The sequence below is a fragment of the Anolis sagrei genome, chromosome 2 (genome assembly GCF_037176765.1).
Source record: "Anolis sagrei isolate rAnoSag1 chromosome 2, rAnoSag1.mat, whole genome shotgun sequence".
Taxonomy (NCBI): Eukaryota; Metazoa; Chordata; class Lepidosauria; order Squamata; family Dactyloidae; genus Anolis; species Anolis sagrei.
Genome location: NC_090022.1, coordinates 261,735,151 through 262,023,508, shown reverse-complemented (window position 1 = coordinate 262,023,508; position 288,358 = coordinate 261,735,151). Strand labels below are relative to the sequence as shown.

At 39.7% G+C, this 288,358-nt stretch overlaps 6 protein-coding genes across 9 annotated transcripts; 2 read left to right on the top strand and 4 right to left on the bottom strand.

Annotated features, from left to right (window-relative positions):
• Positions 1 to 93,196: 93,196 nt before the first annotated feature.
• CARTPT (CART prepropeptide) lies at positions 93,197 to 98,573 on the bottom strand. Its single transcript, XM_060761692.2, has 3 exons — positions 98,314 to 98,573; positions 97,914 to 97,997; positions 93,197 to 95,308 (listed from the first exon to the last, which is right to left on the bottom strand). Exons 1-3 carry the CDS (start codon positions 98,458 to 98,460, stop codon positions 95,201 to 95,203), a joined length of 339 nt encoding a protein of 112 aa, XP_060617675.2. The 5' UTR covers positions 98,461 to 98,573; the 3' UTR covers positions 93,197 to 95,200.
• Positions 98,574 to 106,979: 8,406 nt separating this feature from the next.
• MCCC2 (methylcrotonyl-CoA carboxylase subunit 2) lies at positions 106,980 to 148,509 on the bottom strand. 2 transcript variants are annotated; one of them, XM_060761693.2, is made up of 17 exons: positions 148,117 to 148,509; positions 141,028 to 141,094; positions 138,787 to 138,871; positions 138,386 to 138,487; positions 136,853 to 136,980; positions 133,873 to 133,985; positions 128,810 to 128,923; positions 126,484 to 126,548; positions 126,128 to 126,227; positions 125,234 to 125,329; positions 121,411 to 121,483; positions 121,106 to 121,182; positions 119,427 to 119,493; positions 117,915 to 118,071; positions 117,251 to 117,365; positions 115,756 to 115,841; positions 106,980 to 107,205 (listed from the first exon to the last, which is right to left on the bottom strand). In XM_060761693.2, the coding sequence occupies exons 1-17, from the start codon at positions 148,261 to 148,263 to the stop codon at positions 107,088 to 107,090; spliced, it is 1,710 nt and encodes a 569-aa protein (XP_060617676.2). In that variant the 5' UTR covers positions 148,264 to 148,509; the 3' UTR covers positions 106,980 to 107,087. The 2 variants fall into 2 exon arrangements, with proteins under 2 accessions (XP_060617676.2, XP_060617677.2); XM_060761694.2 differs by lacking the exon at positions 141,028 to 141,094.
• A 2,086-nt stretch (positions 148,510 to 150,595) lies between these two features.
• On the bottom strand, positions 150,596 to 218,386 carry BDP1 (B double prime 1, subunit of RNA polymerase III transcription initiation factor IIIB). 3 transcript variants are annotated; one of them, XM_067464564.1, is made up of 42 exons: positions 218,019 to 218,386; positions 212,685 to 213,231; positions 206,275 to 206,384; positions 204,563 to 204,622; positions 203,730 to 203,870; positions 202,938 to 203,071; positions 201,537 to 201,631; positions 199,936 to 199,990; positions 198,186 to 198,335; positions 196,269 to 196,541; positions 194,033 to 194,192; positions 193,162 to 193,300; positions 191,623 to 191,696; positions 190,857 to 190,995; positions 190,570 to 190,649; positions 189,689 to 189,845; positions 188,545 to 188,627; positions 186,740 to 186,980; positions 185,550 to 185,740; positions 180,263 to 180,443; positions 179,300 to 179,481; positions 178,384 to 178,606; positions 178,118 to 178,242; positions 177,584 to 177,794; positions 174,834 to 175,039; positions 174,344 to 174,563; positions 172,515 to 172,729; positions 171,899 to 172,265; positions 170,839 to 170,946; positions 169,736 to 169,769; positions 165,460 to 165,543; positions 163,246 to 163,573; positions 162,640 to 162,803; positions 161,216 to 161,339; positions 160,555 to 160,726; positions 159,717 to 159,768; positions 157,697 to 157,895; positions 157,028 to 157,253; positions 155,470 to 155,512; positions 154,791 to 155,076; positions 153,663 to 153,906; positions 150,596 to 152,614 (listed from the first exon to the last, which is right to left on the bottom strand). In XM_067464564.1, exons 1-42 carry the CDS (start codon positions 218,207 to 218,209, stop codon positions 152,492 to 152,494), a joined length of 7,137 nt encoding a protein of 2,378 aa, XP_067320665.1. In that variant the 5' UTR covers positions 218,210 to 218,386; the 3' UTR covers positions 150,596 to 152,491. The 3 variants fall into 3 exon arrangements, with proteins under 3 accessions (XP_067320665.1, XP_067320666.1, XP_060617678.2); XM_067464565.1 differs by having other exon boundaries at positions 157,028 to 157,199; XM_060761695.2 differs by having other exon boundaries at positions 177,641 to 177,794.
• Positions 218,387 to 225,882: 7,496 nt separating this feature from the next.
• Positions 225,883 to 234,426, top strand: SERF1B (small EDRK-rich factor 1B). Its single transcript, XM_060759671.2, has 3 exons — positions 225,883 to 225,990; positions 233,269 to 233,377; positions 233,590 to 234,426. The coding sequence occupies exons 1-3, from the start codon at positions 225,984 to 225,986 to the stop codon at positions 233,660 to 233,662; spliced, it is 189 nt and encodes a 62-aa protein (XP_060615654.2). The 5' UTR covers positions 225,883 to 225,983; the 3' UTR covers positions 233,663 to 234,426.
• A 3,060-nt stretch (positions 234,427 to 237,486) lies between these two features.
• LOC132767095 (survival of motor neuron protein-like) lies at positions 237,487 to 249,537 on the top strand. Its single transcript, XM_060761697.2, has 9 exons — positions 237,487 to 237,628; positions 240,408 to 240,479; positions 241,765 to 241,890; positions 242,416 to 242,616; positions 244,955 to 245,089; positions 245,974 to 246,045; positions 246,998 to 247,111; positions 248,639 to 248,699; positions 249,093 to 249,537. The coding sequence occupies exons 1-8, from the start codon at positions 237,566 to 237,568 to the stop codon at positions 248,693 to 248,695; spliced, it is 840 nt and encodes a 279-aa protein (XP_060617680.2). The 5' UTR covers positions 237,487 to 237,565; the 3' UTR covers positions 248,696 to 248,699; positions 249,093 to 249,537.
• Positions 249,538 to 253,831: 4,294 nt separating this feature from the next.
• Positions 253,832 to 279,905, bottom strand: NAIP (NLR family apoptosis inhibitory protein). Its single transcript, XM_060759672.2, has 15 exons — positions 279,808 to 279,905; positions 276,192 to 276,781; positions 274,948 to 275,047; positions 274,150 to 274,228; positions 273,637 to 273,685; positions 272,208 to 272,333; positions 271,456 to 271,555; positions 270,087 to 270,168; positions 268,623 to 268,680; positions 263,894 to 266,002; positions 262,393 to 262,563; positions 261,460 to 261,621; positions 258,751 to 258,837; positions 255,421 to 255,585; positions 253,832 to 254,196 (listed from the first exon to the last, which is right to left on the bottom strand). The coding sequence occupies exons 2-15, from the start codon at positions 276,775 to 276,777 to the stop codon at positions 253,832 to 253,834; spliced, it is 4,239 nt and encodes a 1,412-aa protein (XP_060615655.2). The 5' UTR covers positions 276,778 to 276,781; positions 279,808 to 279,905.
• Between the last annotated feature and the right edge of the window lie 8,453 nt (positions 279,906 to 288,358).

Sequence of the window (288,358 nt, the reverse complement as noted above, 5' to 3'; positions counted from 1 at the left end):
GGTGGCGGTGTTGAGGAGTTATCCATCTCTCCGTTGCCATGGACCGACCACTTCCTGGTCAGCTTTAGACTTACTGCGCCCCCTAACCTCCGCAGAGGTCCGCCCCAGGAGGCTTATGGATCCGGAAGGATTCCTGACGGCTCTTGGGGATTTTCCCGCCACCGCGGTTGGTGATCCTGTTGATGCCCTGGTCGCTCTCTGGAATGGGGAGATGACCAGGGCAATAGACACGATCGCTCCAGAACGTCCCCTCTCAAGTAGCCGATCTAAACCGGCCCCTTGGTTTACTGAGGAGCTGGCGGTGTTGAAGCGAAAGAAGAGGGAACTAGAGAGCGTGTGGCGTTCGGATCCGAGCGAGTCAAACCGAACACGGTTTGTGGCCTTTTTAAGATCATATGCCGCGGCAATAAGAGCCGCTAAGAAAACTTTCTTCGCGGCCACTATTGCGTCTGCAAAGAACCGTCCGGCTGAACTGTTCCGAGTTGTCAGAGGCCTTTTAAAACCCATCACTCAGGATGGGTGCCCTGATGACCCGGCTGCTCGCTGTGAAGCTTTTGCTCGGTTCTTTGCAGACAAAGTCGCTTTGATCCGCTCTGGGCTGGACGCCGCATTAACGGCAGTCTCTGAGGATGTAACACGAGCATCTGCTTGTCCGATTTTGATGGATTCATTTCAATTGGTTCAAACTGAGGATGTGGACAAGGTGCTTGGAGGAATGAGAGCTACCACATGCATCCTAGACCCCTGCCCATCCTGGCTTCTAAAGGAGGCCAGAGGGGGATTGGCCGAGTGGGTTAAGGTGGTGGTTAATGCCTCCCTTCGGGAAGGCATTTTTCCAGCCAGCTTAAAGCAAGCTGTGATAAAACCGCTGTTGAAGAAGCCATCACTGGACCCCACTCAATTGGTAAACTATCGGCCTGTTTCCAATCTTCCCTTTTTGGGCAAAGTCATGGAACGTGTGGTGGCCTCACAACTCCAGGCATTCTTGGTAGACACGGATTATCTAGATCCGGCACAGTCTGGCTTTAGGCCGGGACATGGTACCGAGACAGCCTTGGTCGCCTTAGTGGATGATCTCCGTCGGGAGCTCAACAGGGGGAGTGTGTCCCTGTTGGTGCTACTCGACCTCTCAGCGGCCTTCGATACCGTCGACCACGGTATCCTTCTGGGACGCCTCGCGGGAATGGGTCTCGGAGGTACTGCTCTGCAGTGGCTCCGGTCATTCCTCGAGGGTCGGTCTCAGAAGGTGTCACTGGGGGACTCCTGCTCTACCCCACAACCTTTGTCTTGTGGGGTCCCTCAGGGTTCAATACTGTCCCCCATGTTGTTTAACATCTACATGAAGCCGCTGGGTGAGATCATCCGGAGTTTCGGGGTACGGTGTCATCTGTACGCAGATGATGTCCAACTCTGTCACTCCTTCCCACCTGCTACTAAGGAGGCTGTCGAAGTCCTGAACCGGTGCTTGGCCGCTGTGACGGTCTGGATGGGGGCGAACAAATTGAAATTGAATCCAGACAAGACAGAGGTGCTCCTGGTCAGTCGCAAGGCCGAACAGGGTATAGGGTTACAGCCTGTGTTAGACGGGGTCGCACTCCCCCTGAAGACACAGGTTCGCAGTTTGGGTGTGATCCTGGACTCATCGCTGAGCCTGGAGCCCCAGGTTTCGGCGGTGACCAGGGGAGCATTCGCACAGTTAAGACTCGTGCGCCAACTGCGACCGTACCTTGGGAAGTCTGACTTGGCCACGGTAGTCCACGCTCTGGTTACATCCCGTCTTGATTACTGCAACGCTCTCTACGTGGGGTTGCCCTTGAAGACGGCCCGGAAGCTCCAATTAGTCCAACGGGCGGCAGCCATGGTATTAACAGGGGCTGGGCACAGGGAGCACACAACTCCTCTGCTGTACCAGCTTCACTGGCTACCGATTAGCTACCGAGCCCAATTCAAAGTGCTGGTTTTGACCTTTAAAGCCCTAAACGGTTCTGGCCCTACATACCTATCCGAACGTATCTCGGCCTATCAGCCCACCAGGACCCTTAGATCTTCAGGAGAAGCCCTTCTCTCTATCCCACCTGCTTCACAGGTGCGGCTCGTGGGAACGAGAGATAGGGCCTTTTCTGTGGTGGCCCCCCGGCTTTGGAATGCCCTCCCTACTGAATTAAGATCAGCCACCTCGCTAATGGCATTTAGGAAAAAACTAAAAACCTGGATGTTTGAGCAAGTCTTCAATTGACCTCGTCGTGATGTTTTATCTGACCATGGATTAGCAATCAAGACAACGAATTGGATGACGATTTTAACTATGAGATGTCCCGATCTGTATTGGTGGCCCAATACTGCGTATGTTTTTTGTATGTATTCTTAATTTTAATTTTATATGCTTAAGCGAACTGTATTTTTAACATTGTATATTTTAACATGTTGTAAACCGCAATGAGTCGCCGCACAGGCTGAGATATTAGCGGTATACAAGCATACCAAACAAACAAATAAATAAATAAATAAACCTCTGTCACTTGTCTTCACCTGGTGTGTTCTTTTATCTAAAACTTCAGGAACTTAGTGTAATGTTCACTGGGCATGGACCTTCTGCATCCATACTCCTAGCCTTAAATTTGACTTCATTATCACTCACATTTCCCAATAGGAAATGCCTCTGAGACTGCTACCAATAGTTCCATTTATCATAATTTGGTAATCCTGCCAAATGCCTGTTTAGTATTACATAATCAGGACAAACTTTTCATCACCATGTTCCATGGATAGATAAACCAATTATAACATTTCTGTGCTTCTCACTACCTATGATTGAATTTGATATTGCCACCTGAATTTTACTAATTGTGAGGATGGATCTTGAGCTGGTGCCGGTTATTCCAGATAATTTGAAATGGGGTAAAAAGAAGATCTTATACATGAGTACATTTGTTCTTTTCATCTCTGTCTCTTTCCTAGCCTCTAATTACAGAAACTGGAAGCTTCCAGAGTATCTGGTTATTGCATCATAATCCAATTGATGGAAATGTGAGTAAGAGTTAGTAGTCCAGTTTACCTAGAGGAGAACATCTACCATCTGTCTCTCTATTGTTCCATTGTGAGATTTACTCATATTTTAGCTGGATGCATGACACACTATAAGCACCTACTTCCTTGTGTAGACAAATACGTTTAGCAGCATAAAAATGTTTACTCAAGTGTGCTGTTTCATATATTTGAGGGGAAAGCATCTCGACATCCCTGCTGCCACATTCACAGCAGCTTGATTTGGGAGAGATCAAATAACATTTAACATAACCAAAATACAAGGGGAAACCATTGTTAAGTACATTCACTGAAGACAGGACAAGAAGTAATGAGTTTAAATTACAGGAAGACAGGGCTTGGCATAAATTGCTGCCAAGGAATTGCTGGAACCCCAATTCCTCAGGGCCACCTTCTGTGCTTCAGATGCAGCTGAATACCGATTTTTTTCCAGATAGAAAAGGGCTTGAGGCCTACATGGCTCTTTGTTTCAGGCAAATGGGCTCATTGCCCAGAAACCAATACATGTTCTTCCCTAAAGCTTCCAGGCCTAAAGAAGCAGCTGTCTTCAGGGTTGACCCAATCCACTGGGACTGGGCATCATAATCTCCAATTGTCCTGATTTGGCAAAGATAGTCTTGATTAATCCTCTGTTGTCCTGCTTTTTTATCTGCATTTAAAATGTACCAGACTCTCTCTCTCTTCCAAATTTCCCCATTTATACTCAACTTACTTCATTTGCTGCAAACTGAATTCAAAGTGCTAAAGTAGTTTAGGTAAAGGTTTTCTCTTGATATTAAGTCCAGTCGTGTCTGACTCTGGGTGTTGGTGCTCATCTCCCTTTCTAAGCCGAAGAGCCAGCGATGTCCATAGACACCTCCAAGGTCATGTGGCTGGCATGACTGCATAGAGCATCGTTACCTTCCTGCTGGAGCTGTACCTATTGATCTACTCACATCTTCATGTTTTTGAACTGCTAGTTGGCCGAAGCTGGGGCTAACAGCGGAGCTCATGCTGCTCCTTGGATTCAAACCTGCAACCTTTCGGTCTGCAAGTTCAGCAGCTGAGCTCTTTAACCCACTGCACCACCGGAGGCTCCAAAAATTATACTACTCATTTAAATTGGCAGGAGGGAGAAGAGAGGAAGAGGCTCTTCAGGTAAACAAAGGCAAGATGCTGCTACAGTTTCTCCTAACCTTAATAGTCTTCATCATCAATAACATATGGGACATGATATAGCCATCCTGACTACACAGGTGTACAACTTTTCATATATGAAATATCAGAAAAATTTGGCCAATTCAGTTAGAGCTGCTGTGAAAAGTAATTTTCTAACATGTTAGTCCTGTCCTAATTCCAGCAAAATCCCAAGGGAATGGCAACACCATCTAAAATTGGAGAAGGGAAATTTAAATGGACATCAAAGTGCAGTCTCCAAGCCTATGAGTAAACCTAATTCTATAATCAGTAAGATCTTAGTTTCTTATATGCACAGAAATGGATTGGAGCTTCCAATTACAGAATAGCACTGTATTTCTTGCAAAATGGTTATGGAAAAGTAAATCCTTTTTAGTTAGAGGATCATAAGGATATGATGGAATTCACTAGCTAGCCACTGATTTCCATATATAGCTATTTTTGCAAAAAGCCTATCTAGTGCTTTGTATTTCTTAATATTTCTGCATGAAAGTTTGGACTGGCTGGTCTTTATGGTATCTTCCAACTCTATGATTTAATTATTCTATGACTGACTACATAACAGTCAAGAGAACATAACTATAACCAATTCATAACTGTTATAGATTATTCCAGACAATATTTTAATATAAATGACATTTATAAAAGTATGTGGCACACAGAAGAGCTACATTTCTTTTATTAGCCCTGAAAATACATACAATCATTAAAGCAGAGTTTGGGAAACTCAGAGGCTACTATTCAACGTACTATGACTGTAGCAGCCCTGCAAACGTGGGTGCTGGAAGGTAAAATCAAATCAGAAAGTTGATGCAAGTCTACTTCTACTTTTATTCGATCAGGTTGGTGAAAAATCAAGGCAGGAAGCTGTGCTTTGTTTTAAACCAGCACAACTGGAGCCACTGGTGGTGCAAAGGGTTAAACCCTTATGCCAGCAGGACTGAAGACCAACAGGTTGGAGGTACAAATCTGAATTTGAATGAATTTGACCCAGCTTTGCCCACCAGGTTTTTCCGTGCAGCATCAGCCGAGATCCGGAGGGCGGGGAGGCGGGGTCGCAGTGGTCTATAGAGATTCCATCCCTCTGACCAGGGGCCCCATCCTGCAGTCAACAAATTTTGAATGCGTCCACCTGAGGGTGGGTGACCGGGACAGAATAGGGATTCTGCTAGTGTACCGTCCACCTCGCTGCACTACAGTCTCCTTACCTGAGCTAGCGGGGGTGGTCTCGAGCCTGGCATTGGAGTCTCAACGGCTCCTCGTGCTGGGAGACTTCAATGTCCATGCTGAGGCAACCCTCTCAGGAGCGGCTCAGGACTGCCATGGCAACCATGGGGCTGTCCCAACAAGTATCTGGCCCCACCCACTGTGCTGGACATACATTGGACTTAGTTTTCTGCCAGGGATGGGAGGAAGGTGGCGGTGTGGAGGAGTTGACCATATCTCCGTTGCCATGGACCGACCACTTCCTGGTCAGATTTAGGCTCACTGCACCCCCTAACTTCCGCAGAGGTGGAGGACCCATTAAGTTGGTCCGCCCCAAGAGGCTTATGGATCCGGATGGATTCCTGACGGCTCTTGGGGATTTTCCTGCCACCTAGGTAGGTGATTCTGTTGATGCCCTGGTCGCTCTCTGGAATGGGGAGATGACTAGGGCAATTGACACGATCGCTCCGGAACGTCCCCTCTCAAGAAGCCGAGCTAAACCAGCCCCTTTGTTCACTGAGGAGCTGGCAGCGATGAAGCGAAGGAAGAGGGAACTCTAGAGTGTGTGGCGATTGGATCCGAGCGAGCCAAATTGAACACGGTTTGTGTCCTTCTTAAGGGCATATGCCGTGGCAATAAAAGCTGCATGAAAACATTCTTTGCGGCCACTATTGCGTCTGCAAATAACCGTCCGGCTGAGTTGTTTCGGATTGTCAGAGGCCTTTTAAATCCCGCCACTTTAGGCGGGAACCCTGACAATTCGGCATCTCGCTGTGAAGCTTTTGCTCGGTTCTTTGCAGACAAAGTCGCTTTGATCCATTCTGGTCTGGACACCATATTAAGGGCAGTCTCTGAGGAAGTAACACGAGCACCTGCTTGTCCTATTTTGATGGATTCATTTCAATTGGTGAAACCCGAGGATGTGGACAAGATACTTGGAGGAATGAGGCCTACCACGTCCATCCTAGACCCCTGCCCATCCTGGCTTCTAAAGGAGGCCAGAGGGGGATTGGCTGAGTGGGTTGAGGTGGTGGTTAACGCCTCCCTTCGGGAAGGCAGAATTCCAGCGAGCTTAAAACAAGCTATAATAAAACCGCTGTTGAAAAAACCATCACTGGACCCCACTAAATTCGACAACTTTCGGCCAGTTTCCAATCTTCCCTTTTTGGGCAAAGTCCTGGAACGCGTGGTGGCCTCACAACTCCAGGTATTCTTGGGAGACACGGATTATCTGGATCCAGCACAGTCTGGTTTCAGACCGGGACATGGAACCGAGACAGTCTTGGTCGCCTTAGTGGATGATCTGTGCCGGGAGCTCAACAGGGGGAGTGTGTCCCTGTTGGTGCTGCTGGACCTCTCAGCGGCCTTCGATACCGTTGACCACGGTATCCTTCTGGAACGCCTTGCGGGGATGGGTCTCGGGGGCACTGTTTTACAGTGGCTTCGGTTATTCCTGGGGGGTCGGTCTCAGAAGGTGTTATTGGGGGACACCTGTTCAACCCCACAACCCTTGTCGTGTGGGGTTCCTCAGGGCTCAATACTGTCCCCCATGCTGTTTAATATCTACATGAAGCCGCTGGGTGAGATCATCCAGAGTTTCGGGGTACGGTGTCATCTGTACGCAGATGATGTCCAACTCTGTCAGTCCTTTCCACCTGCTACTAAGGAGGCTGTTGAGGTCCTGAACCGGTGCCTGGCCGCTGTAACGGTCTGGATGAGGGCGAACAAATTGAAATTGAATCCAGACAAGACAGAGGTACTCCTGGTCAGTCGCAAGGCCGAACAGGGTATAGGGTTACAGCCTGTGCTGGATGGGGTTGCACTCCCCTTGAAGGCACAGGTTCGCAGCTTGGGTGTGATCCTGGATTCATCGCTGAGCCTGGAGCCCCAGGTCTCGGTGGTGACCAGGAGAGCATTTGAGTAACTTAGGCTCGTGCGCCAGCTGCGCCCGTACCTTGGGAAGTCTGACTTGGCCACGGTAGTCCACGCTCTGGTTACATCCCGTTTAGACTACTGCAACACTCTCTACGTGGGGTTGCCTTTGAAGACGGCCCGGAAGCTCCAACTGGTCCAACGTGCGGCAGCCATGATACTAACAGGAGCGGGGCGCAGGGAACATACAACCCCCCTGCTGTACCAGCTCCACTGGCTGCCGATCTGCTACCGGGCTCAATTCAAGGTGCTGGCATTGGCCTATAAAGCCCTAAACGGTTCCGGCCCAAGATACCTAACTGACCGCCTCTCGGCCTATGAGCCCACGAGGACTTTGAGATCTTCCGGGGAGGCCCTGCCCTCGATCCCGCCTGCGTCACAGGCACGGCTGGCGGGGAGGAGAGATAGGGCCTTCTCGGTGGTGGCTCCTCGGCTGTGGAACACCCTTCCCGTGGACATCAGGCTAGCTCCCTCCCTGTTGATATTCCGCAGGAAGTTAAAGACCTGGCTGTTTAAGAAGGCATTTGAATAAGAAGTGCAATGACTGGTAATTTGACCATAGGAATGGAACAACGGAAATGATATCGGATTGTGGGTTTGATGATGAGACGACTCGGAATGGCTTTTGTAGTAATGTTGATGTTTTGATGAGATGTTTTTGATAATGATGAACTGTGGATTATTTTACACTATGCTTTGTATTTTGAACCTGTTTTTCTATGTTGTACACCGCAATGAGTCGCCCTTGGGCTGAGAATTGCGGTATATAAGCAAAGTAAATTAAATTAAATTAAATTAAAATCTGGGGAGAGTGCAGGTGAGCTTCCTCTATCAGCTCCAGCTCCCCATGTGGGGACATGAGAGAAGATTTCCACAAGGATGGTAAAACATCAAAACATCCGGGTGTCCCCTGGGCAATGTACTTGAAGATGGCCAAATCTCTCACACCAGAAGTGACTTGCAGTTTCTTAAGTTGCTTCTGACACAAAAAAGCCCAATACACAACTCTATTTAGGCCACTTCCTAAAAGGACAATGTGTGGGTACCTACTACCAAATATGCAACTTGTTGTGCATCATCACCATTCACCATCAGGGCAGTATAGAGAAACATTCCATAATTCCATAAGCAGTGACATATGATATGCCAGCCCGATATAGAATCTCAGTGCCTGTGTATTGTTCAGTGAAGAATAGAAGATGTTCATCTGGGTGCAAAAAGGATGCCCTCTAGCTGCCCCTACCAGTGCTTCTCAATGATTTGATGAGGCATACCACCACCACCCAGTGTGCCAGGGACCATGAAAATATAGTAATAATATGACCGATATATATTTTCATGCTTATAATTGTAGTTCTTGTCCCTGCTTGGAATATTAGCTTTCTTTTGTGATTTTCTAGTGAAGCACACAAAATATGCATATTTTGATGTACAATATTTCCAAAGCTGGGCTGTATTAGTCAGATGGTCACATCCAGGGACATTAAATAATGTATAAGGCTATTCTTAGGAGACCTCATCACTGTCTTTGCTTTTCTGTAAGGAAGTCATCTCTGTCAGGAAATTATAAATAAGTAACCTCACAATGAAGCTCACTTTGCCCCTCCATAAGCTACAAAGATTCATACTGATAACTCCCCAAGCACATTGACAGGAACAAGAAAACCTCTTCATCCAATTGCTATGTCAATAATGTATGCACAACGACTGATCTAGTTGTGCAATATAAACACATCAAATCCAGGCTTCCCCTTCATCTGTCGACACTTATCTTATGAAAACAAATACATTTGTATATGTGTGTCAGTGTCTGTTTTTCCAGCTTCAATGAGACAACTTGAAAAAAATCACTCCTATTTCCACAAGTAAACAATTTTTCCAAATGAACTTAAAATAGATTTTAAAGCATTTGTTTTCATTTTAGGAACCATTTTTCCTGCTGGAATTGTAAATAACATACTGTCCCAGACTTAAGTCTTATTAGTGCGCGTGTGTTATTTGTGTGGTATAGTGCATAACTTTCCAAACTGTGTGTCTTAACATGTTACCGCAGTGTGCAGTGTGCCACATGAATGTAATGAGAAACCTCTGAATCTAAGTGAGATGAGCAATAAATCTTATCTTTTTAAAAACATAAATGGAAGAGTTTCATGAGATATATTGGGTCCTCATACATTTCGTCACTACAATTTATGTATGTGTTTCTATCTCTTATGAGAGATTGGTTGGTTCAACCTCTAGTTTGCTAGTTAAACAGAATTACTGTATCATGAAAAGATGCATGTCTAATAGGCATGTCACCAACATAAAATGATTGGAAAGCTCTGGTGCAGTGATTGAGCATTGGACAACGACTCTAGAGAACAGGGTTCAATTCTCCACTCAGCCATGGAAACCCAATGGGTGATATTGGACAAATCACATACACTCAGCCCCAGGAAACCCCATAATTCCTTTAGGATATATATAAGTTGGAAATGATACCACAGCAATAAATAACTAAAGTATCTACAGACCCACTAGGAAAATCCAACAAATGTTACATTCAGCAAATGACAAGAGGGATCCTCTCACTTCTGCAGGAGTCTACCGTATACCATGCAGTTGTGGGCAAGTCTGCATAGGGAGCACCAAACGTAGCATTGCTCAAACACAAATCAAGATACATGAATTGCACTGCAGACTGCTTCAACCAGAGAAGTCAGCCATAGCAAAGCACTTGATGAACCAACAGCATATTATTTGAGAATACAGAAATGCCGGACCACTCTAACAACCACCATGTCACAGAGAAGCCACTGAAATCCACAAGCATGTGGACAATTTCAATAGAAAGAAAGAAACAATGAAAATGAACAAAATCTGGCTACCAGTATTTAAAAAACAATTCTAAAATCATAAGAGTAAATAAAGAACAACACTCAAAAACAGGTGAATTCCAGACAAGAAACAACCAGGGCCAGCTAATCCCCTCCCAAAAAAGGATTCCCCCAGGCAGCAAGAAGCCAGACCTTGAAACGGCCAGGTCATTGACTACTAATCAAGGTGGCCAATTGCAACATTCACATTGGCTTCCAACAGAAAAGAGTTTTTTCTCCCACCCTGGGCATTCCACAGATATATAAACCCCATTTTCCTAGTTTCCAACAGACCTCACAACCTCTGAGGATACCTGCCATAGATGCAGGCAAAACATGAACATGGCCATACAGCCCAGAAAACTCACAACCCAATGTTATTTAGACCTCCACTTTTCAGTCAAAAACAAGACTCTCGGGGCAACTGACAAGATAATACAGATTAAAACAAAATCATGATGTAAAATAAGACAAATTTCACAGTAAATGAGAGCACCCAACCGGTTAGGTCCCATTCAGAAGCAGAGTAGTTTAGATGCCAAACACCTGCTTGAATGAAAAGATCTTTGCTTGCTGGAGGAAGAATAATAAAAAGAGCCTTTTCTTCAATTAGTGCAAAGTGTAATAGTAGCCAAGAGGAAGGCTTTGCTTTCATTTTTTCAGCAGATTTTCAGCAGATTGTTCTTCTTTCCTTATTGTTTTGGGAGCTGCTTTATGTATAACTAACTGAATGTGTGATTTATTATGCAAATCTAATTTTGTATTATTAATTCATTGATTAATTTCATTCACATCCCTCCTTTCATCTATGAACTTCAGTGACGAAGGCCTTATTTTGGCCTCATTTTACTGTCTCAGAAAACACCATGCAGTGAGACACAAACAACATATAGGTCGGCATTACAAGCTTGATTTACAGTCTTGCAACTTTGGGGATTAATGTTTATGGCAATTAATGACTGAATGTGACCCCAAAAACCTACTTCTTAAGCCAACCATTGAAGGGTTTCTGAGGCACTGCAGATGAGGGGGCTCTGAAATTAAATCTGCAAGAATGCCTTTCAGCTGAAGTTCTGCATGGCTTAAGAGATGGCTTTGGAGGGACAGCAACGGCAAAGGTATTTAGGATAACAGAGCTCTGACATTGTAGCTACATCTGCCGATGCATTTTCTCAGCCATGATGTTCAAACATAGACGCAGCTACGTCTCAACGAACGGGAGTGCAGGGAGTGTACATCATAGCAGATGACACCGTCAAAGGGGATGAAACTAAAATTACTGTCTAGAAAAAAATTGTGCAGTTTCAGCAGACATTTATCATTTTTTATTTAAAATATCCCTGCAGTTAAATATAACTGCAAAACCATTTTCCGTAAACCCATCTTACATATGTTATATCCATATATCTACAAGGCAGAAACTCTATGCTAATTTTCTTCTAATGCGAATAAGCTCTATGCTAATTTATTTCTAATGTTAATAAACCTTCAAATATGTATGTGCTCTGGTCAGAGCTGTCATAATTATCCAGTTATGATGACATCCCGAATAAGGTTTAAACTATGCGGTTTCATCTGCACTAATTGTTATTTGTGCTGCTGGTGGATCTTTTTTTAATAGTCACTGATTTTGTCACATTTTCTGGTATTTTAGCTACAATATTTCAAGTTGCATACTGCAATTATACAGAAATTATACTGTTTAGCCAGTATTACACCACCTGACATCCACTGGGAAGTAACAACCAATAATGAAAAGACCAAGGCAGTGACCTCTCTGCCCATCTCCTGTTCAGATTTCAGCCAGCACACCAATGCCTTAAATCAAGAAATAGCTTTCCAAGATCTACAGAGATACTTGCAGGAAGCGGGAGTCCAAAAGTGGCAGGCTAAAACCCAGAAGCTCAATTCATTGCTGACACTGAATGAGAGACTCCCTCTTGGGCACACAGAAGACTTGGGCAACTTGGAAGGTGCTGAACAGACTGGGCTCTTACACCACAAGATTCGGAGTCAACCTTAAGAAATGGGGCCACAAAGTGGAGTCCACGACATGCAAGTGTGGAGAAGAGCAAACTAAAGACCACTTACTACAATGCAGTCTGAGCCCTGCCACATGCACAAGGGGGGACCTTCTTATAGCAACACCAGAAGCACTCCAAGTGGCCAACTACTGGTCAAAGGACATTTAGCATAATGCCAAGTTTTTAACATTGTTTGTGTTTTAACTACATTACAACTGTACCCTCAATTCACTACTGACATGACAAATAAATAAGCTACAATACTATGGTTAGTTCTGGTCAGGTATGGGAGGAGGTCCATGGAGTGACACCATGATTTACTGAATGGGTGACACTCACCCTAGTGATGCATGCCACTCTTATATGTGCATCTTATCAAGATTTCAATGCATGAACAGAAGGGGGTTACCCTTTCCCAACACAATCACAGCCCCCTTCTGACTTTCTCTCCCCATGGCTAACAACAATATGTAGTGTTCAACAATATGCAAGTATTCAAACACAAGCAAAGTAAATGTTACCATTTTTACCAAGGTGAGTCAAGGATCTATAAAAGCAGGTATTATAAGAATACAAAATAGTATATTGTCAGGTTCCTGAAAGCAAGGGAAAGAAAGGGCAAGGTAGATCAATTGCACTTCTATGAAGACAAAATAAATTGGATCAGTAAACTGATCAAGCTATACTTATGCTTAAAAGTGAATAAGAGTATTAAGGAAAGATTAAGCCATGTCTAGGAGATGAGCTACAGAAGACAAGCAAGGCCAACAAAGGTGCAATGTGGTCCTGATACAAAAGGAAAGTTAAAGCATTATATAAAAAACATTTCAAAATCAATCCATTAACTGCACTGCTCCAAAATCCTTCAACAAAAGCCATATTGATTTTGTTAACTATCTGTACAAAATTGATGTTTTTCTAGCTCCCATATTTTCTCATAAAAAGGAGTAGGGACACAAAAGAAAATCACATTGACCAAGATGTTTTACAGATCAATCCACTCATGGTTTGTAAGATGGTTAATAAAAGCATGCATGTGTTATCCAGTCTCTTATCACTGGAAGGAAATCATAAACAGTCTATCATTTCTTCCAGGTGTATTTACGTAAATATGCACAGCTACAAATGTTTGCAAAGTGCAGACTAAGTAGCCTCAGTTAACAGGAAAATATATAAAATAAGTGCTCATTAAGAAAAAATGTATTCAAAATATGTATAATAAGGAGTATGTACCAGAATGTAATGTGAAAAATGTATCCAAAATATGTACAATTGAAGTGTATACCAAACTGTGCACAAATGTCTATATCTGGCAGCCCACTATTCAATTTGGAATGGCAGCGCTGGGAAGATTCTGAAAAGCACAAATGAAAATCTGATAGAAACTGATAGATTTTCATATCTGTTCTTGCAAAACTTAAAAGGAGCCTCATGGCCCATCAATTCAATGTCACACTCAATGCACTATCTCCAGCTAATACATCAGGAGCCCCCGGTGGCACAATGGGTTCAACCTTTTTGCCAGCAAGACTGAAGACCGACAGATCAGAGGTTTGAATCCGGGGAGAGCACGGATGAGCTCCCTCTGTCAGCTCCGGCTCCCCATGCAAGGACATGAGGGAAGCCTCCCACAAGGATGGTAAAACATCAAAACATCCAGGTGTCCCCTGCATAACGTGCTAGCAGGCAGCTAATTCTCTCATACCAGAAGCGACTTGCAGTTTCTCAAGTCGCTCCTGACACAAAAAAAAAGTTAATATATATCCAGCAGGTAGCTGTCCAGTCAAAACAAACCATCTCTCTAAGTCAGGGGTCCTCAAACCTTTTAAGTAGAGGGCTGCTTCAGATTGTTGTGGGGTTGGACTATAGTTTGAAAAAAGCATGAACAAATTTGTATCCAACTGCACATATCTTATTTGTAGTGCACAAAACTAATGACTGCCTGTTGTAAGGCACCCTGAGTGCCTCTTCAGAGGTGAGAAGGACAGGATAGAAATGCCTGAAATAATAATAATAATAATAATAATAACAATTCAAACTATTACACCCTATCCCAGGGGTCCTCAAACGTTTTAAACAGAGGGCCAGGTCACAGTCCCTTAAACTGTTGGAGGGCCGGATTATAATTTGAAAAAAACATGAATGAATTCTTATACACACAGCACATATCTTATTTGTAGTACAAGAAACACTTAAAAACAATCCAATAATTGAAATGAAGAACAATTTTAACAAATATAAGCTTATTAGTATTTTAATGGGAAGTGTGAGCCTGCTTTTGGCTGATGAGATAGGATTGTTGTTGTTGTTGTTGTGTGCTTTCAAGTCGTTTCAGACTTAGGTTGACCCCAAGCGAGGGCTGGGTAAATGACCTTGGAGGGCCGTATCCAGCCCCCGGGCCTTAGTTTGGTCAAAAATGAAGCAGGAAGCGGCATGTCACTGTGTTGTTGATGCAGTTTCAGATATCTCTGCTGTCACTCAAGAGAGAAGGGGCAGTGGCAGAGAAGGGAACATGCCGAGGGAGGGGTGCAATATCTTCTCCAATAAGTCCCCAATCAGAGGAGGAAACCATCTTGGAATTGGCATACTTTTTTCTTTCTCCCACTACTATTAATTGAAATGTAATTTTTATAAGACCAAGTTTTGAGAGGAGGGAACACCAAGGAATCTGCCATCCACCTTTTGCCCTGATCCTTACAAGGTGACAGTGCCTCAAAAGTGGTGGCTCCTCTGTCATACACAAACCTCCCAGGTTTGCTCTGCAAGTACAGGTTGAGTATCTCTTATATGGAATTCAAAAATCCAAAATACTCTAAAATTGTCCACAAAGGTGGCTGAAATAGTGACACCTTTGCTTTCCGAGGGCTATGTTTATAAGGTGTATATGAAACATAAATGAATTTCATGTCTAGACTTGAGTCCCATCTCCAAACTATCTATGTATGTATGTGTATGCAAATACAGATATTCTAAAATCCAAAAAAAAAATGACATCCAAAACACTTGTAGTCCCAAGCTTTATAAATAATGAGTGCTCAACCAGTGTTATTATCAGTAATGTTTTGCATATAACTGAAGCATATAGTCCCTTTTCTTTTTAATTCAGGATCACTTGTCTTTTGTATTTCTGTAACTAAAACATTGGCTTCCACAAATTAAGCTGAGCCAGGACCTCACTGTGTTTTGTCCTATATTTATAAACACTTGGGCCAAACTGTGACTTAAAAGATCCCTGCAATATGGCACAAAGCCATTTGTTATATTACTGCTTTATAGAAATATGCTCTGAGAAAACTATTGGGAATTATCCAACATAAAGAATTCATTCTTGATCTTGAGCCATGTCTGCACTGCAGGTTAGCTTATTTCTGCCTGATGCTATACTGGCTTCAATCACATACAGTTTTCGCAATGCGGTCAATTGTATGTAGTCTTTCTAATCCGGTCTTCCAGGGTTTTTTAGATATTAAAAACACTACCAATTTATGGGATTTGGGTACTTTCTTGAAATATGGCAGGCTGAATATGAACATTAGCATATTCTGCCAAGATGTGTACACCAACAGAGGATCCCAGGTATTTTTTCCCTAGAGCCTTGTTTCTGAGTCTTATACTGACTTGGCAGAGAATTGGAGTAGTTGGCTGTAAAAACAGGACAGCCTTATTTTAAAGAGCAACCAGACTTAATATTGTTAATTAACTGATGCAAAAGTAAACTGTAGCTGCTATCTCAGGGAATCTGAGTTGATGAACTTGATGGGAACTATAAGTTGGAGGGACTGGGCTGTGGCACAGCTAGCTGATAGCCAGCTACATTAAATCACTACTGACCAAGAGGTCATGAGTTCAAAGCCAGCCTGGGTTGGAGAGAGCTCCTGACCATTAGTCTAGCTTGCTGTTGACCTTTGCAGCCTGAAAGACAGTTGCATCTGTCAAGTAGGAAATGTTGGTATCATTTTATGCTGGGAGGCTAATATAACAAATTTACAACACCATAAAATCTTCCAGCAGTGTGTGAAAGAATGAGGAAGTATTCCATCAAAGGACTCGGTGTCACAAATGGACGGTGAAGCAACATCTCCTCTGTGGCTGGAATCAAGCTGGAATCGAGCATAACCTCATGAAGCCAAAAAGCTAGGATGTTAAATTGCCTCTGTGTCTGTCTATATATGTTGTATGTCTAATTGGCATTGAATGTTTGCCATATATAAGTGCATTGTAATCTGACCTGAGTCCCCTGCAGGGCGAGAAATGTGGAATATAAATACTGTAAACAAACAAACAAACAAACAAACAAACAAATAAATAAATAAATAAATGGAGAATGTAGTGACCGTTCTGACATATCAGTTGTGTATTCCTTCATGGCAGGGGATTGGACTAGATGGCTCTTCTGATCCTTTCCATTCTGTGACTCCATGAGCACAAATTTAAACTGTACAATTACTGCTTCTGAAGTTCTAGAAATAGTTCCTTTGAAATATGAGATGAGCCAGGAGGTCTCATGAGCCATTGAATACAACTTCTTGCTCACTGCAAGAGCTCCAGCTAAAATATCTCTTACAGGTAACTGTCCAGCCTCTTTCTGAAGATGTCCAGAGATGGAGACCTTACCACCTCTCTGGGCAACTTCTTGCATTGACAAACCACTTTTAGGACCTTTTCACACAGAGCTTTTTTCACCCCATTCTTCCATTTGTTGACAGAGCCTACCGATCATCATGAGATTATGCTGGCTTGGCTTCACACATTTCTCCCAAAGTGGAAACACATCAGAAAGTGTTTTTTCAGGTAGCACATTGACGCCTTTTCTCCCACATGATGGGAACAGGGACAGGGGCCTTTTCCCATCCCCATCATATGATGGGGGAAGGAGGGAGGGCTTGTAGAGCACCACGATCCGCCCCCACTCACCTTCCTTTTCGCTGGTGAATGCCGGAGAAATGGCATGACCCTGGGACCGTGTGAAGAGGTTCTTACTATCAAGAAGTTCCTTCTAATACTCAATCAAAATCTACTCTCCTCTGACTTCAAGCCATTATGCCTTATCCTCCTCTCTGTAACAGCCCTTGAGGTATTTAAAGAGTACAGTTGTGTCAGCCCTCAGTCTTATATTCACCAAGCTGACTAAGCCCAGCTTTTTCAACCTTCCCTCATATGCCTTGTTCTCTATAACTATTATCTCGTGGTCCCCCAGACTGAATGAAGTACTCCAGATGAAGCCTGACCAGTGCAGAATATAGTTTCTTTGAGTTGGAAACCGCTTCTATTAAGAGAGTTATAGAAGGTGAAATATCATTTCTTTGTTGCAGCATCACACTCCTGATTCATGTTAAACTTATGATCGACAATAACTCTGAGGCCCTTTTCACATGTAGTTCATCTTAGCCATGTATCCTACAATGGATCTGAACATGCCAAGGAAAGAGAGCAATTCCAACTGAATAGCATTTTTACAGATAACACAATTGTCAAGGGAAAAGAGACTCATACAATAAGGCTCATGGTTAACTGCTGTATGGACAAGATTTCCATCACTTCCCATCATTCCCCCAAAGAATTCAACACCTTCCCCCTTAATTCTTCCCAACTAGTCACATTTTACTCATTTTGCATATGTATTTTTAATTGATATATAGTTCTTTAGCACTATAACTGTCTGGTAATCAGAAAGATAGTTAAAGAAGAGAGGTCAGAGGAAGAGTGCCATGGCCAAGGTCATAATCCCATTCAACAGGTCATCAATAGTAGTGTCCAAAGGTTCGGAAGGAAGGAAGAGAGTAGATACAGATGGGATTTTCCCTTGCCTGTATTGAACACTCCAGGACAAAAGAAACAAAAAAAATCCTGGATTTACAAAGTCACAGCTAATCATGAAAATTCATGAGAAATAAACCAGCAAATTAGGAATGTTGTATGTAATGTTTAAAATCCTTTAAAGTACACATACAACTCCAACCAAATCCTGGGGCTTTGAACCAAGAGTTCTAACAGTTAGAATAGGAGAAAAGTCTTTACTGTTTCATAGTATTAGTAATCTGCAACTTACAGGAATAACTTCAAAAGTATTTCTAAATAGGTCTGTTTGCACAAGTGCTATTAGGGCCTTCTACTCACAATTATGGTGTTGAATTAAACCAGGAGAAGGCATAAGGGCTGAATACAGAGAAACATACAATTGGTGAACATTTCTCCTGCTTTTTAATCTTCATCTCAGAGATATTAATTTTGTTCTCTTTTTTTTTTTACAAAAAATAAATTGATTGGCATGATATCATGGATCAGAACGGTTGGTATCAGTCCCATATATTCGATAAACATGTTAATTTTCTGGGGAAGTTATTGGAAAGTAAATTGAAGCAATAACCCAAGTAGTAACTCCAGTTGCCCAGCCACTCTGCATCATTTGTAAGGGTTACAATGTGACTTTGAAAAACTAATAGTTTAAAGATTTCCAATCCCATATTTCCTTTTCCTGAACATTTGAGATAAGGCAGCCATCAAAATTAAGAAATGCTTCTCACATACTATTAGGCTGCAAGAAACTTAGTTGCTATTGATTAACCCTCTAGTTCACAAGTGTTAGAATTAAATTTCAGCTACAAACGCTGGTTAGCAGACAGAGTTAATAAGAGGCAATCAGAGCAACAATCAGTTAATTTGATTCAGCAAAGAAAATACATTTCTAAGCTTCACATTCCTCTCATTTTGTCCTTGTGGACCAAAAGACAGAGAGAATGCCCTAGGTTAGAATAAAGAGATTCATTCACTGGCTTTTTAAAAATGAAGATGTTTTTCTCCTTTCCAGTTTTTTCTTTTATAAACTAGGGATACTACTTACCTTACCAACAGCATTAAAGATAAGGGTAGTAGACTTCAAATTAAGACTTCTACATACTTGATCAATGATAGCAATTTTGTATCCTATTCAATAAGAACTTGGTTTTCCCAGAAGTCAAGACCAGTTATCATTAAGCATCCAAAACCATGCAGATTGGTGTTTTGGATGCCAATTCCATGTGATGATGTTGTCAAACAATCAACGCCACCCCCTCTCCCAAAAGTTAAACTTGATACAAGGCATATATGTATATATATTCCATAAAGTTCTGCAAAACTCCTCTGTTCCAGTCTTTCACAGTGGATACTATCTTCTGGAGCCAGTCAGAACCCAGGCATTCTGGGAAGGACTTATCATTCATTGACCTACCCAAAGCTGCAGGGGAGGTGGAGGGGAAACGTGTGTTTATCTAAAACCTAACACAATAAATCAATTCCAGATCCCCCAATAAAGAAGTTTTTTTTCCAAGTCCCAGAAATATTATGTTCCTGATTTCTACTTGAAATATCATTTAGGGTGTTCACATGGTTTGAAACTACGTAGTTGGGATTCACCAAATAGAACAGAGTGGCATTATGTGCTCCTTGATCTACAGTAAGTCCTATTGATAACACTAGTGTAATTCTAGGCAGCATTTGCGGAGATTCTGCCATATTGATTATACAGGGCACCTAATCTTGTCAGGTTTGAAAACTGTATAAGGCATCTTTAGCCTCCTGCAACAGATTACCAGCATCAGAAATCACCTCTGCATTTTCCTCTACCTCAGTGATTCCCAATCTTCTTTTGACCAGGGACCACTTTGACCAGGGGCTACTTTAATCTGGGGCCACTTTGACGAGCGACCACTCTCAAACATTAGTATCAAAAGTTTTTGTACGAATCAGTTTTTGGTCAACTTTAGATTTGGTTTGGTTATTTGGGGTGCCGATTCAGAAAATTGCATTGGACAGACCACAGCAGCTCTAATTTCTGATACAAAACATATGCCATCTAGTAGTTGCCATCTGTTTGCCCACAGAAAACAATTTTTAAACATCTAGAGCAGATGTGGTCTATCCAAAGGGTCGGGGCTGGTCAATAACAGGGAAGGAGTGGCAGGAAGCACAAAAGGAGCGGAAATAAAATAAATAAAATAAAGAGGGAGGAGGCTCACAAACCAGATTTTTATCCTCGTGGCCCACTGGTGGTCTGCGGCTCACAGGTTAAGAACCACTGCTCTATCTAAAGAACATCTAATATGATAACTTTAAAATGGTGAACCTGCCATTCCTAGGCTCTCATTTCAAGGAGAATGATCTGAATCTCACAAAGTCATTCATCATTGAGGAATGAGGGTAGTATGTAGAGTTAATCCTGGCTTTCTTTTTCTGAACCATTCTTTTATTCATATCCCTCCTGTCTTCCAAACATGAAACTGAAGGCATGAACTAAAAGAGCAGGTCCTATCAAAAACACTACTGCCTATTGCTAGTGTAAATTTCATTTCGGCATAGCTTGGCAGTGAGAGGGGACGGGACTGTGAAAATGTAAGATTTGAAACATCAGAATTTTACTGCAGAGAATGTATCTGGTCTACATTCATATTCTAGTTGCTAAAAATATTTTTAAAGTGCACTTAAGAGGATGAATAGCTGTTGTCTGAAAAAGAAAATTGACCTTGCTTCTTGCTCTTCAGCTCTGCCTTATCTAATTCTGACATCATTGCCAAAACATGATGGTTAAGAGGGCTGTCTTATAAAATGCTTCTTGCAGGAATTTACCGAGGAATCAACAAGGAGCAATCCCTATTGTGATAATATGTCCAGGCATACTCATCACTTAGGGAGTGACAGTCTGAGAATACCAATGAGATGTTCGATCAATTCTCCTTTTTTTTTAAAAAAATGACAATACCCTGGCAAATAATAGATTAAATCCTTAGACCTATAAATACTGTCTCGGGGTAAACAAACTTGAAGTGTTGGAGAACATTCCAAAGCTAACACATTGTTTATGCATAAATATATCCTTGCCAATTTTCCTGGAACATAAAATTGTATTAAGAAGGACTTTGACTTCCAGAAGTCTCAGATAGTATGGCTGCATTCGGTCAAAGCACCAAAACTAAAGGACCAAAATGTGAGACCATTGACTTTGACTAGTTCTGTCAGAAGTTCTGGACAGTATGACCACACTCGGGAAATTGGAGAATTAAAGCCCCCAAACTCTAGAGTATGGCTTTTTAAACTGTGGATCCCAAACTGCACTACATGGCAGTCCAGATCCAACCAGAAAGACATCATTCCAAAACTTAGGCCCCATTTACAATGCCATATAATCCAGTTTCTGAATGCAAATTATCTGCTTTATAAACTGGATTACATGGCAATATCTATATACATATGTGGCAGAGGTGTCCACTTACACAGCTTCCTGCCTCCACAAACAGGCTATAGTTCCAAGTGCAGAGAAGCCTCCAAAAACACTCCCCCAACTGACATTGCAGGTTATAGCGAGCACCATGAACATGTAGCCTAAACCCTGCCAATGTCCTCCCCAAACACTAGGGGCCACCACCCATGGAATATTTTCATTTGGGGAGAATTTCATCCTAGATTTGATATGTTTCCTCCACCACAGACAGGCATCCTAGGGTTCCTTGTGTGGAATTTGCATGACCCTGCCCACTGCCTCTCCTTTAACCCTTTCCTATGGCACACAGCAAACATAGTGGTATTGATCCGTAACTGAACAGACTGGAGGAGTTTGGGGGACCAATGATAGATCTGGACCAAACTTGGCACACACATCCAACTTGGCTAACTGTGCATACAGGCCTGGTTTGGGGAGGATTGACCCATGATTCTGGAAATTGAAGTTCACCCATGTCATTATGTATTTTCTAATGGGAGCATTCATAAAAAAAACAAAACCAAAGACTGGCTTTTTCCTAATAAATAGTGTTACAAATTAACTAAATGATATTACCTAACACCCCAAAACAAACAATGCCTTCTTCAAATAACCCAGGCACTGTCAAGTACCCAAGCTAGTAGATAAATATAATCCAGTTTAAAGTAGATAAGCTGCATTTAGAAACTGGATTAGATTGTCAGTGTCGATGGGTCCTGAAGTGCCTAATTGATTAGAAGGACCTGCTAGTGCTTTACCGAACTACAAAGGGTTACATAGGATGTAGCCATCCATGGCTGTTCAAATGGACTCCTATAGCTATGACTGTATAATGTAAAAGGACCTTGCTGAAGAGACAGGATCTTCCACCGCTCCGGAAAGCAATAAGCTACAGTACTTTATGTGATGCACAACCTCCTCCTCTAATATCCTGCTCTTACCTCCCAGTACCTGTCATTCATTTCAAGTGATTCATTCAGCCCCGGTGTACATCCAGACCAGAGCTACATTGTTACAGAGACAACTCCCACTATCTGTTATCCTTTTGTGTTCATTTGCATAGATCTCCTGTTAGTCCACATTTAATGCGGGAAGATACACATATAGGGAAGATATATAATAGTATGTGTCACCATAAGGAGTTAACACATATTAGAACATCTTGCCTGTTGTTTTTCCCCCTGCTAAGGTTGCCTATCTCCCTGCTGATCTGAGATCTATTACTATGTCATGTCATCCCATCAATTTTGTAATCATGTGCACACTTCATATGACCTACTTTAGGTATGCCTTTCTGAAACAAATCCTGATATGTTCTTGTTATTAAGCAATGTCTCACTGTCATTTAAAGGACACTTTAATGCTCCTTCCTCTCCTAGTTAGTCAGTGACAGTCAAATCCTGTAAAAGGAGGCAGGGAAACCTTTACATACATCTCTGAATTTGTATAGAGAATGTTCTCTGATACAGTGATTAAATTCATGATATTCAGTTTTTTCCAAAAACAATGCTACTGCTTTATATGATATCCCTTCATTTTGAAATGAATGCGTGGTGTTGGTGTGTGTGAACTAGAACTGACAATACAACAACAAGAATGCAGTTGCACTTGGAGAATAGAGTTAAAATGCATCCATTCAATAACTCCAAGAACTGGCCAAAAATGTTTTATGTATCTGTAATCTACATAAATTTTTAAAAGCTCAAAGAATGACATTATGGGAAGTCATATTGCCATTGCTAGGAATAAACAGATAGAAAAATGATATATGTTTATAATTATACTTAATACATTCTCTGTATTTTGCTTTTCGCTTGCCTCCAGCTTGAGTACATTGGAAGCAAAAGTATCACTGTTTCTGCCACCCATGTGGATCATTCTGCAGTATTTCAGATTTTGGAATTCTAGGTAAGGGATACTCTTCATGTAGCAGTAAAAATATCTCTATCGGACAAAACTGCATTGCTATGATAATAATAGATAGGAGACACTGCTGCACGAAAATGGTAGAAAAGCACAACTAGGGGACATTGCTTTTTGGACTGCAGTTTCAGAATCCCTTCAGGCAAAGATGAGAATTTTGAGAGCTGTTAGCTCACAAAATCTCTTTTCTGCTTTGTTTGCCACAGAACAGGTGTTAGAAGAGGTTCACCTAAACTTTCCTGAGTCTTTGCTTTACCTTTAATTGTTACCAAAGGTGATTCATAGCATAGTTCACAACTTTGTTTGCTCATGTTCCCCAAGCAGTTAAGGAGTGAAACTGAAGAAGGGCACATCTACAAACACCTAAATCCTGGAGGGGTCCAAAGTATTGCTGCTTTGATTGTCACTCTTACCTTTTGCATCCTTTGTTACCACAGGATATTTTAAGATTATTATTATTATTATTTCTCACACTTCTACCCCATCCTCCTCAACCCCCGAGGGGGGACTCAGGGCGGCTTACAAAAAGGCACAATTCGATGCCGGCACAACAACAAGGTAAAACAAATTCAACATATAAACAGTCATTAACCAATTAAACAAATTAAAACAATTAAACAGTCCATTATATATCACAGTCCCTAAAAACAATCTAGTACTCAACGTTTATCAGCTCAGAGTTGGTAAATTCAAAATCCACATTAAGGATGGTGAAAGCATGGCTGTCCAACTTTAAATCTAATTCTGACATCATTGCCAAAACATGATGGTTAAGAGGGCTGTCTTATAAAATGCTTCTTGCAGGAATTTACCGAGGAATCAACAAGGAGCAATCCCTATTGTGATAATATGTCCAGGCATACTCATCACAGAACAAGATACGTTCGGTCAGGTAATCTGGGCTGCAACTGTTTAGGGTTTTATAGGCTAAAGCCAGCACTTTGAATTGTACTTGGAAGCAGACTGGCAGCCATAACAGGGGGATTGTATCTCTTCAAAGGCAACCCCACGTAGAGCGCATTGCAGTAGTCTATTCGGGACGTAACCAGAGCGTGGCCAAGTCTGACTTCCCATTCTTAGTAATGATTTAGAAACCCAAAGCTCTCCATATCACTTGAACTCATTTTTACACACAAGGACAGAACTTGAAAATATTACTCTTTGAAACTGCCACTCCCTAAATTTCACAGCTTGGTCACATTATGTCCTATGCTAGCTAGAAGGTTCTGGGAGGCATAGTCCAAAAATTAATGTATCCATAGTAAATGGGTGAAGAAATGGTAGATAATTTTGCTTTATCACTCACATTTCCTATGAACCCATGTGATTTGTGAGTTCCTAATAATGTGTTGTCAAGCTCATAATAGCTTTTCATGTATAATTATTGAAATCTTCCCTTATTACATGACATTCTTTACCTCATTGTTATACTACTAATTGAAAAGGATATCACAGTAAGGCCTCTTCCCAAAAGACCTTGCAATGTCCTGGGTTTTTCTATATGCAGAAATTTTGAAGAATTCCCAAAGAGGTAGAAGTAATAAATGATGTTTTCACATTGCTACTTGTTAATGTTGAGCTTTAAAAGGTTTAAATGAAGAAACCCTGGCACAGAAATTGAATCAAGTGATGCAATTTACTGTAAGTGCTTTTTTTAAAAAATCCTGTAAAGGGACATAATGGTATTGTCAATTGAATTATAAATCTGGTCAAACAAAGAAGAATTATCACATATTTAATGTACGGAGCAAAGTAATAGACATACTATGAATATTCCCAACTGGAAAGGGGTCCATAAAGAAGGTTAAAGTTGAGCTATGGATTCACAGAATTATTAGCCTTGTCCTTTTTTGTGTTGCTTAGGGATATAAGGTGATAGAAAAGCTAGGTGGTTTAGGAATTCCCCAGGAAGAGGTACTCAAGAGTTTGAAAAGGTTACCCTTTGGACTACAACTCACAGAACAGACAGCCAGCAGAGGAAGAAAGGAGAAGATTAACCATATTTTATTTTAGCATGAGCTTTAGCGGCTATACAAACACACTTCTTCAGATTCAGTCCAGAGTAATACTGAAGTCTCAGGTTATAAAACACATTTATACTGTGGGAAGTGGCACAAAATGTAATATGAAGCAGAAAGAGGGAAATTATGTCCCTTTCCATACATTTTCAAACCAATGTATAAGGTGATAGAAGTCTTTCAGATCTTTACAGTGGTCGATCAGTGTTGGTGTATGAAATCAATACATCTGTGTACTAAAAGTCAGTTCCCCTGAGGTCAAAACTCTCTCTGAAAATATTTCTTTTGTTCTAAGTGCAATACTTATTTATTTATCATATCAGAAGCTAACCCAGGGAACAGTTGTAATGTGTTTTTTTAAAAAAAAAAAACAACACTAACAAAGTTAAAAGCTTGGCATTCTATTAAATGTCCTTTGACCAGAAGCTGGCCACCTGGAGTGCCTCTGGTGTTGCTCTAAGAAGGTCCTCCATTGTGCATGTGGCAGGGCTCCAGTTGCATTGTAATAGGTGGTCTGTGGTTTGCTCTTCTCTACACTCGCATGTCATGGACTCCACTTTGTGGCCCCATTTCTTAAGGTTGGCTCTGCATCTTGTGGTGCCAGAGCACAGTCTGTTGTGCATCTTTCAAGTTGCCCAGTCTTCTGTGTGCCCAGGGGGGAGTATCTCATTCGGTATTAGCCATGGATTAAAGTTCCGGGTTTTAGCCTGCCACTTTTGGACTCTAACTTGCTGAGGTGTTCCTGCGAGTATCTCTGTAGATCTTACAAACTATTTCTTGATTTAAGGCATTGGCATGCTGAATGATATCCGAACAGGAGATGGGCCAGAGATGTCACTGCCTTGGTCCTTTCATTATAGACTGTGTCTTCCTGGTGGATGTCAGATAGTACAATACAGGCTAAATAGTATAATTTCTCCAGTGGTGTTGGGTGTAGATATCCTGTGATAATGTGGCATGTCTCATTACGAGCCACATCCACTATTTTAGTGTGGTGAGATGTGTTCCACACTGGGCATACGTACTCAGCAGCAGAGTAGCAAAGTGGAAGGGCAGATGTCTTCACTGTATCTGTTTGTGATCCCCAATAGAGAGGACTATTATGTTGACTTCTGAGTCAACACAGTTAAGCATAGGATATATGGTCTTGTGTTGGGAGTGCTTTGAATATGTTCCCATCTATGGCGAGGCATTGGACCAGATGGCCTTGTGATCTCTTTCAACTTTATGATTCTATGAACAGTCATAGAATGTCACATTAAAAATATGTTGTATTGATTTCAATTAAACAGCCTTCCAACACTCTTTCTGAAGCTTAGTCCTGATAATTCTAGGAAACCTGAGGTCAATTATGTATTTAACACTATCAAACAACTTCTCCAATATGAAAGCTTGTTAACATGCATAAAATCTCCAGCTGCATGACTGTGTATCTCTAATAGCTACCTACATTATTTTCTTATATATATTTCATATAAAATCCTAAATAGTACATTAACAAGTACTTTGCATGCTGGTCCACACTTGGAAGATCAAGTTTCAAATTAGTTTTTGATAATCACTCTCTCAGCCCCCTTCCACGCTGCCCTATATCCCAGGATCTGATCCCAGATAATATGCTTATCCCAGATTATCTGGCAATGGAGATTCATATAATCCAGTTCAATACAGATAATGTGGGATCAGATCCTGGGATATAGGGCAGTGTAGATATAGGGCCACAGAATCACCAATTTTCCAAGGTTTTTCTGAAACTAAAACAACAATGCAAGGGGTCCACTGGGATTTGGTTCCAGGACCCCTGTGGATACCAAAATCTGTGGATGTTTATGTCCCATTATACACATTGATGTAGTAAAATGGTATCTGTTATATAAAATTGTAAAATCAAGGCTTCTATTTTGGATTCCTCCCTCCATTCCCTCCCTGTTTGAAATATTTTCCAGCTATGAATGGTTGACTCTGTGAATACCAAATCCATGGATACCGAGGGTCGACTGTATATCTGTGCAGCTGAGGTTTTTGAAGGGCCCAAAATATGTATTATATTTTCATGGGTGATATTGCAGCCTTGTCTAGTTTTTAAGAATGATTTGTGAACATCATTTCCTGAGGAGCAAAGTAGAAAAGGTGGACTATAACTGTTAACTATTAAAACTAATAAAAATCAAGCAATAATAAGTAAAACGAATTTTGTTCCTGAGTTATAAATGTCATTTCCTAACGGGTTCTATCATAAAGACATAGAAAAGGTTTATTAAATTGCAAAAACGTTGTTTTTGTGGGACATCCTGCAACACATTTTGCTATAATTTTTCAATTAATATCTCATTGAGTCTCAACCAATTCAACATAGTTTGTGGAAGCTACAAAAACAAAGTTTCTGCAGTATAACAACTACTTTTAAAGCACTGCACAAAGAAATAACACTTTCAAACCAGGAAAAGATTTTGTTTTCAAATTTTGTTACACTGTAATCCTATTGGGGTTTTTTTTAAAAAAAAAAATGTAGACACAAGTAGAGTGATACAAACCTTGATAATGGAATTCCACTTACATTTTCACTCAATATAATGTATCTCATTTACCAATCCCAATCTGGAACCCACGGTGACACAAAGGGTTAAACCTTTGTGCCAGCAAGACTGCTGACCCAATAGGTCAGCAGTCCAAATCTGGGGAGAGCAGGTTGAGCTCCCTCTATCAGCTCCAGCTTCCCAAATGGGGACATGAGAGAAGCTTCCCACAAGGATGGTAAAACTTCAAACATCTGGGCGTCCCCTGGGCAACGTCCTTACAGACAGCCAATTATCTCACACTAGAAGCAACTTGCAGTTTCTCAAGTCACCCCGGACATGAAAAAAAAAAAAACAGTCCCAATCTCCAGAAGGCTCTTGATACACTTCCAGAGCACCTCAGTGAACTGCAGGTGCTGGTCCTCAGTGATGCCAATCTCATCCCAGATGTTGCATAGGTTCCTCAAGTCCTGGATCAGGCAGGCTACCGAACCACCTTCCAGGACCTCGCTCCCTGTCGCCTAGCCCACTCTGGGCCCTGCATATTCCTTCTCCTCTGCAGCTTTCTCTTCCAACACAAAAGAAAAGCCAGTTTAGCTTTACCACTAGTTTCAAAACTATCATCATGGATATGACAAGCAACAAGGCAGATGGCAGCATACATGGGCTCTGAGAGAGTAGGTCTGCATTTTCATATTCTGGTGAATGTCAGGATCTGAATGTTTTAGCCAACGATCAGTAAATGTCAGTCTCTGGCTGCCTTTGATTTGCATCTGATGTATCAGTTCGGTGGCTTGTCCTTCATGCAGACTGTCAACTTGTCCATCAGATCTTCGGTTAGGAATGTCAGGTGCAGAAACACAGGAGAGCCCAACTTGTCATTAGAGATCTATTGAATTCCATTTGCCCGGCAAAGAGAAAAGAAAGGATGGTAAAATGTATGCAGGGAAGAGATGCAGATGAGTTGGCTTGCCACAGCTGCATTCAAACAGCATTTCAAGACAAAACATAACCTTGGGAGAAGAAGCATTGATTCTCAACCTTTGACAGATTGGTCTGTTTTTAACAAGAGATTTGTGAAAACTATTAGCACGCTTTTCTGAAATGAAGCCATTTCCCCTGCATCATAATACATAAGACTATTAAACCATTCAAATTAATTCATTGCAGGTTGGAAAAGAATAGACACAAAGAACATACTCTCAAAATGAGTATAAAACAGCATTTTAAAAAGCTAGAACAATATTTAGCAATTGATAATGTAAGGCTATAGTTTCAAAAAGAGGTTTTTAAAAAACAAATTAGGTACAGTCATAAGTGTTGGTAGTCATTATCATAAGTTTTAATTTTAAAAAGTATACTTACTTTCTTGCAATTCAAAAATTATGAAATTTGTGGTTTTTAGTCGCAGATTGAAATCATCCAACAGCAATAATCACCCTGTAACTATTAAATTAATTAAAATACTTATGGATTCATCAGAGTCCCCAGTGGCACAGCGGGTTAAATTGCTGAGCTGCAGAACTTGCTGATCGAAAGGTTGGCGGTTCAAATCGGAGGAGCAGCATGAGCTCCCACTGTTGGCCTCAGCTTCGGCCAACCTAGCAGTTCGAAAACATGCAAATTTGAATAGATCAATAGGTACAGCTCCAGCGGGAAGGTAATGGCACTCCAGGCAGTCATGCCGGCCACATGACCTTGGAGGTGTCTACGGACAATGCTGGCTCTTTGGCTTAGAAATGGAGATGAGCACCACCCCCAGAGTCGGACATGACTAGACTTAATGTCAGGGGGAAAATTTTACCTATGGATACATCAGAAATAGGGTGACAATATCTTTCATTATTCTATGCCATTTTATATGGTTAGTTATCCATTCATTCATTCCTCTTTTACTGCTTCCCTTTGTTTCAAAGAGTTTAGAGTACCTAATGATCTTCTAAAAACACACTTAGCTCAAAATAAATAATAATTCCAGTGTCGTAAATATATGTAAAATATGAACTCATATAAGACCATCTCCAAAAAAAAGAGAGTGGTAATAGCGCAAAGGTTGTGCAATTGGGGTGCCATCCTCACACATGGGGTAACCCTACATACCATTAAAATCACCACAGGCATACTCTCCCACTACTTTAATAAGAATGAAAATAAAAATGACAGTAAATGGTATTTGTACTCATTGATACTGTCATTTTTTTAAACAACGTAATAATGATTTTGTTTATGTAACACCCAACAAGTGCTGTAGGACATTACTTCTGGTTAAAATTGGGAAAGATCCTAGAACTGCTACTTACTACTCTCTGGTGTGGCAATCAAAAGAAAGATTCCCCATCACAGTTGTTCATCACAGCAGAGATCACTGGCAAAAGAAGAATAGAGATTTCAGTATGCTGTACTTCTGTCAACAGAACAGACCGCTATCACTTATAATGGCTGCATGACTGGGGGACTTTTATAATTATGGCCATAGTGCTATGATCACAAATATGCAGCAACCATGAAGAATCAGTTACAGATAAGTAATTCTAGGTTACACATTTGTAACTACAATAGATAATTCCTGCCTATATACATTGACTTTACAATTGATGCAAGAGATCAGCTGTGAAAACCAGAAGGGAAGATGAAATACATGTCCATCTGGAGGTGAAAATGCTTCCAAAGTAGGTCAGTAGGTTAAATGTTTGCTGTTTGCAACCCTACAATAACTTAGATGTTTGTGGGGGGTGTTTTGTAAACAGCACCCTTCTGCTCACTCCAGTAATGAAAAGATACGCTTCAGATACAACTGGATCACAAACCAGAATGGTTTAATCCAGTTATTTCTTATCTTTTTCCAGATGCTTCCGAAACCGTTTTCTCCATTTATCCAGTACTTTGTTTTTCAATACCCCAGTGGTGCAATGGGTTAAACCCTTGTGCCAGCAGGACTGAAGACCGACAGGTCAAAGTTCAAATCCGTGGAGAGTGCAGATGAGCTCCCACTGTCAGCTCCAGCTCCCCATGTGGGGACATGAGAGAAGCCGCCCACAGGATGGTAAAAATATCAAACATCCAGGTGTCCCCTGGGCAACATCCTTGCAGACGGCCAATTCTCTCACACCAGAAGCGGCTTGCAGTTTCTCAAGTCGTTCCTGACACACACAAAAATCCTCTGTGGTAGAAGAACTATGATTCAACAATTCCCTCTTTGCTTATCAGCCACACAACGCAGAAAAGTAAGTGTAATTTTGGCCTGGAAAGAACACTTTGCTCTAAGAAAAATAAATCTCAGACATTATACATTTAGGCTATAATCATATCAAGAGGACACTTTTGGGGACCAAAGGCCAAATCTCTTCTGGCAAGCATATAAGAGATCACATGCCTGCAATAGATTTGGCCCAGAACTTGAAAAGGGTATTTTTTTAGACTATACCTCCTGAAATATCTTGACTAGTTTAGCCATTTGGAAAGCTTTTGTCAGAGCCAGACACATGACATGGACCAGTAACAGCAATGATTAGACTTAGCTATCTTTAAATATCTAAAGGGATGTCATGCAGAAGATGGCGCAAGCTTGTTTTCTGCTGCTCCAGAGACTAGAACATGAACCAATGGATTCAAATTACAAGAGATTCCTCCAATCTATTAGGAAGATCTCCTTCCACATCAAGCAACGGATGAGGGGTTCTCCATCCCTGCTATACACATTTTCCTGGGAGGGGATATCACCGTGGGATTTCTTTTTTGTCTAGGCATGGAAAGGATTGCGTTATTCAGCTGCAAGTGAGCCACAGTACTAAAACATCAAAGTAGTTACAAAAAACATAACAGATGACAATTGCTGTCATAAGACAACTTGCTTCAGTGATTTCTAATGACAGTCCTGTCATTGCATCCCTCGATCCGTAAATGCCAAAGGTAAAAACAACCTTTTCTAAGTTCCAGCTTTTTGCAGAATTAAAGCAGTTTGACACCACATTAACTGCCATGGTTCAATGCTGTGGAGTTATGGAAGTTGCCATTTTACAAGGTCTTTAACCTTCTCTGCCCAAGAGTGTGTGTGCTTTACCAAATGACAGCTCCTGTGATTCTATAACATACAGCCATGGCAGTTAAAATGGTGTCAAACGGCATTAATTCTACAATCTAGATGCATCCACAGATATAGATATCTAGCAGATTTCTTTTCGTGTCAGGAGCGACTTAAGAAACTGCAAGTTGCTTCTGATGTGAGAGAATTGGCCGTCTGCAAGGACATTGCCCAGGGGATGCCCGGATGTTTTGATGTTTTACCATTCTTGTGGGAGGCTTCTCTCATGTCTCCGCATGGGGAGCGGAGCTGACAGAGGGAGCTCATCCATGCCCTCCTTGGATTCGAACCCGAGACTTGTCAGTCTCCAGTCTTGCCAACAGAAGGGTTTAATGCTGCCTGTACAGGCCCTAGGAAATGCCATGGGGTCTTACATATTTCCAGTATGTTTGTTCCATTCATCAAAGATATATCCAAATCAGATAATATCATACAGAGCAATGTTTCTCAACCTCGGGGTCAGAAGCCCTGAAGGGGTTGCGAGGGGGTGTCAGAGGGGTCCCCAAAGACCATCAGAAAACACAGTATTTTCTGTTAGTCATTGGGTTCTGTGTGCAAAGTTTGGCCCAATTCTATCATTGGTAGGATTGAGAATGCTCTTTGATTGTAACTGAACTATAAATCCCAGTAACTACAACTCCCAAATGTCAAGGTCTATTTTCCCCAAACTCCACCAGTGTTCACATTTGGGCATTTTGACTATTCATACCAAGTTTGGCCCAGATCCATCATTGTTTGAGTCCACAGTGCTCTCTGGATGTAGGTGAACTAGAACTCCAAAACTCAAGGTCAATGCCCTTCCAGTATTTTGTGTTGGTCGTGGGAGTTCTGTGTGCCAAGTTTGGCTCAATTCCATCGTTGGTGGAGTTCAGAATGCTCTTTGATTGTAGGTGAACTATAAATCCCAGGAAGTACAACTCACAAATGACAAAATCAAGCCCCTCCCCCAACCCCACCAGTATTCAAATTTGGATGTATCGGGTATTTCTGCCAAATTTGGTCCTGTGAATGAAAGTACATCCTTTATATCAGATATTTTCATTGCAATTCGTAACAGTAGCAAAATGACAGTTCTGAAATAGCAACAAAAATAATTCCATGGTTGGGAGTCACCACAGCATGAGGAACTGTATTAAGGGGTTGCAGCATTAGAAAGGTTGAGAACCTCTGATATAGAGCTTTTTAAGTAACCCTGGATAAAATGGGTCATTTATAAATGAAGGGCTTTCAGGGAATGCAGAAGCTTAAATCAGACAAATAAAAAAGGGACATGAATCCACCAGATGAATTTAGCTCACAATCACATTTGGAGAAAATGCAATGTCACTGCAAAGTATTTAGTTACTTGACTCTAAAAAAAAAATCCAACTAATCCAGTGGCAAGAGATTATCAAGAAGAAAAATAAGCCTCTCCCATTGCATCTACAAACTGGATTACAATTCAACTACCCAGTCACTGTTCACAGCCTAAGAACAAGAAGGCAATATGATCGATCACTTCCCATAGATGCAGTGCTGCTGAACCTAAAGCCTGGCACTCCCTGTCAAAGGAGACTATGGAGGATTCATCTATTTGTCTCATTTTTACTGAGGCAAGGCTTTGGCATGAACACTATTGTGCTGCTAAATAGCGGAGGATTAATCGATTTGGTACCGGTTCTACCTTTTCTGAGTTGTTTCCTAATGCACTTAACTCTATTTTAGTACTGTTAGCTGCTTTGAGCACCTCTTTAGGGGAAAAGACTGGGAATGAATAAAACAGATAGATGATATAGACAGACAAAAGATAGGGTGGGCTCAAAATATACAAATCTGGGAGGTTATTTCATTTTTAATGGTGGCTTCATTGGCTTAGGGTACAGACAGCATGGCTGCATTATTATCAAGTGAAACACCAGAATTATTTACAATAGACAGACTATCGCCACCACAACAGAAAAGATGCTGTAAAATGACACTTCCCCACAGTCACCTACGGATGTGAGAGCTGGACCTTAGGGAAGGCTGAGCGAAGGAAGATAGATAGTTTTGAACTGTGGTGTTGGAGGAAAGTTCTGAGAGTGCCTTGGACAACGAGAAGATCCAACCTGTCCATACTTCAGGAAATAAAGCCCAATTGCTCATTGGAGGGAAGGATAGTAGAGGCAAAGATGAAGTACTTTGGCCACATCATGAGAAGACAGGAAAGCTTAGAGAAGACAATGATGCTGGGGAAAATGGAAAGCAAAAGGAAGAGGGAGCGACCAAGGGCAAGATGGATGGGTGGTATCCTTGAAGTGACTGGCTTGACTCTGAAGGAGCTGGGAGAGGTGACAGCCGACAGGGAGCTCTGGCATGGGATGGTCCATGAAGTCACAAAGAGCCAGAAGCGGCTGAATGAATGAACAACAAAAAATATTTTAAATTACATTCAGTATTAAAATCACGCCACCCAAAATCATAGTCTAAGGTTGTTCGGTAGTCATTACACATATTCCAATTATATTACTGCACCACACCATCTCCAAAAGCCTGATCCCAGAGCCAGATTTTTACACTCCTTATGAAGGCTAGGAGGGAGGGGGCTGATCTAATATCACTAGAGAGGGAGTTCCACAGCCAAGGGGCCACCACTGAGAAGGCCCTGTCTCTTATCCCCACCAGTTGCGCTTGCGAGGAGGGTGGAATCGAGAGTAGGATCTCCCCGTATGATCTTAATCTCCAAGGTGGTTCATAGGGAAAAATACATTTGGATACTCATTTAGGGCTTTATAGGCTAAAGCCAGCACTTTAAATTGTGCTCAGTAGCAGACTGCAGCCAGTGGAGCTGACACAATAGGGAGGTTATGTGCTCCCTGTATGCCACTCGAGTGAGCAATCTGGCTGCCGCCCATTGAACCAATTGGAGCTTTCAAAGAGTCTTCAAAGACAACCCCACGTAGAGTGTGTTGCAGTAATCTATATGGGGCATTGCCAGAGTGTGAACCACCGTGGCCAAGTCTGACTTCCCAAAGTACGGGTGCAACTGGCACACAAGTTTTAATTGTGCAAAAGCTCCCCTGGCCACTGCTGAAACCTGGGGTTCCAGGCTCAGCTATGCATCCAGGATCACTCCTAAGCTGCGGACCTGCGTAACACCATCCAGCACAGGCTGCAACCCTATGCCCTGTTCGGTTTTACGACTGACCAAGAGGACTTCTGACTTGTCTGGATTTATTTTCAATTTGTTTGCTGTCATCCAGACAGTCAGAGCCACTAAGCACCAGTTCAGAACCTGAACAGCCTCCTTAGTAACAGGTAGAAAAGAGTGATAGAATTGAACATCATCTGCATGCAGATGACACCAAACTCCGGACAACCTCTCCCAATGGTTTCATGTAGATGTTAAACAACATGGGAGACAGTATTGAACCCTGCAGGACCCCACAAGACAATGGCTGTGAGACCGAGCAGGTGTCTCCCAACAACACCTTCTAGGAACGGCCCTCCAGGGAGGACTGGAGCCACTGTAGAACAGTACCTCCAAGACCCCTTCCCACCAGGTGTCCCAGAAGGATATAGTGGTCTACAGTATTGAAAGATTCCCAATTCAGCTCTCAAACCACTGTAATCATGCTGGTTATCTACTTGTAAGTAAACGTCAGCAGCATTTACATTTTTAAGAATGTGAAAAATCCACACAAAACCCAAGAAACCATCAAATAGAATAAATGGGGAAGGGGTTGATTATATAAGGTATTCCAGAAAGCTGGACTAAAGCTTGATGAGGACGCTATTCAGTCCCAGAGTTTGAGGGCACTTTTCTGCATTGTAAATACATAGAGTTTTCATGAACAATAATAGCGAAGCAATGTAGTAGCTCTGTTGTATTTTCATGGTACAGACCTAGATTAGTCACATTTCCTGAAATCTCAAAAATAATATATATGATCCTCTACTTTGGATTAAAAATAATTTCATTTGTCATTTAGAACAGGGGCTTCTGTGAGAGGAAGACATAGAAAGGGTTGATTCAAAGACCTCCTGGTGACACAATAAGTAAGCATAACTCTGTACTACAATTGAAAAACAGAGCCAGGAGCTTTTTCAAAGGGTTTCTTGTTTGATAGTCTCATTTACCAACATATACCAGGCCAATGGTGGAGTGAAAGAAGAGTCCAATCGCAAAAATAGCTGACTTCAACAATCTGCAGAGGGAAAGTTTTCATACTCAATCATCCTGTCTAAATTGATTTCCTGACACATTTAATGACTCTTCCATTAATCAGGGGTAATGATAAAACTAGGAGAATACCATTAAAAGTTTATTTTAAATTAATATATTGAGTAGAGCTTTAATGCTAGTAGGCAAATGAGTCCACTCCACTCTGGATTTCAGTGTGAACTTTAACAAAGCTTCCCATGATAATGAATTTTAATTACCAAAAAACCTAAAGGATTGTTTTAAGTTTATCATAAAACCCAATGTGAATTTATTGCCTCACTGACATTAGAATTACCAACCTTCTTCTAAGTATACCCAGTGTTTGCTGTTAAAATTGGCTTCTCGCCTCCTCTTTCTTAGGATTAAACAAACACACTAAACAATCATGTTGTTTCTGCATATACTATAACCATGTCTAATGGCTTTATTGCACAAGGCAGGGAAATCTGCACTGCAGCTGGACCATCACCATTGATGGCACCCTTGTGGTCCAATACACTTCTGATCTCCCCACCACAACCACTCCAATTCTCCTGTCCCTTAGTAAAATCCATCAATATTCACAGTCCCACAATATTCCCATTATATGTCTTTGTAAAATAGATCCCTTCCGTCTCTGTGCCAGCATGCTGAGAGTAAAGTGACCTTAGGGGGTGAGATTCTTCTTCTCTTCCAACTCTTCCTCATTATTTACAATTTTTATTTTATGTTATATTTTATGTTATAGAATTAGTGTGCCTTTTTAAAAGCTGGAATTGCACAGTTGTGCTAAAAATAAAAAAAGGAACAGCAGTAGTGTGGGAAGGAAAGGTTATGTGGAAGTATGATAGTAGGACCACAGATTGGTGATTTGCCACAATTATGAAACTGACCAAAAAAAGATGTGCATTACAGTTGCTGCCTGCTTAGAGCTGCTTCTTTAAAAATAGAAGTGTTAGGACACCAAACCTTCCAACAACTGAAAAGAAAACCAGAGAAATGGGTAACCCTTCTTCCCTCAAGCAGCCTCTCCTGTTTTTCATGCCTCCGCTTCCTTAAGTGAATCTGTGCTGTAGAATGGAGAACAAGCCCTATGAGGAGTGGCTTAAAGGGCTGGGCATGTTTAGCATGAAGAAGAGAAGACTGAGAGAAGACATGATAGCCATGTATAAATATGTGAGAGGAAGTAATAGGGAGGAGGGAGCAAGTTTGTTTTCTGCTGTCCTGGAGACTAGGACATGGAACAATGGCTTCAAACTGAACATTAGGAAGAACTTCCTGACTGTGAGAGCTGTTTAGCAATGGAACTCTCTGCCCCAGAGGGTGGTGAAGGCTTCTTCTTTGGAGGCTTTTAAACAGAGGCTGGGTAGCCCTATGTCGGGGGTGCTTTGAAGGCGATTTTCCTGCTTCTTGGCAGAGGGTTGGACTGGATGGTCCACGAGGTCTCTTCCAACTCTATGATTCTAATGAATGCAGCTTGACACCACTTTAACTGTCCTGGCTCAATGCTATTGAATCCTGGGAGTTGTAATTCTACATGCTTTTTAGCCTTCTCTGCCAGACGGCTGATATCTCTACAAACTGCAAATCCCAGGATTCTGTACACTGAATAATGGTAATCTCAGTGTTATCAGACAGCATACATGCTTACAGTATAGGCGCATCCAAGGTGATTCCAAAGTCCTTGGATGAATTGACTAACAGCTGGTAAACTGACTGGGATTTCTGGGAGTTGTAGGCCAAAACATCTGGGGGCCCACAGGTTGAGAATCATTGCCCTAGGGCAATGACATCTGCTTCTCCTGCCCCCTCCCCCCTCTCTCCCGGCTGGGGAAGAAGGATGGGCTTCCGAAGTTTCCCCAAGTTTGGCTTCAGCTTCTGGCTCTTTTGCTCTCCTTCTCCAGCATTTACTGTAGATTAGCATAATACTTGATACTAATGCACACCTCAATTTTGGAATCATCTAGGATGCACCTAGGCCATGTGTTTTACTAGGGCTATCCGGAAAGCAAGGTTACAAAACACATAGCTCTCGCAGGGAATTTTTGCGGGGGAAGTTGGTATCATTGTCGTGTAGCGGGAAACCAGCAAAAGCGAACGAGCAGTGCTAGTCGTCAGTAGCTCATTGACTGGCATTGTGAAGGTTAGAGATGAACGTCCTCATTCTGTTTCCCGCCAAGTGCGAAGTTCGCACTGTAATACACTACCTAAATGATAAGGGCATGAATGTCACGGCGATTCATCGCAAGAAAAATCGTGGCATCAGTTTTAAGCCACTCCTCTCACAGCCCTGATCTCGCACCCAGTGATTATCATCTGTTCACAAAATTGAAAGAACACCTGGGTGGAAAACACTTTTCTGACAACAACGAGGTGAAAATCGATGTGACAAACTCACTGAAATAGGCGGTGGGAGACTTCTGTGACACCGGCATTAAAAAACACGTTGCACAGATGACAAAATGTATTGGACTGAATTATGATTATGTGGACAAATAATGTCATACCTATGCTACAATCCATCTAAGGTTTATTAAAATCTATTCATTCTTTGTATTATTTTTTTTAAAAAAATCTTGTAACCTACTTTCCAGATATGCCTTGTATCCAAAAAAGATGGGCACTAGGCTCGAGTAAATACGGTATACCTGCTCTTCATTCCTTATGTAGCTCAGTTTTATTGAATGGCTTCATTTGCCTGATCCATCCAGTTGTTTTGTGATTTATTTGCAGTAGTTGTTGCAGAATGATTAAGATCCCAGCTGACAACTTAGTTCTTCCAGGAGGTTTGGTTTGACTAATATTGGAAAACTGATGTAAAACATGATCAAGGGATGTTGACATTTGAATTAATTGCTTTGTAAAGTGATCTCTCAGCAATTCTGTGCTTTCCCCGCTGATCAAACTGTCTCAGGTACAAGACCATTGTCATAAATTTTGTTCCACCTCTCTCATATTTGAAAAGCTGCTAAACATATATATACAAAATGTTTAAAGATATAGCTATGTTTGTTTATTTCAACATAATAAGACAAAACGGGATCTGTAGCATGTTTTCTATCACCTACAAATTATGTTGTAAAAACACCCTTTTCTTAGCCTTTAGCGAAATGAAGATTTTTCTTCACTATTTCAGTGAACTTGATTTAGCAGATGTGGGGAATTTTGTGTTCAATCAATACTATGTGAAGAAGAATAGCAAAATGAAAATTTGGCAATGACCTTTGCAGACATCACACGAACAAAATTGTTAGCTTCCTAACCATGTCTTTTGTTTTGTAATAAAAACAAAAACAGAAAGGAAGATAAGAACTGCTTTATCTGAGCCATTAATAGGCCTATCTAAATCTAGACATTTATCTTATGGACCCAAAAGGGGACCATATAGAGAGCACTAAACAATTGGGGGTGGGGAGGATGAATTGCTATTCCAGTTGAAGAATATGTTTATTGTGTTAGCCAAATGCCATGACAAAGAGGTGTAAAATATAAAGAATATTCAAGATAAAAAGTACAAAAGACAGTAACCAAAATTATTACCAAGCTCATATAAAGAATCAAAACATTTCAAGTTATAGATACATTTATAAACTACCAACAATCACATTTGGCTTATAATTAATAAAAACAAGTATCACCATTCGCTATCGGATGAATGACTGTCTATATAATCTAAAACAGGAACTGATTGCAAATTAATAATAAGTCTCCCGAGTACTCTTTGTTACACTCAGCCTTTACAGGTTATTCATGAAGCACGCTTTTTGCCGCTGCAAACAGAAATTCGGCCACCTGTTCCGTTACCCTTTTATCAAGATCAGACATTAAATAAGTGCAGTACCCACTTAGGGATCTTCCTGGTGAGTAGAGGGGATATTAACCTTAGTCTATCATCCTTGTAAATTGTGCAAATAAAAAGTACATGTATTACAGTTTCAATTTTACCCTCCCCGCATGGGCAAACTCTGTGTTCATAATCAGTCCCTTTGTATCTACCCTCTAGTATGGCTGATTTGAGGGCATTGAATCTGGCCCAACTGAAAGCAAGGCAAAATTTTGGGATGTTTAAATTTTCTAAGTATTTGGCACCTCCCAAAGAATTAAATTTTAGGCCTAAACTCAATGAAGAGCACGCCAGAGTCATTGATTCCTGTTTGTCTATGTCACTGATTCGTTCCGCTAAGATCTGCATTATCTTTTTATGCTCAAAACCGCTCAATATATTCTCTGAGAGGCCCATCTGCCTGAGTTTCTGATTTAGCACTTTGATTCGGTGAGATTTAAAGAGGTCTTTTTGAATCAGATATGTATATCCCGCTTCAGGCCCTTTGTGCACTCTCTCCATCCAGTATCCTAGGGCCCTTCTCCAAGCCAGTGATTCGAGTGAGGCTGTTCCTGATTCCAGTCTTAAAACAGCAGATGGAACACAACTGGGGACAGCAAACAGTTTTCTAAGAAACCCTGATTGAACTTGTTCTACTTTAGATGTGAAGCCTGTGATCCATACCGGAATTGCGTATAATAATTGGGCTGTTACCTTTGCTTGGAAGACCTTTGTTGCTGCTGGCATATACTGGCCACCTTTTCGTTTACTTATATAAGGTTTACTTGAGTTTGTAGCTTCATTTTACATATGCATATTGTTAATTTTGGATCAAAGGTTTGTTTAAACTTACTGAATTGCTCATCTTTTTTGTTGTGTAATAAACTATCCCTATTTCTCTATAATATTTCTGCCTTTGGTACCAATGCTTTTGTTAAAGAGACAGTACCCAGAAACCCATTTTCTTGGTTAACAGTGGTGTGCCTATACTTGGTTTTGCCCAAAAAATATACTTGGTTTTGCCAAAAAATAACCATACCAGATTCATCTTATCCCTGAATATAAGATAAGATAGAGTACTTCAAATAAGGCCTAGCTTTTTATAAAGAAGTTAATTCTCAACCTTTTGAATCTATTTTTATTTTAGTTTATATCCTGCCTCTTGCAGAGAAGCATGCATTTTCTGTTGCTCCTTTAAACTAGGATGGGCTGATAATAAAATGCAATATTTGGCAGATCTTTAGGTGATTTCCAGTAGATTGGCTAACATTTGTAACACTCATAAATGTCACTAAAATGACAAGAAATATGACTGAAACAAATACACACAGGTCTGACATATAGAAAGTTTGGGGTAATAACTACATCATATTTTTGGTTTTCAAATGTAAAGGTTTTCACATTTTCATTTAAGGGAGATGTTGACAAACTGGAATGTGTCCAGAGGAGCTCGACTAAAATGATCAAGGGTCTAGAGAACAAGCCCTATGAGGAGTGACTTAAAAAGCTGGGCATGTTTAGCCTGCAGAAGAGAAGACTGAGAGGAGACATGATGGCCATGTATAAATATGTGAGGGGAAGTCATAGGGAGGAGGGAGAAAGCTTGGGGTTTTGTTTGTTTGGTTTGTTTGTTTTGTTTGTTTTACCTGTAGTTCTCAGGTTTCTAGTGGATCCTGCAAGTGTGAGAAACAACAAAGCCTGAGATCTGTCCAGTAACCTAAATTTCCTAAAAACACCAGATCCCATCTAATCCTGGAAGCTAGGTAGGATCAGCCTGATAGGTCCTTGACTAATGAATAGTGTCAATAAAGTTATAGGATTTATTTCACAGGAAGGTACTGGCAAAACCTTCCTGTGAAATAAATGGAGGCTGTGGTGGAGGCTCTTTCTTCGGCAGCTTTTAAGCAGAGGCTGGATGGCCATCTGTCAGAGGTGCTTTGAATGCAATATTCCTGCTTCTTGGCAGGGGGTTGGACTGGATGGTCCATGAGGTCTCTTCAAACTCTATGATTCTATGATTCTAAAACTACCTCCGAGTCTTCATTACCTAAGAAAACCCTATGAAATTTATGGGGTCACTATAAGTATACATGAAGGCTACTTGAATACCAAGCACAGCAACCTCCCTCCCATTTACCAAACAGTGTAAGAACATCATTGCTGCTATCCATTCAGCCCAAGAAAATGCCACTGCTAAGTGTCTGAAACAGCTGAGATGTAATGTCAATAATTTAAGGAAAGCACACAGAGTGAATAGACAGATTGCAACCATGAATGAGAGGAGGTGGAGAAAGGTAAAAGGTTTCTTGCAGAGTGATATCAGTCATAGCAGGGAGCCCTTCCGCATCTTCCTCTCTGTTATTAGCAACAGAGGCAGCTGATGCCCGAAACAGTGGGGAGAATAAGAATAATGGCATCTGCTTCTTGGCTTTGCAGGTGATTATGTGAGCAGCAGGGCAAATGCTTTTTTCTCCTCCTGTATTACTGGCTGAAGGTTCAGTCAAGATTTGCCTTTGGCACATGGGTAAGCAATGACAAAGGGCTAATTTACAGCACTGAACTCTACCCAATAATGGGGCCCAACCAAGACATTTGCTGCCGGAAGGGATAAATGACAGCAAAATGCCACCATCGGTCACAGAGGTCTATTTGCAGAGGGCATTCATGAAAGGACTTTATCTTGTTTCACTTCCAGACTGTGTTATGTTCTTCTATCAAAGTTAAATTCAGTCCGCACTCCTTTAGTGTGTTTGCAGTTTCGGATTTAAAATTGCTCTGAGTTGTACTATTGTTGCTTTAATCTTTAAAGGTTTTATTGCAGCTTTTGTCTTTCTCTGCTTTTTTTTTTTTTACTTTGTTCAGTGCTTTGCTATACAATGCCATGTGATTTTTGTGAAAAGACAAAACAAATGATATGGTGTAATAATAGAGTCAATACTCTACATTTGCAGATTTGAATTTTGTGGGTTTGATTATTCACTTATTTGATTTATTTTATTTTTCTCTCTCCCAGAGAATGATCACAGGGCCTTGTTTGAGGACCTAGAGATGCCTAGAGAAAACACTCTAGGAATCTTTTGGCCCTCCAGTGCAATTCCATGGCCAGCCTCTGGTGGAGGTTGACCATGGAGTGATGCTGGACAACCAAGACAAATTGACAGAAAAAGCAGTTCAGTACTCGGTAACGTTATGTAGTATTTATTGTATTTACGAATTTAGCACCAAAACATCGCACTGTATTAAAACAGCTGTGGATCTGGGTGGGAGGCAGACTGCATTGGATAATACAGAACGTTGAATAAGTGAAGGTTGGATAAGCGAGACTCTACTATAATAATAAAGAGAGTAAAATAATTAATGTAATAATGATAATAAATAAAATAATGGAAATGTAATAATAGCAGTAATAATTGAGTAAAATAATAAATTTAATAATAAAAATAGAGTAAAATAACAAATATAATAATAATATTAATAATAACAACAGAGTAAAATAATAAATAACCTTGACTTGAGTATAAGCCGAGGGGGGCATTTTGAGCCTAAAGAAAGGGTTGAAAATCTCGACATACTCAAGTATACACGGTAAATGCGTAAGACAGTGCACTTTGGATGAGGGGGGATACCAAATATAATTATTCAAGACCATACTTAAGCTTAGTATTGGTTGGCTGTGAAGCAGAAAATATATCCTGAGTAAATCAAATCCCGTACATGCATGGGAGCAACCGCAACTTTGTGCTATAAGTAGATACATGGACCATTTCAAATAGATGTGGGGTTTTTCGCTGTACATTCCACGCAAAAATCCCCAAATCTCAGCAACCCATTTTATATATTGTATAGGTCACCCATCTTCTTGCAACACGTCAGCTGTGAACAATACACCCATTTAACATGATAATAGCTGGAGCTTGTAATTGTGGTTTACAGTATGGCTATTTGAAAACTGTACAATATTTTCTTCTATATTAAACTATGTAATGTCCATGTTGAATGCATAATTTTTACTGCTACAGTACAGTCTTTTTCTGTGATAATGCTTCTCAGCTGTCAGATACTTGAACGAAGACCCCTTTGCCCTTGGGAAATGCTAAGAGTTATCATTACACAGGGAGAGCTGGCATACAAATGTTGCAGATTGATTATATCCTGCAAACAGCAGAATGTAGTTAGGTCGCTGAGGAAGAGCTTTTCAAAAATCCATATCTTTGACAATTACTGCTTTTAAAAATGCAATATACTTCTTACTTTCCTGTGTTCTTGGCTGCAAGTATTTGCCATTAGAAAAGGGGGAACTCCCCCCCCCCCCATTTCCTCTCTTGGATTGCAATTTTGGACAAGAGTGTTTGTGGATGTGCCAGAACAATCTTTAGATCCTTATTCATTACTGAAGGTTATATCTCATAGGCCCAGCTGTTATTTTGACTCTAGCAAGAAGACTGATGGGAATTCTGTGGCCAAATGCAACCAGGGACCTCATCAGATGCAGTCTTCTCTCTCTCTCTCTCTCTCTCTCTCTCTCTCTCTTGTGCTGTCAAAACAGAGACACATGGCGGACATCACATGATACAAGGCCACTTTTGGTGGTTGCCTGACTCCCAATGGGAGAAGCCGGAGAGAAGCTGAGAAGCAGGGAAAGGAAGTGGGATGAATGGATCCATGAACATGGAAAGGCATAGAACCTGACAGTAGGCTTTTCTCCGCTTTTCCTCAATTTCATGTGATGAGGTCCTTGCAGGCCCATAGTTAGAAAAAAATGGGGAGGGGGGAGTTGAAACAATTTCTTTAACAAATCATGTAGAGTAGGTCTATAACACAAAATAATTTAAATTCTATGACTCATTCTATATTTTTGTATATGGTTAATTAATTCAAATTTAATTTAAAGAGCAAGACACAAAAAGCAGGGGAATTCCAGACAAGAATCAATCAGGGCCAGCTAATACCTCCCAACAAAGGATTCCCCCAAACAGCAAACAGCCAGGCCTTGAAACTGCAGGCCATTAAATGCTAATCAAGGTGACCAATTGTAACATTCACGTGTATCTCAAGCAGACAGTTCTTTCCCCCACCCTGGACATTTCACAGATATGTAAACCTCACTTACTTAGTTTCCAACAGACCCCTCAACCTCTGAGGATATCTGCCATAGATGTGGGCAAAAGGTCAGGAGAGAATGCTTCTCGAACATGGCCATGGAGCCCGCAAAACTCACAGCAACCCAAATTTAATTTAATTGATATGTGGAGCACCCCATGGAGGGGTCTGGATGGCAATTGGGCCTTTGTTGAAGGCATTTGATCATCCTCGTCCCCTGATTCTGCATTCATAGATTCAACTGTCTATGGCTTGAAAATACAGTATTCCAGATGGTTGAAAATAGAAAAAAGCAAAGTGGTTTTACCATTTTTAAAATGAAAGATGCAATTTTATTACCTTACTAGCTGTACCCGCCATACGTTGCTGTAGCCAACCTTCCCTCCCTCTTTCTCTCTTTCCTTCCCTTTTTTCTTTCTTTCCTTCCTTCTCTTTCTCTTCCCTTCCTCCCCTCCCTTTTCTTCCCCTTCTTCTTTCTCCCTGTTCTTCCTTCTCTACCTGTTCTTGGACTGAAACTCCCAGCAGTCCTCCTGATGGATCTACCTACCTACCTACCTACCTATCTCTATCTCAGCTATCTATCAGGAGGATTGCTGGGAGTTGCAGTCCAGGAATAGGAAATTGGAAATATGCAGGGATTGGGATGCTCTCATAGAAATCCAAGGAGAAGAAAGCTTTCATCTTGGAAGCAATGCATTTGGAGCATCCTCCTCTCCTAAAGGGTCTGGTCTAGGGGATGCTGGGAGTTGTAGTCTGGAAGAGAGGGTGGATATGCTATTGTGTGTTTTGTTTGCGAGGGGAGTCATTTTTGTGTATGCCTTGTAGCATCTTTCTGCTTTTTTGGCTTTTTCAGTCGCTTCTGCTATGTCTTTCAGTGTTTTTATGAGTAATGGTCATTTATTGGCCTGATAGGTGTATTGTGTCCAAATTTGGTGTCAATTTGTCCAGTGGTTTTTGAGTTATTTTAATCCCACAAACAAACATTACATTTTTATTTATATAGATTGTATATAGTGGGACCTGAACATCCATGGATTTTGATATCCATGGGAGGTCCTGGAACTAAACCCCAGTGGAAGGAAACCAAGAACTAGCTGTACAAAAGTTTTGTAATATTTGCTTAGTTTTCAAATATACAACTTGAGCACAAAGGGAGACCCGGCTTTAGCAGTCCAAACGACAGATCAGGGAAGCAGTGGTGGATCCCAAGACTCATTTGCAGCCCAAACCTCATCGGGCGATATTCCTGTCTTGGATCCCGACTGTGTTCTGCTCTGCTCTTTCAACACAGACAGCCTGTGCACTGCAGTCATCACTCTCAGCCAAAGGAGAAAGAAAGGTAAGTCTCCAAGGATGGGCTGACAATTAGTTACCATGGCAACCTATTTGCCTGCACTAGGCTGGTTACTTAGTTCCCCTGGAGACACAGGAGTCAATTTGTCCAACAAGAAGATGGAGCCTTCTATATCTGTCCAATTGATACAATTGTTTTAGGCGTTCTCCTCTTCCACAAATCAGAACTTGAGAAAAGGTTGTTTAGGGTGTTTGCAAGAATTTGCAAGAATCCATTACAGTTACTTCGCGGTTCACTTACCGCGGACTTGCTATTTCGAGGTTGTTTTTTTTTAAAAAAATATGTAACAAGGGAACAGTGTAGCAAGGAGGCCCTCTTTACCTTGTTATTCTTCCTCCTCATCACTGCCTGGGCTTCTTGCCACCACTTGGACCCCACGCTGCCTCCTCAATTGCGGTGCCTAAGCAGCAGCAGCAAGAGGCCCAGGCAGCAACAAGGAAGAAGAGAAAGATAAAGATGACGAGAGGGAAGCTCTTTTTCCCTCTTCACCCCCTTTACCTTCCTCTTCCTGCTCCTCATCGCTGCTGGAGCCGAGGAAGAGGAAAGTAAAGAGGGCGAGGGGGTGGTCTTTTTCCTTCCTTGTCCCCTTTACCTTCCTCTTCCTGCTCCTCATTGCTGCCAGGGCCTCTTACCGTTGCTTGGGCCCTGTGACACCTCCTCCGCCACCTCAATCACAGAGTCCAAGCGGCAGCGGGTGAGGAGGGAAGGGGAGAGGGCTTCCCTATTTCGTGGTTTTTCATTTATCACAAGTGGTCCTGGAACATAACCCCTGCGATAAGTGAGGGACCACTGTACATAGCAAATACCTGTAATGAGTTGGCAAAATGTTGGCATCATGGGCAAGCATTAACAGCTGTCCAGAGATAACTTGGATTAGTGACCTTAGTGGAAACTTTTACATCACCTGTGCTGGGAAAGATATGAAGACTGAGAATAATCTGGAGGAGTGATTTTTTTTTCCTGTTGCTAAATTGCTCACACAGTTCTTTTAGCTCACAGCTGAAGGAGATGGGTCACACTTACACACTAACTTTGTTTGCTTCTGCTCTATGTAGTCCCTGGAAACCCATCTTCCATTGTCCTCAACCTGGATAGGGGGAGTGTATCTCAATCCAAGTGCCCCATATATCCAACAATGAGAATTGAATTGCTGTCCAAGGGAGAGTCTGGGAAGAATTATTTGGGTGCCAAATTGTAGCATTCGCTATGAGAAGACATTCATTCTGACTGTGAAAGTGATGGAATGCTTCTCTTCTGTTCATGGCTTGCTGTATTATTTACTGCCAAAAAAGCTATACCAGTAACGTGTGTCAATGTTCAGCACTGAAAGAACACTTGGCGACCTCTGAAACTATACCCAGTTCTGGCACAAGAAGTCATGTTCTTATTTTGCAAGAAAACCAGTTGAAAACTACTCATATCTATTACCAGCAGTCTCCCATTGAATTGCTGCGGTGCCTAATCTTTCAAGTGGAGCACTGTCTATACCAGTGGTTCTCAACCTTCCTAATGCCACAACCCTTTAATACAGTTCCTCATGTTGTGGTGATCCTCCAACCATACAATTATTTTCGTTGCTACTTTGTAACTGTAATTTTGCTATTGTTGAGAATAGTAATATAAATATCTGGTATGCAGGATGTATTTTATTCACTGGGGGTGACTGACCTTGGCATGTGGGAGTTGTATAGTTCACCCACATCCAAAGAGCACTGAACCCAGCTGATGACAGATCTGAACCAAACTTGGCACACAGACCCAATGTGGCCAACTGTGAATACTGGTGGGATTTGGGAAGAATTGACCCATGATTTTGGGAGTTGTTCACCTGCATTTTCTAATGAGAGCATTAATTTTTAAAAAGGAAACACTGACTACCTAAAATGCTTCTGCTGCTGCTCTTCCTCCTGATGCTGTTGGGTGACTCTCAGACCCACATCGCACAGGCGCTTCCCCTCTGCCTTGAAGGGACTTGCTGGTGAGAGCTTCCCTCCAGCCTCACACTCTCTCCCTCACCCACGCATGTGTACCACGCTGCCATGCGCCAAGCATGCCCGCTCTCCTCTCCCCACTTGGAGTCTCAGAAACAGCCCTCCCCTTGGCTAAGTGGCCAGCTGAGGGGTCAGCCAATCACAGCAGAAGGAGGACTTGTGGTGGAAAGATTTGCAGTCTGCTTCCAAAAAAGAAGAAAAGGACTGGTGGAGAGATCTTCATCTGTCTCTACCAAAGGGTTCCTAAGACCATCAGAAATATGTGTTTTCTGATGGTCTTTGGTGACACCTTTGAAACCCCCTTGTGACCCCCTCAGGGGTCCTGACCTCCAGGTTGAGAAATGCTGGTCTACACAGATCAAATATTGTTGAACTACAATTAACTCTACACATTTTCTGTGGTAGCATAGGACCCCCACAAAAGTGAAAAACCTCTAATAGACATTGTAATTATTTTCCATGAGAGAACAGTAGTCTCTCTAAGAATAGTCTTCCAGCACAACTCTATGATTAACTTTCACTGGAAACTGAACATAGAATTGCATAGAAATCTGGAGGAAGTTGACCACAGGGTCACACTGTGAGACCTAGAGATTCCTTGAGATAACACTCTCAATCAAATCAGTGAATAATCAAATCCACAAGTCATAACCACAAATGTGGAGGAATGACTGTACAGCAGCAGTGATCCCTTACCATCAGCTACACTGGAGAGGACTGGTGGGATTTGCATTTCAGCATCTGGGTAGGGCACATTTCCCACCATGGCTAATAAAAGAAAGGCTAAGCTGAACAAAGAGAGATGTCTCTGATTAAGTATCATTTGAGGCAGCACAAGGAAGGCAATTGTTCACACCATAGTAACTAAAACTGACCCTCATAAGATCATACTGACCCTTAGAAATGTGCTATGTGCTGTTAGACCTTCTCAACATTTGACTGGATTTTGACTGTAAACAGAGTCCACTTGGTACTTCTGCAGATACAGAGCATTTCCCTGTCAAAACTTTGCTAAACGAAATGGCTTTTGTTTATCGTGCAAGATTGCTTCCACAAAGGGCCTGCAGTGACACCCACTGCCATGCCAATTTGAGTTACAGTCACTCATCTATTCTCCAAAATAAACATTCTAATGTCTGACCCCTAAGGGGTCCTCCTCCGACAGCCTTCTCCAGAAATAAAATAAGCAGCTCACTTGTTGAATCCGGAATAGTACAAAGAAAACCACTGTCAGCTGGAGAGTTGCAGCCATGTCCTTACAAGATCTGTTGAAAGGAATTTTGCTCCTTGATCAAAACATGCTCTTGTTTGCATCTTTCTTTTGCGAGGCAATCAGTGTACACCTGATCCCACGAGTGTATTGCAGATTGTTAGACTTGTAAACAGAACCCAGAACTATCTGGCTAAAACCCAAGAAGTTACTCCAGGAAAGATGTGTGTGTTGCAAAAGAACAAGAATGATTTTGAAGGCAGTTCTTGAAAAACATCTTGGGCTCCCAACTGAAACAATACATCTCCCTATCAGAGCCTGCCCAAGCTCTAAGAACTCTTGGTGTTACTACTACCCAGGAAAACATTAGTGAGGACACAGGAGAGAACCTTCTCAGTGCTTTCTCCCAAGTTGTGGAACTCCTTTCCATAGGAGGCCCGATTGGCTCCCTCTCTGCTGTCTTTCCAGTGATAGGTAAAGATCTTTTTATTTTATTTATTTTTTATTTTTTGTTGTAATCACAGTTAGAATAATATCAAATTCAGTAACCATTTCATAATACAAGCAGGATGTTATTCTTTTAATTTTTTTAACATTGCCGATTTCACATACATTCAGGGAGGCTTGTAGGGTTATTTTCATCAATACTTTGTATATAATAGAATTGTTATTGTTAAAATAGTGTCTCTGGCTTCATCATACAACAAACATATACTGACAATGCTTTAATTCAACCATCTTTCTTTTCGTACTGACCTGCTGCATGTTGATTAACTCACCCAACGGAAATTCGGTTCCTTTTTCTCTATTGACTTTACCTGTGGAGTCTAGGGCACAGAAGCAGGGCATCTCTTGCTGCTGGCTAAGTTATTTTTTAATTAAATCCCTCTCTTCCCCTATCCCTAGCAGTGTACATCTCACCTAACAATTTGCTTTGACCTCTCATAATCCTCCAATCAATTCCCCTCAGTAGGCTCATAATCAAATATGAATACAAAATTATGCAAATTCAAGATAGGGAAAGCAATCTGATTTCTAGCTGATTCCAAGCCGAGATCATAATAGAACACGCCACTATTTGTCAACCTTATTCCAAACAAGAGGTTGTCCCATCTGCAGGATTTCTGGAATAATTTTGAAACTTTCATCATTGGAATGTGCCCCTGAAAATATATTTGAAATTGAATTCAGCCATCAGATTGAGAGGCCCCTTGCATCATTGCTTCAGGCCAACTGAATGTTTTGTAATAACCTTCTATCAAGAATGTGGCCTTTTCTGGTGGGGCAGACCTTTCTGAGGACTTCTGTCAAGAGCCTACATCATGTAGAGATGTAATTATGGGTGCATAAGTCCAGATGTTATGAATGCATAAGTACATCTTGCCTCCCAACCCAATTCCCCAAACCTACTTTAACAGAGAGAACCTGCTGCAGAAGTAACAGAATGATATTTCCAGCCCCAACTTAACAGCAACCAAGGCAATGACATCCACAGTATGACTGCTGTTGTAACTCTTTGTTGCATCACAAATTACTGGTGGGAGAAGGCTAGAAACACAATTTGATTGCACATCAACAACAGAACAAACCATCATCATTTGATGTGATTGCCAGCTGTTAAGGTAGGTTGTTGTGGGGTGAGATTTGTAACTGTAGCAATAAAACTAATGTGAAGTCTTAGCTCTGTCTTCTCCTCTGCTTCAGTTCCCCTTGTTTATAGGTTTTCCCAATAGTGTAGATAACTTCCTTTGTATTAGGTTTTTGGTGGAGCTTAAAATCCCCCCAGATGCCAATCTTAGTTGATTTATTCCATTTTCCTGTATAGAGCTCTCTTGCTGGACTCTTCCCTTTTCTACAGTCACTGGAGGCTTGGGGCATTGTCTGGTAATCTTAGCCAAACAATCCAAAAACAGGCATTCTTAGCACCTGCTGCATTTAGCAGTATTTTTATACCAACAGTCCAAAGGATAACAGAAGCTTTTGGCCAGCCTAAGATTCCCAGGAGAGAAGATTAAGGCAGTTTGTAAGCAACAACTTATGACCCATCGCTTTACACCAGAGGCAAAAGACTTTAAAAGATTCAAGAAAGATGACTGCAACCAGCAAAATCTCCTTATATAATGTATTGTTTTAAGTTATCTTATGATAGTCCCGGGTGGAGTTAATCCTTTATCCATCTTGTTTCAGTAAACTCATTTGGTTATCTTTTTACCTTGCCTAAAGTGCCTCTTTCTGCAAAGGGTCTTAAACTTAATAGAAAGTATACAGATAGCCACCGAGTAAAGCCAGACAATATAGCTTTTCCAAAGGCTTGGGCGTGCCATCACAACTGTAATCTTGAATATGGGGCATAATGCCAGCTAATGTATTTCCCATTGACATAACTGCCAGTACACTGGAGAGACATTATGCCTGGGCTGTCAGTCAATGGGGGTCACTTGCTGTAACCTGCTGCACCCCCAGTTTATCCTTGCCCTGCTTTTCCATACCTAACATAATTTTGCTCTCTTCCTCAAGGAGTTCTTCAACTGCTCCTAAATCTAGTCTTTGCTTCATGTCAAATCACAGCAGCTGCAGAGGCTGAAACAACTAAACCTCTGTGACAGAAAGTTGTCACTGTCTCAGGCACCCCAAGAAAGGCTTGGTATGCCACAGCATGTGGTTGCTTCTTGGCACTCTTTGTTGTATTTGAAAGCTTACCACTGGCTCAAAAGTTGCTTTATTTTTCTGGTTTGAGTTTCAGTACTTGCATATGATTTTCCTGCCTGGCTTAAAGTAATTGATATGCTCTCCTCAAACCCCTGCAACATGGGGTACTATTATAAACTGAAAGAAGCACGTCATAGATGATGGCTGGAGGACATCTGGCTCTCCAACTTTTTTGGACTTCCAACTTCCAAAAGCCTTTTCCAGTATGGCTAAGTTGTCCTTTTCCTAACTACAATGAGTATAATACAATGCATGATGTGACGTCATTGAACTCTGGAACATAGAAAGTTCCTTATACTGAGTGGGACCATTGGTTTATCCATCTATTGGTTTATCTAGGATTTCAGGCAGGATTCCTAATAGCTTTTATCTGTAAACTTCAGGTAGAATTTCCCAGGTGATTTTCCTATACGTGTACTAACTAGGAATTGCCAGGTGCTTTCTCACCCATGTACTAACCAGGACTGAGTCTGCTAAACTTCAGCTGGAATCATTGATAAAATGGTAACCTTTGTGTTTCCACCCTCACACCAATAATGTGAGGAAGATCACAAGTTCTCTGTATGTAGATGTCAAAAGGAACAGAGAGAAAGTTTGCTAGTAATAGAATATTAATTCTCAGTCTTCATAAAATTGTGTCTAATTATTGACTCCATCAGCTGTTCCTCTTGTGTCAGATGCAATGTCACCATCCTAATCTGTGATTTTGCTCTTTCAATTCATCTCCAAAGCCATCACTGTCCCATTATTTTTCCAGAAGCTGTACATGTGAAAGTTTTCATTTTAGAAGATTGCTTTCCTTGTCTGTTACACTGGGATTTTTAAGGCTAGAAAAGCATGAATAGCTCACAATGCTCTAGGCTGCTTGTGGAACAAGTGTGGATGTGTCTGTGAAATTCAGACAGCTCAATTAAGGTTAACCATGTCCAATTTCTGCTGCTTGCTGTCCCATTCTGCTGCGCTGGGCTAAGAACTGCAGCAAAATATCTCCACTCAAATTGCAGTTGCTGTCTATGAAAGAAAGACTTTGGAGACAAAAGGAAAAGGAAGGAAAAAAGCAACTTTACATGACTGTGACTCAGCAGCCTGCCAAGACATTCATCTTGGGAACAAATTGTGAAAACAAAGGTTTCAAACAATATATTCAAAGTAGCCATTGTATTAAAAAATGCCAACCCGAAAGTATTACTGTAATATAACTGACAACATCATCAGTCACCATTTACTGACATTTCAATATTGCATTCTCTGTTTCTCTCCTCCTCTCCCTCTAAATGCCGATGGATTATATACATCAGGAGTTCAACCTCTGATAATAGTTTTCTATATAGATGCTTTATACATCAGGGTATATAAAGCCTCTTGGCTAAGAGGCTTTATGACTGATTCAAACTAAGGTTGCTCCCTTTCAAGACTAGTTCATGGGAAATTTAAAATTTACATGTATTTAATATTTATATCAAAGTGATTTAGCATAGGCCAAATGCATGGTGGATTAAGAAAGCCTTCCTTTTTCTTTTCTTTTTTTTAACTTTGGAGAAAAAAAGGCAGGCATAATCTCAGGCTTGAAATCCGCCAGTTGAGAGGCTTTAGGGTTTGCTGAAAGCCCTGCTGTGCTGGCAGAATATGGAATAGACAGACATACTGTCAAAACTGCCCAGGTATGTCAACAGAGCTGCTCTGCCAGCAAAGAAACAATGGCAGATTAGCTGGGGGGGGGGGGGGAGAAAAAATCATAGGCAAATATGAGTATATCTTTCAACCTTCTTCTTCTATTTCATTCGTTCAGTCGTCTCCGACTCTTCGTGACCTCATGGACCAGCCCACGCCAGAGCTCCCTGTCGGCCGTTACCACCCCCAGCTCCCTCAAGGTCAGTCCAGTCACTTCAAGGATGCCATCCATCCATCTTGCCCTTGGTCGGCCCCTCTTCCTTTTGCCTTCCACTTTCCCCAGCATAATTGTCTTCTCTAGGCTTTCCTGTCTCCTCATGATGTGGCCAAAGTACTTCAACTTTGTCTCTAGTATCTTTCCCTCCAGTGAGCTGTCGGGTTTTATTTCCTGGAGGATGGACTGGTTGGATCTTCTCGCAGTCCAAGGCACTCTCAGAACTTTCCTCCAACACCACAGCTCAAAAGCATCAATCTTCCTTCGCTCAGCCTTCCCTAAGGTCCAGCTCTCACATCCGTAGGTTACTACAGGGAATACCATGGCTTTGACTAGGCGGATCTTTGTTGCCAGTCTGATGTCTCTACTCTTTACTATTTCATCGAGATTGGACATTGCTCTCCTCCCAAGAAGTAAGCGTCTTCTGATTTCCTGGCCACAGTCTGCATCTGCAGTAATCTTTGCACCTAGAAATACAAAGTCTGTCACGGCCTCCACATTTTCTCCCTCTATTTTCCAGTTGTCAATCATTCTTGTTGCCATAATCTTGGTTTTTTTGACGTTTAGCTGCAACCCGGCTTTTGCGCTTTCTTCTTCTATACAACTTGCTAATTCATGAAGGTCTGACAGTGGAGGTTATGTAGAATGCATCCTCCTAAATCAGTAGTTCCCAACTTTTTTTTGACCAGGGACCAATTGACTAGGGACCATTCTCCAACATTAATACTAAAAGGATTATGAATCAGTTTTTGGTCAACTTTAGATTTGGTTTGGTTATTTGGGGTGCTGATTCAGAAAATTGCATTGGACAGACCACATCAACTCAAGTTTCTGATACAGAACATACGCCATGGTCAGCAACAGAGAAGGAGTGTCAGGCTGCGCAAAAGGAGCAAAAATTAATTAATTAAATAAATAATAAATAAAGAGGAAGGAGGCTCACGGACCAGATTTTCATCCTCGCAGCCCACTGGTGGTCTGTGGTCCACAGGTTAAGAACCACTGTCCTAAATACTTCATAGTCCTAAATTGTCAACTTATGCCTATTCCTTGACCCCTTTCTATTGTCCAAACAAGTTTGCCCTTCGGAATATTTGAAACAGTTCTGTGTGCATTTGTTTTTGTGTCTCTGGAAGTGGTTGCTGTGGTGATGGTGTGCCTTCAAGCTATTTCTGAGTTATGGTGACCTTATGGTAAGGCAAGTCTATCATAGGGTTTTCTTGTTTAGAGGGGTTTTACCTTTAACTCCCAACCACCACCTGAAACAGTGTAACTTGCTTCAGATGTAAATTTCATTGTTTTGAATGGGGCTTATTCTAAGAATGAAAACCAAGGCGTATTTTGAGAGTAAACCCAATTTAACACACTGGGACCTATTTTTAAGTAAACATGATTAGGCACTGGATGATATTCTAGATTACGAGAATATTTTTGTAATTTTTCTTCTACTTCATCATCTATAATTGCAAGACCGAAAAGACTGAATTGAGTTATTGACCTTTGGAAAGGGATGCTTTCAGACATTTAGAATTGTGTGTCTCTAGGTTAATATAATTCCACAGAGAGATTTTGACAAATTTAGGTACCTCATCAAAGCCCCTTTCTTCTCCCTAACTCTCTGCTCCCTGGTGCCCTTCAAGTGGCCTTATTGGGATGAGACTATATTAAATATACAATGTCAGTTTCATATTCTTAATGCCTTCAACTGTACTCTTTCCTGACTGGCTCCCAATATCCCATTTTTGGTCCATTGCCCATCTACTTGCCCTATGCCAATTGTTTAGGCCCAATCTCAAAAACTGACAAGAGGGAGAGGCCAAGGTAAGAGGAAACTTCTTGCTATCTCCTTACTCTCATCCAGCATTTCTCAACCTGGTGGCCGGGTCCCCTGGGGATTTCATAGGGGTTGACAAAGACCTCAGAAAACACATATTTCTCATGGTCTTAGGAACCCCTTTTGCAGAGAAGGTTGAAGATCTCTCTGCTTGTCCTTCTCTTCTTTTTTTGGAAACAGACGGCGAATCCTCCCATCAAAAGCCCTCCTCCTGCTGTGATTGGCCGACCTCTCAGCTGGCCTCTCAGCCAAGACTCCAAGCGAGGGGAGAGCAGGTGTGCTCTCCCTTAAATCACTTTCAATTCCTCCCAAATCCCTCCAGTATTTTCTGTTAGTCATGGGGGTTCTGTGTGGGAAACTTGGTTCAATTCTATCATTGGTGAGGTTCAGAATGTTCTTTGATTGTAGGTGAACTATACATCCCAGCAACTACAACTCCCAAATGACATAATTAATCCCTCCCAACCCCATCAGTATTCAAAATTGGGGGTATCAGGTATTTGTGCCAAATGTGGTCCAGTGAATGAAAATACAGCCTGCATATCAGATATTTACATTACGATCCACCACAGTAGCAAAATTACAGTTATAAAGTATCAACGAAATAATTTTGTGGTTGGGGGTCACCATAACATGAGGAACTGTCTTAAGGGGTCATGGCATTAGGAAGGCTGAGAACCACTGTCACTTCTTGCCTGCTCAGAGAGGACAAGCGAATGACAGTGAGGGTGAGGAGGCTCCACCGAGTATTTACAGTCTTCCTTGGAGATTGCCTAATGATGCCCATCCCTGATTATCCACCCAAGCTAGTGACCATCACTACATCTTGTGATAGGGGCTTTCTTATTAGAATGTAGAGTGGTGGGAAGATGTAATCTAGTAGCACCATTTGGGGTAACTGGTTTATTTCAGCAATGATCTATGGATATTAATCCATTTCTTCAGATGCACTGATATTCATGAGAGCTTATGCTGACATAGACTTGTTAGATGCTACTAGATTCCTTCTTCCCACAACCCACTTTTCCTTTTTATATTGTGACAGACTACTATAGCTATCTCTTTGGAAACTTTTCCCATATATTAATAGAGTTCCATTAGCTAGCCACATACACAAACACTGCTACACTTTCTTCCCCCTTCCCTCCTTTTTTGTTTTATCCAGTATTTTCAGAGTTCCATAAAACATCATGAAAATACATCTTAGTTCATAGTAACATGATGTCCTTTGTTCACCTCCCTCTGCAGTCCCAGATTTAATCCAGAGAATCTAATCTTCAGAGCAAATTTTGGGAAGTGGGTTATCTGGCTTAAGAGAGGAGCTAAATAGCCTAAAGGCACCAGATCCCATTTGATTTTGGAAGCTAAGCAGGATCAACTCTGCTTAGTACTCAGATGGAAAACTGCCAATGAATACCAAGTGCTGTAGGCTACATTTCAGCTGGCAAAGCCACTTCTGAGGCCTCTTCTACATTGTCATATAATCCAGATTATCAAAGCAGATTATCCACATTACCTGCTTTGAACTGGATTATATGCGTCTACACTGTCATATAATCCAGTTCAAAGCAGATAATCTGGATTTTATATGACAGTGTAGTGGGGCCCTTTGAAGGGTTGTAATTCTGACAGTTCTATCTGTTTAGGTCAGTGGTTCTCAACCTGTGGGTCTCCTGATGTTTTGGCCTTCAACTCTCAGAAATCCCAACAGCTGGTAAACTGGCTGGGATTTCTGGGAGTTGTAGGCCAAAACACCTGGGGACCCACAGGTTGAGAACCACTGGTTTAGGTGGTTAATAGATTCAACAGTCCTCTTTTTAAAGTGGATACTACTTCACTTTTCTTGTTTACTTTCAGTCTCCTTTTGCTATGCAATGAAAAGTACATTAAAAATATTTTCCTTTTGTACCTTTATAGAAAGGTCCATAAACTAATTCCAGCATTAGTTTCTTTCTACTTTCCCTTCCAAAAAAACAGAACGATTCCCAATATTATTCATTCTGCACAGTTCCTGAGGAAACACAGAGGAGTGACTCAGCTATAATCACCCCAAATCCCAATGCGGAGCCAGGATGACTCAACAAAAGTGCCTTCCCAGACGAGACCTAATCTAGAATGCAGCCTTATCAACTGCTATGCGTCTCCATCAAAACAAATCCATATTTAAGGTCACTAGATATTCATTTGTGATATTTCAGCACTTCCGAAAGTGGTACCAAAACAGACATCTGCATTCTGTACTGACACTGAATTTAATGAGGCTTACTTCTGAGCTGGCATATGTAGACTTGCCAGATAAATGCATTTTACTGACAGAAGTGGAGCACAAATATCTTCCTTTTAGGTACACAATATCCAAACCAAATAATTTATTTTGGCACTGGCTTCTCTTGTCTCTGGTAGTTCAAGAATTGCTAATAAATTGTTATCTTTTCATGACATTGAAGAACTTGTTGTTGATTCCTAAAGACTGCATCTTCTCCTACTTACACATTTTCTGCTGCTTTGCCTTATTTATGTGTGTAAAATCCAATATTCCACTTAATATCTTTCTGCTGTCTCCTCTTTGTCAGAGTTTGAAGCCTTTGAGGAAGTGACCTGTCTGCTTGTTATTCTATAAAGCAGCATCCAGCTGATGACTAAATGCTGATGACACATACTTCCTCTCTCCCCTTTTTCATTTAAAAGATTCGAAATGGCTTGTAAGAATTATGAATGAAATAACATACACAATCCAAAACAGTCCTAAAACGACAATACAATTGGAGGCTATTTACTAAGTGTCCCCTTGCCCATAAAGGGAGCTAACTGAGCCCTTCGGTTCATTAGGAAGTAGTGGTGGGGTTTTTTTCATGTCAGGATCGACTTAAGAAACTACAAGTCATTTCTGGTGTGAGGGAATTGGCTGTCTGCCAGGATATTGCCCAGGAGATGCCCAGATGTTCTACCATCCTGTGAGAGGCTTCTCTCATGTCCTTGCATGGGAAGTTGGAGCTGACAGGTGGGAGCTCACCCCCCTCACTGGATTCAAACCGCCAACCTTTCGGTCAGCAGTCCTGGTGGTACAAGGGTTTAACCCATTGCGCCACCAGGGGCTCCTGCAAGTGGGGTAGAAAATGTGAATGATAATGGAGGAAGATTCAGAGCATGTCAGACCTAACATGCAAGGCCTATGCCATGATGGTGGTTGCAGCAAGAGATTATTTGTTTCTGCCACCATTGTGTCTGCACAGTATCACCCAGAGGAGTTGTCTCAAATGGTCAGAAGCCCACAAGAGGACCTCAAAGACAACTCAACAGTCCATTATGATGAATTTGCAAGACTCTTGCGGGCAAAATTGCTCCAATCTACTCAGAGATGGTTGCTATGGATGTTCTCGGTGCCTGGTGGTCCCATATTAATGGATATATTTCATTCTGTGCAGCCTGAGGATATAGGTAGGATCCTTGGAGAGGTGAGAACCACCACATGTATGCTGAACCTATGCCCTTCCTGGCTTCTGTAAGCAGGTAGAGAAAGTGTAAGGTGAGTGGTGGAGTCCTCATCTCAACAAGGGAAGTTTCCATCCTGCCTAAAAGTAGCCATGGTGAGGCCATTACAAACAATATTGGGATTCTCTACATTCCAACATTCTAGATAATTATGTAAAGGCAGACTGAGAGCAGATCATTTGCAGAATAGCGACAGGTGTGGAGCACAATAGCCATGGGTCATTCAAATTCAATCCCTGCTTTAGAAAAAAAAACTATTAGAAATAACCATTGCAGCATTCATTATACAATCTTGAAATGCTAAAGTAATTTTTACCACTGCTCTAGAAGACAAACTGTGGAGCATGAAAGAAAAGAATAATAGCAAGGAGACCTTTTCTGTACTTTCAAATGTTTCTCAAAAGTGAGCATTTGGGCAATGGTTTTTCCCATTACTGAACTACTAGTAAGCAAAATTACTAGTAAGCTGAACCTTCCATGCATTTTTTTTATTATTTTTTTTTGCAGAGCGCTGCAGCCAAATTGCAGTCTTTCTCCCAAGAGGTGGGAAAAGTAAGCTTCATTCTCTTTCACTGTCAAAACACAGTATAACTAAGAGGTTGGGAAATGACAACTAGTGGATTATATGCAGATCTTTTCCACCAATACCAATAGAGTGCCATCCAGTCCTTGAAAATGCATGATCCCTCAATTCACCACCACAAGTAGCCTAGAGTCCCATATTAGTCACAGATACCTCTGTTCTTCTCTGCAATCACTCTCAAAATAGTGGCAGAGAGTATTGCTATGTCCTTCCCTGGCACTGTGTATGATGGATTGTTGATGAATATGGAGGTTTCTGAATTTGGCCCACCCAGGAGGTTCCCAAAACTGTTTCTCAACCTTGATGTAATCTAAAGTGCATAGGAAGCTGCATCAGACCTCTGGCCCATCAAACATAGTTCTTTCCACAATGACTGGCAGTGATTTTTTAGGACTTCGTATATCAATTGCTGAGAAACATGAGATTGATAATGCAATTGTGTTGATGTCCTACTGGGCTTTCCACAGGCAACTGGTTGGTCACTGGGAGTGAAAAAAATGTTGAACTAGAGAGGTCTGATCCTGATATCTTCTTATATCCTTGTCTTCTTACAGCTCCATTCCCTTGGATTAGCTATAGGGGCACATTTCTCAGATGCTTGGTCTGACATTGTGTTTCGCTCCAAATCCAAAATGAAGGCTCATTTCATAGGCTTGGATGTTTTCCCCACATAGTTTATTGGAAAAACTAACAAATTATAACTTAGTAAGTTTATCCAACAAGCTCTTTAAATACTGCCTACCATTGTTGCTGTGGAAGACACATTGAAACGTCATATGCTTTTTCAGTCTTTGTCTTAAAAGCATTGCACTCAATAAGCCCATTTTCTGTCAAAAGAGCTGTCACTCACTAAGCAATGCAATGCTTTCTGCTTCCGCTTGCACCTTCCTGGGTTCTTTAATATATGGATGCTTTTGTCATATTAAGATAAAACATGTTAAGGAATCACCAACCTTCTGAAATTCTTAGGCACGTTTGACATCTTGGAACAAGATGGACCTCTTTCAAAACAGGTTACCTTAAATTCAGAGACAGCCAAAAATCCACCAAGCCCGGAATATACCTTGATCCTATCCCTTGTTTGGCAAGCCTTAGCCAGAAATGGTCACATATTCTATCTTCTTGGCTCCATCCAAATACCTATACTCCTATTTGAATCAGGGAAGACATTTTGCTGCTCGTTGTGGTGCAATGTGATAATTCAGGATGATTTCTTGCCACTTATTTTTGATTTCCGATAAATGAGCTGGGATTTTTGACCTTATTTATTTATTTCCATCCTAGCATCTATCTATCCCAGGGGATCAAATATGCTTACAAAAATTAAAAACATATGCTGCTAAAATCTCACATAAGGCAAAACATACAAAAGTTTTACTGTCAGTAGTGGCGGGGAGGGGGGAGCATTTCCATTAAAAAAGAACAAATACAGACAATATATTTATGGTTTTAGGGGGCTTTTGAGCATGTGGTTTTTTTACCTTGCTAGCAAAACTAATCATGCTGCTATAATATTTGGATATGTACTTCAGATTATTAAAATACATTTCTCCATTAATCAAAAGAAGTCTGGATGAAGTAACCATAGCGTTAAGCAATTAACCTGCCATATTTAGAGACTTGAAGTCATATTTTAATTAGGCCAGATTGCACTAGTGGTGTCTTGTACTTCATTTTCCCTTTGCACTTCAGTGTTGAAGCACATGATTTCATTTTATCACCTCTAATACAGATGACTCAGTAATGTACCTTGTTATTCTTGGTTTGTTTTCTCTCTACCAACCCCACCTCTATGTAGATCTACATAAAGGTGCATCCAGTTCAAATGTAAAAAACAACAAAGTCCTAGATTTTATTTCTATTCCTCCTGATTTTATTTTGGAAATCCATACTTTTTTTGTTTGTCCCAGAATATTTTCTATCAGCTCTTGGTATAAGTAGAGACTTTTTATATCAGCACTCTAGTATAAATTCAATATAAAATTTGAAAGAAGAACAATGTCTAGGACTTTCCAATCAATCTAGATGCTCAGTATATCTGATGTAACAACAGCAGATTCTTTGAAACAAGTACACAGGTTTCTGAGAGCCACCATGGTACAATGTTTTGAATGTTGAACCAGGGGCCCTTCTACACTGGAACCCTGGATATCAAGACAGAAAATCCCACAATGCTTTGAATTGGGTTATCTGCGTCCACACTGCAATATATTCCAGTTCAAAGCAGATAATATAGGATTTTATTCAGCTGTGTGGAAGGGGCCTGGGACTCCACAAGACCAGGATCAGAATCCCAGATTGAACATGAAAAGCCACTGAGGAAACTTATTTATTTATTTCGAGCATTTCTACCCTGCCCTTCTCAACCCCCTAGGGGGGACTTAGGCAAGTCATTCTCTCTCCACTTTAAGGAGAAAGCAAAAACAAACCTCCTCTGGACAAATCTTGCCAAGAAAACCTCAAGTCAGTGTCACCTTGGACATGTCATAAGTCAGAAACAACTTGAGTGCAAACAACAGTCTCAGAGAGACTGCAAAACATACATCAAGAGCTGTAGCAAAGGCTAGAGAAAGAATCTGTCAGGACTGTTTACAGGAGCACATCTCTCAACCAAGGTACCCAAAAAGTGTCATTTTCCTTTACATTTACTGTAGTTAAAAAGTGTGTCTGTGTGTTGGGGGGTAAAACCTACAGCTCCACCTTAACAAAAGGCTCCCTAAGAGGGTGCATCTTGCTTTGAAACTCTTTTGCTTTTGTGGAGCTTCCAAATATGAGTTCACTTGCACACATTGCTTGACAGCAGAACAGAATATTGTACAAGGTTTTTTTCTGCTCTCAAAGGATGTGAGGAAGTGGTGTTATGGCGCTTGGTTCCTGGAAGTTTACTGATGCTGTTCTAGAGAAGGCAATTCCAACTGTTTGGAGTGGCCCTCCAATTGTTTGGGCATCCAGTTCCCAGAAGCCCTAGCCAGCTTGTTCAATGGTCAGGAATTCTGGGAGTTTGAGTCCCAAACAGCTGGAGTTTGAGGTTGCTTGCTCTAGAGAGTATAGGGCCACTGGCCTGGTTTCACCCATTCTAACTTGCCATTGACTGTTTTCAACAGGAAGCAATATGAAGTCTTCTTTAGACTGATAAAGGCCCCTCTTCCTTTTTCCTTCCATTTTCCCCAGCATCATTATTTTCTCCAAGCTTTCTTATCTTCTCATTATGTAGCCAAAGTACTTCATCTTTGTCTTTAATATCTTTCCCTCCAGTGAGCAGTCAGGCATTATTTCCTGGAGTATGGACTGGTTGGATCTTCTTGCTGTCCAAGGTACTCTCAGAATTTTCCTCCAACACCACAGTTCAAAAGCGTCTATCTTCCTTCGCTCAGCCTTCCTTATGTTCCAGCTCTCACATCCATAGGATACTATGGGGAATGCCATTGCTTTAACTATGCAGACGTATGTTGCCAGTGTGATGTCTCTACTCTTCACTATTTTATCGAGATTTGTCATTGCTCTCCTCCCAAGAAGTAAATGTCTTCTGATTTCCTGGCTGCAGTCTGTGTCTGCAGTAATCTTCGCATCTAGAAATACAAAGTCTGTCACTGCCTCCACGTTTTCTCCCTCTATTTCCCAGTTATCCATCAGTCTGGTTGTCATGATCTTGGGTTTTTTTAATGTTTAACTGCAGCCCAGTTTTTACACTTTCTTCTTTTACCTTGATTAGAAGGCTCCTCAGCTCCTCCGCGCTTTCAGCCATAAAAGTGGTGTCAGCGACATATCTAAGGTTGTTAATGTTTCTTCCAGCAATTTTAACTCCAGCCTTGGAGTCATCTAGCTCTGCATGTCGCATGATGTGTTCTGCATACCAGTTGAATAGGTAGGTTGACAGAATACAGCATTGCTGTACTCCTTTCCCAATCTTGAACCAGTCTGTTCTTTTGTGGTCTGTTCTAACTATGCCTTAGAATCATAGCATAATAGAATAATAGCGTTGGAAGAGACAACATGGGCCATCTAGTCCAACCTCCGCCATGCAGGAAAAGAACAAAGTAATGGCAATCTTGCCTAGCAATGTCATTTAACATGTAATCTGATCTCATTTGAGTTTGATTTCTGGCTTCTTACTCTTTGTTCTGATTTACTGACTTCTTATGACTCAGCTTATGTCTGTTTTGTGTGCCTTCAAGTTGTTTCCAGCTTATGGCAACCCTAAGGCAGGCATGTAGCCAGGGGGGGGGGGGGCTTGAGGGGCTTCAGCCCCCCCCCCCCCGAAATTCTCATGGTGGTTCACGAAAAGGCCTTACTGGTGCATTATTTAAACTGTTATGTTTATTCATATCATGATCTGATCACCATACTCAATATATCCCATATGCATGGGGGTATTGGGGTAATGATACAAAAGGTTTGCTAGGGTAAACCCTCTTTCACTCAGACTCAGCCCCCCCCCCCGAAACTCAGCCTCCCCCGAAACCCCCCCTGAAATTTTTTACACCCCCTCCCCCCTCGAAACGAAATCCTGGCTATGGGCCTGCCCTAAGGTGAAGCTGTCACGGGAGTTATTGAAGCTGGGAGTAAGTGATTTGCCCAGGTCAACCAGTGGTTTTACATGGTTGAGCAGAATTTGAATCTGGTTTCCAAAGTTGTAGTACGACACTCAAATCATTTATTACCAATTTGAAGACAGGGGAAGTAGGAGTTACTGAATAGCAGGAATATATCTATGCATTTTCAGTCTGCAAATGTGAAAGAAAATCCAGCTCATAAATGACTAGGGAAGGTATGTTATAGTTTCTCTTTTTATATAATAATCAGTAGGGCAGTGTTTACACTATGTCAATTCAGGGCCCGATTTTGCAATTCAAGCTGTCCTGAAAAACCAAAACGAATGCTTTGCCTCTTTTGGAAATCATGCAACATGCTTCTTTGATTGGTATGATAGGACTTTGGTAATGGAGTAAGCAAAGAAGAATAAATTTGTTTGTTTGTTCTAATTCTAGTTGCCTTAGTCATGGCAATTTCTTATTGAAGCAAATATTATAATTGGCTCGTTACATGGTTTTTCTGCTTAGGTTGTCTTAAATCTTTGTTTCAAATCAAAATTAAATTAGTCTCATTTGGAATTTGGCAGGAAACAAGCCTTTAGCACTGCCACAAGTTTAGGCCTGCCTTTGGCTATTAGCCAGCCAGCCGGCCAGCCTGCTTGCGTTCCACAGCTTTCAGACTTTGCAGGGATGCTTGGAAACTGCTAATTAGAGTCTGTACACACACCATAAATCTCAGAGTGCCATACCGATGAAAAGGGATAAAGGATGAGGAAATGTGCTGCATGTTGGCAACCATTTGTACTCACAAAGCAAGCAGGTAGTTTATTGGTGAGTTACATTTCCTTACAGCTCATTAAAGTTTAAGATTGTGAAGCTGGATGTGGTTGATCTCTGTTGAACACTTAGAATAAAATGTTGTAAATTGTCCCTTTTATTATGCAGCTGTCTGTTCTAGGATCTCCTGAAACTCTTGGATGCTTCAATTTCAAAAGTTATTCCAACAGATACCAGTGGACAGCGTCATGCTGTCCTTTTCCTGCATGTGGATACCCTGTGTTTTTATTGATGAAAATCTAGCTCACATTTGCACATACAAGCTGCATTTCATTTTTCTTTTTTCTTCTACCATGATGGCACTGTTGCTCTTAAACAAATGTTCCTATCTATAATGCCAATGTAGAATCATAGAATCATAGAGTTGTAAGAGACCTTTGGGACCCAGTCCAACCCCCTGCCAAGAAGCAGGAAAATTGCATTCAAAGCACCTCTGACAGATGGCCATCCAACCTCTGTTTAAAAGCTTCCAATGAAGGGGCCTCCACCACCCTATGGGGTAGAGCAGGGGTCCTCAAACTAAGGCCCGGGGGCCGGATGCGGCCCTCCAAGTTCATTTACCTGGCCCTTGCTCAGGGTCAACCTAAGTCTGAGACTACTTGAAAGCACACAACAACAACAACAATCCTATCTCATCAGCCAAAAGCAGGCCCACATTTCCCATTGAAATACTAATAAGTTTATATTTGTTAACATTGTTCCTCATTTTAATTATTGTATTATTTTAAAGTGTTTTCTACACTACAAATAAGATATGTGCAGCATGCATAGGAATTCATGGGTTTTTTTCCAAATTATAATCCGGCCCTCCAACCATTTGAGGGACTGTGATCTAGCCCTCTGTTTAAAAGGTTTGTGGACCCCTGGGGTAGAGAGTTCCACTGCTGAACAGCTCTCATGATTAGGAAGTTCTTCCTAATGTTCAGGAGGAATCTCCTCTCCTATAGTTTGAAGCCATTGTTCCATTGTGTCCTAGTCTCCAGGGCAGCAGAAAACAATCTTGCAGGCGAAACGTCAGGAGAAATGCCTCTAGAACATGGCCCTATAGCCCGAAAAAACCCACAAGAACCTAGAAAACAGTCTTGCTCCCTCTTCCCGATGACTTCCCATCATTTATTTATACATGGCTATCATGTCTCCTCTTAGCCTTTTCTTCTTCAGGCTAAACATGCCCAGCTCTTTAAGCCAATCCTCATAGGTTTTGTTCTCCAGAGCCTTGATCATTTTAGTCACCCTCCTCTGGACACATTCCAGCTTGTCAACGTCTCCCTTAAATTGCAGTGTTAATCAATTTCATTTTCAAGAACACCGTTTATTATTTTTGGTTGAACATTATTGAAAATATATGAAAATAGCTGCAAAGGAATGGATGGGAAATCACCAAAGACTTATATATATATATATATATATATATATATATATATATATATATATCCCCCCTTTTTAAACTTTTCTTTTTTTCTTTTTTCTTTTTCTTTTTTCCTCTTTCTTTTCTCTCCCTGTCCCCACCCTTATTTCCCTCCCTTCCCTATTCTTACCACTATTTGCACATTTTTGTATTGTTTTACTGTTCTATTGAAAATTTAATAAACATTTATATATATATAAAACATATAGCAATCTGAAAGCAAAAAAAGTACAAATTAAAACTCCCGGTTCCCTCCATTTTCTCTTGGGTTTAAATTTCCAACAAGATTTTTTTTTCATGTCAGAAGCAACTTGAGAAACTGCAAGTCGCTTCTGGTGTGAGAAAATTGGCTGTCTGCAAGGGCTTTGCCCAGGGGGACGCCAGGATGTTTTGATGTTTTGCCATCCTTGTGGGAGGCTTCTCTCATGTCCCTGCATAAGAAGCTGGAGTTGACAGAGGGAGCTCATCCACACTCTTCCCGGATTTGAACCTGCGACCTGTCAGTCTTCAGTCCTGCCGGCACAGGCGTTTAACCCACTGTGCCACCGAGGGCTCCTTCCAACAAGATATAGAAACTGTATTTCTATTGTGAAGATCAGAGTAGATTTTTGAACACCCCCTCAAAGGGGGATGGGTGCACTATATCTGCATACAATTCAATTTGCCTTATCATTTGTATAACATGGAGAAGGGTGCAAAGCACTGAGGAGGGGAGAGACTAATGGACGCCTGAGAGAAGGCCCACCTATCACTAAGGCAACCAAGAACCACTAATGGCCCTAATGGGATCTAGACCTGCTTAAGCCTTAAATTGCAGCCACATCAGTATTAAGTAACCCACAAGCATGAATACATTTTTCTCCACACTGCTATTGGTGGTATAGTTAAAAAGGCCGGAAGTAAATAATTGCTGCGTCTCATCATGTCACCTTCACCTTGTCTCTTCCAACCAACTTTCCTTGCTTTGTCCCTGTGCCAAGTTTTCTTTGCTAGCGGGAATGTTTAATTTAATTTAATTCAATTCAATACATTATTCATATTGAAGCCTGCATTTTATGCATACTTTTTCTGCTACAACATTCATTAGGAATACTGTTGTCATGTGTCTTGTTGTAAATGTACTTTACACTGGTGTGGGCCTTGAGTTATTAATATTTTGTGATCATGTCAAGGGTAGAAAGAAAAAAGGTTATTTTCTCCTTATTACCACAATATGAAAAGACTTGAAAATGCAATATTATTCCATGCAATAGTATTTGTGTCAAATAGGTAATACCTAATGTTGGTACATGAAAAAAACACCCAACTTAATTAATAAAAAATATAATTAATCAACTGCATCTAGAAAAGCAGCAACCCAGAACAGAATTATAGGGACCATTGTCTTGAAAGCACAATAAAATTACTTATTATGATTGGAGAAGAAAATCAGTCGAATACATTCAAACGGCCAAGTTCTCCAATGGCATAAGAGGAGGAAACAAAGAGACTGGCCTTTGGGTATTTAAAACAAAGATAAAAATAGATTTTGAAGCCTCCCACAAGGATGGTAAAACATCAAAAACATCTGGATGTCCCCTGGGCAACGTCTTTGCAGACAGCCAATTCTCTCACACCAGAAGCGATGTGCAGTTTCTCAAGTCGCTCCTCACATGAAAAAAAATCAGTTGAGGGGGGTGTAAAGAATGTTAATCATTAAAAGAATCAAAGATATGAACCACTAAATTTGTATCAGTATTAGTGTCATATGAACCATCTGGGTAGAGTGTTCCATAACTACAAGGTGAGTCATGCCAAAAGAATTTAAATAATCATTCTAGCCATTAGCAGAGAGTAAGCTCTGCTGAACTCCATGGGGCTTTTTTTTTTTTTTTTTTTTTGTAAACATATGCAGATTAGTATATTCAGAATAGTATCCAAACTTCTTAAGAAATATTGTTTTGCTTTTTATAAGCAACTCTGTCACCATGGATGTTGGCTTCAGTGATTTCTTTTTGTGTCTGTCAGTACAGACACGGAGAAATTAGCCAGAAAGATCACATTATTCATCTTTTAAAATCCTCTTTGGAATCGAAGAGCAGAGTTCATTGTAATCTGAACACTGTGGTAGAATTTACATTTAACCAGAAAAGATAATGAACACTTTTAAAAAATGAACCAAGTGTTTTGAAATCTTTTGAATGGCATTGTGTAGTTAAGCAAATGTTTCTCATCTGTTTTCAGATTTGTTATGAATGAGGACTTATTCAAGTCCTGGAATGTATATTTACAGTTGTTCAGTAGGTTAATACTGCCCTTCGATGGCAGACCCCAGTATAACACTATGCATAGCTAACATTTCTCAGTAGTGTGTAAAATAATAATAATAATAATAATAATAATAATAATAATAATAATATACTTTATTTATATTCTGCTCTATCTCCCCAAGGGGGCTCACCACAGATTACAGAACATATATGACAAACATTCAATACTGTTATACAGTTAACTAAGACTGACTGTACATAAACAGAGGTAAAGACTTCCCATCTTTTTCCATCTCCAGCATCTGGAGGCTGTGCTCAACTCCGGTCATAGGGAAGTGCTGTTCCTCCGGCCCAGCGTACATTTCCGAACGTATCTCCTTCTACATCTCTTCTACGTCCCACCTCGGAGTTTAAGATCTGCTGAGGGGCCCCTGCTCTCCGCCCCACCTTTATCACAAGCGAGACTGGTGGGGACGAGGGACAGGGCCTTCTCGGTGGTGGCCACTCGCCAGTGGAATGCGCTCCCCGGGGAAATTAGGACATCAACATCCCTCCTCTCCTTCAGAAGGAAGCTAAAGACCTGGATGTGGGACCAGGCCTTCGGGTAAGCTGGCAAATGGACAAAGACAACCAATAATGACCAGAGTAGGAAAAGACAATGACGATGCTAAATGGTTTACAGACTTGGATTTGGTGAACATTGACCACAATATGTTTTTATTGCTGCTAGTATACTGTTTGACTGTTTTAATTAGTTATAACTGTGATATTATATGGTAAATTTGTGTATTGTATATTGTATTGTATTTTGTAATTGTTAGGCATCGAATTGTGCCTTTTGTAAGCCGCCCTGAGTCCCCCCTAGGGGGTTGAGAAGGGCGGGGTAGAAGCACCCCAAATAAATAAATAAATAAATAAATGCTGAGGAGCTTGTTGTCCGTGGACACCTTCCTGATCAAACTACCAGCATGTCTTCATGGGCGCCTTTTTACCTCCCTGCCAAAGAGGTACCTATTGATCTACTCGCTGTTTTCGAAGTGCTAGGTAAGCAGAAAGCTAGGGCTGACAGCAGGAGCTCACCCCAACCCGTGGCTTGAACTGTTAACCTTCCAGCCAGCAAGATTTTCTGCAGCTGGTGGTTTAACCCACTATGCTAACCTCAGTCAATCTCAGGACAATCTCAGAACCAATGTAGTTCTAGATTGGATACTTAGACACATGCTGTATTGTACCCACCAAAAAATTAGCTTGTACTCAGAACTTTAGAAACCCATTTGTTTCTCTAAATAGCGATAGATCATTATTTACCCTTCATGACTAAAATCTCTCTCAAACAGTTCTTGAAAGAGCATACTTCAAGACATTAATAGACATTGCATTTGGACAGCATAGATCACTAGAGCTATAAAAAGCAACAGTAATTTTTTTCTCATTCCCAAGTCAATCAATAACGCCAGATCTATTCTTTCATATAGATTGGAAGTTTAAAAGCTTTTAGCATTGAGGCTGTGGCTTGTTTATGATAGAGATAGGAATACCTCAAAGGAACTTTAAAAACAAAATCTAGACTAAAATCTGTGAGGGCAGTACTTTGCTTTAGCCAAACTAGACGTCATATTTGCCACATAGTTTATCCTGGCATACTTGATTAGTAAACAAATAAATAGGCAATGCAGAGACACAGAGCACAAGAGGAACTATGGTACAGAATGGAAACATCACTTTTTGTGCTACCGCTCCCAGAATCCCTCAGCAAGCATGGGAGAATTCTGAGAATTGTAGTCCAAAGAAAAGTATATTTTCCAACTTCTGGATCTAAGGGATTGATTTTTGCTGTGGTTCCCTAGAGATCAGCTATGATCAACATCTCAAAGGTTATCCAATGATTTTGGCAAATCTTTCTTTAAGAAAATGCAGCTGAGGAGCCTACTAACCAAGGTGAAAGAAGAAAGTGCAAAAGTTGGGTTGCAGTTAAACATCAAAAAAACCAAGATTATGGCAACCAGACTGATTGATAACTAGCAAATTAAGAGAGAGAATGTGGAGGCAGTGACATACTTTGTATTTCTAGGCGTAAAGATTACTTCAGACACAGACTGCAGCCAGAAATCAGCAGACATTTACTTCTTGGGAGGAGAGCAATGACCAATCTCGATAAAATAGTGAAGAGTAGAGACATCACACTGGCAATGAAGATCCACATAGTTAAAGCAATGGTATTCCCTATAGTAACCTATGGATGTGAGAGCTGGACCATAAGGAAGGCTGAGCAAAGGAAGATAGACGCTTTTGTTCTGATGCTGGAAGAAAATTCTGAGAGTGCCTTGGACCATAAGAAGATCAAACCAGCCCATACTCCATAATGCCCGACTGTTCACTGGAGGGAAGGATATTAGAGGGAAAGATAAAGTATTTTGGCCATGTAATGATAAGACAGGAAAGCTTGGAGAAGATAATAATGCCAGGAAAAATGGAAGGGAAAAGGAAGAGGGACCGACTAAGGGCAAGATGGATGGATGATATCCTTGAAGTAACTGGCTTGACCTTGAAGGAGCTGGGGATGGCCATAGCCAACAGTGAGATCTGGCATGAGCTGGTTCATGAGGTCACAAAGATTCGGAAGCGACTGAATGAATGAAAAATAACAACAACAAACAACATTCTGTAAAGCACCAGACTACAAAGCAATATGGTAAGCAAATTATGGCAAGCAAGCTCAGACATCAGGGGTTATTAAGAATGTTATTTCCTCTTTTTCATTGGTAATATGTATCACCCCTTTGAATCACAATTTCATGAGATAAAATACGTCAATATACTACTGTTCAGTTTTGTTTTTGTTTTTGACAATTTAATACTACCAGATAGGGAGAGTGACAGAACTTGGGGATGTCACTTTTGGACAACAGCTCCCAGAATCCTACAAGCAGCATTGCAATTACTATACTGAATGGGGATTTCTGGGAGCACTAGTCCACAACAGTACATTTTCTCAGCCCTGGACTATGATTGTGGTCCATCCATTATTTATAACTGCAGGAAGCTTCAGTTGGCATCAGTCCAGTATAGATGATAAAGATAGCTGAAGCAGCTGTCAGTGAACAATACTCCTTTCAATGCAAGACCCATGGGCCTCAATTTAATACAACATAAAGTCATCCTGGTGTCAGGACCAGCTTTCACAACCATACATAGGAACTGGAAATCTGATAGAAAGACAATCACAACATTCTTCTGATTTCCTCACTGCAATCTCCACTCTGATTAATGATTGAGCCATGGTATGGAAAACCTTGAACTACTTCAATGTTTTCATCTTTGACTTTAAAGTTATGCAAATTGTATGTGGTCATTTTTTTCCTTAGTGTCCTGTTGTAACTTTGCACTTTCTGCCTTGACTTTACTGCCTTGACTTTACTTTTTGCTATTTTCTTCTAGTAGAAAATTCCAACTGATGCCATTTCAATGACGGATAGATTGAATTAGGGAAGCAACAACCCTATGAAGGGCTGTTGAGAATAGAATAACTTGGAAGTCTCTCATTCATAGGGTCACAATTAATTAAAGACAACTTGAAATCGCTTAACATATTGTTTAAGGGACTGATGACAAAATTCAAGGTACCTCAGCAAACTATAAACCCCATAGAATTGCCAAAGTGAAAACTGGGGAGAGCCCTTGAATCCTAAACAGTTGAGTAGAAGGAGCCATTTCATCAGGGATTTATTGTTACACAGCCAGGCATCACCTGTTAAAATTTCTTCTTCTGCACAACCATTAAAGGAGCTTTGTCCAGTTTTCATTATGGCAACTTGAAAATCCTAGAATTCCACAAGATGATGCCAGGGCAGTTAAAGTAGGATCAAACTGTTATAAGTACACATTGTGGATACATGTTGTATCCAAGCCAATCATTAACAAAGATGTTCTCATATGAACCCAGTCACATTTCTTGCTTCTACAGGTGTCCTTATTCAAATGCCGAAAACTCTCCCAATAGCTGAGCAAAACCGCACTCTCCTTTTATCTATCTTCTTTTGCCAACAGCTAAGCTGGAAGCATTTTTTTAAAGTTCACAAGTAAATCTATTCAAATATACCTTGCAACCAAGCAGATATATTATGATGACACCTTGTGAAAGATTTACGCTTCTTAAACACCAAGCCTTTCTAGCATCAGATCTAATAATATCTAAAATGACATCATGTCATCATTGGTATTTAAATATTATCTTGAATTTGTTTACCTATTTTGAGAAGGAGTGGGAAATAAGTTATTTTATTATTGATTTTAAAAGTAATAGACGAGAACAGCATGCTGGGATTTGTCCATGTGCACATTTACAAAGAAGAAAATGAGATGTGATAAAGCAGTGGTTCCCACAGGGACCATGTGACCAGGGAACAATTTCCAACATTAGTATAAAGGGTTCCAAATCAGTTTTTGGTCAACTTTAGATTCGGTTTGGTTATTTGAGGTGCCAATTCAGAAAATGGCATTGGATAGACCACATCAGCTCTAGTTTCTGATACAGAACATATGTCATCTAGTATTTGCCATCTGCTCACCCACAAAAAAACATATTTAATAAGCCTCGGAAAGTGCAAAAGCTGGTTTGCAGTTAAACATAAAAAACAAGATTATGACAACCAGACTGATTGATAATTGGCAAATAGAGGAAGAAAATGTGGAGGCAATGACAGACTTTGTATTTCTAGGAGGAGTGCAATGACCAATCTCGATAAAATAGTGAAGAGTAGAGACATCACACTGGCAACGAAGATCCACATAGTTAAAGCAATGGTATTCCCCATAGTAATCTATGGATGCGAGAGCTTGACCATAAGGAAGGCTGAGTGAAGGAAGATCGATGCTTTTGAACAGTGGTGTTGGAGCAAATTTTTGAGATCCACCCAGTCCATACTTCAGGAAATAAAGCCTGACTGCTCCCTTGAGGGAAGGATATTAGAGGCAAAGATGAAGTACTTTGGCCATATAATGAGAAGACAGGAAAGCTTGGAAAAGATAATGATGCTGGGGAAAATGGAAGGAAAAAGGAAGAGGGGCCGACCAAGGGCAAGATGGATGGATGTTATCCTTGAAGTTACTGGCTTGACTTTGAAGGAGCTGGGGGTGGCCACGGCTGACAGAGAGCTCTGGTGTGGGCTGTTCCATGAAGTCACAAAGAGTCGGAAGCAACTGAACAAATAAACAACAACTATAAGAGGGTTTCATGAGACCAGTAGCTCTCGTTGCAATGGTATAATAACAGTGAGGCCGCAGACCATATTTTAGTTCTTGCAGACCACTGAATAAAGGAAATGAAATCTTTCAATAAAGCTATGCCTTTAAGCAGAGGCTAGCTACACATAAGCCTTTATGAGCATCTTTTTAGATTCTTTTGGTAGTTATAATCATCTCAGAATGCTTGCTCTTGATCACCTGGTTGATAAATTATATCCAGAATTCACACCTTACCACCTACCTTTCTTTGATAGCCTTTGGCTGTTGCTATTGCTGAATTTGTCTGGAGGATCTCTTTCTTTTAGCTTCATATGTTTTTTTATTGTGTTTTAATCTGTTTTTACCACACTGTTACTATTTAACTGGGTTTTTTAAATTTGTATTGCGCTTTTTAAACTTAGGCGTGGGATTGTTAGCCACCTCCAGTTAATAATAATAAAATAACAATATGTTTTTCTGTCCCCAAATCCTTTTAACATGCTCCCCATAAAACTATTTTATGTTATATGCTTACTTGACAAACCTCAGAAGTTTCATCTGGTTAATTGATTGGTTACCTCGGAAATTAGCTTTTTACATCACGGTGGTAATAATTAGATTTAATTGGAAAAGTAACTATTAGCAGTTGATATTTTCAACAAGGAAAGTAAGGAACTCCTAAGGAATGGACCATGTTAACTTGAGTCTCTTTTTCTTCTGACTTTTACACATTTGAGCAAAACGTTGGATCTGCTTTGACATATGGACATGCATATGTAGTCAAGAGATTTGCTGAGTATACAGCAGATGGTTGCCTCCAGGGCGGCTCTACTTGCTAAAATGCCCCACTTCCTGCCTTGTTCTTCCATGCTTCCAGCACTTATGAGAAACACATACATGGAAAATGCCTGCTAGAGGTGGAAATAATAGAAAAGGATACAAGATTCTGTGAAATAAAGAAGGGACTGTGGCTGAAACTAAACCTTGATCATATCAACAAAGATGGGCAAAATGAAGGTAGATTTTAGAATTTTCTGAATCCCTGAACTTTATGAAGGAGAAATCTATACAGCTGAAATGATTGATCTAATAGATAGAAACTTTAAAGCCCAAGTTTAAATTCAGTAGCCTGTCATAATCATTGAACTAATGGCAAGTTCACTAGGTTCTCTTGATTCATAGGATCTGCTCTAGTTGGGACAATCAAATAAACTTTTATTTATACAGTATTTGCAAGTTTGTCCTTTGTGGCACTTGGTTGAGTTTTATGCCCCTCGACCACCATGGTTTCTGAGTATCAATGTCAATTATGTCTAAAAATAACATTTATCATATGACTCTTCATAAGGGACTTGCCACTGTTTGCAGAGAAGGGAGAATTTATATCCACTCTATTGGTCAGGTAATAGGTTCCTTTATCAAACTACTTCAACCACTAAGATCTTTCTTCTAATATTCCTCTTAAACCCATATTCCTGTAACATATACACATTAAATCTAGTCCTGATGTCCGAGGCAGAAGAAAAAAGTCTCTTCCGCCATCGGCATGTCAACCCTCCATTTATTGAAGAATGTCTTCAAGTCCCATCTTCTTTAGGTTAAAAGTAGTTTATTCTGTCCTTCTGCCTATCAATAAATAACATTCTTGTCTTTCTCTGAACTTATTCTGATCTTTATGCATTCTTATGAATGTATTAACAATCAGTATCAGATACAAAAGTAGCTGGAAAGTGCTATTGCATTCACATCCTGTCCATGGATTTTCCACGTGTAACTGATTGGTTACTAGGTCAACAGAACACTGGACTGAAAGTCATAGGTCAGCATGGATTTCTAGGGTGATCAGTGATATCTCTTTCTTGAACCAGAAGAAGCTTTAAGAAAAGGCTAAAATGTACATTTTGAAACATTGTGCAAGAGTGTAGAAATGGAAAAGAATTGTTGTGTTCATGGAACACCATTTAAAAAGAGCAAAATACATCACTGTGATTGTACAGGCTGAATCGCCATATGCCAGGGGTGCTTTGATTATGTGTTCTTCTTTGTTATTAAACTATAAATATCATGAAATTATGGGTTTTTCTCGAAGTGACACCCCACTCGACTTATGCTCGGTTTTTTGGCGAGTATTGACACACCAAACTCAAAAGGTTGCCCATCATTGCCCTAGCTTGTCTGTTCTGACCTGTTAATAACACGTACCACCTTGGTGACATTCTCGTGTTAATTAGCCACATGTATCCCAATTTTGGAGCTCCCAGTGGCACAGTGGGTTAATCCACCGAGCTGCTGAACTTGCTGACCAAAAAGTTGCCGGTTCAAATCCAGGGAGCAGAGTGAGCTCCCACTGTTAGCCCCAGCTTCTGCCAACCTAGCAGTTCAAAGACATGCAAATGTGAGTAGGACAATAGGTACCGCTCTGGCAAGAACATAACAACGCTCCATGCAGTCATGCCAGCCACATGACCTTGGCAGTGTCTACGGACAACACCTGCTCTTCAGCATAGAAATGGAGATGAGCACCAACTCCCAAAGTCGGACACGACCAGACATAATGTCAGGAGAAAACCTTTACCTATCCAAATTTTCATATGTGAAATGTTGGTGGGTACCTCATTGAGAGCTGCTTCTAAAGTGATCAGATTAGACACTTATACCTTATTACAATGGTTGGTTATGCAGGTTTTTGCAAAACTGCATCTGCTGAAATTAGTTAAATGTGAACACTACATAGCCCATTTTGTAACTGGTTTCCCTATATGTAATTACAGTGTCAGCCAGCACCGTTGGTGGTAAGAAGTAGATTCTGTGTTGGAATGTATGGAGTCATCATTTATGTGTGCCGTCTTCTTGCATTCCTTCCAATGTAGTTGCCCAGCCATCCAAGTGGACACAGACTCATAAGACTAAAAGGCCACTAAGAGTTATTTGGGGGAAAGGGGGAGTGTGTTGAACAAAACAGATGCATCACATTCATGCCTGAACATCAGAATCAATATCGCCACCTGCTGTCGCCCAGCTTGCCAACTTTCTTGCCAATGTGAAAGGAAAGGTTTCTTTTTACATTGCTCCCTTGCACAGTGCAAAAGCAGATGAGGTTTAAGCCATCACAAGTGGAAACAAAAGCAACAAAGAAAAGAAGTGCCAAGAAACCCAGGCAAACAATGACTGCACAAAAAGTCCCTCGCTGGCAGTAAGTGCTGCAATGTGACTAATGCTAGGGACAAACACTAGTAGAGCAGGAATCCTGTTGCAGCTTCCCAGAAATCTTGTAGCAATGCTAAGAAAATGCGTCAGGCAGCTGACATTCATATGTTGGCAGGGAAAGACTTTGCTAATGCCAGCAGCTGCCTTGGAAACTGCTTGCTGGAGGGATTAGTGCTCCATGTCTTCCATTTTGCACTGGGATTTGAACATCAAGCAGCTCTGACCTCAACAGCATGCACTACAGTTGCAGAGGAGAACAAGAGTCCTTGGACTCAAGTTGATTTATAATGAATTCTTTTGGCTCAGAGCAAACTTGGGAGGCACGGGAGGGCTGAAAGTGATAACAGTCTCTGATATAAAAGTTTCAGCCCTACAGTTTGAAGTTCCTGGTCATGATTGTCACAGGAAGAATGGTATAAGGTCAGATCCGCAAGAAAGTTGGGATATTCAGGGCTTCGACCATCATGGAATGAAGACTTATAAAGTGCTGTTCAGAACCTGAAATACATACACACACACCCTATTTTCCTAGTTTCCAACAGACTTCACAACCTCTGAGGATGCCTTCCATAGATGCTGGCAAAACATCAGTAGAGAATGCTTCTAGAACATGCCCATATAGCCCGAAAAACCTACAACAACCCAGTGATTCCAGTCATGAAAACTTTCAACAATTCATTGTACGGAGAATATTACAACAAAATAGTACACCAGCAAAACCTCCAACATTTCACAGGTGACTACCAAGATGTGTGGGGCCAAGCAATACCAGAGTAGGGTCAAAATGGCAAAAGTTACTAACAAGAAAGAGAACAAGCCCTATGAGGAGCGGCTTAAAAAGCTGAGCATATTTAGCCTGCAGAATAAAAGATTGAGAAGACATGATAGCCATGTATAAATATGTGAAGGTAAGTCATAGGGAGGAGGGAGCAAGTTTGTTTTCTACTGCCCTGGAGACTAGGATGCAGAGCAATGGCTTCAAACTACAGGAAAGGAGATTCCACCTGATATTAGGAAGAACTTCCTAACTGTGAGAGCTGTTTAGCAGTGGAACTCTGTGCCTCAAAGTGTGGTGAAGGCTCCTTCTTTGGAGGCTTTTAAACAGAAGCTGGATGGCCATCTCTTGGGGTGCTTTGAATGCAATTTTCCTGTTTCTTGGCAGGAGGTTAAACTGGATGGCCCACAAGGTCTCTTCCAATGCTATGATTCTATGATAAGCTATGAGACACTCAGCTGTTTGCCTTTGCCTGAATCTACAGGGAAGATTCCGTCTGCTGAGTCAATTGAATGCAAGGCATTGTACTTCTGTGCCGCAAACTCAATTTCTAACATTTGAAATGAGCTGAGAACAGAGAGGGAAAGGAGGGCAATGAAAGAACATTAGATATTTTGAAAGCAGCTGAAAAAATGGAACACAGAAGATTCACTGGAACTGTCTTTGCCAAATCAGGACAGCTGGAATGTATGAACCAAAGTCCTAGGCTGTTAGCTTCACTTGGTTAGTCTTTATAGTGCTATTAATGAGTTGAGGAGGAGGAGGAAGTGGATGTTGTCTAGAGTGAAATTGCACTTTTTTCCCTTTCCACTTTCCTGAAATGTAGACGCACTGTGCTAAAAGCAAAAGGCTCATGTTTGAAGCTGTCTGTCTGCATCAATAATGAATGCTTCAGTGTCATATAATGCAAGAAGCATACCTTCTAACATTTCACAGATGTAAATGCGCTGTAAAGTAATCAATGCTAATGTTAGAGGTTGCTGCCCAGTCAGCATGGATACTGTAATATATACCTAGTAAAAATGTATGAAGTAATTCACCAAGAGACATATCGAAATTAAATGAAGTTTTATCCTGTTGTTCCACAACTGTACCTTGCTGTTTGGTTCACTCTCTTGCTAAAATACGAGGGTTGAATGAAAAGTAACACCTCCATCTTCATAACTCCTCAACAGATGGCAGTACTGATATGCAGCAGGTACTGGCTTGTTCAGTAGATGCTCCTCTACAGTTCCATTTTGGTGGGAAGCCTTAGCATTGAATGGTTGTGTTGTTAAAGTGTGAAGTATGGAATCCTGCGCAGACGGTCAGTCAATGCGACTTAAGCAATGTGCAGTCACTGAATTCTTGACAGCAGAAGGTGTCACCCCAAAGGAGATTCATCAGAGAATGCAAGCTGTTTATGGTGGTTGTGTTGATGTGAGTACTGTGTGTCGTTGGCCAAGAAAGTTTAAAGATGTTGAGGTGGGAACATCTGACTTGCATGACAAACAAAGAGTTGGACATTCTGTGACAGCAACCACCGAGTTTCACAAGCAAAAGATTGACAGATTGATTCAGGATGATCGTCGTATCACACAGAGAGAAATTTCAAGCATAATCGGCATTTCACAAGAATGTGTGGGTCACATTATTGCTACACTGGGCTATCGTAAGATCTGTGCATGATAGATACCCAGGATGCTGACACCTGAAATGAAAGTGCACACACTTGAAACTTCAGAGAGTGGATCTCACCACCGTACGACACCTCCATACAGTCCAGATTTAGCACCGTCTGACTTCCATCTGTTCCCAATACTTAAAGAAGATCTGCGGGGACATCATTATGCTTCTGATGAAGACGTTGAGAGAACTGTGAGACACTGGTTGTGGAAACAGAGTCTCGACTTCTTCCGTGACGGCTTCAGAAAACTTGTTCATCGTTGGTAGAAATTTATTCAATTGGCTGGTGATTATGTGGAAAAGTGAATAGTGGTAGTTAAAGAGCACATTCTAAGGATTATTTCTGTGTTTGATTTATTAAAATATTCGCAACCAAACCCAAGTAATAAAGGTTTGGGATTTGGGCATTACTTTTCATTCAACCTTCGTATACTGCTCTGTTAGGCTATCAAGTCTCCAGCAATGAGAAGAAACCTGTCCTTAACCAACACAGGTAATAATAAATGTGATTTAGGTTTTCTCAGGATGGACTGCAGTTAATGTCAGGTCAATAACAACATAAATAAAAACTCATAATATTGCGTTGTTTCTGTCATTGCTACTGCTGTTCTTACTATTGTTGTTACCTACGGGAAAAGGTAAATTTCATTAGAAAGGGTATTGATTTGTCATTTTGTCTGAAATGTCATTTTGAGTGCAGTAAAGATAATGACAGAGTGAACTGACAATACATGTACGGTATGCAGTATGTGAACGGTAGGGAACCACTGTGCATAACCTTCAATTAAGTATAGCTTACAAGACATGCCTTTGCAAGGACTCATTGAAAGGCATGTTGTTAGTCTCACTTATTACCAGGAGAGGGAAGCAGTCTCCAACTCTTAAGTAAGGAGAAATACAAACATATTATTTTGGAGTAAAGCAATGAACATAGTCAAAGAAGTAGAAGAGTCTGTTTCAAATGTTAACCATAAGAAAAAGAAATGGTAAATAATGAGTCACCTTTTCCACATTGTGCATGCCATCCATCATCTGTTCCAGGTCAGAGAGAGTGTTCCTTGTTGTTGTTGTTAATTGCCATCAAGTTAGCTTCAACTTCCTGTGACCCTATGAATGAGACACCTTCAACTCAACTTATCATCAATATGGCTCAGGTTTTGCACATGTAGAGCTATGGCTTCTTGATTGATTTGATTCTTCTGTAATGCATCTTCCTCTTTTCCTGCTGACTTCTACCTCCCAAACACTATTGAATTTTCCAGTGAGTCATGTCTCCTTATGATATGGTCATAGTACTTCAGCTTCAGTTTAGTCATTTTGGCTTCCAGGGACAGGGAGAGTTCAGGTTTGATTTTCTCTAGTGTCTATTTACGGTATTTGTCTTTTCCTAGTTTATGGTATCTGTACTTTTTTTTTTCAGTCGCACCATATTTCATATAAATTGATCCTCTTAGTACAGGTTGAGCATCCTTGTCTAGAATTCTAAGTTCTAAGATACTTCAAAATCCAAAAATGTCCATATGGATTACTGAGATAGTGGCACCTTTGTTTTTGATTGTTTGGTGTACACAAGCATTGTTTCATACACAAACCTGTGTTTAAAATTACCTTCAGGCTATGTGTATAAGATGTATATGGAACATATATGAATTTTATGTTTAGACTTGAATCTCATGTCCAAGATATCTCTCTCTATTTGTTTGGGTGTGTATGTGTGTAAATACAAAATCTGAAATAAATAAAAATCCCAAGTATTTTGGATAAGAAATACTCAACCTAAATTCAGTAAGATTCCTCTACACTTGAAGATCTTGTCTAGCTCCTTCATTAATACTCCTGGTGGGGGTATTAATACCGCCTTCATTAGAAGCCTCCTGTGGCACAATGGGTTAAATCCTTATGCTGGCAGGACTGCTGACCGACAGGTTAGCAGTTCAAATCTGGGGAGAGCAGATTGAGTTCCCTCTGTCAGCTCTAGCTCCCCATGTGGGGACATGAGAGAAACCTCCCACAAGGATGGAAAAAACATCAGGGTATCCCCTAGGCAATGACCTTGCAGATGGCCAATTCTCTCACACCAGAAGCAACATGCAGTTTCTCAAGTCACTCCTGACACACACAAAATCTTCCAATTTCTTGACTGCAGTCTCCATTTTGATTAATGGCTGATTTCAAGATATTAAAAATCTTGAAATCTATTCCAGTGACAGTCTGGCCCTAACTTTAGTTAACATATGCTGGCAGGAGAGGGAAGTCATAGCAAGATCCTAGAAGCTGTGTGTGCCACTTAGGGCAGATGTAGACAGCCCCTTTAATGTGGAAACTTCCTCAATAAAAAGGGGACTGTCCAAACGATGTCTTGGACAAACCCGAATTAATCTGCCATAAACTAGAAAAACCCTGGTTTGTGGCAAATTAATGTGACAGTGGGTTTATTACATGCCTTCTTAGAAGATGTGAGAGAAACCCACTAATTCCAGTGTCTGGACTGCAGAATACTGCAGACAGTATTCCCACAGTTTTCCGGGCTAAATTAGCCCGGAAAATTTTGAAAATACCACCTCTTCCCCAAAAGCCCCCAAAACACTGTTAAAAAAAGAAAGAAAAGAACTCACCCAGACTCCATAGGACAACTGCCGGAGTTCTCCTGGCCATCTTATGGAGCCCGGATGAGTTCTTTTCTTTTTTTTACTGTGTTTTGGGGGGCTTCTGAGGAGGGGGTTAAGTGTACCCATGTTTTACTAGGAAGTCCCAATACAACATCTGGACACTCATCCCAGAAAGAGTGTGCTTCTGGGGTGAGTGTAGATGGGCCCCCAGGAAGATCCGCATTTCTAAAAACTTGGGTTCTCCTAGGATAAAGTCCTGTCTGGAAAGGCCCTTAGCCTTTCTAGACAGGTGTGAAGGAGGATAACTTCTCATTATCACCTGTGTTGAGGATGATTCAACCATCAGGCTGGTAAGCTTTAGTACATAAGACAGGTTATGGGAGCATTTGTCCAGTGCTTCAGGATCTCAACATCTTTAGCTGATCATTACCAGTTGTTGTGTGTAACCCTTTCATAGGGTGGACTAGGCAATTCCAAAGAATTGGCCCAATGTTACCTAAGTTCCGGCACTTTAGCATGGCCCTCCACGCCTACAATCCTGACATTGTTCTCCCAGCCCTGCCTTACTGAATTTTACACTTTCCCTTAGCTCTATCTAGGAATTTGCACAAACCCAGAGCCCGCTGAACTCAGCACTTTTATCGCTATGCATGGTACTGTTTTTATGATGTTATGTTTTATTGTGATATGTTTTTATTTAGTTTTGATTTTATCTTATTGCGTTATGTTTTTAACTCTGTGCTATCTGGGCTTGTCCCTTTGTAAACTGCCCCAAGTCTCTTGACAGAGATGAGGTTGGCATTGTTGTTGTTGTTGTTGTTGTTGTTGTTGTTGTTGTTGTTATAGAATTTTCTGAGCTAAGAGTATGGGACTTGCCCAAAATCACACAATGCATTTTCATGTTTGAGCAGGGATTTTAACCCTGTTCTTCACAGTCATAGTCCAACACTCAAACCACCACCACATGCTGGCTCCTCATTACCAATAACACTTCCATTGATCAAGACATTCAGATGCATTCATACATAGTCTAGTTTATGCCTCAAAGGAACCTGCCCTATGTAAAATCATGCTCCATTCGCCTAATAATGATCTGGCACTCCTAGCAATATGACAAATTCAATCAAATTTTAATAAAGCCTTGTCAATCTTTCAACTCTGACAGATTCTCATATCTTCATTCCTTGTGAAGTTTGTGAAGCACTGTTTCTTTCTCTTTCTTAATAAGCTGTATAAGAAAGGAGATTGCTATCATTGCCCAAAAATCCAGCTTCCTGGCAGCCAGCTTGCAGAGAGCTAAGAGATACACAGTTTCCTACATCATTGCATAAACATTATACTCTAGCAGCTTTTATCATAAGAATATTTTACCCCAGGAGAAAGAAATGGCTTTAAAGACAGACAGACAGACACTTCCTGTTTACCAATGACAACCACTATTTTCTGAACCCTGTGCTAATTGTCTTTAACGTGCCAAACTTGAGGAGCACATTGGTAAAATGGTCAGTTGCCAATTCCTATAGCTGTCATTTTTCAGAGTTCAGTTTCTCCGTGTAAGCCAACCTGTCTGAAATCAAATGTCCCCAACTTTCCAAATATGATACAACAAATGAGCATGTTTCCTGGGTATGATGGCAATTGTAGTCCAAAATTCAAGAATGTATCTTGCAGACTCAAGGCATGCCTTCCTTGGTTGAGTGTATTCATTTGTAATGTGATCTTCATCTTTTCCTACTTCCTTCTATCCTCCCAAGTGTTATTGTCTTTTCTAGTGAGTCATGTGTCTCGTGATATGTCAAATGTATAACTGTCCCAGTGTAGTCATCTTTGCTTATATGTAGCACTCGGGCTTGATTTGCTCTATCTTTTTAGCAATCTGCAATATCCATAAAACTTTCTCCAGCACCACGTTTCAAATTAGGGGGTTTTTTTCCTGCCAGCTTTCTTCACTCTCCATAACCATATGTAGCAATGGGAAATACAATGACATGGGCAATCCTGACTTTGATATTAAATGGTATATCTTTATACTTGGGATCTTGTCTAGTTCCTTCATAGCTGCCTTTCCAAATTCTGGTCATCTTTTTTTTTACTACATCTCTATTCTAATTAATTATTGAACCAAGGTATGGAAAATCTTGAACTGTTTCAATGTCTTTATCATTCAGTGTGGTGGAGGCTCCTTCTTTAGAGGCTTTTAAACAGAGACTGGATGGCCATCTGTCGGGGGTGCTTTGAATGCGATATTCTTGTTTCTTGGCAGGGGGTTAGACTGGATGGCCCATGAGGTCTCTTCCAACTCAAGGATGCTATGATTCTATGATCTTGTTCCAAGTTATGTAAATAATCTATGCTCATTAATTTTGTTTTCTTAAAATTCAGCTGTGGACCTGTGTTTTCACCTTCTTATTTTATTTTCTTTAACAGGGAGAGATCCAGAACAAAGCCCTACCACATGTTTTGCATCAGAGTACAAAGGGATTTTGCAGAGGAAATCCAACCCCTTGTCATCATAGGTAGAGCATTACTATTGAATCAATATAATTTATGTAAGTGTTGGTTTACCATTTAGCAGTTAATTTCACTGATCTACTCTAGTTGGGATTGGCATTTGGGCCTTGATTTCTGCATTTAGCCTGATTATACTGTTGTATACATTGTTGTGTGTCAAACAAGTAATTGGGGAGTATGAATGAAGAATCAGAAACAAATCCTTGAAGTATTTCAGTTAATTTAAGAAGCTAGGGACAAAGACTATTTGTATAGCATTCAAAGTAAGATTCAAAAGGTTGCTTCTGGATATAATCAAAATTGTGTATGATGTTGCTATTCTATGCCTTCAAGTCATTTCTGACTTATGGCCACCCTAAGGTGTGTGTATATGCCATCAAGTTGCCTGTTGATTTATGGAGACCCCATACGTTTCTTGGGGCTTTCTTAGGCAAGGAACACACAGAGATTATATTGCCAGCTTTTACACCCTAAGAAACTGCATGTGTTGTGATTCTTTTTAGTCAGTAAAATTCAAACCGCCACATTTGCAATGCTTGCAAAGTGGTTTATGTCTTTGGTATGTATAGCCACTATTGATTGTTTAACAAACTCCTAATTGCAATTTCTTGGAAGTAAGTCCTATTAGCTCAGTAAAACATGCTTTGAACAGACAAGCTGCTATGGGAGAGACAAACCAGAGAGTGCAACTTGTGGACCGATGGATTTCTCCATTACTATCCTCTCTAAGCCTCTTAAAACATCTAAACCATATCACCTACCATTTATCCAATTTTCTAAAGAATAAAAAATATTTTTTAATCTCACTGGTGGAAATGTATTCCAAAATAGAAAGGAACATCAATGTCTCTGTCTAGCCAAAAAATGACAGTCTAATGCTGCCAAGTGAAACTATGAACATTTTTTAGAGCAAGTAGATGTTCTTAGGTTGTAAGGTAAAGGTTTCCCCTGACATGAAGTCCAGTCGTGTCTGAATCTGGGGTGAGGTGCTCATCTCCATTTCCTCAGCTGAAGAGCCGGCATTGTCCATAGACACCTACAAGGTCATGTGGCCAGCATGACTGCATGGAGCGCTGTTACCTTCCCGCCGGAGCGGTACCTATTGATCTACTCACATTTGCATGTTTTTGAACTGCTAGGTTGGCCGAAGCTGGGGCTGACAGCAGAAGCTTATGCCACTCCCCGGATTCGAACCTACAACTTTTCAGTCAACAAGTTCAGCAGCTCAGCGCTTTAACCCACTGCACCACCACAATGTTCTTACCCTCCAGTTATTTTGTTCTTACTCTCTAGTTATTTTGGGCTTAGACTGCACCTTTATCTAAAGAAAGTGAATTCTTTTTTTGGTTTTGCTTTGTACATGTATATAAAGTCAGGTTGTTGAGGCTGCTTCCCTACATAGTGAACATCTCATTAGAAGAATGTCCCACTCAGTTCAACAGATAACACTTCTGAACAAAAGCATACTGTATTTAGTTACACCACAAAAGTGCTAAATCTCTAAGGTTTCTGTGAAAATTATGTTTAAGCTAAGAAGGTTGGAATGGACGCAACTCCATGTACATTATCTGATCCTTTAGCTGTGACGACAAAAGCTAAAACAATTGTAAAGAAGGGTTCAAAATTGTTGGCAATATTGCCAGAGTAGGTGATAGAATATCATCTTGGGACAAATTCTAACATACATATTACCATACATCTTACTAGAATCATAGAATCATGGAGTTGGAAGAGACCTCGTGGGCCATCCAGTCCAACTCCCTGCCAAGAAGAAGGAAAATCCCATTCAAAGCACCCCTGACAGATGGCCATCCAGCCTCTGTTTAAAAGACTCCAAAGAAGGAGCCTCCACCACACCCCGGGTAGAGAGTTCCACTGCTGAACAGCTCTCACAGTCAGAAAATTCTTCTTGATGTTCAGGTGGAATCTCCTTTCTTGTAGTTTGAAGCCATCCTTCACGTCCTAGTCTCCAGGGAAGCAGAAAACGAGCTTGCTCCCTTCTCCGTATGATTTGCTCTCACAAACTTATACATGGCTATCATGTCTCCTAGATCTGCTTTGTTTGTATATACAAAATTCAGACAACCCTTGGTTTTGAAAAAAAATCATAAGGGTTCCTTATTGTATCTAATACATAGTTCCAAAAATTTCCTTAGTTTTCATTTTGTTATTCTCCCATTAGCGCCAATGGGAACTCTTCTGGGGCTCCTTCCTCCCACATTTGTAGGGCTATTGAGATGCAATTTGCTACAATTGTAGCACACATTTATCACTGTAAGCCCCCCCCCCCCCCCCAAATTTCAGAACATTTCACTCATCCACTGAGTTTTGGGAATTTTTTCTCACGCAATGGCAAGTGAGGTAACCTGGTTCCTGCATTTAAAGGAAATGCCAGCAGCGCCTGCTCCCTTCCCCTCTCCCTCATCCCTGATAGGCTGAGAAGAGCATGTGACATACTAATTTGGCTGTGCCACCCTGGAGTTTGGTTGTCCTGAAAAATAAACTGACTCACTCTGACTTACAAAAAGTAGCAAACTTCTAATGAAAACTCAGTATTTTAATTCATTGGTGTTGCAGGAGGCTTCGTAAATTGGGTCATAAGTATGGATTTTCTGTACTTATGACCTGCATCCAAATTTTTGCACAGCCCTACACAAAGCCTGGAGAAGCTGTGGGGCTATAGAAGCAACAGAGCCCTGAGCAACTTAAAGACTAACCAATTTTATTTGACATGTTTCCATGGATGGATGACAATTTCATCAGATGCATGGACTAGGTGGAATAGGGAGTTGGACTACAACTTCCAGAATCCCCCAAACAGAGAAATCTCACTTTCTTTTGGATCTGCAGTCGACTCTCCACATTGGATTGGATTATTCATGGATACAACTAAAAATGTTCTCTCTGGGAAATTCCATGTCCTTCAGTATACAGTCAATATACACCAGAAGTTGACCATAAAGTCCTTCTGGAGGACCTAGAGATTTCTAGAGAGGTATTTTCTCAGATAAAATAATAGCTGTTGCTGTTCTTCCCACTTTCACTGGTGTCCTGCACCCTTAACCCAGGTGCATGTAGGGGGGTGCCTGTAATTCAGACCATCACGGTAATATTACAAAGAGAACTATAATGAAGAAACCATCCACTATCTACTCTGAGATAGATAGATAGATAGATAGATAGATAGATAGATAGATAGATAGATAGATGTATATTGCTTTGTTTTAAATACTTGCTAAGAGAAGTCATTCAATGCCATCTGTCAGATGGCGGGATGATTTTATCTTGCAAAATATTTGTTAATGGAATATTTCATGTTATCTAGTGGATTCTATCTAATTTGACTAATTACTCACAATAAAAATACCATAAGCAACACATATGTGCTTTCTTTTATGAGCATGGTATGAAATGGCAAATGTAACAAAGTACTATTAATTTTGATGTGGAGCATTACCCATATCTGCACCTAACAGCTGATTGAATGCTCACAGATACACTTGGTAATGGTTGCTGGACCTACGCAAATTACAGCATTGTCCTTCCAAAGAACAGGACCCCTTGCGCGGCAAACAACCCCACAAACAGACGCTCACCAAGACGCTATTATCACACTTGCTGATTATTCTGGGGAATTTTGTTTCCCACTGCAGTGCCGACACAAAGCACCTGCAAATGCCAGACTGAATTGCCTATGAATGGATTAAATCATCCCATGATGTCTCACCACAGTCTTTGTCATTATGCTGGCTGTCACCCAGCGCTGCCTTCTTCCTGAGAAAGATACAGTTCAAACTGCAGAGGAGGGAACTCAACACGCACATTGTCATTGTCAAGGATCTGCAGGTGGGTGAAAAGGGACACGTCCAGTCACTCTTTTATATATGGCAACCTACTGTTTTACATCTGCATTGTTTTTTCTTTGTTGTTTTGGTCCAGTAAATCCCAGCTTTATAGTTTTCAGTACATTAATGTTCGGTCCAACACGTGGATGGCTAAATAAGTTGCCAATCAAAATAGACAATTAACAGCAGCCATTATGATGTAATGTTTAGGCTGTTGGACAGGATCTTGGAAGATCTAGATTCTAGTTGCCAAAAAGCCTTGAAAACCACTGAGAGAAGTTAGGCGAATTACTTTCTATCAACCTGACCTACCTATCAAGGTTTTTGCGAGCAGAGAGTGTGGGGGAAAGCAAAGTTATGTATGCGGCCTTGAGATCATTGGAACTAAAATAAAATATAAATGTTACAAAAAAGAGAAATATTCAAAAAAGAATTTAATACAAAATTTTAATGAAGACATCAAATTGATTCAGGAGAGGATAAGATTAAGACTGCAGACCTAAATACATTTACCTGAGAACAAATGCCATGAGAACAAATTCAATGGGACTTCTGCATATAAACATATAAAAGTTTGCACTGTATTGTGTGGTTTTATATAAACCACGAGTTCTGCATACGTAAGCTAGAATTCATAAACCAGAATTGCAATCTGATTATTGCTGGTTGCTATTATTCATTCAATATAATGGACATAGCTATCTGCTTTCTGTCACTATCATTTATTGTAAATGTGCGCTCATCCAGTGTCAGTTAATCATTATTTATTTCCTATTGAGAGAAAATAGATATTTTTTGTCTTCCTCATTCGATGTTCTTGTAGTGAGCTCAAAACATCCTTTATAAAGACTTCAAACGTATGTCTTGAGTATATTTTGTTTTTATCCATATTAATATCTTACAATTACAAATACCAATTACAGTGCTCTATAAGATGTAGGGTGTTGTTTCATCCATATAGTCCTAGAAGCTTATTGTAAACATTTTGCTGACTACTATAAAATTGAATGTTGGACTTTGCAGATTTTGTATTTGATCTGAAATTGCTTTTCTTCAGCTATTCTTTCAGTTTAGTTTTGCCTACTAAAGTAAAGGCAAAAGTTTTCCTAAGTCTAGTTGTATCTGACTCTGGGGGGTGGTACTTATCTCCATTTCTAAGCTGAAGAGCTGGTGTTATCCATAAACGCCTCTAAGGTCATGTGGCCTGCATGACTGCATGGAGCGCCATACTTTCCTGCCCAAGCAAGATGTACTCACATTTGCATGTTTTTTAATTGCTAGGTTGGCAGAAGCTAGAGTTAACAGTGGGAGCTCCCCCTGCTCCCAGATTTGAACCGCTGACCTTTTGGTCAGCAAGTTCAGCAGTTCAACCCACTTTGTCTACTACTTTGTCCTTTGTCTACTACTTTGTCATTAATCTAACAAAGGCCAGGCTATCATATATTTTCCTTAAGTAGTTGCAAACTACTTCTGTTATACACTGAGATCAAAACATAATGTAGTGCCCAAGGATCCCTGGAGATCAGTCCTGTAGCCGGGGGGGGGGGGGTAGGGGTTCAACCCCCCCCCCCCCCCGAAATTTATCAGGTTAAAAAAAACCTGATTTACTCATGAATTTTAACTGGTTAACCAAATCCCCATACTAAGTCTATGAGACGCAAAAAATTAAGAGTCCCTCCAGAACTGCAAGCACTATCTCAAGCAAATATTGACAATTTATTCACACTGTCATTACTTGCAGCAATAGCCGATGTAGTGAAGCAACCAAGTTGGGGCGGGGGGAATGTTGAATGCTCTCATTAAGGAGGCCAGACTTGGTGGAGGTGGTTGACAGGGGCGGAGCTGCAGGCTATAAAGGCTGCTCTGCCCCCTGCTGTGCTCTTTGCTTCAGCATGACCCTAACCCCCCTCCCCAAAATTTTCAACCCCCCCTCTGAAATTTTCAACCCTCCCCAAAAAAAAATTCTGGCTACCGCCTGCTGGAGATCACTGTGAACAAACTCATTTCTAGCTAAATGTGTAGACCTAGAAAAAGGTATGTGTCAACCTGGAAATAATAATGGCTCTTTTGCCTGATCATAAGAATAGATTTGGAGTCCTACTAGATTAAACCGATTGAATCCACAATGATGTAGTGAGTCATTGATTTAATGGGCCAACTCTACTAACAGGATTTAGCTCAATGTGCACTGCTTGTCCTTGAACACACTGTTACATGGATTATAGCATTTAAAGGGCTCATTGTAAATTATCCCCTCCTGAATCAATGTAATTATCACCCTCTTTTAGTTTACTAGTCCCTACTTATAAATGTCCAGTCCCTAGCTTGCCAGATAGTACTCTGTTCTCTGCATTTCTTCCAGTTCCTTGGGCCTGCACTACTCTGTTTTTCATTTTCCCAAGCCCAGTCCTCTTTATACCCTGATCATGCCCATTTAAGTATGCCAGTTATTGTTTTTTGTTGTGTATTGTTTCAGTGAGTTTTTTGAATGCTGCTGTTTTATACCCTTATGTTTTATTTGAGTTTTATTTGATTGTATGCTTTGCTATGTTTTATTTTAATTGTGTGTTTTTGTTTTTAATGGATTGTTTTGTTGTGACATTCTGTGGACATTTTGTCTGCCCCAATTCCCTTTGGGGAGATGACAGTAGGGTATAAAAAGAAAGTTATTATTGTTGTTATTTGAAACACAACAAGATTAGTACACTGCACACAAGAGCACTATGCTGGCTATTGTATTGGATCAAATGTCAGACACTTCCCAAGTGCCTAGGGCTGTATAATGTGTGCAGATCCGAGTAGGGTGGCAAATTATTATTATTATTGCTATTATTATTATTATTCACAGTTTGAGTGTTCAGTTTTAAATGATATTTCTTTCTCTTTCAGTCTTTCAAGTCTTTATATGTGAATTTGTAATTATTTTGTTTGCTGGTGATTGTGAGTTGAGAAGTAGAAAGTATGCTCATCCTGGATTAATTGAGGCAAAGAACAATCATCAGGTTACAAAAAGGATCTATCTAAGGAGCCCCCATGGTGCAGTGGATTAAACCACTGAGCTGCTGAACTTGCTGACCGAAAGGTCACTGGTTCGAATCCAGGGAGCGGGGTGAGCTCCTGCTATTAGCCTCAACTTCTGCCAAGCTAGCAGTTTGAAAATATGCAAATGTGAGTAGATCAATTGGTACCACTCCAGTGGGAAGGTAATGGCACTCCTTGCAGTCATGCTGGCCACATGACCTTAGAAGTGTCTATGGACAACGCCAGTTCTTCAGCTTAGAAATGGAGATGAGGACCATCCCCCAGAGTCGGACACAACAAGACTTAATATCAGGGGGAAACTTTACCTTTACCTTTTACCTAATATTTAAGCGTCCTACTGGCAGGATTTTGGTGGTAAGACAAGTTAACTTTGCATGCCTTCATTGCAGCATAAGGACCAGAATGGTGCCAGAATGACTATTAATACTGCATCCCAGAAAAAAAAATCCAACTAAAATCCTCACAGAAAATACAAATATCTGAACTAATGTGATGTAGTTGTTTGAGCATTGAATTAGATATCCAGGACCCCAAGGATTGAATCCTCAGTCAGCTGTGGAAACCCATTGGGCTGCTTTGGGCAAGTCCTACCTTCACAAATTCCCAAAATGAAGTTAATGGCAAAATGTCCTCTAAAGAAATCTCATAAAGAAAATTAAGAGATAGATCCCTCTTAGGGTTACCATGAATCAGAAATTATCTGAAAGCACACAAGAACGAGAACAACAGCTCACGTAATCTTGTAAGGGCACAAATCCCTGAGCTCCATAGAAATTGATATGCCTAATGTTACCATGCATTCCAAGTGACCGTTTAAATCCCTTGGAGATTAACCTAGATGTTCCAATACCACTTAGACATCTATGCTGCTTAAAATGTTAATCTGATAACTGCAGTTAATGGTACAAAGATCCTGAAGTTGCAGCACTGATACTCTTCCAAATTTCAAATGCACCTAATCCAATTTTGATTAATCCATTGTCGAGACTCCAGCATAGCCATTATACACTCTCTGTAAGTTTACATTTGTGCTTGGTGAGAAGGACCTGTACCCATACAAATCCAAATGTCTGAAATGCAATAATCTAAGTGTATCCGGAAATATTCAAGCAACAAAAAGGTCTATCCTTGTAGGGTCTTGTAGCAATGATTTTATTAACAATAAATACAAGTTTTAAAGACAACGAGACATTATTGAAAAACATTTAGATGCATGAATTGTACATTGTTTATTACAAAAGTACATAGGTGACCTGTTTCAAATTCTAGACCCCGACCAGTTGAGCCATACATACACCTACTTCGCATGTAATATTCCCACTTATCGCAATGATAAAAACGTACCTCTGTATACATAAACAGAAATGAGAATGAGAATTATGAGAGTGTCAGGACAAAGATTATCTCTATCTAAGGCAACAATGAGAATTGTGAGGCCCTCCAGATGTTATTCAACTGCATCTCTCAACAATCCTCACAATTGACTATGTTGTTTAAAGATGCTGGGAGTTGCAGTTCAACGACACATGTGAAGTTGCACAATTCCTAGCCTTCTCTAAGGGACATGCTGTGTGTCAGGTGCCTTACTGAAAACATTAAAAGTAACAATTTGATTTTAAAGTGGATACAACTGATTTTAATGTTTGTGTATATTATTAGTTTGTTTTACTCTGGCATTGAATGTTTGCTATATATGTGTTGTGCTCCGCCATGAGTCCCCTTCGGGGTGAGAAGGGCAGAATATAAATACTTTAAATAAATGAATAAATAAATAAATATAGCAAGTATCAACAAAATTGCCTATATTTCATAGGATTTTGTACAACTTCAGTGTTGTGGCTCTTCATGCTGCCATGTGAACAACTTGGCACTTCTGACACTTGGCATGATAATTTTCAATCCTTTGCCAAAGTTTAACACAGAAATCAATTTACTGGATGAGCTGTTTGCACTGATTAACTGCATTGGGTCTTTAAAACAACCCCTTCTGGACAATGGCCAAAGATGCATCCATTAGAGTGCTTTTCCTTATAATAGAACTGTTGCTTACATCCAAAACCAAAATGATATCATCATCACAATAGAACCACAACAGTCAAAGGGGGCAATTAGATAAGGAAAAGAAGATCAGTAGCAAAATAATCCTCTCTTCTTTTTCTGGCTCCCTGGAAGCTTAGTTTGGCTCTGTTTTTTTTTTTTTTTTAAAGTCCTTCCAATTATTTCAGCTTTTTAAAAACATTCTCTAGCTCATCCAAACATGACGTCAGTATAAAACTGCTTTCAAACCACTAGCATCAATAGCTAAGAAACAGGCACAAAAGCAGAGCATGTATTGATGAGAAGGGGTGGGTGACCAACCTAGATGCCTCCCTTGAAGTTTTCACACTACTCAATCACTGTCTTGACAACTGAATACATAATACAGATCATTACCTTTTGAAATGGGAATATTTACGTCTTGGAAAGGTATTTTTAGACTCCACTTGTCACTTCCATTAAACCTAACATGCAGTATACAAATTGCTCCCATTGTTATTGATTCTACCAGTTGATGTCCCAAAGGGGAACATGATGCACTTTGAAATTTCTACAAAACTGAGACAAAAGAACTGGCAGAAAGGTATTAGGAAACAGTGCCAATGTTTACTTACAATACATTACATATTTTTCACAGGTGAGAAATGAACATATGAGGGGTGTCCTTTCTATAGTTAGTATGCTGTGCCCTTCCATTTGTCCTCTCTTTCATATAATTAACTATAAAAAAGACAGATGAATCAATGTATCCTGCCTCCATCTAATTTTCATGACCTTCCCCTTACAAAAATACAGTTTTCAAAATATCAGTCCATCTCTACACAAGGTACATATGAAATGGGAAAAAAGGAGCATAGAAGGAAATAAGAAATTCAAATAGCAAGATGGAGAAAAACATGGTGGTGCCAAAAATATCAGACATCCAAAAAAGCAACAGTTGCATGTTATAACTGCTTTCTTTCCCCTATTTTTTCTTTGTTTGCTGTTGGGGAGACCATTCTACACCCCCAAAACACACAATTTTACTTGGTGTCACAAGTAAAATTCTTCAGGCAAAACAACTGGTTCTTTCTGTTTTTCAATGGTTTGACGGGATGAATTCCTTACAAACATTTCAGGAGGAAAGTGTTACAAGAGGTTCCTCTGGGGCAGTCACAGAGCTTCCCAATCCTGGCTCCTTTTCTCAGTGCACACTGCTCTCCAGCATCACACTACAATTGGCAGAAACCAACAGTTAGATGTTTGCTTCAAAGAACATTACACAATTAGATGTTGGCTTCAAAGAACATTACACAAAGAACATTACACATTACACAAAGAGGAAGACGATCAACAAAACTTCTGCAACAGTACAATTTCTACATGTGCCAACAGACACCAGAGAGACATTCATAGACAGATTTTTTTTTAATCCTTGAGAATGTATTCATATTCCAAAAGTGTAATAGGAGATCAAAAGAAAATAGAGGGGAAATCAAATTACTTTGACTTACTGTGATAATATTGGAGATTTTCCAAAGAGCTACATTAAAATCTGTAATGTGTCTTTAGCTCTTATCAAAGATACTTTCAAGGGACACTTAGTTTAAAGTAAAAATATACAGTATCTAAACTTAATCAGGACCCCCCCCCCCCCCCCCCGTGGCACAGCATGTTAAATCGCTGAGCTGCTGAACTTGCTGACCGAATGGTTGGTGGTTTGAATCTGGGGAGCAGTTAGCCCCAGCTTCTACAAAACTAACAGTTCGAAAACATTCAAATGTGAGTAGATTAATAGGTACCACTCTGGAAGGAAGGTAACGGCGCTTCATGCAGTCATGCCGATCACATGAACTTGGAGGTGTCTATGGACAACGTTGGCTCTTTGGCTTGGAAATGGAGATGAGCACCACCCCCCAGAGTTGGACATGACTAGACTTAATGTCTGGGGAAACCTTTACTTAAACTTAATCAACTGTTTTCTTGATCAAGGTACAGACCTTTTTGCTAAAATGTTAATTATTTATGGACTAGAAACTGAAACAGGTACCAAATAGAACATTCACTGTAAGATTTCTACTTTGAAATCCTCTCCATTTATTTTAAATCCACTCCACACTTGGAAATTTAAATATGAATAACACTTTCATTCCCCTCATCCCAGTACAGTGGACCCTAGGGTGTAATCCCAGGATCTCCTCACTTCCTGTGGATATCAAAATATATGGATGCTCAAGTCCCTTATATCAAAATACTAAAATAAGATTGGGGGGGGGGTGGAATATTTTCTTTGGAGGGGGACATATTTTCAAACTGTGGATAGTCAACTGAGTATAAGAAGTGTATAATTTCTAGTCTTCCATTGAAACAAATGGTCACACTCTCATTTACTTTTGAAGGAAAAGAACATTATTTCAAAAGGTATTCTGGGGTCTCTCTCATTTAAAACCACAAGAGGCAACAAACTACGCAAGAAAGGGGTACAACTGCAAAGCCATGTACATTTTTTTCTTGTGTCAAGAGAAACTGCAAGTCGCTTCTGGTGTGAGAATTGGCTGTCTGCAAGGAGGTGCCCGGATGTTTTGATGTTTTACCATCCTTGTGGGAGGCTTTTCTCATGTCCCTGCATGGGGAACTGGAGCTGACAGAGGGAGCTCAACCCACTCTCCCTGGATTTGAACCACTGACCTGTTGGTCGGCAGTCCTGCTGGCACAAGGGCTTAACCCATTGTGCCACTGGAGGCTCCTAACCATGTACATTAACTTGAGGGTAAATCCTATTTAACTTAGCTGAATGACATTCAAAGAACGCAATGTCAGGTGTCCCTACACCAAATTGAAGCTTACTGTGTTCGTTGGCTTCAAAGGCTTCAAACTACAGGAAAGGAGATTCCAGCTGAACATTAGCAAGAATGTCCTGTGAGAGCTATTCAGCAGTGGAAATCTCTGCCCCAGAATGTGGTAAAGACTCCTTAAACAGAGGCTGGATGGCAATTTGTCAGGGGTGCAATTTTCCTGCTTTTTGACAGGGGGTTGGACTGGATGGCCCACACGATCTCTTCCAACTCTATGATTCTGTGATTCTATTCCTCTCCTCCATTTTCCTTTTGTTCAGGAAAACGTTGTCCTTTACACACACACACAAATACACACACCTTTTAGTTGTAGGGTCTATTTCAGAGGAAGAACTTGGAAAACTATGTCTTCCCTGCCTACAAAAACCCTATGAAATTCATGGGGCTGCCATAGGTCCACAGAAAACTTGAAGGCACACACAGAGAAGGTGCATCTACACTGTAGAATTAATGCACCACATTCCAAGGCTCAGTGCTATAGAATCATGGGAGTTGTAGCCTTTAGCCTTCTCAAAGAGTTCTCACCAAACTACAACTCCCAATGTTCAATGGCATTGAGGGGGTTAAAGTGGTGTCCAAGTGGATTTATCGGGGTTGGACTGGATGGCCCTTGAGGTTCTTCCAACTCTAGGATTCTATAAGTCTATAGTATAGATCAGGTATGGGCAAACTTTGTCCCTCTGGGTGTTTAGACTTCAACTTCCACAATTCCTAACAGCCTCAGCCCCTTTCCTTTTCTGGCTGCCACCCATTGGACTACTTGAAGCTTCTGAACAGTCTTCAAAAGCAACCCCACGTAGAGTGCATTGCAGTAGTCTATTTCAGACATAACAAGGGCACGGACCACCATGGTCAATGGAAGGGTCCTGAGGCTGTTAGGAATTGTGGGAGTTGCAGTCCAAAACACTCAGAGGGTCATAGTTTGCCCATACCTGGTGTAGCTGCACCCAGAAACATACAGTTGAGATGCAAAGCCACTCACCATGGGGACTTGGCCGTACTTCTTCTCGTACAAAGGGAGCCGCTTGCTTTTGAGCTTCTCCAGGACTTCTTGGAGCGCCTCGATCTGCAGAGATACCCAAAGAGTTCCCCATCAAGAGACACAACAGAGATGGGGGCAAATTGAGGTTCTGAAAATGAACCAGTCCCTCCCTCCAAGCGTTGTGGGGAAAGAGAGCAGTTAGCAGCACAAATTTGTGGTGTCCCTTAGACTGAGATCTTTCCTCCCTCCAACTTTCCAGCAGATCCAAAGTTTCCCTGGCTCTGCTCCTTAAGGGAAGCAAGAGCAAAGATTCCTAGTTGTGAGAAGACCTCCCCTCCCCCCCCCCCCCCCCCCCAAATGTAAGTAACTCTTGTCCCCCGACCCCAGGGGCAGGACCTACCAGCTCCTTCTCGCGAGAGGTGTCCTCCACGGCTGAGTAGAGGTCCACGGCTCTGGGCTGGAGATCTCCCTCCTCTTGACCCCAAGCGGCGCTGGTCAGCAGCACCAAGGCGGCCCCTAGCAAGGCCAGCAGTCGGGAGCTCTCCATGGTGCTGAAGGAATGAGCGGCGGTGATCCAGCCTCCCTGAGACGGAGCTGCCTTTATAGCCGGCGAAGAGCGCCAGGCGCACCTGTTGGCAGGAAAAGCGCCTTCGCCACGCTAGACGTCAATCCAGGCGGAGGGGAGGGGGAAGCGGGTGGAGGAGGGGGCTGAGGGAGGAGATAGGCAATTATCTCCATTTCCTTCAGGGCAGACAAAGGGGAAGAAGAACTGAGGGAGAAGGAAGCATCAAAAGTCAAAGTCTTGACTCACAAATAATTCTTGGCCACCAGAGAAATCATACCAAAACACACACAGGAAGGGGGGCAAGGTTTGAGAGAACTCCGGATCTTTTCTCCAAGCAAGAGGTGACCAAAAAGTAACAGAGGTGGGGGGAAGCTGCCTTGTAGCAGCTTCCCCCCACCTTTTTTAGTATCTAAAAATAAATAAAGGAAAGTTACTCCATACTTTCAAATATTGCGTGGTGGGCATGGCAGGGGGTTGGGCTGGACAGCCTTTATGGTCTCTCCCTGGTCCATAATCCTGTTATTCCATTACTCTGTTACAGGACAAAGTAACCTCGGGTTCAAGGGCCAAACTGGACCATATAGGGATCTCTAGGTGGCTGCCCCTGAGCACAGTGGAGTCTCCTCTTCTGAAAGTTTCCAGCAAAGGTGGATGGCCATCTCTCAGGAGTGCTTTGATTGTATTTTGTTGCATGGCAGGGTGTTGGACTGAAATGTCTCTCCTCAGGTTTTTGTTAGTCAGTAAACTTGAAATATGTTGTTTTTATCCTACTCATAGAATCATAGAGTTGGAAGAAACCTTGTGGACCATCCAGTCCAACCCCCTGCCAAATATTAAGAGGAAAACTTGGTATAGATGGAAAAGAAACATGAGCACCAAACCATACACCAACAATGCAGAATGTGGCTGGACTGCACTCTCCATAGAATCATAGAGTTGGAAGAGACCTTGTGGGCCATCCAGTCCAGCCCCCTGCCAAGAAGCAGGAAAATCACATTTAAAGCACTCCCAACAGATGGCCATCCAGCCTCTGCTTAAAAGCCTCCAAAGAAGGAGAAGGTCATGTGGACAGCATGACTGCGTTACCTTTCTTCCAGAGTGGTACCTATTAATCTACTCACATTTGCATGTTTTCAAACTGCTAGCTTGGCAGAAGCTGGGAGCTCAACCTGCTCCCCAGATTTGAACCACTAACATTTTGGTCAGCAAGCTCAGCTGTTCAGAGGTTTAACCTGCTGTGCCACGGGGGGGGGGGGGGGGGGGCTTAAAAACCATAAAGGGGGAGGGGAAAATTCCTACCCAGCCCTTTATTGATCAAAACTATTACACTATGTAAGGAGGTGGGATGGTAGGTTGAAGACATCCAAGATGAAAGATGGAAAGTGAGGCTGCCTCTTAAGTGCAGTCAAGTCCCTGCCCCTCTCTGCATCTCTTGGCAAATTATGCCAGAACACTGATACAATTGTTGCTCTGCCTGTGGAGAGAAAGGTCATGCTTGGTAGTCATAGATATTGAACTGATGATGAGAATAAAAATGTGGCTTTGGGAGGAAGTCAGAGCAGGGAACCAAAGCCCCATTGTTTCCCTAATATGCCAAAATAACGGGCTCAGTACTTCGATAGCAGCACTGTTATGGTTAATCTTCCTTTGACCACAACATCTAGGAAGAACATACCCCTACATCCTGTTCTGGGTGCTGAGGGGTTTGGGGATGGAGCACTGGCTCCATCATTAAATTTCTTCTGCCCCAAAGGAGTGATAATACATTATTCAAATATCATACATTATTCAAATCATCACATACACCTGACTTGCACAACTCACATTTCAAACATACCCAATTGTATCAAGAAAATCCTAGCAATGAATTCAACCAACATTAAGACCTACTCACTGAAAATGCAATCAAAATATTAAGAGGAACGTTAACTTGGTATAGATGGAAAAGGAACATGAGCAACAAACTATACACCAACAATGCAGAATATGGCTGGACTGCACTCCCCATAGAATCATAGAGTTGGAAGAGACCTCGTGGGCCATCCAGTCCAACCCCCTGCCAAGAAGCAGGAAAATCACAATCAAAGCACCACCAACAAATGGCCATCCAGCCTCTGTTTAAAAGCCTCCAAAGAAGAAACCCCCACCACACTCCAGGGCAGAGAGTTCCACTGCTGAACAGCTCTCATAGTTAGGAAGTTCTTCCTCATGTTCAGGTGGAATCTCCTTTAGTTTGAAGCCATGGCTCTGCATCCTAGTCTCCAGGGCAGCAGAAAACAAGCTTGCTCCCTCTTCCCTATGACTTCCTCTCACATATTTGTACATGGCCAGGATGGTAACATATGATTTTTCCACATTGGGTATGCTGGCTAGGACTAATTAGCAGTTAATTAATTCTGGAATCCCATGTTCTTTAGCCCTGCCATACATAGATGATATTGGACAGTGTGGCTATGTTCTAGTTGTACTGTCTGCTTATGTTTCCAAGTCCTATAGAAGCTATTATTTTAATATGCAAAATTCTTCACAAGGCCTATGCGTCTTATAGCTGTATATATAGTAAAGTCTCACTTATCCAACATAAATGGGCCGGCAGAATGTTGAGTAAGCAAAAATATTGAATAATAAGGAGGGGTTAAGGGAAAAGCTTATCAAACATCAAATTACATTATGATTTTACAAATTAAGCACCAAAACATCATGTTTTACAACAAATCGACAGAAAAAGCAGTTCAATACATGGTAACTTTATGTAGTAATCACTGTATTTGCAAATTTAGCACAAAACATCGCAATGTATTGAAACAGCTGTGGATCAGAGTGGGAGGCAGCCTGCGTTGGATAATGCAGAATGTCAGGTGAGTGAAAGTTGGATAAGTGAGACTCTACTGTATATACACACAAATGTATATTCACCAAACACCTATAGTTCAGTTTGAGATCATGGTTATTAGGTTTTGCCCTCAAAAGTCATCCTTATTAGCCATACATTATATATTAATCAGAGTCTATACATGCATAGCTGTTATATGAGTATAGGGCTCTTCATCATGACCTAATTGATGCCACAGTGGCACAGTGGGTCAACCCCTTGTGCTGGCTGAACTGCTGACCGGAAGACCTGAATATCGGTGGTTTGAATCCACAAGACGGGGTGAGTTCCTGTCTGTCAGCCCCATCTTGCCTTGTGGGGAAATAAGAGAAGTCTGACACAAGATGGTAACACATCCAGGTGTCCCTTGTGCAACGTCCTTACAGACGGCCAATTCTCTCACATCAGAAACGACTTGCAGTATATTCTCAATTTGCTTTTGACATGATTTTTTAAAAAACCTGATTGATATAAGAATCAGGACTTCTGATCAGAAGGAAAACTTATATACCAGGAAAGTAAAAATAGACAACCCAAATATAATTGGATTGCAAGCCTCAGCAGCCCTAGCCAGCAAAGCCAATAGTAAGGAATGCTGGGAACTGCAACAACCACATGAAGTTTCTGATAGGATCAAAACATTTCTGACCAGAAACAGTCAGGCCCTTACTTCTATAGTGTCTAATACCTCAGAATTACCTATCAGTAAAATTTATATATAAAAAGGAGCCCCCAGTGGTGCAGTGGGTTAAACTGCTGAGCTGCTGAACTTGCTGACCAAAAGGTCACAGGTCTAAATCCGGGGAGCAGTGTGAGCTCCTGCTGTTAGCCCCAGCTTCTGCCAACCTAGTAGTTCAAACACATGAGAATGTGAGTAGATCAATAGGTACCACTTCTTCAGGAAAGTAACAGCACTCCATGCAATCATGCTGGCCACATGACCTTGGAGGCATCTATGGACAATGCTGGCTCTTTGGCTTAGAAATGGAGATGAACACCAGTCTTCACATTTGGACATATTGAGTATTCATGCGAAGTTTGGTCCAGATCCATAATTGTTTGAGTCCACAGTGCTTTCTGGATATAGGTGAACTACAACTCCAAAACTCAAGGTCAATGCCCACCAACTTTTCCAGTATTTTCTGTTGGTCATGGGAGTTCTGTGTGCCAAATGTGGTTCAGTTCCATCCTTGATAGAGTTCAGAATGCTCTTTGATTGTATGTTAACTATAAATCTCAGGAACTACAACTCCCAAATGACAAAATCAGCTGCCTGAAATTGAAGATTTTATTTCATCTTGCCGTAAATCTAAAAGCCCATACAATTAAAAAAAAACTCATTCATTGCTTAATTTTATAAGCTACAGGTCTTAGGAGGAATATGCTTCTGAAAAAGAGAACAGTGAAGCAGTGCCATGTACATTTGTTCAATAACATATTTTGAACAAAGGCGACATTTACTATGAAGGCACCACAGAGAAAATAATAATTTCCTTCAAATTATAATAAGCGAGCAGGAAGAAACATTCACAGAGTTATGAAATTTGTAGAAATTCATGTGTTTTCATTATCTACATCTCAAGATTATTGATGAATTATTCCCTGCTCAATAAGGGGTTTAATTACCACTCTCTGTGGGATTGCTTGCAGGCTCAGAATGTAATTTTGCAGCAAAGACCTCATGCCAGAAAGATCTTGTTTGCCCACTGCCTGAAACTAAAGAACAAATCACCTGGCAAATGTTTGCATGAGGCATTGCCTGTCAGCCCAAAGCAGTGCGCTTGTAAAAGGAAATCATCATTTGACAAAAGATCTGCTGCTGTGTTTTATTTTCGCACTTGATAGCATCATCTACCACAGAACATTCAGTTATCTTGAGGTGTGTAATTTCTCTATTTTTGAAGCAATGTATATAGATGGACAAAAGGGTACTAGACTATGATGTCATAATTTGAAATGTGGAAATGAAGTCACAAATTATTGCACAGAATAAATTGAAGCTTTAGGACAGGGGTCCTCAAACTAAAGGCCAAGGGGCAGATACAGCCCTCCAAGGTCATTTACCCGGCCCTCGATCAGGGTCAACCTAAGTCTGAAACAACTTGAAAGCACACAACAACAACAATAATCCTATCTCATCAGCCAAAAGCAGACCCACACTTCCCATTGAAATACTAATAAGTTTATATTTCTTAAAATTGTTCATTTTAATTATTGTATTGTTTTTCAGTGTTTTTTGCACTACAAATAAGATATGTGCAGTGTGCATAGGAATTCATTCATTTTTTTTTCCAAATTATAATCAGGGCCTCCAACAGTTTGAGGGACTATGACCTGGCCCTCTGTTTAAAAAGTCTGAGGACCCCTGCTTTAGGAAGTCAAAACATAACACTACAAATTTACATTTATGCATATTTATTTTTTTCAAGCCAAGTTTATCAATTCTGGAGATGACTAAACAGAAAGCTACCATGCGATGATTGAAGCATGCCTGCATTTTAATATTTGTTCCATCAATGAGAACTCTCACTGAATGAACACCATCACAATGTTTATTTTTTGCTTCCCATCAGGAAACAGAAATCATTCACTTCTTAATGTTTAATGGCCACTAATGAAATGTTCTAAAGTTGTTTGAAAAACTATATTGCCTTTGACCTCTCCCACATACATAACCAACATCCAAACATGAATCAAGGGACAAGATAGCCAGTGCCCAAATACAAATCAAGGAACATGAAAGGCCCTGCAGACTAACTCAACCAGAGAAGTCAGCCATAGCAGAGCACTTGATGAATCAACCTGGACACAGCATATTATTTGAGAACAGAAATGCTGGACCACGCTGACAACCACCATGTCAGACTACACAGAGAAGCCATTGAAATCCACAAGCATGTGGATAATTTCAACAAAAAGGAGGAAAACCTGAAAATGAACAAAATCAGGCTACCAGATTTTAAAAAAACCTCTAAAATCAAGACAGTAAATAAAGAGCAACACTTAAAAAGGGGGGGGGGGGGGATTCCAGACATGAAACAATCAAGGCCAGCCAATACCTCCTAACAAAGGATTCCCCCAGGCAGGAAGCTACAAGGCATTAAATGTTAATCAAAGTGGTCAGTTACATTCACACTTGCCTCAAGCAGACAAGAGTTCTTTCTCCCACCCTGGACATTCCACAGATATATAAACCTTACTTGCTATATGAAGAGGATCAGGGCAGTTTACAACAAATATGGCAAACATTCGATGCCCAGAAAAAAACCATACATACAGTTTACATCAGAACAAAACACATGAGACAATACAAAACAACACAACTTAATAATCAAAATAGCAAAAATTAAAAATAAGAAATAAAATAAAGTAAAAAGAAAACCTCCCCCCTCCCCCGAAAAATAAATCTTGCCAGGAAAACCCCATAATAGGTTAACCATAAAGTTATGTAAGTTGGAAAGGCACATAATACAACCGCCTCCACCATTCTTCCCAGTTGCTTGCTCTTTCACCCTCATACTTCTTTGATATTCTTCTCCATCTCCACTAATTCTTCCATTGTTCATGTATGTCCTCTGCATTGCTGTTCTTTGTCCTGTGTTTTTCTCCACCTTGTTGTTGTTTATTCGTTTAGTTGCTTCCAATTCTTCATGTCCTCATGGACCATCCCATGCCAGAGCTCCTTCTCAGCCGTGGCCATCCACAGTTCCTCCAAGGTCTAGCCAGTCACTTCAAAGATAACATCCATTCATCTTATCCTTGGTCTGCCCCTTTTCCTTATTCCATTCATTTTCCCCAGCATCATTATTTTCTCCAAGCTTTCCTGTCTTCTCATTATGTGGCCAAAGGACTTCATCTTTGCCTCTAATATCCTTCCCTCCAATGAGCAGTCGGGCTTTATTTCCTGGAGTATGGACTGGTTTGATCTTCTTGCGGTCCAAGGCACTCTCAGAATTCTCCACCTTGTATCTCCTCAATTTAATGTGGCTCTCCTACCCACTTTACTTTTATGCCTCTGAATGATGATTTTCCATACTTGATTTCCCCCTTTTTCCACATGCCTTGCCATTTTCTCACACCTCCTTCTTCATGGCTTTCATCATATTTCTCTGTCTACAGGTCTTCTTACTCTTACATGTACATCGGCACAGTGATATATTAATGTATCAGCAACACCATGGACTTCCTCTTTCTGTGCTTTTCACTCTCCTGTTCTTATTATCATCTCCTTCGCTTTGCTTGCCACCACCTTGGCTTACATAAAATTGTGAAAAACTCTGGAGAGGACAGTAGAAAGGGCTCCAAAAAAAGAACACAATGGTCTTACTCATGAGAAAATAGCATTGTAACAAAAAGCCTACTCTCATGAAAATGTCATAAAACTACACTAAAATATGTTAAAAGAAATATACTTCATGCTCTAACTTTTAAAAAAAATCTCTTATATCAATGTGTTACTTACCTGTCTCCTTTTATGATCCAACTAGAGCTTTAAGATCTGCTGGAGAGGCCCTGCCCTCAGTCCCACCCCCTTCGCAAGTGCATCTGGTGGGGATGAGAGACAGGGCCGTCTCAGTGGTGGCCCCTCAGCTGTGGAACTCCCTCCCCAGTGACATCAGACTGGCCCCCTCCCTTCTGGTCTTCAGGAAAAAGTTAAAGACCTGGCTTTGTACACAGATGTTCAGGGAGTAGGGTAATATGCAATTCGACCTCAATCTAGCAGTTGAATAATGACTATGGGAAAACCAAGTAGTATGGACCATCAATACTCAGCACTACGTATGTTTTTAATGTTTTATTGTATTTATATGTTTCAACTTTTGATAACTTGATATGGTATGTTTATTGTTGTGTATATGTTGTGGCACTGAATTTTTGCCATAATTTGTAAGCCACTCTGAGTCCCCTTCAGGGTGAGAAGAGTGGGATATAAATATAGTAAATAATAAATGTGCTGGTTCTGATTTCTGATGACAAACTAGCTTCCTTCTGACCAATTTCATTAAATTTATGTCTGATTAACTGTTAAATCTTTGAAGAATGTCTGGCTTACTAAAGCTATAGAAATTGGATCCTGGGTACGAAGTAAGAGCCATGCTTTTCAGAAATGCCAAGTATCAAGCTGCTTTCATTGGTGCTGAAATATTACCTCTGTTTGACCCTGCAAATGCAATCTATCTTCGTCAGAGGCTGCCTGCTCTGCTACTAATTGCTACATGTTGGGGAGGACTGAATGTAATTGAGGATTACATCTGCGGTGACCATTCACTAAAATGAAATATATAGTTTTGTCATATCTATCCATTGTTAATAGTGCTCTCATTAACTAAATAGAATATATGAAGATGCATATGGACTTGCCGGCTAATAAAAAGTAATTAATTGTGATGTGAGTGTGTGGCTGTCTTCTGAGTAATTTATACACTAGATTAAAATTTGGATTTCATGGAACACATCCTAAAAAATATTATGCAATGTGAAATATAGAAATCTGATTTTCAGTGGTATGATAAATGGTTTAGAACAGAAATATTACTGAAATCTACTGCTTATTTCAAGAGAAAATAAAGCCTGGACAGATAATTATTTCTGATTTCATTTAAATGCACATAAGAATGAAAGCCAACTATAGTATTGCACAAATCTTTATTATGTATCTTGATATTTTTAGTCCACTTGATTTCCTAATTAAAAGTTGTATTAATGATCCAGAGGTTCTACCACCAGGACTTTCAAATCACATTCTGAATATTCCAAATTCTGTTTTCTTGGTGGGTGCGTTGAGTGCAGCACTTAGACTGAGACCCAAAACCAGTCTGGTGTCAGCTGGGTCAATAATTCCATCATCCCACAGCCTGGAATGGAAAAAACAGAAATACAGAATTACATGCGAAACTGGCCATTTGACATGGTTGCTCTAAATGTTATCTCAGTCAATCCACTGTAATATTTATTACTCTCCACCTCCACAAGGTAAAGGTAAAGGTTTTCCCCTAACATTAAGTCTAGTCGTGTCCGACTCTGGGGATTGGTGCTCATCTCCATTTCTAAGCTGGAGAGCCGGCGTTGTCCATAGACACCTCCAAGGTCATGTGGCCAGCATGACTACATGGAGCGCTGTTGCATTCCTGCCAGAGAGGTACCAATTGATCTACTCACATTGGCATGTTTTCGAACTGCTAGGTTGGCAGAAGCTGGGCCTAACAGTGGTAGCTCACCTCACTCCTCAGATTCGAACCTCCGACCTTTCGGTCAGCAAGTTCAGCAGCTCAGTGGTTTAATCCACTGTGCAACCGGAGGGTTCCACTTCCATATCTCCATACAATTTAGAATCAATTTAAGGCCTGCACAGAAAGAGGGTAAGCTATATAGTTTTAAATGACCAAGATATGATAGAGGAGAGGAGTACTAACATAGTATAAATATCTTGTATTAACTTCAAGATCTCCAACTCCAAGTCAAACATGATTTAGGTTATGTTGGATAGAAGCCCAAATATCTAAACAGCATGTCCATTTCATATTTATCATGACACTGTCCTGAATATTTACAACAGGATACCTCCTTTAACCACATTTTAAAAAGAAAATGATGTTCTGAAACATGGTTCACTATTCCATAACTTTAGATACTGTCACATCAAGCAGTACTGCTGTAAACGTAACAGACACTAGTGTTCCAAATCCATAAATTATTTTGGACATGAAGGGCACAACCCAAACTTGAAATGTTTCAAGTGATTTCACAGCAAAATACAAGCCAATAGATGATTTTATACAATATCCATATGCTAAAGAGAAAATGTAAATTATTATTTACAGAGCTTAATTTAAATGTCAACACAATATGGTTTTGAGTTTTAAATGCAGAGATCTATGAAGAAGTAATGTATTTCTTTGCAATGCCCTGCCAACAATAATTTTACTAATCTTCATTTGTTGAAGAATATTTCTAAACAGATGAAAACTAATCCCTGCTGTAACAAATTGACTTGAAACAAGGAAGGCATAAATTAAAAACGTCATTAACATTCCAGTCATAAACACATGAAACAATTTATTTATCTTTAGATCAGCAACTAGTGTGCAGAAAACAGCAATTGCAAAGCCAAAAAGTTTTGATCAGGCATATTTTTCTTAACCAGTTTATTTGATCATTTCTTGGAGGAGAGGCAAGTCTAGTTGGTCATGCGAAGAAGAATACACCATAAATACTTTATAATATTCATCTATGAAAAAACAGAACTGGGTGTTTAGAACAGAATATTTTCCCCTGGCTAAAGATTCAAACTGTCTTGTTAATTGTTTGAAGATTATATTCTAAAATCTAATTACACAGAAAACGTGCAGCCCACTTTTCAGAATATTAATATTCCCGGGGAACAGGCTGAACTTCACTTCATATGAATGCTTACTTACATTAATCCAATCTGTATCAAAACTGTGTATATTTATTTCAACCTTCTACCCTCACTGACCAACCATTGTATGTAAGTCAGCACTTAAGACAAATTTGTTTGATTCAACAGTTCTACTTGCCATTTGCTACAACATCCCCGCTCTTCAGCATGATGGCTTCTCCAAAGTATGTGTCTGTTACATGGTAGTTATGTGCCTTCGGGTCTTCCTTTTGCATTCCTCTAAATGTGAGAGATTGTGACTTGCTCAAGGTCATTCAGTGGGTTTCCACTGCTGAACAGGGATCTGAATCACTGTCTCCAGAGCCATAGTCTACAGTTCAGATCACTACAGCACAATGTCTCTCTCCCAGATGCATATGAAAGGTAAAGGTAATGGTTTCCCCTGACATTAACTCTAGTCGTGTCCAACACTGGGGGGGGGGGGGGGGGTGCTTATCTCCATTTCTAAGCCGAAGAGCTGGCACTGTCCGTAGACACCTCCAAGGTCATCTGGCCAGCATGACTGCAAGGAGCTCCATTAACTTCCTGCAGAAGCAGTACTGATTGATCAACTCACATTTGCATGTTTTCAAACTGCTAGGTTGGCAGAAGCTGGACCTAACAGCAGGAGCTCACCCCGCTCCCCAGATTTCGAACCACCAACCTTTAGGTCAGCAAGTTCGGCAGCTCTGCGGTTTAACCCACTGTGCCATCAGGAGGCCCCAGACCCATATTACTAATGGCAAAAGCATAATTCATCCATTGATTTATATCCCACCCTTTTCCCCAAAACTGGAACTTGAAGCAGCTTACAAAACAGAGAAAATTACAAACAAAATCATATAAGAAAAAAATCACACACAAAAGTATGATTAAAGTATTATTACTGTTAACAGAACTAAAACCATATCATACAGTGATTTAAACTAAGAAATAAATGTTGTACCTAAAAAGCAATTTTCTTGTAAAACAATCAATTCCTAAAAGCCTGTGGGAATAAAAAATGTCTTTACCTGTTAAGAAAAGCACAGCAAAAAGAAAACCTAGCTTACCAAGGAAAGATGTTCAAGGTTCAAGGAGTAACACAAAGGAAGTTTTATCTCACATTTCTACTTAACATGCCTGTCAGGGTGGTAGGTTCAAGAGAAATGTTTCCCCTGAAAATCTTAGAACTGGGGCATATTCCTATTGGAAGACACAATCTTGTCAGATAGCCTAATTCAGGCCGTATAAGACTTTATAAGTTCTTTGAATTGTGCTCAGAAACGGAATGGTAGTGATTGTAGCTATGATAACAAGATTGCAATGTCCTCCCTGTAAAAGGATCCAGTTGACAATCTGGTTCTGACTTTTTGGACCAGCTGAAATTTCTGAATACCCATAGGCAGTGCATTACAGAAATCCAAAGGAGATGGAACAAAGGCATGTTAACCAACCAAGCCGGACACCTTAGTAGCAGACACAACTGATGATCCAGTTTTAATTGTAATAACGCTTCAGGCCACTGTTGGAATGTTTGTTTAGGCCTGAATCTAGGAGTACACTAAGCTGTGATTCTATGACTTTAAAGTATTTGTAAAATCAACCAGCACAGGTCACATCTCTATTTCTTTGTCTGCCTCTGCCTTGGATAAGGTTTTAATCTGCTTGTCTTCACACCAGAAGCAACTTGCAGTTTCTCAAGTCGCTCCTGCCTGACACGGAAAAAAAAGATCCAGTTGAATACTGCCAACAGGCAGCAAAAGTCTTTCTTGGATTAACATGGAAAGAAGAGTCGGGGTTAGTTAACATAATAATGGCGCCAAACCCCATTCTCCAGGGAACGTTTCTCAGCCAATTGTTGTATGGATTAAATAGCATAAGGGACAAAACAGAACACTGGAAAACCTCACAAGCTCATGGCCAAAGAGTAGAACAGAAGTCTCTCAGCACCACCTTTTGGGCTCCTCCCTCCAGAAAACAAAGGCAATACTGTCAAACAATGATTTGAAATCCCATGGTCAATGGCATCAAAAATCACTGAAAGGTCAAGCAGAGCCAACCAGCACACACTCCTTTCATTCAATTTCTCACAAAGATAATTCAGTCAGGCAAACATTGCCATTCCTCTGCCAAAGCTGGGTCTGACACTAAAATAAGACAGACATAGACAATATACCTCATCTAGGAGGCCCTAGAACTGAGAAAAATGCTACAAATCCCAGTACCTTGCTCAGAAATGGAGCACTGAAGATTGGCCAGTAATTAACATGTGAAAAACAGATTATATTCCAAAATCATGCTAAGTTTTACTATCTGGGGTCAAGTGACACTTGTAGTGGAAAGCAATGCACAGTTATTGGAAAAACCAGTATCACAGTTCAGAAGTGCTCACTGACAATTTTGCAGGTAGGGATGCTTGTGCAGAAGTGGGCGCCACCACATATATCTTTATTACATGCCGTTTAGATTACTGCAACACAGTTAAAGGTTTGGTGAGTTTCCAATAGTGTTCAGAAACTTCTGTAGGTGCAAAATACGGTATCGGGTTTTGACTAGAGGTGTTTCAGATAGCTACATTTTGCTGTCTTGTCATGTCATTAGCTATCTTTATACTCCCACCTTTCTTCCAACAACCTTAAAACAACAAACAAGGCTCTCTTCTTCTTCTTCCTCACTTTGTCCTCATAACAAAGGAGGTCGGGCAGAGAAACTGAGAAACAAAGAGACAGAAACTTCATGGGTCAATAAGCTCCTGGGCCACAACACTGAATGCTAGATGCCACATTTAAAGATCTAAATTACTTGGGAGCAGGATATTTTAAAAGGCAATCTTCTCTCATGATCTTATGCACCAGGTCAGGTCTTTAATGTTATTCCCTTTCTAGCAAAGAAACACTGGATGTTTATGTTCTACAGATCCTTCACCATCTTGTAACCAAGACAGTGGAGTTTGCCCATGAATCTTTGATTGCCTCTTTGTTATGTTAGTTTTAAAAATATTTTAAGGCATCTTTACAAATTATGTTTCATTATACTTTGGAACTGATGACTTCTGAAAACTTTTCTTTCTCTAACTCCATTTACAAGAATTTTAAAAAGACAAATTTAAGGATTTGTAAAATCTGCTGTGCGTTGTACTTCCCATTTGAATTATAGCATGTTGTTCAGTTTTTAAACTTGTTAGCCACCTGGGAGTATGAAAGATAGAGTAAAATCTATTTCGTTTTATTTATCAAGAAATTCTGTGCCACTGTAAACCAGCTAGCAATGAATACACTTGAACATGAACTAGACAACAGTAATACTGCCAAGCCTGTATTTCAGCATCAATCTCAAATGGAGTTTATTCGTCACTTAAAGTAAATGGCAAATATTACAGGTCCTATATTATTCCCTCTACTGGGATTAAAAAAACTCTTAGTATTTTAACCAATATTTCAAAAGGAGACTAAACAATAACCATGATTGCACTTGGTAGCCCAAATCAATTGCCTTTGAAAGCAAAGGCTTATATACACCTGACACAATACTAATAATAAAGACCTTTCCATCTTTTAAATCTTTAAGAGTAAATTGTGTTATAGCAAACAGAGATTTCACTGACAACCTGAAAGGTTTGCTTCACTGAAAGATAAACATTATTTCCTCAGAGTCACTATGCCTTTTTCTCCTTGTTTAGTCAAAGCTGCCTTCTGTAGTGAGACAAAGCATTAATTATTGAGCAGCCTATCAAACCCCGTGCTGAGAACATGAATCATAGCTCTGCTTGTAAAAAATTCATAACAGTGCCTCGGCACAGAAAAGAAGTCAATGGCTTGGAAAGAAAGCTGCTCTTGACATTTGTTACCAGGTAAACTGATTAAACACCTTTTAGAGGCCTGTAAGCAGATTAATCTAGCTCATTAAAAAGATGTCTTGCTAATGACTCTTGATAATTAAGGCTTCTGCATGTTGTCAGGTTCTAGTCAGACACATCGGATGTGGAATGTGACTATGGAGCAGTCTATTGAAATCCTGTACACAGAATGAGATATAATTTATATACTAAAATAATAGAAGTGTGCTTCTATTTGATAATATAAACCCACACACATAAAAGCATTTCCTAGTGTTATTTTATAATTCCAACGTAAATCCAGTATCACAGCAGTGATCTGTACAAATAATGATTTGTGAAATCATCTATTTATTTACTCTATTTATATCCCGCCTTTCTCTGCCCTAAAGTGGACTCAAGACAGCTTTACATATGGCAACTATTTGATGACTTTAGACAACAGACAATTAAATACATTTAAGCTAAAATTTAAAATTAGAGTTAAAATACATTAGAAACATATAACATTATAATCACTATTAAAATCATGCCATCCACTATCGTAATCTGAGGCTGTTCCAAGCATTACTGCACACATTTCACAGTTAAAACTGCACTGTAGTTAGTTTCCAAAGGCGTGACCCCAAAGCCAGGTTTTCACTTTCCTTCTGAAGGCCAGGAGGGAGGGAGCTGCTGTAATATCACTGGGGAGGGAGTTCCACAGCCGAGGGGCCACCACTGAGAAGCCCGTCTCTCGTTCTCACCAGATGCACCTGCGAAGGTGGCGGGACTGAGAGCAGGGCCTCCCCCAACGATCTTAATCTCCTAGGTGGTTCATAGGAGGAGATACGTCCCGACAGGTACACTGGGCTGGAACCACTGAGGGTTTTATAGGCCAAAGCTAGCACTTTTAATTGTGCTCGGTAGCAAACTGGCAGCCAGTGGAGATGGCGCAACAGAAGGGTTGTATGCTCCCTGTATGCCACCTGACTTCTGTCCTTAGGATTATTTGAAGCTTCCAAACAGTCTTCAAAGGCAACCTATGTAGAACGTGTTGCAGTAGTCTATTTGGAATGTAACCAAAGTGTGGACTACCATGGCCAAGTCTGACTTCCCAAGGTATGGGCTTCTTAGTGAAGGGTACAAGATACAATATTCTTGCATAGGACTTGTGTATTCAGTTTCTATAGGCAGTTCTTCATCAATAACCCAATTACTATTACTCTGTTATGGTATGTTGATCTATAAATGTCAGTAGAAGCAAAAAAAAAAGTCCAGTTCATCTATATGGGGATTAGTAGAAATTACTATTGTAGATTCACAGAGTTTGACATTTTATCTAAAATGCAAATGAAGTTGGACATATAATTCATACTAGATCTGATGAACTTTATCAGCAAATAGGTCAAGGATGATATGGATCTAGAAAGACTAAGCGTGTCTAAAATGTTATATCTCAGTTATCTCAAATTTAAGAATAAAAAAATATGGAAAATATTTAGGTGTTTTAGCCATGGCTTGAAGTTACAGATGATTTTCAATAAAAGGTCAAAAGTTAACATGCCTAAATTAATGTACAGTCATTAACTAATCTACCCTATCAACTGATAAAAGATTGTTTTTTTCAACCTGCAAGATAAATACTGAAAGCTAAAAGAACCCACTATTATTCTTCATTCCATATAAAAACATTCATGAGGGCCCTCCAGTAATTATCTAAAAAAGAAAAATCTTTTTTCCCCAATAAGGTTAAACACTTAGTGCTTGATGATAATTTCTTTAACATAACTAATTCACTGGAATACAGCTTTAACATAATACAAAAATATATGTATTTATTTATTCATTTTGCCTCAGGTGAAGACATATGATGTTTTGTTACAGGCAAACAAAGCTCAGTTCTCAACTGTATCATTGCACGTAGTTATTATACTGCAGTTCAATATTCCAGTTCATTCTAGTATTAAGATTCATTAACATTCAAGACTACCAACAGTTTCAGCAATAAGACATATTACTGTGCAGCAACTGAGGGATTCATAAACACTGGTTGTCTTCATATGGAACACTAGACCATGGTTTCATACAATAGAAATGAGCCTCACTAAGCCTGTCACTCATGCAGTTCTACCCAATCTTACCCTTCAGCGAAGCTTTGAAGAAACTGAAAGCTTCTACTGACATTTTGGATTTACTGAAGTTTAGTGTGTTGTCCAACCATATGTCATGATTACTTTTAACACTAATTAATTGAAACAAGTCAGTTTTATATGCTATGTGTTGAAGCTGGCTTCTTTCACCTAAACAAAGATCAACAACAGTTTTTCTGAAGGCTTTTGGTTTGTTCTTTGCAGTTATGCTGGATAAGGAAATGGGTGGGGAAGAATGTATGATGAAGGTCATAATTATTAACTCACAAGAAAGAGATAGGCTGTTCTAGGTCACTGTGTAATTGCTTGGTGTTAGGATGAGGAGAGGATGGTAAACAATAAGCATTTACATTCTGCATTTTAAGGCACTCTTGTTAACACCTTCTAATAAGTGAAAAATGATCAAATTTCTAAAGTGAAAAAAATCAAACTTAAATTAGCGTCCTCAAGCTTGGTCTGTACTTGCCTACATGTGTTTCTCAAATGATTACCACAAATCAGCTGTTAAAATAAAACATTGGCTGCCTGTTGTTGTACTTTTTTTTTTTTTTACATTACATACATCACTGTTTTTAGGCAGCTTTAGCGTACAATGACCTGCTGGATCCCCAAGAGTTTGATCCCAGGGATGAAAAAATGCAGATGATCAAGCCCCATGTATTAAATAATGACAACATGAATGCAAACATCTCAACATCTTCCAGGAGAGCCCAGAAAGTCTTGCAAGTCATGCCACTTCTTTCCCTTGAAAGGGCTCGGCCACCTAGAATTGCAATGCACTACTGAAATCTATTTCCAGAAGATTTATGGAAGACCAGAATGAACAAGAGAGAGAATACTGGATCTTATCCCCAAAGCTCAGCATTTATACCTCCTCCTCAGATATACCAAATTATTTTACAATCACTACATTTGATGTATAAAATCTTGGATTTTTACAATGACTATGATGCAGTGTGTATAGGAAAATAAGGCAGATAATGCTTCATTCTTACCACTATCTATTTTAAAAATTCAGCACATTAAAATACAAATACTAAAATTATCTCTATATTACCTTGCACTGGAATAGTATGGATTTCCTTCTTCCTCAAACCTTTTAATGATTGGTTCCTTCAAAGCTTTTTCCTCCTCTTCAGAAAACTGAACAAAAATAGAATGGATATGGGCATGAAAGGATTTCTCTATTGTTAAGCATAAAAAGATTATATATCTCTGTTGATACTACTTGCGACTATTAGAGTTTATATGCTGTAACTTGTATCCTCTCACTATGTTTCATAATGTAAGACAGCACAATGTATACTGTTGCTCATTACCAGAGGTCCTCAGATAACATTGCTCTATTAACCCTTGCATTCTCTTCTTTGTATACATTCTTTTGAACCCAAACCACTTGGAAGCTATGTCCAAGGCTGTCCTGCTATAATGGAATGGAAGCTCAATGGTAGAGCCACAATATCAACTTTTTGACCATAAGATTGGTTCAGCAGTGGAAACAACTGCCTAGAGAGGTGGAGTGGTGTCTCCTTCTCTGGACATCTTCAAAAAGAGGTTGGACAGCTACCTGCTGGTAATGCTTTAGCTCAGTGGTCCTCAGCCTGTGTGTTCCAAGGTGTTTTGGCCTTCAATTCCCAGAAATCCTAACAATCCTAAATCCTGGATGGGATTTCTGGGAGTTGTAGGCCAAAACACCTGGCACCCACAGGTTGAGAACCACTGCTTTAGCTGGAGATTCTGCACTGAGTAAGGGGTAGGAATGGATGGCCCATAAGGCCCCATCCAACATGATTTTATGGCTCTATTTCAAGGCTCAAATACCTAATTAAACACAGAAACCAATCAGGTAAACCACATGCTCTTAGCAAGGCAAAGAGAAGTGTCCTCTGAATAAATCTTTCTCAGAAAAACCTGTAAGGTGACCACAGAGCTGATGACACATGATCAAACACTAAAAAATGTGAAATATAACAGAGGAATACACTACAATGCTCATAGTCAAAAGAAGAATAGTAAAATAAAGACTTCAAAATAATATTCAGGAGATTCACTTCTAACAGTTGCCTTTTACTTTATTTGGATAACGTTATTTTTAATAAGTGTTTTAAAGTTGGATTTGTTTTTAAGGACTATATTTTTATGTTTACATGGCATTGAATTGTTGCCTGTATATGGAAGCTGCCTTGAGTCCCCTACAGGTTTGAGAACAGTGGGGTATAAATATGGCAAATAAATAAATAGTCTCTACTAACTTACAACAATTCTAGTTTTGCAAAGCACTTAGACGTAGGTAAATGTTGTTTTAAACCTGACTGGTTAGAGGCAGCCTGGGTTCTTAGCATTTGCCTGACTTATGAACAGTTGTACCTAAAAATCTATGGACACTTTAAAAACACATGTTTACAATCATAACATCTTCTGCTATGACTGAAATAAATGAGTGCCGTTACGCATGGAATATTAACTTCAACATTTCAAAAAAAAAACAATATAGGGCAGCACTGGGTGTGAGAAGTTCTGTAACCTATGGGTTAGCAGCAGAGAAGGCTTACCTGTTTTCCTTCCCTTGCTTTTTGGTCCTTGGCTATCGTAGCTAAAACCATTGCAGCTTGTTCTCCTCCCATGACTGAGATTCGAGCATTTGGCCACATATAAAGAAATCTTGGACTAGAAATGTAAACATTACATTAACACTACTGATAGAATTTTGCACCGTTTTCAAATTGTTTTATCTGACTGGGAGAGAGGCAGGGGCACAGTTTCCATGTTCTGTCTTTATTGTATCTCTAGCTAGTAAGAGGCAATTTTGTTTCAGTCTCAAGAGTTACCAAGCACATACAAAATGCCGTGTGTTTCATGTCACCAGAACCATAAAAACATCCAATTCAACAGGATATATGACACACAGAGAGAAAAGCATGGCCCTAATGTCTCCCTAGACCAGGCATGGGCAAACATGGGCCCTCCAGGTGTTTTGGAGTTCAACTCCCACAATTCTTTATACCCCATAGGCTGTTAGGAATCGTGGGAGTTGAACTCCAAAACACCCGGAGGGCCCAAATTTGCCCATGCTTACCTTAGACTAATTAATATATTTATGCAGGTACTTTCCAAGAAATAAAACCTGAATAGCATTGTCTCTATTAACTAAATGCAAACTCCAAATACCCATTACAAACTCAAAGCAAATAATAGTGCTTAGGGATACATACTGACCTATATGCTCTTCCACACATTCCATAATTTCCAGCACCATAGGATCCTCCAATAATAACTGTTATTTTAGGCACATTAGCACATGATACTGCAGTCACCATCTTGGCTCCATCTTTTGCTATTCCACCAGCCTCATACTCTTTGCCAACCATGAAACCTAACAACATTTTGGAAGAGAAGCAATACTACTGTGAATAAAATATTCCAGTAAATTTGTTGGTCCATTAACAAAATATATGTTGAGTATCTCTTACCCAAAATGGAGACCAGAAGTATTTGGGTTTTTTTTTTTAAAAAATTGCATATATGTATATATTGAGATATCTTAAAGATAAAATCAAGTCTAAACACGAAATTTATTTAGGTTCCACAAATACCTGATGCACATATTCTGAAGGCAATCTTACATGAAGTTTGCGTACATAGAACCATCGAAAAGCAGAGCTGTCACCACCTTAGCCTTCCATTTGGATAATATTGTACTTTGGAGTATTTTGAATTTTGGAATTCTGTATAAGGGATGCTCAACCTTTTACAGAAGTAACAACTTCTTGCCTCTACTGGACCTCAATTATATCACACATGATTATAATTGGCCTACTGTTTTGAGATAGTAATCAACATTAATCTCAAGTGTATTACTCAACTACAAGTAATTTTAACTATGTGTTGTCAAAGGTTTTCATGGCCAGAATCACTGGGTTGCTGTGAGTTTTCTGGGCTGTATGGCCATATTCCAGAAGCATTCTCACCTGACATTCCACCCACTTCTATGGCAGGCATTCTCAGCGGTTGGAAGTCTGTTCGAAACTAGGCAAGTGAGGTTTATACATCTGTGGAATGTCCAGGGTGGGAGAAAGAATTACTGTCTATTTGAGGCAAGTGTGGATGTTGCAAATGGCCACCTGGATTCACATTTAATGGCCTTGCAGCTTCACAACCTACCTGGTTGCTGCCTGGGAGGATCCTTTGTTGGGAGGTGTTAGCTGGCCCTGATTGATTCTTGTCAGGAATTCCCGTTTTTTGTGTGTTGCTCTTTATCAACTGTCCTGATTTTAAAGTTTTTTAATACTGGTAGCCAGAGTTTACCTAGTTTCCAACAGACCCCCCCAACCTCTGAGGATGCCTGCCATAGGTGTGGGTGAAAAATCGGGAACATGGCCATACAGCCCGGAAAACTCACAGCTATCCAATCTTAACTATCTTTGTAGATTTTAAGATTGTCTTCTTTTTATTAACTCATTATATAGAATCTAATTTTAAGTCATTTTATACATTAATAACAAAATCTATGACAACAATAGCCATCTCCACCTCCAACATCTACTAAGAATCTACTTTTCTAACTAGCCACAACACAAATATATATTTTAATAAATACTGGATGGAAATGAATGTATAACTGCTACCATGACATTTGGCTAAATAATGAATTTATACTTCCAAATAATGTATCATCTCTTGAATTTATATAACGTAGAATTACACATATCATAGCAATAATTTCATCACCTGTAATGTTTTGCAAGAAGATAATAGGGATATTTCTTTGACAACAAAGCTGAATAAAATGGGTGCCCTGTAAAGAAAATAAAAAAGAGGGTGAGAGATGAACCCATGTGTCAGGGGTACTTTGACCGTGCTTTTCATGAGTGGTAAGGGGTTGGACTAGATGGCCTACCTAAGTGGTCTCTTCCAAATCTATTATTCTATGACTCTATGAAATAACTGATGCACAGCTTATCTCAGTACTAAAATCTAAAGAATGCAAAAGCGCTCCAGCTGATGCACCTTTAGGAGGATGAGTATAAACTGAAGGATCAGCAGGGATCCTACCTGATTATGCACATCAGGTTGATGAACTAGTCATAACATTCACAAAGAAGCCAAATTAAATGGTCACAGAACTGTTGTCTTCTATATTTAAGTTAAAACAGACACTTTTTTCCATTTGCTTGCTAGAAATTACCTAATTAATCCATATATGTATTTTCCTAGTTGTAATAATACTCTTTTCTTAAAAACAATATAACAAAAAACCCTTGACCTAGTTGGTATTATATATTTGCTTAAACAGCTGATTTGTGAAACAGTTACCAATTCTTCAAGAAATAATAAAACTGTTTAAAGCAACGTTTAACACATACATATGTGAAAAATACGAAATTGTAGCAGCTGAGGTAACTGTTTGTTACTGTACTGAATGCTAGAAATAATACAATCACTGCTATGAGGTGCGACAACAAGTTAGACATTGAGAAAAGCTTTGACAACAGCAACACATGGTTAAAATGTGTAGGTAGCACTTTTAAATACTCAAAGTAATATAAAATTTCCACTCCCTGTCGGAGTGTGTGTGTGTGTGTGTGTGTGTGTTAGGCAACTAGTGGCCTGTAAATGTTGTTAACCCAAGGTCTGATATAATCTTGCAGCCACTATGAACAAGCAGACTGTTAAAAACATTTAACGTCATGATCACTAACATATTTTCTTAGTCTTATTATAACTGAATGAACAGATATCAGCTGTAGAGAAATGATCCATTTGCTCTAATTTTCTCTCACTAGATGAAGTTCATGTGCTTCCATAGGAAATTCCATAGGGAAAGTTCTACAATTATAAAAATATTGCAGTACTAGATGCCAAACCAAGTTTAGCGGAACAGCTTTGGATCCATAGCTGTCTTGTGTCTTGTTTCCCAACACGCTAAAGGTTTTGTCACATGAACTGTGTCAGCCATCCACCAAAGTCCAATGGTGTAGATCCAAGACAATGAAAGCTATGAGTTCTTCATACAGGTTGTAATTGCAGTACTTCACTAGTTGAGAAAACTATCAGTTTAGAAGGCCTTAAAGAGTGACTGGATAAATTCACCAAAGACAGACCTATACAAACTATTAGTCTCGATTCTAGATACTAGCCCAGTGTCAGAGGAAGTATGGGCCTCCATATCAGTTGCTGGGGAGCTTGAAAAGAAGGGTGCTATTGCATTCATGTTTTGCATGTGAGCTTCCAACAGTGAACTAGCTAATCACTGTGTGAACATAATCTTGGAAAAATAAGACTTTGGTGTCACTGAGCATGGATCTTCTTGTCTCTGCATTTGCCCTGTAGATTTCATTGCTTGATTTGCTTCTCGGAAGCAATGAAAATATTGCGGGCAAATATCCAATGACTTGTGTTATACTTGCCTTCTTTGCTGATTCTGAGAAAAGAACACCATTGTTCCCAATTATTCCCACTGGATATCCAAATATTCGAGCAAATCCTGAAGAATATGAAAAAATCAGAAGAATCGTTCACAGTGAAAGACTTCAGCATTGAAAGATTCCAGTATCTCCCATTTAAGTCAACAGTATAAGACTATGCAGTTTTTGATTATAATCATAATACTTTTTATAAAACATATTATGTGTCTTGCACAAATTATTATATAAAGCAAAGAAACAGACAAAGTGAATTAAAACAAAAGATACAGTGTAGAAAAAAATCATACCTGTGATTAATGTATCCCCATATAAAGCTTTAAATTCATCAAATTTACTTCCATCAACTATTCTAGCAATGACCTTAAGAAGAAAAACAAAGAATATCACTATTAATTCATATTGCTTGGAAACATTATTTTTCCAAACTCTGAAAGTATCTTTAAAAGCATAATGTTTTATAACAGTGTTTCTCAGCCTGGGGGGCGTCGAGGGGTCACCAAAGACCATAATAAAACACAGTATTTTCTGTTGGTCATGGGGGTTCTGTGTGGGAAGTCTGGCCCAATTCAACCCTTGGTGGGGTTCAGAATGCTCTTTGATTGTAGGTGAACTATAAATCCCAACAATTACAACTCCCAGATGTCAAGGTCTATTTTCCCCAAACTCCACCAGTGTTGACATTTGGGCATATTGAGGATTAGTGCCAAGTTTGGTCCAGATCCATCATTGTGTGAGTCCACAGTGCTTTCTGGATGTAAGTGAACTACAACTCCAAAACTCAAGGTCAATGCCCACCAAATCCTTACAGTATTTTCTGTTCGACATGGGAGTTCTATGTGCCAAGACTAGTTCAATTCCATCGCTGGTGGAGTTCAGAATGCACTTTGTGAACTATAAATCCCAGCAAGTACAACTTCCAAATGACAAAATCAATCCCCCCCCCCCCCCCACCAACCCCACCAGTATTCAAACTTGGGTGTATCAAATATGTGTGCCAAATTTTGTCCAGTGATTGAAAATACATCCTGCATATCAGATATTTACATCACGATTCATAACAGTAGCAAAATTACAGTTATGAAGTAGCAACGAAAATAATTTTAAGGTTTGGCGTCACCACAGCATGAGGAACTGTATTAATGGGTTGCGGCATTAGGAAGGTTGAGAAACACTGTTTTGTAAGGACTGTATATTTCAAGTCCAATCATCCAGCTCAAGTAGTATCAAGCTGTTAACTAGGTTTTAAATATTTATTGCATTATAACATTTTATAGCAAAATAATCTCAAGGCAGTTTACAAATAACATTAAAACAAATAAGACAGTTTAAAACAATATAAACAATTGAAGTGAGCTAAAACTATTGAGGTAAAAGATAAAAAAGTACACTATGAAAGATCAGGCATTAGGGATTAAGACATTCTTATGGGTTACAAGCCACTATATTTCATCTTGCCTCAGCAAAGGCAAGCACATTAATAATTTCATGTTGTTCCCATTTGGCTATGAATCTGAGGAAAGAAAATATATACTACAATAGTTTATAGGAAAGTTATGCAAGAGAACTTCTACAATGCTTGTAATATCAACATAAAAGGGCAACTTCAGTAGATCAAAAATGAAGAGCTGGACTTTAGATGTTGATTTAAAAAACAGGTTAGTCCTAGCTCTATTATATTTATAGTCATGGCATATTTTGATCATAAGTTTACTTATTATTTCAGAAACCAAAAGGGTAATAGGTTAATAGGAAAGTGGTTTTTATATGTGACATACAGAGAAACTCATTTCAAACTTTTGTAACATTTGCTTAGTTGTAAAACATAATAAGTTCATGGTGAATAATTCCAAAACTGAAGATTTACAAGAGAGGTTGCTGAACTATAGTCCTGCAGATGTTATTAGACTGCATCTCACGTCAGCTCTGGCTAATGGTAAAGAAGTCCGAGAAATCCTGCCCAACAATAATTGGTTATCAACTCTTTGCACACCCAATTTATAAGAACTATATATTAGTAGTGTGCAACTTGACAAAAACCCAACCCATTTGTGGCTCCCCCCACCCCCCACCCCATTCTGTTACTGGAAAGTTCCCAAAATTGAGAGGAGGAGGTTCTGTTTCATTCTGGTAAGATTTGGTCCATTGGCACTTGTTTCTCCGTCATTTTTTTGTCTATCAGCATGAAACCTACCTCACTTGAGGGCCACATTTACGACTGCAAGCCTGCCAAATTTCAGAACATTTCACCAAATCTACTGATTCTGGGGTTTTTTAAAAACCTTTTACCATAACATTTTAAAAAGAAATGAAAACCACAAGAGGAGGCGAATGGACACAGTCAACCAGGCCTCTGATTGGCTGAAAAAGAAAGTGAGAAACACAAAGAGAGAAAAACCTCAACTCGCATCATGCCGCAGGAAGGAGCACAGAGGCTCCTTCAATGCCTGCACCTCACAAAGTGTTGATGGGAAAATGAGTTCCCATTTACCTCAAGCTGGCACTGGAAGAGGGTAGGCTTAGGAATGGATGGAGGAGGCTGCTGGGGAAGAAAGAAGAGGAGGAGCTGCAGGCGCCAGTTGAGGCTAATCGCACACCACCTCTACCTAAGGTAGATTGCCGCTCAGCCCCAATTAGCCAAAAAGATCCGGCTGCTATGATACATATTGGCCAAGACTTTGGCTGCCCCCCGCCAGGACCATTTGCTGGGATTCGGAGACGAATCCTCCAGATAGGGTACACCAAAATGATATTGTGCACATTCCTATTATATATAGTAAAATTATTATAAATATTTCACATACTTCTAATAAAAAAGGGTCTCTTTGCATGCTATATGATGTCTATTTCACAGTTCCCCAACCTCCAGAAGAAATGGGACAAGGAGAACATCAAGACATAGCAAGAGAGTAATCCAGCTGACATGGAGCTATATTACAATGAAAACAATCGAAACTAAATGTATGCAATCTGTCCTCCATATCCACAAATTCTGCATCCACAAATTCTACAACCCAAAGCTTGAATATATTCCACATTTTTTTTTAAAAAAAGCACACCTTGATTTGGGCATTTTATACAAAGGGCAGTATCCACTTACTTTGGTATCCACAGTATGGTCCTGAAACCAAACACAAATAGATACCAAGGGCCCATGGTACAGTATATTTTCCATAACTTGTTAACATTTCAGTAGCTTTCTAAAGCATGAATACATGGAAAATTTAAAGTGCTTTCTAACTAAGTGTTGTTGTTTTTTGCAGGAAAACATGACAAATCCAGCAATAAACCAAACAGTTTTATCAGTCTATCAAATTTCCTTCCTCAGTGCATATTATGATTGCTTTTTTTTACTGTCTGGGAAAACTAAAAAATCTAGGATTCCTCTAAGTATTTACCTATTCAACAGCAGCCTGAGGTAATGTAGAATTATTCTTGCAAGCACTAGTCCCTGGAGGCATGACTATATCAATCTGAAGTTTCTGCATCTTGTGGGTGTTCTGTTAATGTCTGGCTTAATGTTTACAATCAATGGCCAAGTATTAAAACTCTTTGCGTAAATAACAGGTTGGGCCAATATGTCAAGTTTGCTGTGTGCCAAAGGGGAACAGATTTTGTTTAGCCTGGATTTTCAAAGGCTGAAGCTGAAATGTTTGCCTAATCACATTACACACCACTGCAAGACTCAAGAAATTGTATCAACAGACTGGACAAAATTTTGAAGAAATAGTTAAACAAGAGCTGCTTATGAAACTGTTGTGACAGAGCCAGTTCTACCATTAGGTATCCAGTCCTCAGCTTTAATGAATTGGGGACAAAAGATGCACTGCTTCCAAAGAAACTGAACTTCCTCCTCACATTCCTGCTAAACCTGGTGACTATCTTTCCAAAATTTCATATATTGGAAAGTATCTGCCAAATACTTCTCTTCCTTTTCCCTAGGTCTTGATAAATTTTATATTTAAAGTTCCTATATATCAATCTATTCTACAGATAAGCTAAGACACAAAGATTGGATTTCAATAGTATAATTACTATACCCTACTAATATTTTAGCAACAAATATTGGAAATACTTGCAGGAATTAAAAACTCATCTTCTTTGGCTTTTTACCTCTTTGACATCAAAATTTCTTTTTAGCTGCTCTCCAACTATCCCATAGATTTCATCGGGAGGAAACAAAGGCTCCTCTGAAGGTTCTACTGTCACCTACAACAATTTAAAAGTACAATCAAAACACATGAGAAACAGAAAAACCTTCAACATTTTCCATACATTCCTTTCAGCTTCCAGTTTCATTCTAGACTCTATAACCAGCTCAGGTTCAAATATGTAGAATTACAACTCATTTAGCATTACCTTCTAAACTTTACTTCAATTTTTTTTAAAAATATTCTCTTCCACAAAGTGTGTCCTTCAAAACTAACAATGGTTCCAGGCTAAGTGACTGAAATGGGATATAATATATGTGCTCCCCTTGCCTTCTTATCTATCCAATATCAGCATTATATGCAATCATCACCAAATCAAGTAGTGGTGAAATAAGCATGCCTCAAAACTTTCAAAGGGACAGGAGCGGGAAGAATTGGAAAACCATGGGAGGTTTCTCGTCAGCATAGAAGAAAGGCTACTAAGGAAGTGGAACAGCAATGAAGTGGAACCTTAAAGCCATTAAGAGACAGGGGAGTGTTTCTGTGATGAATGGAGTGCATTGATTTGTGACAAGATACAAGTGAAAGAAAAGGGTTTAGGGGTAATCCGGGTCCTTGCATGTTAGCTATGTCAGGTATTTGTACATAATCATTTAATTTTGGGATGACCTTCACATTCATGGGGGAAAATGTGGAGAAAATATATCAAGAGGTGATCTGGGGAAATTGGTCTTTAAAATGGGTCATAGATTTGTGGGCTTAAAGAAATGTTTCCCTTCAAGACTCTACTCCATATAAGGAGGATGTACATCATTTAATATTTATTTTTATCTCCCATGAAAACAAATATACTCACATCAATTTTCTTCTGGTAATTCAAACTTCGCACCACTTTTCTAGCCAAATGGAGTGCATGGTTATCATCCAAAGCGTAATGATCAGTTACACCAGATTTTCTGCACAGATGTAAAGCTTTAATACGTATTGCATGTTAACAAGGGAAACATTTCTATTTCGTATTCAGTGGTCAAATATTGTTGGAGAAAACGGACTATCTGCTCATATTAACCTGAATACCTAGAGCCCCAACAAAGCTCATTTCAGGAAAAAGGGACAAACACCTCACATAGATACAGACCAAAATTATATATTAATATTAATAACCATATTGGAGCTGCAGTGTAATTTATACTCAGATCTACTTAATTTTACCTGCAGTGAAGATCAGCACCTCCAAGATCTTCAGCTGATACTTCCTCCCCAGTTGCTGCTTTAACCTAAAGTATTAAAAGCAAAGCTTTGGTCAAAGCCAAATCTTTGAAGAAAAATCTGGAATAATTACTCTAAGACAGTGGTTCCCAACCTGTGGTCTGTGGACCACCAGTGTTCCCAAAGAACTAAAATATGGTCCGCGGCTTCACAGTTATGACATCGTTGTAACAAGAGTGACTGGTCTTGTGGAACCATCTTATAATACTGAGGCAATGGGAATGTCAGGAGTGGAGAGGCTGACCACATACAAAAGGTGCGACAACAAGCCTCCTGACTGCTACTTTTCCTCCTCCTCCCTCCCCCTGAGTAGAGCCATTCCATGTGATGCCTGGAAGTGGGGGCGCCTTGGCATTTTCATTTTTAGGCCTGTTCCTGGAGTTATTTGGGATACTGATTCAGAAAACTGCATTGGACCACATCAGCTCTAGATTATTAAATATGGTTTTCTGTGGGCAAGTAGATGGCGACTACTGGATGACATGTTCTGTATCAGAAACTAGAGTTGATCTGGTCTATCCAATACAATTTTCTGAATCAACACCCCAAATAACCAAACCAAATTGACTAAAAACTGATATTGGAGAGTGGTCCCTGGTTAAAGTGGTCCCTGGTCAAAAAAGGTTGTGAATCACTGCTCTAAGATATGCTAGTATTCATAAAATGATGTTAATAAATGGCTGTCTATCTTCATTTCATATTCCCTTAAAAAGGTATTATCTCAAAACCAACTTATACACAAAAAAGTTCCTGATTTTGAAAAGGATATTATACTTACAACCAATCTATACACTCTGACTCTCTAAAGTTGCATAATTAGTACCCAAAATTCAAACAGGAAATTTAAGGAGAAGATTAATTAACGCTAAATTACAAAGTGTCGTCATCTTGAGGATGTTATTGATTTTCTATGTCTGCTTTTGCTGATTACTTTGTACCAGAAAACTATTCCTGACACAGAAAAACATTGCCCGAATTAAAGACTCTCTGATATACAGTGACATACAAACTTCCATGGAATTTGAAAAATGTTAAGTCTCTTCTGAATATTCTGATTTTGCTGGTAAACAATGAAAGCAAGAGAAGTGACAGTTCAACCCAATCTGGTTTGTGCCAGGAAGAACACAGTCATGTTAAGTTTTGCCCTTTATGCAGAACAAAGGGAAGGGAACAGAACATCCAAACCATTCCAGACTTCACTAGCTTCTCTTCATTGATGGGGAAACAATGTGGGACAGGGATTTATAGGCATCTGCTGCCGAGTAACCGGTACTGATTCACAAGAAGATACACACAAGCAGGCAGGAAGCTAAGTGGAAAAAATGCACACCATTTGATCATAGTTTGAATGAGCTTCATTGGATCAGACCAATTTCCTGAGTTCATAGACCAAGTGGAACTGGGGGACAGTTCCAAAAATAGGAGCATTCATTTTCTTTCATTCATATGCAAGAGAAGAATGGGAAAAGAGAGATTGGGAGTTCATTTCTGATCATCTAAACCAGTGGTTCACAACCTGTGGGTCCCCAGGTGTTTTGGCCTACAACTCCCAGAAATCCCAACCATTATACTAGCTCTTAGGATATCTGGGAATTGAAAGCCAAAACATCTGGGGACCCACAGGTTGAGAACTACTGATCTAAACAAAGTGAGAGGAAGATTGCTGGTGCTCCATAAACTTTAGCCAATAACTTCCTTTGGCCTCACCCATCACATGCAATGAAAATGTATTGACAGAATTACTCAAAACATCGGCATAACAGAAGACATCCTATGCCTGACTTAAGTCATAGTAGAGCTTTTTAAAACATGCCTTTACATACTTGCTCTGTTTTACCACTGATCATTATCTTACGGAAAATCCATTATGTAAAAACAAGGACTTTAAAAAATGCAAGTGATGTTTGGTTCCAGAAATCAACGCACTCCAATGCTAGCATCCTCCCCAAGATCAGCAGATTTCCTGTGAAGTCATAGCCATGTAACTAGGTGCAACAACTGAAGGGCTGGAGAATGCAGAGAACAGCACTAGCAATAACACACAGAAAAAGAAAAGGAAAGAGCTTTTCTGTCTGCCTGGTCCATGATTCCAATATTTAACAAATTGTGATGTATGACTTGGAGAGGGGGGAGGTGTTAGTAAATCAGACAGATTTTCTTTCTCACAGAAAACTAACATCTGTCAGAAATCTGTAAAGCACTTATAAAGCTTTTAATTAAAACAAAAGAGGAAATGCTTCTATATTTTATTTAAATATCACACACTTACCAAAGGAGGACCTCCCAAGAAAATTGTTCCTTGCCTGCCAACGATTATGCTTTCATCAGCCATGGCAGGGACATAGGCTCCTCCTGCTGTGCATGAACCCATAACCACTGCTATCTGAGAAAATAAACAGAATCCGGAATTAAGAAAATGTTACTTGTTTATGTGCAATTTCACTGATTTTAATCCAATGGCCTAATGTGCAACATTTCCCCTTTGTTCTTACATCGACATCAAATTTCTAAACTATTTAGAAAATGATAAGTATAAGGGTTAATTTTACTTATAATGTTGCACTATTCATCATACCGCACTTCCAGATATAAAACATTTTAATCACTTTATCTTCTTGGAAATTTTAATGGTTTATTTGGTTTGTTTATTTAACAATAGGACTCTAAGGGACTTTTATCTTGGATGGTTATTTTATATCTATGTGTAATTGTTTTTGCAAACCACCTTGGGTCTTCGGAGAACAGCAATATAGAAATGTCCCAAATAAATAAATAAGATTCAAGATATGGCTTAGTTCTCATTTGCCAGCTCCCGGAAGACAACAATCCAGTGATTTATCACATCCCTGCCAAAGAAAGTCATCAGATCTGTCAATCTGTTTCTGTTAGAGTACATGCCTAGAAGGAACATGTATGCAAATAGGATACTGCAGAACAACTGTGGACAATGCAGGATCCAAGGCCATATGCTAAGCCCTAACACTCCTCTAGGCTTCCTAACTGCTCTTTTATAGACCTACCAACCTCTCCTAAAGCCTTTTCTTCCCAGAGAAGAAATTTGCTTCCTAAACAGATTGCAGCCCTTCTCTACATGGTTTAACACCAGAAAAATACCCAAACAGTATACTCTGAACCACTTATTGGGGGATTTTTATGTGAAAATGAGCTCTACAAACAAATCCAAAAGTGGATTCAGGACCATTTGGGGGGGGGGGGGCATATTTAGTCAATTCTTACAATCTCCAGATGGGCCCAGGGAAGAAAACTGGCCCTCAGAATTCATAGAGGTTACCCAGTCCCACTAAGGAACTCATCAATTTTCCAGTACAAGTGGCTCAAGTGCTGTTGAGATAACCGTGAACTAACATCTAAACCCAATACCATGATAGTCAGCTTTTTAACATTCCAGCACAGCTGCAAAATATGCAGACAAATGTCTTTAGCTGTGAAACAAACCGGCACCAGGCTAAACATTTTTCTGCAGTAACTGGAATGTCAACTGTGCGCTTGATAAATGTTCAGCACTTCACTTTAATTAAAAATTCACAGGAGGAGGAAACATCCTTGCAGGTTACGGCAAGGGCAAGAAAAAAAATGCAAAGTGGCATGAGCTTTTTAGAATTAGGTTCTTGTGGGTTTTTTCGGGCTATAGAGCCATGTTCTAGAGGCATTTCTCCTGACGTTTCGCCTGCATCTATGGCAAGCATCCTCAGAGGTTGAGAAGGTCTGTTGGAGTCCAACAGACCTTCTCAACCTCTGAGGATGCTTGCCATAGATGCAGGCGAAACGTCAGGAGAAATGCCTCTAGAACATGGCTCTATAGCCCGAAAAAACCCACAAGAACCTAGTGATTCCAGCCATGAAAGCCTTCGACAATACTTTTTAGAACTGTTTGAAAAGACATGTCTCAGCCAAAAGTATATCTCTTTTTTCCCTTTCCCTCTCATATAATACTAACATATCAAAAAATAAGGTTGATATTCATTTCTCATTCTTTGAGCTCTACTGTTGCTATATTTTGCATCTTGCTATTTTCGTGACTGGTTTCATTATTGAGTTCAGGAGGAATTTTGGCAACTCCTCTACTTTATTGTCTTGTTTTCCTATTTTCTGTGAATGCTCCACAGAAATATTTTATTAGATTGGAGCTTTTAAGTGAAATGAAGGGGTCTTTGGTCCAGTGGATCCAAAGTGGCCAGTGCCCAACTCAATCCCCTAATGCAGAAAGTGCTGTTCCACAGTCCTCTATCAGTGTTAGTTCTATACTTCTGGAGCTTTCTGTAGATGTAGCTGTTGGTGAAACATATTCTCTCAATGGGACACTTCCTCCTCATCCTCACCTCACTAAAAATCGGCAGATCTTTTGATTAAGCTTGTTCCATCACACATCTGGGAAGGGAACTGGATTCCACAAAAACTATTCCAAATAAAAAATATTTACCTTGAACATGTCACAATGCAATTAGTTTTGCTACAATAAATTCACACAGCTACCTAGTTGAAATCTATTTGGCATCCAGTTGATAAGCAGTTGTCTTTCTCCAATGCAGAAATGAAAACTGTTCAACCATTCAGACACTGTTTGACTGCAAATCCAAGAAGTCCTAGCTATTATAGGCAAAGAAGAGGAATGCTAGGAGCTGCAATCTAACAACGCCTAGAGGACTGCATGATTCCCACTCCTGCTCTAATGTCTTTTAAGAATTATCAAGGGGTTATTCTTAAAACCTTTCATGAAACAATCCAACTTGTTTTTTAAATTAAGTCTTCAGAGAGGCACATGGTTCTTGCCTAAAACCTATACTAAGAGAGAGAAATACTATCCCAGCTGAAGCACTCAGACCACTAAACGGCAAATGGAAAGCACAACATGCTCAACATAGGTAAAGTAAAGGTAAAGGTTTCCCCTTGACATTAAGTTTAGTCATGTCCGACTCTGGGGGGTGGGGCTCATCTACATTTCTAATCCAAAGAGCCGGTGTTGTCCAGTGTTGTCTGTAGATGCCTCCAAGGTCATGTGGCTGGCATGACTGCATGTAGCACCGTTACCTTCATGCAGAAGCAGTACCTATTAATGTACTCCCACTTGCATGTTTTGAACTGCTAAGTTGGCAGAACCTAACAGCGGAAGCTCACCCCGCTGTTTTCGAACCACCAACCTTTCAGTGAGCAAGTTCAGCAGCTCTGTGGTTTAACCCACTGCGCCACTGGATACTGAAAGTACTTTTCATACAAGTACTGAAAAAATGTGGAGACAGCTTGAGAAAACAACAATGAAGCATTTTCTTTAAAAAATGTAATCTTCCACACTGCTATCTCAATCATTTTTTTTAAAGCACATTTGGCAATTATGCTTCATCATTAACTGAACAAGCCTGCATTGTATCCATTATGCCTACTGAAGACACATATAGAATGTCATAGGAGCATATTCATGTCAACATTTATGTCACAGAGCTCTTCATTTGGAAAAAACAAATCGTTCTCTCCATGTTTTAATGTCAACCATTGAGAAACACCTATTTGCTCATCTATATATAAATCTATCTTGTTTTGGAGGAAATATATCCTTTTATTATGTTCCCCCTTTAATAATATAAATTCAGACTGCCAATACAAATTGGAAATTACATGTGGGGGAAAGCATGTAGTAATATAGTAATTAGGGAACCCTAATTACTATATAAGATATGTTCAGAAAAGAAAAAAAATACAGATGTATGTAAAGTTAATAGTCATTGCATGCTGGAAGCATGCTTGCCATCTTGTGGTTACACATGTCTGTTCTTTTCCTGACTCCAGCACAGGGAAAACCAGTTTGTAGCAAAAATGATACAAGGACTGACTGGCCAGTGCCTGTTCGTTGCAAAAAGCAGTTTTATAACTAAAAATATTTTTAAAGAAAATACACACACACAAAAGCTTTTGGTGGCATAAAATCTACTATTATTTTGATTCAGTTTCTTAAAAAACAATCGGTTTTTAAAAAGGGAAAGTGACAGCAACTAATCAATTTAAAATCAAAGGCAAGTACTCTTTCGACTGCAGTATAAAAGGCATGAGACTGTCCTGCTTATTTTGCTAAAGAAAAAAATCATATTAACTCCGTTTCTCCGGTACCTCACTGCACAAAGTTAGTAACGATGGACTGGGACCTGGCATTTAGGCCAAGAAGCAACAAATGACATCCTTGCTACAAGAAATACGTGAAACCATAATCTGAACAGAATAACCTAAGAGTTTAACACCAATTACTGTAGTTTTCTACCCATCCAAAGGATTCCTAGGGTTTGAAGTTCAATAAGGCATCAGATTGCTCTGGCTAAGAATGTTTAAATTCCCCTTCAATTGGAGAAATGGCAAATGAAGTGGAAATAGAGCACTATAATTATTTAATATGAATAGGCCCCTGGTTAAGGTATTAGTTTAATGAATAGCTATTCAGTAACACTTAAACACATTTAAACATCTCAAACCACATTAAATTAGTATGGTTTTAATTAACTATTACAAGTGAAAGAAAACAATTATCATTAAACTATGCTTCTTTGTTAATTTAATCACTAATTAGACTGAAGAAAAACAAAAAATCTAATAATTCCAATGAGAAGCCAGTTAAAACTTTAATAGATCACCTGCATTTCTATGCATGCCCTCCGGAGAATTTGTCGCACTTTGAAAAATGTGAGGCTCACTCCTAAGTAAGTGTGCATAGGTTTGTGTCGTGACTCATTTAAATATTGCCACCACAATTGGAGAAGTGTTTCAAACTTGGTATTAAATTCAGCAATAGAATTCAAATCAACTGGGGGGGGGGGGAGTCCATAATATCTGTACTTACACAATCTCGATAATTACAAAGCAGCCTTATAGAAAATAAAGAAACTTGCAATCCTATCATTACTGTATTTTCCTATATTAAACATTTGTGCTATGGGAGGCATCCACTAAAACCTTTAATGCTGCTACTAATTTCCTCTGAAGTATGGGGATGGGTAAAATTCAGCCCTTGAGATGCTGCACTGCAAGTCTTGTCAATCTGGCCGAGGACAGTAAATGAAAAGGAATCTTACCAAAAAGCAGAGAGGAAGTAGCCACAAACCATCCTTTTGAATGCAGATGCTCAAATTGGGTATGTTATTTATAAATCACTGGGAATCATGACTGCTTCACCACAACAAAGAGTATTTGTGCACAGGTATACACACACATCCATACAATTAGTACACAATTTCAGATGCTATATGAGCACTCCAGAAATTCTCAGTTCCTATATACTTGTTGGCAGTATAAATTTCACTTTATTTCTACTTTTTTCCTAAGAAATATTACCTGTGGAATGTTTCGTGAGGACATGACTGCTTGGTTATAGAAAATCCTTCCAAAATGATCACGGTCTGGAAACACCTCTGCTTGGCGAGGCAAGTTTGCACCTCCAGAGTCAACTAAGTTAAAATAAAGAGTGAATTGTGTAAACATCACTTGAAAACATCATCCTTTAAAGGGAGGGCATTGAGGCAACTCAGACTAGCAGAGGTGGTGTGGGAGAACTATTGCCTTCTTCCCTTTCCCAAAGCACATGATCTTCTGTAGTTGGAGCAGTAATACAAACAATAGCCACAAAAAGACAATCCTTTCGCATGAAGTGTTCTGCTCCTTCTATTCAGAGTCCTCTGTCCAAGTCAGTTTCACTGTTATCCTTAGAAATGAAGGAAATAGTGAAAGAGATCCAAAGCCCAATAAAAGAAAATCAAGCAATTATACTGTGGCCATGCATGTTTTAATTACATTCATCTGCCAACATGATTTGTCAGGCCCTTTTCTAATAAATAATAAAATAACATATCTTGCTATATGAGCTACTACAATTGTTCTATAATCATTTTCACTATCCTGTTCTGCATAGTAACACGTATGTAAAGTGTACAAAATTGAACATTCTATATCTTTAAGATACTTTAACCATTTTGAGGACAGAAACACAAATATAACCTGAATTGATTTAAGTAGCAACTCTAAGTTCATTAGCCAACAGGCATACAACCATGAAAACAAACTAATATCATATTGAGATATCATTAAAATAAAATTAAACTGATAAGTTAACTGATAATAAAAACATGCAGAATAAGTCTGAGGTTATATCTTGTCATCTGACAGGTTAAACATTTCTCTCCTTATCAGGGCTAACTTGACATACCTGGCTGTCATACTGGACACATAATAAAAAGCTCCCACTAATAAAAATGGCAGAGTTTTTTTTTAAGAGATAGCATCTCTAACATGAACAGTAAAAGGATCAAGGTAAATGCAAAGAGAATTCCAGAATTTCAGTAGCACAGCAAACCAGTTTGCATCAACCATTGTTTACTACGCAAAACATGATCTTAAATCTGAAACCATTAAAAGAGAATCTCTAGATCAGTGGTTTTCAACCTGTGGGTCCCCATGTGTTTTGGTCTACGACTCCCAGAAATCCCAGCCAGTTTATCAGCTGTTAAAATTTCTAGGGGTTGAAGGTCAAAGCATCTGAGGACCCACAGGCTGAGAACCACTGCTCTAGATATTCTGGGAATATACCTCTTTATTGTCCATAAAGATGGCCAATGGTGAACACCTCAAAGGCCACTGACTCCCTGCCAAGTTCTAAAATGAACAAAATGTAATTTAAAATAATTGGTCTTCTACTCGCAGAACTCTGCTTTAAAAGTTCAACCATTTATTTGATGCAGCATCTTCTGGAGACAAAGTGACTGGCATACATGAACAGATAAGCAATTCAGACATCATTCGAAGCTCTAGTTGAGTCTGAAGGACTCCTACAAATGAACTTTCCTATTGTAGGTTGCTTTGTTGCTCATTCGTTCAGTCGTCTCCGACTCTTCGTGACCTCATGGACCAGCCCACGCCAGAGCTCCCTGTCGGCCGTCACCACCCCCAGCTCCTTCAAGGTCAATCCAGTCACTTCAAGGATGCCATCCATCCATCTTGCCCTTGGTCGGCCCCTCTTCCTTTTACCTTCCACTTTCCCCAGCATAATTGTCTTCTCTAGGCTTTGCTGTCTCCTCATGATGTGGCCAAAGTACTTCAACTTTGTCTCTAGTATCCTTCCCTCCAATGAGCAGCCGGGCTTTATTTCCTGGAGGATGGACTGGTTGGATCTTCTCGCAGTCCAAGGCACTCTCAGAACTTTCCTCCAACACCACAGCTCAAAAGCATCTATCTTCCTTCACTCAGCCTTCCCTAAGGTCCAGCTCTCACATCCGTAGGTTACTACAGGGAATACCATGGCTTTGACTAGGCGGATCTTTGTTGCCAGTCTGATGTCTCTACTCTTTAATATTTTATCGAGATTGGACATTGTTCTCCTCCCAAGAAGTAAGCGTCTTCTGATTTCCTGGCTACAGTCTGCATCTGCAGTAATCAGTATTGTAGGTTGCTAGTTATCTGCAAGTCATATTTTCTCAGTTCAAACATCAGGGCATCTTTCTTTAAGTCACTGAGTAAAAAAGCTCAATAAAGGAACATGAAAGTCACTGCAGACTAATTCAACGTAAAAAGTCAGCTATAGCAGAGCACCCGATGGCTGATCTGGACACCGCATATTAATTGAGAACACAGCAATGCTGGACCACTCTAACAACTACCATGTCAGACAACACAGAGAAGCCAATGAAATCCACAAGCATGGGGACAATTTCAACAGAAAGGAGGAAACCATGAAAATGAACAAAATCTGGCTACCAGTATCAAAAAACTCTAAAATCAGGACAGCAAATAAAGAGCAACACTTAAAAAGCAGGGGATTTTCAAACAAGAATCAATCAGGGCCAACTAACACCTCCCAACAAAGGATTCCCCTGTGTAGCAATCAACCGGACTTTGAAGCTGCAAGGCCATTAAATGCTAATCAAAGTGGCCATTTGCAACATTCACACTTGCCTCAAACAGACAAGTGTTCTTTCTCCCACCCTGGACATTCCACAAATATATAACCTCTCTTACCTAGTTTCCAATAAACCTCACAACCTCTGAGGATGACTGCAATAGATGTGGGTGAAACATCAGGAGAGAATGCTTCTGGAACATGGCCATACAGTTCGGAAAACTCACAGCAACCCAGAAATTTCCTACTGTAGTTTGCTAGCTATCTCAGTTCAAATATCAAGCCAAACAGATAAACTTCCCTTAAGTCACTAAGAATGCTCAATCTGTTAGGCCAAGACAAGATTCTTTCACCATGACAGCAACCTCTTAAAAATAAAGTCTGCCTCAAATTTCAATGAACAATTACATTTGGAAAAGGACTTACCTAAGTAAAGACAAGGGAGATTATTCTGCATTGCAATTTCTTGAGCACGCAGGTGTTTCTTTACAGTGATAGGATAGTATGTTCCACCTTTGACAGTTGCATCATTAGCAATAATCAAGCACTCTACTCTGAAAGAGAAGCAATTTACATCAACTTAGCAATTCTTAATAGAGCAAAAGAATTGCAAACTCCAAAATCAATGGAATTTTCATCCAATTAAGCTGGTTTGTGGCTCCAATCGAATCTGACAAAGCCTTCCATTAACCCTATGCCATGCAAGAGTTATTACATGAGCATTTATTATTATTAAACAGATCCTGACAAAGCTACATTCAATATCTAATGTACCAAGTGACAATCTCATGAGGACTCCAATCTTCATTCCAATAATGACAACAGCACCTTAAAGACTTTAGACAGAGGAAAAAAGTAAAACGCTTGAAGAACAATCTTTATTACAGTAGTTGAGACCTCAAAAATAGATGCACAGATAATGGTTTTCTGAAAGAAAGGACTATCAAACTCTCAGCAGGTCTAGCCAACTTAGACAAAGGTTATGATTGGTGAGAGATACAATTTAACATATGGAGAACTAAACATCTCCCACTGCTGTGTTATCACTTTCTGTGTATCCAGAAATGGTAGAAATGTAGGAACACAAACAGACATGAGCTCAATGTCTTAAATGCTAACTTGCTCCGATAACCATTTTCCCTACCCACTTGCTTCAGGCTATGATATTTATCCTCTAATACAATTTTGATTCTCTGAAAAGATACATCAAAGTATTATTATATGATACTATCCTTTACTAGGAGCAGAATTCCTTGCCCAAGAATTCCTGGATTCTATACAACATGTGCAGCTTGTTTCCAAAAGGTACCAAATTTAAAAAGGAAAGAAAGAAAATGAATTATAGGTGGCGGCATATTGTTGTCTAGGGCCCATTACCCACAGCTGTATAAAATCCACATTGGATTGGATTATATGGCAGTGTGGACTAAGTTAATCCAGTTAAATTCAGATATTGTGGATTATCTGACTTGATATTCTGAGTTATATGGCTGTGTGGAAGGGCTCTGGGAGTAAAATATTATGTACAGATCAAAATTACCAAAATTTATGAAATCACTTTGTTATGGAGCTTGGAAAATTGCATTTTATAACACAAGAATACATATGGTTCTGATGGATTTGATATCTTTTGGAAAGAAGCTGGACATATACACCCATTAAACCATTATTTCATTATCAAACAAGAAAGAATAAGAACAAAAGTTGTTTTCACAAGTACTTTGGAATGATTTCTCTGAACTGCCTGACCCTGAAATGGAATATCAGACTGATCAGTAGATAAACCAAGACAAAATAAAACATTATATCAGAGATCTGAACAAACATGCAAAGCAGGCTAAGACTCCATAATATTAAATGTATTAATTCTAGTCTCTTGAGATCTATTTCCAATATTCAGAAGTATCAGAAAACAGGATTGAAACCAACAGTATAGAAATCCACCAACAGCAGTCTCACCCTGATACCCTCCCAATGCCTGTAATGATGCCTCCGGCTGGTACCTCTTCTTTGCCATACAGCTGGTAACCAGCAAACTGGGAAAATTCCAGAAATGGAGACCTGAAAACAGAAAAAAAGACCTCAAGTCACATGAAGTATTATGATGCAGATCAATATTACAGACAGAAAACTTTAGAGATTCATCATTCCGTAGTTCTTATAAAACCTGTATTTTGAATGATGTTTTTTTTTTTTTTTACATCTTTCCACTCTAACAAAAACACTAAACACAATGAAATACACAACCATTTTAACGTTTCTCCTCTCTACAAATGATAACCAGTTCATATAATCTGAAATTATCTAACATTCCACAGCCTGTATGCTAAAACATTACAAATGAAAGAGCAAATACCTACCCAGGATCTATAAGTCTGTCAATTCTTTCTCTAGGTAACAATTTTCCTCTTGACGTGTGAAGGTTCCTGGATTTTTCTCCACCACCTGCCATATAATATCTCAGATTACAATTATTTTTTACTGGCTACTTGCATAAGTTATTGAACAAACACATTTATCTTTTAGCAACAGCAAAAAAAATTCGGCAACAACAATTACTTTCTTCATCTTCTATTCATTCTATCATTATGCCCAATCCTTTTAATGCCAATTCTCCTGGGTCTGTGTAGCCAATACCACATCACTCACGTACAAGAATAAAGTATTCACAAATCAGACTTGGCTAACCTTCTGATTTACAGAAATAGAAAATCGTCTTAAGGACAGAAAATATTAGAATTAACTTAATGACCCAGAGACACAAAATACTGACTAAGAAGGGCTAGAAAGGACGGAAGGGGAAAGAGCATAACAATATAAAAGGTGTAGAAAGAGCCAGTGTTTTCTGAATAGGTTGTTTCCTTGCCTGCACTGAGAAATTGTACGTATTATTGATGTACGAATACAAAGCAAATGAAATTATTTATGGCAGTTAGAATCTTAGAATTGGAAGAGACCTCGTGGACCATCCAGTCCAACTCCCTCCCAAAAAGCAGGAAAATTGCATTCAAAGCATGCCCGACAGATGGCCACCCAGCCTCTTTTTAAAAGCCTCCAAAGAAAGAGCCTCCACCACATTCCGGGGCAAAGAGTTCCACTGCTGAACAGCTCTCACAGTTAGGAAGTTCTTCCTCATGTTCAGGTGGAATCTCCTTTCCTGTAGTTTGAAGCCATTGTTCTGTGTCCTAGTCTTCAGGGCACCAGAAAACAAGCTTCCCTATGACTTCTCTTCACATAACATGGATATCATGTCTCCTCTCAGTCTTCTCTTCTGTAGGCTAAACATGCCCAGTTCTTTAAGCCACTCCTCATAGGGCTTGTTCTCCAGACCCTGGATCATTTTAGTCGCCCTCCTTTGAACACACCCCAGCTTGTCAACATCTCCCTTCAATTGTGGTGCTCAGAATTGGGCACAGTGTGATTCCAGGTGTGGTCTAACCAAGGCAGAGTAGAGGGGTAGCATGACTTCCCTGGATCTAGACACTATATTCCTATTTATACAGGCCAAAATCCTATTGGCATTTTAGCTGCCAAATCTCATTGTTGGCTCATGTTTAACTTATTGTCCATGAGGACTCCAATATATTTTTCACATGTACTGCTCTCGAGCCAGGCGTCCCCCATTCTGTATCTTTGCATTTCATTTTTTTCTGCCTAAGTGGAGTATCTTGCATTTGTCCCTGTTGGACTTCATTTTGTTAATTTTGGCCCATCTCTCAAATCTGTTAAGATCGTTTTGAATTCTGCTCCTGTCTTCTGGAGTATTAGCTATCTCATCCAATTTGGTGTCATCTGCAAACTTGATGATCATGCCTTCTAACCCTTCATCTAAGTCATTAATAAAGATGTCGAACAGACCTGGGCCCAGGACACAACCCTGCGGCACTCCACTCATCATTTCTTTCCAGGATGAAGACGAAGCATTGATGAGCACCCTCTGGGTTTGTTCATTTAAGCAATTACAGTTGTGTTGCTGCAATTATGACTGACTTGCAGAAGCTAAAAAAGGTTTTCTTTTTTCCTTGAGACAAGTCTCCATTAGTATGCAGTTGCAAGGTTCCTTAAGCTACAGCGAGCACAAAAATGAAAAGAGGGACCCACACATCCTTCTCTTTCTCTCTGCCTGTATGAAACTCAATGGATTGGCATCTATGGTTAACTGTTGGCTATTGGTGGCCAGGAAAATAATGCAGGCAGACTTGATACAAGGCTGATGCAATCAATTCATTTAACACCAAAAGAACTATTCCATGCCTAACTACAGCAGCTTAAAACCTCATGCTCACACTGACAACTTTAAAACTAACATTCTAGAGGGGTTACTGTTGGACCTTCATCTCTTCCACCCCCTCTTATGGCTTTTAGTTGCTTCTTACATCAAACACATCACCTACTGTTATAATTCTCAGATGCTTATGAAGTCTTGTGGCAGAGAAGGAACACTTCTTAGATGTACGCTGAGCAAAGTGAGCAATGATGCTAAACTTATACGTATTGGTAATATTTCTATTTCTGTTGCACTTGAAAATTTTCACATTACACACTACCAAAAACCAAGTATCATCACTCTCTAATAAGAGAGAAAACAGGATAACACATACCTAACCTGATTTTTTCGGAATTCTGTTGGAGTTTTGTCACTAATGCTTTCATTCTTTCGTAGTTTTCCTAGACAGAAAATAAAAGTGGATAGCAGAATGTTTAAAAGAGGAATAACATAAAAACAATTAGGGACATAATCTTTCTCCCTTTTCTTTAAGTATTATTTAACAATTGAATTACTAAATCACCTTTGCAAAACACATTGCTCAAAACATACTGGCTTATTCAACACATCTGAACTGATCTACTATTTTAACTGTATTTTCTTTCTGTTTATTTACCTTCTGGCCACAAACCCATGCACCTTTTCCTGGAAGAAACCCTCACCAAATGCAGTGAGGTTTATTGCTAAGTTGATATTATTTCAGTTTTAAAATTTCTCACAATATGCATGCAAACACTATTTTTAAAAGTTGGCCCTGGAGGTCTGCCTGAAGAGCAGTAAATACTTTTTAAAAAGCAATGTTAATCTAAAGGAAAATGGAGTGAGGTTTTCAAACACCACCATCCACCCAATTGCCTCAACAAAACATCATGATAGTTATAAGGTTATTTTGGAAACACCGGGGAGTTAGGGAAAAAAATTGTTTGGATGCTCCTCCATGTTACCAAAACAACTATCTAAATGAAGGTCTAGTTCTAGGATGTCTTTTAACTAGTTAACAAAATATGCTTTGATGACAGAAAGCTCTGGATATTCTGTGTTTTGTTTTAATTAATTCAGGTTACCTTGACCATCAATATTAATAGTAATGAAGCCTTGTCTGTTTAATACAACAACCTGAATCACTACCAGTTTAATCACACAGGGTAAAAGGGTGGATCATTTCTGAGAGAAAAAGATGAAGTCATGAACGTACGAGAAAGATTGTGGGTCAAGATCTCTTTTAATTACAAATACCAATCAAGCTCCACAAAAAATAACTCATCATGTTTAAATTATATGTTATGTTTCACTACTACTCTAATGTTAAAATATTCATACACAAAGACAAAGAAGAGCAAGGTGATTAAAATATTCAGATTTCTAAAATTATTCCTACTTATGAGGACTCATGCTAGCTGACTACAGTAAAGCTCACATGTGTCTATGACTATGTAATTTACTTAAAAGATTCTCCCTTCATTAGTTGTTGAAAGGGAAAATGAGATGATTATTGAAATACATTCTTCTCCTTCCAAAATTTTCCTTCACCCTAACACATGCATTAGTTGAGCAAACAAAGATATTGTGGGGCTGCCACCAGAGTCACTGCTACCATAATTACTATCATCATAAAAGCTAACTTACAAAGTTCTTTCTTCATTAAAACATCTTACAGTATCTTAGGCTGCTTCTACACTGCCATGTAAAACCCAGATTATCTGCTCTGAACTGGATTATATGGATTATCAAAGCAGATAATGTGGATTATCTGTTTTGATAATTGGGATTATATGGAAATATAGGCCTTTGTCGGGGAACAGGATATATGTATCTGCCTCCCATTAATTGCCTATGATATCTCCTTCCAGACATGATTTATTTATGCATACAAGTTGTTTCCTATCCTTCATCACACAATGGTTTCAGGATTGGTTACAATATATTCCATTTCAATATAACTGATAAAAATACCTATCGATTTCAAAATAGCACATATGCAATTAAGTTGTTCTAATACTGATCAAAGACCTGTCAGAAAAGTATTGTGTTTGTCGCTTCTCAAAGGCAGCTCCAAACTATTCTTCAGGGAAGAAAATTTCACAAGTGGACTGCTGTTACAGAGAAAGTCTTATTACAAGTACCAACAATTCAGAGCTTATTACATAATGATATTTCAAGATTTCACCTGCAGATCTCAATTTATTGACAAGATGAGAGAACCATCACAGTGCAGTGATTTAAGTGTTGGACTATGACTTTGGAAACCAAGGCAGAAATCCCAGCTGAGTCAAAAAAACGAAGTCAAATCACCTCTGAATAAATCTTGCCAAGACAACCCTGTGATAAGGTTGCCTTTGTTGTTGTGGTGGTGGCTGTACATCTTCAAATCATTTCCAGTTTATGGCAACCCTAAGGAGAACCCATCATAGCTTTTCTGTGGCTGAGAAAACCTGTGGCTTTCCAGGGTCACCCAGTAAGTAGGTTTTCAAGGCAAGTGATGTTTCAAACCTCTAGTCTCCAGAGTGTTAGCCCAACACTCAAACTACTATGTCATGCTGGCTCCTTAGGTTCGCCACTCATCAGAAACAACTTGAAAATGCACAACAACAACCAGGAGAGCTATTCCTTTTAAGTATCAAAGGATGAGCATAATAGTGTAAATTCTTTCCCATTGGGCTCATTTATTACCACTACTTCCAAAATGACAAACCACGTTTGCTTTACAAATCTCAATTTAAAACAACCATTTGTAGAGTTGAGCAAACTGAACAAGTCAGTTCAGATCTAACAGCAACATATGATTTGTTCAAAACCAAACTTATAGGAGAAATTGTGGGTGAATAAATCCAGGATGCATCCAGAGGCAAACTATGGTTCAACATAATATACAAAGTAGATGCTTTTATTTAGTTAATCGTGTAGAACTGGAATCTTGAAACCTATATGCCCCTGATTTTACAGAAACATAAATGTACCCATTGTTAACTAGAGATGCACAAATTGAATACTCAGAAAGTGTAAACATTAACACACAAGGAGGAGGAAAATCTGCTGGACTTTGTCTGCTAACCCTAGCCCTATGGTCTCATCTTTAGATTTCATAAATTAAAGATCACTTGTTCCCTCTCACCAAATTGCATTTATATCTGCCCTGCCTTGAGAACTATCTTCTACTATGTCTTGTTAAATCTGTAGAGAATGACAAACAAGAGAAGTGAAAAAGGGCAGCACTCATTTACGCACAGTATCTTGTATTATATTTGTTCAGTGCCTCATGGAGGAGACCTCACAATTTTCAAGTGGGTAGAAAGAGGTCTGCACAACATGGCCTTAATAAATACGTAATAACAATGTCAGTATATCTTGAAATAACTTGAGTCATTTTACTCCTTGAAAGTTATACAATAGTTATTCATCTGGAATTGTTTCTTAAGAGTGGGTGGGTACACCTGGCTTATTTTGACTTCAAATTTGAACTTTCCCCACAAATAATTAGAAGAGAAATCATCCAACTAACTAAATCTTACAAATGGAACACAGAAGGCCTAATCAACAACTAATTCTAATGGGAAACAGTACAGGAATAACTTGAAAACTTTCCCCTTTCTTCAAAATGACCTTCCAACAAACGCCACTGCTATAGCACCGAGTCATTTATGTTCCTCTGATATCTCAAGTGCTGATAACTAAATGTGAGCTGGGATACCTCAAAAGTCCACATATGATCTTGGACTACAAGTCTTTGAGCTATGTGGGCAGAGAGTGCATGCAGATTTCTGACGTTTGCTATCCGGATGCTGCAGCCCTAAACCTATTTAACTCAGGTGTATTAACTCAATTCTCTTAAATAAGTATATATATCAGGCAGAGACTAACTATGTCCAGGAAAACTATGTCTTCAGATAGGTTTATAGGAAGATTTCCAACCTTAAAATATAAAGGAAAAAAACAACCTTGATTTTTTTTCACCTCTTGCAATGGGAAATCTGAGTATTTGAAAAGCTGTTATTAAGGCATTGTTTCTTTGTCTACAGCATATTCTTTTAGTGAGTTCTCTGACACAGGGAAAACTACATGTGACAGATTCTAAATGTTTGTGAACACACTCGCATTGTGTCAGTATGGCCAGTGTCATGGGGGAATATAATCACTGTGGGAGAAACAGGGCTCAGATACCAGATATGCAAGAATTTTAAGATATATACAAAGGTATTTCAATCCAACTTCTTGATCAAAACAGTCTAAAAGGTGAAGAGCAAATTAGTGCCCTAACTGATATACCAGCCTCTATTTAAATCCTTCCTGTAAGAGAAGTTTATAGAGTACAGGTTAAATATTCCTTTATTGGAGGTTAAAATACAGTCAGCCCTCCACATTTGCTGGTGTTAGGGGAACAGGACCATGGTGAAAGTGAAAATCTGTGAATAGAGAAATTGCTATATTTTTACTTGAATTTCTAGGTCTTTTAGCATGGCTATATTGTTGACTTTGACTGGAATCTGACTATAGAACCACACTGGAGGACCCAGAGATTCCAGGCCCCTTCTACACTGCCATATAATCCAGATTATTGAAGAGGATAATCCACATGATCTGCTATGAACTGGATTATATGAGCCTACACTGCCATATAATGCAATTCAAAGCAGATAATCTGGATTGTATATGGCAGTGTAGAAGGGGCTCAAGAGAGCTGTTTTCTCTGGGAATCTCTAGGTCCTCCAGCTAAACCAGAGGAAGTTAGTGGTAAAGTCACACTGGAAGACACAGACGTTACAAGAGGGCAGATATTTAATCAAATCTGTGACGAGTTTGGAATGCGATTTTCCTATTTCTAGGCAGGGGATTGGACTGGATGGCCCACGAGGTATCTTCCAATTATATGATTCTATGAGTCAATCCACAAAAGTCAAAACTGGAAATACTCCACAAACTGAAAATGTCCAACTAGGTGGCTGCGATACTTTTAATAATGCATCACATTTTATGTATGAAAAAAAAATCTCTGGTTCAAGAACAACATTATTAAAAATGATTGTATAAAATTACCTCCAAGGTATGTGTAAAAAAAACATAAATGAATTTCATGTTTAATAATTTATTTATTTATTTGCCACATTTATATCCTGCCCTTCTCACTCCAGAGGGCATTCAGGGCAGCTCACAACAAAGGCACAATTTGATGCCTTGAGTACATATAAAAATAACACAACATATATTTAAAAATCACATAATTACAATGTATCACTTAAAGCAATTAATTAAAAACACACAATAGTATAGTTGCCCCCGATGGCGCAATGGGTTAAACCCTTGTGTTGGCAGGACTAAAGACCTACAGGTCAAAGGTTTGAATCCGGAGAAAGCGTGGATGAGCTCCTTCTGTCAGCTTCAGCGGGGACATGAAAGAAGCCTCCCACAAGAATGGTAAAACATCAAAAACATCTGGGCAGCCCCTGGGCAACGTCCTTGCAAACGGCCAATTCTCTCACCCCAGAAACCACTTGCAGTTTCTCAAGTTGCTTCTGACACTAAAACCCCCCACAATAATATAATATAGGTAATAATAATTTTATTTCTAACCCGCATCTCCTCATGGCAAGAGGCAAATTACAAAATAATTAAAATAACCAAGCACAGCAAAAACATTACAAATGCACACAATGAAGCGTACTTCTGTAAAAGTTACACACCAAAATGTATCTCTACCAAATACATTCTAAAACACACAAAACAGAGTTCAAACAAAAGACACTTAATATTTATTTAGATTTGGACCCCTTCGCCAAGGTATCTGAATATAAACAAAATGATTAAAAATTTTGTATAACATTACCTTTAGTGGATAGTAATTTTATGTATGGCAACCGTAACTCTATGGCTGACATTTGCTAGAAGTTGACTACAGAATTGCACTGGATCACTTGGAGATTGCCAGAGAGGGGATCTCTCTAGAAATAGTGTAAATCAGGCATGGGCAAACTTGGGCACTCCAGGTGTTTTGGACTTCAGCTACCCCTCTATCTGCCTTGGTTAGACCACATCTGGAATACTGTATCCAATTCTGGGCACCGCAGTTGAAGAGATGTTGACAAGCTGGAATGTGTCAAGAGGAGCCTGACTAAAATAATCAAGGGTCTGGAGAACAAGCCCTATGAGGAGCAGCTTAAAGAGCTGTGCACGTTTAGCCTGAAGAAGAGAATACTGAGAGGAGGCATGATAGCCGTGTATAAATATGTGAGGGGAAGTCATAGGGAGGAGGGAGCAGGCTTGTTTTCTGCTACCCTGGAGACCCCTTCACACCTAGCTGCAGCAGACAAAAGTCCTTTGTCCCACCCTGGTCATTCCACAGATATATAAACCCGGCTGGCGGGAACGAGAGATAGGGCCTTCTCGGTGGTGGCTCCCTGGCGGTGGAACACCCTTCCTACAGACATTAGATTAGCACCATCTCTAATGGTATTCCGCAAAAAAGTAAAGACCTGGTTATTTGTGCAGGCGTTTGAATAATTAGTGCAATGATTGGTGATGACATAGGAATGGAACAATGAATGACAAATCTGGATCGTGTTTTTAGTGATGAGAAGCTAGTGATTGGTTATTAAAGTAATTGTGTATTAACTGTGTATTAGATTAGGTCGTTAACTGTTTTTATATTGGTGCATTGAATTTTTGCTGTTTTTTGTGTGTTGTGAACTGCGGTGAGAACTGCGGTGAGAACTCTCCGGGCTGAGAACTGCGGTATAGAAGCAAAGTAAATAAATAATAATAAATAATTTTCCTACTTCCAACAGACCTCACTACCTCTGAGGATGCTTGCCATAGATGCAGGTGAAACGTCAGGAGAAAATGCCTCTAGAACATGGCCATATAGCCTGGAAAAACCTACAACTCAGTGATTCCGGCCATGAAAGCCTTCGACAACACAGGAAACCATGGTTTCAAACTACAAGAAAGGAGATTCCATCTGAACATTTGGAAGAACTTCCTGACTGTGAGAGCTGTTCAGCAGTGGAACTCTCTGCCCCAGAGTGTGGTGGAGGCTTTCAAACAGAGACTGGATGGCCATCTGTTGGGGGTGCTTTGAATGTGAATTTCCTGCTTTTTGACAGGTTGGACTGGATGGCCCACGAGGTCTCTTCCAATTCTATGAATTCCTAACAGCCTCCTAGGAATTGTGGGAGTTGAAGTCCAAACCACCTGGAGGGCCTAAACCTGGAATTGGCAAACTTGGGCTCTCCAGGTGTTTTGGACTCCAACTCCCACATTTCCTAACAGGCTCAGGCCCTTTCCTTTTTCCCCTCAGCCGCTTAAGCGACTGAGGGGGGAAAGGAAGGGGCCTGAGCCTATTAGGAAGTGTGGGAGTTGGAGTCCAAAACACCTGGAGAGCCCAAGTTTGCCCATGCTTGTGCTTCACCCTTCTTCTTCCTCCTTGGCCTACCTGATACAGTGAGGAGGCGGCATCGGGCGGGGAGCCCAGGGTGGCCACCTTGTCCCCGTGGAAGCCTCGGCGGAAGGCATCGGCCTTGACGCGAGGGCCACGGCCGAGGAAGAAAAGGCACGAGCGGCATCGTAGCGCCAGGAGCATCGCGGCGGCAGAGGCGCTTCGCGGGCCTGGAACCGGCCTCAATGGAGAGGCCAAGCGGGGCCTACGGCGCAGAGCGGAGCCTGCCCTCGCGTGAAGCGCCGCCCGCGCCCGCCTTTCCCCCCGCAGGGCCCTTAAAGGGGAAGCCTCCCTCAGTCGCTCCTTCGCCTTTCAGGCCTTTTCCCCTTTGAGATGAAAACCCAGCCAGAGTGTAAATCAGGCATGGGCAAACTTGGGCCTTCCATGTGTTTTGGACTTCAACTCCCACAATTCCTAACAGCCTACCGGCTGTTAGGAATTGTGGGAGTTGAAGTCCAAAACACATGGAAGGCCCAAGTTTGCCCATGCCTGATGTACATCCATACTGACATTAAAAGGTGATAAATCCTTCCTGAAATCTTGCCTATTGCCTGCACCCAGAGAATAACATTGCTCATTATATTGGTCATTTACTTCCTTCCTTGTGCAAGCATTTTAACACCATGAGACATCGATTGCAAGAAGGGCATGAACTTGTTGGAACTCAGCAACATCCTGCACATGTTTATAGTCCTTATCAAGGACTTTTTTCATGTCAGAAGCGACTTGAGAAACTGCAGGTTGCTTCTGATGTTTGATAATTGTCCACCTGCAAGGACATTGTTTTACCATCCTTGTGGGCGGCTTCTCTTATGTCTCCGTGTGGGGAGCTGGAGCTGACAGATGGGAGCTCACCTCCCTCCCCAGATTTGAACCACTGGCCTTTCAGTCAGCAGACCCACCAGCACAAGGGTTTAACCCATTGGGCCACCGGGGGCTTCATCAAGGACTTACATAGGCCGATGGGTCAGCTGGCAAAGAAAGCCCTTCCCCCATTGTCCTTTTTGTCCGTCTCTATTCTCTCCTCCTACTTTTCTTTCTTAGACAGATGCTTCTCAGGGACATGTGTCTTTTTATTCAAAGTAACCCCCCTCATATAAAATCGAGACTCAGTATCCATAGTTATAGTTTCCCAGGGGCGGAGGGTCTCAATGAGTTGCCATGGCCTTTGCCCCACTGTGTCTCATCAGTTGTACCCAAGCACCCCCTTTTTATTTCATGTCAAAAGCATTGCAATAATAATAATAATAATAATAATAATAATAATAATAACTTTATTTATACCCCGGTACCATCTCCCAAAACGAGACTCAGGCGGCTAACATGAGACCAAGCCCAGAATTTAGTACAACGAAATGAAATGAAATACAAACAGCAGATAACATCAAAGTAAAATACAGAAAATAACAGAAAATGAAATAAACAGATACAAACTAACATGATGAAGAAATAAAATAAAAGCATGGTGGGCAAGCCAAATGCACAGAATAAGATTAATAAAACCCTGGGTGAGATAAGTAAATGCAAAAGTATAATACTGGTACAATAAAGGAAAATAATAAATAAGTAAATAAAGGAAACACAAGCAGCTACATAATTTTAGACTAAAAACAGGCAAAAGGAACCGTATCGTCTGCAGCTTTAAACAGTTCTTCCTCTGTGCATGAGGCAGGGTATTGTGGGCAAGCATACAGATGTCAAGTTGTTTGTTCTGCTCCACCATCATACAAGGTGGAGGATTCTTCTAGGTTGTAGCATTTGGCCAGATTGTCTTTTGATCTGCCAACTCTGATTCCAAGTTACCAATTCTTGGTTTGCCCCCGGAGGAAGACCCTCGTAGGGGGCCATCCAGTTGGAATTGCCGGATTTTGCTGCCCACAGGGATATTCTTGCTGTTGGGGGAGGAACATTTAGAGGAGTGGTGGTTCTCAAGAAACTATTCCTTGATTTAAGTCTACTGGGAGAAAGCTGATAGTGTTTCACAGTGTTCAACCTTATTTCTCCCATTTTCATTTTTCTTCTGTGAGCATGGAGATAAATATTATGTCTCCAGAGAGTTACATAGTGAAGCTCTTAACTTTCCTATATAGAAATGTAACTCTTTCAGTAAAGCCTTTTGTAACTTCTAAAACTTGACTCTTCTCCTGTATTGCTGAAGGCTACTCATTCTACTGCTCTGCACAAGAAGATTCTGCTCTGCTAAACTGCTGCTGTTGCCGATTTGCCATTTTTGACTGCTTTTTCCTTTTTGAAATTACCCAGCAATGCCTGTGATCTACGAAAGGGTGACTACCAGAAAACATGCTCTAAAGCTGTGCTAAACACACCCTAGAAGAGAAATAAATAATTCCTGACTGCATTTTCAGTTATCTTAAGACCTCCACTGACAGGTCTGAAAGCTTAAGCTGACCATAGTTTGGCATAGCTTAGTGGGTCCCATGCCATTTATCCTTAACACCAAAAAATACTTTACAAGTGATACAAAATGGTTTATTCACATAATTTACACATATATCACAACTGCTTTCTTTGAAACAGAAAGCTTACACATAACAGTACATGCCTTTGAAAAACATGTCAAACATTTATGGAAAGCAGTTCCTTGTTGCATTTTAATCAAACTGTAATGGTCTGTTCCATAAACTGGGATGGTCTGTTGGTTTCTTTGATTGAAGTATGCAATATTAGTGACAGAAAGAAATGTGTGTTTTAAAGACATTCCAAGAGAACATGGTTTACAATGAACACTAAGAGCACCTGGCATCTTTTTCATTTAGCAAGGAAAGATAAGGCACATTTGTACGTTTGTTCCTGTTTTACATCACAATATGAACCACTCCAGCAAGTTGCACTAATAAGTTTTTCATTATTTCAGTAGTCTCTTTTGAGTATACCTCTTCCAAGCAATAATAAGAACAGACTTTCCATGTTGGGATGCATTCCACTTTAGTAATTCACTTAAAAATTGTGAATACTTCTCAGTTTACTTATCTAAATTTACATTTATTAAATTATTCACATTAACATATATAGTTTTGTCTTTTTTAGAGCTCTACAATTAACACACACATCAAACGATCAAGCCAGTCAAGGTTTGTCAGGTTGATAATTAAGATACTGATTTGCTAATTAAGAAGATACATTAGGTTGGATCTAGACTTAGTCATGCTAAGAGTAGATCCACTGAAATTAAGGAGACATTTAGTCATTGCTAACTTAAGTACCATTCATTTAAGTGGGTCTGCTCTTAAGTATTACTAAATCTGGATTCTACCTATTGTCTTTGTGGGAAATGAAGAGTCTGTATTTACTTATTATATATTCAAAATAGTATGCAATATTGAACTACTGTGAGTAAGAACTGCCACTAAAATGGGTATGTTGATACTTATGGAAAAATACCTTCAATTGCTAATTGTAAAATAGGTTACCAGAATTTAAAATGCAGTCACTAAGAAGAATACACAATACACAGTTCTTTTACAGAGTATTTTAGACTGAACCAAGCAAGTTCATGTTTCTAACAATGACAAATAAATCTAACCAGATAAAAAGGGATGGAAACTATTCAGTATAATTGTATTATCCTTTACTCTGATTCCTGATTTTAACTTCAATGCATCCTTCTTAAAAGTGTTATATGGGTAGTTTTTTAAAAAGACTTTCTAATACTGCCTCTCATTTAGGATTTAGTGCATAAAACATGAGTGATTTTTAATTCTTCTTTATGTCCAAGACAACAGAATTAGTTTTGGGCAGTTATCTTATTTATACATTCAGCTTAAATAAATATTTTTCACATCTCTGTACATTTTGGAAGAATTAAACATTGCTTTTTAGAACCAAGACACATACATTTTTATAAAAATACATAAAAATAAGACAACTCAAAATATTTTGTATGTACTTATTACATACACTGAAATGTTCAGAATATACTTATTTACAGAGCAGAATTATCCCCCCCTCCCATACACACACCCAATAAATGTTTACTTCACAAAAAGAAGTAAAAATAATTTACACCCAGTCCCACAAACATAAATACCCTATTTAGGGGGTGTATTGGCAAGCAGATCATTTCCACTGCATTTCTAAAGCAGCAGCCATGCATTAGAAATTACTTGTATCAAATACAAACACAGATCAGTTGATGTTCTGATCATGTGTGTTTTTAAATTTACATGTGTTTTCTTTTCAGTGCTTCTAAAATTGACAGACTGTTCAGAATAAGAGAAATATTACTCCATCCTGCCAGGCTGTTTATATTGCCTCAAATGTAAGGGCTATTTGAGAAAGTGTGACAGAGCAAAACTACTACATTACTGCTACAGTGCATTCTTGGCCATCTGATATTTGAGAGGTTTCTATATTACTCTGAATCATCCACTTCCATGAATATATCATTGAAGAAATATTCTGAAATTCTGGTTGGTTCTTCCTCTTTTTCCTGCTCCGGAGAAGAACTCTTACTGACAGATAACTCAGAAAGCACCTAAAAAGAAAAACAAACTGCATTTATTTATTTATTCTATTTGTATCCCGCCTTTCTCTACTCCAAAGGGTAATCAAGGTGGCTTTACACATAGCAACTATTCAATGCTTTTGGACAACAAATAGTTAAAATACACTTACCATAAATTTAAAAAATCAAAATTAAAATTAAATGCACATTAAAACATAGAAAACATTGCATTCACTATCAAAATCACGCCATCCTCAATCATAATCCGGGGTGTTTCAAAGATCAACTGCATGTATTTCAAGGTTATTATTGCACTATAGATTAATCTCCAAAGGCTTGACCCCAGAGCCAAGTTTTCACTTTCCTACTGAAGGCCAGGAGGAAAGGAGCTGCTCTAATATCACTGTGGAGAGAATTCCACAGTCGAGGGCCACCACTGAGAAGGCACTGTCTCTCGTTTCCACCAGATGTGTCTGTGATGGAGGTGGGACCAAGAGCAGGGCCTCCCCAGACAATCTTAATCTCCACAATGGTTCATAGGAGGACATACGCAAGCTGGGCCAGAACCGTTTTGGGCTTTATAGGCTAAAGCCAGCACTTTAAATTTACAGATATAAGAAGTATAATTTTAAAACCAACCTGTTAGGTGTCAAAACATAATTATATATCAACAGATGTGATTTTGCTCTTCTGTTTCCTAGCAGTATTTTCTATAAATACCCATATATAGTGGCTGTCTTCTATACACTACTTGTTTTAATTTATGAAAGACCTTTAATCCATTCATTCAAAGAGGAGAAGACACGGGTTTTGTCCATTTCCCATAATCCCTGCTGCCCTCGACAGCGTTTCCTTTCCTCTGACTACTTTGGGGTGGAGAGAGAAAAGAGGGAAACTGGCCAGTGTTTCTCTTCCCCTTCTGGGAATGAACGTTGTGTGCTCTTCCCATGAGGCTAACTTACCTTCAACAGTGTTCTGGAAGATGTATAAAAAAAACCAGGAAGAAGACAACACTTCAATGCTAGTTTTAACATTTGAACATTTGATATGTCATGTAGAGATCGATAATCTACCCTACCTGAACAGTAGAACTGCATCTGCCCTCAAATTTGGAAGACAACGGGACAGTTGGCGGAAGAGAACTATTTTCCTGAATTTCTTCCTTTTGATCTTTTGGTGAAACAGGACATTCCGCAGCTCTTTCAGAGATCACTTCTTGAGTTTTCTGGAAAGGCTCTTTTTTCCCTTTACTGATTTCCTCTTCATCAGCATTATTATTTTTACAGATTAAAGGTAAAAATCCCAGAGATCTTTGATATGACCTATTTAAAACAATTAAAATCAAAACAAGTATAAAGGGAAATGCATAAAATATACAACTGGAAAGGCAAGAGAAAGTGTGAGATAGGGAGTGTATGAAATAAGGTCTAAGAATTCAACTTCTGAAGAAACAAATGTACAAATTGCTAAAATAGAGTGAAAGATACACAAAAATAGGGATTTAGTCCACTTAGGATTCCTTCAGTGAACAATGAGGTTATTCCACTGACAGATTATCAGGATAGAGTAGACCTTATTGAAACAGAAATTGACCAGATATCACTGGAGAGGGAGGGGGGACTCAAACCCACTACAGCAGTGCTTCTCAACCTGAGGGTTGGGACCCGAGGGGGGAGGGTCGCAATGGGGTGTCAGAGGGGTTGCCAAAGACCATCAAAAAACAGTATTTTCTGTTGGTCATGGGGATTCTGTGTGGGAAGTTTGGCCTAATTCTATCATTGGTGGAGTTCAGAATGCTTTTTGACTGTAGGTGGACTATAAATCCCCACAACTATAGCTCCCAAATGTCAAGGTCTATTTTTCCTCAAACTCCACCGTTTTCACATTTGGGCATATGAAGTATCTGTGCCAAGTTTGATCCAGATCCATCATTGTTTAAGTCCACAGTGCTCTCTGGATGTAGGTGAACTACAACTCCAAAACTCGAGGCCAATGCCCACCTAACCCTTCCGATATTTTCTGTTGGTCATGGGAGTTCTGTGTGCCAAATTTGGTTCAATTCCATCATTGGTGGAGTTCTGAAGGCTCTTTGATTGTAGGTTAACTATAAATCCTAAATGACAACTACAACTCCCAAATATTATGTATAAGATGTAACATTGGAGGAAATGGGTATAACATACTAAAACATCTGTTACATATGTACCTGGATAAAGGTGTTTTTGGAGGGATTGCTGTGCTTCCAACTTGTTCTGATTGTAAAGATTTACAAGAATCAACAGAGTTCCTTTGTTTTTCGTTTCTTTCTGCTTTTCCTGCTTGACGTGTTCTGGACACTTGCTTATCTGTACCAGCTGCTTCATCAAACAGTGAAGCCCATACAGTCAAGGGAGACTGAGATTGCTCTTTTTTACCCACATGTAACGCAGGTACTAATCTAGAGGTAGATGAGATTGTCTTCTTTGAAAGATTCCATTTTTCTGAGGTTTTTTCTTAAAGGAAAGGGAAACGTGAGTGAACAAGCAAAACATGACAATTTACTGCTTAGGTCTGCTACAACAGAATTCCATTTTACTCTGTGTAAGCAAGTAATTTGTCTCCTTTCTTCATAAATGCATTTCTCCACAAATAAAAATAAATATCAGTTCTATGAGATGAAAAAGTGTGTGGAGTACTTAAAAAGTATATCTCAATCACCACCAAACCACCCATGTCTAATAACAAAAAATCTTTTGAAACCAGAAGAGGAGAAATGTTAGAAAAGGATTACCTAAAGTTTTTTGAATGAGAAGTTCAGAAGTTTATATTAACAGCCTTCTGCATAAATACTGATATATGCCACGTTTGAAAAGAGATATGTGAAAACAAATATAAATTTCACCTACCAGCAGGTTTCTTTGATATAGACCTTAATTTATGAGAAGAGGCCTGCATTAAAAGAAACAGAAATAAAAATGAATTTCTACTGATCCAACAATTTTATGGAAAAGAGTCTCATCAGAAATTAAAGGGCTTCGTTCTCTCTCAAAACCCCCCTCAATTAATACAGTCTGAGCTCAAAAACATCACCACACATGAAAGACCATAAAGCTATAAGATAAATGTAGCAGAACAACCTGTGAGATCAATCATTTTAGAGATTAAGAAGTATTTCAAACCCTATTTTTGGGGGCTGAATATGTGAATATATTTTGGTGGTACTTTCCCAAAACTTTCTGGATCATACCTAGGAAAGCAAACTCATAGATAAAATTGTGCCTGGAATAAAGCCAACTTTGTTAGCTATAGCTGAATAGTGCCTGGCATGAGGCACCAATCCAGGCACTATCCGATGAGCACTGTAATCCTATGGGCTACAGAGGGACAACACAGAGTAAAAGCTGTGGAATCCACCTGAGCAGGAGTTACTTGAGGACTCCCAAATGGGAGAAACGTTTTCCCCAAAAACTGAATCCTTCCTCCTGCCACTTAGTCAAAGTTGTGACACTTGTTCATCCTATAGAAGTATATAAACATGTTCCTTCTTCATTTTTTTAAGTTTTCAAAAAGTCATTTCTTTTCAGATTTTGTAGACTTTCTGCTTACAAATTTGATTGGAAAAACATATCTACATTGGCTATATTGTTGATTGTTGTACTAATTAATTTAGTATCTGCAATAGACTGGGTTCTGTTGGATCTTATTTTGATCTTCTATTGCATGCCAACCAATCAGATTTCTTATAGTTAGTCCCTGGATCAGCTACATATTTCTGATTTACATTGTGCACATTTTGCCTTTCTTCTTGCTTTTTAAACAGATAATGTAACATTTATAATTATTTGTTTACAGTTCCTAAAACATATCTTGAATTATGCAAAAAATACATATAAAAAGAGAAAAAATACCTCTAATAGTCTTTAAAACTTGTTCTCATAGTGCCTACGTGAGTGATTTAAACTACCATTTGTTTTTAACTTTTTAGAATTTGTGTGTGCGCGCACATGTGAGCGCATGCCTTCAAGTTTCATAGGATTTTAGGCAAGAAATACTCAAGAGATGTTTTTTCCAGTTCATTCTTCTGACACATATCCTACAGCACCTGTTATTCTTGGCATTCTCCCATCCAAGTACTAACTAGGGATCATCCTGCCTAGCCATCGGATAGGATCTGGTGCCTTTAGGGTATTTTAGTTAGACATTTCTTGAACTGACATGGACTGTAGTAAGATGCAGTATGCATTAAGGTGCTCTTGAACACTCTGCTGGAAATGCCAGTGTGTTTTTTTCACGTGCAGCAGCCACTTATAAAGATTCATCTGAAGTTTACTCCAAGTGCACAATACTCAGAACTGAACCTGTATCTGCCATAGTAATCAAAACACAGAACTTTTGACAGTGACAGACAGGACTGAAAAGATGCTCAGCATGAATAGTTCATGATTCCCTAAATTATCCACTAACCTTATTAGACATTTCAATGTCTTGCACTGAAGATGAAGGAGACCTTTTCTTCCCAGAACGACTGTCACTTCCTTCAAGGGCAATAGCACACCTTTTCCAATTCTTCCAAGAGCTTGAATTCAAGTCTGCTAATCGTTCTGTTGAAGCTGTTTGCAACCTTGGTTTCTCTGTACTGTTTTCAATAATGACAGCATTTTCTTCAGCATCAGCTGTTATGGTTCCAAGACTGTACAACAATACCATGTTAAAACTGTGAAATTACTGAGATTTAAAGCACTTTAATTGATATCAGCATTTTTAAGCAGATTTAAGAATACAGTAACCATCACATCTCCTGAGAAGTTCAATTAGGATTGCAAATAACAATGGTACAATTGGAACAGGGCAATAAACATTGTTCACAAATATAATGTCTTTTTTTGTCTACAGCTAACAGGAAGGAAACATGCCTCTGGGGTCATAGGTCATATTTGGTTTACCGTTGGATCCTAGAAAAGAGTGATCAGGCTCACCATCTCTCCATTTTTTTCCAGTAACAACTGAAATTTTAAGGCAGTAGGGCAAGCTGATTAACATAGCCCGGACTCATGATAAACGTTGTGACCTAATCTTAAGAAATTCACAGAAGATAGATAGGTTCACGTTGAAGAATACGCCTACTGTACTTACGTATCCTCTCTTTCTGGAGCTTGGGTGACTGGACCACTTGGAGTAAAAAATACTGGGGCAGGAAGCAATTCTTCAGAAGCTTGTGGAAGAGAAGGAGGTATCCCACTGCAATGTTCTGAATCATTTGGGATTTCCACTAACGTTAAAATGAATGTTGGTTCCTCTTCTGCGGGTGTATGTTCTCCGATGCTATCACTTTCTACCAAGACATACAAATGGAGGAGGAAAGGCAAATAAAAATTATCTGCAGACATCCTTCTGCATGTTGTATCTTGTTGCAAAGCCCATCACAGTTTAATGACGGTACATAAAGAAGGGAGTAAAATTATTCCTTGTTCTGCTAAATGATGTATTTTGCTTGCTTTTTTCAAGGATGTTTTCTGTATGTTAACACTGGTATTCCACCTTACTAGGAAAGAAGCCCAGCTTAAGAGAAAAAAAGCTAACAAAATAAAATATAATTAAAAATAACACAAACAAGAAGAATAGAAACAGAAGACAGAAAAATAATTTAGAAATTTTCACTGAATTGTTCCACACGTTTTTAACAAACTGCAGTTGCCTTTTAAGCACTCTCAAGTTGGATAGGGTTTTCCCCACTAAAGAGTTGCTTAATTTAAATGCCTGCTTAAAAATGTATCAAAAAGTTCTAATCAAACTTCTCTAGGGAGAACACATCATAATATTGGACCATAGCAGAAAGTGCCTTTTTCAGATGTCTGCACTATTTAGTATTTTTTATGTAAATGATGTAAGTTTTATTCCACAGACATTCTTGAATGCATTAAATCACTTTAAAACAATGCCAATTGTAATAGGAAATAAACAAGGAAATAAACAGAACTGAAACATCTTTCTTAATTATATGCAATTAGAATAAAGCAATGTCTGTGTGTTAACATGTTTTAAAATGTACGATTTTTTCTTTTTTGAAAGGAAATTTTTAATTCTTTTTTATTTAAAAGACACTTGATGTTTACAACACGTATTAAACCATGTGCTGATTTTAATTTCTCTAGTTTCTCTTTTTCTACAATAGCTACTATCTCTATACCTTCTTGCATTTACTCAAGCATGCAGAAATAGAGCCAATGTGGTCTAGTAGTGTAAGCATTGGACTATAAGCCGCGGGGGTGCAATAGGTTAAACCCTTGTGCCAGCTGAACTGCTGACCTGAAGGTCGGCGGTTCAAATCCGCGAGAGGGGGTGAGCTCTCATCTGTCAGCTCCAGCTTCCCATGTGGGGACATAAGAGAAATCTCCCACAGGATGGTAAAACATCCTGGGCAACGTTCCTGCAGACTGCCAATTCTCTCACACCAGAAGTGATTTGCAGTTTCTCAGGTCGCTTCTGACATGATTTTTAAAAAGCATGTGATAGGCAGGTAGGAAATGACTTAAATCCACACAGCAATGCAATAAACAAAAAGAAGTCTTATGAATAATCATAATGTTGGAAGACACTACAAGGGCCTTCTGGTCCATCCCTATTGTGCCATGTAGAGATACACAAAACACTTCTGACAGATGGCTTTCCAGCCTCCATTTAAAAACCTCCAGAGAAAGAGACTCCAGCACTCTCTCGAGCAGTGTATTCCACTGTTGGACAGCTCCTGTTGTCAGAAAATTTTATCTAATGTTTTGATGGAATTCCTTCCTGGAGTTTCAATAAATTGTTCTATGTCCTAAAGCTGACAAGTACTGGCTAATGAACCTAACTGCTATTTGGAGAGCAGGATAAAATCCTAGCCACCCTACCTGGACATCCTGCTGCATCTCTAACATAGGATCATGTTGTTCAAAGGCCACAGTCTTTGATGTTAAAAGGTTAAATATTGACCAACAATCTTATTATACACTCTTGCATGGGACATTTTAATGACATCAACAGTTTTCAAGAATTATCCACATGTCAGGTTTACTTCTTTATTTTTAAGTTATTTTCAAGTGAAAACATTATTTATGTAAAGTTAATTCCCAAAAGCAAAATTATTTGACCATAAAAACAGCATAAAATATACCTGCAGTCATATTGGTAACTGTTGAAACACCGGAATATGAGCTTCTTCCAACCTAGTAATAAAAATATTACAAGATCAAGTATACCAAATCTAATGTTCAGAAAATATGGGATTGTAAAACTACAAAAACCTCTTAATTTAAAAAACATCATATTGTTAGGGAGTATATAAAATATCCTTTTCTGCCTAGTCAGATGGGGCAGAGGGGAGATGATTTAGGAAAGGTAGGATAAAAATATCTTATTAAAGATAGCTTCACCCTGGCCCCATGACAATGCTATAAATCAAAGAAAAGGAAATAAATGACTCATAATTTTCTCTTATAATTAGTGGAAACAAATAATTTTGGCCTACAGGATCATGTTTGCTAAAGGATGCACAGTAAATCAAAGAAAATAAAGTTCTCAGATTATTTCAATCATTGCAGTGTTGACCCAAAATTAAAAACTCTGTGACTGCTTTGATAGTGGTATGATTCATTATTAACAAAATCATGCAAACAGTTAGCCTAAACATTTCTGAAAACCAACGTTCAGGAAAGTCTGATCAAGTCTCTTAATTCAAAGTATGGTAATTGAAACTAAAAGTAACCTAAGATTGCAGTTTAACAAATAAATAGACGTGTAGAATATTTTAGAGGAAGGGAATAGGGTAAGGAGAGAAATTTTACATAGAAAAAAATCTGCAAAATAAGGATGCACAATCCGTGCAACTACTGGATTAGGAATCCCAGTATATACTACACTTTTCAGTATCAGTATTTTTGTTGCAGCTTTCCTCCTTTATAATTTTTCATGAAACAGTTCTATTTTTATTTTATAAAACAACTCATTCTTACCTCTGCTACTTTAGCTGGAGACAAGTGATGTTCAACAGATCTAGAAACCTGGAGACTAATGCTTGTATTGGAATCATATGGGGGTTTATCGTGGGAAATTTCAGCTTCTGGAGAAAGTTTGGAAGCAGTTAACTCTGATGTGACTTTCCAAGTCTCTTTTACCAGGTTTTCGCTTTGGAAAAATGAATAGTTTTACTTGTAAAATGTTTACTAGTTAAACATTAAAATGTTTTTATAATGCATGGCCAGAAACAAGCACATTATGCCAGGTTTATGACCCTTCTTTGTCAAAGTGATTAAAAATACCTTTAACTGCTCTAGAAGGTTTATATTATGCAGCAGCTATATAACTGAGTAATAAATAAGTTCAGCTAGCAAGAAATACAATGCTACAAAAGTGCCATCAAGTTACATTTCAGAAATAGGTTTCATTGCTCTAATACTTCAAAAGTTACTTGGAGAAAATGAAGAATATGTAATAAACTATATAGATGTTATTTTTTAAATCACCAGTAACAGTTAGATTTCCAGTATTTCTGGGGTACTCCATCCTGCACATGCCATTTTACTAAACTGTTTACTACATATTTTGGAACATATTAGCTCAGATCACCACAGAGATTAAATATATTAATATAAAAAGCAGAAATAAGGTCCATACCTTTTGTTGTTAGTTCTCTGCACAGCAAGGCTTTCAGGCTGTAAATCATGCCTCTCTGCAAAGCTGATCTGAGACCCTTCTTCCAGTTCTACTGTCTGCTCTTCTGTAGTATTTTTTGACACTTCTATTATTTTAGACATTAGAGCAACAGTCAGTATATATACTTTGGATAAAATTACAACTTTGATAGGACCACATATTTAGATTTATTGCCAGAAGATTTATTTACAAAGACCTCATAATAAATATATCACCAGAAAATGTAGTATGAATCTGTTTTAAGAATGACAGTCAAATATCTATTATAGCTCATAACGGAACATTAAACATCAATGAATGTAGTATGCCTGTGTCGTCTTATTGTTTGAGTGTGGGATTAGGACATTGGAGGCCAAGGTATGAATCCACACTCAGTCATAAAAACCCATTGGGTGATCTTTACCAAGTCACAGACCCTGCAAAAGGAAATCTTTCCAAGAAGACCCCCATGATAGCTTTGCTTAAGATTCATCGTAAGTCAGAAAGAAATGTAAGACACGCAACAACATAAAAAGCGCATAGCCCATGCATTTCAGGGCTGTGCCCAAGGGGGCAGGGACATAATGTTTTAAAGCTAGAAAATGGTGCTTCCTGTCTACTGTAACTCAAATCAGGAAATATAGTTTCAACCTAGTTTCACAGATGAGATCATTGTTGGCCTTGGAGACACAGGTCTGCAATTTGGTTCTATAGCATTTCCCCCTAAACCTCATGTCCAAATTTGTGTGAGGCCAAAAGTGATTTTGCAACATGTTCCTGGAGATGTTCAAATGACCACAAAAAAATCCCAATTGGAATGCTATACCATACTCTACAGGCTGCCTTTAAAAGGTGGTTGGACATTTTATCTAGTTTGGAATGCTTTATGTATATTTTTAAAATCATGTCAAATACGACTTGGGAAACTGCAAATCACTTCTGATGTAAGAGAACTGGCTGTCCACAGAGACATTGCCCAGGTCAGTGGTTCTCAACCTGGGGTCCCCCAGATGTTTTTGGCCTACAACTCCCAGAAATCCTAGCCTGTTTACCAGATTGAGAACCACTGGCCCTGGGGATGCCCAGATGTGTTACCATCCTGTGGGAGGCTTTTCTCATGCCCCCGCATGGGAAGCTGGAGCTGAAAGACGGGAACTCACCCCATCTCATGGATTCAAACCACCGACCATGGATTCAAACCACCGACCCGGCACAAGGGTTTAATCCATTGCATCACCGCAGCTCCATTAGCCATATTATAAACAAGCACTCATTACAGGAAGAATGTGCGCCCCTTCTTGCAACATTTTACTAACTTGCTATCTGTTTACAGGCACAGTTCAAAGTGCTGGCTAGGTATTTATAAATCCCTGTCTGACATTTAATGTAATGGACTATAAACGTACCATTCCGGATTTGATTGAATTGCTCCATATCTGAAATCAGACCAAGATATTTCTGAGAAGTGTTATGGTTTGGCCCCAGTGCTCTGTTAAGATTTGGTTTTGGTTTAGGAAATCTGCATCTTGCTGGTCTAGAAATTTTATTTTCTTTGGAAGTAGATGAAACACTACAGACAAACAGAATGTAATAGTAAGTCAATTTAATGATCTGAACTGTACTTGTGAAACAAAACAAAACAGCAATCATAACTACCGCTGCAGAGAGTTTGAAATAATTCCCTCGTGTATTTTTATTTGCAGAGATTGAAAAAAATAATTTTAGGAGACTGGTTGAAGAAAACTGGGAATTATGGTCAAAAAGTAACATTTCCCAATTCTTTATATATATTATATCTGCAATGATCAGTTCCTGGAGTGTAAGCAAAAATGGAATAGAACTGACAGGGTATTTGTATTTAAATCAGGAAAGAGGGGAGGAAATGTGGGTGCAAAAGAGTTGGGGAAAAGCGGCTACATAACCATGACTATCAAGACATACTGATAAGACTGAAAGAGTCAGTGGGATTCCTAAAATAAAAAAAGAGGTATGCTTAATTTAGCAACACAAACCTGCTGGCCCTAGTTGTCTCCTGTGAACAATCTTCCAAACCTGATACAGTGGGAAGCCTTCTACTAAGTGAAGAAACTGGTTCATATTTTGAAGATCCAGGAAGTAACACATTAGTTTGTTCCTGTAATTTATCTTCCAAATCCAATGGTTCAGTGCTTGGATCTTCAATAGCAGCTCTGTTCATAGTCTCTGAAGAAACCGGTTCATTCTTTGAAGGCACACACCAAGGCACATTACAATCGATTATAATGTGTTCTTCATTATGCTCATCTGGCAACCTCTTGGCAACATTCAGTTCCTTGTAACAAGGAAACTCCTGTGGTTTTTCTTTTTGTCACAAAAACAAAAAGTTGAAAAAAATTACACCCTTAATGTAGAACATTAAGATCGTCTGGAGAGGCCCTGCTCTCGATCCCGCCTGCGTCACAGGCGCGCTTGGCGGGGACGAGAGACAGGGCCTTCTCAGTGGTGGCCCCTCGGCTATGGAATGCCCTACCGGCAGACATCAGACAGGCACCTTCGCTGCTGACGTTTCGGAGAATGGTTAAGACCTGGCTTTATGAACAAGCGTTTGGTTAAGCAGTGCAACCAATCATAGGAAGATGGTAAATGGAACATAGGAATGGCACAAGGATTATGAGAACGGATCTGATTTCAACTGAGGCGTTATGTTATGTCTGTTTTGTTGATCTGTCTTGTTGATTGTTAACTGTTGTGGATTGATGCTGTTGATCCTGTTTGTTGCATTGTTATGTTTTAATTGCACTGACACTGTTTGATAATTGTACCATGTAAACCGCATTGAGTCGCCTGTTAAGGGCTGAAAAATGCGGTATAGAAATAAAGCAAATAATAATAATAATAATAATAATAATAATAATAATAATAGTTGCAACTATTCAATTGCAAACATTCAGACTTTGCAACTTCAACTGAGTCAATGGGCTAAAAACAGTTTGAACTCAAATACAATTTTGGTGGCTGAAGACTATACAATATCTTCCAAAGACTGTCATTCTGCTGGTAGGCAAGACTTTTTTATGCAAGCAACTGACTGTATAATAGACATGGCATTTTGAGAGGAATGTGCTGAGCTCTTTAAAATTATAGTACTTATTTATTATTAAACTAAACTGATATTTCAAAATGTTTTAATTGTTGTTTTAATAGTATAATTTGTATTTCAATTATGCCTTTGAAAAGTATTTAGAAACTTTAGCTGGTTCAAAAAGGCTGCTGCCAGATTGTTAACTGAGGCTGGATGCAGAGAACACACAACTCTCTTGCTGCAACAGCAATCCATTGATTGCTGATTTATTTCTGGCCACAATTAAAAGCTATATATGGCTCGGGTCCAGATTATTTGAAAGATAGCATTCTCCAGTATGAGCCTGTCTGTGTTTTAAGTTCTTCTCTGTCACCCTTACAGGTAATCTGGGAACATCAGATCAGGAACACCCTTCCTAGAGAAGTTAAACTGGCTTTCCTTTCATAGGCAAATGGAGACCTTTTTTGTTTCTGCAAGTGTTTTGATGACTATTTGTTCAGGAGAAAAATTGCCTTTCAAAATGTGCAATACTATTTATTTGTTATTTTCTTGCTTTTTCGCTGCTTGTAATTCTACTGTTATTTTAACTGTATTTTTTGTATGTTTTCATTATATAAATTTTAAATTTGCAAGATGCTTTGAACCAAAGACTGGGGGAAAGGTCACATATAATGAAATGCTGTTGTGGCTAGGAGATTTTGGGGCGGGGGGGGGGGCGGGGAGCGGGGCTCTTAGTAGTCTCTCTCCCACAGCAAAGTCTGTCTACCTGGCACCTACCTTAGGCTGCTAGGAAAAAAGTTCCTTTCCTCATTAGGTCTTACAGGTTTGGTAACTCTTTTTTTTTTTTTATCTGACTCCCAAAATTCTGCTGCAATTTTAATATGTCTGAATTTTTTAAATTGTTTTTTATTTTGATACCCTGGAATTTCTACTTAAGGATAAGAAAGAAAATTCTTTTCCCCCCCTTTATTTGGCTTTGATGCATAAAGCTTGTGTCTTTTTCTTTACATTGCAGCAAAAAGGAGGAGATAACACAAGGAAAGGCAATGCAATTCGCAAAACATTCATAGAGTGGGCTTATTCAACACAAATGTTGATGCCTTGTAATCGTTTTATTGAAGTATACTTATACACACAAAAAGTTGTGAAGCCATATTTATCATACCTTCGGTGGCAATGTTTAGCTGGAAAGCTGGATCTCTCATAGCAAGTAAAGTCATGGCTGCTTCTGTACTTCCATCAGCAATCCCTAAAAGAAGTGTAAATGCCTTTACAAACAATCCAAGGACAGTATATTTCAATACCACATTTACAGTATGCTAATTTTGGAGAAGAAGAAAATGCTTGTTTCTGGAACACACAAATTCCATTGATTCTACAGCTATCTATATAAATAAAAATGTAATGTCCGTTTGTTCAGGACCTCATAATTCCCAAACTACCACACAGATTCCTACTAGGCGTGGTTGATCCAAAAAATTGGTTCAAAACTTTTTCAGATGTAGGGGGTGCTGATGGTTCAATTCTAAAGTCACTTCCGAATTTTTCCAAAAAAATCAAAACTTTCTGAAACTTCCAAAACTTCCGAATCAATTTGTTAATGCAGACATGCATGCACAGTAGGGAAAAACAAAACTGGCACTGGGGAAACTTCAGGGGATTCTCCCTCCCTCATTTTTAGACCAATCCCAGTGAAACTTGCTACAGTGGTATAACACATGGGCCACTGTTACCTCACCACCTTTCATAACTTTTGACTTATCCATCAATTTTTGGCGAATTTTCAAAGTTTTTATAAAGAACATTTTTTAATAATAAAGAAAATCTGTTCCTGGTTTGAAAGTGTTATTTACTGTTTCATTGGGTGGTCTTTACTTTGAAAGTTGTTGTTCTAGAAACTTTGTTTGTGTGGCACAAACTGTGTTAAATTGTTTGAGAATAGAAATCATAGTACAAACCCCATCAAGGGACATCTAGACTGACCCCGTTCTTCTGCGCAGAAAGGCACCACCCAAACTTTCCTGACATCCATTTGCTTCCTCTACAGAGCTGGAGGGGACCCTCAAGACACATCAATTCATTTATTCCTTTTTTGCAGATGCAATCCATCATTTTATTTTATCATTACTTACTGGCTACCTCAGTGCCTTGTTCATAGCAAACGTAAAATGATTGGTTTTTAAGCAGTTTATGTTTTCTTGGATTTGCAAAAGTTGCTTATTGCTTTGCTGCCTTCTTTAGACACCTCTGTAGATTCAATCAGTTTATTTTATATTTAGACGAAGACTGCTACAGACAGCTATTTTTTGGTCCTTCAGCCATTTTAGCTAATGAGCAGCTGTGCATTGTGGGAAATGTAGTTTAACAGCAGGGCCTTTTACAATCTCTACCATTGCGGGCCTGGCCTTCACAAACTACAGTTATGATGGTTGTGATTAGCCACGCCCACCGCTTCCCTCCTTGCATCGTCAGTGGAAAGAATGAGATTTTTAAAATTCCCTTGCGCTTACCAAAGTTGTTTAATGGTTGTGAAAATTAAATAACTTTGGGAGACATCCAAACATTATAGAATATTTCTGGGGGGGAAAGCTAAGAAGTTCAAATTCAGATTCCCCCCCCCCCCCACCACCACCACCATTTTTCCTGAATGGTTCAAAACTGCATCGGATGTCCAAATTCGTATGGTTTTTTTCCGAATTAGTCATTTCTTAATGAACCTATTCAACCTTAATTGCTACAAAATTTGGACACAATGTAGCATTCAAATTGACGAATGTTTTAAGGTATTCACATACCTACTATCACAAACTAGTTGAAACTGACACAGGTAACACCATTACCCTTAGCAACAGCCAATCAGGCTCCTCCTCTCTTAGCTACTGTCGTAACAGATGACTCCTCCCCTTAGCAACAGCCAAGCAGTCTCCTCCCTTAGCAACGGTCGTTGCAGACAGCACCTCCCCTTAGCAACCGCAAGCAACGGCCAAGCAGTCTCCTCCCTTTAGCAACCAACGTGTGCAGGGCTGCAAGTGACAGCTAGGCCCACTTCCTCATCACTCAGTTCGGCTTGGCGAGTTACACAAAGTCGAGGCTCTGTGGCCTAGCCATGGAAAGGAGGGATACAGTGAGTGAAAATCCTTTTCATGTGCCTCAACGAGGAGAGCGAGAGAGACCACTACTTATTACATTATTATAACTGTATTACATTATTATTACATGAACTAGCTGTACCCGTCACGCATTGCTGTGACCAACCTTCCCTCCCTCTTTCTCTCCTTCTTTCTCTCCTTCCTTCCTTCCCTCCCTCCCTCTTTCCTTCCATCTTTTTCTTTCCCTTCTTCTTTCCCTTCTTCTTTCTTCCTTCTCTACCTGTTTCTTTTCTCGCTTCCTTTGCTCCTTGGTTCCATCCTTCCTTCTGTCCTTCCTTCCTTCCTTCCTTCCTTCCTTCCCCCTTTCTGTGTATGTGTTTTGCGTGTGTATATATGTGTGTGTATATCTCTGTATATATTTGTGTATATGTGTATATGTGTATGTTTGTGTACATATGTGGTTTTGCACATGCGTTGTAATGTATTTTTGTTTTTTGGCTTTTTAAGTCTTTTCCGCTGTGTTTTTCAGTGTTTTTTATGAGTGATGGTCACTTGTTGGCCTGATAGGTGTATTGTGTCCAAATTTCGTGCCAATTTGTCCAGTGGTTTTTGAGTTATGTTAACCCCACAAACGAACATTACCTTTTTATTTAAATTGGTTTTGCTCCTAGGTTTATAAATGTCATTATTTTCTAGGGTTCCATAATAAAAACAGTGATAAAGGTTTACTACGCTGAAAGTTTTTTTTGTTGTTGTGGGACATCCTGCACCACATTATATTATTATATTACTATTAGATTTTTACTGTATTTTCTTTCCCGTGTCAGGACCCCAACTTGAGAAACTGCAAGTCACTTCTGGTGTGGAATAACTGGCCATCTGCAAGGATGTTACCCTGGGTCCTATGGGAGGCTTCTCTTTATATATCTGTGGAAGGACCAGGGTGCAAGAAGGAACTCTTTTCTACTTGAGCCAAGTGTGAATGTTGCAGCTGGCCAGCTTGATTACCACTGAATAGCCTAACAGCTTCAAAACTTGGCTTCTTCCTCCCTTGAAGAATCCTTTCTTAAGAGGTGTTACCTGGCACTGATTGTTTCATCTCTGGAATTCCTCTGTTTTCTGTGTGGCGTTCTTGTTTACTATCCTGATTTTAGAGTTTTTAAAAACTGATAGCCAGATTTTCAATAATAGGGAGGAGGACACACTGTATTGGCTTCCTGGGAGGGCCCTATGAGCTCTCCCAGAAGGAAAATAACATGGGGGCATGGCCAACAAGGAAGCTATGCCTCTGTTATTCTCCCCAAGGGGAGGGCAGACAAAGAAAAAGATCTATTTCCATCCTCAACAATGCGTGGCCAGGCACAGCTAGTAGTCTTTATGGAACTAATTACTGGATCTAGGATGTAGTGGGCAATTTTGGAGGTTTCAGGAGCAAATTTCCTGTCCTTAAACACACATCAGCCACATTAAGTACCAAACAATGGCAAGAAAACTTCAGAGATAGTCAGAATTTGATGTATTGTTTTGGAAAAAAAAGGCTTCTTTTAATGGTGTTGTGGGGGGGCGGGGGGATCCAATCTGTTGTTGTTGTTCTTGTTATTGTTGTTATTATTATGTGTATTTATACTTCGCTTTTCCTCTCCAAAGGATTTCTATATATTTAAAATCTACAAATATATAAAAAACATTGAAACAGTATTAAAAATCACAGTTAAAATCTATAAAAACCCATAAAAACACAACCCATGAAAACATTTAAAATCTGAATCACCATATCTAAAGAAAAGCAATTAATTCTTTTTACCAGAAAAAGCATGATTTAGTCTGGAGGGGCTGAAGACTGCAGAATAGCCTTCGGTGAGCCATCCCCTTTGCCCACCAACAATTTAGGCCCATATCTTTATTTCTGCACAGGAATTTTACATTTGTCTGCTCTGAAGAATACAATAAAGTATTCCTTCCTTAACCCAACATTGTGTTAATAACCAAATTCTAGCATGATAATTATTACTTCTCCTTTCCCTACAACCCCATGTGCCATCCAGAAACTAGCCCAACAAAGTTTCCCAGTCCTTTGAAGCAGGTTTTTTGTGGAAGAACTGAGTTACATAGAGAGTGATCAGTCCTTAATGCTCTATTGATAGAGGTAATTTTGTCAAGAAAAGCGTCACATGGAGTCCTGGGCATAATCTTTAGAGGAACTAACTCTCAGGCAAGTATGAAACTTAAGCCTTAGTCACAGGTGCTTATTTTAGTGAAAATTAATTTTAGAAAAAATATAACAGTGAGCAGTAAACATTCACAAACATAACTTGACAAACTTTGTTTAGTTATGGCTATCTAGAAATTTACCTGTTTCCTTGTTTTGTTCTTCTTGTATTATAACCTTGGGAAGAAAGAAATACAAGCTATTTACTTCATTTCTGGATTTTTCCAGATATATTAAATTCTGCAAAGTAACATTTTATTAGTTTACACTACATGTGATAATTAGAAGTTGTCATCAAAAACAAGCAGTAAATGGTTCATAAAAATCAAGATTTCAGCCGAAAATGTGAAGCTCATTGAGACCAATGAACTGCACAGACTATAATGTGATTTAACATCATACATTGTAGCAATGCTACAGATTTGCTTTGTGACAGAAACCTAAGAAAATAAATGCAATGAGAAAGGATCAGCCATTTGACCATAAATTCAACAAAGTCACTTTCAATGCTACTGACAACTTTGTGTCCATAGACTGTTCTAAAAAAATTACTTTATAGTGATCCCAATGTATGTTATGATTCCTATAACTAATAAACCTCTTTATCTCTCCTCTGACAAATTATACCTAGAGGCTTAGTGTTTAGCCAATAATTGCTTTCTGTCTTCCTAGTTCTAATTTGGACTATATACCTGGCTATTTTCCAAGACTTCCTGATAGTTACTATTTCAGATCTGACAAAGTACAAATGAAAAAATATTCTAAGCACAACTTTCTGACATCAAACATTTCTAAAATCCTACACTTCATTCTGATTTCCCTGGAACACTTAATATTTGACTACAGAAAAAAATAAAGTAATAATAATAATAATAATAATAGTAATAGTAATAACACTTTATTTCTAGATTGCCCTCCCTTCCCAAAGAGGACTCAGGGTGGTTTACACACATACAAAAAGGCAAATATTCAATGCCATAATTTTAAATCACACAACATGAGAAATACAAAACGGACAGTAATAAACTAAATACCAGAAAAGAATTAAGGTTATAGTAATAGGAAATACAGCTACTTAAATAAAACATAATTACACTTATAGAACATAATTGCACAAAAGTATCCTAGACAACTTGATAAAAATGTAAACAGTGCCTGATGGTAGTTGTGAATTAAAATAGAAAGTAAAATAAAGTATACAGCATAAGCAGGGAAATAACACCATGTACGGAATAGGTACACTTACAATTTGCGAGGGGCACAAATTATTATCTCCCTGCATCACAGGATGAGCAGCTGTGTTCAGTTCGTGGATGAGGCACGGCTCATCTGCAACATTTTCATAAATCTCAACCTGTCCAAGGGTAAAGAGGAAGAAACATGACAATACACAGAACAGACATAACAGAAGGAGGTGCCATAGAAGGTTGGGCTCGAGTCCAGGGGTGCTGTTGCTCTATCCTCTATGTCGAAGAGCTGTCAGGACTTCCTTCTTCCTTTTGGTCGCCCAGCATTTTCTGATATTCTTTATGGCGTCGTAAAACACCTCCCCCGCTTTTTAGCGGTACCTACTTTTTCTCTAATCACAGCTAAAGCTGTTCTTGAATTGCTTGGGAAAACAATAAGCTAGGCTGACAGTTGGCAGCTCACACCAACCCAGGCATTCAAACTTGCATCCTTTTGGTTGATAGATCTTATAATTGCTGATGATTTCCCAGCTGTACTAAACCTCTGGCCTTTTCTATTTCTATTGGCTATTATGATCTGAAGATTTAACATTCTATTAATTTCTCCTTCAATCGTTCTCCAATACTCCTGTACTCCGTCACATTCCCATATCATGTGATTAAGCACACCTCTTTGTATACAATCATGTCAACACTGTGTCAGGAGCGACTTGAGAAACTGCAAGTCGCTTCTGGTGTGAGATAATTGGCTGTCTGCAAAGATGTTGCTAGGGACGCCTGGACGTTTTACCATCCTATGGGAGGCTTTTCTCATCTCCCTGCATGAGAAGCTGGAGTTGAACCGCCGACCTTTCGGTCAGTACAGCAGTCCTGCCGGCACAATGATTTAACTCATTGCATCACAAGGGGCTCCTTTGGCCACTGATAATGCTAAGGCTTTTGGCTAACAACATTCAGGACCAACAGATATACAAACTATTTTTTCATTTGTCATTCTTTGTTGTTTTATACTGGAAGTTAAATTGTTTAGAGACTACTATTAAGCAGAATGTGCAATGAGCAACTGGACACATGCACTTAAATAGCTAATATTTTATTATACTAACATTTCTGTCATACCTCTTCCATAGTTTCCTCAATCTGAACAGGTACTGGATTTGGAGACCGAAGCCCTTTAGGAACAAACACTGGAGCTTTGTTTACTTCATCTGGTGAAAACCATTCAACTTCAGAGTCCTCATCATCATCTTCATCTCCTTCGTCTTCCTGAGAAGAAGCCCTTAAGGTCACCAGACTAGGTTTTGAGCTCCCAGATTCTTTTCTGGTTTTCTTGTGGATGAATGGTTTTGGGGTTCTGCCTCTGCTAGAATTTTGTTTACTCTTCTGGTGAGGCTTCCCCTTCTCACCACGGTCATTCCCACATTCAGATGGCACCCTTGGGTCACAGGTGTCTTTCCTCTGTTTAACTGTCCTCCTTGGCTGTTTTCTAAGTAGAAAGGAAGGCATTTGATAAAATAATATTGATTTAAAAGGTAGGGAAAGGAGGAGTTTAGTTGTATATCCTGCTTCGCTAAGAGATTAAAAATAAGGAAAAACTTTCAAAAGCTACAAGATTTTGCCAGTTTAAGAAACCAATATAGATTATTTTAAAACAGTTCTAGATTTATTTACTTATAAAGGTATTTATATCCTACTCTACTTATTTTTTTTAAAAAATCCCAAAATATAATTTTACCCTTTTAATATTTCAATTGTTTTTTCACAAACAGAAGAGGGCTTCAAAATTCCCTCCTTGATTTGACTTCCAATCCCTGAAGTCCCCTCTAAAGAGTCACATTTTCCATTGTGCTTGCTTCTTTTCATATACATTGTTTCAGTGCTATCCGTACTATCTTTTTGTCTCGTTGATTCCAAGGTTGTTGCAGCCTTCTCCAAATTTCCAGAAACACGCTAGAAACAAGGAAAAAAAATGCATGTGCCAAGTTAAAATACGTTTAGTTTCTGAATGTTCTTTTTAAACAACTTAAGATTTTTCAGTCCTTAAACGAAAACCGATATCAAATTTCTTTAATTTTCACATGATACTCTTAAGATAATACACTGAATTAAGATAATACTTCTGCAAAGGCAGTGGGACTGAGAGCAGGATCTCCTCGGCAGATCTTAATGTTCTAGCTGGCTCATAAAGGTTAGGGATTTATAAGCCAAAGCCAGCACTTTGAATTCTGCTTAGTAGCAGACTGGCAGCAAGTGGAGCATATTCAACAAGGGGTTGTATGCTCCCTGTACGCCACTCCAGTGAGCAACCTGGCTGCCGCCCATTTGTCTACTTAAGGCTTCCAAACAGTCATCAAAGGCAACCCCACATAGAGTGCATTGCAGTAGTCAATACAAGATGTAACAAGAGCATGGACTACTGTGGTCAAGTCTGACTTCCCAAGGTATGGGTGCAGCTGACACACAAGTTTTAATTGTGCAAATGCTCCCCGGACTATCACCGAAACCTGAGGTTCCAGGCTCAACGATGAGTCCAGGAGAACTCCCAAGCTACAAACCTGTGTCTTAAGGGGGAGTGTAACCCTGTCAGCACAGACTGTAACCCTATACCCTGTTCGGCCTTATGACTGACCAGGAGTACCTCTGTCTTGTATGGATTCAGTTTCAATTTGTTTGCCCTCATCCAGACCATCAAAGCTGCCAAGCACCAGTTCAGGACTTGAACAGACTCCTTGGCAGCAGGTGGAAAAGAATGATAGAGTTGGGTGTCATCTGCATACAGCCTCCTGAAAGTTTTTGAAGTCCAAAACACCTGGAGGGTCAAAGTTTGCCAATGCCTGCTCCATACATAGTGGTGCTGTTGCTCCAAAAATCAAATTGTTAATTCCAACTACAACAGACACACCGAATCCATTGACCTTGTTAATTCAATATTCACATAATACCTATTGACTTGGGTCTGCTGATACTGTGTTTAACAATTGGATTAAGCCTCCCACTTTATGAAAGCCTAACAAGGAAGAGCAGGAAAGAAGAACATTATACTGCATATGGCAGTCATGAAAGAACGTATCAAATGAAGTCCTCAGTTTAATTTTTTAATAGTAAAAAGGTCAATCTTAACATCTTCATACCAAAGAAAAGATTCTGCTGAAAGAAAAGAAATATTTCCTGGAGTTTTATGCATTCCCTAGAAAGAAGAATGCATAAAACGAAAGGGAAGAGTGACGCTCTAACTTCTGTTTAAGAATCTTCAACAAAGGAAAGGCCACTACCTTTCAATGTAATTTATTCCGCGTTGAACAGGTTTTTATATCAGAAAATCGAGAAGTCCTTCATTGTCATTAGAATGCATTAGCTTAAGTCCCCCTTCTTCTGGAGCAAGTAAAAACAAGATTGCTCTAACATCTACAAGGCAGCCCTTCAGATATTTAGTAATATCTATCATATCAAACTGATTAAACTATCGTTCACCGGGCTTGGTTTTTAGACTTCTTATTAATTTGATTGCAGTCTGGACAAAACTGCCAACCAAAACATAATTTTAAATAATTCACTAGCACTTACAATTGATGTGGCCATTTCTCCAGATTTGCTTCCAAATGGTGTCGCTTCAGTATCTGTGTCTCTTTCAGTCTGGTCTTCTTCGTTAATATCTTCTAAATTTACACCTTTCCTCTTTGTAGATACTTTAATGTTTGGCTTAGGCCTCTGAAGCCTACCCCTCATGAACTGGGTATGTTTTATGGTTTTTGACTGACTTCCTTCTGGAGGAGCAGAAGTATCCCTAACCAAGAAGCAAAAGAAACAAACAAAACTAAAATCATATCAATTTTTATGTATCCCTGAAAATAGTCAGGTAAATATTTTTTCCTTTTAAAACCCAAGCCAATCAGAATATGAGTTGAGAAAATGAGACCAGGGAAACAAACTTCCTTTTCTCTTCACTTTGAACTGAGGATGTGTAAAGAGAGATCTAGTTCTCATAATATAGAGAAACAGTGGTGGCATTATGGTCTCAGGGTGGAATTTCAATTATTTACTGAAAATAACATACCTTACAGTAACATCCAGAAGCCTTTCTTCAACATCATCTTTGGTCATACAGGCTTCCTTGTCTTTCAGAACTTCACATCTCTGTGAGTTCTCAGAAGAAGAAAATTTCTCCTGATCATTTACACTTTCTACTAATGAGGTTTCACTGGTTTCTGATTTTTCCCTTTTCTTCAATTTTTCCAGGGAAGCTTGGAGGTTGACTTCATCCTTGGAGATTAGAAGATACATTTATTTAGAGAACATAATCCTAAAGCACACATGTTTAACGCAAGGCCTGTGGGTCAAATCTGGCTCACCATGCCATTTTGTGTGGCCTACAAGGCTTTTGATGCCAAGGCAACATAGTTACATTTATACAGTTTTACAATCACAACCGTCCCTTTGAAGGCAACCATGAGGCCAATGTAGCTTTGGTGAAAATGAGTTTGACATTGATGCCCTAAAGGATTCCTTCAGATTGGGGGCCAAAAGTTAGCATGGATCAGAATTTTCCTGCAGACTTAAGATGCTTGACATGACTTTCAGAATATTCTGCTCAATCATTAAGACTGATAAGAAACTGACCTTTGTCTCCTCTGACTCACTTATGTCTCTATATGTGTTTTCAAGTCACTGGGAAACTTACAGCCCATAAATTTCATGGAGTTCCTTAGGCAGGAGATACCCAGAAGTTGCTTGCCATTGCCTTCCTTTGCAATACAGTAAATTACCAAATATAATTGAGATGCCATCAAATAAAATATCATTAAATAATACAATGATAGAAAGGTAAAAATCAATACAGAAGAAAATCTGATTTTTAGCAAGAAAATTAAAATTTTCTATTAAATAGGATGCGTGACATTCAGATACATTCAGGTGTCAGTCTGAATGACAGTTCAGCAAGATGTAAGCAAGATCCTGTCCCAGACTCATACATACCCCATGCTTTCCTCTACCACAGTGTGGAGGGACTTTCTCTTCCATTTTTTATTACCCACAAGCTTCCTATATCATCTGAATCTAGAACTGTAGTTAATTTAAACTACGAGTAGTTTCAGACAAACCAACATCAGCTTTTTCACCAATTACAAACTTTAATTTTTAAAAAATTACAGTTAATCAAACATGATATTTATTTATTATTTATTTATTTAAAGCATTTATATTCCACCATTCTCACCCTGAAAGGGACTCAGGGTGGAGCACAACATATAAACAGCACACATTCAATGCCAAAACATACTAGACCAGGGTCCTCAAACTGTTTAAACAGAGGGCCAGGTCACAGTCCCTCAAACGTTTGGAGGGCCGGATTATAATTTGAAAAAAGCATGAGTGAATTCCTATGTACACTGCACATATCTTCTTTGTAGTGCAAAAAACACTTAAAAATACAATCATTAAAATGAAGAACAATCTTAAAAATATAAACTTATTAAGTCTTTCAATGGGAAGTGTGGGCCCGCTTTGGGCTGATGAGATAGGATTGTTGTTGTTGTTGTTGTTGTTGTTGTTGTTGTTGTTGTCATTGCATACTTTCATGTCATAGAATCCTAGAATCCTAGAGTTGGAAGAGACCTCACAGACCATCCAGTCCAACCCCTTTCTGCCAAGAAGCAGGAAAATCTCATTCAAAGCACCCCCACAGATGGTCATCCAGCCTCTGTTTAAAAGTCTCCAAAGAAGGACTTCCATCACACTCCGGGGCAGAGGAGAGGGTGGTGGAGGCTCCTTCTTTGGACTCCGTTTCAGACTTAGGCTGATCCTGAGCAAGGGCCAGGTAAACAAACTTGGGGGGGCAGAGGAGAGGGTGGTGGAGGCTCCTTCTTTGGACTTCATTTCAGACTTAGGCTGATCCTGAGCAAGGGCCAGGTAAACAAACTTGGGGGGGCAGTATCCGGCCCTCGGGCCTTAGTTTGAGGACTCCTATACTAGACTATACACATACAAAAACATCAAAAATTTCTTATCTTGACAGTAAAATCCTCTGTTTAAAACTGTCTCAAACAACCATATCGAATCTGGTTGGCATACTAAGAGTTCTTATCGCTGCCTCATTACACAGTCCTAAAGGCTCGGTCCCACAGCCATGTTTTTATCATCCTTCTAAAGAACAAGAAGGAGGGGGCTGACCTAATCACATTAGGAAGGGAATTCCATAGCCGAGGGGCAATCACTGAGAAGGTCCTCTCTCTCGTCCCTCCAAACTGTTTCCTGTAACCATACTACAGGTCATAGGGATGTCAGGAACATACAGCCCCACAAGACATTGAGGCTCATGTATAGGAATATAGGAAGTTGCTCTGAGGAAAGTCCAATCCATGGTCCATTCATCACTGCATGCTGTCCCATTCAAATACTAAACAAGTTTACCTATCCACAAATATATATGGTATGCTCAATAAAATTATGTAAGGGTACTGCAGTGTAGTTAGCATTTTTGTGTGTCTGTCAGCTATTCTCCACTGTTTATTCATAAAGAAAAAATATCTTCATTTAATAAGGAGTCAAGACAGGTGCTTCAAGGAAATGAAAGGGAATGACATTCCAATTCATTTCTGTTAAATGCTGTTCTGATAACTGAGTGGCTGAAGAAGTATGAGGAGCATTTCCACATAAGCACCAAGGTTTTCAGGGAAGCTCCCCATTTCCACTTGCCACTCTAGAAAATCAACAATATCTGCTGTGACATCAAAACAGGTGCTTTATTTTTAAAGCAATGCTTAAAAGAACTAAGACAGAAAGAAAGTATCCCACCAAGTAGCTAACCTTCAAAAGTGGGTGCAAATCACTGTTCTTTACTGTCTCCATATCTGTATTCCTTACTTCTCCCTCAATTGGAGCACCAATGTTTTCTGATACATGTCCTTCCTTCTTCTCCTTAATCCTTCCAGGGCTTGGCTTGGCTTTCTGGGACAAACCTCTCACCAGTTGAGCTGGCTTGATAGCACATGGTTTACCCTCTTGGATGGGCTTTTTCCTATCAGACAAAGAGAAAAAATGACTGAAGCAATTCAATCAGTATAGCTATGTGCACCTTGATACGACATTCATTCTTAAGCTTCATTTCTCTTGTAATGATGTCCTGTCCACAGTCACCACTTAAAACCTCATATCCAAGATACTAGAGAAGATTAAGAACAGGTGGAGAAAAGAAGCTAAAGGCTTTGAAATGCCCAAGATACTTACACAAGTAAGTACATAAGCAAGTGGCTTGCATACAGCAAGTGGCTGTGGAAAAGCAACAAAAGCAGATGAAAAACAAGAGGTGGATATTTCATTCTTGTGACCAAGAAAACATACCTGAGAAACGGATCTAAAATATTTTTGGATGTACTGGACTGATGAGGGTCTTCCTGATTCATTTTTGCAGTACCTAGAGATCGCTTTTCTAAGGCTTCAGTGGTTGAAAACTGAGGAGGCTTTGCCTGGAATAGCAATATAAAATAATAGGAAGAAAGACTTTACTATTCTTCATAATGAAAACATTAAATGCAAATTACTGATTCAGCAACTTATGCATGGTACTTCTACTCAAGAAATAACCTAGTCAATTTCGTGAAACCTACCACTACAGTAGACATTCTAGTAGGATCACATTTCTGTTGTTCAGATTTCTCAGTTTCTGTATGTGTTACTGTTGCTTCATTTGTTACAAAAGGCTGTGTTTCTTTCCTTGCAACTGCCCGTCCAATATTGGGTTTGGGTTTCTGGAATCTGCTTCTGAGTGGCAGCGTTGGTTGAACAACACTATCTTTACTTTCCCCTTGCAAGTTCTGTTTACTGGAGGATCTGGAAAAGGGAATAAAATATGTGCAAATTAAATCATTTCTGTATTTTAGAAATATTATCTCCAGGATACTCAAGATATCTCCATAGAACAAATTATGTCCACAGATTTCTATTATCCCTGAAGGAAAGAACAGTATTGTTCTTATACTGACAGTTTGTATTGCCCCCCTTTATCTTATGCACTGCCTTAAGAGGTTTCCACCAATAATGATGAACTAAAGGTTATTCAGCTCATCATTAAATGACTACAGTTTAGAAAGGAAGAAAATCACGATCCATAAATTATTGGCAACTATTCTTAAATTATATAAATATAATACATGGCACTTTATTGCTTCTTTCTACATCATAAAAGACAAATTTGTATTTTCTGACTTCTATATTTCATAATTACACATTCAGCATTTCACAGTTAACCGTGACTTGAATCCAAAGGATCACACATTGCATTTACCATTTAGCTTTGGTGCCCTTGAAGATCTGCTTCTGAACAACAGGGAATATTTTAAATTACACTTATAAATTCCTCCCAATTTTCTGGAAAGGAAAACTCAGCTACAACAATCACTAATTGGCCTTAAGTGAATTGATTTTTAAAGCTACTTCACATTGTGGGGCCTGTAAATGGGAAAACAACAGGAAAAATCCCCAACGTTCTCCTACTAAAGATCTTAAAAAACAGCATATCCTTACCCTAGTGAAACACTTTTCTGGATATCTGAGGACCTTGATCCCTTGCTTGGTTCACCACCCTTAGAGCCTGAAAGGTTTGGAGGAGACAGTTGGTGGAGTTTCAGTGCAACTGCCTCTGGAGCATCTGCAGAGGACTCCTCTAACAAATCTGACAGTGGCACAATTTCACTGAGTGTTGCTTCCTAAAACACAACCAAAATGTTCAATATCTGATCCAAAATGCATTCAGTGCCATTATAAAATGCAAGAAAAAAGCCATGAAAGAAACACAAGAAAATCTCAAAAAATATCAGCATCTCATTCTTTGCTATACAAAATACTACATTTATTTCACAAGATACCGATGTAAAAATGGCATTATATGCTTTTGCTATTTCACTCAAAGTAATTTGAGAGGTGATGCTGTTTCAATTTTGTAAAATCTACATATTTTACACGAGTGATTTGAACAATACTAATTTACTAGATGTATTTCCTTGCAGATCCAATACAGATAGCTTCTTGGGGCTCATTCAATGACCTAACATGGTCTTTGTTAACATATGATTACTGTACATGGAAAGCTCATGATAGATTCTCAGGAACAATTTCCATCCAATAAAAACAGCTGCACTGATTCACAATTTACATGGACACCCGAACTGTAGTCTAAAGTCATCATGTTATCTATTATAGGAAACATGCAAGCCAACTGCCCTGTGAAGGACAGGAACTTTAAAGCTGAATATGAAGTATATTTATTCAAATGAAAGTAAATTAATAGATAAGTTTATAAACAAGTGAGTTCTCTTTGATAACACATAGTCTTGATGCACATTACATTATTAAATCAATTGCCAATAACAAAGCAGAAATTCATTATTCATACATTATTGGTGACGATTCTTCAAATATCTAAAGAAAATTTTAAGGAAGTCTTACGTCTAGGTTGGAGAACTCACTCCATTTTCCCATGACACTTACTAAACTTTCTTCTGTAGTTTCAGAGTCATATGTGGTCCTCAGCAGCCCTTTTCCTGCTTGTGATGCCTCCTCTTTTTCTGTTGCCTTTCCCAAGCTCTGCTTTGGATTATGGCAGTGACTTTTCACAGAACTTTCAGTTTCTGCAAAAATTTCTTTCTGGTCTTGCTGAAGACTAGAATCTCTGGGTGGTCAAGAAAAAAATTGTTTTAATCTTTAAAAAAATTTCACAATAGAAATTAACATATAGATAAAACTGCCCAGCATAACAACCCCAATGAATGCCTGCAATCTTCTTACATACTGTAATTCAATACTAGAATGAGAGTGGGAAAGAATCACATGTATGAGTCAAATACAAAAAGTATCAAAAAGAATAGTAGTCATTCAGAGATGGACTTTATCCAATTGACTTGTCTAACTTAATAATAATTCCCATAATTATATAAACACTTCTGCAATAAACTGCCTTCTTTGCAAGCAAGAACTACAACTGAGCTGTAATGCAGAGACTCAAAGCAACAGAAAAACGAGGGAGGATGTAAAATGCACAACATTCAACAATTCATGTATCTGAAGATCATATCAAAGGGTTAGAAAATAATGGGACATCATATGTTTTGTAATACCCGTTTTCACTCTCAGTAATGCTCTATTCAAAACTTGTATACTCAAATCCTAATTTTCTATTATGTCTTGCACTGAAGCTCTGGAAAGCATTGATGCTGCCACAGATGATCTTACAACTAAAGATAATGCCTCATGGGCTTTTCTTTAGTGTTGTTTCTGCCCTTCATTCATCAATTTCAGACTGTGCCACTAACAATTGGTGCTACTGGGCATCAATGGCATCAGAGGGACCAATAATTCTATCTCTGTATTGTCGAAAGCTTTCACTACCTCTGAGGATGCTTGCCATAGATGCAGGTGAAACGTCAGGAGAAAATGCCTCTAGAACATGGCCATACAGCCCGAAAAAACCTACAACAATTCTATCCCTTTTCTTTCTAATGTAAATCTTTGAGAGGAGATTTTATTATTATTATTAACTTTATTTGTACCCCGCTAGCATCTCCCAAAGGACTCGATGCGGCTTACACGGGCCGAAGCCACAAAACACAATACAATAGAAAACATAACACAGCGATAAACAAAGCAAATCAATAATTAAGCAAAATAACCACAATGACAATACATCAAGACACTATTAAAACTGGTTCGGCCAGCGCAATGGGGTACAGGGTTAAAAGTGCTGAGATGGCAGGAGGAACGTAGGATTAAAGTGTGGTGTGCAGCAATGTTAGTTGTGCTAAAGTGCATCTAGGACTTGGGATGGGGATTCCTAATCTGCGAAGGCACATCGGAACAGCCAAGTTTTTAGGTTCCTTCTGAAAACTGCCAGAGTAGGGGCCTGACGAAGCTCTTTTGGAAGGGCATTCCAGAGTCGGGGGGCCGCCACAGAGAAGGCCCTGTCCCGCGTCCCCACCAAGCGCGCTTGCGACGTAGGTGGGATAACGAGCAGGGCCTCCCCAGATGACCGGAGCGAGCGTGTGGGTTCGTAGATGGAAATGCGGTCACGCAGGTAGGGTGGTCCCAAACCGTTTAGGGCTTTGTAGGTGAGCACCTGCACCTTGAATTGGGCTCGGAAAATAAATGGCAGCCAGTGGAGCTCCTTGAACAAGAGGGTTGACCTCTCTTGATAATGAGCTCCAGTTAGCATCCTGGCTGCTGCCCGCTGGACCAATTGTAGTTTCCGAGCCGTCTTCAAGGGCAGCCCCACGTAGAGCGCATTGCAGTAATCCATTCTAGAGGTGACCAAGGCGTGGACCACCCCGGCCAGATCCGCCTTCACAAGGTACGGTCGCAGCTGGCGCACAAGTCTCAGTTGTGCAAAGGCCCTCCCGGATACCGCCGACACCTGAGCCTCAAGTGTAAGCGAAGAATCCAAGAGGACACCCAAACTGCGGACCTGTGGCTTCAGGGGGAGTGTAACCCCGTCCAACACAGGTTGCCACCCTATACCCCGATCCGGTTTACGATCGACCAGGAGGACCTCTGTCTTGTCGGGATTGATCTTCAGCTTGTTCTTCCTCATCCAGATCGACACAGCGGCCAGGCACTCGTCCAGCACCCGAGAAGCCTCCTTGGAATTAGGTGGAAAGGAGTAGTAGAGTTGTGTGTCATCCGCATAGAGATGGCACCCAACTCCAAAACTCCGGATGACCTCTCCCAGCGGTTTCATGTAGATGTTGAAGAGCATGGGCGACAAGATAGATCCTTGCGGGACCCCACAGGTCAAAGGCCAGGGGTCCGAGCAGGCGTCTCCCAGCTTCACCATCTGGGTGCGTCCCTCCAGGAAGGACTGGAGCCACGACAGAACCGTGCCCCCAAGGCCCATCCCAGAGAGACGACCCAGAAGGATACCATGATCGATGGTATCGAAAGCCGCTGAGATGTCCAAGAGAACCAGCAGAGTCACACTCCCCCTGTCCAGCTCTCTGCGGAGGTCATCCACCAAGGCGACCAAGGCTGTCTCGGTGCCATGGCCAGGCCTGAAACCAGACTGTGCCTGATCTAGGTAGTTGGTATCGTCTAGGAAGCCCTGGAGCTGCGAGGCGACCACCCGCTCCAGCACCTTACCCAAGAAAGGGAGGTTGGAGACTGGTCTGTAGTTATTCAGCACCGTGGAGTCAAGGGAAGCTTTTTTGAGGAGTGGACGAACCACTGCCTGTTTCAAACCAGATGGAAAAATCCCTTGCTCCAACGATGCATTGACAATCAATACAAACCAGTCAACCAACCCCTCCCTGGCTGATTTAATGAGCCAAGATGGGCATGGGTCTAGAGGTGAGGTGGTCGCCCTCACAGCCCCAAGAACCTCCTCTACGGTTTCAGGAAGAACAAGCCTAAAAGAATCCCACAAAATTGGACAAGCAGGTACCTCCGTCACCTCTTCAGGCACTGCGATGGAATTGGAGTCGAGCTCGAGGCGTATCTGGGCGACTTTATCTGCAAAATGGTGTGCGAAATCGCGACACCGAGCTGCGGGGTCGTCAGGGACCCCCTCCACCGCAGGTGGGTGGAGGAGTTCTCCCACGACCCGAAACAGCTCCGATGATCTATTTGCTGCAGATGCTATACGAGCGGTCGTGAATGACTTCCTGGCCGCCCGTATGGCCACGGAGTATGCCTTAAGAGAGGCTCTAGCCCGTGTTCGATCCGATACATCTCGAGATTTCCTCCATTTGCGCTCTAGCCCCCTTCTCGTGTGCTTCATCACAGCCAGCTCCTCGGTGAACCAAGGAGATGGCCTGTCACGACGCAACGAGATGGGGCGTTCGGGTGCGATCATATCTAACGCCCTGGCCATCTCCCCGTTATAGAGAGTTACCAAGGCGTCGATAGAATCGCCAGGCTCCAAGGCAGGAAGAACCCTAAGATTCCTCAGGAATCCATCCGGATCCATCAGTCTCCTAGGGCGGACCATCTTAATTTGTCCTCCACCCCTGCGGAGGTTTAGGGTCGCAGTAAGTCTAAATGTGATCAGATGATGGTCAGACCATGACACTGGAAGGATGTTTTGATCTTCCACTCTGATCAATTCGTCGTCCGCCACAAAGACAAGGTCGAGAGTGTGCCCAGCTTGATGCGTGGGGCCGGATATTATCTGTGACAGTCCTATGGCCGTCATGGTGGCCATAAAGTCCTGAGCTGCGCCAGATAAAGTGGTCTCGGCGTGGATGTTAAAGTCTCCCAGCACCACCAGGTGCTGGGAGAGCAAAGCCGAATTAGAGACCACCTCCGCTAACTCAGACAGGGAAGCTGCTGGATCTCGGGGTGGACGATACACCAACAGGAACCCCACACTGTCACGGCTCCCCACCTTCAAGTGGACACATTCAAACCCAGAAGCTTGCGGGACAACGCATCTGGTCACGGCGATGGATTGCCGGAAGACCACTGCGACCCCTCCTCCCCGCCCCCCTTGTCTGGCCTGCTGATGCACTCCGAAACCAGGTGGACACAACTGGGTGAGATTTACTCCCCCCAGCTCATCCAGCCAGGTCTCAGTGATGCATGCCAGATCCGCCCTCTCATCCGTGATCAAGTCCTGGATGGCCGCGGTCTTACCATTAACGGATCTGGCATTAATCAGCAGGACCTTAAGGCCAAGGGGGCTGCCATGGAGCCTACCACTACCTACCTTCTCCAGGGTCGCAAGAACTCTGTTGCGCTTCTCCCTGGGATGTTGGTGAACCGCTATTCTCCTCCCCCACACGACTTGGATGGCACCCCCTTCCTCTGGAGCCCTCCCCCCCCCTACATGGGCAGGATCTATGACTAGTCAGCTCTCAGAGGAAGAAGTCGGGCTGGGGAATAATCTCCCTTGGGCGTTAGGTAAGGATGTTTCTGATGATGAGGTAGATAATGAAACATCAAGGGAGCTGAGTGGGCTGAATAAGGGGAGTGTTCTCGAGCGAAGGAGTGTGGCTGGTTGAGCGGGGGCGACCGGGGCAGATGGGGTCTCAAAATGGTATGAACCAGGAGGGGGGGAGGGGGAGGCCCTAACCGGGGAGCTAATTGTGGAATTCACACGGGGACCTGATGGTGTATGGCGAGAAGGAACCCCGGAGGCAAATAAGGGGCGTATCTGGGGGTCCACAACTACCCTCCTAATGGTAATGCCCCATTTCTTTAAGACAGAGCGCTTTGCCATAAGCTCTCCGAGCCATGAATTGTCTTCTGGTGTTATTTGAAGACGGGAGGAACGGTCAGATGATTGGAAGTCCCTCCATAACCACACTATGGCTTCTAGTCTTATATCCTGTTGTCTTTTACCCAGGATTTGGGCCAAGGAATTACAAACTGCCCTCTTAGAGGTCCATCTGCCTCTGTTTATCAATTGGTCAGCAATGTCCACCGCGAACATGTCAGTTTGTAGATGATGATCCTGAGTGCAGGCTGCGGTTGGCTGGACCAAAAAATCTGTTGTTATATTATTAATCGTCCTCTGAGCGGCCATCATAGACCGCTGCCACTCCACAATGTAGATCATACATTTTAGATCATACATTTTATTTTTCAAGATCATTAGTTACTGAAAGCACATGTCTAATGTTTCTGAAGGGAATCCATATGCTACAGATGGGGTGAGGAACCTATGATCTTCCATAACCAGCAGTGCTGATGGGAGCTGGAATCAAACAGTTTCTAGTTGGCTGCATGCAAAAGTTAAATATTGTAATAACAGTGCTTCTTGTTTTATCTCTTCAAGACATAATAAGCCTACCTCACAGCAGCATCTACCATAATCTCCAAACTCTTGCTTGAGAGAGATGTATTTTTGAATTCATGACTCTCAAATTCCAGAGGCCTCTTTCCTGGGCTTGTGGGCATACAATCTTCTGTCTCAGCACTTGTAACAATTTTGTTTTGTAACACCTCAGATTGTGGCATGCCAGCTTCATATGCAACTGCCTCCTAGGAAATAAAAGAAATTTTACTGAAACCTACAAGTTATAAGAACTTACGATAGGTAGAATCTGCAGAAATACAGCTCATATAGACAGAAAAGCAGAAAATTGCTAGAAGTTATACTAGGAATCTCCAGATAAGAGGGGGACACAGAAAGAGCCTCCTTTAAGACTGCATAATACAGTCGGGCATCCCCTGGACAACGTTTCTTGTAAGTGGCTAATCTTTCCAAACCCAAAAGCATTGCTTTTAAACATTTCCACTTGTGCTCCTTCTATTTTTATCAGTTTTATACTAATTTATGCAATACTTTTGATACGAAATAAATAAATCCAAATCCCTTCTGAAATCCTTGACAGTCCCTTCCAGTCAAGGCTGACAGTACTGGGCTAGATGGACCAATGGTCTAAAGGCTGCTAAATTCAAAACAGACATCTTTACCTTGTTAATTAATGTAATGAAAAGGTACATTTTGAATTATTTTTCAAAGTATGAAAATAAGAAGCCATTTATCTCTTTATTTTAACCATATCGTCCTGCACCTCGAGCTACAAAGAGGGGTGGATAATAAATTTGTTGTTGTTGTTGTTACCAATAATTGCAGGTAACATTTTTTGGCTAAATTATATTTCATTTAACAAAAACAGTGTTGTTTTCTTGTATATTCTGAAATCTAGCATAGAGCTATGAGACTTCTGAGAGCAGTAAGTTCATCTTTAAACTTCAGAATCTGCAGAAATGAGGTTACAGTTCAACTCAAGATCCAGGCTACATTGATATGAACAAAAATAACTAAAGTTATAAGTCTGCATGAGATGCTCCAGGTCTTATAAAATTTCATTCTTATACTAGCTCTACATGTAGAATACACATACATCTTATTTATATTAAGGTAACAAGTTCCCAGAAAAACAATAGTTTACAGAATCATAAACATTCATAGAATGGCACTTAATTCAATCAATCTGGTAAGGGAACAGATGATGTTTTATGTAGTATACTTACAGTTTTATTCTTATTCAAGAGTGTCCCACTACAATCATGCTGTTTAAGAGTCTTCTCTGCTTCACCAGCTACTACAGGTGTTTTTCCATCTTCTGATGCAATGTTTTTTGCTGATCCTCCTTGCCTTCTAACTACACATCCTAAATTTGGTTTAGGCCTCTGCATTCGACCCCTTGCTAGTGGCGCTGGTTTTAAAACAGTTTGCTTGCTGTTTTCTTGCACGGTGGATTTCATAGAAGCCCTAAAGAACAATTATTCAAGAAAAACAATGACATACACCTCTAAGACAATCAAGAAAGGAATAAGTACTGCAGAGACTCTTCACATCATAATAAACCCTATTTTTAGTCAAAAATGTTACCTGCAATTATTGGTAATAATAACAGAAACAACAAAAAAGCCCAAACTGGTTCCGGCCCAGTTTACCTGTCCAAATGTATTTCCCTCTGTGAACCACCAAGGACATTAAGATCATCCAGAGAGATCCTGCTCTCGGTCCCACCACCTTTGCAGGCGTGTCTGTTGGGGACGAGAGACAGGGCTTTCTCTGTGGTGCCTCTCGGCTGTGGAACTCCCTCCCTCCTGATCTTTCATAAAAAAACTCAAAACCTGGCTGTGGGATCAAGTTTTTGAACAATAGATAGAATACCTGGGAAGAGAATGTTTTAGTGACCGCAATGGATTGACCTGGACTATGATCGTGAACCGGCAAACTGTTTTAAATTGAATGTTTTATAATTGTGTTTAATTGTAACTTTGATTTTTAATGTACTGTGTTGGCATCTGGTGGCTGCCTGTTGTAAGCTGTCCTTAATCCCTCTTCGGAGGTGAGAAGGATGGGATATAAATGCTTGAAACAAACAAACAAACAAACAAACAAATTTGGGCCATCTGAAGCAACTAGACAACATTTTCAATTTCAGAAATTTGTCACAATGGAGACATTTGTCTATTCCAATGAACAGAAATTTGTTCCAATGAGATTTGTCTGTTCCAATGAGAAGTCATCAATGGGACCAGAAGGCCATTCTCATGATAAGCTACTAATGTAATTGACAAAAGACGTACAGTATATATACCTAAATGTAAAATTATCCAGTGAAACAGACACTAACTGCAAATGCTTAAAATTATTTTCAGACAAATCAGGCAAAGGTTAATATTACATTCTGTTTTGCCTATTCAACTTGAGGTTAAAGAAATAAGCCTAATTAAATGAAGCCCATCCTGAACATAGATCTGTTACCATGATTGTACTGGACCCAGAAATTAAAAGAAAATATATGGTAATTAAGAAAAACAATTACTCTACTTAGGAAGGATTGAAAACCCATGGGTTGTGTGGATTATTTACCTGAAGTGTTTTTTCTCACATGTATTTTTTTCAATTCAACAACATATATCCAGTATCGTTTGTCTTGTGCTATTGCTCTTTTAAAAGGCATTAGAAACTTTAGTACATTTGGGATCCCTGTTTATGGAACAGAAGAATCCAAAAGCAGAATGTGGGGTAATGTCCCCTTGCACTGAACACCCTGTGCATCCCATAACACTTCCCCCAGAGCAGCTTTTTGGGCAACTGCAAAAGAGAGGAAGGTAAGAAATCTCCATCATAAAGGAACAAACGCAGCAGCAGTGTAATGGATTTAGACCTTAAGTAGCATGCGGAGCTGCCAAAAATGGATAAAAGTATGTTACCTGAAACTATTACTTTCCATAAGTCAAATAATATTTTCTAATCTTACTCTCAATAATGCACCGCGCAGAAAATAGCAGAACATTTTCAAATTTCTTCCCATACTTACAAAGATTCAGTATCCAAATGCCTGGGATCTTTTTCAGTAGTAACCACAATGCTGGTAGTGGGCATATCATCCTGATCATTATTCTAAGAATTAAATATGGAAATAAAATTAATTGTATCTTTCCAAAATACATCAATTTCACAACTTGAAATACAAAATTGAGATGCAGAAATCAAAACAATGCCTTGGACATCTTGAAGTGACTCATCAGAGACAAGTTTTTGGAAAACAAAGGAACATATAAGCCCTATAGTTTCATCAAAGAATTCTGTAATTTGATAATTCAAATGCTTCCTTTGTGTGTTTTTGAAGCAGTGGAAGCATGTCAACAGTTTCCGACATGATTTAGGCAAGATATTTAGTTGCCCTGATTTAAAATACAATCTGGATATGGAGCCTTACAAAACTGTAATTGCTATGCAGCCATGGATCAATCAAGATGCGATTGCCATGAAATATATATGTTTGTGTATGTAAGCATAGCTATATAGTTATTACACTCTCCAAAAAGTTCACAGAAAATAACAAAAGCCTTTATATCTGGCCTGGGAACTTTGTGACCTTTCGGGTTTTGACATACCCAAACATTTTTACACAGAGAGAGAGCCAAACCAGAAGCCTGTGCTCCAGAGGTTGCCAGGAAAAGCCTAAACACATTCTGTTGAGGCACCTGAACACAAAATCAGTTTTGGAACAGCCCAAAATGTGAATAAAAGGGGCTAGAATATCACTCCTGGTTTTACAGAAATGATGGGGTGTTGTCTACAGCTGTCTGGAGATCCCATAAATACAGTGAGTCACACCTGCCCATAGCTGTCCCTTCATTTGCAAAAGCTGTTATTTTTTCATAGACAAATAATAATAATAATAATAATAATAATAATAATAATAATAATTTTAAAAAACCTTATTTGTACCCCACTACCATCTCCCCAAGGGACTCGGTGCGGCTTACATGAGGCCAAGCCCACAGCACATCAATAAACAAAAGCAATAACAATAATCAATACAAAACAGTTAAAATAAACTCAAAAACAGAAAATACACAATAAGCAATAAACAATAGCAATATCAAAACATAAACATAATGCAAGTTATTTTCCTAATCCCACTGTTGAACATTTAAATATAGAATACTGAATACCTTTTCTACTGCACCAAACATCTCTGGTTTCTCAAGGTTGCTTTGAGCTGGTGCTTCTTTTCTGCCAGATGCCTTCAGTATGTTAGGTTTAGGTTTCTGTCGACGACCTCTCACTTCTGTCTTTTCTGCATGACCACCTTGAATTTCCGAACAATTCCTTCATTAAAAAAAAAAACAGACCTTTTAAAATCCCAGTATTATTTAAGCAAAGAGAGGCCTCAAAATGATTTAGTCAATGCAAACTTCTGTATTAAGAACGGACTTAAAACCAGATAGTATATTAGAAGAGCCCCCGGTGGTTCAGTAGGTTAAACTGCTGAGCTACTGAAATTGCTGACCAAAAGGTCAGTGGTTCAAAGCAGCAGGGGTGAGCTCCTGCTGTTAGCCCCAGCTTCAGCCGACCTAGCAGTTCAAAAACATGTAAATGTGAGCAGATTATGCCTCAGAGTAAGACATGACTAGACTTAATGTCAAGGGGAAAACTTTCCCTTTTTAGTATATCAAAAGAATGAAAGAAATCAGTTGGCTTCTCAAAAAAATATATTTTTACAGAGTGTCTATGACATCAAATGGATGATGTTAAACAGCAATTATTATAATTCATGTTTTACATAAACATAATTTTTCACTGTTTGGAAAACAGAAAATTATTTTTGTTTGTATGTCTATAAAAACTGAAATTTATACAATACTCATCTTATCTGAAAGTAATGAATCAGAGCGAAAATTCACAATGTCGATGTTTACTAACCAAGGGAATGCTAATCATGCAATTTTTACAATGTTACATTATCTGCATTTTCAGAAACAGCTTTTATGATCACAGATGTTAAATGGTGAAATGCAACACAAAATAATTTTGTTTTAAATCTGCAACTTACTGAGATTTGTTCTCCATGTTATTGTTTGTTTCCTCGCTGATAGGGTCAATTATGTCATTAACATTATCTTCCACAGCATTCTAATTGAAAGAAACAAAGTATTTTAACATTTATGCAATGATGCAAACAATAATCTAAGCAACATATTCAAATGATACAAATAAAATCTGAAGAATCTGAGTTAATGTTTTGTGAAATCAAGGTTCCATGTGTAAAATGGAACAAAACCCTAAAAAGTTTAGGCAATGCAATACAAAGTATTTATTTTTAAATGCTTAATCTCATACCTTTACTGAACTACCTCTAGACTTCATCTCTAATGTGTTACTAATTGAAAGACCTCCTTTTTCAGATGTTCCTGTAAAGTCTGATGGAGTTCTCTGTCCTTCTACTGTCGGTTTCTTGATGGCTGCTATTTCTGTTTTCCTGAAGGCAAATTGAAAATATGTATATTATTCAACCTCATGTTGCACACTAACATCCAATTTAGCAACCATCTCAATTAACATGAACGACAAAGCCTGGCAGGGAAGAGGGAGAACACAATTTCATCATGCATTTCCTACACCTTTTTCTTATTTACTTATTTCACATGTTGGTCACTGTCTTCTCAGTGAACATTTTTAGCAGCTAACTTCATCAAGCATACATAGTAAATTCAAACCACTGCATAAACAGCAGTTATAACTTCAGACATAAGGTTCCTTCTTACAATGACAACCTTTTCCTTAGTATTTTGGAAGGCTGACTATATCCAGAGAAGGTTATTCCTACTGCTGCTGAAGTATTGCTATTCCACTGTTAGGTACAAGGGGAATTGCAACTGACTTTCCAGATCATCAGGAATATTGCAGTTTTTCGGCATATTCAGCCCACTGTGTGCCATACACACCAGCAGATCTGGCAAGACCATTATTGTGGGAAGCCATTTGAAGAAAAAAAATCAGTGATCTTAAGAAAATATTGTAAGCATTTATTAATCTAATTATTTATTTATAACATTAAGCACTGTTTGATTTAGAGGTCCTGCTCAGAGAAAACTATTCTGCTCACCTTAGTTCTTCATCAAGACTTTGTGATGCAGCATTCTGATTTCCATCCAGTACATCCGACTCAAGTGTATCATTCTGTTATGAAACCAAAACAGACAATATGGCTTTAAGGCCCTGATTTCTCATAAGATAGGAAATGTTGTGCAATATTGTCTTTTAACATGAAATCGATGTACGTCAGTAAACAAAAGCATTTTTAAAAGAACTGAGCTCCACCTATATTCAAAAAGTAAGGCCTTTACTTGGTCTGTAATGTTTAGATCTGCAAGAAACAAACATGCAGTCTCACTCCTGAGGAAAAATGAGGAATAAACAGAAAGAGAATCTTTTAATGTCATATACCAAGCACTCTCTCACAATTAAAAATGTAAGTTCAGAGTCATATACATAAAAATGCTAGATATATCCTAGGAACCAATCAATAAGAAAGCTACAAAGAAAACATGGAGTTCTGCCCCTGGCATCAACTATTGCAGTGGAGTGGAGATAACTGGCATCAAACCAAGTTCAAATAAACTGCAAAAACTGATAGCTCCAGTATGACTGGAGATACAAAGGCAATGTCTTTCTCAGTCCCTAAAAAATGTAGCAATTTGACTCATGAGTCATAGAGTTGGAAGAGACCATATGGACAATCTAGTCCAACCCCCTGCCATGCAGGAAAAGTACAATCAAAGCATCCCAACAGAAGGCCATCCAGCCTGTTTAAAAGCCTCCAAGGAAGGAGATTCCACCACACTCCCAGGCAATGTGTTCCACTGTTGAACAGCTCTTACAATCAGCAAGTTATTCCTAATGTTTAGGTGGTATCCCATTTCCTGTCATTTGAACCCAACAACCTTGTTCCCTTTTCATGTGCTCACTTCGTTCATCCCCTCATGTGCTCACTTCGTTCATGTGCTCACTTCGTTCATTCATTTCATGTGCTCACTTCGTTCTTCAGGCCCCTACGTTGTCAGTCTTTAGAAAGAATTTGAAGACTTGGCTGTTCCGATGCGCCTTTCCAGAATAGGAAAACTCCAACAACAAGTCCCAGAAGCACTTTATTAGAAATTAAGATTGCTGGCACACTGCACTTACCCTATAATCTTTACATATCACCTGTCACATCAGCACTTTTAATCTGTACCCATTACTCTGGCCCGTCCCAGTTTTATTGTGTCCTGGTGTATTGTTTATTGCTTGTTGTTTAATATTGCTTTAACTGTTTTTAATTTGCTTTAGGTTGTGTATTGTATTGTTGTGTTTTGAGGCCTTGGCCTTTGTAAGCCGCATCGAGTCCTTCGGGAGATGCTAGCGGGGTACAAATAAAGATAATAATAATAATAATAATAATAATAATAGTAATAATAATAATAATTTTCCTTATGACAGCCTTTCAAATGAGATGAGATATATTCAAAAGGAAAACAACACAGAGATTACTGTATTTGTGTTGAAATAGCATACAAATATTTGGAATGCCTTGGACACATTGTTGGTTTTGTTCACAGCAAAATAAAAAGATTGAGTAGGCTAGAAATGCTTCTAAATACTTTACCTGGGCAGCATTGATTTCCTCAAACCCATTTTTATTTGTATCTGGAGTCACTGAAGGCCATCCATTCTGGTGCTCAGAACTATTTTCCAAAACATCTAATTCACTACATTCAACTTCTATGAATGTACTATCATGAATGCTGGAAATATAAGAACATGAAGAAAGCATTATTCTTTTTTCATCAAATATTATCGCCTGCTCACAGACGTACTAACTTTCATTTTTGCCTTCATATAATGATGCCAATCTAGATAGAATTCATACAAAGAACTTCATAAATGAGAAATATTCAGTTATGTCTTTAGTATACAATACTGACTTTTACATAGCACTGTCAAGGTAAAATCACATGTTGTTGATCATTACAACTGAAATGAGAAATGTCCATTGCTTAGATTCCCATGTAACATGCAGAAAGTGAAGAGAAAAAATAGTTTTCATTTAATTTTCTCAGTTAACAGTTGGATAATAATACAGGACCCAATTCCAACACTTTAAACAGAGGACTAGCAACAACCTTTAGAGCCAGAGTAAGGAATAGGCTGCAGTATTTCAGCTGCTGGCAATAACTCTAAGCCAGGCCTCATAAGATACTTGTTTTGTACATTCCAAACTGAAAATGTCTGATTTTCAACATACCAAGAGGACAACAAGCTCATATAAAATGGAAAAATATCAGCAATATACAAAAATTTAACCATGTTGCACATTAAACTTAACACTGTCCCATATCCCTTGCATAGGTTAAGTGGCAAATGTAAAAAGGATGATGCCAGGTGACTCTTGCAAAGAAAATACATGATAAATATAAGACGTGCTTTACAGGACTACATGAGGTGCCTTAAAACAAAATCTAGATATAAGTTGTTACCTGGATATACAGTTTTGTTCTGCTGCTTCATCTACTATGCAGCACTGTGGATCTTCTTCTACCAAGGAGAGTGTTTCATCAGGTGTTACTCGATCAGTGACCTCCAGTTCTTCATCATCTTCATTAATGCTATTAACCTCAATGCTTGCTGTATTTTTCCCTGATAACAGAAGACCAAGTAATACAAATTCCTCAAAACCATTATCCACACAAGTGAAAGATATTGCTACTTATAAAAGTCTGAGTTGCTTCCCCAACAATCCTTTTCTTTGGCACAGTTATAAATTACTGTCAAATATTCCAGTCTTCTATCTTGTCCTCCTTGAGAAGAGCAAAAGCAATTCAAAGAAACCATTAATTAAAATCTCAACCCAACCCCCAACGAAGTCTATGTGCCTTCCCTAACAAGGACAATCTCTTTTCCCCAAGTTATGTTAAGCAAAAAGCAGTAAAGCAGTCAGAAAAAGCAAGATGAAGGCTTTTAATTAATAAATTAAGAGCATTTGCTGAATGGGATGAATTTGTGACTGAACCGTGTAAAAGGAACAGGGCTAGACACACTGAAATATTATGTAAAATCTAAATGTAGAAGCAACACGTCTAATACAGGCAGACCCCGAGTTACAAACATTAGACTTACAAACTACTCATAATTAACAACGGGGGTAAGACAACAGGAAGTGAGAGAAATCTACTTCTAGGAAGGGAAATTCACTCCTGAAAGAGCTATCATAGGGAAAAAGGTGTCTCCATAACATGCTAAATTTTTCGAAATCCAAATGTCAAGGTGACAGAAAAGAAGGTGAAATCTTCTTAATAGGGCCACAGACAGCAAAACAAACACCACGGGAGTGTTAGCCCATCCCTAAATTTTGTGTGTGTGTGTGTGACTGGAGTTACAGTTAAAAAAACGTGTCTGTTCCAAATTACAAACAAATTCAACATAAGAACAAACCTTCAGAACCTATCTTCTTCGTAACCTCGTAACCACCCATTCAGTACTATATTAATCTGCTTCCCGCGGGCAGATTTATGCCAGATGGGGTAGGCATACTCAGTAGTTGAGTAAGACAAGACCAGGGCTGATGTTCTTATTAATTTTGGTTCTGCACCCAATGCACTATCAATAAATTTCCGCAGGATGCTACTGTGCTTGGTGCACCTCTTAGATGTAAACTGCAGATCAAAATATTTTTACACATAGTTTTTTTTTTTTACAATTTCAGGTTCCATATGCAAGATGAATGCTGTACAGCTGCTGATCACATAAACTAAATAGGTCTCACAGACATAGCTATATTAGTCTGGATCAGCATATGAAGGATCAGCACACGTGAAACTAAATGAGAAAAAGAAGTTGGTAGCATAGGCTTTCATACGCTGCAATCTATGAAAATGCCAATGCCAATACATCTTATGAAATGGGCTTTAGTCTAGGAAAGCCACTTTCCTTCTCTCAGTCAATCTCAAAGATGCTACAAAATCTATATATATAAATAAGCCTTAGTTTTTCTTGACTTAGATTTAATGTTATTTCTTTTTCCTTTATTTTGCATCAACCAATGGGTTGTACCCAATATGTGCGTTGTACAGGCAAAAAGATTTCATTGGCTACAGATAAGAGGAGAGGCCCCCTGGTAGTGCAGCGTGTTGACCCCTGAGCCCCTGAACTTGCTGACTGAAAGGTTGGTGGTTCTAATCCGGGGAGCAGAATGAGCTCCCGCTGTTAGGCCCAGCTTCTGCCAACCTAGCAGTTCAAAAACATACAAATGTGAGATCAATAGGTACCGCTTCTGTGTGAAGGTAATGGCGCTCCATGCAATCATGTTAGCCACATGATCTAGGAGGTGTCTATGGACAATGCCAGCTCTTCGACTTAGAAATTGAGATGAGCACTACCCTCAGAGTCGGATACGGCTAGACTTAATGCCATGGGAAACCTTTACCTAAGAGGAGACAATCTTTTGCACTTTCCCACTGTTTGTGCACTCCCTTATGCTCTTTCACAATCTGCTTCAAACAACTGAAATGCTTTCTGAAATAGTGGACAGGGTGTCAATGGTACCTGATCAACAAAGGTTGCCTCAATTTCCATGCAGCTATTCTGCTCAGGAGAGATACTCCTTTTGATGGAATAACAACTGTAGTCAATATTTTTCTCCCCAGAGTAAAATAAACAAAATCCTTGTTCATTATCTCAGATACATGACATAGCAGCAATTACTTATATCCTTACTTTTTTTTCTTAATCTTTCTCCTTCAACCATTTCTTCAGGGGTGATTCTTTCTTCAAGAGGATTGTCTGTTTCGTGTTCAGAATCTTTTTTCTTCCTTTTCCTTTTCTTTTTTGTCACCACTGATTCAGTCATTGTTTGTCCCTCAGCTTGTTCCAAAATGCTAGGAGAAACCTCATTCTCCTTTTCAGCTGTCTCAGCATCCACCTCCATTTCTGTTTCAGAAATCTGGAAATCGTCTTGACCATGGCTGGATTGTCCATTGACAACTTTAGCTATAAAAATACAGTGTAATTACATCAACAGCTGGACAATTCTCAGTAAGTAAATTATAATACAGCATGACCCCTGTATCCACTAGAGACACATTCCAAGACCTCCACCAGCCAGTGGATATCTGAAATCACATTTACTAGTGAACTCCCTATTTTGACTATACTTGGACCAGAAACATACCATAGAATTGCACTGGAGAAGCTAGAGTAGATCACAAACATGTCTGAGAGGGAATATTTTTGAAGCATGTGCAAAAGAAACCATGTATATTGAATCTGTGGATAAGGGGGTCATACTGTATATCCAAAGCTTTAGTAAAAAAAAAAAAAGTATTTTTTAAAAATGATAGGATTCTACTTGCACAAAATAAGGGTCTGTAAGCTTTCCAGTCTTCCTACTCACATCCATATTGTCTCCTCTCTACCTGTGTTATGCCACAAGGTGCCACTCTATCCCCAGTGTTTTTTAAAATCTATATGAAACTGTTGGAAGAAATCATCCAGCGGCACGGGACAGGGTACTATCAATATACCAATGGCACCTATATATATGTATTTCTCCACATCTTTAAAAACAGCCTCAGCTAAGGATAGCATTTCTCCTCTGAATGATTGCCTGGAAGAGGTATTGAAACAGAATCCAGACAAGATGGAGATGCTTACTATTAGGGTTCCTAACTGGGGCTTGATGTGTGTCAACCACTTTTAGAGGAGTTATACTCCCACTTAAAGACTGTGCTTGCAGCTCTGAAATGCTCCTAGATCCATCTCTCCAAAAGTTAGCCCAGAAAGATGCAACAATCAGAAATGCTTACTACCAGCTTTGGCTTACTATCAGTTGCGGCCCTTCCTAGAATAGGAAGACCTAAAAATAGTAGTGCATGCACAGGTAACCTCAAGGTTGGACTTCTGAAATGTGGTGCACATTGGGCTACTTCTGTATCAAGTTAAGAAACTCCAATTACGGTAGTTCAAAACTCAGCAGCCAGACTAGTTACAGGAACATTTAGAAGTGAGCATATTACACCTATGTTAAAGTCACTCCACTGGTTGCCAATTAGCTTCTGGTCACAGTACAAAGTGTTGGTTCTGACTTTTAAAGCCCTGCATGGTTTGGGTCTAGGTCACCTACAAGGTCGCCTTCTACCACATAATCTGCCCCAAACACTGGGGAACATTTAGTGCAACCAGCCGGAAATCAACTGGCAGGCATCATCCAGAGGACCTTTTTATCGGCCACCCCAAGACTGTAGTATGACCTGTTGCAAGAAATTTGACAGCTAAATGAGCTGACAAAATTTAAGACACAATTAGAAACCTATCTCTTTTTGAAGGCTGAATTAAAATAATACATTTGTAAAAAAAACTTGTTATTTTAGATTAATAAAATGACTATAAAAAGAACTTATTAGTTTAAGTCTAAATACCAAAACAGATGCAAACAAAATATCAATAGCCAACTGCTGGCTAAATATCTGGAAATCAATAATTCTCAGTGAGGCTTAAGGAGCAATCCACTACACATGGGTTAACCCCTCATGACAACACACAAATCAGAGCTCCTACTAGATTTCAAAAGCTACAGGATTCATAAGAAAGGAAATGTATCACTTTCCAATATGTATTTGGTAATTTAAAAAATACCTTTTAGCCTTTTCTGTGCTTTTTTCTCACTGGATTTTTTCTCATTTTGTTGCTGATTTTTGGCATCTTTTTCCTTTTGCTTCCTTTCATTTTCCAAAACCTTCTCAAGGAGTTTTGCAAACCAATTAAAGTCAAAAGGCTTTTTCTCTTCTAGTCAAGAAGGAGATAAAATTATGATTTAATGTAAAAATGCAAGTATTCCCTTGCATCTTCAAGGATCACACATTCAGTTTCCATAGGCATTTGTTCCTATTGTCGATGCTGTCAATACATTATTCTTTTACCTCAAAGTTCATCTACAAAGGATCTATAGTTTAATGTGAATGCAGCATCGCAAGATATAGAAGTAATTTGAACTATTTAACCCTCGTGCACTTAAAGAAAAAAGAACATTTGTAGTCTTAGTAGTAGATTATTGTCCTTTACCCAATGAGAATCTGCTTGTATTGTGAAGTATAAAAAGCTGTATGCCAAAAGGAGTATTCTACTAGACTGCATCATGGTTTGCTAAAAACACCACAAGGGATTTTTTTGTTTTGTTTTAGTACTGGTATACCTTAGTTTACAAACTGGATATGTCCTTACTCATCAATTCAACAGTAAACTGGATACCAAAAGTAGAAATAACATGGAAAGAATATGGATTCCTACACACACACAAAAGAAGAAGAAGAAGAAGAAGAAGAAGAAGAAGAAGAAGACGAAGAAGAGGAGGAGGAGGAGGAGCAGTTCAACATGTTTCAGCTAATGTTTATCCAAAACCAGTAAATGAACTTGTGAAATGAAGCAACTAGTTTTACTTCTCTGGAGGTTTTAAAATAAAGCCTGGATGGTCATCTGTCCCAGGTGCTTTGATTGTGTATTCCTAAATGGGTGGGGGTGGGACATGATAATAATTGTGATCTCTCTCTGAGTCTATGTGGTAAATATTGCACAAGTAAACAAAAACATTTCAAGACTATATAAAAGCCTCATCTTAAATGTATCCAGGGATGATTTCTTTTCTTTTGCCAACCTCCATTTTTCTTATTATTTTATTTGAGGGAGGAGCAAAATTATGGATGCTTTTTTTAAAGAAAGACAGGAACCAATGCCCATCCCCTCTTTTCTCTGTGAAGTTCAGTAAATGATTCAAGAAGAAGCTGTAGTTTATCTTGTCCGTTTGTAGCCAGATATTTATAGTTCCAGTAACAATCACAACAGAACCCAATTCCTTCCTTGCTGCAGCTTAACTGCCTGTTAACTGCAGGCACACATTTCAATGCAATACAAAATTTTGAATTTTTCCAACTCTCTTTCACCACTCTCCCAATGCTAATGCTGCTGAAAAGCTCCCAGTTAGACAGATGACAAAGGAAACCCTTAGCTATTATTAAAAGGAGCCTTGCTGTTAGAGGCTTACGTAGAGTATGCCTCTTCTTTAGTGTGGAATGTTACATTTGCTGGAACAAAAATGTTTCTCAGAGGTAAAAATGCATTGATTTGTGAGGATGCTTTTTGTTTAATTCGTTTGTTCACAGGAAATCTTTGTTTAGACAAGGGCCTTCATTTGGGGACACTATACAGAATTGTATGGTCCTTGAATATTCACACTATAGGCTTATTTTAATATGGCTATTACAACAGTATGCAACTCTAAGGGGCAATATTTCCTATCCTAATGCACAGGGATTAAGGTAAACAACTAAATCCTAGCTGAATATCACCTTATTTTCTAATGAAAAAATGTTTAACGTGTAACTATACTTACTGAATGCTTTATCTATTCTCCATCCATTGGCTTTTTCTTCTCGTTTGAATTTATTCTGAAATACAAACAGTTGAACCATATTGATCATTTTCACTGAGCAAATGCCATTTCTTATTTCATTCCTGGAGCGCACTATCAGGAATGAAAGCGGTTCACAACAAAGTAAATGCAAAAATTCAATGCCTCACAAAATATAAAATACAACACATAATTAAAATAGCATATAACAATAGATCAAAACCAATAAACTATAAAACTTTGAACACAGACATTGAACTTTGAACATAGAACATTGGACATTGCCACATAGCCCCTCCCTTGAAATTTATTTGAACTTATTCAATCTACTACTGTTGATTTAGAATTATATTTAGCCCCTGGTTAGAACTGAAACAGTTTCCTTGAATTGAGGTAAAGAGGAGAGAGAATATTAAATATCATCAACACAGTGATGGTACCAAACCCCAACATTCCAGTCAACGTCTCCTATCAGTTTTATGCATATGTGAAATAATATTGAAAACCAAACAAAATCCCATGGAACTGCATAGATTAATAGCTAAGAATAGGGGAACCCCAGCATCACCTTTGGGATTTTCCCTCCAGATGGGAACTGTAACATCGTGTCCAAAGTTCCATCTCAGAAAGGTGACCCAGAAAGATACCATGACCGTTGAGAGGTCCAGTAGAATCTAAAGAGTCACACTCTCAGTCCATTTCCTAAAGAAGGTCATTCATCAAAGTGAACAAAGCCATTGCCATGTGATAACTGGGTCTGAAGCCAGGCAGAAATAACTCTAGATAACCAGAGGTCATCTAAAAACCTCTGGAATTTGGAGGCCACTACAAGTTCTACTGTTTTACCCAGAAATTGAATATTGGGAGTCTGACTGAGAGGTTTGAATGAAATATTTAAACACGTCTTATTTTCCAAACAAATTTGAAACTGATATAATTCATTAACTTATATGTGGGACAAATATATACATTTACACCAAGCAAGTAATTTCATCAGTGTCTTTTGCTTGGGAGAGTAAGGAAGAATAAGGAACATTTTGTGATATTCAATTGAGTGAGGAAAGAGATGAGCACAGGTTCCCATGTAGATGGGGAACACAAACAGGATTCCTTGATCAATCTTGAACAGAGTGTGCAAAGTTTATCTGAGAAAATTAAGATCATACTCTGAGTTCATTTGCTATGGTTTCAACTGTATACTGTACTCACTTAGCTGGAAGTAAGAGGTACTAAACTCAGGGGCAGTTATCCTATGACTAGATAAATGAGACTTGCTCGATTAGCCTTAGCTAAGATGTGCTGTCAGACTAGAATTAAAAGAGTTGGTGAGGGTCTCTTGGGCTACTGAATCCAACCACTAACCCAAGCCAAAGGAATAAGAAAGAGGGAAGACATCAGCATAGCAGTGGAGGTTTATAAAGGATAGCATTCTTGCCAAGTGATTTCAACACAGTACGTGCTTTGATAATTGGTTAATATTACAAGTAAATATAATTCCAATGATCTCTTCTAATACTGAATGGAAAGTTATAAATATTACATCCACAAACCAAATGCTGATTTTGTAATTCTAAAATGTTTACCTTTATCTCTGTTCTTGCTCTGTGAGGAAAAAGCTGACTGATCAATGAAAAGTCTGTTCCTACCATGCTTATAGCTAAGAAGAACATGTCTGTTTCTGTAAGGAAAAGAAATCACACGTTTTTAAAATGATGACTATTCATAGTATATTAATGTTAACCTCATAAGCGACATATATAACAGAGTATAGAGCAGGCACAGGCAAACTTTGGCCATCCAGGTGTTTTGGTCTTCAACTCCCACAATTCCTAACAGCCAGTTAGGAATCTATATTTATATACTACCATAAAATGAGTTATATTTCACATTATGACGCTGTCTGGTAAGTCAGATCAATGTTTACAGGAGTAGGAATTATCTATCCATTAGATATTTCTGAATTACAAGTCCTAGCAGTCCCACTATGACAACAATAGTGAGGCACGGTAGGAGTTGGAAGTCCAATAATACCAAGAGCATTAAGCTATCTAGCAATGGCTCTGCCCGAAGATATAAGGTATTAAACCTGAGATCCTTTGCAATCATCAATCCATCAATCACTTTGTTAGTATAACTGAACAACTAGTGCTTATTATATTATCCCGTGTATTTTAACAAGAACTAGCTAGATATAAAATTCAGTGAATCTTATATTTACATTGTTTGAAGTTTCAGAAGAAATTCTAGCTACTAAAAATGTGTTGAATGAAAAGTGGCTGTGTATTTTGTCTCTCAATTAGATTGAAAGTTTTCATGCTGCTCTTTCAAGTTAAACTATAGAACAATGATGGTCATGGACCATTACAAAGATGAAATAAAGGTTGAAGAGTTGAACTACAGCTATCTCGAGCAGTGGTTCTCAACCCGTGGGTCCCCTACAACTCCCAGAAATCCCAGCCAGTTTACCAGATGTTAGGATTTCTGGGAGTTGAAGGCTAAAACATCTGGGGACCCACAGGTTGAGAACCACTGCTCTAGAGGCACACACTGAAACTGCAGAAGCAAAATGTTAATCCTAGATCTTGATATGTATAGAGCATTTGGAAAATTCAAATTTTAAATCTGCTGATTGACTTTGTAAATAGGATTCAGCTATTTATAACTGGGGCAGAAAAGAGGTGACTATAGGCATACAAAACAGTAAAGTGTTAACCTATTGTCAGATTTCTTGCTACTTGTACATTACTAATTTGTGAAAAATATTGGTTGCATAAACTTGCACAGTCAGTAAGTGTGCACAAATATATAAATAAGAAATTGATGAAAACAACTATCTTCCCACTCACTTTGGCCAGTGAGTATGCCTTAAACCAAGCAAGCCCAGATCCTGTATAGACCTACATCCAAGAGTCAGCTCTGCAAAATACAAACTCAAACATGATCAATAAATATTATACATACATTATCAAGCTGCACCTCCCTACCTTTTTCTGACCACGGCTTGGTATAATAGCTTTTCCGAAAACTTGAGTAAGTTGTCGTAGAACCACGTTCAAAGATGGGATCATTTTCTTCCACCACACATTGTCCTTTTGTCCTCAAAACTTCTACTGTTAAACTAAATGTGAAATTAGAGGATAGTCAAATATAAAAGACAGAGCAAGAGGCAATCTTAATTACCTCAGAAGACAAATTAATTGGAAGGAAACTCATTTTTCTATCAAGATTACCATAATGATTTTTCATCATTATCTCCATTTTCAGAACTTCAGTACAGACAATGGGTGCACCTAAACTGTAGAATTATTGCAATTGCACATCACTTTAACTGCCATAGCTCAATACTAGGGAATCCTGGGAGTTCAAGTTTAGTGAGGCACTAAGCTCTTCGGCAGAGAAAGCTAAAGACCTTGTAAAACAACAACTCCAATAATTCCACAACTTTGAGCCATGCCAGTTAAAGTAGTATCAAACTGCATGAAATCCACAGTGTAGATGTACCCAATATTGTTTTTCTATGCCAACAAGAATATGAGTGTTCCATTTGCTAACCGCATATAATAAATTGAAGAAACCCAATATATGAATGATTTCATGTTTGGAAAGGAAGGCAAGAGAGGGGAATAGAAAGAAGCTTTGGTATAAATTGTATCGTTGTTTTCCCTTATTGGGAAAAAGGCTTTGCCAAAAATATCAGAGTGTTTTAAGTCAGGACTGAACAGTTCAATAAATGTTTAGCTCCTTTCTGCAGTAGACATCAGTTTTCAAAATCTAACCTTTCTTCGTCTAGAATAATTGAACCATCTTCTGCAACTTTCACTCGAGGAACTAGAAGGGGGCCATCTTCCTCTCCAGCTCCAGTCTCTTCATCTTCCTCATCTTCATCTTCATGCTCAGCAACTATTTTTTCCTCAGGTCTGAAATTTAGAAAGTAATCAAGTAAGGGAGAACTTATTCAATAAGAATGTTTTCCATATTTCCTTAGTATAATTGATTCTGTACTGTCTAAACTACAATCCAAATTACTTTCACCAGTGCAATTTAAACAGTGACTAATGCTAATGTACTTTTTCTTTTAGAGGGCTAGAGTCTTCTGTTTGAACTAAGCATCTGAACTGTACAGATCTTATATTATGTTTTACCTTTATAGTGTAAGGAAATATTTACATCAATAATTAATATACAGATGAGCCTTATTACATTATGTCACGAAAGCAAATTAGATAATGAGGGGAAATAAAGATGTAATTGCTATTTTTATTAGTTATAATTAAAGAACTAGGCATAAAACTGAGTGCTACATCTCTCCCAACTCTTTATTTCCTAGACTTCATTAGTCTGGTCATCGGTTACGGTGTTATTTCCAGACTAATCCAGGAACATTTCTCATCCAGCACTTAAATCAGGAACCCTGCTCTAGAATTAGGATTTATCACAATCTCAAAGACATAAAACAGTTGGTATATTACCCTCAGTATTAATGGTGAAGTAAAAAATGAAAATTATAAGATATTATAATTAAATATTTTTTTCTTACAAATTTCTTTGAATGAATTACTCAACATATCACTAATTCTAATCCCCCCCAAAAGAGGGGAGAAAATATTACTCTTTTGCTTGGGTTGCTGTAGAAGTCTTTTCTGATCTCCTTTCTTGCATCAATGAAGACCTATGAGACATAAGAAATAGTTGGATTTCATTATTGATTTAAAAAAAATAAAAAAAATATGGTCTATATTCCAAAGCAAACAGCAAAGACAACTGGCAAAACCCAATAGAGGAGATGGAGAGAAGAGACAGCATTGCCTCAACAATGCTCATTTCTACTCATAGTTCACCTGTACTGTTAAATACTAAAAGCATTTGCTATAGGTGATTATACAGAGATGCACCTCTACTGACATCTATGCCATTAATTACATAATAGTAACTAACATGCACCTGAAGACAGCATTCGAGTCAGGAACCCAGCTTTGCTCCCTCCTCATCTTCCCTATGTCAGGGAACACAAGACAGTAAGCACAGATATGCACACATAGAAAGCTGGTCACATTCCATCCAGGGAGCTCAGCCTGCTCTTCGGGTGGTGCCCAGGTGGGCTTACTTCCACTTTTATTTTCATACAGAGCCAAGCTTCAGCTGCAGAAGCATTCCAGGAGGTAGTGCTGGGATCTAAGAATCCCTCGGGTGCCACAGCTTCCTGCATCCTTCACTCAGAAAGAATAGAAATTCATCTTGCTTATTTCCATTGAGCATCAGAGGGGAATTCCTTGTTTACTCCAGCCCTTCTAATTTGTTAATTTCAGAGGTGTTTTTTTTTTTCTTTCCTGTTCTGTTCCCGATAAGTGAGGAAGAGGATGGAGTTCAATTTCAGGGGGGGAAAAGAAATCTTGAAACCTTTTGTGGACTAGATTGGCACAGTTCACATGACAGAATAAGTAGACTGGAAGTTTCCCTTTTCTCATTTTAAATATAACACAGTCCTATCTTCCAACAGTGGATATAAAGTACCAACATCTAGGGAGCTTAAAATCGTCCCAGTGGATAAGTTCAATCAAACTTTTAATCATTGTCCCAGTGGTAGGTCTGAGACAGTCAGATAAATGTTCTTCAGTGATAAAAAAAACAGGAAAGGATATTTGGATCTGAGAAAAATAATTAAGGGTGACACCAAACATAAACATGATCAGGGAAACAGGAAAAATGTAGAAGATGCATACAGAAAATGATTTGGTTTTTTGGTTTTTTTGCAATAATAATCTATCCTTTTTCAGATGCTGTTGTTATATGTGTCTCCAATTAATTTCTGACTTTTGGTGACCCTTAAGCATACATCCTCAAACTCCAACCCTCCAGATGTTTGCGCTTCCAACTCCTAGAAGCCCTAGCCAGCTTGTTCAATGGTCAGGAATTCTGGGAGTTGGAGGCCTAAGCAGCTGGAGGGCCACAGTTTGAGGATACTATCACAGGGTTTTCTTGGCAACATTTTTGGGGGATGGGTTGTCTTTGCCTTCCTCTGAGGCTGAACGAATGTGACTTGTCCAAAGTGAGCCAGCGGATTTCCATAACCAAGCATTGGTCAAAATGTGGTTAAAATACTCCGGAGTGAGACGGAAATTCCCCCTTCGTTTAGCCACAAAGCCTTCTAGGACACAAACACAACTCACCTTATCTCACACCAAACTCCTAGGATTGTTGCAAGGACAAAAGGAGTAGGAAGAATGGATACTATTCTGAGATTTTGTGGGAATGGACAGAATATAGACAAAATAGTTTAAGAAATAGATTGATATTATAATCAAAATGGAAATGTATACTTGCTTCATAGGATTGTTTTCTGGAAGATAGTATATGAAGTCTCTCATAATCATTTTTGAACGATCTTCCGGCACATTCTTTTCAATTAATGTCAATTTATATTTCCGTTGTTCCTAGACACAAATTTTAACATTCCTTAGTAATTTGTCAGTCTTTTCAGCTTTAAACAACTTTCCACAGGATCGGTTACTTCAAATTCAATTTGCCAAGTCATATTCTTGAAGACATACACAAAAACGTACTATTTGACATTGGGATTGTACTAAAATCTTCCAAAGCACTTCAGACTTAAAGACAGTTAAAAACTACAGCCTGGTCATTACATTTTTCACTGAATATGGTTTCTGAATACATTGCGCTGTAATGCGTTCTGAAGGGCGGCCTCCTTCAGAGCATATTATAGTCACTGTTTTAAGCTCTTATGGAATCTGATGGAAGGTAATGTTCTCTATGCCTAGGGTTAAAGTAAACACTCATAACTATTTCAGATCATATCGCTTTGTACCTAGTCAAGAACATGAAGCAGGGCCATGATGACCAGTGCTAAAGTTGTACACACACTTGGAGCAAGTCACAATAAATTCAACCAATCCTATTTCTATGTCAGCATAAATAAGTGTATGAACCCAGAAAAAATGGCTGGGTGGTGCTGAATATAATATTATTATAGTAATGGGATGAGAAAAAAAATGCAAATTGTTTAGTAGATAACAATACATATCCACATTTAGAAATATTGGATCCCTTTCAGAGTTCAAGAGAAAGGCACAAAATACAAAAGAAAAAGTTTTCATGGATTTTTAGTCCAGAGTCTCCTGAAACTCAGTGATAAATACTTGTAACAAATGTCTTATTGTATTATATTTTCAATGACTGACAAATCTGCCCATTTTCCCCTTGTCTTGAACACAATATAACTATAACCCATAGGTTCAGTATCTTAGTTTTATAAGATATCATATGATGAAATGTGTGGTAACTATTAAAATACAACAGATATTAGATATCTTTTCTTCCCCAGCAGCTCCTGCCTCTAATATCTGAAGAGTTGGTGGACCATTCAGAGTGGTTTGAGGAGGTCATGGGAACTGCACCAATATATAAAGGAAATGGGAGGTACTTTTACATGCATGAAAGTCTGCTCATACAACTTTAGAACAGAAAGAATACTTTTAGCCAGCATGTAAAGTGGTAGGCAATGTTGGGCAGCGGTGGGGAGGGGGGGAGGCGAGGGGGAGATTTCTGATCTGCAAGCCTGTCAGGGCTGCAGCCACTACCAAAAAGTGCAAACGAAATATAACCAGAAGTGGTTGCTAAATTACGATTGGTTTTAGCAAAGGGCTTAGTGTTAATATTTATATTAAATCTTAGGGGGGGGATTATCTTATTTACACTCTGGTTAGCAAGTCTTGGATTTTCCAGGAGAAAGAACACTGAAGAGGTGGGGGAGTTGAGAACACAAAGCAACCTTTGTGCCGCAGGACTACTTTGTGAAACCCTAAATCAAACTATACACTGCAATCAAGCTTTTTATTGATTTAAAATGAGCACTCGGGGGGAGGGAGACTCTGGGCCACGGGATGACTTCGCCCCCCCCCCCTCCCCAATTGGGAAGGCCGGGGGCCATGATTGGGACGAGTAGTCCCGAAGATTGGAAGGGGAGGAAGGGGGGAACGAGGGAAGTGGGGGGATTGGGGGGGAGGGGGGAATGGGGAGTAAGGGTAGGGGAGGGAAAGGGTTCACGTTGTTTCAAGCCACAAAAAAGCTTTTAAAGGGAAATGGAAATGATGTCCCATAAATTAAGAATTTCAACACTTAACACGAGAGGGTTGGGGACGGTAATTAAGAGAAGGCGGATTGAATCTTTACTGAAGAAGGACGCAGCGGACCTCATCTTCCTACAGGAAACACATCAAAATAGGCGGGGCTCAAACGAGCTAAAGTCGAGCTGGATAAGGAATTATGAAACATCTTTTGGGTCATCAAAGTCAAGAGGAGTAGCAATAATAATAGCAAAGAAATGTAATTTTGTCATAAACAAGGTATTGAAAGATGAAGAGGGAAGATATATAATAATGTATGGGGAAATAGGGGAGGAAAAATATGTATTAGTAAATGTATACGCACCAAATGTAAAACAGCAAGAATTTTATGAAAAAGTGTTAGAGCAAATAGAGAATTACCATCAACAAAATGTAATATTTGGAGGAGATTGTAATTGCTGTATGGATTTAAAGAAGGATAAAACTACGATAGCATCAAAAGCTAGAAATATTGAGACAACGGAATTAAGTAGAGTAATGAATAAATGGCAATTAAAGGATGTGTGGAGATTGGTAAAAGGGAATGAAAGTAGATATACATATTATTCATCGGTACATAAGGTATATACAAGAATTGATTATATTTTTGTCTCCAAAAATATGACAAGTAAAGTACTAAATGCTGATATAGGTATGATTAAGGTTTCGGATCATGCTTTGGTTTCAATTGAGATTGTGTTGAAATGTGATTATGACAAAATGAAAAGGTGGAGGTTAAATACAAGAATACTAAATCACAAAGAGATAGTAGATAAAGTGCAAGCAGAATGGCAAGAAATATGGGGCTTTAATGAAAAGGGGGTGACAAAGGGAGTTCTATGGGACACTATAAAAGCAGTGACCAGAGGGTTATGTATAAAAGAGACAATTAACTTAAAAAGAAGGCAAGAAGAAAGGAAAAGGAATTTAGAAAGAGAAATAGAAGAGATTGAAAAAGCATATGTAATAAAGAGAGATACACGAATTTATGCCAGGTTAAGAGCAAAAAAAGAGGAATTGGATAAAATGGAAATAGACGAAGTTCAAGAAAATTTAATTTATTTAAGGAGGGAATATTTTGAGTTTAGTGATAGGAATTCAAAGATGCTAGCCAAATCAACACAGAAAAAGAAAATGGAAGGAATGATAAATACGATAAAAGATAAAACAGGTAAATTATGTAGAGCTATGAAAGAAAAATTGAAAGTATTTGAAGAATTTTATAAAGAACTATATCAAACCAAAGCAAGCCCCATAGAGGCAATTAGGAAATATGTGGAGGAAAACTGGGAAAGTAAGCTGGAGGAGAAAGATAAAGAGTTACTGGAACAACCTATTAAGAAAAAAGAAATAGAGGAAGTTATTAAGAAATTAAAAGTAGGGAAAGCTCCGGGCTTGGATGGTCTAGGTACAGAATATTATAAAAGCTTTAGAGAAGTTTTAACCCCAAAATTATTAGAATTGTACAATGGAATAATGAAGGGAGATAAAATACCCGAATCATGGAGGAAATCATTAATAATATTAATACCTAAACCTGATAAAGACTTAACAGACCCAGGGTCATATAGGCCCATATCATTAATTAATCAGGATGCAAAGATATTGTCCGCGATAATAGCCAATAGAATGAATAAATGTATGTATAAGTACATAAAAGAAGATCAGTGCGGGTTTATAAAAGGAAGACAAATGTCAAATTTGATAGGGAGAGCATTAAATAAAATTCATTGGGCTAAAGAGGGGAAAGAAAAAGCAGGGATATTATCATTAGATATTTTTAAAGCGTTCGATTGTGTGGAATGGGAGACATTAAGGGAAATATTGAATAAATTTGGAATGGGAAATAGAATAAAAGGAGTACTAAAACAATTTTACTCAAGGAACTCAGCAGTGGTAACTATAAATGACGGAGTGACAAACGAAATAAAAGTGACTAGAGGAACCAGACAAGGGTGCCCTTTGTCTCCGATACTATTTGCCATGGTGATAGAACTGTTTGCTAACAATATAAGGAATGATAAAAATTTAGAAGGGTTAGGAAAAAAGGAGAAACAGAAGGTGAGTTTATTCGCTGACGATACATTGTTATTTATAGAAAATATAATGGAGAAAATGGATAGAATAAAAGAACATTTGGAGATATTTGGGAAAGCAACAGGTTTACAAGTTAATTGGAACAAGTCAGAAATGATGCTACTTAATTATACAAGAAAAGAAGAAAAAGACTTTATAGAACAGAGCAAAAGGGGAATAAGAATTAAGAACAAACTAAAATACTTGGGAGTAATAATAACTAAGGATTTAAAAGAGATAGAGGAAGTAAATGTAGTAACATTAAGGAAAGAAGTCCAGAAAAAGTTAATAGAGTACGAAGGTATACGCTTATCCTGGTTTGGAAGAATAGCATTAGTAAAAATGAAAATACTTCCAAAAATAAATTTTATATTTAGGATGCTACCACTTCAAATTACAGAAGAAGAACTAACTAGATGGCAACAAATGAATAATAAGTACTGTAATGGAAGTAAAAGAAACAGACTAAATAAACAATTATGGTATAGATCGCAAAAGGAGGGTGGACTGGCGTTACCTAATATAAAAAAATATTATGAAGCAAGTAGATTAAGTTTGGTTATAGAAGGAATGGTCAAAAAAGAGGGAATAGATTGGCTTAGTAATGATTCAGGAAAAGTGGAAGATGAAACTTGGAATATATTTTTAAACAGTTTACTAGAAAAGAAATGAGGGAAATTAGAAACCCAATGTTGAGCAACATACTGAAAGTATGGAATAAATATAAGGGGAGGTTAATAAAGGAGGAATCAATCATAACCCCAATAGTGATGGAAAAGAAGTTCCCAAAAATTTTTTAAAAAGTAATGGATAAAAAGGTAAGGGAAATAAACTTAGATAGGATAGGGGATTGGATGAAGGTGGAAATGAAGAGGGAAATGATGTTGGAAGAGTTTAAAGAAATAAAATTGTCATGGTTTCATTGTATACAATTAGAACAATGGTTAATAAACTGGAAAAAAATTAATAGAAGTGGAAGCCAACTCAATCAATTCGAATAAATAATACAGAAGGGAAGGACTGTAGAAGAACACGAAAACTTGAGAGGTATAATTAGCAAAATTTATAAGATATTAATTGAAATGAAAGATGAAAAAACAAAAAAGTACACCCTTAAAGAGATTTGGGAGGAGGATTTAGGGATAAAAATAAGTGAAATAGAGTGGCAACAATTATGGGGACAAAGACATCTAAAAAATTTATCGATACGAGTTAAAGAAAACTATTACAAGTTAATATGGAAGTGGTACTTGACACCGGTAAGAATAGCACATATGAATAAAAATAACTCAACAAATTGTTGGAGAGGGTGTCAAGAACCAGGAACATATATACACATGTGGTGGCAATGTAAATATGTAAATAATTTTTGGGAGAAAGTATTTAGAGAAATAGAAACTATAATGAATATAGAATTAGATAAAAGCCCTAGTATAGCCTTACTATCAATATATAAAGATAAGCAATTGAAAAAGGAGGATAAAGAAGCGATAACAAACTTACTAACTATAGCAAGACTGCTTATAACAAGGAATTGGAAAAAAGAAATGAATATACAAATAGAGGAGTGGTATAAAGAAGCATGGAAAATAGCAATAAATGATAAATTGACATGTATATTAAAGGTTAAAAAAGGTATATGGAAACAAAGCGATTTTGATGCTGTATGGGGAAGATTTGTGGTAAATGGATTAAAAAATAAGGAAGGAAAATTACCGTCACAAGAAGAAATGAAATTTTGGACAGATGAAATGTAAGAATGGTGGCTTGAGACGGGTGGAGGGGAGCACTGTGGTGAAAAAGGGGGGAAAAAAAAGAGAAAAGGGGTGGAAATGTCAGAGCAAAACAACAAAATAACATGTTAAAGAGGTTGATGTACAAAATGTAATAGTATGTAATAAATGTGATAAAACAATAAAAAATTATTTAAAAAAATAAATCAAACAATCATAGATACATTTAAAAATCAGTACCATAAATGAGCAGAGTCTGAAGTACTTCCACATATAAATCAAACCTTGATTATCCGAAGTTAGCTTCACTTCAGCAATAAGTTGAGGGAATAGCATATTTTGTCTCTCCTGTTGTTAAATTAGGAATACAAAATATTTGCCAATCCACTACAGATAACTGAAACATTTATCTGTGGTCACTTTTAGATTCAGATATACATACTGGTGGATATTTGATGTAAAAACGTTAAAGCTGTAGACTGACACAGCATTTGATGCTGCCAAATTTTTACCTTTATAAACTAAAAGCCTTCAGCAAAGTAGATTCTGTAATGCACCATTATATTACCATAAAAAGAAGCTATACCCTCTTACAGATCCACCATACCTCATTACAATAAAAAAGATACAATCCCTGCCATTTCCAGGTAAGATGTGGAAAATCTCCTGTCCGAAATCCTAATGAACTTTTTAAAGACAATATGACCTAAATGGGCCAAGGATCTAACTTAAGTCTGGCCATAAGCTCTTTCTGTTCCCTCCCACATTGTCCTTATAGCACTGTCACAAAAATATTATATACCTTTTCTTTCTTCAACTCTTCCTTGAGCATCTTTCGCAGCGTCTGACTTTTTATTATTTTCTCACGTTCTGAACACCTATTTTTATCTTTTTCTGGACCAGATTTTGAATGGACAGTTTCATCTTGAATTAATTTTTCCTGTGTGGGTCTCTCCTTGAGAGGCGAGAGTGCACTCTTCTGAAGTGCTTCATCACTTCTTTGGACAGATGGACAAGTATTTGGTTCTTTACTGGAAGATTTTTTTAAAGGAGAGAACTGTGGTACTTGAGGAACAGGTGTTTTCTTTTCAGGCAAAGTTGGAGACTTTGGTGAAATTTCCACATTAACCCTTTCAGAAGTCTCCTTATGAAGCACAGAGCTACCAAGAGTAGAAGAATGAGGTAATTGTTTTGTAGAATGTTTTGATGCCAGATTGACAGAACCTTGAGTAGATGTGGATGTAACTCTTGGTTTAGCAAGATTGGGCACAGTTGAAAATCGTTTTCTTCTCTGGAGAAGGGCCTCTGCACGTTTACTACAATCTCCATCTTGATTGGTTTTTTCATCTCTGCAAAATTCAAAAAGAATGACATCTGTTATGAGTATTTTTAAGAAAATTGTATAGCTGTTTTAAAAAGAAATGAATGAACTTATGAACTGAATCATGCAATATTAGATCTGCCTTTTAAAAAAAACATAACAATTTATCCAACAAATAAACTAACATTTTCCATTTGACTGAATATAGGACAATATCCGTTTCAGATGCTTACGTCCATACAGTTCACTGTTAACAATCTACCAATTAGTTATTGACTATATTGAATATACTGCTACAATACCCTTGGGAACAAAACATAATAAATACCAGCATATTCACTAAATTCGTATTTAGATCTTCTATGAAATGATTAGCAGGCAGGAAAAAAACTACGTTACTATGATGTGGTGATGCAACAGAAAAAACAAATCAAACTGGTGACTTCAGTAAAGGAACTGAATAATTAATAACTTTTTCACTGACTATACTTATCTGGAATTATTACATCAACTATGTATGAGATGGAAAAAGCAGAAGACAACAAGGGAAGCTACAAACAAATCAGACAAGATCCCGAATTGTCAAGATATATTATTAAAGTTAGGGTTGTCCACACCATCAGAGTTCCAATTTATATGTATGGTTGTAGAAACTGGAAAGTGAAGAAAGCTGATAGGAAGAAAATCAACTCATTTGAAATGTGATTCTGGAGAAGAGTTCCATGGATACTGTGGATTGCTAAAAATACTAAAAATGCTAAAAAAGATACGGTACCATGGACTACCAAAAAGACGAATAAATTAGTCCTAGAGCAAATAAAGCCTCAACACTCCCCAGAAGTCAAGATGACTGTTATACACTGAAAATATCATGAGAATATATGACTGACTAGAAAAGACAATCATGATTGGTAAGGTAGAAAGCGAGTCAGTGTGGTATAGTGGTTTGTGTCAGGCTAAAATATTAGAGACCGGGGTTTAAATCCTTGTTCAGCCATGAAAACCCAGTGATGACCTAGGCCAAGTCACCTTCTCTCAGTTGAAGGAAAAACATCTCTGAACGAATCTCATCTAGAAAAAGTCCATGATAGGGTCAATTTAGGAACACCATTAATCTGAAATGCCTTGAAACCATATTATAATGATAACATTAGAAGGAAAGGGAGAAGACCACATTACAGATGGATTTACCCAATCATGGCACCCACAGATCTAAATCTGTAAGAGCAGAGCAGGGCTATCTGAGATAGGATGATCTAGATATTTCTCATTAATAAGGATGTAATTAGTTGAAATTAGCTTGATAGCAATTAACAGCAACAATATAATATTGCGGACAAGGCGATTCAGTGTGTATGCACTTTCAGTGGCTGAAAAAACTGCAATCTGAAAATGGAAATCTAATAATCCAGATCTTGGCAAAATGTGACCCTACTGCATGTGTCAACACTACAAAGCATGCTAAATTATTTCAGTTAGCAGACGTACCTTTGTACGCAGTTTATGGTCAAATGCTTGCAATATATTCATACAACTAAACAGCACAGCACACGTTTATGACGTGTGTACTTTTAACACTATGTACAACTAGGACACAATAACCAAGGCATCATGATAGTTATCTTCAAATACATGAAAGGCTGTCACATGAAAGAAGCAACAAACGTCTTTTTTGCTGCATAGGAGAACATGACCCAAATGAATAAGCTGAAACGACAGTATAAGAAGGGAGACCAGCTAAGCATTAAGAGGACTCTCCTGATGGTTACAATCATCCAATAGCTGGCTGAAGACTATGTCAGCAGTTGCTCAACTGTCCTTCATTATAGGTTTTGTTTTAACAGAGATTAGACAGACACCTCTCAGCAATATTTTATTATGACTTTCTGCACCTGGAGGTTTTGGACTAGGTGATCCCTGGCATACCTTCCAACCCTCTATTTCTATGAGATATAATCTAGCATTCAAGGTTTTTGTATAACTGTGGTGGCATCAATAGTAGGTAAGTTTTGCCTTTTGTCTCATCTTATTCTACTATGTTGTAGAATGAATGCATCTTGACACCACTTTCGCTAGCATGGCTCCATGCCATGGAATCTTGGGAGGTGTAGTTTTACAAGGTCTTTAGCCTTCCCTGCCAAAGAGTGGAGGTGCCTCACCAAATGGCAATTCCCACAATTACATAGCATTCACTGATCCATTTCAATTAAAGTGTCAAACTGCATTGTTTCTATAGTGTCGATACACCCATAGACACACCCAGCAGGGCAATCATAAGGGTGGTTCAGCTATATAGGTAAAATCTGATGTATAACTGGATTATACCCATACCATCATCAGATCTAAGAGACCCACTAACAGTGTTTTCTTTCTTATTCTTTCTCCTTCTCATCACATCTAACCAAAGGAAGCACACTATTTCCATAAACATACAGGACAAAGCAAGATATTCAAAGCACAACTAAAGCTGAATATAACAATGTCAATTGTTTCATCTCCATCATCAACAACCAGAATCACTAGATCTTCAACCTTAACTATGAATATGGTTCAAAGCCATGCTGGTTAAATTGGGGACTGCAGAAAGTTAAAAAAAAAACAACAGCAAAAGGTATATAGTTGCTACTCACACACAAATACATCACTACTAACTAGATACACAAACCATTCCCTTCCAGGGAATAAGGAACTCCCACTCTCAATGCTTCTTTCACACATGCAGGGCTCCCACTACAGGGGATGCAGGTATGAATCATTCCCACAAGTTCAAATATAAATCCCAAACTTTTGTGCTCTGGGATTTTTCTGAAAGAACTAAACTTAAAATCATCAATGGCTTTGCGGGAAGACGAAATAGAAGTGCAAAAGAGTAGCTTTGTTCAAAGGTGAAACTTACCTATATAGCTGAACCACCCTTATGACTGCCCTGCTGGGTGTGTCTATGGGTGTATCGACACTATAGAAACAATGCAGTTTGACACTTTAACTGAAATGGACCAGTGAATGGATCAGCTATGTAATTGTGGGAGTTGTCATTTGGTGAGGCACCTCTACTCTTTGGCAAGGAAGGCTAAAGACCTTGAAAAACTACACCTCCCAAGATTCCATGGCATGGAGCCATGGTAGCAAACATGGTGTCAAGATGCATTCTTTCTACAATATGGTAGAATAAGATGAGACAAAGGGTAGTTACACCCAAAGGCAAAACTTATCTACTATTGATGCTACCACACTTATGACATCCCTGCCGGATGTCTCCCTAATGATTCTGTGGGAAGAAGGCTGAGGGTGCATCTACACCAGACCCGGGAAAACTTGGGCCCTCCAGGTGTTTTGGATTTCAATTCTCAATTGTGGGAGTTGAAGTCCAAAACATCTGGAGGGCCCAAGTTTGTCTGTGCCTGTGTTAAGCTGATGCTTCTCATGGACGTCTCTTTTTATTCAAAGTATCAAGCACATGGCAAGTCCCCGAGTCCTCCCGTTTTTGTTCTTTTCCTGTGAGCATGGAGAGAGACAAGATGTATCCACAGAGTTTGACAGCTGGGCTCTTAACTTTCCTATAGAGAAATGTTGTTACTTCAATAAAGTATTTTGTAACTTTTAAAGCTTGACCATGTTCCTGTATTGCTGAAGCTCATTCACTCTACTGCTCTGCACAAGAAGCTTCTGATCTGCTAAACTGCTGTTGCTGATTTACCATTTTTAATGCCTTTTCCTTTTGGAAATTACCCTGTGATATGTGGAGGAGTGGAAGAGTAGGGCCATGGTGGCACAACAGGTTAAAGTGCTGAGCTACTAAACTTGCCGACCGGAAGGTTGGTGGTTCGAATCTACGGGACGGAGTGAGCTCCTGCTGTTAGCCCCAACTTCTGCCAACCTAGCAGTTTGAAAAAATACAAATATGAGTAGATCAATAGGTACCGCCTCGGGGGGGGGGGGGGGGGGAGTAATGGCACTCCAGGCAGTCACGCCAGCCGAATGACCTAAGTGTCTACGGACAACGCCGACTCTTCGGCTTAGAAATGGAGATTAGAACCACCACACAGAGCCCAAGATGAGCACCACTCCTCAGAGCTGGAAGGGAAAGCCTTTACCTTTATATGTGTTTCGTTGTTTCTAGGCATTTGTGTGTGTGTGTCAGGCACGACTTGAGAAACTGACATTCGCTTCTGGTGTGAGAGAATTGGCCGTCTACAAGGATGTTGCCCAGGGGATGCCTGGATGTTTGGTGTTTTTTACCAGCCCTGTGGGAGGCTTCTCTCATGCCCCTGCATGCGGAGCTGGAGATGACAGACGGAGCTCAACCCACTCCCACTGGATTCAAACCACTGACCTGTCAGTCAGCAGTCCTGGGTTTAACCCACTGCGCCATTGGGGGCTCCTAGGCATTGAGTGTTTGCCTTTGTGTTTGTCTATGCTGGAATACGCCCTGAGTCCCTTCGGGGTGATAGGGTGGAATACAAAGAAGGTATTATTATTATATTATTGTATTATTACCAGAAAACATACTCTAAAACTGTGCTAAACTAACCCTCAAAGTGCTCTCAAAGTAATTGCCTACTGGCTCTGTACTTATTTCCTGCCTATAAGGCAGGCATGGGCAAACTTGGGCCCTCCAGGTGTTTTGGACTCCAACTCCCACAATTCCTAACAGCCTCAGGCCCCTTCCTTTCCCCCCTTAAGCGGCTGAGGGGGGAAAGGAAAGGGCCTGAGGCTGTTAGGAATTGTGGGAGTTGGAGTCCAAAACACCTGGAGGGCCCAAGTTTGCCCAATCCTGATCCAAAGGCAATATTTGCGGTGGTCATCTCCACTTGCCTGCTTCCACCTTTGTTCCCTCCCTGCTGGGCGCCTCCGGAAGTGTCTCCTGCGGCGGCTGTGGGGCCCTGTTCCCCGCCTGGCTCGGGGCCCACAGTTAGGGCAGGAACTGGGCCCCTGCCGCCTCTCCCTGTCGCCGCGGTGCTAGGCCTGACGTTGGGCTTCACGCTGAAGCGGGCCCGGCGGAACATGGCTCCTCACTGAGGCCTCTGGCTAAAGCCCGCCGTCGCCTTTCTCCTCCGGCCGGCGAGGCCTCCGCCTCATGTCCCCGGCCCGAGCCCTTCCTGCCTTCCTGCTTGCCTGCCGGGGCCTCGGAGGGCTGAGGGAAGGAGGCCTGTCAGCTGCCAGCCCGGAATGTCGCACCGCCTGCGTCATCAGCCTGCGACAGAATAGCCCTCCCTCTCCAGGAGAGCCCCTTGGAATGCAGGGAGTGCCTGGTGCTCTTCCAGGCAGGGGCAAACTTCGGCCCTCCAGGTGTTTTGGGCTTCAAGGGAAATCCTGGGAGCTGTAGTTTAGTGCCCCTTGCACACAGCTGAATAAAATCCCATATTTTCTGCTTTGAACTGGAATATATGGCCGTGCGACCTCAGATAACCCAGGGCCCTTCCACACAGCCATATGAACCAGAATATCAAGACAGAACATCCCACAATATCAGCTTTGAACTGGGCTATCTGAGTCCACACCGCCATATATTCCATTTCAAGGCAGATATTGTGGGATGTTCTGTTCTGATCCAGGGAAGTCATGCTACCCCTCTATTCTGCCTTGGTTAGACCACTCCTGGAATATTGTGTCCAATTCTGGGCACCACAATTGAAGAGAGATATTGATAAGCTGGAATGTGTCCAGAGGAGGCTGACTAAAATGATCAAGGGTCTGGAGAACAAGCCCTATGAGGAGTGGCTTAAAGAGCTGGGCATGTTTAGCCTGAAGAAGAGAAGGCTGAGAGGAGACATGATAGCCGTGTATAAATGTGTGAGAGGAAGTCATAGGGAGGAGGGAGCAAGCTTGTTTTCTGCTGCCCTGGAGACTAGGATGCAGAACAATGGCTACAAGAAAGGAGATTCCATCTGAACATTAGGAAAAACTTCCTCACTGTGAGAGCCGTTCAGCAATGGAACTCTCTGAGTGTGGTGGAGGCTCCTTCTTTGGAAGTTTTTAAACAGAGGCTGGATGGCCATCTGTCAGGGGTGTTTTGAATGCAATTTTCCTGCTTCTTGGCAGGGGGTTGGACTGGGTGGCCCATGAGGGCTCTTCCAACTCTGTGATTCTATGATATAGCTGTGTAGAAGGGTCCTGGGTTATCTGAGTCCACACAGCCATATATTCTAATTCAAAGCAGAAAATATGGGATTTTATATTCTGGGTTATATGGTTGTGTAGAAAGTCCCTTAGTCTTCAGTTTTCTCTGCCACATAAAGTTGTTGCCTCACCCATCTACACCTCTCAGAATTCCATAGCATTTGCTCTAGCATTCCATAGCCTTGCTAGTTAAAGTAGTATCAAACTGCATTCATTCTGCAGTGTAGATGCAGCCATTGGGATAATGGATTTAGAATGGCTTGTTTGTTTCTGTTTCTGTTGTTTTTGTAAGTTTTTTGGGCTGTGTGACCATGTTTCATAAGCATTCTCTCCTGACGTTTTGCCTGCATCTATGGCAGGCATCCTCGGAAGTTGTGAGGTGACCTACTATAGATGCAGGTGAAAGGTCAGGAGATAATGCTTCTGGAACACGTCCATACAGCCCAAAAAACTTAAAACAACCCAGTGATTCTGGCTATGAAAGCCTTCAACAATACATTATTATTATTATTATTATTATTATTATTCAAGAAAACAACATTTCAAATATAGTAACCAACAAAAAAACATATGCAAGGGAAATATATTTAAAATATCAGAAATCTACCTCATCCCTGTTGGTCGCTGTAAATTACCCTATATTCTTAATGCCTTTTAATCATCAGATTTTATCAAGTGTGTGTGAAGTGTCACATTATGTATATTTTAGTTTTTAATTTGGTTATTTTAGGGGATATTATAAATTTATGTTAATATTCTTTTTATTTATTGTTTTTGATCTGATTTGCTCTTTGTTTTTTGGCATTGAATGTTTGCCACCTTTGCTGGAAACCTCCCTTAGTCCCCTGAGGGAGATAGGGCAAGTTACAAGTAAAGTTATTGTTATTATTGTTATTATTATTGTTATTATTATTATTATTATTACAGTATCTGCATTGAGAAAGTACAGGGTTAGTCAAAATGCATAGGCCAATAAGCCATTCAATTGAATGGCTTATTGGCCTATGCATTTTGACTAACCCTGTACATCGTAGTACAGAGTTTTCTTAATGTATTAATAAGGTCAACAAGTAAAGTCAACAAAGATACAATCATTATATATAATAGCATAAAATAATGATAGATATAATAGTAAAATGCACCTAATTTAGTTTAAAACTTTCCCCATCTAAAGTATACTGCACTTAAAAATCTAATACAATTTTCCTAATAACTTGAATATGTTTAGCTCCCCTGCCCCCCATTCCTTTCCCTTTTCTTTGTGCCACCTTCACCAGGACAAATTTATCTTATTTTTTATCTCCGGAATTTCATTGTTTCTGTTGCAGGTTTGTCTCCTTGTCCTTCTATAAATACAAATTCTATAAACTTCTCCCAGATATTCCAAAAGTCTTGTTTGTTTCCACATTCCCTTTTTAACTTTAATGTCATAAGTCAGTCTGTTGTTAATTGCTATGTTCCAAACATTATTCCAATTGAATTTCATTTTTATCTTTCTATTTTGTTGTAATCATTAGTCTCGCTACCATGAATAGGTTGGAAATTAATTCCTTCATTTCTTGTAAGAATATAATATCATACAATGATAATAATGCTATTTCTGGTGTACCCTTTTCTCTATTTTTATTATTATTCTTATTTCCTTAAATACTATTTTCCAATTAGGTTCTTGTGGGTTTTTTCGGGCTATAGAGCCATGTTCTAGAGGCATTTCTCCTGACGTTTCGCCTGCATCTATGGCAAGCATCCTCAGAGGTAGAGGTCTATTTTCCAATTTTTTGTATAAATTGACATGTCCACCACATATGGATGTATGAGCCTAATACTTGATATCCTCTCCAGCATTGATTTGAATGTTTCTCCTCTGCCTTGTTTCAATAGGAATTGTGGAATGTGTTGCCTTTGAAATTAGAATTGTGACTTTAAAAAATGTTTTTATTTTAAGTTTTAGTAGTTACATCTTAATATTTTTAATTGTTTTTCAAAGGATGTATTCCACCTTGGTGACTTTTGCAAAAAGGTTGCATAATAACAATATCTAAAATTATTAACCCCTTCCTATCCTAAATAATGAGCCCTATTATCAGTCACCAAAACATGATTGCTGTTGTAATATTGTGACAGATATAACATTACATGTTTAACTGGTTTATCTGGTGGTAGGATGCTTATCTTATCAAGCAGCTCCCAGAATAGCATAACCAGTGTACTTATTAAACTCCAACCTCCAGAATTCATCCATACACATGTCTTGTACCTATCTGTGCTGGTGGAGGACTCTGGGAGTTATAGTACCAAGCAACTGAAATTTTCTGAGCTCTGAATATTCTCCCTCTCAGTTACATGTCTTCATTTAATTTTCCTTAGAACTCCCTATTGACAGTTCCACACTCACCTTTGTGTATTGTACAAAGCTAGAATTTGTGGCTTACTCCTAGTTTCTTATTTGTGAAAAAAATTGAAACACAGCTCAGTCATTCAACCGTTAGGACATAAGATGAACCCCCACACCACAAATTATGCTTTCAGCAACCCCATATTATATGTTGCCTTGATTCAGGGAGAGAGGATACAGTTTGAAGGGGAAAACAATTGTTTGTGCTCAATATATTCTTCTCTGAAAATGGGCATTAATGTGTGTTGGTCTGATTTGGCAATCACAAATAAGGAACTAGGCTTATTATCCCCAAACAAACTGTGAGCCATGTGTTCCCAAATGATACACCTTACATCCAAAGATAACATTTTCTATCATGCAAATCAAACCTTTCTGTATATGCAGGGCGCATATATATATATCCCAATCCAAAGCAGTAATACCAGGTTAGATAACAATGAATGAAGAACTGAGGATATACACTCCCAAAGTAAGTTATGTGCCCCCCTAAATTATAACCCTATTCAGAAGCAAATCTTTTAATATATGTGTAAAACTACTATGCATGCCAGCCTAGTGAAATAATACCTGCATTAGGTTAAAAATAATAAGAGATTCATACTTTGCATTGAATTAATGCAGTTTGACACCACTTTAACTGCCCAGTTTGATGCTATCGTCTTGTGGGAGTTGTAGTTTGGTGAAGCACCAGCGGTCTTTGGCATAAAAGGCTAAAGACCTTGTTAAACTATAACTTCGAATAAGTTATAGTTAAACAAGGTCTTTAGCCTTTTATGCCAACACTGAGCTACTGTAACACTGAGCTACTGCAGTTAAAGTCGTGTCAAACCATTAATTCTACAGTGTAGATGCACCCTTAGTTTCTCCCTCCTCCTACATTCCTATTCTTCTTACCTACTCACTCATCCATCTTCCTCCTTTTTCACCTAGCCAATTTAATTATACAATTAAAATTGTACAAAATGGTTGCAAAGAAGAGAGGACTTGTTAGACATCTGATCATTAAAACTACAAATGCGACAGATTACCGCTGGGATTCTTGGCTCCTATATGCAAAGCCTGCATTCTTCCACTGACCTTCTCAGCCCACACATCTTGACTGGGACAATGGTAGTGAAAAATTATTCATCTGTGCTGGGAAATATTTTCAGAGACAATTTCTGAATATGACTTTCTGAAAAGTCATCTACAAAAATCTCCAATGTTGATTCACTAGACAATTTTGTAGCTATACGCTTTTTGCTGTACATACAGTGAATCGATGCCCTGTAACTGAAATAAATCACACTGTATTAACCTCTGACAAACAAGTCACATTAAGAAATGAGGTGTTCACTTAATGAGAGTAAAAAGCAAAAAAGAAGTGTCATTAAGTGATAATTGGAATTAAAGAGGTTGTAAAATGAGATCCCATGGCTTTGGACAACTTGAATGCATTATGTAACTATACACCAGGCATGGGCAAACTTTGGCCCTCCAGGTGTTTTGGACTTCAACTCCCACATTCAGGTTGGGGCCCTAAATTCCCACCATTCCCAGACAATAATACTGTTACGGTCCTTGTAGTCCACGTGGGGAAAATTTCCAGAGTTAAAGACAACTTTAAAAAGACAAAAAAGGTCTTTGAAGAAGCATCATAAGGAACTAGAATGAATGCAATCCCCAAATGACAGCCTCCAGGCCTTCTCTGTAAATTGGACAAGGCCCAACATTAATTCTTTAACTGACAAATTAGGTAACAATAATTTACCAAATGAAAACAATTAAAACGTTAGTGTTTGTACTACTGAATTAACTTTTCCATTAACAAATGAATGGTCAACCCTCACCCTACATGTAAATAAAGCTTTGGATGGAATAAAATGAGGTTGCTTCTAGTTCCTAGATAATCCCTGCTTGGCTTTAAGGCTGGATTCGTTCGGAGTAGCTCACAGATTACACTGGTTCCTTATTATTTTTTCCTACTTAATTGCTGTTGTTGGCTTGACACATCTGGCAGTTTTCTCCAAGTACATCAAGCTTTCATCCGCATGTGGGTTGATGGCACCTCATAGAAGATTCTCTCCTGGATATAAATTTGTATGATTTGAGGTAGCCCATGGATAATTTTAGGGTGCACTTCTTCAATACATATATGTAACTGAAAGAATTAAGAATGTTATTTGTTAAGTACAACTTGGTTGCATCTAAATTGTGGAACAGTTTGACATGACGTTTAGCTGTTGTGCCCACCCACAACGATACATTGAAGAGTAGAGACATCACACTAGCAATGAAGATCCGCATAGTTAAAGCAATGGTATTCCCCATAGTCACCTACGGATGTGAGAGCTGGACGATAGGGAAGGCTAAGCAAAGGAAGATAGATGCGTTTAAACTGTGGTGCTGGAGGAAAGTCCTGAGAGTGCCTTGGACAGCGAGATGATCCAACCAGTCCATGCTTCAGGAAATAAAGCCCGACTGCTCATTGGAGGGAAGGATAGTAGAGGCCAAGAAGAAGTACTTTGGCCACATCATGAGAAGAAAGAAAAGCTTAGAGAAGACAATGATGCTGGAGAAAATGGAAGGAAAAAGGAAGAGGGGCTGACCAAGTGCAAGATGGATGGATGGGATCCTTGAAGTGACTGGCTTGACCTTGAAGGAGCTGGGGGTGGTGACGGCCGACAAGGAGTTCTGGTGTCTGCTGGTCCATAAGATCACGAAGTATCGGAAGCAACTGAACAAATGAACAACAACAACATATTAGACACATAAGGTTTTCATATGATGTAACATTCGTTACCATAAAAAAAAAAGAACACAAAGCCAAAGACTTATCAGCAGGCCCTTCGTATTTGTTTAGTTCAACTGCATAATGCGTTTTCAAGCTTTCAAGGCTCAGACTATTACATATTTGCTTTCCATGTTTATTTTTGGCCAAGCCTTTATTTATTTATCGCAAGAACCATGTTTGTTTAAATGCTAAGATTTCCGAAATAATTCCACCATGTTTGCGGAAAGTCCATAAGGAGCTTAATCCGAGGGCCCCCGTGGTGTAGTGGATTAAAGCACTGAGCTGCTGAACTTGTTGACCGAAAGGTGACAGGTTTGAATCCGGGGAGCGGCATGAGCTCCCACTGTTAGCCCCAGCTTCTGCCAACCTAGCAGTTCGAAAACATGCAAATGTGAGTAGATCAATAGGTACCGCTGCGATGGGAAGGTAACGGCGCTCCATGCAGTTATCCTGGCCACATGACTTTGGAGGTGTCTATGGACAATGCCGGCTCTTCGGCTTAGAAATGAGGATGAGCACCACACCCCAGAGTCAGACACGGCTGGACTTAATGTCAGGGGAAAACCTTTACCTTTACCTATCTACACTAAGAGCGCCCAGTGGCGCAGTGGGTTAAACCCCTGTGCTAGCAGGACTGAAGACCGACAGGTCACAGGTTCGAATCCGGGGAGAGGCAGATGAGCTCCCTCTATTAGCTCCAGCTCCTTATGCGGGGACATAAGAGAAGCCTCCCACAAGGATGATAAAACATCAAAATCATCTGGGCGTCCCCTGGGCAACGTCCTTGCAGACGGCCAATTCTCTTACACCAGAAGCGACTTGCAGTTTCTCAGGTCGCTCCTGACACGATTAAAAAAAACCTATCTACACTGTAGAATTAATGCCTCGGAAAGTGGGAGTTTGAGGAAGAGGCCGCGGATACAATGGCTGCCCTTTCTGTGGGTGTATCTACACCAGGCCTGGGCAAACTGGGCCCTCCAGGTGCTTTGGACTTCAACTCCCACAATTCCTAACAGCCTCAGGTCCCTTCCTTGGATATTTGTAACATGGGTTTGTTGAGCCACCAACACTATTTGGCAGAGAAGGCTTAAGACCCTCCAGCACTTGAGATGCCTTGGCAGTTAAAAAGTGCTGTCAAAATGTATCAATTTTGCAGCGTAGACTAGAGGCTTTGTTTCCTCTGCTCTGTGTTGCCACATAGACAGTCAGATATAGACACGCTGAAAGGGGAGGAGGGAAGGGCGAAAGGAAAACAGAGCAAGTGCGCACGCGCAGAACAGAACCCCGACCAAATACAGCCTGTCAAGAAAAGCGTGGCTCTGGGCAAAAAAAGTGACGTCGTGTGCGGGGTGACGTCACAAAGGCGGACCCTTATATAAAGGCGGCGCGCGGCGGGCGGGGCACGCAGAAGATTCTGGCAGTTGGAGCGGTTAGTGGGAAGTCGGAGCTCTCGCGTGACGGTTGTCGTCGCTGGGGTTATTGTTTTGCCATGGCCCGTAAGTAGAGGCCTTTCCCCTCTTTCTCCCTCTCCCGCTACGTCAGCGCTCGCGAGGGTTTTGTCAGTATCCTTTCGGCTCTGGACTCCTCCTTTAGCAATGGTGGTGGTAGTAGTCGAGGCCTAGTGCCTGGCGGTGGCTCTTGGCCAGAGGGAGGCGCCGCTGGGCCGGACTCTCGCCTCGGAAAGTGGGAGTTTGAGGGAGAGGCCGCGGATACAATGGCAGCCCTTTCTGTGGGTGTATCTGCACCAGGCCTGGGCAAACTGGGCCCTCCAGGTGCTTTGGACTTCCAACTCCCACCATTCCTAACAGTCTCAGTCCCTTGCTTTTCCCCTTCAGCCGCTTATGTGGGCAAACTGGGCCCTCTAGGTGTTTTGGACTTCAACTCCCATTCCTAACAGCCTCAGGTCCCATCCTTTTCCCCTTCAGGCCTGTTGTAAACACTAAAATAGAATTAAACCCAGGACTCTTAAAAATCAATAGTTTAAAGGCTTTAAAAATCTATTTTATTTATTTATTTATTTATTTACCTTACTTATTTAAAATACATAAAACACCACCTCACTTGATTTTTAAAATATAAAGGCTTGCAGAATTGATTTTGTTAATTTCAGTCAAAGCGGTGCCAAACGTCATTAGTTATACAGTGTGGATTCCCTACTATTATTATTTGAAACACAAGATGAGTCCACAGCAGGCACTCTGCTGGCTGTTGAATTGGATCCCACGTAGGACACTTCCCAGGTGTCTAGGAATGTGTGATGTATCGGCGAATAATGTGTGCAGATCCCAGTAAGGTGGCCTTCTGCAGCTGGCAGCTGGTAATTTTGTCAGCGCTGATTGTGTTTAAGTGCAGGCCAGGGTCTTTAGGCATTGCACCCAGTGTACCAATCACCACTGGACCACCTTTACTGGTTTAAAAGGCTTTAAAAATCTATTTAAAATCCATAAAGCACACGTCACTTGATTTTTTAAACATCATTCTTTAAAAGGCTTCCTGAATTGATTTTGTTAATTTCAGTCAAAGTGGTGCCAAACATCATTAGTTATACAGTGTGGATTCCCTATTATTATTTGAAACACCAGATGAGTCCACAGCAGGCACTCTGCTGGCTGTCGAATTGGATCACACGTCGACACATCCCAAGTGTCTAGGACTGTGTGATGTATCCGCGAATAATGCATACAGATCCCAGTAAGGTGGCCTTCTACGGCTGGCAGCTGGTAATTTTGTCAGCGCTGATTGTGTTTAAGTGCAGGCCAAGGTCTTTAGACACTGCACCCAGTGTACCAATCACCACTGGGATTGTCTTTGCCGGTTTAAAAGGCTTTAAAAATCTATTTAAAATCCATAAAGCACACGTCACTTGCTTTTTAAAACATCATTCTTTAAAAGGCTTCCTGAATTGATTTTGTTAATTCCAGTCAAAGCGGTGCCAAACTTCATTAGTTATATGGTGTTGATGCCCTATTATTATTTCCAGTATTTCTACCCCGTCTCTTCTCAATCCCCGAGGGGGGACTCAGGACAGCTTACAATATTCACCGATACAATGCCGATACATGACAATCATCATAATACAATCGCAATTGAACATAAGTCATAATTAAATCAGTACATAAGCAAAAATTAAAACAGTAAAAATAGTCTCATTAGCTGTGTCGCCATTCCAGCCAATGTCCATCTAAAGTGCTACTTACTTCTGCTGACCAAAAGCCTGGTCCCAAAAGCACAATTTTAATTTCTTCCTAAAAGCCAGGAGGGAAGAAGCTGATCTTATTTCATTTGGGAGTGTGTTCCATAGGCGGGGGGCCACAGCCGAGAAGGCCCTGTCTCTCGTCCCCGCCAGACGCATTTGTGATATTGACGGGAGCGATAGCAGGGCCTGGATGATCTTAGATTACGAGGTGGGACATAGGGATGGATGCATTCAGACAAGTAAGTTGGGCCAGAACAGTATAGAGCTTTATAGGTCAAAACCAGCACTTTGAACTGGGCTTGAAGATGGACCGGCAGCCAGTGGAGCTGACATAACAGGGGATAGTATGTTCCCTGTATGTTGCCCCATTTAGTAATCTATAACAGCCTGTTTCATGCACGAAGTTGCTTTATTGTTGTTTTTTTTATAAGTCCCACTTTTCTTCCTCAATGGGACTCGAGAGTGTTTTAAAATAACAATAAGTACAAAAAGTATTTTCCATAATAATAATACCTCTAGTTGGCACCTCTCTTCCGAAAGGGACTCGGGATGGTTTATAGCACCAAAGCAGGCAAGCATTCCTTACAAAGTAACAAAACGACATCAGGAATAATACAAAATACACAAAAATAACAATAATCCTATAATGAAAAAAAAATTGAGATGGGGGATAAACCAACTAGACAATACACTGAGACGTGTAAACATTAAACATATTACTTTTTTAAAAAGGAGCCCCCGGTGGCCCAATGGGTTAAACTCTTGCGCCAGCTGGACGGAAGACCAACAGGTTGGAGGTTTGAATCTGAGAAAAGTTCGGATGTGCTCCCTCTGTCAGCTCCAGCTCCTCATGCGGGGACATGAGAAAAACTTCCCACAAGGATGGTAAAACATCTGGGCGTCCCCTGGGCAACATCCTTGCAGATGGCCAATTCTCTCACACCAGAAGCGACTTGCAGTTTCTCAAGTCACTCCTGACACCAAAAATAAAAACAGACACGAGTTGCATATAGAATGACTTTATGTCATATACATTCAAAATCAATAAAAAAAATTAACAATTAGTGAAAGATTACTTCCTTTTGATCCTGACTTTTATTATGTATATGCTGACTTTTTTTCTCTTAAAATAGACTCAGAAGGTACTAAAGTATGTACGGTTTGGCCATAGAGCATATAAACACTAAAACAGAATCAAATCTAGGACTATTTTAAAGATAAATAGTTTAATACATTAAACCTCTATTGAAATATATTAAACACTACACAACACTCCTTGGCTCGAGCTTAACGAATAATAAAAAAAACTTTTATTTATACTGCACCACTATCTCCCTGTAGGGACTTGGGGAGGCTCACAAAAGCACTCCAAGGTGCCGTGCATAGAATAGGAATCTTAAAAACAAGACAGTTAAAGATCAATCCAATATGTCCCTTAAAAGGTCTTCATTTATGCATTAAACGTTTAATTAAAAATGTCTTTGCCTGTTGGGAAAGGAAAACAAGGGATGGGGAGACCCCATTGTCACTGACGGTTTAATGCAGTTTGAAGCTAGCTTCACATTGTGGGAGGGATAGCCAATACTCCAGAAGATAGGAGCAGAATTCAAAATGATCTTAACAGATTAGAGAGATGGGCCAAAACTAACACAATGAAGTTCAACAGTTACAAATGCAAGATACTCCACTTAGGCAGAAAAAAATGACATGCAAAAATACAGAATGGGTGACGTGTGGCTCGAGAGCAGTACGTGTGAAAAAAATCTTGGAGTCCTCTTGGTAAATAAGTTAAACATGAGCCAACAATGTGATGCGGCGGCAAAAAAAAAAACCAATAGGATTTTGGCCTGCATCAATAGTATAGTGTTTAGATCCAGGGAAGTCATGCTATCCCTCTATTCTGGCTTGGTTAGACCACACCTGGAATACTGTGTCCAATTCTGGGCACCACAATTGAAGGGAGATATTGCCAAGCTGGAATGTGTCCAGAGGAGAGCGACTAAAATGATCAAGGGTCTGGAGAATAAGCCCTATGAGGAGCGGCTTAAAGAGCTGGGCATGTTTAGCCTGAAGAAGAGAATGCTGAGAGGAGACATGATTGCCATGTATAAATACATGAGTGGACATTCCATCTGAACATGAGGAAGAACTTCCTGACTGTGAGAGCCGTTCAGCAGTGGAACTCTCTGCTCCGGAGTGTGGTGGAGGCTCCTTCTTTGGAAGCTTTTAAACAGAGGCTGGATGGCCATCTGTCAGGGGTGATTTGAATGCAATATTCCTGCTTCTTGGCAGGGGGTTGGACTGGATGGCCCATGAGGTCTCTTCCAACTCTTTGATTCTATGAAGTCATAGAGAGGAGGGAGAAAGCTTCCCTGGAGACTAGGACGCGGAACAATGGCTTCAAACTAGAAGAAAGGAGATTCCATGTGAACATTAGCAAGAACTTCCTGACTGTGAGAGCCGTTCTGGCTGCAGCATTTTGCACTCACTGAAGTTTCCAAATACTTTTCAAAGGCAGCCCTGCATAGAGTGCTTTACAGTAGTCAAAAGGGGATGTAATGAAGGCATGTGTCACTTCAACTACCACCATCATCATCATCATTTAATAACTTATTAATCGCCCTCCATCTGAGAATGCTCCAGGCGATTTACAGCTAAATTACAAAAGATAAAATACATACTTACAAAAATTAAAAATCAACAGAGATCGAATGCAGCCTAGAACCAGATCTGACATCTCAAGGAGTGGGTGCAGTTGGCACACTAGTTTTAGCTGTTCATGTGCTGAGTGGGCCACTGCTGACACCTGGGAATCCAGATGAAGAGTTGAGTCCAGGAAAATACCTAGGCTACAAGCCTGAGATTTCAAGGGATGTGTAACCCCATCCAGCACAGGCAGAGTCCCTATACATGATACTTCTGTGGGATCAGCTGTTTGATATGTGCCGTTTAGGTACAGATTGAGTATCTCTTATCAGAAATGCTTGGACCAGAAGTGTCTTGATAGGGGGGGTTGGGGAGATTGGGTTGGAATGTATCATATCCATTACTTGTTGTTGTTAAGAACTGTTTGGAAGTGAAATATGCTGCCTCAGTGTGGCGGAGTCTCCTTGTCTGGAGGTTTTTAAACAGAAGCAGGATGGCCATTTGTCAGGAGAGATTTGATTGATTGTTCCTGCATGGCAGAATGGTGTTGGACTGAATGACCTATGGGGTCTCTTCCAACTCTTGGATTATATGATATAATGAGATATCTTGGAGATGGAGCCAAATTTTAAACCAGGGCTAGCAAACCCAGGCCCTTGTGCCAGATGTGGCCCCTTGGGCTCTTCCTTCCAGCCCTTATCTGCCTTACTCCTCCTCTCAGCATGCAGATGAGGTGGTCCCCTGTGTCACCAGGAGGACCGGGGCAGAGACACGTGGCTGCTGAGAGCTCTCTGGAGAGCTCTCCGTAGCAGCCTGTCTCTTTCTCTCAGCTTGCAGGTGCCAACTGTTAGCCCCACACCAACTGCCCCCATGCCTACTGCCCTCTGCCTCCCCCTTCTCCCCCGCCTGCAATGCAGTCCCTACCCAAAAAAGTTTGCCCATGTCTGGTCAAAAAACAAAATTATTGAGTTTCATTATCGCCCTATGTACATCGCTTGAAGGTAACTTTATACACAATATTTTGAATATGTACATGGAACAACATTTGCATATATGGAACCTTCAGATAGCAAAGGTCTCAACCACCTACACGGACAGTTTTTGAGCATTTGAGAATTCCAGATAAGGGATGCTCAACCCTGTACCAAAAAACTTAGTCTGACATGCTTCTTGTTGAAGGCTCTATGGGATATTTTGGTATAAGATCAGAGCACATAGTGCTTCCTGAATGAAACAATGATACTCTGTTCAACTTTAAAAGGTACACTCAAATAATAAAGGGAGGAGGAAAACATGAATATTCGGAGCGAAGTTCTAAATGTTGAGCTTCATGACAGACCGGCAGTTTGTGAAATGAGATTTTTAGATGGATAAAGAAGATAATATTTCAGAGTAACTGTTCACTTGTTTAACAAATTGTTCGGTTGTTAAACATTACAGTGACTCATGGAAACAGATGGCTAGAATTTACAGTGGAAAAATATCTTTGTGTTAGTAGCCCCTTTTTGTTTGCCTGGAGATAGAAGTACTGAAAAAGATAGTCTTCCCAGGGTACTCTTTCCAGTTTTTTCAGGGACATTTGAAGTCAACATATTTTTCATGGATAAATGCTTTACAAAGCATGGGTGTGTTTGCTGAAAATGTATGGTATTACATTTTTAATGTACTATATCTAAGAAAGAAAGGATTGTTTCCTTGAGCTGTTGGCAGTATAAATGTAATAAGTAATAAACAAATTATCTCTAAAATAAAGAAGCAGCACCTGCTTGTTAAACCTACTTCAGCAAACGAGTCCGCTTAGAATCTATATGCCTGTGTGCTGAAGAATGTCTTTGTTTGCAAGTGGAAGCATATTAGAAGGTGAGAGTAGGTACCAAGAAAACTTGTTAGAATTTCTGTCACATGCATGTTTCTTATTGTGGCAGGCAAAAAATGGGACATTTTAAAACATAATTCGGTTCATGTGAGAGAACATATCCTAGTTTAACTAGTGAACCAATAACAGTTTGTGCATGAACTAATACATAGTTTTTGAAAACGTTGTAGAATAGCTAGCTGTACTTGGTCCTACACTTTATTTTTATTTTTTGGACAACAAAAATTGAGTCTGGTTTAACCAAGGCCAAATGCCCTAGTCTAGGGACCATGACTTTCATGGTACTTGACAAGAAGTTGCTGCCCGTCCTCTATTCTTGAAAAGTATGAATGTAAAATGTATAGGTTAGTCTCAATTGTTCCTTTACATCACTGAGTATACAAAGATAGTATATTGAATATGTTTCAAAATAAGGTGAGAAATGGCTCATTGTTCACCAGACCGATGCTATCAATCAGATTAGTTCAGTAGAAAGAATTAAGGATTGTGAGGAAGAGGTCAATGTGTTTGGCGGGGGGGGGGGGCAGGTGCAGCCCTTCAGGTGCTGTTGGACTGCATTTCCCATTGGCTGTACAGGATAGACCCACCAGAAGTAACAAATGCATGAAGGGCCACATTATTCCCATTCCTATTACACATTTGTCTGCAGGTTACAAGGAGGCACATATAGATAAAGAAGCAATGGGCAAAAACTGATAACTTCAGAGGAAGGAGCACAACAACTATTGCTCATTTGCATCCGGTAGGCATTAAGCTATTTAATATTAGGCTTCATATAAGACTGGGATATAGCATTTGAGCACATAGTTCCAAAGCAGATGGGAACTGTGGTTACTCAAGGTCGTATCTTGGAATCCAAGGGAAGAAATGGTATACCAGGCTTCTATTACGTAAGGAAATAGGAAGTATCTTCCTATTAGGAAGATGTGAAGGATTGGTGGCCATATTTGATATCGTGCAACTAATAAATGGGGAAACACTGGGCTTTTCTAAATTGAAAAAATGACTTGTTAAGATGTGCTCTGAAACCTAGGTCTGACATTTTCTCAATTCTAGGTGGGAACCAGCGTGAACTTGCCCGCCAGAAAAACATGAAGAAAGCCCAAGAATTGAATAAAGGCAAAAGAAAAGAGGATGCTCTCTCAGCTACTCAGAGGAAGCAAAGGTATGTTTGCATTGAAATCAGTCCAGATTTCATGTGGAAGGGTGAGCTATATATGACTCTGTCTCAGAATTCTGAGTATATGGTTAACATTCAAGAATTGTTTGGACAAAGAACGTCTAGCTTTTAAAAAGAGATTTCTTCACAATTATACTAAAAACCAGAGAAATGACTATATCTAGTATACTCCTGTTTTTTCTTTTTTTCTTTTTCAGAGACTCTGAAATTATGCAGCAAAAACAAAAGGCAGCTGATGAGAAGAAGACTGTTCAGGGAGGAGCAAAATAATATGCGGCTACACAAAGGACCTAATAATGCTGCAGTGCATCTCAGAAAATATAGGGCCTAAAAAAAAGACATATTTCTAATAGTAGCCAGCCATTAAATGGTTAATGTTTATCTTCTACTTATTCACTTGTCCAGTATGCATTTATTTTAGAACATCTGGTTAATGTAGTGCAGTTGCAGCTGACTTGGCTTTATTCAAATTACTAGAATCTGTTCAAATAAAATTGCATTCTAAGTTCTTTATTCCCTTTGCATGTCTATTAGTAATGGTAGCAGTAGCTTAACTGCAGTTTTCATTGTTAAAATGTTGGCTCAGTAAAATTACTTGTGTGACTGTACCAGTTATTAAGTATGAAAGTAGACTTGGAAATCTATATGGCAACTCTTTAACATTCAGAGGTATGCCTTTTTAAAGCCCAAGGTTCTCTCCTTGCTTTCCACTTTGTAAAGGTCAGCTGTAAAGTTAATCATAAATTATTTTTACAATAAAATGTTGCATGAAGTACTGTGTAGTTTGGAATTGGACACTCACGACAGCTCTTAACACATTTTCAGATGTTGCTGACAGATTGACAAAATTTAGAGTTTAGTCCCTTGGTTAGCACAGTCAAATAACTTCTGTCATGTGTTCTAATTGCAGCCTGAGTACTTTACAATAGCAAAACATTCTCTAATATTTACTATGTAAAACTGCAATTAAAGTCTGTAATCTGAATGCAAATATAAGCATTATCTTTTGATTAAAGCTTGATTGATTGTAAAAATCGGGGAGGAAACAAATTATTGGCTATGTTCATATTGACTCCTTTCTGCATTGGTAGTGAAGATCCTACTAGAACTACTTATTTAACTTTCATGGTTATTCTTCAACTAAATGGTGGGGGTGGGGGGGGGGGGGGAGTCAGTTGACCTGGGATACTGCCAAGCCATTCTTCTGTGCCCCGTTGGGTTTTTCATTCTCAAACAATGGATTCGTTAAATGTTATTTGCAGATTAGGGAGGAGAGAGTCAAGGCGGCCAGATCTCCCATGAAGTTCAAAGACAGTGGGTTACAGCACATACAGCGTATAAACTATAATCAGTTACATTTGTTTGTTTTAAGTATACAGCATCTCAAATCTGCCAAGTTGTTGAGAGTTTCATAAATGTAAGTATTAAAGTGGAAACCAAGCTCAAGCATTCTACCAACTGCAGTTCCCAACATCTTTAAAGGGTAGTAGGAATGCTTGGACACAAACTCAGACCATCTAACAGAGGAAGGCATGGTCAGTTCTGTCCCAGGTTATTGTCCAGATCCAATCCACTGAAGAGCACCTCAGCATGGATGCAAAAGTCCTCAGTTCCTCCAGCATCAATTTGAAGGCTATGCAAATTAGGTCACTTAGGGAAGCTATAAACCAGGTTTTCCAAGTGGAGGAGCCTGACCTATGGACTGCAGCAGCAGTACCTGATGCAAAGCTGAGCACTCATCTGGGCAAAACGGTTTGTTTAGCTTGTGTACTTACGTTTCAGTCACATGTGCCAACTCGGCTGCCTGATCCATGATTAAAGAATGAGTATGGGCTTAATGTGAGTCTACCTGGCATTAGAATAATATGTTCCAGATAGTACAATAGAAGTGCCATGAATTACTTTTCAATAACTTCAAAGCATAGGTTCTTTTTATTGCAATTTCCAGTGTGAGAGGGTAGATCAGATTACAGGAAAACATTTAGACATAGAATGACATTGGACATACAGACTATGCAACTACATTGGATTTACATTTACATGGCTAACAAAGGGGAATTACATTTTCACTCAACATTCACACCACATGTACATACATTCATCCTCAGGCATTCAAATATTGCCACATCATTTTCTCCCTCCTTGAAGAAGCACCTTTTAGGCCAGACCCTGCTTTCCTGCAGCCTGCCAATGCATTGTTCCATAACGCCAAAACTTCGAAATGCCAACATTTCTTTCTCTAAGAACAATGCCAAGGACCAGATCCATTTTCCATACAGCAGAACCTGACTCCCTGCCAAATTCCAAGACTCCAAAAGCGCACTTCTTCCCTTGAGAAAGAAGCCCCAAAGTGACCAGACTGCTCCTGTGCTCATCTGCCACTCCCCATAGGCACACTATCTCTCTCCTTCCCATGGAGTAGAGCATAGTGGGTGGAACAGACTCCTCAGGTCTGCCACACTTTGAACATTATTAGATTGAGTCTTTTATCGGAATATTCTGCTGATGTAGTCCCAAAGTTGTAAATTAATGATGGACATCTTCCATCCTGGCTCCATCTCAGTTTCCTCACCAGATGTTGATTCTTCTTGATTGGTGTTGACAAACACAGGGCTTGTGTTGACTTCCTTCTTAACATAAGGAATGTTGCAAACATTTCTTTAACTTGAAAGAACCATCGTCACAGTTCTTATCAGAGTTTACTTTTCAATTCTTATTAGCAGTTTTTAATCGTAGTCCAGAAAGCAGGTAGTTTGTCATTGCAGGCCTTAATATTATACTGGTGTCTCCAGAATTATTAGTTCCATCCATACATTCATCTTCCATTCTTCCATTCATTCCCACACATATTAAATCCACATTTATCAAATCTGCATATTAATTTTTTGTGACGGAAGAACAACCCAAAACCTGAGGATTGGGTACTTGGTGGCTGAGACAGAATGGATTAGTATCTTCTTTCCCTTTCATGACCTTGCTATCTCAATTTGTTTTCTCTTGCCATATCACTGTCTACACATAAGCCTTTAAATGAAGACACCGACCCCAATTCCCTAGTGATATCACTCCTGCAGCACATACAGATAACTCCATACATGCATACAGTAAGGGCCCTTCCACACAACCATATAACCCAGAATACTAAGCCAGATAATCCACAATATCTGCTTTGAACTGAATTATCTGAGTCCGCACTGCCATATAATCAAGTTCAGTGTGGATTTTTTTTATAAATCCTTTCTGTGAAGTTTTCAGTTGTCATTAAATCAGCTGTATGTCATTAAATCAGTTGTCATTAAAACAGCTAAAATAGTAGATGTGGCTCTTAATGCCACATTATCACGGGGTGTCTGCGCCCTACACCACTGGAGAAATTACACTGTTTAGCCAGTATTGCACCACCTGACATCCGCCGGGAAGTAGCAACCAATAGTGAAAGGACCAAGGCAGTGACATCTCTAGCTCATCCGTTGTTTGAATACCAGCCAGCATGTCAACGACTTAAATCAAGAAATAGTTTTCTAAGATCTACAGAGACACTCTCTGGAACACCTCAGCAAGCGAGAGTCCAAAAGTGGCAGGCTCAAACCCAGAACCTCAATCCATGGCTGATACCAAATGGGAGACTCCCCCCTGGGCACACAGAAAACTGGGCAACTTGGAAGGCGCTGAACAGGCTGCGTTCTGGCACCACGAGATGCAGAGCCAACCTTAAGAAATGGGGCTATAAAGTGGAATCCACGACATGCGAGTGCGGAGAAGACCACCTGCTGCAATGCAACCTGAGCCCTGCCACATGCATAATGGAGGACCTTCTTGCAGCAACACCAGAGGCACTCTGTTTTGACCTGGAGATATGGGCAAACTTGGGCCCTCCAGGTGTTTTGGACTTCAACTCCCAGAATTCCTAACAGCCGGTAGGCTGTTAGGAATTGTGGGAGTTGAAGTCCAGAACACCTGGAGGGCCCAAGTTTGCTCATGCCTGATGTGTAGATGCAGCCCTAGGAAGGGAATGGGCAGGCTGCACCGAGGCCTCCCAGCCACCAGGGGTCGTGGGCAAGTCGGCCTTCCCGCCGGAAGCGCCTCCCCACTGAGCCCGGGCAGAGGGGGCAGGCGGAGGAAGAGGGCCTTCCTGCTCAGGCTTCGCTTCCCCTCCAGGCCGAGGAGGCCCTCATGGCGGTCCGACGCGGCGAAGGCGACGACCCAGAGGTGCTCTTCCGACGCGGAGCCGGACAGGTAGGGCCCTCCTGGGGCTCTCACCAAAATATTACTCCCATGGCTCCATAATGTGGGTCTCATGGCAGTTAAACGGGTGTCAAACGGCATTAATGGTACAGTGTAGGCCAGGTATGGTCAAACTTCGGCCTTCCAGGTGTTTTGGACTTCAACTCCCACAATTCCTAACAGCCTCAGGCCCTTTCCTTTTCCCCCTGAAAAGGAAAGGGCCTGAGGCTGTTAGGAATTGTGGGAGTTGAAGTCCAAAACACCTGGAAGGCTGAAGCTTGACCATGCTTGGTGTAGGTCCACCTTTTCTGGGTAAGATTTGTAAGTAGAAGGGCCCTTCCAAACAGCCATATAATCCAGAACATCAAGACACATAATCCACAATATCTGCTTTGAAATGCGTTATCTGAAGCCCCTTACACACAGCTGTATGAAATTCCACATTATCTGCTTTGAACTGGATTATAGGGCAGTGTGGACACAGGGCCCTTCCAACACTAACCTGTATCTCAGAATATCAAGGCAGAAAATCCCACAATATCTGCTTTGAATTGGGTTATCTGAATCCACACTACCATCATCATCATCATCATCATCATCATTATTATTATTATTATTTATACCCCACCACCATCTCCCCTGAGGGGACTCGGAGCGGCTTACATGGGGCCAAGCCCGGACAACATATTACAGCAATAAAATCAAAACATAAACAAATAACATCATCAAAATTACATTTAAAAAAACGCAGTCATAAAATGCTATGTAACCCTGTTCAAAGCAAATAATGTGGGATTTCATACAGCTGTTTGGTAGGTGCCTCAGATAACCCATTTCAAAGCAGATGTTGTGGTATTCTGGGTTGTATGGCGGTGTGGAAGGGGCTTGAGTCTACACTGCAATATAGTTTGGTTCAAAGCAGATAATGTGGGGATTTTATACAGCTGTATGGAGGTGCCCTAGGAGAATGAAAGAAAGCAGAATTGAGTTCACCTGAGGGCCCTTCCACACAGCCATATAACCCAGAATATCTGCTTTGAACTGGGTTATCTGAGTCCACACTGCCATATATCCTTGTGCAAGGCAGATATTCTGGGTTATATGGCTGTGTGGAAGCCCCCTCAGATGAACTCAATTCTGCTTTCTTTCATTCTCCTAGGGCACCTCCATACAGCTGTATAAAATCCCCACATTATCTGCTTTGATCTGGGTTATCTTAGTCCACACTGCCATATATCCTAGTGCAAAGCAGATAATGTGGGGATTTTATACAGCTGTGTGGAGGGGTCCTAGGAGAATGAAAGAAAGCTGAACTGAGTTCACCTGAGGGCTCTTCCACACAGCCATATAACCCAGAATATCTGCTTTGAACTGGGTTATCTGAATCCACACTGCCATATATCCCAGTGCAAAGCAGATAATGTGGGATTTTATTCAGCTGAGTTGAATGGGGCCTGAGTTGTGGCAATTTAGGGCCCTTCCAAACAGCCATATAACCCAGAATATCAAGGCAGAAAATCCCACAGTATCTGCTTTTAACTGGGTTATCTGAGGGCCCTTCCACACAGCCCTATATCCCAGAATATCAAGGCAGAAAATCCCACATTTTCTGAGTGTGGACTCTGATAACGCAGTTCAAAGTGGATATTGTGGGATTTTCTGCCTTGATATTCTGGGATATAGGGCTGTGTGGAAAGGCCCTGAGTCCACACTGCCATATATCCCAGTGCAAAGCAGATAATGTGGGATTTTATTTAGCTGTGTGGAAGGGGCCTGAGTTGTGGCAATTTAGACCCCTTCCAAACAGCCATATAACCCAGAATATCAAGGCAGAAAACCCCACAATATCTGCTTTGAACTGGGTTATCTAAGTCCATACTGCCATATATTCCAGTTCAATGTTGAAATGTAGGATTTTATTCAGCTGTGTGGAAGGAACTGAATAATAATAATACAACTTTATTTATAGACCACCCCCTCTCCCCAGTGGGGACTCAGAATGGTTTACACACTAAAAGGCAAACATTCAATGCCCAAACAGATGCAAATGCATTAAAGTAATACAACATAATACAAAATAATAACGAACTTATCACATAAAGAATTAACATCAAGATGAAAAACAAGATACAAATAATTACATAAAACAAATTACACTATTAACATAGTCAATGTTAAAACATCTATCATGATACAAACAATTAAAATAGCTGAAAAATGGCTATTACAGTTGTACCATTGTGGCTACGGGGCCAGTATTGATTGTTTAAGAGGATATTGAACTGTCTATCACCGCAGATCCCATCTGTACCAAACAGTTAATACAGTTTCAAGCTGGTATTTAAGAAAGTGGTTTTGCTGTGCAGATTATTACATAGGAAATCCTGGAACTAGTTATGAAGTCTGGATGGTGATCATACAAACTGCAGAGGACTGATGCTCATTAAGGGCTTTCTTCCATACACTTTTGTGAGAATTTGTTGAAGTTAGCTTCAAACTGCAATAAATAGTCAAGATAGAGCCTCAGTTGGTGCAAGCCATTTTTGAAACTGCCAGAAATGTATCTTAATGCAATGGCAAGGAAGTTTACTAATCTCTTTTTTAAAAGAAAAAATATAATCCCACTTGACATATCCAGACTTCATGGCAGGTCTCCATTAGTACTTTGGGTCCATCTTGACTATGGAAACACTAGCAGAAAATAGTCTTGGTGTATTGAAGAAGGCAGCCTGGACTCTTTGAATTTTATGTATTTTGGTAGTTTAAAAACAGCTTTTTTTCTTCTCCACAGAGTGATGATTCTGATATATGGGATGATACAGCACTCATAAAAGCATATGACAAAGCAGTTGCATCCTTCAAGGTAAGTACATTGTAAGGGTTTCTATGGAGAAAAATGCAAAAACTAACCCTGAGTAGGTTAGCCAGAGGGCCCTTTCACATCCACATAACCCAGAATATCAAGGCAGAAAATCCCATAATATCTGGTTCTCTGAATCAACACTGCTATATATTCCAGTTCAAAGCAGAAAATGTGGGATTTTATTTAGCTGTGTGGAAGGGGCCTGAATGTAGAATATAGAAGTAGAAAAGAGGAGTAATAAATTGCCCTGAATACCATGCAGAATGTTAGTAGCAAGAATTCGAGTACAAAATCCACTGGTGCAATTTTTCAGTGTAGAAATACTGAAAATAGTAGTAGTTGTAGTAACAACAACAACAACTTGCTGCCTGTCTCTCTTCACAACTCGAAGTGGAGTAAAACACAGTAAACACATATCAACATAAAATATGTGCATATGATAAAATACATATATCAAAACAGACCACTATAAAATACCTATACCAAGGATTAAAAAACAGCAGTTATAGAATGCAGACCCAAAACTCATGGTTCACTGTTGACTGGGTAGGCCTACCGGAAGAGATGGGTTGTCAGTTGTGTTTTAAATTCTGACAGCTTATTTAGCCGTCTGAGCTCTTTAGGCAGGTCATTCCACAGTCTAGGGGTAGCTGATGAAACAAACGCTTTGCCTGTGGAATCTCTCACCTAAAAGATTAAGATATCAAAAATGATGCTGGGTATATTATGTAAGTCAGTGCCATTTTTTTCAGTATGTAATATGTTGCTGGAATTCTTCCAGGTGAAATGCTTTGCTAGGCCCTTTGTGAAGAAGGGATACTGAAGAGAGAAAGGGCAGGTAATTTGTCAAAAACATGACACATTTAACTGCTCCCAAATCAGAACAAATGTAGGAATACACACTCAGAAATGAAATTCAAAACTCAGTTTCTAGAAATTTATTTGAAAGCAGATTTCTAGTTTCTACAATTAGCATTTAACATCTTCAGTATCAGAGAAATATACACATGTATAACTAAAACTTTTAGTAAAGAAATCATTTCCAAAAAACCTGGATCATTACTTAAAATTTGCTTGTAGAAATGAATGCTGAGTCTCCTGCAGGAGAGATAAAGCGGGGTGTAATAATAATCACGATGATGATGATGTTGGTGTATCAGATTACATACACTGAACCATTAATATCAAAATGTATATGTTGAATAAAAATGTAGAATAGGTGTAATGTGGGGATCAAGAAGTGGAGGGAGCTGTTATTTTTAAACTCATTTTTTTCCTTCAACAGAATGCATTGAAAAATGGAGACTGTTCGGAATCTTTGGATAAAACTGAGCAAAATTCTGGGACAAAAAGAAAAAATAACAAAAAGAACAAAAGTAGGAAGAAAAGCAATGGTGCACCAAAAAAGCAGGTGATTAAAAAATGATGATAAAATAATTATTTAGAATCACTCTTTTTATTGTGAAATTGAAATCTTATTCCTTTTCATCGCCATGGTTTCTATAAGATGTAGACTGAAAGAATAAGAACCCAAACCATGAGTTACTTAATTGCCACAGTTTGTGAAAATTATAGGGGAACCACAAAGCGTGATATCAACACAGGCCTCTGTTTTGTCAAGAACTCAGTTATATGGTGATTGTTCAAAATGTCTAAAATAGTGATTCCCAAACTAGTTCTCCAGGATCTCAGTTTCCAGAAGCATCATCTGCTTTGACCATTGATAAGGAATTCTGGGAGCAGAAGTCCAAAACGCCCGAAGGATTCAAGTTTGAGAAACTCTAGTCTAAAAGATTAAAAATTATAACACACATGCACAAACACACAGAGTATATTCATTTTTGCTGGAGGAAAATGATGTTTGTCTATTGGGGTGAGGGAGAAAGTAATTTCATTAACTTTCATTAACTTAACTTTATTTTTTCCTCCAATGCAGTGGAGAACTGGTGATGCTTGCAGTGCAGTTTGGTCTGAAGATGGCAATGTGTACCAGGCAACTATTAACTCAATTAACTGGAAAAAGGGGACTTGTGTTGTTGTCTATACGGGATATGGAAATCGGGAAGAACAAAGTCTGTCAGATCTTCTGCCAGCAGGCGATGCTGAAGGAACAAATGAAGAGAGGAGTGCTGCTGAAGTAAGGACCAATACCAAATGTATGCCCAGTTGAGATGGAGAAGAATAGTTATTACTATAGATATTACAGAGGTATAAGACATTTTCTGTGTGGGAAGTATGAGTAACATGCATCAAAGACAGATTTCTGCCTTCTTCTGTTTGAACCAAACTTTGCGTGTGCTTCGGTTGAACTAAGAATTGCTACGAAAAGGTGTTTTTGAGTCCTATTGTGTTTATTACTGTAGTAACTTGGTCCAGTGTGGTTTTTATTCTTACTGAGACAGCTGCTGCCCTCCTTGAGTATCTCCACATTACACGACAAGTTGCTCATATTGTGATTAGCATAATACAGCATTTTATTTTGCCTCCATTTGAGGATATCTTAACATTTTGCTGAACTTTCAACTTTTATTTTGTTCCTGGAACAAGAGTACTACATACTCAAAGTTTAGCTTAGACATAGCCCCAGTGTTCAGGGTTTCAAAATTATACTCTGCATTTTAAGAAATCAAGATTAGAAGAGAAAGATAGATCCAAACAATATAAACCCACCCCAGAAAACTAAGTTGACATATCAATGGGTCAGTGTATTGTACCTTAACTCTTCAAAGAGAGAGCCATTCTTTTATCTGAGTAAAGTGGAGAAAGGCAAGAGCTTAATCAGTCTTGGGAGAGTCTAAATCAGTGGTTCCCAACCTGTGGTTCATGGACCACCAATAGTCCCAAAGAACAAAATATGGTTCTCAGCCTCACTATTACCACACAATTTCCTCGAAACCACACGGCAATGAGAGCGACTGGCCTAGCAAAACCCTCTTATAGTGCCGAGGGCAATGGGAATGTCAGGAGGGGACAGGCTGACTACCCATTAAAGATGACTACTACCACATCAGCTCTAGATTATTAAATACGGTTTTCTGTGGGCAAGCAGATGGCGACTACTGCATGGTATATGTTCTGTATCAAAAACTAGAGCTGATGTGATCTATCCAATGCAATTTTCTAAATCAGCACCCCAACTAAGCAAACCAAATCTAAAGTTGACCAAAAACTAATACATAACCCTTTTGGTACTAATGATAGAGAGTGGTCCCTGGTCAAAATGGTCCCTGGTCAAAAAAGATTGGGAACCACTGGCCTAAATGAAGCACTGAAAACTTCTACTCTTTCTGCCACAACACCACTACCTCTGGCCTTTTTGAATGCCTTAGTAGGAAAACATTTTAACACTTACCTTCAAAGGAGCCACAAGAGAATAGAGTGGTTTGAGACTTATTTTAGGTTCTTCTGGCACAAACTGAGCTATACGCAGAAAAGGGAATAGTTTTTTATTATTAAAAGAGTCAGTGTTTTATTAATTTGCTTCTCTGAGTAGAGTGACAAAAGGCCCTTTTGTATACCAGGGAAGTTAAATTGGTGGCATCTGGGGCAACTGGACTCCTGAGGTAACACTAGTGTTTCCTCTCTACATGAGATGATCCTCGGTTTAATGTTTTGTTGAAGGCTTTCATGGCTGGAATCACCGGGTTACTGTGAGTTTTCCAGGCTATATGGCCATGTGACGGCGCGTGTGGCGCCTCATATATTTATTTCTACTTAGGCTACTGAACTGGGGTTGTGGTTTGCTCCGGCATCCATAGCCATTGAGAGAGAGGGAACAGGAAAAGCTTCTCAGCTTATTACTCCTAGGACCCTGGACTTAGAGTTTATAAAGTGGTTTTCCCTGTTGAAACATAAAGTTTGTACCTAAGGAAGAAAGCTAACTGTTAACAATAAACATCATTTCGAGTTAACTGTTGTGTTCTGGTCCTTGGGAGTTCCAGTTTCCCTAAAGGAGGGCAAGAAGCAATCCCCTGGGGAAAGAAGTCACGTCCATGCCTCTTTCTCTATAGCCCCAGGCGCGACGGCACAGGCCATGTTTCAGAAGCATTATCTCCTGATGCTTCACCTACATCAGGAGAGAATGTGGGTGAAACATCAAGAGAGAATGCTTCTGGAACATAGCCATACAGCCTGGAAAACTCACAGCAACCCAGACACTTGGTTTTTCTAGGTTTTATAAAAAAATATAATTTTGACCCCAAAATCTGCCCTTATACAGAAAGTCAATTTATACACATGTATCTATGATAAGCAAAACTGAATAGAAGAGCAGCTGTATTTGACATGGGATGTAACTTTTGAAATTTGATGGAAATAAGGAGTATGGTGAATTGCTCTGAAAAGGGAGTTATTGGAGAGCAGTGTGACAGTGGAACAGGAACAATGTGATGTAGATTTGGGACTTTCTTCCTTGTTTCCCATAAATGTGGCTTAAAAAGTATCTGTCATAAATTCAAAATTATAATGTTTTATAGAATGAAAATGAGACTCAATATTCTACAGACGAAAGTGACCTCTCTTTCCAGTCACCTGGTAACAAAAATAATAATACAAAATCGGCACATTGGAATTCCCATTTCACACCACCACCATTTCCAGGCACACGAAGGGTAAGCATAAAAAGAAAATAGAAAATCTTCATATTACTGTGGAATAATGTTAACATATTTTATGTGATTGCATTACCATTTTCTTTAGAAATTGAATGGAAGGAGCCATAATGTTCACAATCAAGGCACTATAGTTTCATGGGGCTGTATCTTAGTGATATGGAACATATGTCTTATGTATAAAAGGACATATATTCAATCCCTGGCTTTGCCAGTTAAGATTATGGAAGAGTCATTTTTCAAAGTTGTTATTTGTCACTTGGTGGAGAGAGTGCTGAACCAGATGGGCCAATAATCCCAGTTAGAATTAAAAAATTATACTGTGATATTGTAAGAAATGCAGAAGTCCTGTCCTGTGATTCAGGATTGTAAATGAGCCTGCAAATGTTTGTGGTTGGAATTCTCTTTCCCAATTTCAAATCCTTAACCTGGAGTTACGCACCCAAAACTGATTTGTATTCAAGGTCCTTTTATATCCCCAGTTGTGCCACTATTGTCATGATTATAAAAGTTCTCCAGTCCTGTTTTATCAGCAGAAGAATGGGGGTCTGTTCTATTGAAATGTGTCCAGTGTATTGATGTTCCCAAAGTAAAATGGAGTGTGAGGCTACAAGGTTACTGCTTATTAACAAAGCTGAAGTAATGTGTAATTAGTGTTTAGTGTAATCTGAATATGGAATTGTACTTGACAGCCTTGGAGAAAATTTGCAATTTTTTAAACCACTTTTGAACTGTTACCAACTTATTCGTGTGTTATGATTGTAAGAAATATAAGAACTACACTTTTCAGTGGAGTTCTATAAATAACTATGATATGTTACATTTTGAGGCTGTTGGTATAATGAAGATCTTTTTTTGTTGCTGTGGAAATGACATAAATGTAGACTGGGATGAAATTCAGTGGCCCTCCACCTTTCCTCTCAGGCTGGCCTCCATCATTTCCATCAGGACCACCGGTGAGTGATTGATGTAAAGTTGATAACCCAGTCTCTGAAGTGTACTGTTTTATATGACAGCCATCTGTTTGTATCATGGATTTTCCCCTGTTGCCACAGATTTTATTCCTCCAAATCAGTGATTTTCCATATATTAATATACTTGCAAAGAAAAATTGTTTTAAAAAAATCCTCACTTGTACAATGAAATGCTAGAATAAACTGTAACTGGACAATAGGTGCTAGTTGTAGCTGTTAGGGAAAACTACCCTAAAATAATCAACAGAGCATCCAAAAACAAACAGGATACAAAAGTTGAGCATCAGCTCATTAGTGAGCAGAGCATGAAGTGCAGTGTGATGTGGCTGTAAAGAATTTAAGAGCTTAGGCAGGCAAAGATGCAGAGTCCAGTCTTCAAAATCACAAAAGGTTTATTTACAATAATAAACAATAACTGCATTTCTTAATAGTAATGAACTGGTCTGAGCTACTCTATCGCCCATCTTTTCTAAGGTTTTAAGAGAGAGAAAAAACACCAATCACTACATCTCTCCTGACACACAAGCAGAGAGAGATCTCAAAGCACACAGCACGCAATTTCCATACTAAATTGTAAGAAAGCAAAAGTCAGATTCAAAAAGCTTGCATTAGAAAAGTATCCATTTTAAACAACCAGTCGGAATGAGAGCAGAAACAGAGAGGAGAGAGCAAATAGATTCATTCCCAACTGTCATACAGGAGACATGGGCAAAGGAAAACCCTTAGTCTATACTAAGCTAGCTAACTGTTCCTCATTGAGGACTTGAGACTTGGGCAGTGTGGGGTTGAATTCCAACAGTAGCCAGGTGAAATGTATCTGTTCCATGAAAATATTTCTGTTCTTCTTTGTGACTTACTTGAAGTTGCTTTTCAAAGTTTCGTATAAAAAGTTTCATCAGTTTAGTTTAGAAGTCATCTTCTTTTGTTTTCTTAGTTGATGCCTCCTCCTCCTCCAATTCTGAGTCAAGATTCTCCTGATGACGATGAAGCCTTGGGAAGTATGTTGATTGCCTGGTATATGAGCGGCTATCACACAGGCTATTATTTGGTAAGAAATACATCTTTTTCCCCTTAGGGAAGTGCAGCTTATTAAGCTTTAAGTGTGTGGCTAATAGTACATGGGTTTCATTTTTAGAAATTTCTTCGGAAAAGTAAATGTTGCATGTGCAAAGCACTGTAGGTACAGCAACTGAAGAAAAATTAAAGAGGGATTTAAAATAAAAACCTAGGACTACAAAATATTCTTCTTAAATTGGTTCCTTTCAAGATCCACCATGATTATTTTTCATATCTTGCCCATCTATTCTTTATTCATTGCTTTCTTTATTACTTGACGAGAGTGACTCCAAAGCTTCTGTTGCTGTTGCAGAAGGTCTTTGCCAATCAACCTCAACATCAGTTTTCACATTATTTCTTTTCAAAAAATCATGATGAATACAAAAAGGAAGGACAAGGAGAGAGGTTGGGGAAATAACATAGAATATCGTCATTTGTTTAGTCGTATACATTAAAATAAATGTATGGCTTGCGGAAAAATCTAACCAGCTTTGGCATCTCTAAGATACCAAAGATGAAGCAAGATGAAGCAGTGAGATCCTCTGAAAGGAATGAGCCCTTTTTAAATTTAATCATTTGATTTGTAGAGACAGAAGAAGAAACAATACAATCGTGACTTGTTAATAATGTGAAATAAATCTCTCTTTAGCCCTTAATGAAATACTTATTTATATATATAATTACATACTTATAGCCCAGGCATGCGCAAACTTTGGCCCTCCAGGTGTTTTGGACTTCAACTCCCACAATTCCTAGCAGCCAATGGAATTGTGGGAGTTGGAAGTCCAAAACACCTGGAGGGTGAGTTTGCCCATGCCTGTTACAGCCTGTCCTATGTCTTATTATTATAGGATGCTGCACCAGTAATATTTAAAAGATAGGAAATAATGTAAATAGGCTAAAATCCTGATAGAGACAGCATGGTGTAGTGGTTTGAGCATTGGACTGTGACTCTGGAGACCAGGGTTTGTGTCATGGAATCCCACTGGATGACCTTGGGCAAGTCACACTTACTTGACCTCATAGGAAGGCAATGGCAAACCCCTCTGAACATATCTTGCCAAGAGGTTTGACACTGACATCTGTTCCAGTTATTAACATCCGTCGGACTGTGATAACCAGGTTGCCAAGCCAGGGAAGGACTTCCAGTCAAGCTTGACACATTGGACATTGTACGTGGGAAATTATAGGTGGAAACTGTGCAGCCTTCCAGTGGTGTTGCAACTGCAACTTTTTGGTGGGAAGGGCTGCTGGGAAATGTGGTCCAACAAGATCTGCACAAATTCCAAACCTGCCAAAGAGTCTGAAAGAACAGACTGCCAATTTCCTACCAGAATCTGAGAAATACAGTTTATAGGATACTCCAACTAATGTCCCTTTTATTCTGCGGCCTGGTGATTTCATCTCTTCTATTAACTGAAGGAAAATTAGACAATTGCGTTTCAGTCTCAATGATATATAGAACCTCAAAACAAACTGGGATTCAGTTATAAACTATTCTGTATCCGATATTGCACAGGGTTTAAAACAGAGTCGAATGGAGGCTGCACTGGGGAGAAATGCCCACTCCAAATGACATTGTAAGTATTTCATTTTCTCTTATCTTGTAGGACAGGGGAGGGTGTGTTGGATTTATTTTGAAAGCACAAAAGGGGCTCTCAGCATTGAGGTCCAGTTTGTTTTGTGGCATAGCTTGTGCTTTTTTTTTGGAGCCTATGAAAAAACTAATCACTAAACGAATGAAGACTTGATTAAAATGGGGTGGGGAAACAATATTGTCTTGCTGCATGTTACCTTTTCTAGTATGCACAGTCAGTACTTAAGCATGGGTGGTTGACTAAGAGAGTTTCACTTTTATTCTTGATACATCAAGTCATCTTGGATCTGGCATAAATTTAACAAAACTGGCTTAAAAGGTTTTTCAAAAATGGAGTCATTTTGCTATAAGGTTCTTTAAAATCTCTTCCTTACAGAGCAAGACATTCCACCTGTGCATTGATCAGCAGTGAAGTTTTCACTGGTGCAGAGGTGACCAAATGGGTAATCCGAAGCAGGAAGTACTGCTGATACAGTGATTGGCAGTGGTGTTTTCATTGCTAACAAGATTACAGACTGGATGGCCCTCCTTTTATCTGGTCACCATATATTAGCAATTAGGTGCCTGTTCTGGACTCTTGAGCAAAGAACCTTCGTATAAATTTTGATGTGTGAGGCTACCACTGATGCTTACAGTGGTTTTCCAAGTTGTTGAATCTCTTTCTTTTTCTAGCTCTGCAATGACAATAGGCTGACACTCATATCCAAGGGTGGAAATAGTGATCTGAGTAAGAACTGTACAGAGCCATCAGGATAATTATCCAGTGGTCAATACACCCAACTCGTTTGAAATATTGGTCAATAAAATATTTTTTTTCAATGTCTCTGTTTACAATTTTTAAGAGTCTACGAAGTATTTATCTGGAAGTTATAAACATTGTCCCTTTTTACAGTTTGACCGTTGATGAGGGCAAATGTGGTCCCTACTTCAAGAAGGGGAAAAAAGACAACCCAAACAATGACTGTCTGGTCAACCTCATGTCGATACCAGGCAAGATTCTGGAAAAGATTGTTAAGGAAGTGGTCTGCAAACACTTAGAAACAAATGCGGTCATCGCTAACAATCAACACGGATTTACCGAAAACAAGTCATGCCTGATTAATCTGATCTCTTTTTTTGATAGTTATAAGCTGGGTAGATGTAGGGAATGCCATGGATGTAGCATATCTGGATTTCAGTAAGGCCTTCGACAAGATCCCCATGACCATCTGGCAAAGAAATTAGTCAAATTTGGTCTAGGCAAAACTATGGTTAGGTGATCTGTAATTTGTTAAGTGAACAAACCCAAAGTGTGGTCACCAATGCTTCCTCTTCATCCTGGAAAGAAGGAATGACTGGAGTGCCGCAGGGTTCCGTCCTGGGCCTAGTTCTGTTCAACATTTTAATTAATGACTTAGATGAATGGTTAGAAGGCATGATCATCAAGTTTGCAGACAACACCAAATTGCTGGCTCAACAGCAGTACGTGTGAAAAAGATCTTGGAGTCCTCGTGGACAAGAAGTTAAACATAAGCCAACAATATCATGCGGCGGCAAAAAAGCCAATGGGATTTTGGCCTGCATCGATAGGTGTCTAGTGACTAGATACAGGGAAGTCATGCTACCCCTCTGTTCTGCCTTGGTCTGACCACACCTGGAATACTGTGTCCAATTCTGGGCACCGCAATTGAAGGGAAATGTTGACAAACTGGAATGTGATTGACTACAATGATCAAGGGTCTGGAGAACAAGCCCTATGAGGAGTGGCTTAAAGAGCTGGGTATGTTTAGCCTGCAGAAGAGGAGACATGATGAGAGCCATGTATGAATACGTGAGGAGAAGTTAGGGAGGAGAGAGAGCAAGCTTGTTTATTGCTGCCCTGGAGACTAGGATGTAGAACAATGGCTTCAAACTACAGGAATGGAGAGTCTACCAAAACATTGGGAAGAACTTCCTGACTATGAGAGCTGTTCAGCAGTGGAACTCTCTGCTCCGGAGTGTGGTGGAGGCTCCTCCTTTGGCGGCTTTTAAACAGAGGCTGGATGGCCATCAGTCACTGATGCTTTGAATGCGATTTTCCTGTTTGCCAGGGGGTTGAACTGGATAGGCTCCAAAATTTTACTCTTGTAAATAATGCAACCATATTATTTTGCTATATAGAAAAGCCTCCTATAGAAGAGATAACACTGGCTTATGTATTATTATTATTTTATAATTTTTGGCCTACTGGTGCTGGGTTACTCTGCTGCTGATAAGTTACTCTGCTGTACATTTTTGAGGATAGTTTTTTGTTAATAAGCCCACTCGCTCAACAATTCGAATGTTAGTAAGAATTATTTTTCTCACATCACAGACCAAGGAAAGCAGAGAAAGGTGAACAGATGCAATTAAGCAGAAAATAGAAGTAATTCTGGAAAGAGCAAGGTGCTGAAGCTTATAAGGCACACTTCCTGATAACCTAAAGCTCCTGACTTGTATTTTCCAGTAAGCTAAAAATCCTGTCTGATGTTATTGCAGTGTATAACGTGAAATGGGGGAGTTTTTCAAAGCAGGGGTGGGAATAGCACATAATTGAATTGCAGTTTGCAGCAGCCCTAGCCAGTGCCAAGGAATGTTGGGAGTTACGGTCCAAGAATATCTAGAAGGCTGCATTCTTATTCCTGCCTTGAAAGAATAAAAAATTAATGTTAGTGATCATAGCATGGCTATATGCTTTTATGTACAGCTGTTTGTCATTTTTGCAACAGTGATCACACTACACTATGTTACAGAATTTTTGTTCCTCGGTTATAAATGTCATTTCCTAATCGGTTCTATCATGAAACCGATTCCATAGGAGCCGGTATTGCACCACCTGACATCTGCCGGGAAGTTGCAGCCAATAGTGAAAGGACCAAGGCAGAGACATCTCCAGCTCATCCCTTGTTTGGGTATCAGCCAGCATGTCAACGACTTAAATCAAGAAATAGTTTTCTTAGATCTACAGAGACACTCGCTGGAACACCTCAGCAAGCGAGAGTTCAAAAGTGGCAGGCTCAAACCCAGCACCTCAATCCGTGGGTGATACCAGATGAGAGACTCCCCCCTGGGCACACAGAAGACTGGGCAACTTGGAAGGCGCTGAACAGACTGCGCTCTGGCACCACGAGATGCAGAGCCAACCTTAAGAAATGGGGCTACAAAGTTGAATCCATGACATGCGAGTGTGGAGAAGAGCAAACCACAGACCACCTGCTGCAATGCAACCTGAGCCCTGCCACATGCACGATGGAGGCAACACCAGAGGCACTCCAAGTGGCCAGATACTGGTCAAAAATTTGTGTGAATATATATGTGTGTGTGTGTGTGTGTGTGTTTGCTTGTTTTGTTCTGTTAGAAATGTAATACAATGTTCTGGTTGCGGATGACAATAAATAAATAAATATCATGAAAAAATAGAAAAGGTTTATTTTTGCGGGACAACCTGTAGCACATTTTGCTATAGTTTTTCGATGAATATCTCATAGAGTCAACCAATTCAACATGGTTTGTGGCAGCCACAAAAATGAAGTTTCTGGAGTATAACAAGTAAGTATTGCACAATTAAACAGGAAATAACACTTTCTAAACAGGAACAGTTTTTTTCCCCAGTTTTTTTTACATAGTACTATGCTTCTCCTTGCTGCTTCCTTCCTCATAGCTTGGGGCTCCAGTTCAGCCTGCTGCCTTTTCATACCTTGAGGATAAAGGAAGCTGTGTCCCTTCTTCCTCTTCATGATGAAACGTTTATCAGTATGCTCATGCATGATCTACAGCAAGTCTTATGTTCAGATACATGTCTTTTGGCATGGACAGAAGCTTTGGGACATGAATTTGAACACTGGTGCAAATCAAACCTGGATTTGGTGTCATACTTGACTGAATAAAGTAATACATTGTATTTAACATTGGAGTCAATGGGTATATTTATTAAAATTTTCCAATACAGTTGTAAATCTAACTTAATTACAAATCTGAATACTTTCAGAGAGTTGGCACCTAGGTTTTTTGTTTAAAGTAGAACTAGAATTTCAATTGATTTTCCATACTGTAGGAGCCCCCAGTGGTGCAGCGGGTTAAACTGCTGAGCTGCTGAATTTGCTGACCAAAAGCTCAGTGGTTTGAATCTGGGGAACAGGGTGAGCTCCAGCTGTTAGCCCCAGCTTTTGCCACCCTAGCAGTTTGAGAACCTGCAAATGTGAGTAGATCAATAGGTACCTTTTCGGTGGGAAGGTAACAGCACTCCATGCAGTCATGCCATCCACACGACCTTGGTGGCATCCACAAACAATGCTGTCTCTTCAGCTTAGAAATGGAGATGAACATCACCCCCCAGAGTCAGACACAACTAGACTTAATGGCAAGGGGAAACCTTTACTTCCATATTGTTGAGTTTATTTCTTCACAGATATGTCTCAATGTGTTATGCCTACACTACTATGTGCAATATCATTACTGTTGATGGAGAAGGGAAAAATCCGTTTTACCTAAACATACATTTCACAAAAATCTTCTTTTACGAGGTAATTATGTATACATCATCTTAACTGTCCGTATCCAACTATAGCTCATAATCACCAAAAAACATTGATCAGAAATCTTTTATTGGGGGGCGGGTGGGAAATGATAGTGCACCCAGCCAGATTGTGTTTTTTCCTCCAATCGTTTGCTTTATACTTCAAGTTAAATGTTATTTCATTTAACGAGATCAATGTTTTAATTAAACATACAGACAGCCAAAATATCAATTTGAAATGCTGATTTGTATAATAAAAACAGTGATAAAATGGCAGCCACTGGAAAGGTTTTAGTATGCAGAGGAATTATAGCTTCACCTGGATGTCACACCTGGATGCCGTTTCCACATATCTAGAACCACATTTCTTGGAAAAACATTATGCTACTGTTTTCTTAAATTTCTTCCTTAAAATTTGAGATAAGTAAAAAGTTTATGATGTGTAGGAGGAAACATCCAAGGGCATTGATTTTATATATGCTCAGTGAAATCAATGAATTCTGGCAAATCCCCACAAGTCATTTAATACGAACCCATCCTTATCTGTCCTTCTTAACAAATATATTAAACTGTTTGACACAATGTGGCCCACTTCTATTTCTCTATTTATTTATAACTGGTGAAACAGGCAACATCCATTTCCAATTCAAGCTTAAAAGTTTAGACTGCGGATGTTGCTCCTTCATGACGTCAAACATTTGGAGGTCCTTCTCATCAAACAACCAACCAATCATGTTAATAACCTTGAGGCTGTGCTGCCTGGAGACACACTGGACAAAAGACTTCACCGTTGCTGCCTGGCATTTGATTGGATGTGTGAAAATGCGACTAAAGTCCACATTCTGTAATTTTGGCACCTGGGGCAATGTTTCAAAGAACCTTCTCCAAAACTCTTCTGAAATGCTGTGGTTCACCGAGAGCTTCAAGACTTCAAGCTTTTGGAAACCTCCACCAGCTGCAACTTTTGCTTAAAAAACAGAATAAAATATAGGTTCCAAAGTTGTAAAAATGCATACTGTACCAAACTGATAGCAATCTCAGTATTTCTCACCTCTTTGGGGATAGATGGGAACTGATTCTGAACTCTGTCTCTTATTCTCTGGGATATGGATCGATGGGCCCTTGGTATCCATTGGGATTCCATTCCAGGACCACCAAAGATAACAAAATATGTGGGTGTAGAAGTCCCATAATATACAACAATGTAAAATCAAGGTTTATCTTTTGGATTTTTAAAAAATATTTTCAATGCATAGAAAATATGGGTACTGAGGGCTGACTCTATATGACTTTTTATGTTGCATGGCTTGTAATTAAATGGGATTAGATTTAATTCATGCAAAAATACGGTGAATACAAAAGACTGATCAATAATATTTTTAACCAATAATCCCCCAATCAGTATGACTTGCAAGTGAGCAAGAAATTTTATGCCTCAAAAGTAATTGCCTATACCTGCTCTCAAATTCTATGCAATTGCTCTATTTCCAGGAACCAGACATGCATCCATTTGACACCAAGTGGTTCAAAGAACTGTGGACTCTGATATTTATTTATTTAAAACATTTATATTCCGCCCTTCTCACCTGGAAGGGGACTCAGGGCAGAGCACAACATAAATACAGAAAACATTCAATGCTGGAATAAAAACAAACTATAAATATACACAAACATTATCATGAAAATCAGTTGTATCCACTTTTAAACCAAATTGTTTTAAACCATCTCAAACCATGATAATAATAGCTGAGATGTATTGCTGAGAAATGCATATACGCTCATGATGAGGAGAATAGTGCAAAATGTTTGCAAGATAATGATCCTAGGAAAAATAAAAAAATGAACCATATCATTCATTTATGAGTGGGAATGCTAAAACTGAATTTCTCTGAAAGCAAGTCAGCAGCAGGTTGTACTTATTCAAGGCTGAGCCTTAAACTTGTTCTGGTGCAACAAGTCAAATGGGAAGAACCAGATCAAGAATCTTCTAATATTTTTGTGAGGTAGGGTCCTTTGATCATTTCACAGCCGATGTCCCTAAATATTATTAGAAGATGAGATGGCTAGGCCAGATCTGAAGATAATGTTGATCACTCTATCTAAGCCGCCCCGATGAGATGGAGGTGGGGTACAAAAATTATTATTATTATGGGCAGAGGAAAGGTTTGCTGAGATTTTTTTAAAAACTTACCTATTTCCAAGAGGCCATCACCACTCAAATACTGATTAAACTCCAGCTTTTGGAGATTTGGAAAATGGGAGCATTGCTGAAGAATTAGTTTAGCTGCGTCAGTCATTCCTTTTCCAACAGGCAGAGAAAGTTCCTCCAAATTCTCAAGAGGAGCCAGAGCTTCTCCTGCAAAACATTTGGAATTCGTTTTTTACATACCCCAAATCTATGCAAATACAAGTCCATTAGTTATATTACCCCCAGGAAACTGGGGAAAATATTGAAGTCTTAATTACTTACCCGACTCTATTTCTGAAATTTCAGAGCTATGATTTTTTTTTAAGTATCAGACACCTGCCCCTCGCCCTCTCTCTCCCCAATAATAAGATTTTAGAATAGGTGAGGAAGTTATGTCTTTCCATGTGGCATTGCTGATTTTCTGTGATCCTGGCCAGTATAGCAAATGAGGAGTGTTGGGATTCATTCCTGAATGCACAAGTCTCTAGCCCTCAATGAGTAGTTAGACTAGATAGAATTAGAGTGAGGAATTCCTTCCCCCAAATTCCTATGCATGCCTATTTCAGAAGGGGCTTTAAAGGGGCTCTGCCTTTACTCTTCTTTGCTTGCTACAATCTCCTCCCCCTTTGAATACTTAGCAATGTGAATACTTTGCAATGGGAGTTACCCTGGACTGTTCTCTGACTTACAAGAAACGGTGCCTGGATATCAAGCAAAAAGTGGGCACTAGAAACAATATCATACAAAAGCTGACTGACACAACCTGGGGATCACAACCAGATACAGTGAAGACATCTGCCCTTGCACTTTACTACTCTGCTGCTGAGTATGCATGCCCAGTGTGGAACACATCTCACCACGCTAAAACAGTGGATGTGGCTCTTAATGAGACATGCCACATTATCACGGGGTGTCTGCGCCCTACACCACTGGAGAAATTACACTGTTTAGCCGATATTGCACCACCTGACATCCATCGGGAAGTAGCAACCAATAGTGAAAGGACCAAGGCAGTGATATCTCCAGTCTACCCCCTGTTTGGATATCAGCTAGCATGCCAACGACTTAAATCGAGAAATAGTTTTCTAAGATATACAGAGACACTTGCTGGAACACCTCAGCAAGCAAGAGTCCAAAAGTGGCAGGCTAAAACCCAGAACTTCAATCAATGGCTGATACCAAATGAGAGACTCCCTCCTGGGCACACAGAAAACTGGGCGACTTGGAAGGCACTGAACAGACTGCGCTCTGGCACCACATGATGCAGAGCCAACCTTAAGGAATGGGGCTACAGAGTGGAGTCCACAACATGCAGGTGCAGAGAAGAGCAAACCACAGACCACCTACTGCAATGCAACCTGAGCCCTGCCACATGCATAATGGAGGACCTTCTTATAGCAACACCAGAGGCACTCCAAGTGGCCAGCTAGTGGTCACTCTACATTTTGGCCTCTCTCTTCCTTTTGTCTTTTTTGAGTGTGGACGCATCTTGCCTTTCTCCAGGCAAAATGTAGCTGCATGGATGAAGCCGAGCATGACCCCCCTCCCAATAAGAGATAGTAACTTATAGTTCTGCAAAGGGCAAGGGCACCAGACTTCACATTAGGGGTTGAGTCTTGGTCAATTTACAAAGACACTAACAATAGCAAGGACCCCATGAGGCTTTCAGGGAGCAGAGTGGTCCCTGGGCTCCAGACCATGGAAGGAGTTACAGTTTTCCAAGGACCACAGGACAGACTTCCATCCCAGCGCTGCAGGGCTTTGTGTTTTGGCCCAGTGGAACTCCATAGACTCCTTTTGGTGGCTTTTTGATTTCTGCTACATTCCTGGACTTCACTCTCTTCAAGGACTCGCTCTCTACCCATTAACTTTCTTCAAGACAACTTATGAATTCATGCTGTGTCCTGATATCGTCTGCTTTTTATAATTGGTATTATTAATTTCTCTCTGGGGTCCTGGATGGGAAGATACCTGCATATGATTTCCCTGTGTATAATTTCTATATGATTTTTATGTTTCCTTGTATTCCTGACCCTAGCCTGACCCTTTGCCCCTTTCTCCCTCCAAAGAAATATGTAAGGGAACCACCTGGCCTTCGGGAACAAAAGCCATTAGCGATTACAGAAACCCCCCAGCCAAAGACACTCTTGCATGGACAATAGGAAAGGATTCTTATCTCTAGCATCGGAGATGGCCCACTAGAGTAAGTAATTGTTTGGCAAAGTTTCTGTCACTCTTCAAGTAAGATAAGGGGAAATCTTCCCCTCTGCTTTTTGTTTACTTCCCATTGATAGCATTAACCCCAGGCTGCCGTCATTGTTCTCCTGTCTCACAGCCAGGAAGGATATTTTTAGACATGTTGATTTACAACACTCAAAACACAATAGGTCAGCCCTGCTTTAGCTTTTTGTCTCGCAGGCCACATGGCATTTCCTTTTTTTAAAAAAAGACTGATTCACAGATTCCTTTGTGTTCTATCGTCCCGCCTCCCTCTCTCCTGATTTGCTGTCGCTGCCAGGTGGCAGAGGTCTCCCCATTGGATCCTATGGACCACTGGAGCTTCCTGATTGGTCCAGAGGCACCGGGGGCGGGAGGGCTGCCTCCCAGCTGTTTGCCCATTGTCCAATCACGGTGGAAGGCAGCAGGGAGGCCGGGGCGGGAAGTTTGAACTCTGCAACTTTGAATTTACTATAAATATGTATTGGTGTATTCTCCTCATGCTTAGCTTTGGCAAATGATTGCAACTCTGCATCCTTTTCAGCTGAATCACATTAAACCTCGATGGCCTTTCTTCAACTTGGTGAGACCTTTCTTTGGGAAATCAGGGAAAAATATTGGGTACTTCTCTATCTCGCCAGGGAAAAAGAACTCTTTGATGAGTCTAATTGGTCTTTGCCTCCTGGCAAAGACCCCTAAATTCCAGCTCTAGATCGTGGATACTGTTTTTTTATTTTTATCCTCTTTTGTTAGAAGATAGCTTAGTAAGCTAGTTAGCTCCAAGAACTTTTTCTATCCAGAATGGATTTCTTTTCACTTAAAAATACATATATTTTGGAACCTATGAAGTTGTGGCTCCCTGCGATCCTATTCCATCCTGATGAATGAAGGTTAATCCTTGCTCACTACATGTAACCTGCTAGTTATGAACTGCGCTTCTGGCATCTGCTATATTTTGTGGAATCACTCCAAGTGAGGGTTATTTTTGAGTTTAAAAGCTCAGATTTCCAACAATGAGAACAAATGGGACTTGAGAGTCAGCATTATCTGAAGGACTACAAATTGTGTATATTGACATTAGAAGATAATTTTGAAGAATAAATAGGTAAACCATACCCAGTGCTGTACCAATTTCCTTGCTGTCGACATTCAGGCCATTGAGCCTCAATATCTTTAGTCCAGCAAAATTTGGCAAAGCAGCAGCTGTAAAAGAGGTAAATATAAATATAGTCTTAGATGAAGCGCATTATACAGGTGATGGCATAGTTAATGTATTCAGTTGGCTGTATATCAATGCAAGGGAGGAAGAGACTTTTGCAGCCATATTACTAGTCTATTTCTCATTATTTGAGCTATTGAAGTGCATAAGACATTTCAAAAGATGTCTGTAACATTTATTACTATATATACACTCATGTATCATGTATCATGTGGTGTTGGAGGAAAATTCTGAGAGTGCCTTGGCCTGCAGAAGATCCAACCAGTCCAGACTCCAGGAAATAATGCCTGACTGCTCACTGGAGGGAAGGATATTAGAGGCAAAGATTAAGTATTCTGGCCACATAATGAGAAGACAAGAAAGCTTGGAGAAGATAGTAATGCTGGGGAAAATGGAAGGAGAAAGGAAGAGGGGCCGACCAAGGGCAAGATGGATTGATGTTGTCCTCGAAGTGACTGGCTTGGCCTTGAAGGAGCTGGGGGTGGCGATGGCTGCCAGGGAGTTCTGGCATGGGCTGGTCCATGAAGTCACGAAGAGTTGGAAGCGACTGAACATATCAACAACATCACACTCGTGTATAAGTGGGCCTCATGTATACACTGGGGGTATGTTTGGGGGCCAACATGTATTTTGATATGATCCATGGATAAGTTGAGGATCATTTTGTAGAGAGAGGAAAGCAGCAACGCTGGTCCAGGGGCCAGCTTTTCCCTAGCCACTGCTGCCATTCCCTCACCCCAGCGTCCATAAAGGCCAGAAGTGGCATCATGGTACTTCTTTTAGGTTCTTCTGGGATGGACCAAACTCTCACCTTTTGCCAGTCTATTCAGAAAAGGGATGGTTCCTTGTTTTGATGAGAGTTAAGATATAGTACTTGCATAGATGGATGGATAGAGTGACCCAGGTTTTTCGGATTGATTTTTTAAGTAACATTTCTAAATGTAGACAAAAGCACACAGAATAATCTCTTCTTGACTCACTAGAGCCCCTTCCCCCCTTCCCCTGGAAATGCAGTCAATAAAAACATTTTTAGAAAAGTAAGTACGTAACTAACAACTAATTACATGCACTCCAAAATTCCTCTTTAAAAAACAGTTCCAAAACCAGGGCAGACACCCCTACTTTTGAGAATCAAAGAAGAAGTGAAGTAGCATTGTCTTTGCTGCCTGGTAGATGGGATGGAGCCAACCTGATGTCCCTCAAGAGGAAGTCAATAGTCAAGTTGCTGCTATAGAGCAACTCCTGCCATATGTTCACACTCACTATGATATTCCACCATGGTAAAATATGTAATGAGGGCTTTGCCAATGATCTTAGATAAGGCATGCTTATATGAGAGGGTACAGACTTTGGATATTCTGGCCCTAAGCTTTATAGGTCAAGATCAGCAACTTGAGTTGGATTTGGAAATTGGAAGCTGGTGCAGTTCTTCTAAGACTGATGGCATAAGTTCTCTAAAATGCACACTTCATAATACTTTGACTGCCTAATGTCTAATTCTCTATTAGAAATATAAACACTGAAAATTGCCTTGATTGTAATGGTAGTTACATATCTTCTAAATGACTAGCTGTTTACTTATTGAACAATTTGAAAGGGTACTGGGAGGAAAATCCTATAATATCCTACAGGGCAATCCTATGGGAGAAGAGGAGGCGTATGGCAGAAAGTCTGCTAGTTTGCTGCAATGAAGGCAAAACACTAGCAAACTTTTGGAATTCTTGATTCTAGCCTCAGTCCATTGTAGTTTGAGGTTTGAATATGTGCTGTTGTTAAATTATCAAGAAGGCTTCACATCTGGCAGAAATGTGGCCATCTCCTGAAATACACCATGTTGGTCCCTACCATGAGAACAACTAATGAGGTAGTGCTATACCTGCAGAGGTTTAAGCAAAGAGGCCTCTGCAGTGTAAATGTCATCCTGGTAAAAGAATACTACCCCATCTTTAGTACCCTCAATATCCATTGAAGTGGGGTAGATGTTAATTATTCTGATTAGCACCTACATACAATGATCAGTTTCTACATTCTCACTGCCAGTCTTCCAAGATCATCATGAATGGTCTGGGTCAAAGTTTAATAGATATGTTTGTGTGCTGTGTGCCTTGAAGTTGTTTACAAATTATGACACTCCTAAGGTAAATCGATCATGATTTTTTTTTTTGGTTTTTTTGGGTGGGGGGGTTGGCAAAATTTGTTCAGAGGGAGTTGGCCTTTGCTTTACACTGGGGTTGATAAAATGTAGCTTGCCCAAGTTCACCCTGTGGGTTTCTATGGCTGAGCAGAGATTCGTATCTTGGTCTCCAGAGTCATAATTCAATGCTCAAGCTGACTGCTAATACATATGACATTGTCTTAATTATGATGAAGAACATGAGAAGTGTGGGGCCTGAATATTTTTATATTGTTTGTTTCAATGGTTTGTGGAGATTGGAAAGGACAGAAATGTGCCTGGTGATCAGCTAGCATTGTCTAATTGATAAGAAAGCAGCTTTCTCTTACTCTGTGTAACTCAATGATCCCACAAGTTATAAAGTACAACCTTTTGACTGAACAGAAATGGAACATATTATCAATATTGCAAAAGTTTCTCAGTTTTCTCTTACTAAGAAAGAACAGGTCTTCATCTGTGAAAAACAAGCCAGAAAGCTCTAGTTCTGTCAACATCTTGCAAAAAGACATGGCATCCATAAGATTCTCCAAATCAGAAAAATAAGAATTCTTCAGATGAAAAACAGATAATTTTTTGAAATTCCGTATGAATTCAGCTGTAAAAGAAAACATTTTATGGTATGATAAAAAATACAACTATGAAGGACTTCCCTTAACCCTTGTATACATTTACTTTTTTAAAAGGCGAAAATATTCCTTTTTCTGTCAGCATATATTGGGATAATGGATCATAACCTGTTGGGATAAGGATAATGACCTGTTAGGATAACAGCCCTATTGGAGATTATGGATTTTGACCTGTTAGGTTCATAACCTATTGGGTAGCAGTGTTTCAGATGTATTCCTTTAGTTGATTGAGTAATGGATGATTGCTGAGCTTGTAAATATCTTGCTTCTATTCAATGCATTCAGCAGAAAAAGATTCAAGTAGACTTCTTTTAAAATAACTTGTTTGTTTTACTCATAACTTCATGTCTTTAAATTCTTGTTGAATATTCACTCAGCAAGTTCAGCAGCCCAGCGGTTTAACCCGCTGCGTCACCGGGCACTCTGAGCCCAATTTAGGACTGCATTATAGTTTCAGTTCAAATATTAGTAAGCTTTAGTGATGCCTAAGCTGAACTGAACTCTGTATCTTATTGGAAACAATTGGGCAAGCAGTGAAGTCTTACGCATGTTAAATCAGGAGTAAGTCCCGTTGTAGCTAGCAGAACTCACAGTAACACAGGCATAGGATTACAGTTGCACATTTAGCGTGGCTTTGAGCCAAGACACACTTATTTGAAATAACTTCAATAAACTGCCTAGAATTGCATCATGTTCAAATTTCCCTGAATTATTTTCTGTATATGCATGTTTCCATTTACCAAGTCTGGGTGAACTGCTTCGAAACTGAATGTTGCAGATGATAAATTTCTCCATGTCATGAAGATTTTTGAATCCCTCTGGGATGATGTCAAACAAATTTTGGCAATCAGGTAGATCCACTGACAATTCTTTCAAGAATGTATATTGGTCCAAATTTAAGAACAGAGATTCTGAAACATATAAGGCAACAAACAATAATTCAATAGCAGTGGTCTACATTAGAGATGTCCAATATCACAGATACAATTGTAAAAAAATTGTATTTGTTCTTTAAACTCATAAATATTACAACTAATTAAAAATAATATTGGTCCATATAATCCATTCTGTAGACCAGGGGTCCTCAAGCTAAGGTCCAGGGGCCGGATACGGCCCTCCAAAGTCATGTACCTGGCCCTTGCTCAGGGTCAACCTAAGCTGGAAATGACTTGAAACAGCACAACAACAACAACAACAACAATGATCCAATCTCATCAGCCAAAAGCAGGCCCACACTTCCCACTGAAATACTAATAAGTTTATATTTGTTAAAATTGTTATTCATTTTCATTATTGTATTGTTTAAAGTGTTTTTGAACTACAAATAAGTTATGTGCAGTGTGCATAGGAATTCATTCATATTTTTTTCAAATTATAATCCCGCTGTCCAACAGTTTGAGGGACTGTGACCTGGCCCTCTGTTTAAAACATCTGAGGACCCTGCTGTAGACTCTCGGGCTCCTTACCTTTTCCATCTAAAGATTCTTCCTTTTACATTGCCTATAATATATCTGTTTTAGCTATAACAGTTTCAGAGGTATAATAGTACTTCATAACGTACTTCAGACTTAGGTCTCCACTAGACCGCCTAAAATTTAGTTTCCAGTTCTCTTTGTTTTGATTGTACTTGCATATTTAGAAATTTGCATCCAGTCACCTCTATCTAGCAATTTTTTAAAGCAATGTCTACATTGGGAAGAAGTTGGGAAAGAAATGGAAAAAAATAGATTTTGGGTGTTGGCTTCCAACAGAGTATCTGCCATAAACAATGTAATGATGCATTTGCTAGAAAAGAGTGGAATTCCAACTCTACTATAGTTGGGCAGGCTTTTTTTTTACAAGAGACAAAGTAAACAGAATCACTTAATGAGCACAAACAATAACAACAACTGGGTTGTTGTAGGTTTTCTCGGGCTGTATGGCCATGTTCCAGAAGCATTCTCTCCTGACATTTCGCCTGCATCTGTGGCAAGCATCCTCAGAGGTTGTGAAGTTTGTTGGAAACTAGGAAAATTGGGTTTATATATCTGTTTATATTCCACAGATGTTGTTTCTGTCTCTGGTACCAACTGTTTGGTTAAACAAATAATGCTTAGGACTATATCAATTTTCCTCAACTGAAGTATACAGTATTCTGCATATCTCTAGCCCTCAATTGATATAACCTTATATAATTAGTAGATTGCTCTAAAGGCAAAGAAGACGGAAGAAAAAGTAGCATTCAAGTTCATGATACTGTACCTGGAATTGATGCCTTTCCCATAATTTCTAGAGATTCAAGTGAAGGCATTGAAAGGAGGAGGTTCACTTCTACTAAATTCAAGTCTGTATTATGTATGCTGCACACTTTAAAGTACTCCAGATTATTTTCAATGGCTGGTTTGATATTTTCCAGCAGACCTTTGCAATTCTGCAGCCTCAAGTCAATATGACTGAAAACTGAGAAAAGCACAGCTAAATTCTCCAGATCATCATTCCGGAAAGCATTAATGTACTTGGCAGAAAATTGTAAATGTGGGATCTTTACTTGACCTCTTTTACATAGAAATGGAGCTATTCTTGAATCTGGAAAACGTCTGGGGAAATAAGTCCTAAACTTATTGATACTGTCTTCATCTTCTTTTATTTGCTTGGAAACATCACTGAAGAGCCTAAAACCAGGAGCATATTCTTGGTCAACAACTGGAATCCCAAGATTGGAATAACATGCTTCTTCTACAGACGACAAATCAACATTTTCTTCTTTGCCAATGGTCTTCGTCACAAATCTGCTGGGTAAGAACAAAGTATCTGGATAGTCCAGAAAGAAGCGACGGATGAAACCGTTAGAAGAAAAGTGGTCTAAAGAAAACTCTCTTCCAGCAAGGAACTGTGAGATCATAGGAGAACAAGCAGGAGCCATGTTGCTTTGATAAGCTAACTCGGTAACAAGTTCCAGTACAAAATCCCTGAATGTTGAAAGATAAACCTCCGGGAACAATGTTAAGGTGACACTGAGAAGCTCCTGTTGTCGCAACTTCAATTCTGGAGTCTTTTGTAGATAAAGATCATTTTTTACTTGGCTTTCAAATGATTTCTCGCAATTGGGCAAGCTGAGTAAGTGGGCAACTATTTTGGGTACTGCTTTGGAAGCTTCAATACAGGCGTACCTCAAAATATACTGGTAGCGGCCACTGATTTTCACAAAGGTGTTTATTTGCTGCAAATACTGTAGCCCTCTGTTCACATCTTCCTGCACATCTGAACTCAGGAGCTCATTCATCCTTAGACCTGCAAAATACTCTTGGAATGAAAGATGGAAGAATTTATAGATTGGCCAAAGACGTTGGGCCGTGAATTTGCTCAGTAGACCAAACCAGAGAGCATCATCTTCACTCAGCCCAACCTCAGACAGATCTTCTTCACTGAATTCAAAGAGGGATTTGAAGAGACCTTGCAAGGCAAGTTCACCACAGGCAGATACCGCGGCTTTCATACGATCACGGGCCTGAGCATATTTCAGTGAGGTGTATAACATGTAGGCATTTAAAATGACCAAATCCAGGAATTTACTGCCATTAGGATTTTGAGTCCAAAATGTCCCAAGCGCCACAACAAAAAGGGGAGTTTTGAACATGGAATGCATTGCTTCTTCTACTCGCAGCTGGATGAAGAAGTCTTCTACAAGTGAACTGTTATGTGAAAATAGCTTCCTAAGCAGATAGAAGGTGCTTGTCACGGGGAAGTCTGTGATGCTCAGAATGGTTTTGGCATATTGGCGGATTTTCCCAACCCTGTTTGTACGAACCGCAATAACTAAACAGTGTTTGTTCAGGTAATTCTTTTGAATCAAGTCTTCAGTGTCATAAGGAACTGCATTCATTTCATCGTAATCATCTAACAGGAACAGGATTTCATTTTTGAAATGCTGACACAAGTTCTCCAGGGACTCTTGGGTTAATACTCCTTGAAGACCCACCACCTGATTGCAAATAAGGTCCACTAGACTCTGATCACGATTTTGAGAATTCAAGGACAGATAAAACACAAGCTTGTATCTACTGAGTATGGGACAGCATCCAGAGGCCCAAAGAATTGCTATTTTCCGAAGCAATGCAGTCTTTCCACTGCCTGCCTCCCCTTCTAGAACTGTAATGGACTGAAAGTTTTCAAGAACCTCAGGTAATGTGAGCTGTTGCAGTGGCAGGTTATTGATATTCTTAGAAACAATGGCTAGGTCCCCAAAGAGAGTCTTCAGATCAACAGCAAAATGGGCAGAATCCCCAAATGGAAACATTTTCCTAAAATGGATATCATCATATGCCCTTCTCAACTGTTCTTGAAGCAATTTATGTTCCTCAAAAGCCACATCTGTTGAAAGAGAAAGTAGAAACATCTGTGAAATTTGATGACATAATTACATGTCTTGAAATGGCATACTGGTTATCTTTGTTGGAGGTTGTAAATGTAAATAAACAGCTTTACCACAGTTTCTGAACAAAAATATACTTTGCAGTGTAATAAGTGTCACTCAGATTTGTGTAACGAGTAACAGTAACTTTACTTCAGTTCAAAATGTCAAACAGAGCAACAATATATACAGCAATCTCTCTGAATTCTTACAGAGAACAAACTGTCATTTTAAACAACCTTTAAAATATGCTTCATGCCTTAGAAATGATCAGGCTTCAGAGAGGTGGCAGCCATTTCCTTCCTGGCTTTTTCCAGTCAGTACTCTCTTCACTCTCTGAGGTGAAAGCCAGAGACAGTAGTAAACAGTAGAATTCTGGCCCCTGGCATGTTCAGCCAATGAGCTGACGACACACGTATTTCCAGTTGACCCACCACATCATGGTGTCCTTTTACAAATCCCCACAATCTTGACATGCATAAATAATCCAAGATTCTGCATGAAGTCACATTCTTCTAGTTGACTCTCCAAATTAGAATGAACAACTAAACAAGTGAGAAAAGGCATGCTTAGTGTGCCGTCTTAACATGGAATCCTGGTTTGCTCAGTTTTTGAGCAGTCAGGACCATAAACTAGAGTTTATTCTTGGCAGATGAACCCTACCAAGAATTCTGTGCAAACACCACTGCTAACACAGAAGCTGGTACACTCATCTTAACCATCCACACTAAATCAACATCTATCTGTAATACTTTGGGATTCTGTTGTTTAGGAAAGCACATTTCTCTTGTGTTATCTGTTCCTTGAGTTACAGCATCAGCTTCACTACAAGGCTGAAGGAAGGCTTTGCTCCTTTAGACATTGCGATGTGAGGAGGTCCGTTATTAAACTGCTGCCACCAATTGTAACGATGACCGTTTTAATGCCACCGAATGTGAAGGTGCGAGTGGTAAAACACCCACTGCCACCTTATCTATGAGGGAAGCCGGGCAACGATCAATATCAGCCTAGGAACTATTTTATAAAGGGACTGTTTCTGGCTGACTTTATTATTGCAGGCCGTTCAACTTAGAAGAAACTGTATCAGGCAAGGCTTGAGGAAAAAGTAACAAGTTTATTTTAACAGGAGTATAACAATGTATAACTGTTCTTCAAAAGAGGCATAAATCTTGATGGATACATTGGAAGGGTTTCATGAGTAAACTCAGGCAAACACTTCATAAGGTTTCACAGCTGGCACAACAGGCTTAAACCCAGCCAAACCTTGATTCTTATTTCAGAATCAACAACCCCCTGTACTGGGTCCTTCTCTGCAACCACTTTGGTCACCAACTGATTCCCTGAATCTCTAAGAGATTCAGTTTTTCCCTATAGCACACTGGCTACAGACACATTCCCTGAATCTCCACCAAAAGATTCAGTGTTTTCTCAATAGCTCTCCGGCCACTGACTGACTTTTTAAAACACAGATGCCTCCTGAAGAGGCGGTTGGCTCCGCCCCTGTTGCTATGGCAACTCAGCTAACGCCAAGCCACTCCCACAAAACATAACCTCCCATACTTACCATCCCTAAACCATTGTCCAAACTACACATAACCAAAGGAATAAAATTTACACATCGTCACACCTAACCCTACTATAAGCTTTCAGGAACTATAGCCCTCTTTATCAGATGTTAATTTAAATCAGTGGAATTTACTACGAAGTAGCTACATGGGAATGCACAATTAGATAGGTGATTGGTGGCTCTCATGTCAATGGAGCAATGAATGTACTCCAGAATTTAGACTGAAATTCTAAATTTCTGTGCATCCCTGCACAGATGCCCTTTGGGGACCCCTTTCAATTCTAGTGAAGTGTCTGGGAGTCATGTGGAGCTATCTGCGATTCTGAAATTGTTTGAAGGGTAGGATACAGTATTTTGGGCTACACAAATGCAATAAATTGGACAGCAGTACTAAATTTCAGACAAAAACCTAAAGAATATTACTAACCACAGACCCAGAAGCCACTTGGTTTGGGACAGCATGAGCCTGATTGGATCCACCTTAAAACCCAAGTTATACATACATTAGTCAGTGTTATGTTAGTGATATACACAGGTGTAACTCCTACCTGCATATGTCATTTCTTTCCTTCCTCCACAACAACCAACCCAGCCCCCATGGACTTGGTGCTGAGCTTCTACAACTTGCTCATGACCATTCCATGGTTGATAGAGAATGGAGAATTGGAGAAACATCTGGTTATATTCCTGTAGTCGGACACAAAATTATTGCAGTATCTACTGAGAACTCCTGAGGATCCTGGCAGACCTCATCTGATTATTGAACCATTTTGCATCTAACTATGAAGATGCAACCAAACACTTCTCCAACCTCCTCCTGCTTCTTTCCACCAGGCTCAGAATGGCTATGAGGAGAAGGCAGCAGTTCATTAGTAAATCCAGGTAAAGTTGAATGGCCATTTGTAGCCTAGCTCCACATATGGAACTGCTATGCTATGCTATGCTGTGTGATGCAGGACTCCAGCTTAGATTTTTAAAGGAACTTTGAGCCAAGTTTAAGTGGAAGTACTTACTAGTCATGGCAGAACTGAGCACTTCTGTATCTTGCAAATCATCTTTACAGTCCATTTGCTGGAAGAATAAATTATTTATTTAGTCAAATAAAACACAAAATTATAATTAAAACACAAAATCAAATACATCTCTTAAAAGTGTTCAAGGTGGTCAGGAACACATTTGCCTCATTTGGATTAAGAATTAACTTGTTTGCTCTTTCATCTGGGCCATTGCTAAGATGAAACAACGATGTGGAAGTGGAATATTTTCCTTGTGTGTGGAAAAGAGAGGGGGGATAAGATGCTATCAGGATGCAACACCAGAACTTCACATGATCCCCTTCAGAGGAGATATTATACACATGTCCCACAGCATGAGGAATAATATGGAACAGTGAGAATACATATATACATATAACCAGCAGCTACAACATCAGTAGAAATTTCCCAGCATGACTCTTTGATGGTAAATTTCAAGAAGGATGGGAAGGACTGCAAAAGATTATCCTTGAGTCCTGTTCCAAGCAACCAATAAAAACAATCTCCAATGACATCAAAATCCATAGAGAACTGCAGTACAATAATCAAGGACTCATCACACTATCTGGGAATATGAATGCCAGTAAGAATGCATTAAACTGGAAATACAGTGGCCTAAATCCAACTATTAATCTCAAACATTGTGGATCCACTGAACTAATGAAAGTTACATAACTATGACTTATCAAATATCTATTATTTCAAAGGGTTCGTTCCTGCCTGGGATAATCAACTGAATTTAGGCTACTATTTTTCATTTCTTTTGATGTAATTTTCTGGCATCACAATCCTATTTAAGTTTACTTAGTATTGAATGACCTTGAGTTCAAGGGAGTTGACTTCTTTTAAAAAATGTTTTATGGATGTAACCAAAGTCTCTGTAGCAAATGAATTTGGAAGGTCTCCTTAGTCACAGAGCAGTGTTACACAAGTTGAAATAGGCATAAAGGTAAAGTTTCACCCTGATATTCAGTCTAGTTGTGTCCAACTCTAGGGAGTGGTGCTCATCCCTATTTCTAAGCGAAAAGGCCATTGTTGTCCACAGACACCTCCAAGCTCATGAGGCCAGCATGACTGCATGGAACACCGTTACCTTCCTGCCCAAGCGATACCTATTGATCTACTCACATTCGCATGTTTTCGAACTGCTAGGTTGGCAGAAGTTGGGCCTAACAGTGGGCGCTCACCCTGCTCACCCTGCAACCTTTCAGTCAACAAGTTCAGCAGGTCAGTGGTTTAACGCAATGCACCACTGGATTTCTGTGCTGTTACGAAACTGGGCTGAATAGCTCTTGGGATTCTATATAGATAGGAGCTTACATACCCAATAGCCATTACGACTCTGTGTAAACAAAGTTTCCTTATAAAAATGATTAGACTTTAAAGTATCGCTGACACAATTACACCTTTGACATTCTAACACTCTTGTTCTTTACCTTTTACCTTTTTATGCCATGATTCAGCCTTGGCTTCATTGTGTGGCTTCTCCAATGATGTCTTTCTCTCTGGATCTGAGTAATTACAACTGAAATACATTTATAAGGGTAGATGTATCAAGTGGTATCAGCAAAAAGAATGCTTGAGTTGCCATTTGCTCTTTGCAGAGCATTCATCTGACATAATACATTGAACAAGAAAACATAGTCATTTTGTTGGCTTGGCAACAGTGGCTTTGCCCTCAATTATCTTCTTGGTTTTCTTCCAGGTCAGACTCAGGTCTGAACAACCTACTTGCAAACCAAGGAGCCATTTGGGCAGCTTAAAATTGGATGATCACAATTTTTATGATACTGTGTAAACTTACAGATGTTTTGGGTTATGTTGCCCATAATCCTTGTGAGTGGGGATAATGGTGCTTGTACACAAATTCATGTGAAATCCACACACAGTGCTGAGGAAAGCTAATGTCTCCCTACTGCAATTTTGTAGTAGCTCCCTTAGTGTATATATAGGTTCCATTTTCACACATTTTTTCCAAATAATAATAATAATAATAATTACTTAAACTCCGAGCCCCTGGTAGTGCAATGGGTTAAACCCTTGTGCCGGCAGGACTGGTGACCGACAGGTCAGGGAGAGTGGGTTGAGCTTCCTCTGTCAGCTCCAGCTCCCCATGCAGGGACATGAGAGAAGCCTCCCACAAGAATGGTAAAACATCAAACATCCAAGCGTCCCCTGGGCAACGTCCTTGCGGATGGACAATTCTCTCACATCAGAAGCGACTTGCAGTTTGTCAAGTCGCTTCTGACACACACACAGATATATCGCACCACCATCTCCCCAAAGAAACTCGGGGCAGCACTCCAAGGGGCAACATATAACATAAAACGATACGTAAGTATAAAACAATAAAATAAAAATATAACAAAAACCACTACCAAAACACATAGCATAAAATAAAAATTCTCCACTTTAAAACGCAGAACACCTGTAGATAAAACTAGCTTCCAGCAATTCAAACTAAAGAGCCAGAGTGTCAATCCCATATAGGCCCATTACAGCCTACTTGAGGTCAAAGGCCTATTTATAAATCCATGTTTTTAGGCTGGATGGGAAGGATTGGACGGTGGGGGCTAACCTAATCTATTTTGGGAGAGTATTCCAGAGCCGGGGAGCCACCACCGAGAAGGCCCTCTCTCTCGTCTCCACCAACTGTGCTTGAGACGGTGGTGGGACCGAGAGAAGGGCCTCCTCTGCAGATCTCAAAGCCTGCACCGGTTCATAGAAAGAGATGCAGTTTCGAAGATAGGGTGGACCCGAAGCATATAGCCAAATTACATTTGTGGTGAGCCATCTTTCAGCAATCACTTACTGAGGATAAAATTTAGCATGTTCTTCCCACGGGTCATCATCGTCCTTCCACTCAGCCAGACATCCAGCACAGGAGAAGCACTGCACAATGTCCATCTTCCCTGCAAGAAGGTGATAGGGATGAGAGGAGATCCATGGAGGTGACACCAACTCTACTGATGCCATTGCATCACAGGAATTCATTTCCTCTATATGACACAGTATAGGAGTCCCATAGTATCACTGTAATACATATATTATATGAAAATGTATAATCTTAGGACGGAATGGAAGAAATAAATCTCTTGACAGACCACACATCCTAATCCCACAAAATGGTACTTAATGAGGGCAGCTTTATCTGTTGACATAGTTTTTGTTCCCATTCACTAATGGCACTATGCTCAGTCAACAAAGGTACAAACATCAATATAAGAAACTCTTACATTGTCTTAAAGAAAATTTTAGCCTCTTTTCCTAAAACTGCCAAATCACACTTTATTTTAATTTTTTTAAGCTCTAGTAATTCTATTATTGCCAGAAGTAGGGCTTTTGTGAAGCTAATGGTCCTAAGGTATCCATTCAAAACCTTCACGCCAAGGAAGCCTCACAATATATTGGTGCTTGGAAAATCCATCCCATTTTCACCTCACATTCTGATAAGAATCATAGGTAAACTCAGAGAAATGTCAAAGTTTGAGGAGAGTGCAGATCACATCACTATCTCTGCTGATTTAAAAGCACAGTACCAAAAAAGAGTGAGAAGTGACTGACCTGTGTAGAAAAATCCTGCTTTGGCCAAAGAAGTAGCATCCACTCGTGCTTTCGCAGGCCAGGTTTTGAAAGAGTCCAGCCTGCAGCCTTCATCTCCATAGATGCTTATTGCAAGCTCTAAATCCCCTTTTGGAACCAAAGATATCAGCAACTTGAAAGATCATTAATTCACTACAGTTTTTTTTTAAAAAAAAAACATGTATAACTACTGCATAAACATTAGCACATAATGGCCTGCCAAGCTTTATAAACATACATAACATAAACACATGAGAATCAGTTATTTCAAAGTTACACAACACCTGTCTTCACCTGAATGTGTTGGAAGGGGGTGGACTGGATGGCCCTATTTGGGGGGGGGGTCTTTTCCAGCTCTAAGATTATATTTCAGGAGTAGGCAATATGAGGTCAAATGGGGTCTCTCCCATCCACCATCTCATCCTGACCAAGGCTAACCTTTTTGGGATCCAAACATTTCCCATCTTTCCTTCACTTTCTGCCTCCAAAAGGGAAGAGGAAGTGGAGGAAGGGGAGGGAGGGGACTTCCGGTGAACCCTCTTCCTCCCAGCCCACCCACCCCACTCCAGCCCACCATGTGGCCCCCAAATTAGAAAGGTTTCCCATGCTGGTCACAGAATGTGGCATTTAAACCTTTTAACATTTTGTGCAAAAATATCAATGTATTGTTGAACATATCACTTATGAGTTGCAATGAACTCCACACATTTTGAGGAGTCATCTTTGAATTCTCTACATTCTAGAACATACTTCTGAGAAAAGCCATTGCAACTACTACAAGAATTGCAATTATATTAAGGGAAGGATCCAAAAAAATTGTGAAATAAATTACAACGCTCCTCTTTGCAAAAGAAAACATTAGATTTATTCCTGCCATCCACCTTTCTTAATCTCTGTGTCAGATTAAACTAGATGGCCATGGGTACTTTATAAAATGCACTCATTGGTGGTCTTTTGCAGCCCAAGTCCAGTTTCAAGATAAAGAATCATATTAAGAGAGAGGTCTAGAAAGTGCACGTCAGCAGTGAGCATCTGCACTGCAAACTAAGCAGCAAGTACACAACTCAACTTTTTAGAATTTTCCCCAATAGTAAGATATCTTTTATTTTTGTATGAATTATACTAAATACTTCCAAATTTGCATGCTCTCTGGAGGGACAGCTTTGGTGTAAGGGGCCTCTAGAAGGCATGATTTTGCCAACATTGCTATTTTGCATCAAATTTTACTCCAAAGGGTTCCTGAAAGTCAGGAATTGGAGCACAAAGATCTCCAGGTAGAAAAAGCAACCCAACCCAACACTCAACACAAAGACTTTGGAATCCCATAAAGCCTGTATTAATATCAGCATCAGCACTCGCATTGTTATTTAAACTGTAGTAGGCATAGAACCATAGAATTTTCACTGTGTACCTGGATCAGAGTCCAATATCTTCCCAGTGCATGGAGTAAAATGCTTTCCCTAAAACAAAAGTAAATATATGTATATAAATATAAAATGAAGTGCATTATAATGTCTTTATGCCACTATTGCAGCCCCATGCTGAGTTTGATGTTAAGATTGAAAAGAAAATTGCTACATGGATTGCCCTGAATAGACATGATTCCCATAACTGCTTCTCTACTTCCACAAACAGGGACTGCCAGATGTTTAGCTGGACAGCTGTCGGGTTTTCATTCTTACCCTGAGATTCCTCCCCTTCGACCTGAGAATCGGAAAAAAGGGTCCGGATCAGCTACTTTGGTGCTCCAGATGTTTTGGACTTCCACAATTCTTAACAGCTAGTAGACTGTAAGGAATTGTGGGAGTTGAAGTCCAAAACACCTGGAGGGCCCAAGTTTGCCCATGCCTGGTTCAGACCCTCTGATGCGAGAACACTAGTTGTCTTGTGAACATTTTAATACTGTGAAGGCAAAGAAGGATACCGTAATGCCGACAAATCCAGAGTAATTTTGAATATACTCCTTAATTTCATCTGATTTCTCCTTTTGAAGAAACGCACATCTATAAAATAGCAAACAAAAATTATTGACAACTTTTTAAAAAATTCAAAAGGTTTAAAAAAATAAGAGTTAATTGATTCTGTGGATTTTTATGTTGCAATGAGTTTTTTAAAACGTGAATTATATTTTATGGCCCAAATGAAGTTTTTTCAAGGTGAGACACTGTAAATAATTTTTTACAGAGTTTTTGTGGTCAGGGGCACATTGTGACAAACACTTGCAACAGGAAGCTGAAGGGCTTTTCAAATTCTCTGTTCTCAATGCGATCTAAGATACATTTACTTCATCACACTAGAGAATGCATCCACTTTAAATCCGGTTGCTGCCTCCTGTAGAATTCTGGGGTTTGTAATTTAGGGAGGAACCTTGAACAGCCTCACTAAACTACAAACCCCAAAATTTTGCAGGAGGCAGAAACCAGATTTTAAATGGATTAATTCTCTAGTGTGATGAAGTATAAGTAGTGTCCTCCAGCACCTTGGAAATGCTTCCGTTGGAGTGTTTCCAAGTTGAAAATGTAGATTTGTAGAGGGGGGGGGGGGGGGGATGAATCATTATTACAAAGACAGAGCCCTCACCTCATCCCCATATTGCCATACAGGACTTCAAATAACATGACGTCAAATCTTGGCATGAAATCTGGCAATCCTTGATCATATATATGCTCATCTTGACTTACAGGTTGTCACTATCATAAAGGGATTTGTGCAAATTACTCACTCTGGGAACCATTTTGCATGTTCTTTCCAAGGATCATCACCTTCTTCCCAATTCCCCAAACATCCACTGCAGGCAAAGCACTGAACGGTGTCTTTAATACCTATATGTAAAAAGAATATTAAAAAAGAAGCAGGAGGGACTTCCCATAATTCCTTGAAGAAAAATGTACATTTGGGTATACATTGGAAACAAGAGCAAAACAATATAAATAAAGAAAAATTCCCATAATGGCACCAGCAGTAGCAACATCTATGTTGCTTCTTGACTAAAGGCCTGGTGGTCTGCCACCTAAAGTAAAGGCCAATATGGTCGTGAATCAGGCCTGGGCAGGAAATTGTTATAACAATAACATGCTTTCTGATGCAACTTTTGGATTTCCACCCATAGGCACTCTGGACTTTCTCTGAAGATACAGACAAATTACTAGATATATGCAATATCCACATCCAATCGTGTTCACTGGGCTAAACTTGAACTTTGTAATCTTTTCCAACATTTCCAAAATTATCCAGGCAGAATCCTCCAGAGCAGTGATTTCCAAACTTCAGTCCTCCAGATGTTTTGAACTTCAACTTTCAGAAGCCTACTTTGGCCTAAGGTCTAAGATTCTGGGAGCTGAATTTTGGAGGACCAAAATTTGGGGATCAATGCTCAAGGGGATTCTGAAAATTGCAGTAAAAAGGTAACTTTTTAGGTACTGCAGGTACCACAACAAAATAATTCACTTAACAAGCAAACATTCTCTTTATATGCCAAACTTTTCTTAAATTGTGTTGTTGAAGGCTTTCATGGCCATAATCACTGGGTTGCTGTGAGTTTTTCCGGGCTGTATGGCCATCTTCCAGAAGCATTCTCTCCTAATGTTTCACCCACATCTATGGCAGGCATCTTCAGAGGTTGAGGGGTCTGCAGGAAACTAGGCCTCACATCTGCCTTCAACAGACCAGAGTTCTTTCTCCCACCCTGGATATTCCACAGATATATAAACCCCTCTTGCCTAGTTTTCAACAGACCTCTCAACCTCTGAGGATGCCTGTCATAGATGTGGGCAAAATTTCAGGAGAGAATGCTTCTGGAATATAGCCATATAGTCCGGAAAACTCACAGCAACCCGGTTTTGTTAATTGAGGGAAATTAACTTTCAAAGGACTATGGTCATCAAAGTGCATGGATGGATAGTTAGTAAAAGCAACTAATTTATGAACATAAAACATTTCTTCAGGATAAGAACACTTTGAATTTACCTGTGAAGAAAAATCCAGCTTTAGCTAGCAGATCAGGCTGAGTGTCTCTGGCATAAAATGGCCAGTCAGCAAAGGACTGAAGTCTTGACTCCAAATCTTTATAAGTGACTCCTGAGTAACTCCTGCTTGGATTTTGAACTCTAATCTCATACTTGGAGATGTTACCAACCTCTTTCCCTAAAATGAATGCACACTTAGACCAAAATTTCTTGTGTTCCACATAAGGAGATCGTCTGATGCTTCTTGCAAGCAAAACCAGCCCACAGCAAAAACACTGTATTGCCGTCTTAGTGCCGGTGTGATAGAAGCCCGCAGCAGCCATCTCTAAGGGAGCCCAGGTGGATAGAGCGTTGCCAGGTGGCTGCGACAGGAAGGTTTTCAACCTTTGGACTTCACTTCTCATTGAAGAGTTAAACCCTCTTTGAAGTTCCTTGCGTATTTGATGGTATTCCTCTTCCATTTCTTTTGCCAGCATGTCAAAATCAAAGTTAGAATTAGGGTAGGTAGCTTTTAGATAAGACATGTCCAGCTCAGTAAAGTTACTGCTCGGACCTTCTGCAGAACTTTCCTGGGTAGAAGTAGCCATTCTGCTAAAAAAGAACAAAGAAGGTGGAAAAGTTATAGATCTCTTGTCTCTAAATTTATGTTCTACCTTGCAGGTGCATCTCATTGGGGGCACAATTGGCCCTTTTAAGAATTTATTTATTTACTAGCTGTCCCCTGCCACACATTGCTGTGGCCCAGTCTGTGTATATGTGTTTTGTGTGCAGGCCTGTAGCGAGGGGGTGGTTTTAGGGGTTCAACCCCCCCCCCGAAATGTTTCAGATTTTTTTTTAAAAAAAACCTGGTTTACTCATGCATTTTAACTGGTTAACCAAATCCCCATGCTAAGTCTATGAGATGCAAAAAATTAAGAGTCCCTCCAGAACTGTAAGCACTATCTCAAGCAAATATTGACAATTTATTCACACTGTCATTACTTGCAGCAATAGCCGATGTTGTGAAGCAACCAAGTTGAGTGTGTGTGTGTTGAATGCTCTCATTAAGGAGGCCAGACTTGGTGGAGGTGGTTGACAGGAGTGGAGCTGCAGGCTATTGAAGGTTGCTCTGCCCCCTGCTGTGCTTTTTGCTTCAGCATGAGCTAGGAGGCAGGTTTCAACCCCCACCCCCGAAATTTTCAACCCTCCCCGAAATTTTCAACCCCCCCCCCCCCAAATTTTCAACCCTCCCTGAAATTTTTTTCTGGCTACAGCCCTGTTTGTGTGTATGTGTATATGTGTGTGAATATATTTGTGTATTTATGTGGTTATGCACATACGTTGTAATGTATTTTGTATTTTGGGGGGCTTTTAAAGTCTCTTCTGCTGTGTTTTTCAGTGTTTTTATGAGTGATGGTCACTTGTTGGCCTGAGAAGTGTATTATGTCCAAATTTGGTGTCAATTCGACCAGTGTTTATGAGTTATGTTAATCCCACAAACAAACGTTACATTTTTATTTATATAGATTTATTTTCTGTCCTTCTCACCCCAAAGGGGACTCAGAGCGGATCACAGAATACATATATGGCAAATATTCAATGCTGATTGTACAATGACAGGACAGACAATAGATAGAGGTATATATAGACTTTCCCCATCTTTCGGTATCTCTAGACACTGTGCCATGGAGCAGGGAGCATGGCATCTGAGAAACCTTACACTGGAAGTCATGGAGTCATGTGGCCGTCATGACTCCATGGAGCGCCATTACCTTCCCACAGAAGGGATGCCTATTGATCTACTTCCATTTGCATGTTTTCGAACTGCCAGGTTGGCAGAAGCTGGGCCTAACAGCGGGAGCTCACCCTGCTCCCCAGATTCAAACCGCTGAAGTTTTGGTCAGCAAGTTCAGCAGCTCAGCAGTTTAACCTGCTGTGGCACCGGGGCCAAATATCAACCCAAAAACCTGGGTCAGTGGGTCAATGTGAATACGGCATCGTTGATCCAAAAAGGACCCATCTCCTTCTCTGAGTAAAGCAGGGACAGACAAGAACTTAGTCCTTCGTGAGAGGACCTAAAAGAAACACCAAGGACCTAAAAGAAGCACAACTCTTTATACTGTGGCACCACTTCTGGCCTTTTTGAATGCCTGGACAGGGAAATTGCAGCAACAGACAGAGGCATCTCACTCCCTGAAGTGGTATTGGTATGTTTTCCTCTCTGCAGAATGACCTCAAATTACCACAGGTCATATAAAAATTCATAATTTTGGCCCCAAAACCTGCCTTCAACTTATACATGAGGTCAACATATGCATGGATATATACAGATAAATAACCATTTGGGTGTGGGAACAATTTGGATCAGAATTAAGACCAAGACTGTTCAAGTTTTCTTTCCTCCTTGATAGGTCTGTAAATCCATTGTCCACGGGAGCAGCTATCAATGAATTTTAAGATGTAAACAAGCTAGAAGAGGAGGATGCAAAAGAGAAGATGTGTTGATATTAGACCTGAGGTGGGCTATGGCACATTAAAATGAGTTTCCACTCAAAGGTAGATATGGGAACTGTAAGAGAAAAAGACTCACAGGGAAATAAGGTAAAGTTTTTCCCCTGACTTTAAATCCAGTCGTGTCTGACTCTGGGGGTTGGTGCTCATCTCCATTACTAAGATGAAGAGCCAGCATTGTCCATAGACACCTCCAAGGTCATGTGGCCAGCATGACTGCATGAAGTGCCTTTATTTATTTATTTACTATACAGTATTTGTATACCGCCCTTCTCAGCCCCCAGGTGACTCAGGGCGGTTTACAGAGGCAACAATTCGATGCCCAAGAACATAAAACATTACCTTCCCGTCTGAGCAGTACCTATTGATCTACTCACATTTGCATGTTTTCGAACTGTTAGGTTGGCACAAGCTGGGGCTAACAGTGGGAGCTCATGCCACTCCCCGAATTCAAACCTACGATCTTTCAGTAAACAAGTTCAACAGCTCAGCAGTTTAACCCACTGCACCCAGAGGCAGCCCTAGGTAATTTTCAATGGTAAGCAAACAGTATTTTTGCCCCCTTCCCCCAACCAATCACTGATATATATTTTCTGTTCGTCGTGGGAGTTCTGTGTGCCATATTTGGTTCAATTCCATCATTGGTGGAGTTCAGAATGCTCTTTGATTGTAGGTGAACTATACATCCCAGTAACTACAACTCGCATATGTCAAGGTCTATTTTTCCCCAAGCGCACCTCAAGAGCGCCCCTGGGCAAAATAAACTATACTGCAAATGCTTACTTTGCGTAATGAGTTGAGCAGCCCCTGACTGCACCACTGGGGGCTCCTATCACAGGAAAATAAGTATCGGTAATACACAGGAGGAAGATATGCAGGGTAGTATGGCATAGTTGCAATTAGATTTCCATCCTGTTTGCAACTATGCCCTCCTATCCTGCATTGTAAACATTATAATGTAATTTTAATAGTAAGTGAATTAACCTGGTGTATTATCCCCATGCACATTATAAATAAATTATGAATTCAACCACTGGTTGAATGTGTGCACGCTGAAGAATGGTAGCACACACATAATTGCAATATCAGAAACTCAACAAATAGAACATGCCAGGACCTGAACTTACCTTTTTCCTGATTCTTGACCCAATGATCAAACGCTGCAGAAATCAGTAAAAACAAAGAGAGTTCTTCTCGGCAATGACAAACATCTGAAAGCCTTTCCTTTCCAGGAAGGAGGAAGTGAAATATTCTGAAACGTCTGACTCGAGATTTTATGTACACAGGGCAAAGGGAAGGTTTTTCTTGAGTATGACACAACTGCCAGTGAGTGCATCTACCAGGAATTGTGGTGGAACTACTTTATTGGGACATTCCCACAGCAGAAAATGTTTCACTTTCATTTGCTGCTACAAAAGTTAACTATTTTAAAAGCAAGATTTTTTTATTTTTTAAAAAAAGCCTTCTAAACATGAGCAACACACTACTGGCTCATGTTTAGCATATAAGGTAAAGGTAAAGGTTTCCCCCTGACATTAAGTTCAGTCGTGTCTGACTCTGGGGGTTGGTGCTCATCTCCAGTTCTAAGCCGAAGAGCTGGTGTTCTCCGTAGACACCTCCAAGGTCATGTAGCCGGCATGACTGCATAGAGCGCTGTTACCTTCCCGTCGGAGCGGTACCTTTTGATCTACTCACATTTGCATGTTTTCAAACTGCTAGATTGGCAGAACTCAAGAACAGAAAACAGAATGTTGGTGGGCTCAAAGCCTTACGGACCCACTGCCAGTACACTGATCTTGGAAGATTATCCTATTCGGACAACGAGGGATCGCCTAAGTAAGTAAATAAGGTTGGCAGAAGCTGGGGCTAACAGAAGGAGCTCATCCCGCTCTCCAGATTCGAACCTGTGACCTTTTGGTCATCAAGTTCAGCAGCTCAGCGGTTTAACCTGTTGCATCACCGGGGGCTCCTAAAATCAGCAATAAACCCAAGATAGTTTTCACATTTAGTACTGCTGAGCCAATTATTATCTCTCATCCTATACCCGTGCATTCGGTTTTCATGGTCAATGTGTAGAATTTTGCATTTACATTATCAAAATATCATAAGGAATCTTATCGAATGTTTTGCTGAAATCCAGATAACAGAAATCTATGGCATTGCCATCATCTAATAATCTACTGACCCAATCAAAAAAAGAATGTAGGATATGTTCAAACAAACCAATGGTTGTTGTTGTTCATTTGTTCAGTAGTTTCCGACTCTTCGTGACCTCATGGACCAGCCTATGCCAGAGCTCCCTGTCGGCCATCACCACCCCCAGATCCTTCAAGGTCAATCCAGTTACTTCAAGGATGCCATCCATCCATCTTGCCCTTGGTCGCCCCCCTCTTCCTTTTTTCTTCCATTTTCCTCAGCATAATTGTCTTCTTCAAGCTTTCCTGTCTTCTCATGATGTGACCAAAGTACTTCATCTTGGCCTCTACTATCCTTCTCTCCAATGAACAGTCAGGGTATATTTCTTGAAGTATGGACTGGTTGGATCCTCTCGCTATCCAAGGCACTCTCAGAACTCTCCTCCAACACCACAGCTCAAAAGCATCTATCTTCCTTCGCTCAGCCTTCCCTATGCTCCAGCTCTGACATCCGTAGGTGGCTATGGGGAATACCATTGCTTTAACTATGCGGATCTTTGTTGCCAGTGTGATGTCTCTACTCTTCACTATTTTATCGAGATTGGACATTGCCCTCCTCCCAAGAAGTAAGCGTCTCCTGATTTCCTGGCCACAGTCTACATCTGCAGTAATCTTTGCACCTAGAAATACAAAGTCTGTCACTGCCTCCACGTTTTCTCCCTCTATTTCCCAGTTGTCAATCATTCTTGTTGCCATAATCTTGGTTTTTTTGATGTTTAACTGCAACCCAGCTTTTGTGCATTCTTCTTTCACCTTGATTAGAAGGCTCCTCAGCTCCTCCTTGCTTTCGGCCATCAAAGTGGTGTCATCTGCATATCTAAGGTTGTTAATGTTTCTTACAGCAATTTTCCAGCAAAAACCAATGGTGCTCTCTACTAATCACTACATTGTCATTAAGATCCTTGCAGGCAGACTCCTGTATAATCATTTCTAATATTTTTTCCTGGTATTGAGGTCAAGGCGACTCACCTATAATTTCTTTGTTTGTTTTTTTTCTTTGCCTTTTTTGAAGACAGGGACAATGTGTGAACAATGTAATGTTTCTATATAAAAAGTATTCGTACAACTGAAAAGTATTACCTTGAAAAACATGGTAGAAATACAAAGAATGAGAAAGGAGGAGAAAAATCTGAAACACCCTGTAATTAGCAAAATGTCATTTTGATCTTGGAAAAAGAAGTGGTGAGTACAGCAGTAAGAACCACGAATCCCTGAGCACAAATCCCTGAAATATTTGGCCAGGCTGGATAAGCCACAAATCATCTTGTTGTAATCTAGTGTCACAAATTGACAAAATTATCTTCGACTAAAATACAGAGGCAAAATAGAATTAGTTCATTCCTTTCCCAGCCCTTTACTGAAATTTCCCCTTCCCCTCTGTCTTCTACTTTTGTGACTTTATCTTCTTGCTGAGGGCATACTGCAGTCTGTTCTTTTGGTTTATTTACAGCATTCCTCTGTTTTTCCATCTTCATTATCCTGTGATTTTTGTTTATGCTATTTCATATCATTTTGAGCAAGTCTTGAAGCATCCAGATGAACTGTGTATTTCAAGAAGCAAAATTTGAACTCATTCTGAAAATCTAACCTCTATTTTTTTTTAAAGATTTTATTTAAATACAATAACAACTTACAAAATAGACAAAACCCAAAACAGTGAACATTTTACAAACACATAACCCCACCACCAAGGCCTGAACAAGTATAATTTCCTTCACCATGTATTTATAAATCAGCCATTAATCAAATGTCATCTCCAAAATTCCTGACCAACCAAATTCTGTTGTTTTCCATTTTCGCTCTCTAAGACATATTTAATAAAGACCGACCAGTATGTCTCAAAATCCGACCTGTTAATTTCCCCCCTGAATACCCTCATTTCCATTGTTAGTTTATCGTTTAAAGCTACATTCCAAACTTCCCTGTACCATGCATCCAGTGTTAGATTGGTTATTATTTTCCAGTTCTTTGCTATTATAATTCTTCCCACTGTGAGCAAAATAGTCACCAATTCTTTCTTAGTTATTTCTACATTCAGCTTCGTGGTGTCCATTAATAATGCTAACCTAGCATCCGGCATAATGTTTAATCCTATAATGTTGTTTATTTCGATAAATATATCCTTCCAAAAATTCTTCACTTGGGGGCATTCCCACCATAGATGAAAATATGTCCCTTTGTGTTTGCCACATCTCCAGCAGAGGTTACTTTGCTTGCTATCCATCTGATGTTGTTTGACTGGCGTAGTATACCATCTCCATATAACTTTGTATACATTTTCTTTTAATCTTATTGATAGGTTCTTGGCCACTCTCCACTTCAGGACTCCTTTCCAATCAAAATCTGTCAGAGGCCCTAGGTCTCCTTCCCATACGTTTTCTAACTGCTTCAGCCCTATTTCTTCGCCAATTAATCCCTTATATATTTTCCCAATTAATCCTTTCCCCATTATTTCTTTGTTTTTAAGCTTGCTTAACCATTCCTCATATTTATTCAGTGCTCTACATCTGGGATTTTTACCTAACCAGTCCTTTCTCCAATTATACAGCTGTTGCCTCTCAAACCAATTCAAGGCACCTTGTTCTTCTAATTTATTAAACTTGCCCATCGAGTTTTGTATCCATTCCTTCCAGGAAAGAGCAGTTTCCCCCTCCACTAATTTTTTATGTTTAAGTTTAATTCTTAGGTCTTCTGGGAAGTTTTCCAGTACCACTATTGGAGTTAGGGGGGAAACTCCTGGAAATATCTTATTTTTTAACTTAACCCATGTCTCCATAACATCTTTAGCCAGGTTATTTTTACACCCCTTAATTTCTTTGCCTATTTTTGACCTAAAAAACATTTCCCCATAATCTCTGTGCCAGCATTTACCTTCCACTTCCCGCCAGATTAATTTAGGTTCCGAAAGCAGCCTAAACACCCCCTTTATTATATGTGTCTGATGGTAGGTTTTTAGTTCTGGTATTCCTAGTCCCCCTAATTTCTGAGAAATATACCATAAGCTTCTCGGTAGCCTAGATCTTCTACTTCCATTACAAAATTCATTGACTAATTTCTGCCATTTTTTAAGATCAGCCTCTGGCAGTTTAATAGGTAACATGTTACAGAGGAAGTTAAATTTAGATAATATTTTCATTTTAAAGATTGCAATTCTGCCGAACCATGAGAGATTGAATTTTTTGTATTCTAGTAGCCTTTCTTGAATTTCCCTAAATAGTCTATCAAAATTTAATTTTTTTAACTCTGAGTAATCGACAGATATTGTAACTCCCAAATACTTAATTTTGTTTCTAATCTTGACTTTAAATTGATTAATTATTTTCTCTTTGTCTTTTCTCTCCAGGTTTATTGCCATTACCTCCGTTTTCTTCCAATTAATTATTAGGCCTGTTATATTTCCAAACTGTTTTAAATGTAGGTTTATCCGGTCTAGTGCCCTATCTGGATTTCTGACCGTCAAAAGTGTGTCGTCTGCAAATAAGCTAATTTTGATTTTGTTGTCCACTCCTATTCCCTGTATTTCTTTATCCTTCCTGATTGCAGAGGCTAATAATTCCATAACTAATATAAATAGTACCGGAGAAAGAGGGCAGCCCTGCTTTACTCCTTGCATGATACTAAAGGGTTCAGTACTTGAGTCATTAATTATAACTTTAGCCCTATTTTCCGAATATATTTGCTCTATTATATGTTGGAACCCGTCTCCAAAACCATATTTTTTAATTAATGATTTCAACACTGTCCAACCCACTGAGTCAAAGGCTTTATATATATCTAATGCAATAATGCCTACTTGAGCTTTCTCGTTTTTTGCGTTCTCTATAATATTTATCAGTCTGCGGACCAAGTCAGACATTTGCCTGCCCTTAACAAACCCACATTGATCTGGGCTAATATAATCCTCTATGAAGTTTTTAAGTCTACTTGCCAAAATTGCCGTAAAAATTTTTGCGTCTTGGTTAATTAGAGAAATAGGGCGATAAGAGTCTAATAATAATTTATCTTTGCCCGGTTTAGGTATTATTATCCTAGTGTGTTTCCATGAATTTGGTATGGGTTTTCCCCTTAATATTTCATTGAATAATATCTGTAATTTGGGAACTAGAAATTCTATATAAGTTTTATAAATTTCAGCTGGAATACCATCTTCACCCGGTGATTTACCCTTCCTTAATTTATGTATTGTGTCTTTAATTTCCTCTTGTGATATAGATTTCTCCATTTCCTTACTGTGTGTCTCACTTAATTTCTTATCTAAGTTTTGTTCCAGATATTTATCCAGCTCAGCTGTATCCACTTCTGTATTTCTGTACATATTAGAGTAGAAATCCTGTATCACTTTAATTTTATCTACCATTCTGGCACATACAATGCCATTACTATCCTTGATACATCCAATCTCCCTTCTTACTTTTTTAGTCTGGGCTATTTTTGCCAGCAGTTTTGAGCTTTTGTTATTATATTCAAAAAAGTATCTGTTTGTGTACATCATATCTTTTTTAACTTTTTCTATATCTTTAGCCTCCAACTCTTTCTTTAGTCTTGTAATATTATTTATAATCTTCAGATCCTTTGTTAACAAGTACATTGATTCCAGTTTTTTTATTTCTCCTATCAGTTGGTTCTCTCGTTCCCTTTCCTGTTTCTTCCGTATGGCCGAATATTTACTAAACAGTCCTCTCAAAACTGCTTTCATTGCATCCCAGAGCACCTCATATGAAGGGGGTTCCCTTGCATTCAACTCCCAAATTTCTGCCCATTCTCTTAAAATATTTTCCCTTATAGATTTATTGTTAATAATATTTATATCCATCCACATTCTTTTTAGAGGTTCATAATCAGTTTGGTAATCTAATATCATGTTCACATCTCGATGGTCACTTATAGAATTTAAATTTACATAGACATCTTTAACATATTTTACTAGGGGTGGTGTTATGAATATATAATCAATTCTAGTGAACACCTTGTGCACTGCTGAATAATATGTATATATCTTTTCGTTCCCTTTCATTATTCTCAGTACATCCTTTAAATTATAATTATTAATCAACTGAACAAAAGCACGCCTCGCTTGTAAATCCCCTCTCTTTTGTGATGATGAATCCAGTTCCTGATTGAATGTTGCATTAAAATCCCCTGCCACTATCATATTGTCTGTTTGTACTTTTCTCATCCTTTCGTCAACCCCTCTAAAAAAATCCCTTTGACCACTATTTGGGGCATAGATGTTCACCAGTACATAGTCCTCATTATTTACTGTACCCTTAATAATCAAGATTCGCCCTTCATCATCTTTATCAATTGAATCAATCTTAAATCCCACTTTTTGTGAAATCAACACTGCAACCCCCCTGGCTCTAGCACTTCCAGATGCCTTTATATAATGCTCTACCCAATTCAAATGAATATCACTGTGGCTCCCTCCCCGGTGGATCTCCTGCAGAAAAATAAAGTCTGGTCTTGACCTTTTTAAATACGCTCTCAATCTCTGAGTTTTAAGCTTTGATAAGATACCCCTAACATTAAGGGTAATGCATTTATAACTATGCATTATCAACAAAAGTAATAGACATAATAAGTAAATTCCTCATTACAGGCCTTACACACACCCCATTTGACATACAAAAAAACATAACAGAATGCCCCATTTGCCATAATTCCCCTATACCCCCACATACATATGCATTTCCCGATTCTGCCTTGGCTATAACCACAGCCAGCTTGTTAGATACTAACATGTGTCTAACAATCGGGAGGAGAAACCACATTAGTTGGCCCGCACTTAATTATTTCCTAACCCTTCTACCCATATATATATATTACCGAGTAATATTTGATACAAAATACATTCCTTTGACCCCTTATACACTTATCATAATTACAACCCTTCTCATTTTAACTTCCTTCATTTTTATTTTTTATGTTATATTTTATTTTAATTCAACTTGATATTTTTCTCTAACTCACTCCTTTGACTGAAGTTATCAGTGTTTATATAACCTTGGCAGCCAGGCATGCTGCCAATCTTGTGCACCTGGAATTTACATCAACTAAACCAAACCTCCCTCCTCAAGCAGAAGCAGGCAAAAAACAACAACAAAAAAACAACAACAACAACCAAAAAAAAAACAAACACTCCAGAGTCCTTTTGTTAATGTCTTTTTGAGTCCCCTTATTAGTCCTCGGAGTCTTCATTTTTATGATTTTCTTCATTATCTTCTTTGGTCGTGCCTTTCCCCCAGCAGAAGCAAGCAAAGAAGAAGAAAAAACCCAAAACCAAACACTCCAGACTTAACTGTGAGTCCTTTTGTTAATGTCTCTTCGAGTCCCTCTATTAATCCTCGGAGTCTTCATTTTGATGATCTTCTTCATTATTTCCTTTGGTTGCCAATTGTTCCAGTCCTAATTTTCGCAGTAACATATTTCCTTGATCTATTGACTTGGCAGTTAGAAGTTTCCCATCCTTATAAATCCTAATAGTTGCCGGAAATCCCCACGAAAATCTGATGTCTGCAGCTATCAAACTTTGAGTAATAGGGCGCAAATCTGCCCTTTGTTTGATCGTCTCTTTCGCCAAATCTGGGAATACCAAGATTTTTTTCCCTTCATATTGCAAATCTTTGATGTGCCTGAATTGTTTTAAGACCAAGTCTCTTTGGGATTCCTTCACAAAAGCAACCAAAACATCCTGAGAGTTGTATTTTTGTGAACTGTAAACTCTGTGAGCTCTTTCAATTTGGGATGGCTGCAGTTTGATGCCATAAGTTTTTCCCCAGGCAATCAGTTTGTTTAGTAAATCAGTATTAGACAGGTCATTGGGCAGACCCTTAATTCTGATATTCTTTCTTCTTGATCTGTTTTGAAGATTTAATAATTCAGCTTTCAAGTCTGCCATGTCCTGATGAACAGCATGTAAGTCTTTCTCGGTTTCCTTGCTTCTGGTTTCTGTCACTGTCATGCGCTGGTCCATTTCTGACATTTTTGTTTGTATTTGAGCCACCTCCGCCACTAAAACATTTACTGATGTTTCGACCCGAGTTTGCGATGCCTGCATGGACTCAAACGCCAACAACAGCTGGTCGATTTTTGTTTCTATTGATTTACTGGGCGAATTGCTGGGCGATGTAGGTGCAGTCTTATCTTTAGGCTTTGTTGCCATCGTGATTATATTCTCTTATATACACTGAAATACCAGTGTTATTGTTTTCAATTCTTCTTAACTGCAACTTGAACTTCTTTAGAGCTATCAACGGCTCCTGAGCTCTCTGTTGCAGAAGTTAGATAGCAAACTGCCTGCCACAGCTGCCCTCCTTTAAAGCCAGTTAGCTGTTTAATTATAAAGTTCCTTCATAAAATGTTGTGAGATAGAAAATTCTTCTTACAGAGCTGCATATAGTCCGTTATTAGCAAGGAGTCTTCGTAATTCTGATAAAGATATCTATATTACTCACATTCCTTGTGCGGAGCTACCGCCAGATGC

What these genes read in the sequence shown, in the direction of transcription:
- CARTPT (XM_060761692.2), bottom strand. Translation starts at nt 98,460, where the DNA reads ATGGAGAGCTCCCGACTGCTGGCCTTGCTAGGGGCCGCCTTGGTGCTG. An exon ending in CCTCTCGCGAGAAGGAGCTG is followed by an intron (nt 97,998 to 98,313) that starts GTAGGTCCTGCC and finishes GTATCTCTGCAG; the next exon opens with ATCGAGGCGCTCCAAGAAGT. An exon ending in AGTACGGCCAAGTCCCCATG is followed by an intron (nt 95,309 to 97,913) that starts GTGAGTGGCTTT and finishes TGCCAATTGTAG; the next exon opens with TGTGATGCTGGAGAGCAGTG.
- MCCC2 (XM_060761693.2), bottom strand. Translation starts at nt 148,263, where the DNA reads ATGCTCCTGGCGCTACGATGCCGCTCGTGCCTTTTCTTCCTCGGCCGT. An exon ending in TTCCGAAAAAATCAGGTTAG is followed by an intron (nt 138,872 to 141,027) that starts GTATGTGTTATC and finishes ATTATATGGCAG; the next exon opens with GTGGTGGAGAAAAATCCAGG. An exon ending in TCTCCCTTGTCTTTACTTAG is followed by an intron (nt 133,986 to 136,852) that starts GTAAGTCCTTTT and finishes ATTTTAACTTAG; the next exon opens with TTGACTCTGGAGGTGCAAAC.
- BDP1 (XM_067464564.1), bottom strand. Translation starts at nt 218,209, where the DNA reads ATGTTCCGCCGGGCCCGCTTCAGCGTGAAGCCCAACGTCAGGCCTAGC. An exon ending in CAGAAAAGTGTTTCACTAGG is followed by an intron (nt 178,607 to 179,299) that starts GTAAGGATATGC and finishes TCCCTTTTCCAG; the next exon opens with ATCCTCCAGTAAACAGAACT. An exon ending in CTAGAATGTCTACTGTAGTG is followed by an intron (nt 178,243 to 178,383) that starts GTAGGTTTCACG and finishes TTGCTATTCCAG; the next exon opens with GCAAAGCCTCCTCAGTTTTC.
- SERF1B (XM_060759671.2), top strand. An exon ending in GCTACTCAGAGGAAGCAAAG is followed by an intron (nt 233,378 to 233,589) that starts GTATGTTTGCAT and finishes TTTCTTTTTCAG; the next exon opens with AGACTCTGAAATTATGCAGC.
- LOC132767095 (XM_060761697.2), top strand. Translation starts at nt 237,566, where the DNA reads ATGGCGGTCCGACGCGGCGAAGGCGACGACCCAGAGGTGCTCTTCCGA. An exon ending in ATGGTGCACCAAAAAAGCAG is followed by an intron (nt 241,891 to 242,415) that starts GTGATTAAAAAA and finishes CCTCCAATGCAG; the next exon opens with TGGAGAACTGGTGATGCTTG. An exon ending in CATTTCCATCAGGACCACCG is followed by an intron (nt 246,046 to 246,997) that starts GTGAGTGATTGA and finishes TTGTTTTCTTAG; the next exon opens with TTGATGCCTCCTCCTCCTCC.
- NAIP (XM_060759672.2), bottom strand. Translation starts at nt 276,777, where the DNA reads ATGGCTACTTCTACCCAGGAAAGTTCTGCAGAAGGTCCGAGCAGTAAC. An exon ending in CATGCAAAATGGTTCCCAGA is followed by an intron (nt 274,229 to 274,947) that starts GTGAGTAATTTG and finishes GCTATTTTATAG; the next exon opens with ATGTGCGTTTCTTCAAAAGG. An exon ending in TGATGGCCTCTTGGAAATAG is followed by an intron (nt 254,197 to 255,420) that starts GTAAGTTTTTAA and finishes CTGTTTTTTAAG; the next exon opens with CAAAAGTTGCAGCTGGTGGA.